This window comes from Lynx canadensis, chromosome C2, assembly GCF_007474595.2.
Source record: "Lynx canadensis isolate LIC74 chromosome C2, mLynCan4.pri.v2, whole genome shotgun sequence".
Taxonomy (NCBI): Eukaryota; Metazoa; Chordata; class Mammalia; order Carnivora; family Felidae; genus Lynx; species Lynx canadensis.
Window position 1 is genome coordinate 98,531,965 of NC_044311.2, and position 277,227 is coordinate 98,809,191.

General features: G+C 39.5%; 4 protein-coding genes, 3 long non-coding RNA genes and 3 pseudogenes across 12 annotated transcripts; 5 read left to right on the forward strand and 5 right to left on the reverse strand.

Moving 5' to 3' along the window:
* Positions 1-8,573: 8,573 nt before the first annotated feature.
* Positions 8,574-28,165, reverse strand: QTRT2 (queuine tRNA-ribosyltransferase accessory subunit 2). The gene is made up of 8 exons (XM_030328845.1): positions 27,945-28,165; positions 26,189-26,244; positions 23,656-23,732; positions 21,588-21,800; positions 15,716-15,915; positions 13,420-13,571; positions 10,716-10,833; positions 8,574-9,110 (listed from the first exon to the last, which is right to left on the reverse strand). Exons 1-8 carry the CDS (start codon positions 28,142-28,144, stop codon positions 8,879-8,881), a joined length of 1,248 nt encoding a protein of 415 aa, XP_030184705.1. The 5' UTR covers positions 28,145-28,165; the 3' UTR covers positions 8,574-8,878.
* On the forward strand, positions 18,863-19,677 carry LOC115523137 (annotated as a pseudogene).
* LOC115523140 lies at positions 20,751-21,885 on the forward strand. Its single transcript, XR_003971652.1, has 2 exons — positions 20,751-20,983; positions 21,606-21,885. It is a non-coding gene; the product is annotated as an uncharacterized LOC115523140 (long non-coding RNA).
* Positions 28,166-33,476: 5,311 nt separating the features above from the next.
* Positions 33,477-123,534, forward strand: CCDC191 (coiled-coil domain containing 191). Of its 5 annotated transcripts, none has more exons than XM_030328831.1 (17): positions 33,480-33,637; positions 35,743-35,781; positions 42,559-42,700; positions 46,246-46,386; positions 50,387-50,565; positions 52,237-52,460; positions 55,454-55,604; positions 67,903-68,093; positions 79,885-80,149; positions 86,953-87,410; positions 88,186-88,298; positions 90,411-90,493; positions 91,238-91,339; positions 101,948-102,091; positions 107,267-107,419; positions 107,939-108,084; positions 122,039-123,534. In XM_030328831.1, the coding sequence occupies exons 1-17, from the start codon at positions 33,548-33,550 to the stop codon at positions 122,181-122,183; spliced, it is 2,766 nt and encodes a 921-aa protein (XP_030184691.1). In that variant the 5' UTR covers positions 33,480-33,547; the 3' UTR covers positions 122,184-123,534. The 5 variants fall into 5 exon arrangements, with proteins under 5 accessions (XP_030184696.1, XP_030184691.1, XP_030184693.1 ...); XM_030328833.1 differs by having other exon boundaries at positions 87,064-87,410; XM_030328832.1 differs by having other exon boundaries at positions 33,481-33,637; positions 79,900-80,149; positions 122,039-123,533.
* On the reverse strand, positions 93,815-94,796 carry LOC115523138 (annotated as a pseudogene).
* On the reverse strand, positions 99,679-119,305 carry LOC115523141. The gene is made up of 4 exons (XR_003971653.1): positions 118,684-119,305; positions 103,486-103,656; positions 101,786-101,953; positions 99,679-100,914 (listed from the first exon to the last, which is right to left on the reverse strand). It is a non-coding gene; the product is annotated as an uncharacterized LOC115523141 (long non-coding RNA).
* On the forward strand, positions 113,632-119,984 carry LOC116738312. The gene is made up of 3 exons (XR_004344094.1): positions 113,632-113,643; positions 118,698-118,704; positions 119,798-119,984. It is a non-coding gene; the product is annotated as an uncharacterized LOC116738312 (long non-coding RNA).
* Positions 123,535-123,577: 43 nt separating the features above from the next.
* ZDHHC23 (zinc finger DHHC-type palmitoyltransferase 23) lies at positions 123,578-136,212 on the reverse strand. 2 transcript variants are annotated; one of them, XM_030328842.2, is made up of 5 exons: positions 136,007-136,212; positions 135,255-135,526; positions 132,326-133,036; positions 130,672-130,830; positions 123,578-128,564 (listed from the first exon to the last, which is right to left on the reverse strand). In XM_030328842.2, the coding sequence occupies exons 2-5, from the start codon at positions 135,404-135,406 to the stop codon at positions 128,297-128,299; spliced, it is 1,290 nt and encodes a 429-aa protein (XP_030184702.1). In that variant the 5' UTR covers positions 135,407-135,526; positions 136,007-136,212; the 3' UTR covers positions 123,578-128,296. The 2 variants fall into 2 exon arrangements, with proteins under 2 accessions (XP_030184702.1, XP_030184700.1); XM_030328840.2 differs by having other exon boundaries at positions 130,672-130,839.
* An 811-nt stretch (positions 136,213-137,023) lies between these two features.
* Positions 137,024-175,794, reverse strand: GRAMD1C (GRAM domain containing 1C). Its single transcript, XM_030328839.2, has 13 exons — positions 175,468-175,794; positions 171,995-172,113; positions 168,300-168,432; positions 165,075-165,237; positions 158,428-158,565; positions 152,559-152,677; positions 150,839-150,981; positions 149,915-150,018; positions 148,187-148,363; positions 147,040-147,097; positions 144,964-145,074; positions 144,632-144,737; positions 137,024-138,539 (listed from the first exon to the last, which is right to left on the reverse strand). The coding sequence occupies exons 2-13, from the start codon at positions 172,036-172,038 to the stop codon at positions 138,459-138,461; spliced, it is 1,377 nt and encodes a 458-aa protein (XP_030184699.1). The 5' UTR covers positions 172,039-172,113; positions 175,468-175,794; the 3' UTR covers positions 137,024-138,458.
* LOC115524407 lies at positions 161,028-161,178 on the forward strand (annotated as a pseudogene).
* Positions 175,795-277,227: the final 101,433 nt, after the last annotated feature.

A 277,227-nucleotide genomic window follows, 5' to 3' on the forward strand; every position in this document is an offset into this window, starting at 1 on the left:
CCTGAGTCTTGGCCCCCATGAGCCCACGGTCAAAATGAAAGTAGGGGGCCAAACTATGACTTTTATGTGAACTCAGGGGCCACACGGTATGGCATGAATTCCTCTACCTACCTGAGTGCCCTATCCCTCTCCTTGGCACCCAGGTTAAGGGCCTTTGTGCCCTCTGTACAATTCTCTTAGGTATTGCTGGCAAGGAGGAGGTCATCCACATACTGGAGAAGGGTGTAGCGTGTGGCCTCCCTTGGAAAGCCAGCAAAGTCTCTGGCCAGTATCTCCCCAAAGAGGGTAGGGGAGTTTTTATAAACCCCTATGGGAGGTGCGTCCAAGTCAGTTGCATCTGACGCCCCGTGTGTGGTTCGGTCCATTCAAAGGCAAACAAGGGTTGGCTCTGGGGGGCCAAGCGGAGGCAGAAGAAGGCATCCTTTAAGTAAACCAGCTGTCAGAGTCTGGATCTGGCTGAGAAGGGTGTACGGGTTTGGGAGAACTGGGTGCAAGGAGACAGTTACTTTGTTGATAGCTTGTATGTCTTGAACTGGTTGCTACCCTCCTCCTGGCTTCTTGACTGGCAAGAGCAGGGTGTTCTTGGATGCCTGCCCTTGCCTCTGGTGGGAGGGGGTATTGCCACTGTCTCTGTGATTGAGCCCCTGGGATTAACTTTACAATGACAGGGGCCTGGTTATGGGCAAGTCCAGGGGGATTGTCCTCAGCCCAGACAGTGGGGAAGGCAGCCCTGAATTCGGGCAGGCCACTCAGTTGGACCTGTGTGCAGAATAGCCTCCATTTTTTCTTTCTTGCTGTAATGATTGCCATTATGAGGGGGACTTATTCTTCTTGTCCAATTGGACATGACGCTGGTGCGTCCTGTTGGCTCAAAGGTTATTTGGGCCCCCAGCTTTGAGAGTACATCCCCGCCAAGGAGAGGGATAGGGCACTCAGGTAGGTAGAGGAATTCATGCCATACCATGTGGCCCCTGAGTTCACATAAAAGTCACAGTTTGGCCCCCTACTTTTATTTTGACCGTGGGCTCATGGGGGCCAAGAAGAAGTGAGCCTGGCCCCCCTCAATCTGAATCTATTCCTGCTAGGCCTATGAGGTCTTTTCTGCAGGGTTATTCTGCATATCGGCTGGGTTTCTGGGACTTTCCCAGTTGGGACATTCATTGTTTAAACGTTCTTTCTCCTTGCAGTAGGCGCACTGATCCCTTTCTAAGGAGGTTCTGGGCCATCCCCCTTTTGGTGGCTGGACCTTCCCCATCCTTTTGTCGTGGTTCTTTTGTGCCTCGGAATCAAACAGGGTGTAGCCTCTCATAATAATCCCTGGGGGATTCCCCTTGCTGCTGAGCATATTCATGGGCTTCTTAGGCCCTGCTCAGATACCCTGGAGGAGAGCTTCTTGGTACTGGCTGATGTGGACCAGCATCTGGAGAGCACTTGTGCCTGGCAGAGGGCACAATCTGGCTGTTGGTCTAGGGGAGAGAGGATCTGCCAAGTCTGGAGGTGGTGGGGAGACCGAAGGTGGCAGAGTTTTGGGAACTGGGGGGTTAGGTGCTGACAGTCTCAGGGGAACATATGGCAGGGGCAAGATTGGTCACCGGTGAGAATTTGTGGAGGTCAGGACTTCTGTTGACCTTCCTTGGGCTGCTTTGTCAAGGCGAGTAAGACCCTAGCCTGTCCCTGTTTGTTGCAGGTAAATCACACCCAAGGGAGAAGGGTTTGGGCAATCTCTAACCAGGAGTCATTATATGGGAACTTATCAGGGTGACTTGGTTCCCCGGTGACAACATGCTGGATGTGGTGAACCGTTGGGACATCTAAGGTTCTCTCAAAGGGCCATCCTACCCCAAAAGTGGGCCATTTCAACTCACATAGGGTACTTAACTTGCCGGGGGTCATCTTAATTCCATAATCTCCTGAAAACCCCTTTTTTGCTCTTTTCCCAACCCCATAATGTTCCCGTGAGACGGAGTTGCAAAGACAGAGGAGTAGGGGTGCCCCCTCTAATGAGGAGACCAGTTAGGTGCCCATCTGGCCATGTTCCCAAGTAACTTAGGTGACGCTTTGCAGTAGCGGTCTCAGCTTTATGACTTAGGATCAGAAACGATTCCAATTTTGCCATAAACTGTATGCCGTTCACCACAGAATCACAGACAGGCCCACTCAGACTCCCTGGGCTTTTGGGGACCTTAAGGGTACCTGCCCATGGAGCCACAGATTCAGTCCCAACTGGAGGACCAGGTTGCACTGCACATTCACTCACACATTCAGACCTGAGGTTAATACATTCCCTCCCTGGGAATCCCAACCTGTGAGACCTCTGAAAGGTCTACAGGAGGTGATCAGGCTCTCCTTCCACCCTGACGGGTGGGTCTGACCGGGTCAGGGGCCCTAGGCGTTACCGGTATCCGATGACAGGTCCAGGTCCTCACCTGCCAAGTCTCCTCGAGCCCAGCGGGAACGGCAGAGCGGGGCCAGCCTGAGGCGACGAAGTGGGAGAATGACGCATATCAGGCAGGGAGCACCTTCTCGGCTGCGATTCCTCGTTCCATCATCGCCTCACCATTTTCCCAAACCGGTGGCAACAACGGGCCAGCGCGGTTGGGTTTCCTGGTCAGGGAACCGAATCTTACGGAACCTGCTCTGGATCACCCGGCGGAAGAACCAAGCGGCACTTGGGCATCTTGGAAGGCAGGAGGTTTATTTCACATCGGTGGGTTCAGAGGAGATTGTTCTCCAGAGGTCTGAGCCCGGAGCCCCGGAGCGCAAGCATGGGGGACAATTTATAGTCTGTTACTTCCGCATTAGTAGTAATTTGGCGCGCATGTGCAACAAGCAAGGTAGGAAGAAGAACCCGGAAGGGGAGTCTTTGGGTGGGGACTGGAATTTCCCTACCAGTCCTGTCCGCCACTTTATCATTTTTCCCTACCAGACTGACTAGAAGACAGAGGCCACTGACAGAGGTAAGGAAATTGCAGTGGAGAACTAGTGTGGTTGATGAGAGAGAATAAATCTGTTTTTTGACACGTGGGATTTGTGGTAATAGCTGAATGTTTGAGTGGAAAAGTAAAGTTGAACTGACTTTTTCAACATGACTAGAAGCAACTTTTCTACTCAGACAACATGAAATTGGAGAGTCTAACCAAAATCAGACATAGGATAAAAAAAGAAAAAATCGAACATATTCTGTCACTCTCTTTTTTTCTCTTTTGATGTGTAAATTACTATGTGGGGAGAACTGAGGATATTTGCATAGCTTGTATTTTCTTCAGCATGGGGAATGATAAATGGAATTATGATGGAAATGTTATTGTTAAACCAAATGTTAAACCAAAATAAAAATAAGTAAGTAGGGAATGGGAAATGCTGGATTATGTGGGTAAATATTTTAACTTTTGGGGGCGTGATTTGAGAAACTCTTACATCTATTATGTCACTGGATCTTATGAATGGATTTATGGCTAACACAAATGATACTGGGATGTTGCTAGACAAAATTTTAACTATTTGGAAGGAAAACAGATCCTCAGAGGGGAAACCATTTTTCCATTCCATCCGTAAAAACTACAGGAAAACTTCACCAGACTACTCGGTTTATAACGTTCAGTCTGGAGGGCTAATCTGACCTAATTTCTTCATACAAGAAGCCTCCTAAAGACACTTGCCCTGTTTCTCAGTTATTGGAGGATCCCTCACCCCCTCACCTTCTGGGTTCTCTCCACTTACTTTTATCTCCTCCCTCTTGTGCCTTATTGCTAGCAGCTATAAAGCAGTAGTTATGAAAGGGTTAGGAAATTTTTATTTGAAACAGAGATGAGTGTGTGGTTTGGGAGGGAAGGGAAAAAGGACCAAACAAAAGGAAGTGACTCTAAGCTGTTAGGAAAGAGAAGACCATTAATAGCAACATCTTGATTTCATTAGGAGGCGAGCTGAAGCCATTCGAAACAGGCAGGGAACTAGGTGATAATAAGAGAAAATATGCTTCTCAGACAAAGGAGCAGACAGCAGGGGACAGCAGTTCAGGGAAGGAGGCGAACATCAGGGACAGTGTGCAGAGAGGACGTGCTAATCCCTCTGAATCATACCGGCAGAAGCACGGGTCGTTTGAACTCCTTGGCAACTTCAGCCTGGTCTCAAAGTGCATGGTGAGGAATGAGAACAAAAGAAAAGTTCACTGTGAGTTCCTCTTGTCAAAGCAGAGGAAATTGCTTTGAGGCCAGCACTAGGAGATGCTAATGGTACAAAGCGAACCCAGTAAAAGAAGGAAAAAAATGTGCCAGGTCACTGGGAGCCTGCCTAGCATAGAGAGACATAAAACCACCACTGATGAGACATTCAGCCTAGGTCCTACCACGCACTGCTGTGCAAGTCACTTCTAACCAGTGTTCAGCTGGCTACAATCCGAAGAGGATGCCTCAACAGCTACAAGAATATTCGTTCACTTGACAAACTGTAATTGCACCCTCACTGTGTTAGGACTATTGCTATTAATGCTGGAAGGTGCAATAGGAGCCCGTATGTCCCGGTCCCAGCCGGCTTTGTGAGTCAGAATCATTAGAAAGTAAGTTCTGGGCAATCACTGCTGACCCTGGAAGGCCACCACTCAGCAGAAAATACAGGATGATGTAGGAGAGCCAAAGTGGTAACTGGAAAGAAACATGTGTCTGTTTAAACTCCTTGAAAGACCGACTGACTGCTGGTCTTCGTTCTCCAGGGCTCACAGTTCTCATCCATAAAATTGGCTGAACAGGATGATGCTTTCTTTTCCCTTTGAGCAGATTTAGAATTGTGCTAGTTGTTCTCGGGGGATCCTGCCATGGAGTTGGGACAATGTGGGGATCTCTTAATCTGGGAATCTGTAATCAGCTGCCGGAGCTAGAAACCAGAGGTGCTTTTTCTGTATGTTTTGATGAGTCACTGAGAAATTTAAAAATGCTAAAGATGTCAAAGCTTTCCCTCCAGATTCTAAACCAGGGGCTGCAAACTCAGCACACCTAGGATTTGTTTGGCTAGCAGAATATTTTTTAAAAATGGAACCAGCATTTACAAATTGTGCGATTTCTGAAAATCCAGATTTGGGTCTTCGCTGAGACACTGGAAGATTTGACAGCAGTGGACCCACAGCAGCGATTGGTTAGAGGTGGGTAGCAGCTGTTCCAGTTTAGATGAAGCAAAGCACCTGCTCTCTGGTCTGACCATCTCTATCCCTCATTATGGTAACCATATAATTTGTCATCCAAACTAAGGCACTTTTGAGGGTAAAAGAGGGTGCCGTTGGTAATTATGCCTGGACGCAGAGACACAAAACAGGGCTATTATGGGCAACAAGGATGTATGGTTACCCTAATTTACGTTGTTTACAGTGGGTTCGATTTTTTTCCCCCACTGTTATTTGGGTCATGTGGTCACAAGTCAGGGACTCTCCCAAGAAAGAAGGGAGACAAAGGGTGTAAGTAAAATGAGGATGAGACCCAAACGCTGAAAAAAAGGGAAAGAAATGAAAAAGAATATTAAAATGAATGCCAATTACACAAAACCTTCAGGTAAAGGCAGAGCCTTGCTGGTGGCTGGCTCAGCATGTAAGTTTGACCTTCCCGGCTCCCTGCCCTCCATAGCACTGTCAGTTTTAATAAGCTGTAATCCCATAGCTACGAGCGAGACTAATCAAACTGCAGAGAGCAGCCTGTTTCTAATCAGGAAGGCACAGGATAATCATTTAACTCTGTGGTTTCTCAGTGAGCTCCAAGCTGCCTGGACAGAAAAAAAAAAAACAAAACCATCCTGGATAAGATAGTTGCTTACACACTCTAATCTTGACCTTTTGATGATCTTTGTTTGAAATTTTTATTAAAATGCTTTAATTACACAAGTATTTGGCTTAAAAAATATTTTAGAAGAATCTCTTCCCTTTATTCCCAGAGAATAACATATCGCTCCCCCAAGACATCTAGGACACCTCCGACTCCTATTGATTCCCCGAGTCCACTTGAACTGATCACAGACCTCAACGCTTTCAATGCCATTCAGGACGTGATTAGAGTCCCCAAACTGGGGGCTGAAGGAATTGGGGAACATGGAATGGCAACTCACGCTGAGCACCTACAGGTGCCAGCATGGGACTGTGGACTACATAGGCCGATATCGGCCATTCCCCATTGGAGGAGTGGGAGCCAGGGCTGGGCTGCAGTGAAGCTCCAGAAGCACCCCATACCTCAGGCCACACGGCCCTTCTATTCTCTCTTCCCTTCCCTTAGCCCCCTCAACCCAGGGGCAAGTCACAAGAAGCTATTTAGTGTAATGGTTAACCGCAGAGTTTTAGTCAGATGCCGCTGAAGTTGAACTTGGGAGCTGACTAGTGGTAGGCCCTTAGGCAAACTACTCAACCTTCCAGAAATGCCTGGTAGGCCCCCAGGCAGGCTACTCAACCTTCCTGAAACTTCGTTCTTAACAGATGAATAATAATATCAGCGCTTCACAGCCTCATTCTAAGGGTCAACAAGATATATATGGAAAGCACTTACAAAGGTACCTGGTACATTAAAAATGCTCCCTAGGTTGTGGTTATTATTATTTTTATTATGTGCTAGCATGGTCTTAAGGCCCCTAATTATATAATTTAAAGAGACAGGTACATTGTTGAATCTCCTTGGATTCTGCATTCAGCGTTAAGTGCCCTTAAAACAATGACTACACATGAAATAAATGTAGAAAAAAATCTTTTTTCCAGTGGAGAAAATCTCTAGTATCATGGAAATTTAATATTTTGTTCAATAGACTCACTACTATTTACAGAAAAGAAGACAGTATATTTTTTTAATTAAAAGTGTTTATTGGCTATTGACTTTAATAGACTTACATTAAAGGAAAGAAACATTTTTTTCAAATGTGCTAATAAGAAAAAGACCCAGAAAAATGAACAATGCTGGGGAGAATATTCAGTGTTTTGAACATAAATAAAACTCATAAATTTTATATGGATTCTGGGATATTTATTAATATTCCTCCAACAAAGGATTTGACATTGAACAGGAATACAAACATATGAATAAGTCTAATCTATTTCAAAGCAATCAGCTTTTTGAGAGCAGAAACTCTTTCATAAGTACCCTTGCCATTCATGGCAGAGAGATTATAGGAATGCTATGAACCTTCCTAAACCATTAATAAAAGAAAAACATATAGATACCCAACACATAAAAATATAGTAACCACATAATAATTAAACACAATGTTCAGTAATGCCCACTGAAATGAACAAATAGCAAAATATATTCTAATAATGTAAAACAAATATATTCCATGCTCCTATAAAAACAAAGGCATCTTTTTGGTTCTGTTGTTTTTACAAAAACTGTGTGTGTACACAAGTGTATATATATTCTTACAGAAAACATGACAAATATAGAAAAGCCTAAAGAAAATGAAAATTACCTGTCGCACCATCAACATGAATGTCACTCTTTTGGTGAGAGCAGAAAACTCATAGAATCAGAGATGCCCCAAGAAGATTTCACAGCCTCAGGATCTGATGCCAATTCACCAAGCACTTCAGAATTCACAGGCTAACCTCTTTCAAGGCTCGCAAACTTCTCTACTATTGCCCGATTCTAGCATTTTGCCCACTGCATTTTTCACCAGGCCAACAGTGATCAATAAACCAGGACACAAGAAGGCTGCCTCCAATCTAAAACTTTTTGCTCCCCAATCATTAGAGCTGGATGGAATTTTAGAAGGTCATGTGGTGCTATCCACCATACCTGTCCCTGTTTGTTCAGGAGGAAATAGGCAAGGGGAGGTTAAGTGATTTGCTCAGGTGTCACAGCTGAGTAGAAGTGAAACCCAATCTTGTAATTGCCAGGCCAGGGCTCCATCCAAGTGGGCACATAGTGAATGATGTGCAGTGATGGGGCTACACTTGTTATGTGCTTAGACTATTAATGAGCCCAGGGTAGACCATACTGGATCTGTATGACCAGACAAAAACATCTGGGCAAACTTTTCGGCTCATAACAGGCCACTGCATGGACATAGACAACGTGGTCAAATGAAAAGAGTGTATCCTCGGCCAACTGATCATAGGAGAAATGTGTGAGCCCCACATTCCATGAAGATGTGAGCCTGGTTAAGTCCCAAGAACCTTTTCTGACTGACTGCAGTACTGGAGCAGGTTGGAAGGCAGAAGTGTCCAAGAAGGCCCTGAGAATATAAGAATTAAAACTAGGAAGCTCTTAAATCAGCTAGATGCCTTTTACAGTCAACAGCCATATGTCTACAGAAGTCATGCTGCTCATGACCAATCATCTCCTTTCCAGCTCTAATCTAATTCAACGAACCCACACAATCTCATCAACCCCACTTCAAGGCTGTCCCTTCTCACCTAAAGCTTTCGTCTTTGACTAAACGAATCTCCATTGACTAAAAGAGTTAGCACTGAGGGGCGCCTGGATGGCTCAGTCAGTTAAGTGTCTGACTCTTGATTTTGGCTCAGGTCATGATCTCATAGTTGTGAGATCAAGCCCCGTATCAGGCTCTGCATTGAGCATGGAGCCTGCTTAAGATTCTCCCTCTCCCTCTGCCCCTGCCCCCACATGCGCAAACATGCGCTCTCTCTCTCTCTCTCTCTCAAAAAAAAAAAAAAAAAAGTTAGCATTGAAATATTAAAGGTCATGGTTTAATTCTTTCTGATCAGTTGGGGTCACTTAAGTCTTTATAAGAAATCTCCTTTCTCATGGAGGCAGAGTTTGATACAAACATTCCTTATTTGCGTACACCTTATTCTCAAATACAAATAATTAAAGCTAAGATTGTTTCTCCTTCTCTTCTTCCTGTGTGACAACAGTGGGGCGGTCTCAGTGTGAAAAGTCTGATTTGTGTATGCCAGGTCTCAAGACGCTTGCCTGCGGATGAGCTCTTTCAACTGTGCCAGTCTGTCACTTCTTAGTGCTTCCCGGATGGAGTGGAAAAAACCAAAATAGTGTTCAAAGTTGTGCATCATAAGCAGGACTCCAGCCAACAGCTCGTTGGTCACCAGCAGATGGTGGATGTACGCACGAGTATGATTCTTACAGCAGTAACAGGAACACCCTCTCACAAGTGGATCAAAGTCCTCCTGGTACCTGAGAAAGGAAGTTACAACAATATTCCAGTAAGTGAGGAATATAAGAAATCTGCTATCTATTCTGCTGGTATATAACCAATAGTTAATAACATCACTGGCAAATGTAGTGCCGGTCACCTGCTTAAGATGACAACGAAGTGAAAAGTTAACACAGAGCATGAGTCAGGAGACTCGGGAGTCTTCTTCTGACAGATATAACCTCCTGGACTGAGGCTTACACAGGAGCATCAGGAGAGTCACGTGATCACTCCCTCATGCCGAGCTTTGTCGGTCACACTGCAAAGGCACACAATGATAGCAAACACTGTTCTGATGAATGACACTTTTTTCCCACTTGCCACCAGAACTAGGACCCGAAGACACAATATGACCTTTCACTTGCATAGATTCCTGTGGTTTACAAAGCACTTTGACAAAGACTGTCTCACTTAATCTCTGCCCGTGGCGGGGGGGGGGGGGGGGGGGGGGGTCAAGAGGACGGGTTTGATGCTACCACACCTAGGTTTGATGCCTTGCTCGACTCACTCAGGCAAGTCATTTAACCTCCCTCTGTGTCTTTACTTTTTCATCTGTAATGGGAATAAGTGTAATAACAGTACCTACCTTAGAGACTTATTGCAAGAATTAAATGAGTTGATATAGCAAAGGATTTGGACACTGCTGGACACATACTAAGCACTACATGTGTCACTTTTTATCAGCTTTTAAGTTAAACAACTTGACCAAGGTCACAGAGTCAAGAGCAGTGCTAGGATCTGAACTTTAGGTCTAGTGCTGACAATAAGAAAACTGCAATTTCCAGTTAAATCTATAATGTAAGGGAATTTTAGTAGTAACCCATTTATATTACCCTAGCATTTTAAAAACAGCAATGAATCTCCTTGGCCATTTTCCAAGAAGTTAAATGTGGTAAACATCACCATTTCAGACCTACAATCAAGAAGCCCCTGTAGAATATAGATTAGACCTAGGATTTTCATATTCTTTCATAAATTTTCAAGTCTGTACTATTACTAGAAAGACATAAGTAAGTCTAAATCCCTAGAGTGTTCCTTTACATAAGACCAAAAACACGCCAGCACAGAAGTGAGAGTACCAAACTCACAGAAAACCCCCTCACTGGTTCACTAATAATTACCACTTTAGGCCAAATACAAAGTTACAAGATCTCTTAGTTCATTCTTTATAGAGGGAAATCTTTTATTAAGATTTATAATCTGTATATAACCAAGATGACCTAAGTTCCTTAGAATTTAAACACTTTGTTGTTTTTTATCTTGAAATCTTTATCTTGCTCTGTCATTATTTAAAGTAATTGGAAAGAGTAGAAGACACCAGACAATGTATTTGGCCTAATGTTTCTGACAGCTCTTCTAAAACAACAGTTATCTAGCCTCGGTTTTCTGACAAGACAAAGTACACAAATTCATCTGCAGAAAAAAAAGAGTTTTTCTGGAACTGAATTTGAGAAGGCCCAAATAATATCCAACTATAAATATTTTATGAAGTCATAAACTGAAAAGGGAACAGTTACATAAACTTTTAAAACAGACTGAAATTAAAAAGTCAGACATCAAAATCCAAACTTAAAAAAATTCCTTACTTTTTTTCCTTCAGATTAATTTCAAATGATGTAATTTCTTGGTTGCAACTGGTTGTTTTAATTTTCTTTGTTTGATCTGTGTATTTTATTTCTTCCTGTATCCCATTTTGTTGTGATACTAAAGGACAAATCAACAAAAAGTCTTGAATGAAAATCAGATAAAGAGTGGCCATTGGGAGATTTTTATTCTAGTTACTATTTTATGCCCTTTGACTCTGTAATTCCACTCATGAGAATTTATCCTAAGGAGATGACACAAGGAAAGTAGTAATATGGACCAAGATGATCACTGACATTCTCTAGATTATCAAAACTTGGAGATTCAACAATGTCTAAGCAAACTATGGTTACAAGTATGTAATATATAATCTTACTGTCAAGGAATGATTTTAAGAAAACAGGGAGTGTGTGTGTGTGTGTGTGTGTGTGTGTGTGTGTGTGTGTTTGGAGGGGGGTGGAAATCTTTTTTTTTTTTTTAATGTTTATTTATTTTTGAGAGACAGAGACAGAATGCAAGTGGGAGAGGGGCAGAGAGACAGGGAGACACAGAATCTGAAGCAGGCTCCAGGCTCCCAGCTGTCAGCACAGAGCCCGACACGGGGCTTGAACTCACCAGCTGTGAGATCATGACTTGAGCCGAAGTCGGAAACTCAACCGACTGAGCCACCCAGGAGCCCCTGGAAGCGGGTGGATGTGTGTGTGTTGGGAGTTATGTCTCATCAAAATGTACATGCAAATTGTGCTTTGTAACTGCCTATGTTCCAAATAGATTAAAAGTAGAATATAGTTTTAATTTATGTATTCTGTATGGAGTCCCTGGAAGGAACTCAGATTATCCAGAACTAAATTGGGACTTGAGTTGTTCCCCTGAACTCTTTAGAAAAGAATGTTCCTGGGGCGCCTGGGTGGCTCAGTCGGTTAAGCATCCGACTTCGGCTCAGGTCATGATCTCACAGTCCGTGAGTTTGAGCCCCGCATCGGGCTCTGTGCTGACAGCTCAGAGCCTGGAGCCTGTTTCAGATTCTGTGTCTCCCTCTCTCTCTGCCCCTCCCCTGTTCATGCTCTGTCTCTCTCTGTCTCAAAAATAAATAAACGTTAAAAAAAATTAAAAAAAGAAAAAAAAGAAAAAAAAAGAAAAGAATGTTCCTGGATTTATAAGAGAAACACCAGTTACTATGCAAAGAGCCAGCTGTCTTGAACAGGGGCAAGCAGAGAAGTATTACTGGGAAGGAGTAGTAACAAGTTCAGGGTTGGCCCAAGGAGAATAAACAGATAGCACTAAGAAGATAATTTTGTCCAGATCAAAGGAAAGAAAGAAGTGACCTCAGCATTGAGGCTGTTATAATTTTGCTGCCATGAATTTGTATGCTGATGTGGAAAACTGCAATAACACCCTGGCTTTTTGCAAAATTCTTGTCACTAGGGGGAACTATATTAGTTCCTATACAGGCAACTTACTCCTTTGCAATTGTCACTTTGTAATTGGCAAAAGACTTTAACTTACTATACACACACATACACAAATATGATTATTAATAATACTTTAATGGAAAATGTTCAAACTGTTTCAGTTTTCCTAATCATGAAGAAACACCTTTCTCTAGCCAAAAAGGAACTTGTGTGTTCCTGAGAATTCAGTATCGGGTTCTTTGTAGAGTTTTATATATTCATGGTACAGAATAACAGTTACCCATGTCTTTATGGAAATAATTAAGCTTGTAAATGAACATTTATAGAGTTTGTGGTATGCTTTTTCATCAGCATACATTATATTATGGTCAGTTTAAAGGACAGTAAAACTGACCTTCTATATATAAGAATTTGAGCAAACCAATTTGTTTCCAGAATAATCCAATTTCGGTTAATGGTTAGTTTGCTTTATAAAACTATAACATCTTCTGGATGAAATTTTAATAACTTCTGGGGAATAAAGTGAACCTTTAAGAAGTCTCTGGCCTGAGTTCAATGTAAGGCTGGTGGTGACGGAGGGGCTCAAAGGACAGCAGGAAGCGGGAAGGGAGAGCCCCTTGCGAAGGCCAGCGGGCAGACTGGGCATGCAACAGCCACCTGAGAAACTGGGACCCCAGCCCGACGCCCATAGCCCATATCCCAGTTCTTTTCCTACTGTCAGTTAAATGTCAGACTCTGGAACTGATTTTCTTGACTTCTAACTAAACAATAAAAAAAGATGGTGGTACTTCAAAGCAATATTAGCAGAGGAAAACAGCTTTCACATCTCTGTGAAAAACCCAAAAAAGCAAAAGTGACACTAGGATCAGATGGGGTAAGACTCTTCTGTATTTTGATAGCATGGCCTTGGCAAAAAGCAGACAAGAACTCTTTTGTGAAAAACTGAGTTAACTTTTAGTAAGCAGTTAAAAGGTTTTCTGTTCTTAGATTTTCATCACTATTCACTCTGAATGTTCTTTTTTCAAATTGTTAATAGAAAGTGTTTTGTTTTTCTTGGTTCTGCTCACTATAAAATCACTTCCAAATAATTGATGAGCTACAGGGATAGCACTAAGAACCGACCGGGTTTTGTGTGCCAACATGCCAGAGCGTATAGATAAGAAAGAAAAATGTAGTTTTATAAAAGGCTGATGTTACAGTATGCACATATCTCTGGCTTGTGACTCAAGCCAAAAATGAAGAGGAAATAGAAGATACTTGAGGCTATCACAGAGACTAACTTCAGAAAACCTACACGTCTCTTCAGGGTTCGGCTGGTAATCAAAGCTGAAAGTCAGGGCACATCCCCGCTCTGTCACTTGATAAGGGAAGAAACTCTCAAATAAGTCCACTCCTCTTTCAATACACTCGAGCACCTCATCTGGTCGGCTGACTCCACAGATGAGCCTGTGAAAACAACAGTAGGAACACTGACGTGAGGACAATGCCAGACTGTGTAGCAGGCAACAGATAATAAGGTGTGGTGGAAAGAATGCAGGACTTGGGCAGCAGAGGGACCTGGGCTCGAATCCCAGTTCTGCCCTTTATTTACTTACTGTGTGACTTTAGGGAGGTTTCTTAACCATTCTGGGTTTTTGTTTTCTAACTTTAAAAACAAAAGCATAATACATAGCTCACAGATGTGTTGCGAAGATTAAGGAGTTAACTGTAAAAACACACAGAGGAGTTTCGAGTCCCAAAGAGAAGTTCAATAAAGTTAGTTTCCTTCCCCCGCCAATTCCTTCTGAACAGCCTCCCTAGTCTTCAACTGAACTTTACAGTCTATCTATCCACTACACAGATTTTTTTTTAAGGGGGCAAAGCTATAGGTCAACTATACTTCACAATTTTTAAAAGATTAAAAAACAAAAAAAGTACAAAGCTGTGTGCTTTATTTCCCCCTCAAATACTTTCCATGTCTTAACTGTATTTTACCTATAGTTTCTTTTTTATAATTGGTTCAACAAAGACATTTTTATCTGTTGTATTCTTCATAGGTTCATTTACAAAGCAACTCTTGCTCTCAGAATTTGAACTCTGCCCACAGGATCTAAAACTCTATTTGGCTTTATTCTTCTTTGTATTTTCTCCATTAATAAAAAGTCTACATGGAATGAGGTGGTATTTTCAGAGGTAATGGGTAAGGCATTCTGGGAGGGTTAATCACACTCAACCAGGTTTTGCCACTAAAACAAGAAGGGGAGACACCCTGGATCAGGGTTGGCTGCTGGCTGCTTTTCTTAGTTTGTTTTTCTACCCACAGTCCCTTTTATGAACTGGCAGAGAAAAGCTAACAGACTCCCTGATTTCTAAGAGAAGTCCAAAAAAATCTTATGTAATATTAAACAACCAGAACATTTATATATATGACTACAGTTTCCTTCAACTAATGTTTTAGAACTCCTCTCCAACTAAAGACAGCATTTCTACACACATATAGGATGAAAAACAATCCCAGCACTCAAATCCAGTAACAGACATCTGTGAGCATTTAGCTCAAAGAAGTCTAGAAAATGACTGGAAATACTAGTGCTGGACTGCTATCTGCACCAGAACAAGATAATCACAGGAGGGGGAACAATGAACACAAGAGAACCAGGTTAAAACGATGGGGGAAGTTCTGGCTGCACTGGCAAAGGGTTGGTGGTTCTGGCTGTTCAACTCTGTGTTACAGGGCTGTATACATGTGTAAAAATTCATCACGCTGTCCATAAGATTCATACACTTTATTGCAAGTTATCCTGGGATTTTTTTAAAGTGGTAAAATTTACATATACTATATAGCATCCAACAGCCTGAGAGGTATAAAGCAGCATCCCATAATCAAACCTCTAAACATATGTGTAGGGAAAAAAGCATAAATATTCACACCACGTTGGACAAAAACTAGAGATTAAAAAGCAAAACAAAACAAAACAAAAAGAAAAATGGCAGTAGTATAATAAGAAAGACATCAGCTGTACTTAGAACCTTAGGATTTTTAGCTTTAAATCTTGTAGATCACCTCTCTACACCAGTACATACTGAATCCTGTTTATGGAAAGAACTAGTCCCATTAATGATGCCAGTACCCTTGATTTCAAAAAAAAATGACAGTTACTACATGCCTCAAATCTAAGAACTTCTTCCAGGTTCTTATTATTACAGCCCACCTTCGTTCTGCTAGGCACCCCCGATCTGTCCTCAACTTCCCTTGATTAAGGCCACAGTCCTATACGACTTTATTCCTGTCCCCAGGGGCCATGTTATAATGAAGAATATTTGCACTTGGCACAAAAATGAAGGGAAACAGTATAACACCTGCCCTCCCTTATGAGGATCAAATAAACTAGTTCACATGACAATTGTCCTTGTCTATATTCTGAAATCAAAGGCAGGACAGCTGTGATGGAAACTCTTCCCACAGTCAGCCTGAGCAGATTCAGCCCAGAAAAGGCATAATCAGTTCATCAAAAGACATGCCCATGTAGAGACTCGGCATAATACACAATCACCAGCACCCCTGCATTGAAGCCCACGAAACTTGGCCTGCGTCCTAACTGAACACTAGCCTGGGTTTGTCCTCCGGCAGCTCTGCAGTGACTGATGACAGCAAGTACAGTCTAGTTTCCAGGGTTGTGGGATTCCCTTGAAAGCCATCCAGAAGGAAGCCACCTACGGGCCGCTTGGCTGTCTCTCGTGCTGACCTCAGTCTCTCCTCCATCACATCTCCACCTTCAATCACACCAATGATGGTACTTTTCCGAAGGACCTACAGGAAGAAAAGACTGGATGCTTTAACTGTTTCCAGTAGTGGAAACCTTCGTTTAAAAGGACTATACATGGAAGACCAAGAGATAGAGGAGATCTCAGTGCAGTTGCTACAGCTGAAGCATGAAATGAGGATGATACTCCCTCCTCCCTGAGAATCTTCAGGGCTCCAAAAACCACAACTTGAAAGCCACCCAAATAAGTAAGAAAAGACTGAGTAGAAACTGAGGCAATAAGCACATATAGTCATGTTTGAGCTTAGATTAAATTAACACTGAGCAAGTACAATTTAGGTTACCTCCAAGTCTCTTAGAGATGACTTTAAGAACTTTATGGTTGGGGGGCACATGGTGAGTCAGTGGGTTAAGCGTCCGACTTCGGCTCAGGTCATGATCTCACAGTTCCTGGGTTCAACCCCGTGTTGGACTCTGTGCTGAAAGCTCAGAGCCTGGAGCCTGCTTCGGATTCTGTGTCTCCCTCTCTCTCTCTGCCCCTCCCCTACTCACACTCTGTCTGTCTCTCTCTCTCTCTCTCTCTCTCAAAAACAAACATTAAAAAAAGAAAAGAACTGTACGGTTGGGAACTAACTGTCCATTTGCGAAAAACTAAAAACTACTTTGCACACCATCTTCAAAAACACATCCCACAGAGCCCTATAATCTAAACATAAAAACAGAGTTATAGAAGTATCAGAAAGATATATCCAAGTTTTTATAATCTTAGGGTAAGAAAGGCCTACCTAAGCAAGCTAAAGCTTACCCAAAAAGGCTAACATATTTGAGTACAAAATCATCAAAACTTCTCTAGGGGCGCCTGGGTGGCGCAGTCGGTTAAGCGTCCGACTTCAGCCAGGTCACGATCTCGCGGTCCGGGAGTTCGAGCCCCGCGTCAGGCTCTGGGCTGATGGCTCGGAGCCTGGAGCCTGTTTCCGATTCTGTGTCTCCCTCTCTCTCTGCCCCTCCCCCGTTCATGCTCTGTCTCTCTCTGCCCCAAAAATAAAATAAAACGTTGAAAAAAAAAAAAAAATTAAAAAAAAAAAAAAAAAAAACTTCTCTAGTGAAGCACACTCTCAACAAAGGAGTTGAGAGGCAAAGGAGAACTCACTGCTTGTCGGAATAGATACCATACTATACTTATACCATAGAAAAGCCTCCAACAAACCTTCTAAGGAAATGACAACCCACAGACATCTGGGCAAATATGTGAATGTGAATAGGAACTTCTGAAAAATAAATGTGAATGCCCTGTACACATATGGAGAGCTAACTAAACCTCACCAGTAGGGAAATACAAATTGGCAACAATTAGGTACCGTTTTTGCCCATCACACTGACAAAATTGTTAAATGACAGATAGTGACACAGTGGAGGAAAAAGTGTTAGAGAAAGGACACATACTCTGATAACTAAAGAAGAGTAGAAATTAGTTCTGCTTTTTGGGAGGGCCAACTAAACAAAACTTGTCAAAATGTCGATGCTTTAATCCTATGTCCTAAAATTCCACTTATAAGAATCTCTCCTACGAGTATATTCATTCATAAGCACCAAGGTATATTCACAAAATGTTTAGAATAATGAAAAACTGGAAACAAGTATACATTAATAGAGTAAAGGCCTAAATAAATTATGATAAATTCATAGTGTCTTCCTACTCAGGTGTTTTAAAAAGAATGCAGTGGATATAGCAACATAGGCATTGACAAGAAATGAAATTCTGAGATACTGCTAAACAAAACAAGCACACTTCTGAGCATATGATCATATTCGTGCAATAAGAACCCCATATAGTCATGTATATATGTAAACACTATGTATATGCAACTAAAAAGTAAGGTTTGCATGGAAAAATGCAAATTGACAGTGGCTCTCTGGTAGAAGAGAGGAATGGGGAAGGAGCCTGGATTGCTGTGAAAAGGGAATTTCACTTCTCAGTTTAAGCAAGAGGGACACAAACAGAAGGAACACTTGGGCTGCTGTGTACAGAAATGAATTAAGAGTAAATATGGCTAAAGGATGGGTAGGAGGCAACTTTAATAATCCAGATGAAAGACCAAGAGGACCCAGACTAAAACAGTGGCAGTGGGTGAAGGGGAGGGGCAGGATCTGAAAACTCATCAGAAGGTACGATCCACAAACTTGACCAATTAGTTGCCCAAGGAGAGGGGGAAAAGTCTGGGATGACTCCTAGCTCCTGTTTTGGAAGTCCAGAGAGAGGATGAGAAGAGATAGAAAATTCTAGGAAAACAGTGGAGGGTGAGGCAAGATGATCATTCTGTTTTGTGCATTGTGAGTTTGAGGTATCAGCCGCTAAGTATACAGACCTAAAGTTTCAGACATGTGTGATACAAATGTGACTGCCTGGCTAGAACGACAGATGCCTGGCATGCTGCTGCCACTCCCCATGGCAGACATGGCTGACAGATAACTCTCTTCCTGCTGCACCCAGGCACAGCTCCAAGCACCTTGGGATGAAACCCATTTGCCATCCCTGGCCTAGGAAATATATGAAGAAAAGAATGCCAGCAACAGTATTTAAGTATTTAAGGGCATTCAGAATAACAGGATCCAGGGGCGCGTGGGTGGCTCAGTTGGTTAAGCATCCCACTTTAGCTCAGGTCATGATCTCACGGTTTGTGAGTTTGAGCCCCAGATTGGGCTCTGTGCCGACAGCTCAGAGCCTGAAGCCTGTTTTGGATTGTGTCTCCCTCTCTCTCTGTCCCTCCCCTGCTCATGCTCTCTCTCTCTCAAAAATAAATAAACATTAAAAAAAAAAAAGAGAGAGAGTAAGAGGATCCAGTGAGGAAAAGAGGTATGCAGACATACAAAGTAGGTAGTTACACAGGCCTGCCCCTTTCCATGACTGACACAGCCCTATCTGGAAAACCTCCTTTCATGGATGTAAGAAGCATAATCATATAACTTACTATCTAAAATGGAACATAGGTGCTCTCTCCTCCAGCCATCCAAGATGCTGGAAGGAGAGAAGCCTAAGGGGAAGAAGGTGGCTCTGGCCTCTGCTGTCATGAAGAAGCAGGAGGCCAAGAAGGTGGTCAATTCCCAGTCTCAGAAAAGGCCCAAGAACTTTGGCATCAAATAGGACATCCAGCCCAAAAGGGACCTCACCCACTTTGTCCAGTTGCAACTATATCCAGTTGCAGCGGCAAAGGGCTCTTCTCCATAAACGTCTAAAAGTACCTCCCACAATTAACCAGTCCACTCAGGACGTTGGTCTTGGATGGCCACACAGCTACTCAACGCCTAAGCTGGCCCACAAATACAGACCAGACAAAGCAAGAGAAGAAAGAGATTGTAGGCCTGGGCTAAGAAAGCTGCCAACATAGGGGATGTCCCCATTAAGAGGCCGCCCGTTCCTCAAGCTGGGGCTAATACTGTTACCACCTTGGTGGAAAACAAAATGGCTCAGCTGGTAGTGACTGCACATGATATGGGTCCCATTGAGCTGGTTGTCTTCCTGCCTGCAGTGGGTCCTAAGATGGGAGTTCCATACTGTATCATCAAGGGGAAGGCCAGGTGGGGCATCTGGTCCACAGGAAGACCTGCACCACTGTCCCTTCACACAGGTTAACTCAGAAGACAAAGGAGCTCTGGCTAAACTGCTGGAAGCCATCAGGACCAATTACAATGACAGATATGATGAGGTCCACCATCACTGGGGAGGCAACATCCTGGGTCCAAAGTCAGTGGTTTGCATTGCCAAGTTGGAAAAGGCAACGGCTAAAGAACTGGTCACCAAATTGGGCTAAGTGTGTGCTGTTGCTTTTCCTGTACATAATAGTACTAAAAAGTTCCCTTTCAAGAAAAAAATGGGACACATGTAAGAGTAATAACCATGTAATAATCATGTCAAGACAATAGCATGATTATAGGGATAGAAAGAGGGACCAACACACAGCAATAATGTGAAATGGTAAGGCTGACTAGCATGGAAGAGGGGCTTGAGGCTCATCCAGCTGTTCTAATAATCATGCTGTCACACTCCCTGTCCTCCTTTCTACTCATGGAAACATTACTCATCCTACAAGGATAATTACCGGCTCAAAACAATTGCTAGTGAGCAACGCTAACAATTAGGACCCACGGCAATGTCCCCACGCTGAATTCTTACTGCGGATACTGAGCGTTCTATTCAGAATGACAACTAAGGTCTCTTCTAATCATTTCATGTACACTAACGTTGGTAGCCAATTACATTTTTTATTGGTACACTTAAGATAACAATGTTCTTCAGACTCAATGCGCTTTGCCACAGTGGGACCTAACCACTGCTCAGGATTCCTCCACATCAATGGTGTCAATGCTTGAATTCTCCCTTGTGGTCACACCTTCTCTTCTCCCACTAGCTCTGCTCTCTCCTAGTGAGCTTCATTCACTCTGCACCCAGGATCTCTTATTTCCTGCCACAGCTACATCCTCCCTATCCTGTCATACCCAGCTACCATCAGCAAGCATTTATTGAGGGCTTCCTTATGTCAGGCATTCTGCTACATGATGGAGATACAAAAATGATGCTCAGAAAATGAGTTTAAGGAGGTCACAATGTAATAAAGACAAACACATGAAGAAATCATTGCACTACAATATAAAATGAGCTATATAGTATGGCCACATACAAATTAAAGGGGTGGCAAAGGATGAACAGAACTCCCTGGAAGGGTCAGGGACAGCTTCCTAGAACAATGAATGTAATGGAATGAGCTGGATCTGGAAGCAAGAGAAGGAATACGACTGGAGATAAGAAAAAAAGAAACAGCCCAGAAGGAAGTCCATGTAGAGCGTCAGCAGAATGACACAGGGTAACACTGCTGGGAACTGCAAGTGACTGAGAAGGGCCAGAGTGCCAGCTGCAGCCAGTCCTGAGCTGGAGAAGTGGGCAGAGGCCAGGTAACAGCAGGCTGTCCCTGCCACATAAGCGCTGAATGGAAAGTCATTAAATTCTTTTCAGGAAGTTCTTATGGGCTCATATTCGTGTTTTATGAAGACTTCTCAGACAGCAGGGCTGAAGATGGATTGGATGGAAATGACACCAGAGACAGAGAGAATAATTAAAAGGTAACTGTCCACATAAGAGATGATGAGGTTATTCTGCCTCAAGGTGGTGATAAGAAGGATGGGGAGGAGGAGGCAGATCCTAGAAATCAAGAAGGATTCCTAGGAATCAAGAAGGAGTGGACAGTTGGATATTAAATTGGGTATTAAACCAAGCCTTGAAAGACTCAAATTTCTGGGCTGAGGACTTGGTGGCTGCTATAAACTGAGAAACAGAAGAAAAGAAGAGGTTTGAGGAGATCAGATACTGAGTTTGGTTACTTTGAGTTTGAGGTGCATGTGAGGGATATTCTAATACAACTCGGCTAAAGTCCACTTTATACAATTCTGAAGCTAAGCAGAGTGATCTTGATTATACATGCAATTTCAGAATTATTCAGCAATTAAAACTAAGGGAAAGCTGCCCAGGGAAAAAATCCAGAGTGGGGTGAAAAGGAGCCTAAGACAGAATCCTAGAGAGCAAGAATAGTTATGGTTCAGGAAAAGAAAACAGGAGAGTAAAAGAGACCAGGAAGTGAGAAGCAGAGAAGTGGGAGGAGGAGCAGAAAAGGAACCTAAGTAAGGGACAGTTTCAAACAGAAAGGAGTGGTGAGCGGTACAGCCTTACCTCTGACTCTTCCTGCAGCCGGAGACAATTATCCAGGAATAGAAGTGATCGATCAACAGACTTTCTGGCTCTTTTTATGGAAGTTCCTTCCTCACAAGATGCCTCTCCATCTGAGAGGCACTGGAACCAGTCTGGCTGAAGGGCCTGCTGAATTGTCATGAACTTGGAAGCAGTCATTTCGACTCGTCCCCCAACACCCCACACCGACACAGACTGTCAGGGAACAAAATAATGAGGAATGAGCAAGAGCAAAATGCAAATAAAAAGAATAATAATAAAATGGTAAAGCAATAGTAAATTTAATTCCTCTTTACAAATGGAGATATGGTGGCAATTCAATATCCTAGCTATGGTGAGTAGAAGAAGCTTCCTGCACCATTTTCCAATTCTCCAAGGACCTTATAGCTCTTAGAGAACCCTTCGGTGGCCACACAGCCAGCTTCTGAGCTAGCCCCAAGAATTCTTTGTTATATTTCTCTAGTCCAGTCTTCTATTCTCTGAGACCCCACCCCATGCATGCTGTTCCTAAATACACCACAGACTTCAATCTTTCTCTGTCTTTGATCACATTGTTCCTTTTGGCTGAAATGCCCTTCCCTTCTTCTCTGCCTGGTAAAATACTATGCATCCTTCCGGACAGAATTCAAATATCATCTACTGTATTGTGCTTCCCAAACCTATCTGGGCATAATCCATCACTCACTCTTCTAAGCTCTTACAGTAATTTGTACTTATTTCTTTCATAAGAAATACTTTTATAAGTACCTTATAAGTACTTTTATAAGTACTCTGGCTAGAATATCTCAATTCATGTTTGTACCCCAAAAGCCTAGTCTAGACCCTTACATATTATTGAAGGTTAGTAAGTATTTACTAGCTTGAGTTAGATACAGATAAAAAAAGTAAGTCAGATAATACATAAGCATCTCCATATAATGTTCTTTTTTTGGTTACTCCTTCCTCTACAGTATCTTTCTTCTTAGAAGAGATTGACAAGGACATAAATGGGGAAGCCACATACATCTTTTTATTCTGGCCTAAGGCTTAATTAAGAACACTATTTAGGGGCACCTGGGTGGCTCAGTTGGTTGAGCGTCCAACTTCAGCTCAGATCATGATCTCATGTTTCGTGAGTTTGAGCCTCGCATCGGGTTCTGTACTGACAGCTTGCTCAGAACCTGGAGTCTGCTTCAGGATCTGTGTCTCCCTCTCTCTCTGCCCCTCCCCTGCTCACACTCCATGTCTCTCCCTCTCTCTCAAAAATAAACATTTAAAAAACAAAACACTGTTTAAATCCTCTTTCCTTTACAAATGGGGTAGATAACAGAAGTAAAAATATCATCTTTTGGATTAAAATTACAAAATAAAGTTTAAAGCAGAAGAATAATTTAAAATACTTAGCCAAGATTAACAGATATTGTTGACATCAATAAAGTAGGTACAGGAAAAGTAATTGCATTTGTAAAGCAGCAGTATATACCGAGGCCTTGCCAGAATGTAGTCCTCAGAGACAAGACCAATGTGCCATGTCTCAGGTGAAAACTTGTAATGAAGTCCTTTTGATACTGTTCTTCACTAGCTAAAATCTCTGGCTGTGCACCCAGCTTTTTCAAATTCTGTTCTAAAAGCAAGCAGTATTACACTGAGACTCTACTATATATAGTTATACATGTGATAACACTCATCAGCAACTTCCCTAGCACTTCCTGAGGTTGTTAAAACTGCAAATAAAGCATGGCATAAAAAAATTATTGCTTTCTACCATCATAGCAATTTCTTTCTTTCTTTTTTTTTTTTTTGCCATGTACTTGACCTTCCTTCATCCCCCAATTTTTTGCAACAATGAAAATGCTGAGGATATATTCCTTACCTTAACCCCATCCACAGGCAGCCCTACTCTAATTCCTATAAACCACACCTCCCATTATATTCACAGACATAAGGAAAAGGTATAAAGGGGTCAGGAATGGGCTAGGAACCCAGACAGTGGGATCCAGCATTGGAGGGATACAATAGGCTGACTATCTGGGACAAAGCTGCAGCCTTGGAGGCCCTTCTGAGAACACACCTTGTTCGTTACATAACCGGCTGGGCAGGGGCTGACTGGATCATGCAGGGAACAGTACAAGAGTGATTCTGGCATGCCTGTATAGACATAGAAAAGAACTCTTGAAAGCACTTACATCAACAATTACACTGTGTTGTAACAGAGTGCAGCTTTATAAGTGTACTGCTGGATAAAGCAACTCTAAACATAGTAAACTGTTCATATCCGATCTTAGAATTATAAGAGGCCTGTCAACATGAATGAAAAAGTTACCTTTAAAACCTACTCATCTGAAAAAAGAATTAAAGGTTCATGTCGAATGACCAACGAGTTGCTACAAAAAAAGTACATCTTGAAGTATGAGATACAATAAGTGTTTAGGGCCACATTGACCCTACTTGATTTGTTTTGAAGAAAAATTTGATATCAAGTATGTTCATTCTAGGTACCATCCAAAGGAACTAGCTACTGGAAAGATAAAACAATATGGTCAAAAGGTAATCTCATTAATAAGCAAGCCATCCCACAACATGGGACCTTGAGGCAGAATTACAGGTAAGCTACAGGATATTGAAAATGGATCAAATTCTCAGTAAGTTTCATTGACTCAAGATGACAATTTCTTAGGTTGTTTACTCAAAAATATTGCCATTAAAAAAAATCCAAAAAAGTGCTTACTAAACCATATGTGCTTAAATTTCATATGCAACCCTGCATTTTACTAAAAAAAGGATTTTACTGAAAAAAGACCCAGAAAATAAAGCAAACTAAAAAATAAAAACAAAAACAAAAAACAACTCTGCAGCTCTCCACCTATTTCCATAATTTCAGTTAGTATGGTTATCCCTAGAAAGCTTATTTAGCTATTTTCACTCAATTATATATTTAATTACATATATAATACATATATATGTATGTACTTATACTATGTATTTATAATTGTATACTTTAAATCTGGTTTTAAAATTGGTTTCGGTCTAGAGGGGCCTCAGTGGCTCAGTCAGTTAAGTGTCTGACTTTGACTCAGATCATGATTCTCATGGTTCTTGAGTTTGAGCCCACGTTAGGCTCTGTGCTGACAGCTCAGAGCCTAGAACCTGCTTTGGATTCTGTGTCTCCCTCTCTCTCTGCCCCTCCCTGCTCATGCTTTGTCTGTCTCTGTCTCTCAAAAATAAATGTTAGTGGAGCCTGGGTGGCTCAGTTGGTTAAGTTTTGGACTTCAGCTCAGGTCATGATCTCACGGTCCATGGGTTTGAGTCCTACGTTGGGCTCTGTGCTGACAGCTCAGAGCCTGGAGCCTGCTTTGGATTCTATGTCTCCCTCTCTGCCGTTCCCCCACTCATGCTTTGTCTCCCTCCAACTCTCAAAAATTAATAAATGTTAAAAGAAATTTTCTTAATAAACGTTAAAGAAAAATTAAAATTGGTTTCAGTCCAAGGAAAACATTACATAAATTCCTCTAATGAAATACAAGGCCTTGTGACTACCACCAAGTTATCATGAAGTTTCCCTCAGAAGCAGAGGACTGAATAACCAATGGAAACAAAATTTTCATTCACTTATGTGAGTCTTAGATATTGGGAGAAAGCTTCAGGAGAAAGTTGTCTACAGAAGAATGGATTCTCAAGCTGGCACTGCTAAGCTTTCCTACAAACAAATGGACACATACATTTGCATATAAAATCCTATTTCTGGAACAAAAGATAATAAATATTAACATGAAAATATAGCTATAGGTAAACACTTGATCTTCTGCATTATGTTTTAGGCTCAAACATGCTAGACTGCTTTGAATCTTAGGTATGTCTCATGCAGCTTTTTACCTCCGGGTCTTTGCTCTGTGCCTGGTGTGTCTGCCCACACGTGTGTACTTCCACCACTGTGCCCACCTCCTGACCTGGGTAACTTCTACTTTTCCTGGACTCAGCTGAGATACCCCTTCATCCTCTTTCTCAAGAATCCTTTCTTGGGGCGCCTGGGTGGCGCAGTCGGTTAAGCGTCCGACTTCAGCCAGGTCACGATCTCGCGGTCCGTGAGTTTGAGCCCCGCGTCAGGCTCTGGGCTGATGGCTCAGAGCCTGGAGCCTGTTTCCGATTCTGTGTCTCCCTCTCTCTCTGCCCCTCCCCCGTTCATGCTCTGTCTCTCTCTGTCCCAAAAATAAATAGAAAGCGTTGAAAAAAAAAAAAAAATTAAAAAAAAAAAAAAAAAAAAGAATCCTTTCTTTAGTCCGACCTCCTTCCACACGTACCCCCTACAGCAAATTATGTGCTCCTCTCTCTGGGGTCTCACGGTACATGTACATATTCCTAATCCTGCAAATGCGGTCACTGTATCCTACTACAATTACCTATTAATCTTTATCCCAGACAGGCTCTGAGTTCCACTGGGGAAGCAACTGTTGCTATTCATCTTTGAATCCCCAATGTGTGGTTCTCAGATGCCCAGTAAGTGCTCATTAAATTAATGAATAAGTATCTGAATGAAAGATCAGTCAGCAGCACCTCCAAACTTCAAATTAATACATCACAAGACAAACACAAATAACAATTTTTACCTATGAACTTTCCAATTCCTTCCTTATATTCTGCCAAGACCTCATGGTGTTCTGCCCTATGAGCAAAACAGAAAAATACATAATGAATTGTTCTACAGATACTCTATGCAACAGCTGACAGTAAATGTACTCTTGAACAACAAAGCATGCCATTATTCAAGAGTCCCAACTCATTGGGCTGTGTTCATTAGCCAGAGCATAGATCTTCACTTTACAAGTGTTTCTGTGGGAACAGAAACTGCCAAAGATTAAGTGCTTCTAATACCCGGATTTCCTTCCTCCCCTATTATTAACACAATATTGCAGAGTTATTTCACCATATAGCATGTTCTTCAATGAAGGATAAAGTCAGTATGTACATTACATAAAATGATTTAACTCCATTAGTTTTGTTTTCATAAAATAGTACTAGCAAGTACATATGCAGATAAAGGGAAAAGTTTGAGGCTGGTACATGAAGACAGACTCTAGAGTCTAAGTTTAGTTCTTACCTAGCATTCCCTGCCTGTCACCTCTGGGAGTAATGGCAATGAAAGCCACCATACTGGCACGGTTGGATCAGAAGAATAGTGAAGCAGCTCTGGTATGTAGGTCTGGCCTGTGGCTTCCAGATTAGGGTCAGATAATGTATAATATTTGGTATCTCTGATTTCACTCTAAAAATCTACAAGTTTTTGTACATATAATCAAAAAAGTCTTCTCCCAAAAAACAAACAATCCAGGGAAGAATGGGCAGAAACATGAATAGACATTTTTCTAAAGAAGACATCCAAATGGCTAACAGACATATGAAAAGGTGCTCAACATTGCTCATCATCAAGGAAATACAAATCAAAACTACATTGAGATACGACCTCACACCAGTCAGAGTGGCTGAAATTAATAACTCAGGAAACTACAGATGTTGGCGAGGATGTGGAGAAAAGGGAACGCTCTTGCATTGTTGATGGGAATACAAACTGGTGCAGCTGCTCTGGAAAACAGTTTGGAGATTACTCAAAAAATTAAAGATTGAATTACCCTATGACCCAGCAATAGCACTATTAGGAATTTATCCAAAGGATACAGGAGTGCTGTAGGGGCACATGTACCCCAATGTTTATAGCAGCATTTTTAACAATAGCCAAATTATGTAGATCCCAAATGTTCATCAACTGATGAACAGATAAAGACAATGTGGTGTGTACACACACACACACACACACACACACACACACACACACAGGAATACTACGCGGCAATGAAAAAGAATGAAATCTTACCATTTATAACAACGTGGATGGAATTGGAGGGTATTATGCTAAATGAAATAAGTCAGTCAGGGAAAGACAAATATCATGTTTTACTCATATGTGGAAGTTGAGAAACTTAACAGAAGACCATGGGGGAAGGGAAGGAAAAAAAAAAATATATATATAGTTACAAACAGAGAGGGAGGCAAACCATAATAGACTTTTAAATATGGAGAACAAACTGAGGGTGGAACGGAGTGGGGGGTCAGGTATCAGGGGGCAGGGAAAATGGATGCTGGTGATTGAGAAGGGTACTTGTTGGGATGAGTACGGGGTGTTTTATGTAAGTGAAGAATCATGGGAATCTACTCCCAAAGCCAAGAGCACACCATATACACTGCATATTAGCTAACTTGACAATAAATTATATATTTATATAAAAGTCTTTTCTCTTTGCTGTACCTTATTAAGGTATCTAAGCTGCTGCCAGAGTTGATACTTAAATGATCAGATCTAACACTTACAGTGAGGACAGTGTAAGCTGAGCCATGGCAGGAACCCCGTGGATAGCATGCAGTGTCTGATGGGTCAGGTGTGGGGCAGAGCCGGTCTTGGTGTACAGAAGGCAGGCTGGAATGTCCATGGTGCGGTCTCCTGTTTTGCCCAGGTTTTTTATTTTTCCTAGGCGACAGCCATTAACTACCTTGGTAAGACTCAGCTTCATTCTGGGGGATTCCTCTAGGTCCTGATAAGAAAAGAACAGTACATTCAGGAGTTCCATGACATCTAAAGGCTAAGCATTTTACAAAGAAAGTAACCTACAAGATGATGAATGACAGCATATTTATTACTACTTCCAGCCTACAACTGTTTTAGATAGCAGGAAGAAAGAAATAGGAAAAGACCTGGACAGAATAAGATACCTTCTCCAAGTCTTAAAGCAAAATGATGACATCAACCATATTTAAATTCAGTCACGGAATTTTTGTCTGTGCTGAAGAAAAGCAAACAAACAGAAGGACAGGAGTAAAGACTAATCATGGAAATAGTGTGCACTCTTTCACCAAAGGCTAACTTTCAGCTTTTAAAATGTATATAGAGGAAGGCCACACTATGTAAGCCATACTGATTACTGATTTGATTCATTTTTTTCTTTTTCTAATTTGAGAGAGTGCTAAGCAACATAGCAATTTTTCCTAACATGTTGTTACATAAAGAAAGCAGGTTCCAGGGGCACTGAAGTGGCTCAGTCAGTTAAGTGTCAGACTCTTGATTTCAGCTCAGGTCATGATCTCACCGTTCATGGGATCAAGCTCTCTGTATTAGGCTCTAGGCTGACAGGGCAGAGTCTGCTCAGGATTTCCTCTCTCCCTCTCTCTCTGATCCTCCTCTACTTGTGCATGCATGCTCTCTCTCTCAAAATAAATAAACAAACACTAAAAAAAAAAAAAAAAAATGAAGAAGGCACATTCCAAATCAGCATCCTGGGGTTTATTAAACTACATGGAACAATATACATCAAAAGATAAACAGAGATAATCTCTGAGAGGTGAGATTATCTCCCAATTTGTTCTTATATTGTGTCCAAACAGAGGTGAGAAACCACGTGGAGCATACATGCAATTCATAAGCAATTTAGCACTACTTTCATCAGGGATTTGGTGACTAGTCCCTGGTCCTTTTGTGTGGCAAACCCTGGAGCCTGATCTTGTCCACACACTCAGCACAGATCCACCCTCAGGGTCAGGCTCAAACAAACTAATCTCAAAGACTAAACAACCAAATCAGAATGCACATAATTTAATCTGAGAACCAAAAACGAAAGAGGACCAGTTACTGCATTCATGACCTAAAGGGTACCACATGGAAAGCCAAATGCCACATGCATATATTACCTAGAATAGGAAGGGCAAGTAATGATTACATATATAAAGATAACTGAAAGGAAACCCACTGATTCTCTAAAATAACCAAACTCAGATTCTCCAAGGTTAGACACAGGGACTCTCCAAGAGGGAAGAAAACAGCTACATCTGGAAGCCCAGACTCCTGGCTTCCCAGACTTACCTTTCTCTCAGGGACCCCCTTGTCCTATCCTTGTGGAAAGAGACAATAAACATGTTCTAGGAGTCCCATCTTTTAATAGAAGAGCTTCAAATGTGACTAATCATCCACTCAATCCTGAAAACATTTTCTCTCATCTCCCCTTCCCACTCTCTCCTCAACTGAAGAAATAGCTTTCTTCATTCTTAGCCCAAAGTCTGCCATTAGGTCCTTGGGAGCTCTAGATGACATTGACCACCATGTTCTTAGATGCAGAGATGTGTTCTCCTGTGATACAATGCACAAAAGTTTATTCCCAATACTGTTGAATGTAAAATTCAAAATCCTCAGCTTATTATACTGAACACACTAGGTCAACTGGAGAGGAGTATCTACTTGGTTCTCTCCACCATGCAGGACTCTGATGCTATGTACTCACATTCTGCTATCTGGGGCTTCTTCAGAGTCCTATCCTCATGATCAAAAATCGACATGTCACCAAAGAAAAAAGTAAACAAGGAAAAGTAGACAGCTACATTTAAGAAAAAGTATTGTAACAGATAAACTGTTATTGTCAGTGATTCTCTGTATTGTGAGAATGGATACAAATATTAAGAATTCTAAAGAAAGCAGTAGAGAATGACCTTCAGCTGGAAATCAACATTTAAAAAAATAGCACACAACTTTGTCCAGAGCTAGAAGAAAAAGAACCACACCTTCCTTTTCACTGTTCAGTTTATGGTAATTTTTATAAGTGCATCCTTTTTCTAGGGGCTCAAATACAAAAAGTTTTTATTATGGAGTAATGTAAATACAAATACACACATATACATATTCATATATGTTTTTATTGTTTTTATTTTTTTTTAACGTTTATTTATTTTTGAGACAGAGAGAGACAGAGCATGAACAGGGGAGGGGCAGAGAGAGAGGGAGACACAGAATCTGAAATGGGCTCCAGGCTCTGAGCTGTCAGCACAGAGCCCGATGTGGGGTTTGAACTCATGGACCGTGAGATCATGACCTGAGCCAAAGTCGGACGCTTAATCGACTGAGCCACCCAGGCACGCCCATATATATGTTTTTAAAAAATGCTTTGGGAGGGATATAATCCACCAAACCAAGCAAATTTCTCAAGAAACAAACCAACAGACTCCAAAATATCAACTGCTTTTTATTTGCCTTCATCACCCTTTCCGTGTGGGTCACTCACTGTAGGAATCTTCTAAGATTTGTGGTGTGATGCTTTTCTAAATATACATTCACACTTCACTTCTACAGAGTTCCTGGGAAAGTCTTAAGGAAAAACCATTATCAAAACCATTTGGAAATGATTCACGGAAAAACCTTTATGGCTTTAAGGACAACTGACAAGCTGTCAATGGATCTGTGCCTTCACAAGGGCTAACAAAAATTCCCCACACCTCTGGCAGTACTATACCCGTCCTAATGCTTCCAGGGCCACGCATTCCCCACGCCACCCTCCACCGCTAGCATTCCTTCAGGAGAGAAGGGATTTCTAAATGTGTATTAGATGAATTTTCTACAGACTGTCATGGACAGATGACTGCAATACGCTTAGACAAGCTTAGGTGAGTACATATTTTTGTTAAAGAAAAATTGCATACATATTTATAAACACATATGTACACATACACTCTAAAATGTTTGTATATGCCTAGAAAAAATTCTGAAGGACTTCCAAACAATATGGTGCGCTGACTTGACTCAGAAAGACACACAGAAATGATAGGCTTTAAAATTCTAGAAAACAGTAACAGAAGATGAGACAGAGACTATTCAGAGGAAAAGTACCCTAAAATCCTTACACAATTTGGGAGGAGGGAAGAGATAATGAATAATGTAAAACTGTTAAGTATGTGTGTTAAAAAATTTTTAAGTAACCATTAAAAGATTAATGACAGAATGCATAATTTCTGAACTCACTGGGGAAGGATGGGAGATGATAAAGAAAAATTGGTTACTATAAATAAAAGGCAAAAAAGAGATGAGACCAAAAAGCTCATCAAAAATAGAAAACACAAAATAAGATGGTAGAAGTAAACCGAAGTATGTCAGGAATCACAATATAAGTTAACAATTTCACATAGTAACTTCAGTAAATAACATTTACTGGGCATACACTGTCCTTTACATATTAACCCTGATAAAATGTACCATCATATCAACCTCATAAGACAGATGTGATTATTAAATGCATTTTACACATGAGAAAACTGAAGGCTAACGGAGTCACCATTTGCAAAGTGGCGGAGCCAGTACTTAAATCACTGAAGTCTGGCTTTAGATGTTGTACTCTAACAGGCTGGTAACCTATTAGGAGTCCCATCTTGTCCATACTCATGTGCAATGTTCACACATTAACTGTAATGTTACGATACAATTTTATAGTCCTATTTTCCATTTTGCTATAGTGTTCTTATTATTGTCCTTGTTTTCCCTTCTCTTCCTTTATCCATTCTCCCAGCCTCTGCAACCTTTCTCCATACTCCTAAGAACATTTAAACGTACTCATAGATGGGAGTGGATGTTTTTTATAAAAAATGGAAATACACTACACTGTATGCATTTCTCTGCAATTTGCTTTTCTCTCAGGAGAAAATGGGTATCTTTCCTGAAGAAGAGACACAGAATTAACTTACTCTTTTAAATTTTTTTTCAACGTTTATTTATTTTTGGGACAGAGAGAGACAGAGCATGAACGGGGGAGGGGCAGAGAGAGAGGGAGACACAGAATCGGAAACAGGCTCCAGGCTCTGAGCCATCAGCCCAGAGCCTGACGCGGGGCTCGAACTCCCGGACCGCGAGATCGTGACCTGGCTGAAGTCGGACGCTTAACCGACTGCGCCACCCAGGCGCCCCAACTTACTCTTTTAAAATAACTACTTCATGATATTACATTTTGGATGTGACACAATTTATTCAACCATCACCCTTGTGATAGGCACTCAAGTTACAGAGCAGGCCCTATGATCTCTGCAAAAGTCTGAGGACACAGCTCCCCTAATCTCATTTCCACCATCTCTAATCTACTTTACATTATGTTTCCTGGCAAAGCGCTATGTTTATGTTGATTTTTCATCATTACAACGCTCCAGTGAGTTAGGTACTATCACTCCCAGTTTGCCGATGAGTTAATGAAGGGTCCGCGCTGTTTTAAACAGGTTGCCTGAGGTCAGCCACAAAGCAGGGTTCAAGCTCCCATTGTAAGCCCACCACCCTGCCTGTATGAGCCCATGTATCCTAGAGGGCAATGTCTCCGGGTACGTCTAAGTTCAATCAATAAGGATGGATTTTTCTTCACTCCATGCCTCCAGTGGCCTCAGACCTCGCGAAAGCCCTGAGCTCAAGGATTCGAGATCTTCCCAACCCTCCCAAGTACCCTGTGCCGTCCAGGAAACATTTCCGGCTGAGAACTTCATTCTTGAGCAGAGGGCAGTCGAAAGGAGGCCCTTTTCTCTCAGAGATGAAGTGAAGCTTACAGGATTTGGGAGAATCTGGATTTAGAGAAGCCAAGATCCATCAGAAGAGCCAGAAAAGGGAAGGAGAGACATGACAGAAGGACAACTACAGTTACTGCAACACAATCAGTGAGCCTCTGGGGGCGACGCGACTCAACCACCCGCAGTAGCCCCCATTCTTTCAGGGAAAGGGAGGACTTACGTGCACAACTCCCAACTTTTTTGGCCTTGAGACCCCTCAAACTCCTCGCAGTTCGTTACCACGTGTCCGGCTTGCAGGATTCTCGGACCCCTGAACCACCGCCTCCGATGTAGAGCCAATCAGGGAGCACTGCGTCATCACCGGGCGCCAGTAAAAGGCAAAGGTAATATTAAAGCGAGCTCCGGTGACTGTAAGGCCGCGGGACGGCTGCCGTTGCCATAGGTTACCGACCTAACTTGTTCCGTCTGCGCACAGCCTCCTGGGAGTGTTAGTTCGACGGCGCCCCACGCCTGCCTTCTTTGCGGGCGGAGGAACTACAACTCCCAGGGCGACCCGGAAGCAGCCTTGGCAACGGAGCGGTCTTTCCAGCTTTGCCTTGGTCCGGGCCTGAACCTGGAAAATGCTGCTGGCGCCCCAGGATATGTCCTCTTCAAGGAAGAGGACGGGGCCGAATCGCTGGAAACAATTTACCAGGAAGCCGAGTCCCAAGGTGATCCATCCCAATCGGGAGCTCTGGGGGGTGCGGGGACCGACCCCGTGGGCAGCCGAGCCGGGCTGCGCTTCCTCCTTCTTCCCCCAGGGGCATCCTTACTTGGCTCCCCCTTGCCTTGACTGCCCTGGAGCCAGCATTGCCCTGGGGAAGGGGGCCTATGAACTTTGGGGTCTAGGTACCTTTTGGCTTTGATGGGCAGTACCGTGAAAGAACTGTTTCCATCAAATGCTTTTCATAAACCGGAGAGGTCTGGTAGCTCCCATCCGGGTGAAGAGAATTCGCCAATTCCCTCGCCTCCCATTCCCACGCCCACAATTTTAGGGAAGTTCCCACACATTTCATTGTTTTAAAAAAAGGGGTTCCAATTTTAGATCTGTATTGGAAGGGGAAAGTCTTCACGTTAAGTCCTACGCCTAAGAGTCCTCCCCTTCTAATTTTACATAAATTATCAAAAATGAACTCAGGAATGCAAGTGAATATTGGACAGACCAATACTTGATTCACTTAAAAATTTCTGAATTCACCAACATTCAGAAAAATAATTCCTTTTTATATCTGTTACCTCCTTGGATGCATTAGCATCCAAAGACATGGATAACTGATAACCCCATTTTAAACTTGAAGCATACGCAAATGCCATGTGCAAAGTCACAGTCACACGGTGTGTGCCGTCCACAGACTACCTTTTTAACAGTCACAAAAATAAATGCTTTAAATGTGAGAGTACTAAAATGGAGTGGCTTCTCAGCTTTCAGCTCCTGAGCAGTTTCACCAGCTGTTTTCACCCTCAAGTTACACTTTCTTAAAAAAATATATTCTATAGACAACGTGACCTTTCTTAGGGCTCTAGGCAATTGAGCTTGCAGTTTATTTTAAATATACTAGCTAAATAATGCACCGGACATAGTCCACTTGGTGAATATCTTGACCAGAATACGGGAGGGTGGAGGTAGGAGCATTAGACTTGGAAAGAGTCTGCTCATATTGTAATGTAGTAGTTTCACAATAGATTGGATCTCAAATAGGTTATTGGTATAGACTTGATGATGAAAGGTAAAAATTTGGGTCAATTTCTTAAGACTCCAAAAAGGAAGGATTTTTGCTGCCAGTGCTCATTGTAAATGCCTGGAGGATAAAAACGTAAAAGCACGAGAGCTTCTTGAGGTTCAGTTGTTTGAATAGCATCAGCTCTTTGTTGTAGTGAAAAAGCCACTCAGTTGTCCATCTGCATTGATTAGTTATCTTGAGGTGCTGTGAAGGTGACGTATTATGTGAGAGAGTATTATACCTTTCCTTCTTCTGTGTGACAGTATGTTAGTTGAAATATTCCCTTCTTTATTTAAAGACCCACCTGAATTATTAGCAAAGCAAATACTTACCTCTATTTGTTAAGTGACTATTAGAGGGAATTCTACAAGCTTCTAAGAGTTACAGAGAGTGAAGAAAGGAAGTGTCTTACTGGTCTGGTTTCTAATTTCATATTGATATCTGACTGACATGGGTAAAAATATTTGTGATCTTTACTTCATTTTCAGCTTTGTAAAACAGTAGAAGATTGCTTATCCCTCATGATATGCACCGCCTCCCCTCCCTAGTTCTTTTTGGACCAAATAATATTCCTGCTGTAGGTAAGATAGGAAAGCCCCTGGCTACAGGTCATTCTTGAAAAGAGGGGCCCAGGGAAAGGGGCATACCCTTCTCCAAGCAGATTTGCTTTCATGATATTTGAATGATTTGGCTCATGAATTGGCGCTTGTTTGGGTTTTTATAAGGAATATCATATCTATCATTCCTCTATTTTGGTTCTGGAGAGCTTTAAAAAAAAAAAAAATACTGACACCTGGGGCCTATTCCAGACCAATTAAATCAGAATCTCCAGGTGGGCCTAGGCAGGAGACAAAAACAGAAGATGTCCCAGAGAAGGCTCCGTGTTTTTTCCTCTGACCATCTCTGTGTTCTTTTCTTGCTTAACTTGCTAATGAAATGCCTTGAGGAAAGAAAAAGGACACTTTTCCATATGCTTTAGTCAGAAGGATAGATTAAAAAGGCAAAGTTGATAAAGGTATTGCTGTGTATTAATATTCTGTATATATTATCTACAGCCTGCCTTTGACCCTGACAATGTGGAGCACTGGATTAAGGTAAGGATATTGCACAGTTAAGATAGGAAGAGAGTTAAGAGTCGGACATAATCAGATGGAAAGGAATACTAATCTCCATTTTGCAGTTTTTATTCTCATGTTAACTACGTTGCCTTAGTTGTGTTTTTTTAAAAATTTTTTTAATGTTTTTATTTATTTTTGAAGGAGAGAGAGATAGAGCATGAGTGGGGGAGGAGCAGAGAGAGAGGGAGACACAGAATTCAAAGCGGGCTCCAGGCTTTAAGCTGTCAGCACAGAGCCTGATGTAGGGCCCAAACTCACAAGCCGTGAGATCACAACCTGAGCCAAAGTCGGATGCTTAACTGACTGAGCCACCCAGGCACCCCTGTTGCTTTAGTTTTATATTCTTTAGTATTTTTTTTCATTCTGTTGCTTCTCATGAAAGTGTGAATGACGAGAAAATGAATATAGACATACTCTTTCAAATGCTGTGAGGATCACGTGAAGAAGATTAAAGGAGCAGGAGAGGAGAAGCTGTAAGAGAGGATGTGGCAGCCTTCCTAAGATATTGGAAAGACTGTCCTGTAGTTACACTGACCTATGGGACCAATGCATTAGGTGAAAGCTATGCATGCATCATAAGAATTTTCTAATGACTGGAGGGATCCAAACATGGAGAGGGCATTCTCCTAAAGAGATGTTTTCTTTTTTGTTTTTTAATGTTTATTTATTTTTGAGAGAGGGACAGAGACAGAGCATGAGCAGGGGAGGGGCAGAGAGGGAGACACAGAATCCAAAGCAGGCTCCAGGCTCCCAGCTGTCAGCACAGAGTCCAACATGGGGCTCGAACCCACGAACCGGGAGATCATGACCTGAGCAAAAGTCGGAGGCTCAACCGACTGAGACACCCAGGCACCCCAAAGAGATGTATTTTCTATCAATGGAGGTATTCAAGTGGATTCTGAAAGGCCACTTGATGTTAGACTAATGAAGAATATGTTTGAGCATTCTATGATGAGGGGATTGAATTAGGTAACTTTCTGAGCGTTCTTCCAGGCCTGAAATGTATATTTTTGAATGCAAGTACCATTTAAGTTGAAAGTACCATTAAACTACTTCAGGTGCCTGCCTCTGAGTGTCAGCTTGGCAACTTGCCATACTCAATTCATTTGTGCAGCATATGTTTCAAAGTCATGCAGCATTTTCCTGGGAAAATATCATTCTGCCTGTTAGTATTTTGAAGAGCTATTACTTACCTAAATTGACAGGCATTATGAGCACCAGGCCAGATGGAACCTAGGCTAGATGTAATCAATGTTATTCATCCAGACAGTATTTATGAAGTGCCTTCTAGATACCAGTGCACTCTGTTGGACACTGAAGATAAAATAGTGCTTGGGGCAGGTACTCTCTGCCTTCCTAGAGTTAATAGTCCAGCAGGGGTTAAACAACTTACTTAAAACTGTTGGGAGAATTAAAGATGTAATAGAACCATGTGGTGGGGGACACTAATATATATGGGCCAGAGAAGGCCTGCTGGCTCCTGCGGAAGGTCTGACTTAGAAGACAGCTAAAATGGACCTGCCATTGTGGAGGCTAGCCTCTGGGAAGCCCACTCCTCAGCCTCATACTAGGCTTACTTAGTTTACATGTCAGTGCTGAGAGTTCAGTGCCAGACCCCTGCAGGGCTTAGTTGCACATTTAGTTACCGTCTCCTCCAGAGGGGAAGATTTAAGTGACACAGAAGGATAAAATTGTGCTCTGACTTTCTACACCATTTTCCTCTTTTATGCGGTTGACAGCTTCATCAGTTAGATCTTTTATCATTCTTCTAAAACTTGTGCAGTAGCTCTGTCTCAGTTATGCCCTCAAATCTTCCATCTCAGGAAAACCCCCCAGTAAGTCCTTACTTGACCCCGCATTCCATTCTGATTGTGGTACATCTTGTTGTTACCTAGTGTCTTTGGGTGTATAGCCTAGACTCCCTGCCCTTTCATTTTTATTATCCTCTGGTGTCTACAGTAATTTCCCTCCCTGTTTCTGTTTCTTACCACAGAAATGGTTCTTATAAATGACTTCCTGATCAATCCTCTGTTATCTTCTTCATTCTCAAACTTTGTAAGATTTGTTTGATACAGTTATCACTTTTTTTATTCTAGAAATCCTCTCCTTATCTTTTTGTAACAGTCTTCTCTTGCTTCTCCTATTATTTTTCTGTTCATTCCTGTCTTCTTCTCTAATTTTGTTCCCTACTGTATCCCAACTCTGGATGTACCCTAAAGAGTTACAACCTCCGGACCTAAGACTTCAAATCCCCTTAAGTGGACCACCATCTCAAAATCAGCTTAGACCTTGTTACGTAGAAGAAGGGGGAAGAGGTATCTGGAAAGGGTGTGGAGCATAGTGAAGTTTGAGAAAGGGCTTTCTTCAGAACAGAAAAGATCACCAGGCAGCACTGGGGACTTGGCTAAAGCAGGTAACTAAAATCTTATGTGATACCAAAAATTGACAGATCAGATTGATCCAGACTTAAAAATTCTCATTGGAGAGACAAAGATACAAGAGATTTGAGGCTTATGTAAGACAGTAGCTGAATACCCATGCAGAGTAGGAAGGAGAGGACCTTTTAAAGGACTCCTAAGTTGGGAGGAGAAGACATATAGTGACTAAGGACTTGTTTAGGTGCAACACCAATCTAGTGGAGGAGGGGGAGCAAAAGAGGCCAATGGACAGGAGGCTGATGAGGGGAAAGGGGTTATCAGCTTTGGGGCTGAACAGTGGAAAATTCTGCGTGATGTAGTGCAGGATGACCATGTCGGTAGGTTGCTGAAGTACAGTTGAGGGGAAGGCCATTGGAATAGAGATCAAGCAAACCCTGAGGCTGAAATGTTGGTGAGTCTTCCTCAGAGATGTTGAAGTCACTTAGAATCAGGCAGATGCTTGAGTAGAACTGTGAGTTCTAGGGGAGCTCACCCAAAATGCCAACAGTTCACTATGATTTATAATTTATCCTCATCCTGATTTGATACACTGACTCATCTTTTTACTACTGTGCATTCTGTTACTTTGATACTTAAGCTTTCTAAACATTTTCATTGATTCTCTATTCTTGAACCTTCAGTGATTCTGCACGCCATTCAATGAAACTCTGTAAATTCTAGATGGGTGTTTAAGTCTCTCTGTCAATGTACCTGTAATATCAGTCAACCTGTAACAGCCCCTTTGCTGATACTCTGTGTGACTCCTGTCAGGCTGGTCTCCTTCCCATCTATCTTACCTTCACTTTGACTTACACCGATCTCCCCCCCCCCCCCAGCCTGGAATATCATTCCTCTCTGGTGTGTGTGGGGGGGGGGGGGGGTCAATCCAGATCCTTCCCTTAAAGCTCAGCTTGAGATGCACCTCTCAGTGAATAGCTTCCCCTCACTCACTTCAACCACCTAATCCCATTTTATCTAATACTTTTTCTTTGGAATTATTTTGGCATTCATACACAACAGAAACAGCATCAAGCATTTGCTTATATACAGAGTGATGAAAAAAGAATTGGGCAGTTTAAAAAATATCTTACTCCTGAAACTATTATATATAAACATGCAGTTTGTACTTGAGGGTATATTAAGAACCTTGTGCTTGTACCTCCCAACGTTGAGGAAATTGGAGTCCATTGTAGCTGTTGTTTCTGCCATTGGGTGGACAATGGGATTGATGTGTGCTGTGGGACATGAGGAGCTCATATTGAGCATTTATAAGATCATGGGAATAATTGAGATAGTTCCTTTACAAATTATATACTTTCATGTAACATAATTACTGAGTAACTTTACTATTCAAGTAACTCTGTTCAGGTTTTCAGGTTTTCTATGTAATCACCCTGTGTTACTTTAGAACTATGAGTTTTTTCTTGCACACATGGCATATGAAACAATAAATAGATAGGTAGGTAGATGAAAGTGAACTCTCTGAAAAGTCACTTTTAGTTTTGTTTTCCCCTTAATGTCCACTAAGGTAGTAGGAACAAAGCTCGCCTTCAATCCTTCAACCAACTTACTTAAAGAATAAGTTGTTAAGTTGACACTGTTTGTTTTAATGAAATATAACTTAAGATAAACCTCTTCCATTTCTCACATATTTATTTTGAAAGAAATGGTAAAGATGTAATATTTTAAACAAGGAATACAGACAACTTCTAATCCTTAGTATCATCTATTTTTTCCCCAAATTTTCATTTTAAGTGATATCCCAAACACTTGCTTTGTCAGAGCTGAGCAGACATTTCTCTTTACTCCCTTCCTTGTAAGTTATCGGTCTGTGCCCTTCTTTAGTACCCAAATCAGTCTTCCCTATCTCTAAGTTCTCTACCTCCTTTGATAAGAATCTGTACAAATTCTAAATCAGTCTTCCCCATCTCCAAGTTCTCTACCTCCTTTGATAAGAATCTGTACAAATTCTAACTCACATGAGATGACATACCATACAGAGTTCTTTCTTTCATTCATAGCCTGAGGAACTGAGTCTATGATCTGGGTTTGTTTACTTTTTGTTTGTGAATGTTGGTTTAAAAACTGAAAGTTGATCTATTTTATTTGCACATTATTTACATATATATATATATATATATATATATATATATATATAACATATACACACCTACAGAATATGTGAAATTCATCATGCTGTCTTAGAATGTTAAAACCTTAAAGGGAAGGACTATATGCCCAGCGAATTGTGACCATCTACTGAATGGCATATTGACCATCATAAATTTGGGCACATCAGAGACCAAGAAATAATGTGGGAAACAGATCTCTCCCGAGCGACCTCATAATGAGTGAATGATATTTTCTTTATTTTAACCCTGATTAGATCGTGTTTTCTTCTGATTCCTATCTTTTCCTGTGTGTTCTATTTTCCACATCTTTTTCAAATTACCTTTGGCTTTTCAGTTTTATTCCTCTGTTTCTAATTCAAACTTAATATATGAAATCCTCGAGAATTTAAAAGGTAAAGTCCCTGGCAAATTTTGGCAGAGGTACTACCAGTTTTTCCATGAAGAGCAAGAGGAAAAATCATTTCCAAAATAGATCAGGCAACAATATAAACTTTGGGAAAGTTTAGCTTTTTAAAATAAATCCTGCATGTATTCCTTTTTTCAGCAAACATTTATGGGGCATCTGTTATGTGTACTGGGGGATTCATGCATGAAAAGGACAAAAATGTCTGCTCACATTCTACTTAGGGGAGACAATAAATGGTAAAATATAAGGTCATAAGTGCTACAGAGAAAGAGCAGAGAAGGAGAATAGGGAGAGCCACAGGAGGGTGGTTACCTTCCTTTCATGTAGTGTAGTTCGAGAAGGACTTAGGATGAAGGTGATATTTGAGTAAAGAGGAGGCAAGGGAAAGAGTTGTTTGGCTATCGAGGGAGAGCAGTTCAGCAGAGGGGAAACAAGTGCAAAGGCCCTGAAGTGGGACCATGCTTGGCATATGTGAAGAGGAATGAACCAGTAGATGAGTGTGGCTGAAGTTGAGTGAGCAATGGGATGTAGCAAACAAGAAGGTTGGAGAGTTCACCAAGGGCCTCATGGTACAGGACCATGAAGCACATTGGAAGGACTTTGACTTTTATTCTGAGTAAAATACAGAACAACTGAAGAGGTTTTTTTTTTTTTTTAATGTTTATTTATTTCAGAGAGAGCACGAGTGGGGGAGGGGCAGAAAGTGAGGGAGACACAGAATCCACAGCAGGCTCCAGGCTCCGAGCTGTCAGCACAGAGCCTGATGTGGAGCTCGAACCCACAAACCGCGAGATCACGACCCAAGCTGAAGTCAGATGCTCAACCAACTGAGCCGCCCAGGCGCCCCAAGAACAATTTAAGAGTTTTGAGTGGAGTTATGTTATGGCTTTCATTTTAAAGGGACTATCTGCTGTGATGGGAGACTATCACAGAAAACCTGTCAGGAAATTGCAGTGCCTTGGACCAGGTGATAGCAGTAGAGGTGACCAGAAGGGGTCAGATCCTGGGTATAGTTTGAAAATAGAGTCAACAGATTTCCTGACCAATTGGATGTGGGGTAAGAGGGAGAGACTATGTTCAAGAAGGACTGCAAGGTTTTCATCCTGAAAACTAAAAAAAGTGGAATTGTTACTACCAGGTGTGGAGGAAAGCAAGTCTGTGGGGAGGGGGAAAATCAGGGATTTAGTTGTAAAATAAATTATTTTTTGTTGTGCAGATAAATGAAAATATGAACACAGTTTGCCCACCTCCACCAATCCCATGAATTGGGCCACGTTTTACTATTGAATTAAAACATTCTGGATGACTACCATTCAGTGACTCTATCCCAATTTTATTGAGCCTATAGTTTGTTTAACATATGATGGGAGGTTCATTTCAGGGGTAGTAATTTAAGGAAGTATATAGCTACTCTGCCTCTGGTTCATATTCATATGCAAATCCTAGTGGCGTTGGAGCTAATAAAATGTTCTATTTTTTATTTGAAATAAAATATCCAGGTGTCAGGATCCCATCACTAATGCTCTAAACAAAAATTATCTACAGTCTAAATAATCTTTTGTTCAAATATAAGCATTGTGAATACCTGTTAAAATTTGGCAAAATATTGTAGTAAATTTCATGTTTAAAAAATGAAATTATTTGGGGTGTTTACACCTCAGAGTTCCTTCAAAAATGGAAAAATGGAAGTATTTTAGTAGTTGATAGAAAATCAGTTCCATGAGCAGGAGAAAAATTCTTTAGCCCTGGACAAAGTTGTTGTCATCTTAATGGATTTCTTTTTTCTCTTATATTGAAGAGGGTGGAGAAAGCCTCAGAATTTGCAGTTTCAAAAGCATTCTCTGCTAGAAATTCTGATTTATCCAGAAGGCTTTGGAGCCATATCATAGATTTAGAAACACCTGAGCAAATAGAGGATCATGATGAAGTCTATGCAGAAGGTAAGAGAATACATTTTTTGCTGCAATGTTAACAGTTCTTTAGAATACAGTTTATTAAAGCATTACCTGTAATGCATTTCAAAGTACAGAATGGAAACTTTTCTTTCTCTTGCTGTTAATTTTTGTGTCTTTCTATCTTCCTGAAACTAATCTACTCTGGAGTAAACTCCAGTATTACAAGTAGTGCTCTATTTAAGGCCCATTTTGTCTCCTGAAATAGAACCACATTCAGAGGCAGTTTGATATGGCACAGCTAACTGGTGAGTGCTGTAAGGTATTAGTCCTGTTACACAGAAGGCAGCATGATAACTTCATCTAGTATTATGAGATAATTTGACCGCTAGTTTGTAAATCCACTTTATTCCTTATGAAGAGAGTCTAAACCTGATCTAACCTCCCTACCTTCCCAAAGCATTTACTCCTCTGGAATTTAGTATTTTAGTTTCTCATGCTCTGAGAAACTCCAGCACTTAGGGATGAAGAGATCAGGAGGAACCAGCAAAGAAGACTGGAAAGGAGAAGCCACAGAGGTAGGAGGAAAGTCAGAGTGGCCATCTCCTGAAGCCAGCTTCCATTTGGATCATCTATGTCTCCATTTATTCAGATTATGTCTTCGTTCAAAAAACATATATATAATTATTCTTTTATATGTATGATTATTTGTATATCTATATAATTTATTTATAATGAAAATTTGTACATTTGTAACAAAATATATATTTATTTTATATATTATATACATGTCAATATATATATACAATTAGTACTCTGAGCCAGGTACTATTTTAGATACTGGAGGAACAGGTTATGAACAAGAGAGGCAAAGCCCTTGCTTTCATGGGGTATATGTTTTAGTGTGAGAATAAAGAAAACTGAAAGAATTATTAGGTAATGATAAATCATTCCAGTTTTCACCTGAATAATAAGAAGGAGCCAGCCAACTGGTGATGGAGGAAGGGCATCCCAGACAGAGGGAAAGACAGCATCAAGAGTTGAAGTACAGACAAGCTTGGTGTGCTTAAGGAACTGAAGGAAGAGCAGTGTGGCCGGAGCTTCCCAATGAAGATGAGCTTGCAGGAGTGAGCAGAAGACATATTACATAGGGCCCTTATAGGCCTGGGAAAAGAATTTAGACTTTATTCTGAGTATGAGAAGACATTGAAGGGTTTTAAGCAGAGGTTTAGCAGCACAGTATTTGAATTATATGAAGAATGGATCATAAGGAAGAAAAGGAGGGACAAGGGAGACAAGTGGGAGGCTGTTGCAGTGGTCTGGGTGAGCAGTAATGGCACTTGATCTTGGTGGTTTGTAGTATTGGAGATGGAGAAAGGAGATTGATTCAGAAATTGGCAAGGCTACATCTTGCCCACCCTATCTCCTAATCCACTAGTGGGAATGCACAAAATAGTGTTTACTTACCCCATTTCCCAAGCTCCCTTTACCATGAAACTCTTTTTATCCTGAAATCCATATTCATATCTTGAAGAATTAGTGATACACATTAGAAAGTACTAGTATATGGACAGAACATGGTTTTCAAAGGTTTATATCCTTTTTTCTTTTCTCATCAACCATCTGTTAATATTCAATAAGAACCAATGTTCTGAGGAACATTCTTTGAGAAATTCTGCTTAATGTAGCCTTAGAGCCTCTGATCCAACATGAGGTATTCCTACAGTTGAACCCTCTAAGAGAAGTTCCCTTTCTTTTTTCTTTTGGGGCACTTCATACTAAACCCCTGTTTACTAATGAATGACATTTAGCAGATCTGAGTTAGTCTACACATAAATTATTATACACATAACTGCATGTATTACTGTACACAGGGTTACTCAGTAAATATCTGTCCCCTTTCTCTTCCTGCCTCTGAAAGCCAGTGATATTTGTTACGAGTATACTTTTCACACTTAGTTTCTACTACCTTGATTCATTTTTTTCTGTTTTATATGCATTGCTAGCTGTATTAAATGCCTTTTGGCATCATTTCATGTAATAAACATTTCATTCTCTCAGAGCTGTGTGATAACGGTAATAACGATGAAGATAGTGGTGAAATATATACTTTTCCTTTTTGAAAGCCCTCTGACCTACCCATAGAGCTGTCTGATAATGATGATAGTAATGAAGGTCATGCTAAAGTAGACATTTTCTTCCATACCTATCTATTTAAGAAGATTTTCTGAATATCACTAGGAACTTGGCTGCCAGGATGTCACACTGTTTGATTTTCCTCTTACCTCAATGGGCCTCTCCTTCCTAGTCTGCTTTCCTGGTTCTGCTTCAGCTCTTTAGCCCCTAAACACTGGAGGTGTTCAGAGCTTATTCCTGGAACCAGTTCTCTATCCATCTTCCTCCTTCGGCGAGTTTGTCCACTTCTATGGCTTTAAATACTGTCCGTATGCTGGCAACACCCACACTTATTTCTTCATCTTGGACCTCTTCCCTGAAATCGAGAGTGATATAGCCAATGCCTCTTTGACATTCTTATTTGACATTTCTTGTTTGTATGTCTCATAAGCATTTCAAACCGAACTAGTCTAAAACTGAGTCCCTGATCTTCTCTCCAAACCTGCTTTGCCCTTGGCCTTCCTTGTCTCAGTAAATGGCATCTCCATTTTTACAGTTGCTTAGGCCAAAAACCTTATACATTTCTTTCTCTCAATTCCCATATCATGTATCGGCAAACCAATTCCACCTCAAAGCATTACTTTCTAAAATTGGACCATTTTTAATACTTACACTCTAGGTCCGGGCTCCTATCACTTTTTTCCTAGATTATTGCAATTGTCTTTGACTTGGTGTCGCCTACTTCTATGCAAGGGATTTTCAACCTCAGCACTATGGATGTTTTGGGCCAGACAATTTTTTTTGTGGGGGCTGTCCTGTGCATTGTTGGATGTTTAGCAGCATACCTGGCCTCTGTTACCCCAGTTGTGATAACAAAAATGGCTGTAGACATTGCCAAATGTCTACTCGGGGGCAGGATCACCCCTGGTCTAGAACTACTGCTCTAAACCTGATCCCCATGTTACCTCTTTACTTCGTCTCCTACATTCCCCCTTCACTCACTCCTTTCTACACTGCCTCCTTGCTATTTCTCCAACACTCTAGACATTCTCTTCCGTGGGGCCTTTGTACTTGCTTTCCCTCTACATGGAATAATATTGCCTTACATGTCCATATGGCTCACTCCTTCACTTTCTTCTCTTCTTTGCCCAAATGTCTTCTCAGGGAGGCCTTCTTTGACCCCTTCCCCCCAGTTTAAAACTATCAATACCTACCTTCCATTTCTTGTATATCATTTCTCCTCTTCCTGCTCTGTTTTTCTGATTTACTTATTGTCTCTCTTCTCCAATTAGAATGTAAACTTCATTGGTGATAGGTTTTATTTGTCCTGTTTTGTTTGCTGCTCTATTCACAGCATCTAGTGCAGTACTTGACACGTTAGATGCTCAATTAATATTTACTGAATGAATGAAAACAGTGAATGAAGAAAGTCTCTGAAGTAATTGAAATATTAAAAAGATTTTTTGTTTCACTGATAGCTCAGGAGCTAGTCAACGACTGGTTAGACACCAAACTTAAGCAAGAACTAGCAAGTGATGGTGAAGATGCTAAAGACACGGTATCAAATATCCCTTCTGTGCTGGAAGCCACTGGGCATTCGAAATATGACAGGTTTGATGGTAAGAACTTGTCTGATTGTTTTAAGCTTTAACATCTAATAAATGTATCTAAGAAATCTTTTTAATTGTTTGGAATAATACATGATATATTATTTGACTTTTCTGTGTTTTTGCTTAGTTTTATAATTAGCTTTAATTTTTCTTGGTTCAATTTAAATTACTTACCTATATCCTCAGTAAATTCATAGTGTTTTTCAAATTAAAAGCATTGTTTGTAATTCTTTTGATTATAATAGCAATGCATGCTATTTGAGTGTCTTCCCATGTATTGTTGAATGACTCCTTACTTTGACAGGGGCTACATTTAAACATTCTTGTATCATTTTTAAAATTTTTTCTATTTTTGAGAGAGAGAGACAGAGAGAGAGAGAGAGAGAGAGAGAGAGTGCACACAAGCTGGGGTGGGAGGCAAAGAAAGAGGGCCAGGGAGAATCCCAACTGTCATCGCAGAGCCTGACACAGGGCTCAATCTAATGAACTGCGAGATCATGATCTGAGCCAAGATCAAGACACTTAACTGACTGAGCCACCCAGAAACCCCTAAACATTCCTTTATCATTTTATATTTATGAAATGCTTCATATATCTTTATAAGAGAGCTTATTGCTTGTGCACAGAGCCAGTTTGTGAGGGTTCCTCAAATGTACTCAGAATTTGATATTATTTTCTTCAGCATAAAGGTAGGCCTGGTGATGGTGGTGGCAGATCCTCATGTGTGACTCAGACACCCTGGGTAAACTCACCTGGCGGCATTTTTCTTGTTTAGGGCTCTACAAAATCAACAAAATCCCCAGCCCAGGAATCACAAAGTCATGAGCTCTTAACGTTAGAGGAATCCTTTAAGATCAGCTAATCTGATCTCTCCTCTTCACCCCCTCAGACAGAGATCCTTCTATAGTATCCCTAACATGGAGTGATACAATCTCTGCCAGTAGAGGAATGCCTGGGTGGCTCAGTCGGTTGAGTGTCCAACTTCGGTTCAGGTCATGATCTCACGGTTCGTGAGTTCAAGCCCTGTGTCAGGCTCTGTGCTGAAAGTTCAGAGCCTGGAGCCTGTTTCCAATTCTGTGTCTCCTTCTCTCTCTGCCCCTCCCTCACTTGCACTCTGTCTCTCTCTCTCTCTCAAAAAGAGATAAACATTTTAAAAAAATATTAAAAAAAAAAAAAAAAAAAAAAAAAAACTCTGCCAGTACAGCTCCCAGGATAGGAGGAGCCCATTTCAGCTGTTGTGAGGCTCTACTCCTCACACATTCTCTCTTGGGAATTTGTCCTGTATAACTTTTACCCTTTAGTACAACAGAAAATAATATCATGTTCCCTTTCCCAAGAAAACTGTTGTTTGTTTGTTTGCTTGTTTGTTTTGTGGGTGATATAATCATATCTGATCTCATATACTTCAATGTTCCTAGCTTAAATACACCAGTTCTCTCAACAGTTCTTTATGTCACATCATTTCTAAATCTCATTGTCCTGGTTGCCACCTTCTGGATGTTTTCTAATTCATTAATGTCATTACTAAAGTGAGGCATTTCCATACTTCATATTTATTCTGAAGCATATATGGAATATAGTGAAACTATTACTTCCTTTCATATGGTGCTAATAGATATAGTTATATTTCTTAGACTGGCAATTTTCATCTAGTATCATACCATCCCTCACACATCTTTTGCTTGTAGAGTGTTTTGTTTTCCTCATTTTTTAGATCAAAACTGAACAAAGGTATTATGGAGCCATTAAAGAGGATATTACCAAAAATATTGATTAATGTGATTATCTCAATAGACACAGAAGTACTTAACAAAATCTAACATCCAATCCTAATAAAAACTCTCAGCAAATTAGTAATAGAAGGTAAATTTCAACCTAACAAAGGTCATTTACATAAGATGTACAAAAAACAAATACCAAAATGACAAATATAAATCATATCTTGTCAGGAATTACACCTAATGTAAATGGATTAAATACTCCAAATAAAAGACGAAGATTTTAAAATATGAACTATATGCTGTCTGCAAGTTACACAATTTAGATTCAAAGACACAAATAGATTGAAAGTAAAATTCTGGAAAAAGATATACTGTGCAATTAGTAACCAAAAGAAAGTGAGAACAACTTAGTAATATCAGAAAAAATAGACTTTAAGATAAAAAAAATTGTTGGGGCACCTGGGTGGCTCAGTTGGTTAAGCCTCTGGCTCTTGATTTTGGTTCAGGGCATGATCTCACAGTTTGTGAATTCGAGCCCCACATCAGGCTATGTACTGGCAGTGCAGAGCCTACTTGGGATTTTCTCTCTCCCTCTCTCTCTCTCTCTGCCTCTCCCATGCTTTCTCTCTTTCTCTCTCTCTCTCTCTCTCTCTCTCTCTCTCTCTCTCTCAAAAATAAATTAAAAAAAGTTGTTATTACAGGGATGACTGGGTGACTCAGTTGGTTAAGTGTCTGACTCGATTTCAGGCTCAGGTCATGATCTCATGGTAGTGAGATGGAGCCCTGCATCAGGCTCTGCACGGGGCATGGAGCCTGCTTAAGAGTCTCTCTCTCCCTCGCCTTCTGCCCCTCCCCCACTCGTGCTTGCTCTCTCTCAAAAAAAAAATTGTTACTAGGGACAAAGAAGGGAGTTTTATAACGATAAAGGGACAAGTATAAACATACAACATACATACACCTAACAAAAAAGCCCCAAAATATATGAAGCAAAAACTGACAAAGTTGAAGGGAGAAATAGATAATTCAACAATTCTCCAAATTATTTGGAAACCTCATACCCCATTTTCAATAATGTATGGAACTAAACAGAACATCAACAAGAACGATGTTCACTATCCCTAGCCATCAAGAAGATGCAAATTAGAACTACTTTGAGTAACCAGTACATACCTAATAAAATGGCTTGTATCCGAAGACTGATGACACCAAGTATTGGTGAGGATGTGGAGTAACTGGAACATTCCTGTACTGCTGATGATTATGTGAAATTGTATAACCACTCTGGAAAACAGTTTGACAGTTTTTTAAAAAGTTAAACAGATACTTATACGATCAAGCCATTCCACTCCTAGGCATTTTCCCAAGAGAAAAGAAAGCATATGTTCATACAAAAACTTGTACACACATGTTTATAACAACTTTATTTGTAATAGCCAAGATCTGGAAACAACCCAAATGTCTATCCCTGAATAAATGAACAAATCATGGTATACCCATACAGTGGAATACTAATCAGCAATAAAAAGTGATAAACTATTGATATAACATGAATCTCAAAAATAATTATGCTGAGTAAAAGAAGGCTGACGAAAAAAGTACAGAGTGTATGATTTAATTAATACAAAATTCCAGAAAATGTAAATTTATAGTGTGAGAAAGCAGGTCTGTGGCTGCCTGGGATAAGACAGAGAACGTGGGGAGGAGTGGGAGGAAGAGCTTGCAAATCAGCATGAGGATCCTTTTGGAGTTGACAGACATGTTCCTTATCTTGGTTTTAGTGATGGTTTTACTGGTAGATGTATATGTCAAAACTTATGGTAGGCTTTAAATATTTACAGTTTATTGTATGTCAATTATACCTCAATACAACCATTTAAAAAAAAAAAAGCAACGGACGGGGCAGTTGGCTGGCACAGTCGGTGGAGCACATCACTCTTAACCTCAAGGTCGGGAGTTCGAGCCCCATGTTGGACGTGGAGCTTACTTAAAATAAAAAAATGTAAAAAAGAAGCAATAGAGTCTTCAAGGATGTTTAGACTGAAATAGTATCTTTTACGTTTTGCAATGAAGGAATCTTTAGTGACTTGGGGAGGGAAGATTCGTCATTTTTCCTCTCAGCTGAAGGTAGTTAATTGCTGAGGGCTGTACTCACCCAATTGGCATTATCAGTTACTGTTTATTAAACACCCACAGCTTTATATTTTTATTATACCAAGGTTATTTATTTAAATATGGAAATTGTACTAAATTTTTTTTCCCTTTTTTTGTTCTTGCTCTGTCTCCCCCAGAGTTATGTGGCTATTTGGAGGAAGAAGAGGAAAGTACCACTGTTCAAAAATTTATAGACCATCTGCTCCATAAAGAAGTGGTGGATTCTGGAATGTTGGAAGATCTTGGAATGAATGGAAACCAAGACAAGCAGCAGCAGAAGGATCCTCGCCTTACCATGGAGATGAGACATAAGCAGGTGGGAGGGAAAAACAAAATTAAAATGGGTAACAGGAAGCAATCTTTGTGTAGCACATTTAATAAGCTTAAATAAAGACTTAGGCTTTATTATGAAAAAGGGTGCCATCTGTGGTTTGGTTAGAAAGAATAAAAATAAAATATAAGAACTTCAGAAGAAAAATAATGCTCATAAACTGAGAACAGGAAACAATTTAAGAAAACCAAAAAAGAGAACAATTGATTTTGAACAATGGAGTGGTGAACTAAACTTTATATTAGTTTGTATGTGATATTTTCTATTATAAATATGTAGATTGGTTTTGCTTGAATTTGGTTTTTGAACTGTGACATCAATATATTAATATCATGAATATTCTAGTGAGTGTTATAATGATAATTCTTTTCCAGACAACTGAAAAATTCACTCATTTTGTGATTATAATTTGAAAGGGAGGACAGATCTGAATTAAATCTAGTTCAGCTGTTTTGAATTAGAAAGGCATATGGGAACTTTCTTTTCTTCAAAGGGAATAAATAGTGGGTTATAGGAAAAAGATGCATCTCCACTCTTTGTAGGGGAACTTTAGGAAATCAGAATGACCAAGTCTTTTCCACATGTCCAGAACTAAGACTGAACTAAAATAATTGCATATACATTTTATGCTACCTTTTTATAACTCTGAATTTCTGATTGTTTTAAATTAAGATGTGCCTAATCAGCACTGGAGATATTAGAAAAATGGGTAGAAGTATGATCCTTTTGGGTTTGTGAAAAAAGGGAGGAGAGAAGGTTTAATAAGAGATTGCCAATATCTGGAAGTCTTCTCATAAGTGGAGAGTAAGGTGAGGGTAAAGGTAAGTGACCTAGGAGGGAAGGAGCACTCCCATACTTACAGTTAGCCAAGCCTCTACAGAATCAGTATGCTTGAAAAATTGACTGTGCTTATTTAGAAATACCTGAGAAATTCATGGTTTTGATTTCCAAATAAGAGCCAGAGTCATTGATATATTTAAATAATGATAAAAATGAATAAAGGGTAGGGGGCGCCTGGGTGGTTCAGTTGGTTGAGCATCCAGCTCTTGATTTGGGCTCAGGTCATGGATTGAGCCCTGCGTATGACTCCATGCTGAGACTGGAGCTGCTTACGATTCTCTCTCTCCCTCCTTCTACCCTTCTCCCCCACTCGCTCTCGTTCACTCTCTCAAATAAAAAAAAAATTTTTTTTTAATAAATAAAGTGTGTGGTGTTCTTAAAGCAGTTTATCACTGTTCTATCCTTCACAATGTAGCCTCCCCCAAATATCCATATTCTTTCTTAAATTATAATCAGCCTGCAGACCGGGCCCAAATGAACAGCAGTAGTGTATATCTTGGAAAACTTTAGGGGTCAGAAATTATTACTAAGTAAGCATCCAGAATGTGGCATCTGACCCATTAGATTTTCAACTTTTCCGTGATGCAAATCATTCCCAGACTCTTTGGGAGTCCTCCTACCTGACTTCATCTAGACTTTTGAATTGGTTTGTACCCAGTAAACATGAATTCTTCCTATTTTTCTGATAAACAGTGGGCTTCTGGGCCAGAATGTTTCAAACTGGGCATATTGTGAACTTGAAAATGTATTCTAAGCTTTTGCATATCCTTTTCTACTTGAAAGGCTGCATTTCACCCTTGTTGTATTCTCTTTAAGGTAAAAGAAAATCGCCTAAGACGTGAGAAAGAACTAGAGCGCCAGAGAATTGAAAAGACCCTGAAAAAATCAGCGTTGTTAGAGGCTCAGTATTTGGTGCAAGAAGAGAAGAGAAAGAAGGCTCTGGAGGCCAAGAAAGAGGAGGAGGAGATTCAAAGGGAGATGGTAAAGCTGCGGAGGGAGATAATTGAGAGGAGACGCACTGTGGAAGAAGCATGGAAAATGTAAGCCGGTCGTGGTGAGCAGTGTGGAGTTTTTTTGTTTAAGCAGTCATTTTGGAAGTACTCTAAAAAAAATGGACATTGTAATAGCAAAACACAAAAGAGAAATCACCCACCATTCCAGTATCTTAACAAATTATTTAACATTTTTCTGTTTCCTCTGGGTCTTGATCCCTTTACATACTTAAAGTACATTTAATTTGTTATTTTGCTTGTCATAATTAACATATTGCCCAGAGTCCTGAGGTCTGTGTGTTACCCCACTGAGTTCCTAGACCATAGTTTATGTAATGACCTCCCCGCCCAACCTGATAAGCATTTCAACTCTTTCAGGTTTGTCACCATGTAATAATGCAGTGAGCTTCCTTAAGCATAGAGCTTTTTATATTCTTAGGCATGTAATTACTGAGTTGAACGGTACAGGCCTTTTAATGACTCTTGAAACATTGCCAAATTTCTTTCGAAATGCGTTGTACTTATTTACACTATTGCTGGCAGTGGGCCAGATTAGCACACTCTTCTCAGCATTGGGGAGTACTATCACTTTCAGTATTTTTGCACTTTTAATAGGTAGTTTGTATTAGTTAGTTTGTATTTCTTTCGTTACCTGTATATTTGCTCACTGTGCCTCAGCCTGTGTGAATTGTGTGTCTTACCTTCTGATAATCCTACAGAATCCTCATTGCCTTCCAGCCACTGATCAAGAACGGAAATATCTGACATAAGAGGAAAATCAAAATAGTCTTCACCGGATGTAGTACTATTATGTATCCTTATGCAGAAAATGAGCTTCCTAAATGAAATAAATAACTAATGTATTTATTCTGAGAAACAGCACTGATGCATAAATTGGAAAAACCTTGGAGCAACATGCCTCAAGTGACTGAATACTCAAAACTCAAAGGCTAGAAAGACCTATTAGATAATCCTTCCACCCCACCAGCCTACACAGCTTTTCCCCCTGTGTTCTTGATTGCTCTCATTCTACCCAATTTAAAACAGCTCGGCAGTGGATGTAGGCTTCACTCTTCCAAGTGCCAGCCTCAGGCTTCCTCCAGACGCCATTCCTTTCAGAAAGCAATCAACAGTGTTTTAGGGAGTTTCTCGCTAAGGGCAACCTTACTTTTCAGATTGCTCTTAAACTCTGAAAAATCTAGGCAGACCTAAAATAAATTATGAAAACAGGTAACATTTGATTGTAACAGGATGCTCTGTTCAGAGTGGGCACTCATCAAATGTTCACTGACCACTCATTTCTTTTAAAAGTTAAAATCTTGTCCGTGAGTCCAGCGATTCAGATAATATGCTCTACTGCTAGCAGATGAACTGATTTTAAACGTTCTAGAAAGTAATTTGGCAATAAACAACAAGAGCCGTAAAAATGGTGTTATCACTTGACCTGGGAGTTCCAATCTTAGGAAAACTCTCCTAAGAAAATGATCAGAAATCCAGGCAAAGATTTGTGCACAAAGATTATTAATATAATATTATGTATGATCAACATTAATAAATATTAGAAAAATTGATAAAACTGGTGGTACAATCAGATATCACTGACATATTGTCAGTGTATGTTTTCTGGGTAGAAATATGGATGGCTTTTATAGCTCTGGTGTTTCACAATGAGCAGCTATTATGTTCATAACATATTGTAATGTTATTTTAGAAAATCAGATCCATCGTATTAGAACTGTATTTCTTTAAATGGCCACTATGATCTGCCTACAAGTGTCTAATATAACATTATTATGGCACCTGGAGTCAGTAAAATTTTATTATTGATAGACCTTTTTAATTTTTTTGTAAGCTATCCTAAATCTGCTTCCCTACATAGTTTCAAAGTATCTCCTCTAAGAAATCTTTAATTACAAAGGGAAAAATGGCAACTTTACACTGGAGAGGCCCCTTTAACCAAGTGATGGTCAACAGCACAAGTCATAAGATACAACATTGTGCATCCCCTGTATGTATAGGAGAATTAATGAGAGCATGTTTATAGAGTATTCTGGCATCCCTCTCTCAGTTTGAGTTTCCACAACTGTGAAGTGAAATTCAGAAAGACCTGAGTTTTCACAGCTGGTTTGTGGGCCAAAGCACATAAATCCTGAGTCCTGACTAGGTGCTGTGTATACGACATCATCTTACACACATACATGTACACGTGCTTTAGTACATGCCAGTAAGAAAGCAGTGGCTGTGAGCTTGCTTGAATTGGCAGGTGTGAGAGAGATGACCTGGGTGAGAAAGAATAGATGGGTGAGACAGGGGATGACCAGAGACATCAGCAACACATTTACTGAGAGATTCCTGTCACTTGTTGAAGGCCTTTTATTAATTGTTATTCTATTTTTTCTCTTTTCAGCTGTTTTAGAATTAATATAAAGTCCCTTCCCTCTTTACTCAAGAATACCTGATTCTTTTATTATTTTTTCCCCTAGAAGCCTTGTAAAAGCCTTGGAGTAAAATTCTCATCCCTTTCTTACCTAAGGTCCTTTTTTGTCTCTCCCTCAGAAGAAAGAGAACTTATGTCTACAGTAGAAAACACCTAGGAGTTGTTAACTCTCAAATTTTGATCAAAGTATCGCTCAGTGGTAAACTCAGTAAAAATACTTTGCCAAAGGGGCACTTGGCTGGCTCAGCCCAGAGAATATGTGACTCTTGATCTCAGGGTGAGTTTGAATCCCACATTGGGTGTAAGAGATTATTTAAATAAATAAATAAATTTTTTGAAAACTTTACCAAAATATCTATAGGGCCTTCTGTTTTTCAGAGTATAACAGTTTTATTTCATTTAGTGTATATTTTATAAAGGAGTAAACTAAGGCTCACAAAAAAAAAAAAAAAAAGAAAAATCATCCTACTATGGACTTTTAGAACCAGATCTAAAAATCTGTCTTCTGATGGAAAATTCAGTGTTCGTTCCACTATGGTAGGGTGTAATTGCCCATTTTTAAGTCTCTTGTTCCTACATGTATTTTTAAAATTGTTATTAACAGAGAGAAGAAAAAGCAGGAAGAAAATTCTCAAAACAATACAGAAGAAAGCATCTTTCAAAGTGATCATATTCTGGATAAAGAAAAAATGGCGAAAGAAAGAAAGAAGAAACTGAAAGAGTTACTAATCCAGACTTTCAAGGAAAATCATCAGGTAGGAATTGTAACATACCTTTATTCAGCATAAATGACAGAGGGCTCTCTATCAGAGATACAACAGTGTCACACTAAGCCCAACTGAGGCCTCACTGCAAATACCAGAATTGCCCACACCACTATGCTGCCCAGCAGGCTTAGGGCCTGGGGCAGTGCTCCATTCCCTGGTCCCAGGGCTATTCTTATATGTACTCTGTGTGATCCTGGGAAGTCAGGTGTGAATTTGGGATGGCTTCCTAAATTATTACCCGTTTCAGAGTAGCATGGAACCACCAGTGAGGTCTCTGATAGGTTTCGAAAGCTCGGCTTCTACGGTCTTCTGGATTATTCAGAAGAATTACTCAGAAAGTCACTTGCTTTCTGGTAGCTATGATCTTAAAGCAAGATACACTTTTCCTTTTCATGGTCTGCATTTTCTTTTACTCTTTTCTCCCTCTCTTTTACTTTCACTTTTTGTAAAATTAACTGGTCAATTTTTTATTGACAAATGAGCATCTTTTCCAGGCCATTTGAGCATAAATTTGTTTCAGTGAAGTGGGATTCACAATAGTATGCATTTGAGGCTTAAAACATGTCAGGTGTGGAGCACCTGCGTGGCTCAGTCGGTTAAGCATTCGACTTTGGCTCAGGTCGTTATCTCACAGTTGGTGAGTTTGAGCCCCGCATCGGGCTGTGTGCTGACAGCTCAGAGCCTGGAGCCTGCTTTGGATTCTGTGTCTCTCTCTCTGCCCCTTCCCCACTCACACTCTGTCTCTCAAAAATAAATAAATGTTAAAAAAAAAGTTTTTAAAAACATTTCAGGCGAAAGGGATTACTTGGAAGGTTTGTAAAATGAGAAGGTTGGATGAGAAAGATAAACATGGATATATTTTATATCTTTTATAACACCCACCTATGGCTTTAGACTTTGCTGAAATTCAGCAAACAGTAGTGGAATGAATGCAGGAATGCATGGATTTAACAAGAGAAAAGAGAATGTCAGGATGATATTGAGGAGTTTAATAAATGTAGGACAGATTTACAAAAGCCCTGAAAATCAGAAACAGGAATTTGAATATAATATTGATAACTAGGATATGAGCAACAAAGTAAAGGAGTATAAGCAATTTAAAAAAAGAGAGAGGGGAGCACCTGAGTGGCTCAGTCAGTTGAGCTCCAACTCTTGGTTTCAGCCCAGGTCATGATCTCATGGTTCGAGGGTTCAAGCGCCACATCAGGCTCCACACTGACAGTGCACAGCCTGCTTGGGATTCTCTCTCCCCCTGTCTCTCTTCCCCTCTCACTTCCCCAACTCACATGCTCGTTCTCTCTCAAAAAACAAAAAAAACCACATTTGATGGAGGCATTTTGGACTGATGGGCAAAAAGTCATAATTGTTGAGATATAAACCAACAAGATTTCTGGTTAGGGTTTTGGCTTTAGGAATAGAGAGGGAACATAGTAGGAGGAAATATTAAGAATTGGGGTTAACATTTTGAGAAAGATTGGCAAGGACTCTTAGATGCTGCATCTTTCACAGGACAGATGGCATTGGTGTGTCCTCCTAAAATAACAGTTCAGATTTCTGAAGGAAAATAGGAAAGGAGATGAGTACTCAGGGGGCCATCTAGAGAATGCGTGAGGAAAACGTGCCATGGTATATTGTCCAACCAATGAGAGATTAATAAGACATGTGTTCTCTGTAAGCTTAAGTTTTAAATTTTATTGAAGTTCACTGTACAGGAAGAAGTAATGTATGTTTTAGATAGAAGTGGCTAGGTATAAATTTTAGACATATGTAAAGAGTTTTACGAAATTAATGGTCTACCTAAAATAGATTACTCAGGTTTTTTTTTTTTTTTAAGTTTATTTATTTTGAGAGAGAGAGAGAGAGAGAGAGAGAGAACGAGCTGGGGAGGGGCTGAGAGAGAAGAGGACAGAGGATCTGAGGTGAGCTCTGAACTGTCAGCGCAGAGCCCCATGGGGAGCTCTAGTTCACAAGCCATGAGATCATGACCTGAGCTGAAGATGGATGCTTAACCGACTGAGCCACCCAGGTGCCCCCAGATTACTCAGTTTTCAACGTTTATTTATTTTTGGGACAGAGAGAGACAGAGCATGAACGGGGGAGGGGCAGAGAGAGAGGGAGACACAGAATCGGAAACAGGCTCCAGGCTCTGAGCCATCAGCCCAGAGCCCGACGCGGGGCTCGAACTCACAGACTGCGAGATCGTGACCTGGCTGAAGTCGGACGCTTAACCGACTGCGCCACCCAGGCGCCCCCAGATTACTCAGTTTTAAAAGGACCAGCCATGGGGTGTCTGGGTGGCTCAGTCGGTTAAGTGTCCAACTTCGGCTCAGGTCATGATCTGTGAGTTCAAGTCCCGCATCAGGCTCTGTGCTGACAGCTCAGAGCCTGGAGCCTGCTTTGGATTCTGTGTTTCCCTTGCTCTCTGCCCCTCCCCCACTCACGCTCTGTCCCTCTCCCTCTCTCAAAAATAAATAAACATTCAAAAAAAATTTTTTTAAAGGACCAGTCAGGAATTCCTGGGTGACTTAGTCAGTTGAGCATTGGACTGTTGATCTTGGCTCAGGTCATGATCCCAGGGTCATGGAATCAAGCCCTGAGTTTAGCTTGGAGCCAGCTTAAGATCCCTCTCCCTCTCCCTCTCCCTCTCCCTCTCCCTCTCCCTCTCCCTCTCCCTCTCCCTCTCCCTCTCCCTCCGTTTCTCTCCCTCTACCTCTCCCTCTCCCCCTTTACCCATCCCCCACATGCACACATATTCTCTCTTTAAAATTAAAAAATTAAAAAACGATCAGCCAGTATAATATAAAAACGTAAGAGTATGAATAAATGATCTCTACTTCACACAGATTCTGCTTAGTGATCCTATACTTTATTGTTTTTAAGTTATTTTGAAATAATTGTAGACATACAGAAAAGGTTGCAAAAACAGTACACAGAGTACCTGAATACCCTTCACCCAGCTTTCCCCAATGTTACCATCTTATGTAAGCATAGCATAAATATCAAAACTAGGAAATTAACCTTGGTACAACACCATTAAATACATTAACTAAACCACAGACCTTATTAGGATGTCACCAGTTTTTTCACTGATGTCCTTTTTTCTATTCCAGGACTCAGTCCATAATTCTACATTAGGGAATACCTAGGAGTATATATACCGAGGACTCAATCCATAATTCTGTTTCATTTAGTTGTCACATCTTCTTTGTCTCTTCCAGCTTTGTGACAGCTCCTCAGTCTTTCCTTCTCTTTTATGACCTTGACATTTTTTTAAGGGTACTGATCAGGTATTTTGTAGAATGTCTCTCAGTTGAGGTTTTCTGATATTTTCTCCTGCTTAGATTGAGATTATACATTTTTGGTGAGATTACTTAAAGAAGTGATGCTGTGCCCTCCTCAGTATCGTATCAGGGTGTACAAGTGTTAATATGCTAGGTTTCTATACTATAAAGTTACTATTTTTCCTTTGGAATGTCTTAGAAGAAATATTGTAAAACTATGCAAATATCCTGTTTCTTCTTAAACTTTCACTTACTAATTTTGGCATCTATAGGTAGATAGATCTTGCCTGCAACATTAATGTATTTGTCTAATGATGATTTTGTATTTCCCTCATTTCTTTTCCATTTATTAACTGAAATTCTTCTAGAAAGAAAACCTGTCCTTTCTCCCCAATTTATTTATTTATTCAATTACCTACTTTTATCAGTATGGGCTCCTAGATAGGTATTTTATTCTATGGGTTATAATCTATTATTATCGTTGTTTACTTTGTTACTCAAATTGTTCTAACTTTGGCCATTGGGAAATCTTTCAGGTTGACTTCTTTGTTCTTTCAAAATATTTCCATTGTCTCGGGGGCACTTCCTTTCTTTCTGGCACCATAGGACATTCCAGGCCCATCTTGTATTTTCCCTGTTCCAGCCCTGGAATGAACCACTTCTACACGAAACTCTGGTTTCTTTATTGGAGAATAGTATTTAGAAACCAAGATCTGAATAGTAGGTGCTCTCCGTGCTCCTGGGGTGTCATTGCTTGGCAGACAGAGCTGGGAAATACATGTGTGTGTAGTAACCCACGCGTGCACCCACATTATTTGTATTTCTGTGTCTGCCTATCTGTATACATACTAAAATCCGTGAGTTCATACTGGTATCTCTAATTCCAGTGCAGTAACACAGGGGTCATGCTATTCTTCCCTCTTCCTTATTTATCACTTATTTCTATAACTGTCTGTATGTTTATTAAAATAATCATAAGTTCATAATGATACCTTCAACTCTAATCCAGCACCACGGGTTTCAGTATAGCCCCTCCCCCTTGCTGATTTAGAATTCCTTTTTCAGACAGTGAGAAACCTGACACATTATCAAAAATCTATTTACTTATTCTAATATACTATAGAAGTAGTTTCAGAATTGCCAACCATACTGCTATGTAAACAAATATACTAACCAGAGTATAGTATTTGTACATTATCTTCATTTTCAATCTTATGCAGCCAGAATATTGTTACTTAGGTTGGTTCTGTTCTTCCCCTTCCCCTCTCCCTTCCCTTCAGTGTGATTATGTTGTTCATTTGTAATATTGTCAGTGAACCTGTAATTCTGATTTCTCCAGTGTATATGAGTATAACTGAGACATGGAGAGAATCCACCTACCAGACTCCTCCGGCTTTTACATAGACTTGGCTGGAGACAGGATAGGCCTCTGGTAAATGCCATGGAGTAGCTCATTACCTTGGCCCTAGTCCACATTCCTACCCTGGTTCTAAAGGAGCCTAAAGCTGCCCTTGGGAAATGAAACTTAAAACACTCAGCAGCCTAAATATGATCACAGGATAAAAAGGGGGAAAATGCCTAGCTGGCTTGCAGAGAGTGACTAGATAGCAGGAAACTTGTCAGCACCCTCAAAATGGTTCACTGGCACAAACCCAACAGCCAGCTATACAGAGTATTTACAGGAAGACTGGAAAGAATCTGTTTCTAGGAGTTGTTCTAGTTCAATCTCCTTTAATTCTTGTAATTCTTTGTGCTTTGACTCTGGATTCTATTTGTTCCCCCCTAAACAATCTCTTAACATCACATTTGGGCCAAGTTATTTAATAGGAGACTTTCTGAGAGAAACTGAGCGGGCCCTCTTATCCAAACAAAAGCTCAGGTGCAGCACTATGCATGCATCTTTCCCACATACTTCATTGCCAGCTCTCTTTGTTTTATTAAAAACCTGTTTTTGCATAGAAACTCTCTACTTCCATTTTCTCTCCTAGTTTCTCTTTGATGTTGCAGTGAAATCTCTTAGGGAGATTCAGCAATCCACATGTCATTGCTAATTAGCAGAAACAACAAGGGATTAACTATGAAACTCATACTATTTGGAAAATGGCCTTCTGAATTCTTGCCCTATCTTGAAATACATTTTATGTCTTGTTAATAAGATAAAGTCTATGAAACAAGACTTGGGAAAGTTGAAGAGAACAATGAAACATGGGTTAATACTAACTGAAATCTTAACTCTGTGGGGGAGGGTTTTGGTTTGCTTATTTGGTTGGGTTTTTCTGTTAGAGAGTAAGATAATAGTGACCCCCAGGAAATCATTGTTAATGTTATGCTTATGGCATAGCGCCTTCCAAAAGGCCACCCCAAACGAAACCAAGGGAACATGGGGATATATGGAAAAGAAGCCTAGATTTTTCTAACAAGATGATGAAAACAGTAGTTAAGTACCTCATTTATATAGCACGATTCATCCCTAGAGATCTTAGTTACCTCGGGACTGCCTACACGCCACTGAGGTAAAGCCATTTCTGAGCTGAAACATAGCAACCATCCTCTCAGCAATGTTGTCTGTGTTTGGGGAAGGAAATGAAGGAAAAGCCTTTTTGCAAATAAAACTGTAGGGAAAGAAATGTCAGGCACACACATGAAGGACATTGGCTCTAAGCTATTGGTAAAGACCATGTGTGGTATCATTTTAGGAGGGGTTTGAAACATTATTATGTTTTACTTCATGTAGCGAACTCTGGAAAATATCCAAGTAAAATTTGATCGGTATTAGTAAGGAGGTTGTTTATTTTGTTGTTCTGCTCTTCCTTACCCTCATCCTCTGAGTAACTAGGGTTTCCCATTCTCACAGAAGGGACAGTGAGAGCCAGGTTACCAAAGTATCGTGCTGGGGTTTTGCTTTTCAAAATGCCATGAAGCTGTTTGATCCAGAGGTTCCAATTCATGTATATGTAATTGTTTGTCTTTTGAAAAAAGTTCTGATTAAATTCTGCTTTAAGAAAAAATAAGAGCTTTTGGCATAAATGGGGCCCATTCTATAAAATTTTATGAGTTGACTATCATTTCCCCTAAATGCTAGACATTTTGGGTGAATATATATAAGGATCTTGAGAACCATATTGGTAGAAACAAATGACATTATATCATTGTCTTACTGTCAGACTACCCTGGAGGTGAACCTAACATTTGTCTAATATATTCTGAGATGAGCTGTACTCTCGACATAGTTTGAGGGTGTGTGGCTGAGGTGGGAGAATGCACAGGGAGTGGGGATTGGTAGGAGGGAAGAAATTTGGAAGAGGAAGAGAGAGGAAAAGAGAGAAGTGATGGGAAGCAGTGGGTCTGCCCTCCCTAAGACAGGAGGCCCTGAAAACCGGTCTAAGCTACATTGAGGAAGGAGCCTTATCCTAATGAATAGTCAGGTTATAGGCTATATCATGATCATTCTTTAAAAGATCCGGGGATATTTGTTGGTTAACAATTTACTGTATGAGGATGCCTAGGTGGTTCAGTCGGTTAGGCATCCAACTCTTGATTTCAGCTCAGGTCATGATCGTGGTTCATGAGTATGAGCCCCACATCTGGCTCTGTGCTGACAGGTGTGGAACCTGCTTGGGATTCTCTCTCTCCCTCTCTCTCTCTCTGCCCCTCCCCTGCTCGCACTCTCTCTCTCTCTCTCTCTCTCAAAATAAATAAATAAACTTAAAAAAAAAAAAGAATTTACTATATGGTAAGACTAAGCAACTTCTTTCTGAAATTGTACTATTTCTGAAGAGAAGCAGAATTAGATAATTAAAGCAACATTATTGCTTAGCAGAATTAAGAATTTACAAAATGCCCTAATGTTGGCAAATACACAGTGACACATATATGTGTGATGTGATTTAATGTCTGATGTATAGAATTTATTTTTAAATACTCCAGGGGAAAAAAAAATGGAGGAGACATACAACAAGATTAGCAAAATGTTGATAATTTTTGAAGCTGAATGAGGGGTTTATTCTTCTATTTTTGGGTATGTTTGTTAAATTTCTGTAATAAGGGGTATTTTTGTGTGTGGGATTTTTTTTTTAAGTTTAAAAAAGGAAGGAGAAAAAAGCTAAGTACAGAAGTTAAAAGAGCATCACACCTTCCAGGATATAACAAAAGTAGCTTTTTGTCTGTAACCAGTGTTAACATTTTGCACAGCGGTTTTGCACAGTGGTAGTTGTCCAAGTTTAAGCCTTTGGGCTTCTCCGTGGAACCAGGCGTTGTCCAGGTCTCAGTGCTGTGGGCAGGGAACTGAATGTATTTTCCCTAATGTAATTAATTATAGGAGTATTTAATGTTGGGGTAGGGGACACAATGACTTCCTCTCTTTTCTTTGGGGCGTAATGATGAAAATCAGGAATAGGGTGCGTCACAGGGTACTCCTTCCCAGGGGCATGCATTTTTGCCTGAATAAGGATCTTCCTTTCCCCACCCCCCAGGATTGCATAGGTTCTATGGGGCCTTTAGCCTAGCTCTATTGGTCCCCAAAAGGAAAATAGTTGAGGATTGCCTCCTGTTGTAGCTATAGAGTGCCTGTTCCTCTTGGCCAGGGAGCAGCAAGGGGTCACCTGGGGCCCCACAGAGCCTGTGGCTTTATTGCTAACATCGGAGCCTTGGTCAGCTCCCCCCCAGCACTAGTTGCGCCACAGTTAGTTCTGTTCAGTTCTGTTCAGAAATAAACTGTAAACTTGTTGACATTTTTGTCCTCTTTACAATGCATTGTTTATTTTTCCATGACTGAGAATTTTGATGCAATTATCACAGAGATTTCTGACAAGAGGGAAATAGCTGAGGAATTTTGATGAGTTCCCCACTTCATTAATCAGAACAAGCGTCTCTAGTGACAGGGTCAGAATTACAACGAAGATTAGATAGCAAATTGCTGTTCCACCTGATGCCAATCATTCCCCACGACAGCAGTGTGATTACACGTCAGGGAAGAGCTTTTCTTGCCAACAAAATGAGGGCAACTCCAGTGTAGGTAATAAATTTAGCAGGGCGAGCTGTCATTTCTCCTTTTGAGTGGAGTCCTTAACGATCAGAGGATGTCTTATGGAAGATTTTGAGAGGATGAGAAGCATTTCCCTTAAAAACTTACTCAATTTCACTTTGTGTAGTATTTTATTTTATAAATTATTATAGATATGTATTTAGGAACAGTCTTTCCCACAGTGATTTTCTGTATTTTACTTACCTGTACGAAGCCTTAACTCTCACCACAACTATGTTAAAAAGAGGTGCAAGTTAGTAAAAAGAATATATGACCGTAGTTGAAAATCTATCAGAAACAAAACATGGTACAGAAATAAAGGAACTAGGTAAGAAATGGAGGGAGGTCAGAATAGTTGTCTGATGAGTTAAAACATTAAATTCTGAGGGGCGCCTGGGTAGCTCAGTCGGTTAAGCGTCGGACTTCGGCTCAGGTCATGATCTCACGGTTCATGGGTTCGAGCCCCGCATTGGGCTCTGTGCTGACAGCTCAGAGCCTGGAGCCTGCTTTGGATTCTACGTCTCCTTCTGTCTCTCTGCCCCTCCCCTGCTCATGCTCTGTCTCTCTCTCTCTGTCTCAAAAATAAATAAATATCAAAAAAAAAAAAAAAAACCCCATTAAATTCTGAAACCAAATTTATTGAATAATATGTATTAAACAGAATGTATTCCTCTTCCAACACAGTTGTGACTTTCAATAATAGTTCTTGTTTCAAAGAGCAAAAGGATAGAGCACTATTGTAGTGGCACTGAAGAGGAGAAGCAGGCCCGGGAACAGCAGGGACTCAGCTGGGGGGAGAGGTACTAGAGAGAATAAATAGATCATGACTATGGAAGTATGCCACTTCTCATCACTTCTAAATAAAAGCAGAGTGCTAGCATCTTCCAGAGAAGACAGGACTGAGAGTATTTTCCTTTCCCAAATACTTTCCTCCAAGTACATTTATGGGAATCCTATTTGCCGAAATAATGTTTGCCATGAATCAAGAATAACTAAGTGGCTATTTTTGATTCACACTTTTATTTATTTTTTTTTACTTTAATGAGATTGCTCTTTTGAGTAGTCAGGAAAGACCAATCACAAGTGAATTTTGAGAAAGCAGTTGCTATGAGGGCTCCTGGGTGGCTCAGCTGGGTGAGTTTCCAATTCTTGATTTCTACTCAGGTCATGATCCCAGAGTTGTGGGATCAAGCCCTGCATTGGGTTCTGCTCTGAGTGTGGAGACTGCTTAAGATTCTGTCTCTCCCTCTGCCACTCTCCCCTTCTCATGCTCTCTCTCTCTCTAAAATAAAATGTATTAAAAAAAAGAAAAGAAAGCAGTTGCTGTGAGTCTGTCACTTTGCTGTTACTAACTTTTATGTAGTGAAACTGAATCATAGATCATTAAAACTGATCATTTTGCCCTTAAAGTCTAATCTTAACTATTTCCACTTGATCTTAGCCAAACGGCCGAGAAGCGATAATCTTAACTATTTTAAAGACATATAATGACAATAGCATTTATTAACACAAATTTTGCCCTTTTAAATTCACATATGTTCCAGCAGTGCTCTTCTACCATAGTAAGGTATATATTGAGTTTTTTCTCTTTCAGTATAAAAGCAGCAAAAAATTTGCCCTTCATTTTTAAAAAGAAGACTTTTTGCCTAATATAGATTGGGTCATCAGGATGCCAGAATATTTCAGTGTTAACCTTAGGTTTGCCACTAGCTTTTCACTCTGTGAATTTAGTGATTAACCCTTCTCTACTTGAAGTTTAGCTTTGTAAAGTAAATCATAATATCTGCAGTCTCTCCATTTGGTAATGATGGTCTACAAATTAATAAAACAGTGCATGTAATAATTGTGCTTACAGCAATGCTTTGAACTTTGTAGACAAGGAATATAGAAATCCAAGAAGGACACTATTAATAGTGTTATTATTGTCCAGGTGGATTATGTTTATACTATTTCATCATTAGAAACATTCCAGGAGTTAAAATTAGAGATAGCTACACACAGAATATTTCATCAGATCGTTCAGGAGGAATATCTTAAATGAATCTGGTATTTTCTTTTGACAATGACACACAAGTTAACAATATATTTTTTTTCCATGGTCTATTTTGTGGGTTAGATGGGCAAATAATGCAAAAAGTATATCCCCTCAACTGGGTAGCTATGTGTCTTTTCTTTTTTATGACTGCAGGCATATCCTGTATTCAGCAAATGTCCCTTCCTCTCTCCCTCTCTTTTCCCTTCTTCCCTCTTTTCCTCCCTCCTTCCCTTCCTTCCATGGCATCTAAGGTAAACGTCTGCACAGTATTCCCTCATGTGACATAATGGAAAGGGAACAAGGGCTTTTTAAAGTTTGCCATGGTTTCTCCTGATAAATAACAATAGGGAAGATTTTGTAGTTTGTCTAAATGGAAATATAACTGAATTCTTGTTATTCCTGGACAAATGGTCTATTTGTAAGAATTCCAACATATGCTTCCTTCCTAATGTTATCAATCTTTCAATTTATATATCCTCTCTCCCTATAATCTCTCAAAAGGAGAAATTATATCTTAACTTTGTTCAGAGTTCCCAAATTTAAACGCAGTGGTGGTTGCTTACTAAATGTTGAAATAGTGAAAGATAAGTATTGGTACACAGACAGAAGCAGTAAGTACAGATGATCCTGGTAGAGCTAACAAGTGCTTGAAGCTGGTCATTAGGCATTCCCTATACTTCCCACAAAGTCACTTTCTATGAAGTTACTTTGTGTTTTATTGCTACCAACACGGATTTTCCATTTCCATTCATGGGACCCACTCCCTTCCTTCTGGAGGCTCACAGTCTAGTAGAAACCAGTGAACAGGTGATTATAATACAGTGTAATGAGAGTTTTGATAGAAGAAGCAGAGGTTGCTGAGAACACAGTGGAAGGGCACTGAGATTTGCAGAAAGTAGTTGGTGATAGGAGAACTTCCAGGGAGAAGTGAGTCCTAAGTAGTCAGGTAAAGAGGGGGCAGAAATGGAGGACCAAGAAATTAGTATGAACGTAGGAAGGTGTTAAGCAGTGTGGTTGATATAAGGCCAAGAGCTGAAAGTTACGTGATGTGGTGGGAACATTAAGTTTACTGTGAAGGTGGAAGATGAAGGCAATGACTAGATCTCAGAGATTTTCTCAAACCAGAGAGTAAAGTACTTCTCTGGGGATATCTTTAGGGTCAGTGGAACTTGTCTTACTTGTTGTCAGATGCATGGAGTGGAAGATCACAAGCGTCCTGAGCATCTAGTCTCTCTAGACCTGCTCACCAAAGCTCTCCCATGGTCATGGTAGCCCAGCTGAAGCTGTTTTAGCTATCCTGTTTCCAGACACCAGAGACCCCCATTCCATCCTCACGGGATCTTCTGTATTCCTTTGTGTAGGATATCAGCAGGTGTTAGTAACAGAAATTAACTAATTGGTTGGTACTTTATTTTATTAAGTTTATTTTATTTATTTATTGGGGAGGAGGGCACAGAGAGAGAGGGAGAGAGAAAATCCCAAACAGGCTCTGCACTGCCGGCACAGAGCCCGATGTAGGGCTCGAATCCATGAACTGTGAGATCATGACCTGAGCTGAAATCAAGAGTCAAATGTTTAACCCACTGAGCCACCCAGGCGTCTGAATCAGTTGGTATTTTAGGCTCCAAGACAAGTTGGCCATCCTCCTAGAAGCAGGTGTTTCAAGCTTTTCAAACAAGTCCCTTAACTGGGATCTTAGATATGACTGCTACTCCAGCTTCCCAAAGGACTGGTGCCTGAGAATGAGAATTAAGTACTATAGTTTAAGCCACGAGCCTCAGCTGCATGACTTGAATAGTTATACTTGGTTCTCCTTCCATCAAGACGACAGTTGCTAGATTTGTTAGAAAAAGTATGAGGGGGATACCTGAGGTGACAGCTCTCAGTATTAGATATTACAAACACTAGAGCCAATCAGTGATGATTTTCCACATGTTTCCATTGCAGTGTCAAAAACGGTATTTCTCTGCCTGGCACAAGCTGATCCTTGATCATAGGATCAAGCTGGGAAAAGCTGGGACCCTGTCTGACTGGAAGTTTCAACTGAAAGTCCTGCGGGCCTGGAGAGACTACACAAGATCCCAGAAGTTGGCACGGGAGACTCAAGCCATGGAAAATTACCTTAGGGAAGAAAACAGGTACTATTATCTGTACCATGAAAATCCTTCTGGTGTATTATAGGACATTTTTCCTCCTGAAGAATCCCAAAATAATCTAAAAATTATGTTCACTAGAATCATCTCATCCATTATAAAATGTGGTAATCACTGTTTTTCTATATTACATCCCAAACTAGAAAATTTTAACTGAGGGGCACCTGGGTGGCTCAGTCAGTTAAGCATCTGACTCTTGATCTCAGCCCAGGTCTTAATCTCAGGGTCATAAGTTCGCGCTGGGCATGAAGCCTGCTTAAGAAAAAGAAAAAGAAAAAAAAAACATTTTAACTGAAAAGTATAAGCAAAGATTTCATTAAAATATACTGATGCACATGCTCTCCTTTTGAAGAAAACAAGTACTATGTTTTTTCCTTGCCCTCTGGATGTCGTAGCATTGCACCTTGGACCATTTTGCCAATTCAGAAGACAGAATTTGGTTTATATGCCAGTAATTCTCACTGATGGAAATACCTGTCTGCACGCTGAATGTTAATTAGGAACACAGGGAACATCCATCTGCCAAGGTGATTCCCCCCACTCCTCTGTCTTCTGTACCACACCTTATTTAGAGGTTTTTGACACCTTTATATCAGCTCCCTCTTATGCTTGTGAATGACACAGAATTTGTCTTCAAATAAAACGTCCTTTGTTCCGTCATCTTAAAATTATATACATTTCTTCTATTCATTTCCAAGTTTAGCTCTGCATCCTTGAACCAAAATCATGGGTATAGAAGGAACCATTTGTTTGTTTGGGGACAGGGGCAGTTTATGTGCTTATGTGTAATCACTTCTCTTACCAGCAACTCTTATTCAGGGTGAAAACTTGAATGAATTGTGTGTGAAACCATTGTTATGTAGAAGGAAATGCTGCCCCCTGGAGTTGTGCAGCTGTGTGACAGCATCAGGCCCTGGGGTGGATACACAGGAGTCTGAAGCCCTTTTATGGGGAAGACAAGATCTAGAAGCAGGACAGGGGCTGAGCAGCATCATAAACCATCAAGTGCATAAATCAGCCCCTCTGCCACTGAGAACTTAGCAGAAGTGTCACACTGACTGAGCAGGCTCCTACAGAGTGCCAGGAAGGGCTTGATCAGGAAGGTGGGTCTTGAGCCGGACTTTGTACCATAAATAGGATATTCCTAGGTGGGGATGGGGAGATGAGGTGATGGCACTTGGTGTAGCCATTCAGGTTGGCCAGAGATCATCAAGCATGTGGCTTCTCAAGTTCATCAATTTGTGAAAGGCCTTGAATGCCAAGACAAGGAGTTTAGGAATTCTTTGGTAAATAAAGGTGAAGTCTTGATAGTTTTTAAGCAGAGGGATGACTTAGTCAATTTCCCTTTCTTTACAGTATGCTAGGGGGAAAAAAAAAGGTCAGCTTAGAAAACTCTTTCCCATAATTCATTTCTAAGTTCTTAGGACCTAGCGATTCATATAAGGAATTGGGATGATAGCTTACTGAAAAAGGAATAGCTAGCAAGATATGCTGGGTAAAGGAGAGAAACTGGAGGTGCTGTAAAAGGGAAGTGACATGAATGATGGTATGAAGGGAGTGGAAACTGAGTGTTGAAGTTAAACATGGCTGTGAAATTTACATACCAGAAGAAACTTGTAGAAGAAAAATATGAAGAACTTGAGATTTCATTGCAATTAAACTGCTTAAATATGAAATCACTAAATGGGGATTTCATAATAGCATTATGTGCCAATTTTTTTTTTAAGATCTTAGAACGTCTCGTATCTGTGAATTATTTTCAGGTGTCTATTTTTAAACATTCAGAATGGGTACTACATTTTTTTTAAGTGCCAGAGTTAGAAAATACTTAACTTGTAATAATTTTTTTACTACAGAACTTTAGAGCAAAAAAATGTAGAGCAGAAAGCCACCTCAAGGATCATCTGATCCTGCCTGTCATTTTACATATGTTAAAAGTAAGGCCTAGAGAGAGTAAACGACTCTCTCAAGGTCCAAAGGGTGAGAGTAGCTAGTCTAGGACTAGACTCTGGTCTCTTTGCTTCTGATCCAAATGCTCTTTCCTGTACCACACTGCTTCTGTACTAAATGTTATATAACATCTAGGTGGTGGTTCCCCAAGACAGCTGTATTTTTCATTTGTGTGGCAATTTACTTTAGATGGCTGCAGATGAAAAATAAAGCAGTAATTAACAAATGACAAGACATGCTGGAAACATATTGGTAGTAAGAAGCTACTAGATACAAACCATCCTTTGTGCTGCTTTCCCAAATCCCTGGCTGTCTGCATGTTTTTCTTTGTTCTAGAAAGAAGGATGGGATATTAAAAGTGGGGAAAAGCTCTAAGTTAGCTACTATAAGCAGAAACCAAGAAACATTAGTGGGATTGAGGGTGTCTGGAGAGCTGGGTTCTTTTCTGTGTTCATCAGAGTTTCTCCTAGTATCTCAGTAGACACCAAATACACATTTGCTGAATAATAAGTGAGTCAATGAGGAGTTTATTTGCTTCCTCTTTTGCAATTTAACTTGACAGTGTTTTCAAGTATTTTTTTCCCCTAAATAATGAGCTCAAGGGATATAATGGGTTACTAACCATAGAAACTAAACACCTACCAGATTGGCAAAGCACAGGTGGTTCTGTGGCCCATCCACCTGGACATGGAAATTATTTGCTATGCCCGTTACTCAGATGTCAGCTGTGTCTTCATCCTCCAGCTCTTGCATCCGCACTTGTTTCTGACACCTGAGATTTCCCTCACCGGCCAGTTCCCCCATGCAAGGCCTAGCTTTCCTGGCTTCCTTCCTTCCTTCCATCCTTCCGTCCTTCCGTCCTCCCCATTTTCCTTTCTTTAATTTTCTTTTGTTCTTTCTCCTATTTTTGTCTGTCTCTTTTCTTTTAAAAGTAGTTATGGTAGGGGCGCCTGGGTGGCGCAGTCGGTTAAGCGTCCGACTTCAGCCAGGTCACGATCTCGCGGTCCGTGAGTTCGAGCCCCACGTTGGGCTCTGGGCTGATGGCTCAGAGCCTGGAGCCTGTTTCCGATTCTGTGTCTCCCTCTCTCTCTGCCCCTCCCCCGTTCATGCTCTGTCTCTCTCTGTCCCAAAAATAAATAAACGTTGAAAAAAAAAATTAAAAAAAAAAGTAGTTATGGTAACGGTGTTATAAAATTTCAATACAATATTATAATATAATCTCGACCTTAACAAATATTCCCAAACCTGAGAATTTACTTGCTTAGGTAATACAATAAAACCCTGGTGCACATGCTTAGTTAGACCCTTTGATGTGGTGGTGTTGGAATTTGAACTGTATTTTTACTTTGCTCAGCATGTTCACTTTTAAAAGCTGACTTCATTTCTTCCATTGCTCCTCTCTCCCTTCCTCTCTTAAATTTGTGGCGAGCCCTAGACAAAATTAGGAAGGAGCGGGGTTTTCGACGTCTTCCACCAGCCCTTTTTGAGCCCCTGATTTCTCAGTTCTTTCCTGAGAAGCACCTCTGTTTTCCTCTCATTAACCTCTACATTACTTGCAGTCCTGCCCTCTCTTGTACCAGAGTTCTGGGCCTTTCCTGAAATATGCTTTTATCTCTTCCCTTTGTCCCTCAAGCCCCTCATGCTCTTTTACTGTAATCCTCAGTTGATGTTATCCCTCTCAGGAAACTGTGTATACTTTAACAGGCATGGTCTGGAAACAGTGCCCAATATGTAAGTGTTGGGGATTTGAGGGTACTGTGTGGCAGGCCAGTGGGAAAACTGGCTCTTTGACATCCCTCAAACTATGGTGTTCATTTGTTCACTTGTTCTTTCATTCTGTTTGATAGAATTTATTCTTTCAGCCAACCAGCTTTATTGACATTTACTGGGTACTAGGCTCTCTCCTAAGTACAGGGAGGAGGGACTTGAAAAAAGTGTTAAACACTTGCCTTCTAGGAGTTTTCCATTTAAGTGAAGTTAAACATGGCACCCAACTACTAAAAATAATTGCAACAGAAGGCAGCATAAGATAAATACTCGAGAGTGACATGGACTTGGCTATCGTGCGTTATAATCCCCTGAGGAGCTTTTTAAAAATAGGAATTCATGGGCCCCACCTTCTGAGAGACAGAATGTGGCGAAGTAGAAGAGGGCGTTTTTCAGTTTGGGGAAAAACTGGTAAATCAGCACATAGCTGGGGTGAGCCCACATGCTAGCCTAGAAGAGGGGAGGCTGGGTTGAAAATAGACTGTCAGGTCCCCATTTTCCCACACCTCATTTGAGCATTCTTTTGGGCAGTCACTTACAGCGCCCCTCTGTGAATCATGTTTGATGCCCTTCCCTCCATGCTCACCTGGTCTGAAGGCAAGAGGCCAGAAATTGCGTGGCTTCTGAAGCTGGTCAGGCTCCTCATATGTCTGTCATAGAGGCAGGGGGCCCAGATTTGCACTGCCTGGCTCACTTTAAAACCCTTTCAGACAGAATTGTGTTATCTTCTTTTTCCCTGTGGGCTACCTGGTGCATTACTGAATGCATTAGCTCGTTCATTCCTGCTCCTATTCATCCCAAATGCGACTGCTTGCACCGCTGCTGTTTTCATGCGTCAGATTTCAGGACTCAGATCACTAGTGTGTGCTTATTTATTTATCATTTTTCATATCCTTTTAAAAAATCCAAGACACTTTTTAGATATCTAGTAGTTTTGCCCTGAGACAGTGTTATCTTCCATGAGAATTTGTTCTCTATGTTTAGGGGTGTGTGTGTGTGTGTGTGTGTGTGTGTGTGTGTGAATTAGATCTTTTTAAAAAACTCCTGTAGAACAAGCAATGTAAAGCCTTTTTTTTTTTTTTTTGGGGTGATACCATTTTTTAGGAGGAATCTGAGGCTTAGAAGCTTCCAGGTACTTATCTAGTCACCCCTATCTATTCAGTTAGTGTTCTCCTGACTTACAGGTTCTAGTTCATGCACTGATCACTAAGTATCAATTCAGGTGTTGTTATAAACAGCATGGTTCAGGGGCACCTAGGTGGCTCAGTTGGTTAAACATCGACTTCAGCTCAGGTCATGATCTTAAGTTTGTGAGTCTGAGCTTTGTGACGGGCTCTGTGCTGACAGCTCAGAGCCTGGAGCCTGCTTCAGGTTCTCCCTCGCTCTCTGCCCCTCCCCCACTCATGCTCTGTCTCTCTCTCTCTCTCTCTCTCAAAAATAAATGAAAATGTTAAAAAATTAAAAAAAAATAAGAAACAGCATGGTTCATATTTAAACTCTTATTTAAACCCTAATAGTTTATTTTCTTTTTTAAACTTAAATTTTATTTTATTTTATTTTTACAATTTATTTATTTAAATTCAAGTTAGTTAACATACAGTGTAGTATTGGTTTCAGGAGTAGAACCCAGTGATTCATTACGTATATATAATACCCAGCGCTCATCCCAACAAGTGCCCTCCTTAATGCCCATCACCCATTTGGCCCAACCCCTCACCCACGTCCCCTCCAGCAACCCTCAGTTTGTTCTCTGTATTTCAGCATCTCTTATGGTTTTCCTCCCTCTCTGTTTTGTGTCTTATTTTTCTCTTATTTTTTTATTATTAATTTATTTTTTTATATTTTTCATTTACATCCAAGTTAGTTAGCATATAGTGCAATAATGATTTCAGGAGTAGAATCCAGTGATTCATCCCCTACATATAACACCTAGTGCTCACCCCAACATGTGTCCTCCTTAATGCTCCTCACCTGTTTAGCCCATCCTCCCACCCCAAACCCCTCCAACAACCCTCAGTTTGTTCTCTGTATTTAAGAGACTCTTATCTTTTGTTCTCATCCCTGTTTTTATATTATTTTTGCTTCCCTTCTCTTATGTTCATCTGTTTTGTATCTTAAATTCCACATATGAATGAAGTCATGTGATATTTGTCTTTCTCTGACTAGTTTCACTTACCATAATACCTTGTAGTTCCATCCACATAGTTGCGAATGGCAAGATTTCATTCTTTTCGATTGCTGAGTAATATTCCATTTTGTGTGTGTATGTGTGTGTGTGTATGCACACATACACACACACACACCATATCTTCTTTATCCATTCATCTGTTGATGGACATTTGGGCTCTTTCCATACTTTGGCTGTTGTCGATAGCACTGCTGTAAACATTGGGGTGCATGTCCCCTTCAAAACAGCATACCTGTATCCTTTGGATAAATACCTAGTAGTGCAATTGCTGGGTCATAGCATAGTTCTATTTTTAACTTTTTGAGGGACCTCCATACTGTTCTCCAGAGTGGCTGCACCAGTTCGCATTCCCACCTGCAGTGTAAAAGGTTTCCTCTTTCTCCTCATCCTTGCCAACATTTGTTGTTGCCTGAGTTGTTAATGTTAGCCATTCTGACAGGTGTGGAGTGGTATCTCATTGTGGTTTTGATTTGTATTTCCCTGATGATGAGTGATATTGAACATCTTTTCATGTGTTTATTAGGCATCTGGATGTGTTCTTTGCAAGTGTCTATTCATGTCTTTTACCCATTTCTTCACTTTTTTTTTTTTTGTTTTTTGGGTGCTGAGTTTGGTAAGTTCTTTATAGATTTTAAATACTAACCCCTTATCTGATATTAGAAGATACTGCAAATATCTTCTCCCTTTCTGTTGGTTGCCTTTTAGTTTTGCTAATTGTTTCCTTCGCTGTGCAGAAGCTTTTTATCTTGATGTGGTCCCAATAGTTCATTTTTGCATTTGTTTCTCTTGCCTCTGGAGATATATTGAGTAAGAAGTTGTTCTGGCTGAGGTCAAAGAGGTTTTTGTCTGCTTTCTCCTCTAGGATTTTGATGGCTTTCTGTCTTACATTTAGGTCTTACATCCATTTTGAGTTTATTTCTTTGTCTGGTGTAAGAAAGTGGTCTAGGTTCATTCTTCTACATTCTTCTACATGGCACTGTCCAGTTTTCCCAACACCTTCAGTTTGCTGAAGAGACTGTCTTGGTTAACCCATTCATTCTTTAGTAGGATGGTCTTTAGTCTCCAATAATTTGTTGTCTTTCCAAATTTTTTTCTTGTGGTTGATTACAAGTTTCATAGCGTTGTGGTCTGAAAATATGCATGGTATGATCTCGATCTTTTTGTACTTGTTGAGGGCTGATTTGTGTCCCAGTATGTGATCTATTCTGGAGAATGTTCCATGTGCACTGGAGAAGAATGTATATTCCACTGCTTTAGGATGAAATGTTCTGAATATATCTGTTAAATCCATCTGGTCCAGTGTGTCATTCAAAGCTGTTGTTTCTTTGTTGATTTTCTGCTTAGATGATATGTCCATTGCTGTAAGTGGGGTGTTGAAGTCCCCTACTATTATGGTATTATTATCAATGAGTTTCTTTATGTTCATGATTAATTGATTTATATATTTGCGTGTTTCCACGTTGAGGGCATAAATGTTTATAATTGTTAGGTCTTGGTGGACGTACCCCTTAATTATGATATAATGCCCTTCTTCATCTCTTGTTACGGTCTTTATTTTAAAATCTAGATTGTCTGATATAGGTATGGCTACTCGAGCTTTCTTTTGGTGACCATTAGCATGATAGATGGTCCTCCATCCCCTTACTTTCAACCTGAAGGTGTCTTTATGTCTAAAATGAGTACTGAAAGATAGGTTTTATTGCTACTGTGTTGTCTGTAAGAGTTGGAGTTTCTGGTGGTATTCTCTGGTCCTTTCTAGTCTTTGATGCTTTGGGTCTTTTTTTGTTTTGTGTCATTTTTTTCTCCCCTCAGAGAGTCCCCCTTAAAATTTCTTGCAGGGCTGGTTTAGCGGTCATGAACTCCTTTAGTTTTTGTTGTCTGGGAAACTCTTTATCTCTCCTTCTATTTTGAATGACAGCCTTGCCAGATAAAAAATTCTTGGCCACATATTTTTCTGATTCAGCACATTGAATATATCCTGCCACTCCTTTCTGGCCTGCCAATTCTATGGATAGGTCTGCTGCGAACCTGATCTGTCTTCCTTTATAGGTTAAGACTTTTTTCCCTTGCTGCTTTCATGATTCTTTCCTTGCCTGAGTATTTTGTGAATTTGACTATGATATGCCTTGATTGTCAGTTTTGTTGAATCTAATGGGAGTTCTCTGTGTTTCTTGGATTTTGATGTCTGTGTCTTTCCACAAATGAGGAAAGGTTTCCGCTATAATTTGCTCACATAAAAACCTTCTACCCCTTTTTCTGTCTCTTCATCTCCTTGGACTCCTATGATTCAGATGTTATTCCTTTGTAATAAGTCACTGAGTTCTCTAATTCTTATAATGTGCTCCTTTGCATTAGTTTCCCTCTTTTTTACTGCTTCATTATTCTCTACAAGTTTATCTTCTGTATCCCCCCCATTCTCTTGAAAAAGAAGAAAGGCTAAAATGGATTTAATATCAATCATAGTGACATGAAGCTTCCATAAAATCTCAAAAATACAGGGTTCAGGGAACTTCTGGGCAGGTGAACACATCCACATTGACACCCCAAATACACGGGGACAGAAGCTCTTGTGCTTAGGACCCTCCCAGACCTCACCCTATATATCTCTTCATCTGGCTGTTCATTGGTATCCTTCATCATATATCCTTTAATTAACTGGTAAACATAAATGTTTCTCCAAGTTCTGTGAGCTACTCTAGCAAATTAATCAAACCCAAGGAAGGGGTGGTTGGAACTTACAGTCTATAGTCAATTGATCAGAAACACAGGTGATAGATAACCTGGTCTTGTGACTGGCATCTGAAGGTGGTAGGAGGAATGGGGGAAGATACTTATGGGACCGAGCCCTTAAACTGTGGGATCTGACACTGTCTTCAGGTAGAGGTGTCAGAACTGAGTTGAGTTCTTGGATACCCTGCTGGGTGTACAAGAATTGCTTGTTGGTGTGGGTAAAAACCTCCACACATTTGGTGACTAGAGTGCCAGAAGTGAGGTATTCTCTGAAAAGGTAAAAAAGACACACAGGTGACAAACAGTGGGGAAAAACTGGATTTTTCCCTACATGGGAAGGAAAATGGAGTTTTTCCATTATATATGGTCTTTAGCCTTTCTGTGCATGCAGTTATGTAAGTATGATGCTCAATTTATATACTCGTACCAGAAATTCCCATATTTCACCTGGGAAGCATATTGGGACAGGATGTTTTCCAAAGGGAACTCTGTCCTTCATTTTATGATTAATTGGCAACTGTGTCTGAAACCATTTCTTTTGGTTAACATACCTAAGTATTGCATTGGATTGAGGTTTTAAGACATAAGTGATTTTTCACTTCCAGAAATATTTATGTTTTTAGTGTTAATCTTTTAAAAAGTATAGAAATTAGCTTATTTGGACTATTGTCACTCTGCTGAGGTGAACTGCAGAGGAACGGGAGTAAAACTAGCATTGTCTCTGGATCCCTGCCTTCTTCATGTCTACTCTTCCATCACAACCCTCAAATGTAGATATTTTAAACACACTTTGAAATCCCCTACATAGTCATTATAGAGTGGCTTGTAAGCACTATGGTGAACACGAAATTTTTACCCATTTTCTTACTGTTAGTCTTTTTGTTATACTTGCAGAAATATTTTTCTCTTTCCCTCTTTATAGTGTCCAAATAACTTCTTCCATGACAGAATCCTAGATCACTTTTTGCTGTTTATGCTGTAAAGACATGAAATTAACACATCAGATAAATTTCACACTCCCCCCCTTCCTGAGCAGATTGATGTAAATTGAATTTCACATTAATCAGACAGAGCAATATACATCTTCTATCCAGTGGAAATTTATGATTTTCACTTACTTAAGAAAAGTGCTATAGGCTTTCTATTTCTTTCACTATTTAAACATTGGTATTTTGGGAGCTTTTTCTTACCTGCATTGCTACCTGATTTATTATCCCTATTTCCTCTAAAATTTTTATTTCAAGGTTATTCTGTCTCATACTAGATAATTTATTTCCATCAAATTAAACTCCATGTATAAATGTTTATATTACCACCTATATTGTACTTTTATCACAAAAACATCAGTCTGTTAATCAAATATTGAGTACCTACATTAATACAGTAGAAGGAAGCAATTAAATACAATGAAGTCCACTATTGGCAGAGTTGTTGTTAGTGTTTATCCTGAATTTCATTATTTCAGTGGACTCTACTCTCACTAATTGGTTGTTTCATCCAATGCCTCTGACATAGGTTAAATTCTATAATACTAGAATAGTCTTTTTCAAACTAAGGGTTTTAACCCATTAATGGGACCTGAAATCAGACTCAAGATGAGCTGTTTTTTAAAGAAATGGAATGCATCAGAAATGTCAGAATGCACCTCTGGTAGTAAGGGTAAATATTGTTTGGTGAAACTTTTGTTTCATTTAGATATGTTTTTGTTTCAAACATACACATATACCTATAAACTTGTATGTTGAGCCACGGTGTAACATTTTTCTTACTGTAGGTGCCAGTCAAAAAAGATTTAAAAGTCACTTAAACATTTAACAACTCTAGAAATGTTCTCCTGACTCAGTGACTTAAGAACTTTATGATTTTTTTTTTATGTAACCCCAAAGAGTCTTTGAGGAGTGTTAAGCATTATGGATGTTCAACAGAAATGGGTATACAAATTGTATTCTAGAGAACATATTCGAGTCACTTTTACAAGATAAAATCAAGTAGGTGTATAGATAATAGATTTTAAACCTCAAAACTGACCCCTGATGCAATATAATAAGTTCCAAACTCTATAGCTTACTTATTCAGGGACAGTAATTATCCACTTATAGTGCTCAGAGACCTCCATGCTTGAATTCTCAAATGGCTGTTAGAAAAATGTCTCTTAATGGAGATCCCCTTTGGGAAGGGAGTGTAGCAAGCATTACCCAACTCCACTCAGTGATGTCTCCTAATGTCATGAAGTATCTGGGAATCAAAAAAAGGTCTTCCTTACAAAGAGAATTAACCAGACTCATTACTAGACTCTGAATGAGTTCCATGAGGGCAAGTGCCTTATCTCTGACACGTCTTTCACACTTGTCTAGTGTTTAGCAAGGCAGTGTTTCATTCATTCAGTTTAAGCATTTGGTAAATGAATCCTTCTCTTTAGAGATCCTGTGTCTGATCAAGTTCTTTCCTAAGATCCACCCTCCTGGTTTCATACTGACTTTTGTAAGTCTTATACTTAATTTGTTATTGACAGTTCACTTGTTAAATCTTATTCCATTCCCTTTCTCCCAAACCTGTCTTCATTTGCAAGCATGGCTGAAATCTCCCTCATGCATTCATCTTTTTAAAAGTAGTTATTTAGGGGCTCCTGGGCAGCCCAGTCAGTTAAGCGTTCAACTCTTGATTTCGGTTGAGGTCATGATCTAACGGTTCATGAGTTCAAGCACCGAGTCAGGCTCACGCTCACAGCACAGAGCCTGCTTGGGATCCTCTCTCTCTCCCTCTCTCTCTCTGCCCCTCTCCCACTCACTTGCACGTGTGGTCTCTCTGTCTCTCTCAAAGTAAGTAAACTTAAAAAAAATAAATGTAGTTCTTTATATGCCTGTTCTCTTTGCTCCCTTTTACTATTTTATGGTAATTTAGAAAATGTAGTATGTCTTTGTGACATGATAGAATTCCTTCTTCTGAGGTAATGTCTTAAGGTACTAATGCCCTCTACTAGCAGACCTTTTGCACCAGGGAATTTGATAAAGTGATTCCATTTTAGCTTAAATAAAAGGATAAGCTGGAGGTAAGATGGAGTATTTCTGGGACTCCTTTAGACTTGTCTCATTTATATTATCAACTAACAAGCGATAAATGGCTTCTTTTTTTTAACGGAAGAACTTTGTTGCTTAGAAAACAACAACTGGCCACTGAATATAACCGGAAACAAGTTCTCCGACACCACTTTACAGAATGGCAGCATTGGCATCGTGCAGAGATCCTAAAGAGAGAGCTGGCGCAAACTAAGAAGGAAACCAGGAAGAGAATGAATGAGCTGCTGATGGCAGCATCACTAGGGAAACTCAGTGCAAATGGGTCACCTGGCATCAGTCTACTTGAGGAAGCAGCAGCCATGGTGGATGCACCTGTAAGAAATGGAGAGGTACAATGTTTTTCCTTTGCTTGGCCTTCTACTTATTAAACACTGGCATCTGAGCTCTGCACTTGTATAGCCTAGGATATATTAGCCACTGTCAGATTGCCTTGACTGGGCTATCTAAAAGATGAGAGCTGTTTATAGTACACAAAGGTTACCTTTCAGTCAGTGTTTATTTTCTTGAGCTGAATCTTGTTTTTATATATCACATATAAACTTTGGTATAGTTGAGACTCGGTAGGGACATAATATAGAGAGGGAATTTACAATAAATGAAAGACTCTTTTCACAAATAGATAAAGATTGTTTATACCTTTTGAATTCCTCTTACTTGATCATCAGACATTTCCTTTCTAACTGAGCTTACGACATATGTATATATATATATGGAATTTTAAAGTTTTTGTCTAATAAGAAAGTCATATGTTAATTATTGTCATTTGATAGGAGAAAATGAGAGAGGAAAAAGAAAAGTAGCCTATAATTCCATCATCTGGAGATAACCACCAGTAACATATTGAAATACAGCCATATAGTCTTTTCTCTATTCATGCATATGTAAATTTTTCTCTTTAATATTTATATAACTTAATGTTTCTTCAAGTGACTGAAGATATCTAGTTTTTCATAATACAGAGAAAGTAAGGCCATTTTTTTCCTTCTTAATAACTATATCACTATGCTGTTTTTCTAAAAAAATAATTCATAATTTTATACTATAACATGTGAATTTTCTATGCCACTAAATCTACTTCTGCAATAGTAGTTCTCAACTGAGAGTAAACCACAGATGAGACCTGTTAAATCAGAATTTCTGGTTGTTGGGTGCCTGTATTTTTTTTAAGTTTCACAAATGACCCTGATGAATACCCCTTGGTGAAGCACTACCATTCTGAACCATCATTTTGTAACGGCTGTGGATACTCTATCGTGAACCCTAAGCTAGGATAGGTTTACCTTTTTCTCTATTGCCGGACATTTAAGTTGTTTCCAGTTTGACACTATTGCAAACAGTTCTTCAGTGCTTCAGTGAACATCATGGTAACGAAATCTTTGCACGCATCCATTTTTACTTAAATGCTTTGTACTTAGGATAAATACCTAAAAATAGAATGCCCATTTGAAGACTTACCAAATTGCCCTTCCACAAAGGTTGTGCCAAAGAAATGCCTATTTTCCTGTCTAATAACACATTTTTCATTTTTGCTAAGTTGATAGGTAAAATATTTTTATCTTATTATTGCTTCAACATTTGCATTTTTTTATTAGTGAGGTTAAATATTTTCTTAATGAGCTTTCTTTTTTTATTTTATTTACATCCATATTAGTTAGCATATAGTGCAACAATGATTTCAGGAGTAGATTCCTTAATGCCCCTACCCATTTAGCCCGTCCGCCCTCCCACAACCCCTCCAGTAACCCTCTGTTTGTTTTCCATATCTAAGAGTCTATTGTGTTTTGTCCTCCTACCTGTTTTTATATTATTTTTGCTTCCCTTCCCTTGTGTTCATCTGTCCTGTGTCTTACAGTTATCATATAAGTGAAGTCATATTATATTTGTCTTTCTCTGACTAATTTTGCTTAGCATAATACCCTCTAGTTCCATCATGTAGTTGTGAATGGCAAGATTTCATTCTTTTTGACTGCTGAGTAATACTCCATTGTATATATATACCACATCTTCTTCATCCATTCATCCATCGATGGATATTTGGGCTCTTTCCATACTTTGGCTAATGTTGATAGTGCTGCTATAAACGTGGGGGTGCATGTGCCCCTTCAAAACAGCATACCTGTATCCCTTAGATAAATACCTAATAGTGCAATTGCCGGGTCACAGGGTAGTTCTATTTTTCGTTTTTTGAGGAACCTCCCTACTGTTCTCCAGAGTGGCTGCACCAGTTTGCATTCCCACGAGCAGTGCAAAAGAGCTCTTTTTCTGCATCCTCACCAACATCTGTTGTTGCCTGAGTTGTTTGGACAGGTGTGAAGTGGTATCTCATTGTGGTTTTGATTTGTATTTCCCTGATGATGAGTGATGTTGAGCATTTTTTCCTGTGTCGGTTGACCATCTGCATGTCTTCTTTGGAGAAGTGTCTATTCATGTCTTTTGCCCATTTCTTCACTGGATTATTTGTTTTTTGGGTGTTGAGTTTGGTAAGTTCTTTATAGATTTTGGATACTAACCCTTTATCTGATAGGTCATTTGCAAATATCTTCTCCCTTTCCATCAGTTGCCTTTTAGTTTTGCTGATTGTTTCCTTTGCTGTGCAGAAGCTTTTTATTTTGACGAGGTCCCAATAGTTCATTTTTGCTTTTGTTTCCCTTGCCTCTGGAGACGTGTTGAGTAAGAAGTTGCTGCAGCCAAAGTCAAAGAGGTTTTTGCCTGCTTTCTCCTCGAGGATTTTGATGACTTCCTGTCTTACATTGAGGTCTTTCATCCATTTTGAGTTTATTTTTGTGTATGGTGTTAGAAAGTGGTCCAGGTTCATTCTTCTGCCTGTCGCTGTCCGGTTTTCCCAGCACCACTTGCTGAAGAGACTGTCTTTATTCCATTGGATATTCTTTCCTGCTTTGTCAAAGATTAGTTGGCCATACATTTGTGGGCCCATTTCTGGGTTCTCTCTATTCAGTTCCATTGATCTGAGTGTCTGTTTTTGTGTCAGTATCATACTGTCTTGATGATTACAGCTTTGTAATACAGCTTGAAGTCTGGGATTGTGATGCTTCCTGCTTTGGTTTTCTTTTTCAAGATTGCTTTGGCTATTCGGGGTCTTTTCTGGTTCCATACAAATTTTGGGATTGTTTGTTCTAGCTCTGTGAAGAATGCTGGTGTTATTTTGATAGGGATTGCATTGAATATGTAGATTGCTTTGGTTAGTAGACATTTTAACAATATTTGTTCTTCCTATGTAGGAACATAGAATGTTTTTCCATTTTTTGTGTCTTCTTCAGTTTCTTTCATAACCTTTCTATATTTTTAAGTGTATCAATTTTTCACCTCTTTGGTTAGGTTTATTCCTAGGTATTTTATGGTTTTTGGTGCAATTGGAAATGGGATCAATTCCTTGATTTCTCTTTCTGTTGCTTCATTATTGGTGAATAGGAATGCAACCATTTTCTGGGCACTGATTTTATATCCTGCAACTTTGCTGAATTCATGGATCAGTTCTAGCAGTTTTTTGATGGAATCTTTTGGGTTTTCCATATAGAGTATCATGTCATCTGCGAAGAGTGAAAGTTTGACCTCCTCCTGGCTGATTTGGATGCCTTTTATTTCTTTATGTTGTCTGATTGCTGAGGCTAAGACTTCCAATACTATGTTGAATAACAGTGGTGAGAGTGGACATCCCTGTCTTGTTCCTGACCTTAGAGCTGAAACCTAAAAACTGAGAGCTTTCCCCCACTGAGGATGATATTAGCATTGGGTCTTTCGTATATGGCTTTTATGATCTCGAGGTATGCTCCTTCTATCCCTACTTTCTTGAGGTTTTTTATTAAGAAAGGATGCTGCATTTTGTCAAATGTTTTCTCTGCATCTATTGAGAGGATCATATGGTTCTTGTCCTTTTTTTATTGATGTGATGAATCACGTTAATTGTTTTTGCGGATATTGAACCAGCCCTGCATCCCAGGTATAAATCCCGCTTGGTCATGGTGAATAATTTTCTTAATGTATTGTTGGATCTGGTTGGCTAATATCTTGTTGAGGATTTTTGCATCCATGTTCATCAGGGAAACTGGTCCATAGTTCTCCTTTTTAGTGTGGTCTCTGTCTGGTTTGGAATCAAGGTAATGCTGGCTTCATAGAAAGGGTTTGGAAGTTTTCCTTCCATTTCTATTTTTTGGAACAGCTTCAAGAGAATAGGTATTAACTCTTCCTTAAATGTTTGGTAGAATTCCCCTGGAAAGCCATCTGGCCCTGGACTCTTGTTTTTTGGGGTTAAATATTTTTTGTAATGACTATATATATATATATATATATATATATATATATGTGTGTGTGTGTGTGTGTGTGTGTGTGTGTGTGAAAATGGATATAGATATTTAGTGACTTGTCTCTTCATGTCATTATACTTTTTTTTGCTTGATTATATTTTTCTTATTTGTAGAGCTCTTTCTATTAGACTATTGATACTTTTATTATGACGTATTTTGCAAAATTGTTTCATTTTTTTTGTCCTTTTGGGTAAGTTTTGGTGTTTGGTACTATACAGAGTTAAGTTTTTATAGATTTTTTTCTTTCATAATTATACTTGTCATATTTGAAAAGCCCTTTGGGGAAGGTCCCCTGCCACCTCACCTTCACCCCAAACCCCTCCAATCTTTCACATAACACTGTTGAGCACTTAACTCAGACATGTAAAATAAACTGGGCACTAAAGGGGCCCCAGTCTTGCTTTTTACCCTGATTTCTGCCAGTAAGTAGGCTGGTTTTAATTTAAACCTAGTCTCTTAGCAAAGGGCTATCATGAGGATGCTTATTGGGACTTATGTAACATTTTGGTCCCTTCCCCTAGGCAATTTATCAACCTTTATGTCAGCTAGATAATTTTACTTCCATTGAGACCCAAGAGAGTCCTCTATCTTAAGAAATAGCTGTGTGGAACCTTTTACTTTACAAAGTTACACTGTTGTTATCTTTAAATTTAGAAAAGACAACAAAGTATTTTTTATTTTCATAAAACAGAAAAGTTACTATGTCTAATTTTCTTACTATATGTAAGATATAAAAAGAAATAAAAGCCTTTAAATCTCTGAAATCAACTCTGAAAAAGATATTCTTAAAAGAATATTATAAAAAATAAAGCAAGTGGAAATAAAAGGATATAATACTCTGTAGGTTATTAGATAAACCCTAACTTTTTCCACAGTGTAGAATATAACACAAATAAAATATAAAATCTTTAGTAAGATGCTCACTAATAACACAATTAAAGGGACTAATGTACCACAGATGCATACATTATACCTTGAAATTTTTCAAAATTATCAGCTTATAGATGAATTTCGCTAATTACACCAGCCTGTTCAGTCCTGTTTCACCAAATACAGCAAGTACCGTTAAGCTTTCTTTCATTCTTTTATTTTTACCTTGAAAAGTTACTGTGATCCAAATGAAATTTTGCTGTACCCAAGGCTTTTACAGTCTTGCTGGGTTAATAATGCACCATTATCACAAAGTTTAAAGGGGCCTAAAATGTATACCCTGCTTGATGCTAAATTACGTAAGCAGATGTTCTCGCAAATAAATATCCATTGACATTTCTGAAATAGAAGGTTATTTTTTAGTCTTTAACATGTCAGAGTTTCCATATACCATATTTTTCACTTTAGCTGAGTCTATAGGAAATATTTCCATCATCGTGAAAAATATTTAGTATGGTACCCTCTAGCTAAAAGCTTCTAAGATATAAGATAGTTCATAGTATTTTTCTCCCTGTATCATTGCAGATGGCAGAATCAAAAACTGGTCAGACCTTAGGACACAGAACCTAGAAGAGACATTTTAACTATGTGTTATTTTGGTCAGGATTAGTTTTTCTGATTAAGAATTCTGTTTCCTCCCCCTCTATATAGAACTTATACGAACGAATAATAAGTATGATATCTCAGTCTGTTGAATGAGGTCTGTTATATGATAAAGCTTTAACTCATATGCTAAAATATTGTATTATCGGGGCGCCTGGGTGGCGCAGTTGGTTAAGCGTCCGACTTCAGCCAGGTCACGATCTCGCGGTCCGTGAGTTCGAGCCCCGCGTCGGGCTCTGGGCTGACGGCTCAGAGCCTGGAGCCTGTTTCCGATTCTGTGTCTCCCTCTCTCTCTGCCCCTCCCCCGTTCATGCTTTGTCTCTCTCTGTCCCAAAAATAAATAAACGTTGAAAAAAATTTTTTTAAAAAAAGTAAAAAATAAAATATTGTATTATCGATAATAGTATTATATAATGCAGATATTTGCCCAGTGGTCATGGGCTTGCAAATATTTCCCACAGATAGTCTGCGAATAGCTGGAGACTATAAACTTTAATCCAGGCTTTGATTCTGAAAATGAATGAATGAATAGGTGAATAAATAACATACATATATACCCTGTAATTAATTTATTTGTGGCAAGAGGGGCATTGAGAGAACAGAGCTATTATTCATTTGTAAAGGTATTTGCTAGTTTTCAAACATTCTTTTTTATTTAATTTTTTTCCGAAAGTTTATTTCTTTATTTTTTAGAGAGAGAGAGAGCACAAGTGGGGGAGAGACAGAGACAGGGAGACACAGAATCCGAAGCAGGCTCCAGGCTCCGAGCTGTCAGCACAGAGCCCCACGCGGGCTCAGACTCATGAACCACGAGATCATGACCTGAGCCAAAGTCGGATGCTCAACCGACTGAGCTACCCAGGTGCCCCAGTTTTCAAACATTCTTGACAGAGAGTATATCCTTTGCCACAAAATTCAGAGTTAATTCATGCAGATTAAAATTCCTGTAATATATATCTGGAATAATCCTGCCTAATTGACAAATGAACTATCCAAATTAGAAATTTCTAAGAGCACAGTTTTCTTATTGTAAATGTCCTGGCCCACGGCAATGGTTTGTACAACTGTAGCCACTCGCCCACCTAGTTTCCATGGTGAGCAGCAGTGCACATTCTGAGAACAGCTCACAGATCTACGGCTGGTAGCCTCTGAGATAGCCAGGCCAAGAGCACAGGGCAGTTGTGCCATTGAACCAAACAAGGCTGACTAGATGAGGTTGGATCTCTTCAACATAGTCCTTTAAATAGCTGAACTGTAACATGCTCCTTCTTTCTCAGGTGACTGGTGGGCCACCTTTGTGGGAAAAGCCTCCCTCAGGGAGCAGTGATTGCATGCCCAGCCCCCACCTAGGAAGACCAACAAAGAGCAGCTTGCATTTTCCCTTCCAGCATGTCCCTTTGAACACATATGACAATAAGCAGCACGAGACCCAGGATGTTGAGCCGTCCCAACAGCCTGGCAGCAACAAGATCATCAGAACCACCAGCCAGAAAGCAGAATCCATGTGCATGGGTCATTTCCATAACCGCCATGTCTTCCAGCAACAATTGATTGAAAAGCAAAAGAAGAAACTTCAGGAACAGCAGAAAACAATTCTAGAGCTGAAGGAAAGCCAGCGGTTAGCAGAGGCTCGGTGGGCAGCAGAGAGGGCTGCAGCAGTCACAGATGCACAGAGCTGCCAGCTGTCAAACCCCAGAGGAAAAGAACCTAAAAGAACCTGCCAGGTGCTTCCAAAGTATGTCCATTATATCAGAACACTCTTTGGACTCATGATTTGGGTTTTTTCACCTAGTGTTTGAGAGGCCCCTGAACTTCTTTGACCAGCTTCCAGACTCCATGATCTCTCCCTTTCTTTTATTGTGTACTCTCAAAAGAAAGAAGCCCCTTTCTCATAGATATTTGAGGCCACTAGCGACCTATGAGTTATATAGTTAGCATTTGTGTTGTGGCTATCTTTGTCTGAGGAGCCCTGTTGCTATACCAGTAAAAGAGAATAATGCTTCCTTGCTTACTCTAACTTGATTTCTGGGTTTCTGATTATGTTTAGTCCTGAGAAGCCAGGTTGGACAATATCAGGTGCAAATGGAGCATTCCCTGGACTGGCTAAATACCTAGGTTAAATGTGTAGTTGGTTTGGATAAAAGTAAACATCTTTGAGCCTGAAATAAGAATCCAGATTTCTCAAAAGTGGTTTCAGACATGCTTGTGACATACTCAATACATGTGATAAATGGTAGGATAAGAAGTGGGTGATAGATACCTATTGATTTGAAGCCCTGGGATGGGAGTCTGAGCACCTGACTCACCTTGCAGACTGAGGACAGTCATTCAACCTTCCCATGCCTCCTCACACCAATTTATCGAGTGGGTATAATATGCAGTTATCTTAGAGAGTAAAGATTAATGAATATTTGTGAAATGCTTTGAGTTCCTCAGGCTCAAGAGTTTTGAACAATGCTGGTTATTGGTCTGAATTCTTTCCTTTTTTTTTTTTTTTTTTTAACCCCCAGCTCGCCTGTTGCTTCCCCTGGAACTGATGGTAGTAGAAGTGACTCCCAAAATTCTCTCTCTGGAGCCAGAAGGAACCCAAGGCAGCTGATGGCACCCCACCCCATACTGAAAGGCAGGGCGGTCTTGGTGGTGGTCTGGTGGGAGTTATCTTCCTTCCTGAAATAGGATATGCTGGGACTGAATCCCAGCAACTCCTGGGTTTTGAGACTTGGCAGAACCTGGTCAAAGATGTGAGGAGACCAGTGCACCAGAGAGTTCCACGGCTTTTTTCCTGCCCCTTCTGCCAAACTTTTTGGCCTTCCCAACCAATACAAAAAGAACAAAAACAAACTGAAAGATGTATCATCTTTCTGTAATATGAGATTTGGACTGTGGGAAAAAAATGGGACAGTTACACTAATGAGAAAACTCTGAGTAACTGCTAACAACAAACACTGATAAAGGTCACCTGACATTATACTTTGTTAACCTTAAAATATTGATCCATTTACAGCAATCCACATCAAGTTACTACATCATCTTATAATGAGTTGTACCTTGATGGTGATAATAACATTGTGATGCATGTGGTAATCATTATTTAAACCAAATAATGCTATGAGAAGAAAAGCATTCTCCACCTAGTGAATCTGCTAATTGTTTTTACTGAATACTCAGTCATGCACTGTATATGTTTGTATATAGAGGTAGGCACATTAGCAGTTCAGTTATATTGTGGTTTGTAAATCTGATTTTTCACCTATGGCAAGATAGTTACCCTAATAAGAAGTGACGTCACCTGAAGGCACGCTGTGCCTGAAGTCCTTCCTTTTCATGAAGAAAGTAGCAGGCTTTGCATTGACTCTTTGCCAGGACAGCAATCTATGCCATCTTTGTCTACCCCTGAGGATGGTCAGGAAATGCCTAGTTCAGTGTGCTTGTTTTTAAAAAATTATTGTTTGGATCAAGGGGTTATCATATTTTAGAACTGCAGGCTCCTTTTCAAGTAGTCTTTAATGATTCGCTCTAGAAAACATGGGGAAAGCGCTTATTACCAGAGACTCTGCTCCTCAGGGCTCTTGCTTTAATCCTCTAGTCTATTTCTGCCTCCTTGAAGACAGCCTCACTGCCGCCATCTGCAGCTTTCCCACTATTCTTTTTCTAGGAAAGCAGACACTTAATATCTGTAAGAAATAGCCTGGTGAGTTTTTTGTTTATTAATTCTTGAAAGTTGGACTTTTCCTATCACGGCACAAGGAACCAAAAGTAACTTGGCTGACTTAGGTGGACAGAACTTGATACTCCTCCCACCCGTGCCCATCTTCCTGTAAAAGCCCAACTGATGACAGAGTCATATTATCAGACCATCTTGCACATTTGCTTCTTTTGGATCGATATTTAATAGACTGTCAAGCACAGGAGTCTGACACTTGAATTCACTCAGATGCCAGTTCTCTAAATGCCTAGTACAATTCCATTTTCTGCCCATCTGGATATCTATTCATGCCTTAAAACTAGATTTTAATATATTCATCGTGACCCCAAACTTCAGTTTGTTTGTTGTTGTTGTTTCACCTACAGACATACTTACATGTATGTATGTAGTATAATGACTTAGGGAAAAATAGCAGACCCAATGGGATTTGAAGACTGATTGTACTGTCAAAGTCTGTGTCAGATGTATTTAAAGTTTTCTACATTCGTTAAAGAAATGATCAAATTAAAATTCTGGTTTCTGGGGGCACCTGGGTGGCTCAGTCGGTTAAGCGCCCGACTCTTGATCTCAGGGTCATGAGTTCAAGCCCTGCGTTGGGCTCCATGCTGGGCGTGAAGCCTACTTAAAAAAGAATTCTGGTTTCTGGATTTCATTAAGAAAAGTATCATCAAGGCACATTATCTTATTTAAATCAGTAAACATTTATTCTAATAGAAAAGTAAACAAAAAAACAATTTGCAAATTGTTCATCACTGCTGAGGATAGGATTTTAGGTCTTTAACTTGTACGGGGTATATAAGTAACACATATATACTCATATATTTATAAATAGCAACTACAACTTCTATTTTATATGAATTTTTTATTTATATATTTACCAACAAATAAATAAATGTTTCTGAGATTGTAAACACTCAACTGGCAAGAAAACCCTAACAGTAACACTAAATTTTGCTATAAAATGTGGAGACATTTCTTTTGCAATGTTCCTTATATTTTTTATATCGGAGCTCTGTTACTATTTTCTAGCCATGGAAGAGAGAGCAGTTCAGCGAGCTGAACGTAGGCGGATCTTGGCAGAGAGGAAGAAAAAACAAGAAGAGGAGAAATTGGTAAATCAAGAATGAAACCCCAGGCAAGAAAAAAGATTCGTATAGGTCTTTATTTAAAAAAAAAAAAAAAAAAATGAGGCCTAGCTTGTTTAAGTGTTTTGAGACAAGAGAGCTAGGCCAACTTTAGAAATGGCTTTTTACCCACTGGCCTGAACTCTGTGAAAATTTTAGGAAAACAAAGGTAAAAAACAGAAACACCATTAGTGTAGCAGGAAGGAAATGTTATAAAAGTTGATGAGAGCCAGCAATTGGGAAGATCTGCACATTTAGATTTAGATGTCTGATCTGGTAAGCTGCAAAGGTGAGTAGTTCCTGTCATACAGAGTTGTGACCTAGACTGTCAAAAGTAAATTTTGTACCTAGTAAGAAAAAATAAATAGTTCCAACAGTTTGGGGGGGTTTTGAGTGTGAAATGAAAGAAATTTTTCCAACACTTTATAGAGTTTGGATTTAGTGTTTCAGAGGTGAAAATAACTAAAAAGTAATTATTTTTTACTGAAAAAGTAATGTCCTTTTCTTGCTTAGTATCACCTTCCCAAGTAGAAGATAATTATTTTGGAGATACTTTTAAGTTACACAAGTGATCACCTATTTGTTGGATTTTCTACTTTTATCATGAAGTATAGGCTTCTTGCAGGGACAGAGCGGGCACTTTGGTAGATACTTGACTTTCTTCAATATGAAAAATCTTATGTCCATACAAATACAGCATTCTCATTGTTTACTGACTCTAATGTTGATTAGGCCCAGTTAAAGGCCCAAGAGGAGGACCGTCAGAAGAGGGAAGCAGAAGAAAAGGAAGCTCAGCTTAAGAAAAAACAAGAAGAGAAGAGACTGCAGAAAATGGTTTGTAGCAAATGTTTGGTCAGCCATACATAGCACCTGTCTGTTAAAGCCTATTGTGTGCATTACTGTGGCCCTGTGCACCTTCTCCATCCCAGAACTTCCAACCAGAACACTCTTTTCACACCTCTACCCTTTTTTTCTACCTTAGTTAGTGAAAACCTGCTCATTCTTCAGCTTAAACAGAACTTCTTCCAGATTAGCCTTTCTTGCCTTGTACACTGTCTTCTCCACCCAAGGTTAAGTTCCCCTTAATGGACTCTGAAATGTATTTCCTTCAAAGCATTATCAGGGCTTGTAATTAAGCATATGTTTTGTGGTTGTCTTATTGATTTCAGCATCCCCAACTAAACTGAAATCTCCTTGAGAATAAAGGGAGCAGTCTGGTGCTGCTCACTGTTGTTTTGGTTAGCAGTATAGTAGGCATATAGTAGGAACTCAGCAAGTGTGTTGAATGAGTGAATAGATGAATGAACAAATAAGTGAACAAATGGAGGAAAATACACACAGAAGAAATAAGAGCTGAAACTCTTACTTTCAAGATTATTAAATTCTGGTTGGAAAGATAAGGCCTAAAATTGCACACCTGTCAGACAATGTAGTCCAGCATATCCTGTCTTGTGCCTCAAAGTCCAAAGGAGATCAAGAGAGTCATACAAGGCAAGACCTATTAAGATTTGGGGGATATTATAGACCTTTTTGTAGAAAAGAGATTCAAATTGGAAATTGTATTAGTCATGATTCTACAGAGAAATGGAAGCAATAAGATATATGTATAAGGAAGAGATTTATTATGAGGAATTGGCTCACATGATTATAGAGATTGAGAAGTCCCACAGTCTGCCATCTGCAAACTGTAGACCCAGAAAATCCAGCAATGTAATTCCAGTCTGAGTCTGAAGGCCTGAAACCAGGATAATTGATGGTATAGATTCCACATTGGGAGCAGGACAAGACCAATGTCCCATCTCAAGCAGGCAGCCAGAAAGAAAAAAGAGGCAAATTGTTCCTTGGACAATGCCATTTGGACATTTGGGAGGACAGTCTACAAAGTCCATGGATTCAAATGCTAATCTCATCCCAAAACACATTCACAGACACACCCCTAAATGTTTCATGTAGGCATCCTGTGGCACATTCAAGTTAACACATAAAATTAACAAGTCTACCGCTTATCAACTTGGCATCCATACATATCTTCTTAACTCACACTTGATCTCCAAATAAAGACAACAACAAGATCATAATTCTGCTTAACTTGATACAACTATCCTGCGTACAAGTGAAAGCATACTAACTCCTTCCCCAGAAGAGGAAGTAGTGTTGTTGAGTGATGTTTACTCTTCTCGTTGCTCTCCCATAACTTAAATACCGTGATGTAAAATTAAAAATACTTAAACACAATGATACAAAGTCAATACATCTTATATTACTGTTCATTGCAGAACATTTGAGAATACCTAAAAAAAACTTTTTTTACATCTATGAGTTCAGCACTAAGAGGTAACTATTTAATACCTTAGTATATTTACTTCTTTTTCTCTAAGCATCTCTCTCTTAATTGATAACCTGGGGGTGGGGGAAGGGGCGGTGCATGTAGCTTTTAAGCTCCTTTTTTGCATTTCAGAGTCTATCATGAGTATTTTCACTTGTCATTCACAATTCTTCAAAACCTATATTATATGCTGAAGGTCATTTTTTTAAGTTTTTAAATTAAGTTAACATAGAGCATTACTACTAAAATGTTAACATATTTGTTTCAAGTGTAGAATTTAGTGACTCATCACTTACCATACAACATCGAGTGCTCATCACAAGTACCCTCCTTAATACCCATCATTTTTAAAAAATAAACTTTTTCTTTTGGATAATTTAGGCTTACAAAAAAGTTGCAAAGGTAGTACAGGGAGATTTCCTACAACCTTCACTCAGTTTCAGTTTCTTCTTTAATGTTACCATCTTATATTACCATGGTACGTTTGTCAAAGCTAAGAAACCAACATTATTACATTACTATTAACACCAGACATTATTCAGATTTCACCGATTTTTCCAGGTTTTCTAACTTTTTGCTGTGTCTCCACGTAGTGGAAAGAGCTAGGGAGCTCTGTGGAGTCTCTTTTATGACAGCACATCCCATTCTGAGGGCTCCACCCTCATGACCTAAGCACCCAAAGGCCCCACTTCCTAACACCATCACTTTGGGCACTTTGGTAGATACTTGACTTCCTTCAATATGAAAAATCTTATGTCCATACAAATACAGCATTCTCATTGTTTACTCTTCCCTTTTGGTATCCGCTAGCTCAGTCTGTAACCTTAAAGCCTTTGCCTGTGTGAGGTTCCCCCTCCACTTAGGTGAGATATGGGGGGCAAGTCTGGGCAGAGCTCTCTTCCCCCCAGCTGCAGTAGCAGTCCACTAGTACACTGAAGTAGGGCCACTTGCAGATGAAGGCTTTGTTTCCCAAGGGAGAATGGTTTGGGCAGATTTTACAGTGACTGCTGTTACTCTCCCCGAGCCAGAACCATGGTAGGAACTTTATCTGGATTCCCTCGATTCTCTCTGTGACAGCCTGGTGGAGTTCCTAGAGCAAAAGCCTGCAAAAAGGTGGGAACCTCCCTATCACTATGACCTGCAGATAAAATATAACATTAGTCCAAAACGGCAGACCAAGAGATTTGTCATATAGACTAGTTTCCATTTAGTAAATCTACTATAGCTGTTTCAATAAAGATAGATGCATGTTCAAACTGTGTTTGAGCTTTCTTTGCAAGCAGCTTCAGATCTAAAATACATTTGGCAGTTGTCTCCTTTGCTTCTGGGCAGTCATGCTCTCCACAGTGTATTTCTCTACCCAGTTTATCGTGAGGTCTTTTTCCTTCTGATGCATCATATTCTGCACAGGCAATTCTTTACCTCCTTGTGTACTTGATACAGCCATTCCCAGTAAGCAACTACCAAGGCCATGGCAGCATTATTCCTCTGGACAAAAAGATAATGACATTTCTGAACTAGTGCCTGCCATGACTTCTCTGAATCAGTCACATCCTGGATGTATTTGATGGGAGCCTGCTTCTCTTCTTCTAGTTGGGATTTTTTTTTTCTTATTATCTGTTTACAGTATGAGGTACCATATTTTCTAATTACATAGATGAGCAACCCTACTGTTGATATGGTAGAGAAGGTTTCTGGGGCAGTCTCATGTATTTCTTTGGATAAGAAATACAAGATAAGTCCTTTGACATGTTTCAGGATAAAGGAACTAAAACAATTCCTTAGGGATAAGCCTATGACAAATTTGTCCTGTATATTCAGAAAGAAGTGGTTCAGGGTTAAGACATGACTGCCCTTTCTGAAAGGGCCTACCTTGTTACCTACATTTTAGCTGGTGCTAGAAATTCTGCATTCTTCAGAGGAGGCCACTGTAGCTATGGCAGGAAGTATGACCTGGGACAGCATGGTCATTCATTGATGACCCAAGTGATGGTGGCTTAGTGTTTCTGTGTCCCTGACAGGGTAGCTTGTCAGATGTAGCAGTATGATGGCCACTTGTGGGTCTCATTCAGTGACCTTTTGAAAATAAAAATCTAGGGGTGCCTGAGTGGCTCAGTCAGTTAAGCATCCAACTTCAGCTCAGGACATGATCTCACAGCTCATGAGTTCTAGCCCCACATTGGGCTCTGTGCTGACAGCTCAGAGCCTGGAGACTGCTTTGGATTCTGTGTCTCCCTGTCTCCCTCTCTGCCCCTTCCCCGCTCATGCATGCGCGTGCTCTCTCTCTCTCTCTCTCTCTCTCTCTGTCTCTCAAAAATACACATTTTTAAAAAATTATAAAAAAGAAAAAAATCTAAACTTTAACATCCCATTGTCCATTTTTCTGAAAAGCTTACTTTCTAGTAATATTTATCAGGCAGTAACTTTTATGGATATATAAATATGTTTTTGATTAATAGACAATTGATGAAGTTTTTGGTTGAAAAGATAAATTTATCAGAGAAGACCAGACAAGATTTGAAGTCTTCCATAATTGTGTAACAAGCATATTTGTTCACTAAACAAGTATCTATAGAGCCTCTACTATGTGCTAGGCATCATTCTAGGTATTAGAATAGAGCAATGGAGAAGACAGACAACACTTCTGCCCTCGCAAAGATTATATGCTACCTGGGGAGAATAGGAAGTAAACAAGGTAACAAAGAAGTAGGGAGGGAGAGGTAAAATGGGGGAATGAGGGAAGCAAGATGGAAAGGCTTCTCTGAGGAGGTGATATTTGAGCTGTAAGATGCTAAGGAGGCTTCTGCAAGGTCCAATAGGGGCATGTTAAATGTGAGATACCTATTACACATCCAACTGAATGTATCAAATAGCTGAATATATCAAATAGCTGAATATATAAGCCTGGATATGAAGATTGTAGTAAGGAATGTGAAAGTCAAAAACATGTCAATGTTATTAATGCTCTGGGAATGGATGAAATCAGCTTGGGAGATTGGATGGAGAAGAAATATAAGGGTTCAAGACCAAGTCCTAGAGTGTATAAATAATTACTGAGGATGAGAAGCTAATGAGGTAGAAAGAGAACCAGAAGAAATTTTTGTCAAAAAAGCTGAGAGAAAAACCATTTCTGGAAAGGGGTTGATGGTAGTTAACTGGACTAAATAGTGCTGAGTTCAATTAAAAGGAGGACAGACTCTTTGATTTGGCAAGATGGAACTCATTCATGACTATGAGTATAATAGGGGTCACATGGGATCAAAGAAGATTCTGTCATGGCTGGTGATTGTTTTTTCTGCCTTATTTTATTTTCTAAAGATGGGAGTTACATGTACATAGTTGCATAGCGATGGGAATGATCCAGTAGTGAGGGAGAAATTCATGATACCAGAAAGCAAAGGGTATAAATTACAGGAGTATATAAATGTTCCAGAATATGTGCCAGAACACAATGAAAGGGTGGCTTATAGTGGACAGAAGGCAGAGAGTTTGGGAATGGTGTTGACTGCCCTGTAGTCTTCTTAATTCTTGCTGTAATTCCTGGTCTTTCAAAGTAGTAGTGGTGGAGAAATATACACATGCACATATATACGTTCAGATTAGTCTTATTTTTTGCACATGACTTGTTGAATAATTTAAATCAGAAAGATGCCCTAATTTTTTATCCCTTCTTAGCCTGAGTGAACTATGCTATATGAAACCCCAATATAAGTGCCATCTCAAAGCAGACACCATCATTTCATGTAATCCTTTGTTTTATATACAGGAAATGGAAAATATGGTAATATTAATGAAATACAGTGAACTCTTGAGGAATCCTTAATCAAGAGGTAAAATATATATTTAAATAATTTGCTGTGGAAACCGAATTTTGGCTCAAGCAGCTTTCTATTAAATGTTTTTCTTTCTATTTTTTTCATGGAAAAGTAAACTTCAAAGAAGGCTATTTTAATTTGCAACGATGTGGAAGGAACTAGGGTGTATTATGCTAAGCGAAATAAGTCAAAGAAAGACAAATACTGTATGATTTCACTCTTGTGGAATTTAAGAAACAAAATAGATGAACATATGGGAGGAGGAAAAAAGGGAGAAACAAACCATAAGAGACTCTTAAGACTAGAGAACAAACTGAGGGTTGGTGGAGGGAGGTGAGTAGGGGATGGGCTACATGGGTGATGGGTATTAGGAGGGCACTTGTTATTGATGACCACTGGGAGTCGTATGTAAGTGATGAATCACTGAATTCTACTCCTGAAGCCAATATTGCACTGTATGTTAACTAATTAGAATTTAAACAAAAATTTGAAAAGAAAAAGTAATACAGACTCATTTTCTCTGCTCCATCCAAAAATGGGTTTTCTTTTGAACCTACAACATCAGCCATAGAGTTGTAATTCTAGGAAAATATTTACACCATAACTTAGGTGTGTGTGTGAACAGGGTTGGTGAGACTGAGGATTTCTCCAAAGGCTTATTGTCTGTGTTGAATTACTGTCTGTAAGTTGCAACTGCCATCTCAATGCTACAGGGACATTTCAGTGGATGTGAAAATGGCTACTTTTCTGTTTTCCTCCCCACATAACCCTCAGCTGCTCCTTGTTACTCATTAAGAAAATTCTTATAAATGATTTTTATTTCTGACCATTCAGTTCAATATCTCAAGTGTCTGGAATAAAGATTATAAAGATAATTTTATGTTAGTGATTTAGAGAATGTGGACATTTCATCTTGAGGAATTTGTACTGAAACCGGTAGTTTGGAATGGAAGATCAGGACAAATCTCCCTTCCATATCAGAAATGTTCCACTTGCTTCTCTCATTTTTTTTTTCTTGCATAAGACTCAGCAATGAAGCAGCTTGTCAGAATCAGCTAATTCAGCACACTTTTCCTCAAGTGAAATTGGGGGGGGGGAGGGTAGAAAAAGAAGCTTAAATTCAATATTTTTATATTTACACTACATAGATGACAACTACTGTAAAGTCTTTGCTTTTGTTCTTGTGACTCTCGTAACGGGTATCAGTTGCTACCACTCACCTTTTTAAGGTAGTTTTTTCTCTCACTTTTATTATAGCTCATTTTTATTAAAAAGAGAAATACAAGAAATCCTAATAACCTTTACAGTAAACCATTAAGCTTCCATCATCTTCCTCAGTCAGCCTCTCGGGGTGCAGTTCTTCTTTGAAGAGAACAGAGGTGTCTTTTCTCAGTGCATCACCACGGATGGTTAAGCTTTCTCCTCCTCAGAGAAGGGAGGGCTGCCTAATGATCATCAAATATTTTTAACTCTTTTTTGGACTTATTTGTTCATCACGTTTTTAAAAATCCCAGTGTAAGAATATTATTGTAGGCATTAAATGGAGTATAGAGTATCTTTAAATTTAAATAGGGTATTATTTACATATAAATCTCTACCCCATAATCCAAACGAAGGGACTGTATTGCTACATTTCCCATAATAATGAGGGGAAAATATTGATTGCTCTTCTAACTAGATGTTTTACTTTGGGGGAAGTTAGTGACATACAAATCATCTGTGAACAATACTGAATATATCTAAGAATATGTACGGCATTCATTTGTGTAGTATTTACAACCAACTTTTCCCCACCCTCTTGGCAGAATTGTTTCCCATGATGCTCCAGTGTTCTGTTACCATGATTAGCACACTGTTTAGTAGTTATATGTTGAAATTACATTAATTAGTTATTTGTTGAAATTCATTAGTGTTTGGATCATGGCATTTTTACTTATTTTTTGCAGTTTTGCTGAGGTATAATTCTTCCTAATGAAGTGACCCTTTTGTCATGATATAATGACCTTTTTTATCTTTTATTATAGATTTTGGCTTAATGTCTGATGTAGATATAACTACCCCTGCTCTTTGGTTTGCATTTGCATGGAATATCTTTTTTCCATCCCTTTACTGTTAGTCTCTATGTGTCCTTACAGCTGAATTGAGCCTCTCCCAGGCAGCAGATGGTTGGGTCCTGGGTTTTTTTAATCCATTCAGCCACTGTATGGCTTTTAATTGGACAATTTAGTCTGTGTGCATTTAGGTTTTTGTTTGTTTGTTTTAGAGAGAGTGCAAGTGGGGGAGGGGCAGCGAGAAAGAGAGAGAGAATCTTAAGCAGGCTCTACGCTCAGCATAGAGCCTGACACAGGGCTCAATCTCATAACCCTGAGATCATGACCTGAACTGAAATTAAGAGTCAGATGCTTAACTGAGCCACCCAGGCACTGCAGTCTGTGTTCATTTTAAGGTAATTGATAAGGGGCACCCGGGTGGGTGGCTCAGTCACTTAAGCATCCAACTTCAGCTCAGGTCATGATATCACGGTTTGTGAGTTCAAGCCCCACATTGGGCTCTGCACTGACAGTGTGGAGCCTACTTGGGATTCTCTCTCTGCCCCTCCCCTGCTCATGCGCTCTCAAAATAAATAAACTTAAAAAAATAAATAAAGTAAATGATAGGTGTGGACTTACTCTTGCCATATTGTTTATTGTAGTTTTGTAGTTCCTTTATTCCTTTCTTCCTCTCTTGCTTTCTTCTTTTGTAATTTAATGATCCTCTGTAGTGGAATGCTTTGATTCCTTTCTCTATCTTTTTTTGTGTACTTACTATAGGTTTATACTTTTTGGTTATAAGGCTGACATAAAACATCTTATAGTTATAATCGTCTGTTTTAAGCTGATAAGTTTGTATACAAACTTCTACATTTTTATACTCTCGCTCCCAGTTTGTGTTGATGTCACAATTTACAATTCTTAATATTCTATAATTCTTAATATTCTATAATTCTTAATATTCTATAATTCTATAATTCTTAATATTCTGTAATTCTTAATTAACAAATTATCGCTATAGTTATTTTTAATACTTTTGTCTTCTGACCTTTATACTGGAGTTATAAGTGATTCACCCACCACCATTACAATATTAGAGTATTCTGGATTAAACCACACACACACACACACACACACACACACACACCTTTACCAGTAAATTTTATTGTTTTATAATTTAATATGTTTTCATGTTACTAATTAGTGTCCTTCACTTCAACTTGAAGAAGTCCCTTTAACACTTCTTGTAAGGCTGGGCTATCGTAATGAACTCTTTTCAGCTTTTGTTTGTAAAACTCTTTTATCTCTCCTTCAATTCTGAAGGACACCTTTGCCAGGTAGAGGATTCTTGTTTGGCAGTTTTTTTCTTTCACACTTTGAATACATCATCCCACTATCTCTGGCCTGCTAGATTTCTGGCTGAAAAACTGGCTGACTGTCTTATGGGAGTGCTCTTATATGTAACAAGTTGTTCTTCTCTTGATGCTTTTAAGATCCTCTCCTTGTCTTTTAACTTCTGACAGTTTAATTATGTGTTTTGGTGTGTGTGTCTCTTTAGATTCATTTTGTTTGGTATTCTTTGGGCTTCCTGGATGTGTATGTCTGTTTATCTCCCCAGCTGAGGGAAGTTTTCAGCCAGTATTTCTTTCAAAAAGCTTTCTGCTCCTTTCTTCTCGAACCTGTATAATGGACATATTTGTACCTGTGATGGTGTACCATTAGTGCCTTAAGCGATTCTTTGCTCTGTCTTTATGTTGGCTGATCCTTTCTTCTGCCTGATATAGTCTACTATTGAACCCCTCTATTGAATTTTTTCAGTTCAGTTATTGTATTCTTCAGCCGTATGATTTATGTTTGGGGTTGTTCTTTAAATATATTTTGTATCTCTTGGAGAAATTCTGTCTTTCCTCATACATTGCTCTCCTGACCTCAGTAAGAATCTGTACAACCACTGTTTTGAACTATTAGGCAAGTCACTTATTTCATTAAGATTGCTTTCTGGAGATTCATCTTGTTCCTTTGTTTGAAAGATATTCCCGTTTTTCTATTTTTCTTGAAGCTCTTGGTCTCTGCACATTAGATAAAGCAGCCACCTCTCCTAGTCTTAACAGAGTGGTCTTATGTAGGAGATGAACCTTGTCAGCTTGGCCCAGGTTCTTGGTTGTCTCTCAGACCTCTGTGATCATTCAGTCTGCTGCCTTTGTTCTTAGTTCCCAGTAGTTGAGCCTGTACCAAGACCTGTCAGTGTTCCAAAGGGGAGAATCTCAGTCAGCACCTGGATGCAAGCTGATTAAAAACTGTACCCTCAGGCAGCAGCTGGAAATGTAGGTAACTAAGCCCCTTTGAGAGAAACTATAAGATGTGTCTTTGCCTGCTCCCTCTGCACTGAGCCCAGGTGTGTAGCCACAGGGGGAGAGGGATGCTTCTAAACCCATTTAAAAACTGCTTCTTTGTTACAGTCCTATAGGACCTGTGAATATAAGCTCCATTGGCTTTCAGAGCCGGGCAAACCAGGGTCCCATCCCTCAGGTGGTTGTCATAAATGTTGGGTAACCAGATTGTATCCACACTCCTTCCAGAGACATGCTGGTGGTCTTGTTTTATCACTGGAGTGAGTTAGAGGGAGAGGACAGGGGAAGGCCCCATCAGACAACTTCAGTCTCTGGGGAAGACTATAGCCAACCCCTGAATGTGTGCTAAATTAGAAACTGGACCCTCAGGAATTAGCTTATAAAGTATGCCATCAAACTCTTTCAGGGAAATACTGGGAGATGGGCGTTTTTGCCTGCTCTCTCAGAGCTGAGCCCCACGGGGATGGCTGTAGGGAGTGCTCACACATCCATTAAGAACCATTTCTTGGTTTTGTGTATCTCATGGACACAGGCTCCACTGGCTTTCAGAGCCAGTTGTTTTAGGGGCCCTTCCTTTGGGTTGGTTGTTTTTAAAGTTGAAATACTAGATGTGCAGTCCAAACCCTTCATTCCTCAGAGAGAAGTTCGGAGTTGGGAGTTCCCTTCCTGTTGTATGGTGCAGTGCCAGGGATGGGGTTCAGTCAAGAATGTGTTTCAGCCTTTCCTACCCACTTTGATGTGGGTATTCTCTCATTTACCTGATATGGAAGTCGCTCAGCTAGTTTCTGGACTTCTTTTAGAGGGAAATGCTCCATCTGTGGCTATACACTGAGTGCATCCAAGGGAAGAGGGAAGTCCAGGACCTCCTAGGTCACCATCTTGGTCCTTCCTCAGCAGTTTTACTTTTTAATTTTTCCCAGAAAGAACTAGAGAAGCAGAAGAGAATTAAGAGGAACCAACAGCTGGAAGCAGCAGCTAAAGAACATTATGAAAGAGTGTTGCAAAGAAAAAAAGGCATGGAGCCTTGGAAAAGATTGAGAATGCAAAGCAAGCAAAACATTCAGGTATAGTGTCACGAGCTTCCTCCCAAAATTACAAAATGAATAAACAGAATTTTCAAATAGAATACACCCCCAATTAGGATTGTTTATTTGGTGTTTAAAAGCCAGAAATATTATTCCAGACCTACTATTTGAGTATATGTATTTCTTTATTTGGGATAAGAGCTCAGATTTGGTCATCAAAGATGGAGGAAGATTTCTGTAATTGGGTAAGTTGGAAACAAAGTGAGGTTTGTTTGTTTTGTTTTGTTTTTAGTTTTAGAGAGGGAGTGGGGGAGGGGGGGAGGGAGAGAGAGAGAGAGAGAGAGAGAGAGAGAGAGAGAATGAATGAATGAATGAATGCATGCATCCCAAGCAGGCTTCATGCTCAGCATAGAACCCAAAGCAGAGCTCGATCCCACAACCCTGGGATCGGACCTGAGCCAAAATCAAGAGTCAGGCACTCAACTGAGCCACCCAGCTGCCCCAAAATTAGTAAATGTTTTTTATTAAAGACTTTCCAAGTAAGATAAAGAGAGGCCTTTCTCAATTTTAGCCATGTTTTTAATAAAGAGAAAATGACTACCATAAGGAATATTAGTCAGGTTTCTACTTCAATAAAACTGCATAACAAACAGCCCTCAATAATCAGTGGCTTATTTCTTACTCACATGTCTGTGGCCCAGTTGTGGATTACATTCAGATCTCTCCAAAGCCTCTTTCTGGCTTCAGCAGTAATTTAGGCCATGCTTTTACCTGGTAGATGTCTGAGGTACCAAGACTAAACCCAAATATGTACACCAATACAAAGCCTCTGCTTGTATCACATCCACTAACATTTCATTGGCCAAAGTAAGTACCAGAGCCAAACTCAAGGTCATTATGGGAGAAAAAGGTTCCTACTTCATTGGGAGGCACTATGATATGACACACAAAAAGTATGGGTGTATAATCCTATTATAGGGACAATAATCTACTCTGCCACACAGAAATACATAAAATCAAATAACATTAAACTTCAAATTTACCCACTACATAGGGCAGGACATTCTAAACTAAATGATCAGAAACTCAAAATGGATAAAATGTTATTTTCAAAATGCTGTCTAATAATAAGCACAGTAATCTATACTAGTTATGACCACTCTTACTTACACATTTGGCCAGGTTAATACTGAAAAGTAAAACTAGCATTTTTGATTATGAAAACCAAATATAATAAGAGTCCCACAAAACTGAGTAATGCTGTGAGTTATACCTCTGTGCACATGACTTAGGCTGTTTTTTTCCTCCCTACCTAATCTATTCATTCTTCATTCTCTTTGTTCTCTTCCTTTCACACTTTCTTTCTACCTTCCCAAAATGTCCTTCCCACTGTCTTTTCTCTGTCCCTGATTTTTTGCACTCAGCCTCCTTACCAGTGGTTCTGGAACTGTTGAGTATTCCAGACCTGCTGATGAAGTCAGTTTGTGGTGATCAGGCCTGAGGGCAAGAGGATCCATCTGTGCCCTAAGCCATTGCTTTTTGCTTTGGCTTTTTCTTGTAATGAGATAAGAGGGCTGACTCCCTGGTCTTCTGAATGAATGAATCTGGAAATGAAATTTGAAATTCGAATTGAAATTTGCTTCTTACAATATACTACCAAATTATAAGTTGGTTATATCTGATAGTTTGCTATCCAATTGAATTTCTAGTTTTGTTTTACCTGGATTTTGTATATTTTGGGGAGATTTTCAATTATTAATACGCAAAGAAAAAGTAGACAGGGAGTGGAAAGACTCACTCTTATATTTTTATAAGCTCTTCTTTTGTCCTAATTTTTTACTAAACTAAACATCTTGGAGGCTCCTGGGTGGCTCAGTCAGTTAAGCGTCTGACTTCAGCTCAGGTCATGATCTCACAGTCTGTGGGTTTGAGCCCTGCATCGGGCTCTGTGCTGACAGCTCAGAGCCTGGAGCCCTGCTTCAGATTTTGTGTCTCCCTCTCTCTCTCTCTGTTCCTGTCCCGCTCATGCTCTGTCTCTCTCTCTCTCTCAAAAATAGACATTAAAATTTTTAAAAAATTTTAAAAATAAGGTATAAGATTTTGAAATGAAATTGAAATTGAATCTATGGGTGAATAACCAAATGAAAAAAAATTTTTTTAAGTTTATTTATTGGGGCGCCTGGGTGGCTCAGTTGGTTAAGCATCTGACTCTTAGTTTCAGCTCAGGTCATGATCTCAGTTTCATGAGTTCAAGCCCCATGTCAGGCTCTGTGCTGCCAGTGTAGAGCCTGCTTGGGATTCTCTCTCGCTCCCTCTCTGCCCCTCCTCCACTTGCACTGTCTCTCTCTCTCAAAATTAATAAATAAACTTTAAAAAAAGTTTATTATTTTTGAGAGAGAGAGCACAAATAGGGGAAGGGCAGAGAGAGAGATAGGGAGACACAGAATCTGAAGCAGGCTCCAAGCTCTGAGCTGTCAGCACAAAGCCCCAAACTCATAAACTGTGAGATCATAACCTGAGTGGAAGTTGGATGCTTAACCAACTGAGCCACCTAGGTGCCCCCAAATTAATTTTTTTTTAATTTATTAGAATATAAAAATAGGAGTTTGAGTTCAAAAGGATAATTATAGGCTTTAAAAATAGAAAATCCCTAAATAGATTATTAAAAATAATAGTGATAATAAATGAATAATATAAAAACAAGAGGACAAAACATAAGAGACTCTTAAATATGGAGAACAAACAGAGGGTTTCTGGAGGGGTTGTGGGAGGGGGGATGGGCTAAATGGATAAGGGGCATTAAAGAATCTACTCCTGAAATCATTGTTGCACTATATGCTAACTAACTTGGATATAAATTTAAAAATAAATAATTAAAAAATAAATAAAAATAGAAAAGCCCAATTAAAATAAAAATAGGAAAACAGTTCTGAAACCAGTATTTCCAAACTTTTCTGTTCATAAAACCTGTTTTCTTTTCCTCTGGAGAACTTCTAAAAATGAACATTCCCTGGTGCCCCCTCCAGGTATTCTCAGTAGGACTGAGTTGTGGGCTGGTATATGTGTCAGGGAATCTGCATTTTTTAAAAGTAGCCCAGGAAATTGAGTGGTCTGAGCACCACATTTTAGGAATCATCTCTGCAGCTTATGACAAGAGTATTAGCTTCCTATTGTTGGTACAACAAATTACCACAACTTTAGTGGCTTAAAACAACCCATATTTATTATCTTAAAATCAGACTTGCAGGGCAAAGGCACGTTCCTTCTGGTGGTTCCAAGGGGTATCTGTTTCCTTGCCTTTTTCACCTTCTAGCAGCCACCTGCATTCTGCTGCCCCCTCCTCAAATCACTCTTCTCTCTTGCTTTCATGTCACATGTCCTGATACTGACCCCTCTCCCCCCCAACCTCTCTCTGACAAGGATACTTAGAATTACATTTAGGGCTCTCCCACATAATCCAGGATAATCTCGTTTAAGATCCTTCACTTAATCACATTTTAAGATTCTTCACTTAATCACATTTGCAAAATCCCTTTTACAATGTAAGGTAACATATTTCCAGGAATCAGGCCACGACTGTTCCTGAGGGGCCATTATTCAGTCTATCACAACAAGACAGTAGAATTTTAGAGCATTAGCAGTCCTCTCCATCTCTTTCAATATGTAATAAGAGAACTGAGCCTTAGGAGAGCGGACATGCTCTAAGTTACACAGCACATTGGTTACAAAGCTAAAGTGTGGCACCCGTTTCTGCCAGAAACCCTGCCCAGGTCTGGCATTCCTTTGAACTGTGTAAGAATCAGAGTATTTGTGTAGACAACAACCACCAGTTGAAACTTAAAAAGTAAAATGAGGGGCGCCTGGGTGGCGCAGCCGGTTAAGCGTCCGACTTCAGCCAGGTCACGATCTCGCGGTCTGTGAGTTCGAGCCCCGCGTCGGGCTCTGGGCTGATGGCTCGGAGCCTGGAGCCTGTTTCCGATTCTGTGTCTCCCTCTCTCTCTGCCCCTCCCCCGTTCATGCTCTGTCTCTCTCTGTCCCAAAAATAAATAAACGTTAAAAAAAAAAAATTAAAAAAAAAAAAAAAAAGTAAAATGAAGTAAAAGAAAAAGTTCTGGAGGACAGTAAAAGGAAGGGTTGCTTCTTTACCCATCAGAGTTGGCTTCCAGAAGAGATAGAAAAAAGAAAGGTCCAGTTCAACAGTTCCTGGCTTGTTTGTAACATGTTTTCATAAGGGTTATTTAGCTTTTCCCTTAAACTCATATATGCTATATGCTATTTATTCCAACATCCATTTTCAGAATTTCCATGGGATTTTCTGATAATCTTTTTCTTCTTGGTTCTCTGTTTTCCCAGAGAATAAAAATCAGGGAGAATAGGAGGCTCCCCTTGCCTTTCGGCTCCCAGGCCAGGATGAGTGAGGACAGGCAGTGGTCTCAAGGGCCACAATGGCCTCCTGGATGGTTATTTTGACCAAGAAATATGACTGTTAGGAGATTCGCTTGGATCATTCACAGTGCTGGATAGCTAGACAAGGCTTGGGAAAATTTCTAATTGTCTGGACAGGATTGAGAGAGAAGGATTTTTCCCTCCTGCCTCTTAAAAGAATGTAACAGTTACCTTTTAAAACCCATAAACTCTGAGTTACATGTTTGTTTTGATAGAATGATGCTCTGAACCTTTTAAGTTGGTAAGACATTAAATTATTCATCATGTTATTTTCCTATCAAATGTTTTTGTGGTTTATTGATAATGTCTAAATTTCAATTCTGGTGACAGCTCATACTATAAAACTAATTGAAAGTATTGGCATTTCTTCAGTTAGATGGTGGTTAAGTACATACTAGAGAAGTTTATTATGGAGTTGCTGTCTAAGCTCCAGGAGAACAAACTGAGAATGTCAGCTACTCACTTCAAAACTCGGTGCAAGTGAAATATGGCTTTGGAGGTTCATTCCATTTCCCTAATAACCAGCCAGTCACTGTGGTCTTTAGGGAGTCATCGCTGAAAGGCTATACATGATGTGAATCTAAAACCCCCATAAAAAAGGGTCAGTAGTCAAAGCTCTTAGGACATAGTCTGAATGTCCTTAGTATTCTTACCTCTACAACTACCTACAGGTGTTTTATAGCATCGTTTGCTAAGGTGATTTGTGCTTTCTTAAATGATTAACCATATAAGGAATAATTTCCTTTTCTCATTTAAAAACTTCTCCAGGTGGCAGAAGAACATCACTCTTTGGCTCTACAGAGGAAATGCCTGTTGTCTTGGCTCCAGTATAGTCAGGAAAGCCTGGCTAGGAAGACAGCCTGGGCTGATCAATTTTATTGCCAGATATTGCTTAGGAGAGTTATCCGGAGCTGGCTACAGGTAAGGCCACAGGGAAGGAAGCTTTAAATACATGTCCCTGCTCAGTCCCATGTAAGAAAATCAGATGCAATCCAGATGTCCATAATCATTGTTTTTTCAAGAATATAGAATAGTCAATTCAGTTCCTTGCTTTGAAATGAATATGAAAATGTCAAATCAATTCTTAGTATAAAACATTTCACAGTTTCATAAGCTGTTTATAAAGTGTAATGTATCATTACATCAGCTTTTGTTTTTATACTCATTTCTTGTTTCTTGTCCCATAATTGCTCAAGTGATTTTACTAGAACCCTACCCCCGTCCCAGGCTTATAATTGTTTCTACACCTCTGGTTCCATTATTGTTTAATACATTGCAGAGGATATTATCTTGGCTGCCATGTTGTCTTTTTCTCCTTCTGCCTCCAGTGTCCTTTCTTCCTTTGTTTTGTGTTTGCTTCAATTCTCTTTTGTACTGCTTATTTGTTCCAATTCTTTATGATATTATTTGTCTCACTGTTATTCCTGTCCTCATCCCTAGTACATGACCGAACTGGAGGAAGACATACGAAAACTGTGTGTACATTTTCTTCAGAAGAAGATGTTCAGGGCCTGGTTTAATGTGGTCAGGGAGGCCAAGACTGATTCCCAGAGCAAGCACAAGATTGCGGTGGAACATAGTGACAGGTGAGGTTCTGATTTCTGAGAAAATTCACTCAGACTTCACAGCTGCTCTGCAATATATTGTTTTATGTTTATTTATTTATTTTGAGAGAGAGAACATGAGTGGGGAAGGGGCAGAGAGAGACAGAATCCCAAGCAGGCTCCACATTGACAGCATGGAGCCCGACTGATGTGGGACTCGATCTCAGGAATGGTGAGATCGTGCCCTGAGCCTAAATCAAGAGTCGGACACTCAGGAGCCACCCAGGAGCCCCCCCACCCTTTTTTTTGTGTGTGTTTTATAGAGAGAAAAACAGCAATCAAGACACGAGTTGGAGGGAGGCAGAGAGAGAGGGAGAGAGAATCTTAAGCACATTCCACACTCAGCATGGAGCCTGACATAGGGATCCATCTCACCACCCTAAGATCATGACCTGAGCTAAAATTAAGAGTCAGATACTTAACCGGCTAAGCCACCCAGGCACCCCTGCTCTGGAGTATATTCTATGCCCAGAATATGTCTGAAAGATGAGGTGGGGGCTAGGAGAGCTGGACACTCGAAGATACCAGAGAAGGGTGAGAGTCCTAGCTTGCCCACTGACTACAGGGATGAAGGCAAGGCAGTGAACTCCTAGAGCTCCAGGGTCCCAATCTTAAAATGAGGAGGAGGATGCCTGCCCTCTCCACCTCTCTACCTCACAGGGGCTTCCCAGAGGATAAAATGATAGGAAATCCATGAAACACACCTGAGCAAAATGTATCGTATACTTTATTAGTCATATAGGTTTATCTTTTAAGTTCAATTATTTTAACATTTATTGTGAAATATAACACAAATATAGAAAAGTGTGCTTAAATCAATCATACAAATACAGCCTACTGAATTACTGTGAATTGGACACTCGTGTCACCATCACTCAGGTCAAGAAACAGGACATTGCTGGCCCCTACAAATCCCCACGGGCAACTTCCTAATTGCAAGCCCTGCCCTTCCCTCCTAAAGGTAAACTACTCTCCTGACTTTTAAATAATGAGCACATCCTGGGGCACCTGAGTGGCTCAATCGGTTGAGCATCCGACTTCAGCTTAGGTCATGATCTTACCATCCATGAGTTTGAGCCCCACGTCGGGCTCTGTGCTGACAGCTGGGAGGCTGGAGCCTGCTTCGGATTCTGTGTCTCCCTCTCTCTCTGCCCCTCCCCTGCTCTCGCTCCATCTTTCTTTCTCTCAAAAATAAACATTGAAAAAAAATTAAAAAAAAAAAAAAAAAAAAAACAAGCACATCCTTGTGTTTCTTTTCCCTTTGACCTAAGGATGAAGCCTTCAAGGCTATAATTTCATGTTGCCTGGTTTGGAACTTTATATAAGTGAAATCACATTGCCATATTTTTATAATACAGTGATGTTTCATTTAATCCAGTGTCCTTGCAGAATAAGCTATTCTATGTAAGTTTTTTCTTGGTTTTCTACTTTTAGGCATTTTGGACAGAAATGTTCTAAATTTCATTACATACTTCCCTTTGAGAGTAAATAAATGACCTATGTTTTGGTGATCGGTTGTCATTGCTTATGAGCATAATGTGGTGGGCATATATCTCCAAGCTCTGAGGTGGCAAGATTGTTGTGTAGGTAGGAAAGTGACCCTTTCCTCATTACACCCAGATTCATTTTTGGTTGCTTTGTTTTCATTTGTGTGTATGTGCCTATGTGAGTGTCTGGTTTTTATAAAAGTGTTCCTATCTTGTTGCTGCTAGGGTGCCCACCACCAACAAAGCCTGCTCACCCTTGTTTAATTTACAGGTTACTGAAATCTGTGGGCTGGGAAAACCTCAGTAAGTTGATTCTAATTTTGTCTAAAATAAAATAAGCAAAGAGGGGCGCCTGGGTGGCTCGGTCGGTTAAACGTCCGGCTTCAGCTCATGTCATGATCTCGTGGTTCATGAGTTTGAGCCCCAAGTCAGGCTCTGTGCTGACAGCACGGAGCCTGCTTTGAACATTTAATTTTTTTTTGACCTTTATTTTTGAGAGAAAGGGAGAGACAGAGCGTGAACAGGGGAGGAGCAGAGAGTTAGGGAGACAGAATCCAAAGCAGGCTCCAGGCTCTGAGCCATCAGCACAGAGCCCAACGTGGGGCTCGAACTCACAAGCTGCAAGATCATGACCTGACTTGAAGTCGGATGCTTAACCGACTGAGCCACCCAAGTGCCCCAGCACAGAGCCTGCTTTGGATTCTTCCTCTCTCTTTGGAGACTCTTTGGAGTCTTCCTCTCTCTCTGTTCCTCCCCTGCTCGCATTCTCTCTCTCTCTCTCTCAAAAATAAATAAAAGACTAATAGATAAATAAACTAAACTAAACTAAACTAAAATAAAAGTAAGCAATGAGAAAGGGTACTCAGAGGATTTGCCTTTGAATAAACACTTCAGTTTGAAGGTTGAAGTTTCCTCATGTGACCCTGGATAAATAACCTTTTGAAGCCTCCTCATTCCCTGTTTGTAAAATGAGAATAACAACAGAACCAATCTTAGGGAGTTGTTGAGAAGACTAAACAGGCTAACACAGTACCTCACTTAGTGCATGCTTAGCCCCAAATAATAGCTATGTTTTGTTTACTGTCATTATTAATGTGTTGTTATTAAACATCTTGTTTGTCCACTTTTCTTTCTGTTTCTCGGCTGCCATGTACAGACTGAGAGACTTATTGGGGCGGCCGCACAGGACAGCTAAGAGAGGGCTTTCGCACACACCAGAGGGTGGGGTACAGTGTCAGTGTTTCCCTTTTCAGGCAAGGAGACTGAAGCTACAAGCAGGTAGGTAAACTGCCCAAGGCACACAAATAACAAATGGTGGAGCCTGGCCTCTGATTCAGGCTTTCTGACTCCAAACCATTCTCTTCTTGCTATATCCATCTCCTTCCCCAGTTTTCTAATTCAATCTAATTCAATGTAAACTATAAAATATAGTAGTGAAATAGTGGTCCTATTCACTGAATATTCAGTTATGAAATCTATGTGGGAATCCACACATTCAACAAGAAATAAATTCTCGACCAGTGTCTATTTGATATAAAAGCATCGTGGAAAATTCATGGCTTCGCTCTTTGCTCCATTCCCCGGGCACCAGCCCCAGTGGCCTCCTGGTGTTCCTCAGACAAACCTCACGTCTGCTTCACAGTTTGCACAGCTTTCACATGACCTGGATCAATGCACCTCCCTGACCACCCCATCTCCTGTCTATCCACTGACATGCCCTGTTTTCTTCACAGCACTTGAGACTCTCTGAAATTACATAATTTATTGTTTACACATTTATTGTCTGTCCCTTCCAGCAGTGGAAGGGCCACATCTGGCTCACTACTGTGTTTTCAGTGTGTGACAATGCCCAGTACACGGGTGCACAGTAGATACTTGGTACATAAATGAACGGATTTTCTTACAGGAATGACACTGTAATTTAGTCACGGGTCTTTTAAAAGGACCTTTAACAAGCTGATATTCAAAGTTCTTATTCAATGTTATATGAATGAAAGAATATTGTCTAGAAAAGCTGTGGGTGAAAGAGAAGGAAAGAGAGACATTTGTAAGTGTGAGGCCTCACCTTAAAGTTGCAGTAATTCTGTCAGATGATCCTAATAAGAGCATGAGGTGTAATCTTATATATCTGTATCACTTCTCAATATATTACTTTATAATTACATATAGATTTCTAATTTTATAAATCTGGAATTTTATACTTGGTGGGGATGTCAGCCTGACCTAAGTGTCTCATTATCACTACTTCCTGTGTAGTTCTGCAGTTAGAGCTCAGCTGTATGCCTGTCCAGTGCCTCTCAGATGAACTGGTATATATTTATATTTTTATACTATAGATACTATTCTATTTGTTTTACATATGTGATGGCATTGGATAAATGACATCTCCATGATTAAGCAATTATTGTTATCCTCATTGTTTCATTTTCTTTTAATTCCAGTATAATTAACATATAGTGTTAGTTTCAGATGTACAATATAGTGATTCAACAATTCTATACATTACTCAGGGCTCAAAACAATAAGTGCACCCTTAATCCCCTTCACCTGACCCCTATCCATTCCCATACCCCTCTCCCCTCTGGTAACCACCAGTGCTTTATATTTAAGAGCCTGCAGGAGGGAGCTGTTTGTCTCCTTTTTTCTTTGTTTTGTTTTCCACATGTAAGTGAAATCGTGGTATTTGTCTTTCTCTGACTTATTTCACTTAGCATTATACCCTCTAGATCCATCCATGTTGTTGCAAATGGCAAGATTTCATTCTTTTTTATGGCCTTCATAAATATTTCATCATATATATACCACATCTTCTCTATTCATCTATTGATGGACACTTGTGTTGCTTCCATAATGTGGCTATTGTTTTTTTTTTAATTTTTTTATGTTTCTTTATTTTTGAGACAGAAACAGAGCATGAATGGGGGAGGGGCAGAGAGAGAGGGAGACACAGAATCTGAAGCAGTTCCAGGCTCTGAGCTGTCGGCACAGAGCCCAACACGGGGCTTGAACCCACGAACCGTGAGATGATGACCAGAGCCAAAGTCGGACGCTTAACCAACTGAGCCACCCAGGTGCCCCCATACTGTGGCTATTGTAAATAATGCTGCAATAAACATAGGGGTGCATATAATTTCAAATTAGTGTTTTCACACTTTTGGTAAATACCCAGTAGTGGAATTACTAGATCATAAGGTAGTTCCGTTTTCAATTGTGGTAAGAACCTCCATACTGTTTCCAGTGGTTACACTAGTTTGCATTCCCAACAGTGCACAAGGGTTCCTTTTTTCTCTACATCCTCGCCCATATTTGTTGTTTCTTGGGTTTTCAATTTTAGCCATTCTGACAGGTGTGAGGTGATATTTCATTGTGGTTTGAATTGCATTTTCCTGATAATGAGTGATGCTGAGCATCTTTTAATGTGCCAGTTTGCCATCTGTATGTCTTCTTTGGAGAAATATGTCTTTCATGTCTTCTGCCCATTTTTAAATTGGATTGTTTGTGTGTGTGTGTGTGTGTGTGTGTGTAATTGTATAAGTTCTTTATATATTTTGGGTACTAACCCCTTATTTGATATATCATTTACAAATATCTTCTCCATTCAATAAGTTTTCTTTTTGTTTTGTTGATTGTTTTCTTTGCAGAAGCTTTTTATTTTGATGTAGTCCCAGTAGTTTCTTTTTGCTTTTGTTTCCCTTGCCTTAGGAGACATATCTAGAAAAATATTGCTATGGCTGATATCCAAGAAATTACTGCCTGTGCTCTCTTCTAGGATTTTCATGGTTTCAGGACTCAACATTTAGGTCTTTAATCCCTGTTGAATTTTTGTGTATGGTGTAAGAAAGTGGTCCAGTTTCTTTCTTTTGCATAAACTGTCCAGTTTACCCAATATGTTTATTGAAGAGACTTTTTGCCATTGTATATTCTTGCCTCCTTTGTTGAAGATTAACTGCCCATATAATCATGGGTTTATTTCTGAGTTCTCTATTTTGTTCCATTGATCTGTGTGTCTATTTTTGTGCCAGTTCCATTCTGTTTTGATTACCACAGCTTTGTAGTATATTTTGAAATCTGGGATTGTGATACCTTCAGTTTTGTTCTTCTTTTTCAAGACTGCTTTGGCTACTCAGTCTTTTGTGGTTCTATACAAATTTTTGGATTATCTGTTCCAGTTTTGTGAAAAATGCTGTTGGTATTTTGATAGGGATTGCATTAAATCTGTTTTGTTCTCCCAATTCATAAACATGGAATATCTTTCCATTTGTGTAATCTTCAATTTCTTTCATGCATGTTTAGTTTTCAGAGTACAGGTCTTTCACTTCCTTAGTTTATTCCTAGGTATTTTATTATTTTTGGTGCACTTGTAAATGGGATTGTTTTCTTAATTTCTTTCTGCTACTTCATTGTCAGTGTATAGAGATGCAATGGATTTCTGTATATTGAATTTGTATCCTGTGACCTTAATAAATTCATTTATCAGTTCTAGTTTTTTGGTCGGGTCTTGAGGGTTTTCTATAGATAGTATCAATCATCTTCAAATAGTGAAAGTTTTACTTCTTCCTTACCAATTTTGATGTTTTTTATTTCTTTTTCTTATCTGATTGCTGTGACTGATTGCTTTTTCTTGACTGATTGCTGTGTTCAACAATATTATGTTGAACAAAAATGGTGAGAATGGACATCCTTCTCTTATTTCCTGATCTTAAGGGAAAAGCTCTCAGTGTTTCACCACTGAGTATGTTATTTGTGGGTTTTCCATATACGGCCTTTATTACGTTGAAGTATGTTCCCTCTAAACCTACTTTGTTGAGGGTTTTTATCATGAATGAATGTCATACTTTGTCAAGTGCTTTCTCTGCATCTACCAAAATGATCATATGGTTTTTATCCTTTCTCTTAGTGATATGATGTATCACACTGATTTGCACATATTGAACCACCCTTGCATCACTGGAATAAATACCACTTGATTGTGGTGAATGTTTGTTTTAATGTATTGTTGGATTCAGTTTGCTAGTATTTTGAGGATTTTTGTATTCATGTTCATCAGAGATTGGCCTTTAGTTCTCTTTTTTTGTATTGTATTTATCTTGTTTTGGTATGTGTTTAATACTGGCCTCATAAAATGAATTTGGAAGCTTTCTTTCCTCTACTATTTTTTGGAATAGTTTGAGAAGAATAGGTTATCAACTCCTCTTTAAATGTTTGGTCAAACTCACCTGTGAGTTTGTCTGGTCCTGGACATTTGTTTGTTGGGAGTTTTTTACTGATACAATTTCATTGCTGGTAACTGGTCTGTTCAAATTTTCTATGTTTCTAGGAATTTACACATTTCTTCTAGGTTGTCCAATTTGGTGGCATATGGTTTTTCATAGTATTATAATCCTTTGTATTTCTGTGCTATTGGTTGTTATTTCTCCTCTTTCATTTCTGATTTTGAGTCCTCTTTTTTTTTTTTTTTTTTTTAATGAGCCTGGGTAATGGTTTATCAATTTTGTTGATCTTTTCAAAGAATGATCTCCTGGTTTCACTGATGTGTTCTGTTGTGTTGTTTCTTGTGTTTTTGTTTTGTGTTTTAGTTTCTATGTCATTTATTTCTGCTCTAGCCTTTCTTATTTCCTTCTGGTTTGGGCTTTGTTTGTTCTTCTTGTTGTAGCTCCCTTATGTGTAAGGTTACGTTGTTTATTTGAGATTTTTCTTGCTTTTTGAAGTACGTCTGTGCTGTATAAACTTCCCTCTCAGAACAGCTCTGGCTACATCCCAAACATTTTGAACCATTCTATTTTCATTTTCATTTGCCTCCATGTATTTTTTGACTTCCTGTTTTATTTCTTCATTGACTCTTTCATTGTTTAGTAGCATGTTATTTAACCTCCATGTATTTGTGGTCTTTCCAGATTTTCTCATGTGGTGGATTTCTAATTTCATGGCGTTGTGGTCAGAAAAGATGCATGGTATGACTTTGATCTTTTTGAATTTGTTGAGACTTGGTTTGTGGCCTAACATCTGATCTGCTCTGGAGAATGTTCCATGTACACTTGAAAAGAATATGTATTCTGCTGTTTTAGGATGGAATGTTCTGAATATATCTGTTAGATCCATCTGGTCCAATATGTCATTCCAAGCTATTGTTTCTTTGATTTTCTGTTTGGATGATCTATCCATTGATAAAAGTGGGGGGTGTTAAGGTCCCCTACTATTATTGTATTACTATTGATTACTTCCTTTATGTTTGTTATTAGCTGCTTTATGTATTTAGGTGTTCTCTTGTTGAGTGCATAATTAATTGTTTTATCTTCTTGTTGGATTGTTCCCTTTATGATTAGGTAGTACGCTTCTTTGTCTCTGCCATAACACATGGTAATTAAAATGGCAAAGAGTAGTGATAAAGAGAGTTTTAAAATCAGCAAAAGAAAAGTTACATTCAAGGAAAACCCCATAAGGCTATCAGCTGATCTTTTAGCAGAAGTATTGCAGACCAGAAGGGAGTGGTATGATACATTCAAAGTGGTAAAAGGAAAAAAATCTACAACTACCAATATTCTATCCAACAAGGCCATCATTCAGAATGGGAGAGATAGAGTTTCCCAGACCAAAACAAAAATTAAAGAAGTTCATCACCACTAAACCAGCCCTACAAGAACTGTTAAAGGGAACTCTTTGAGTGGAAAGGAAAGACCATAAGCAGGAGTAAGAAAAGCAGGAAGCACGAAAGCAGTAAAATTAAGCATATCTCTAAAAATCAGTCAAGACAGGCACCTGGATGGCTCAGTCAGTTAAGCATCCAATTTCAGCTGAGGTCATGATCTCATGGTTCGTGAGTTCAAGCCTCGCAGCAGGCGTTCTGCTGTCAGCACAGAGCCTGCTTCAGATCCTGTCTCCCTCTCTCTCTGCCCCTCTCCCACTCATGTTCTTTCTCAAAAATAATCATTTTTAAAAAATTGGTCAAGAGATTCACAAAATTAAAAAATGTAAAGTATGACACAATATACCTAAACCAAGGTGGAGTAGATAAAAATTTAGTACTTTTATTTTTTTTTTTACTTTTATTCTTTTTAATGTTTATTTTTGAGAGAGACAGAGTATGAATGGGGGAGGGGTACAGAGAGAGTGAGACACAGAATCAGAAGCAGGCTCCAGGCTCTGAGCCCTCAGCACAGAGCTCGATGTGGGGCTTGAACTCAGGACCCATGAGATGATCTGAGCTGAAGCTGGATGCTTAACCGACCGAGCCACCCAGGTTCCCCTTATTTTTATTTTTTAAATTTAATGCTTTTAGAATGGATTCTAAACTTCAGTGACCATCAATTTAATACAGACTGCTATATGCAGAAGATGTTATATATAAACCTAACAGTAACCACAAATCGATACCTGGTAATAGATATGCAAAAAAGAAAGAGAAATGAATCCAAGTATGTCACTAAAGAAAGCCAGTACACCATGAGAGGAGAGCAAGAGAAGAAAGGAGCAGAGAAGAACTGCAAAAATAACCATGAAACAAGTAACAAAATGGCAATAAGTACATACTTATCCATAATTACTTTTAATGTAATGGGCTAAGTGCTCTAATCAAAAGACCTAGGATGGAATGGATAAAAAAGCAAGACCTATCTATATGCTGCCTTTAAGAGACTCATTTCAGACCTAAAGACACTTGCAGATTGAAAATGAGGGGGTGGAGAAACATTTATCATGCAAATGGAAGTGAAAAGAAAGCCAGGGTAGCGATACTTACAGCAGACAAAATATAGTTTATTTTTTGTTGTTTATTTATTTTGAGAGAGAAAGAGAGAGAGCACAAACTGGGGAGGGGTAGAGAGAGGAGGAGAGAGAGAGTCCTAAGCAGGCTATGTGCTGTCAGCACAGAGCCCAGCATGGGGCTCAAACTCATGAACCGTGAGATCATGACCTGAGCTGAAATCAAGAGTCAGATGCTTAGCTGACTGAGCCACCCAAGCGCCCAAAATAAACTTTAAAACAAAGACTGTAACAAGTGACAGAGAAGTACTTATATTTCTGATATTGCCTCAGTACTATAGCTCTGAAGCATTTTGGAATGATAGGCCCCTTCATAGGAATAACAGTCACAGACCTACTACACCCCCAGAAATGGGCATATGCACATCTCATACAATGTTACACAAAATGTCAAAGAATCGTGGACCTCACGTTAAGAATTCTTATGTTGGTGACTCACAACACATTTGTTAACACAATACATGCACATGTCATCTATCAAGACATACTTGCCAAGCATAAAAAATGCCTAATAACATGGTGTCTGGCTCCCATAATTCAGCAGAAAATGAAGAGTAGATAGATACATGCTTACATACAGACCATAAATAAGTGCCAAACCAATGATTGTGACCATGTGCTGTAAGAGGAGTTCAGAGGAAAGAAAAATAAATGCAGGCAAAGATAGTCTAGGAAGATTTTTCTCGAGGGGGCAGACCATTTCCATTAGGGCAGAACAGTAGGAGATAAAATGTACAAGTCAGAAAGGGGGAGGGGAGCCAGGAGAAAGATGTGAACAGAGGTAAGAGTCGGAAGACAGGGTCGAGGCCTGGGTGGCCAGACAGCTGAGGACAGTAGATGGAGGACTGGATAGGAGAAGGAAGAAAGCAAATGTAGCTGCACTCCTTGAAGCCTTTTTGTGCTTAACTTCCACCAACAAAAATCACCAATATCAGAAAGAGCAAATAACTATCAGCCACGGAACTAATGGGGACTGTGATGCCTTCTAGGGTTTTGTGACAGAGTCAAGAAGCCAGAATAAATCCCATCTATGCCTCTAGTTGTGAAAATATAAACTCAGCTACTCTGCATTTTTGTTTCCACAACATAACTCTATTTGTAATTCCTTCTACACACCATGCTGTTCTTGCCTCTTTGTCTTTACTCAAGACATGCCGTCTTCTAGAAAAGCCTTTTGTCTGACAAAAACTCCGTTCATTCTCTTTCAAAAATTTCAGATGCTCCTCACCACAAGACTGGTGAGTACCCTGTGCTTATCTGCACCATGGTAGCTCCTCACTGCACTGATCTGTTCACCAGGTTAACTCCCTGTGTGGGCGGAGACCATCTGGCTTACCTTCTCATTCCCAGTGTGCAGGTAGTTGCGTTATCCTAAAAGGCCACTGCAGGTCTCCCTAGCTGCAACATGTGACCCTCCAAAACTGTGATTCCAGAAATTGACATCAGGGTAATCTTTTCTCAACTGAAATTCAAGGCTGTTTTTGTTACTGGAGGTGATGTTACCAGTGGCCTTTTTAAACTATATACAGACACACCTCAGAGATCCTGTGGGTTCCATTCTAGGCCACTGCAATAAAGCAAATATCACAATGAGTCAAATGAATTTTTTAGTTTCCCAGTACTTCTAAAAGTTATGTTTACACTGTAACTATTAAATATGCAATAGAATTCTATGTCTTCAAAAAAATGTACATACCTTATTTAAAAATACTTTATTGCTAAAAAAGGCTGACCATCATCTGAGCTTTTAGGGAGTCATAATCTTTTCCCTGGTAGAGGAACTGCCTCAATGTTAATGATTGCTGACTGATCAGGGTGGTGGTTGGTGAAGGCCGGGGTGGCTGTAGCAATTTCTTAAGACAACAGTGAAGTTTGCTGCATCAACTGACTCTTCCCCTCCCAATTTCCTCTGTGGCACATGATGCTGTTTGATAACATTTTACCCACAGAACTTCTTTTAAAATTGGGGTCGATGGCTCAGTCAGTTGAGCATCTGACTTCAGCTCAGGTCCTGATCTCACGGTTTGGGAGTTTGAGCCCTGCGCTGGGCTCTGTGCTGACAGCTCAGAGCCTGGAGCCTGCTTCAGATTCTGTGTCTCCCTCTCTCTGCAACTCCGCAGCTCACGCGCACTCTCTCTCAAAAATAAGTAAGCATTAAAAAAAATTTTTTTTTAATTGGGGTCGATCTTCTGATCCCCTGCCACTGCTTTATCAACGAAGTTTATGTCTTATTCCAAATCCTTTGTTATTTCAACAGTCTTCTTGGAATCTTTACAGGGATAGATCCCATCTCAAGAAACCACTTTCTCTGCTTATCCATAAGAAGCAACTCCTCATCCATTAAAGCGTTATATGAGATGGCAGCAATTCAGTCCCATCTTCAGGCTCCACTTGTGATTCTAGTTCTCTTGCTGTTTCTACCCGATCTGCAGTTACTTCCTCCACTCAAGTCTTGAACCCCACAAAGTCACCCAAGAGGGTTGGAATCAGCTTCTACCAAACTCCTGCAAATGCTGATATTTTGATCTCTTCCCGTGAATCACAAATGTTCTTAATGACCTCTAGAATAGTGACTCCTTTCCAGAAGGTTAATTTACTTTGTCCAGATCCATCAGAGGAATCACTATCTATGGCAGGTACAGCCCTAAGAAATGTTTATTTTTTGGTTTTTATTTTAGAGAGAGAAAGTGGAAGGGGCAGGGGGAGAGGGAGAATCTTAAGAAGGTTTCACACTCAGCACAGAGCCCGATGCGGGGCTTGATCCCACAACCCTAGGATCATGACCTGAGCCAAAATCAAGAGTTGGATCCTCAACCCGACTGAGCCACCCAGGCGCCCCTAAGAAATATATTTCTTAGGTAATAAGATGTGAAAGTCAAAATTATTCCTTGATCTATGGGCTGCAGAATGGATGTTGTGTTAAGAGGTATGAAAACATTAGTCTCATTGTCCGTCTCCTTCAGAGCTCTTGGGCGACCAAGTGCATTGTCAGCAGTCATATCTTGCCAGGAATCTTTTTTTCTGAGCAATAGATCTCAACAGTGAGTTTAAAATATTCAGTAAACCATGCTGTTAACAGATGTGCTGCCGTCCAGGCTTCGTTGTCCCATTTACAGAGCACAGGCAGAGTGGATTTAGCAGAATTCTTACAGGCCCTAGGGTTCTTGGAATGGTCAGTGAGCACTGGCTTCAACTTCAAGTCACCACTTGCCTTATCTCCTAACGAGAGAGTCAGCCTGTGCTTTGAAGCTCTGAAGCCAGGCACTGACTTCCTCTAAGAAAATCCTGGATGGTGTCTTCTTCCAAAATGAGACTGTTTTATCTACGTTGAAAATCTGTTGTTTAGCATGGCTACCACCTTCATGACTGATCTGAGCTAGACCTTCCAGATAACCTCCTACAGCTTCTACATCAGCACCTGCTGCTTCACTGTGCACTTTTATGTCATGGAGAGGATTTTCCCCTTAAACCTCAGGAACCACCTTCTGCTAGCTTCCAACTTTTCTTCTGCAGCTTCCTCATCCTTGTCAGCCTAACTAGAATTGAGTTAGGGCCTTATTGTGGCTTAAGCTTTGGCTGAAGAGAATGTCATGGTTGGTGTGATCTTCTATCCAGACTAGTCAGACTTTCTTGTATCAGCAATAAGGCTGTTTTGGTTTCCTAGTATTCCCGTGTTCACTGGAAAAGCATCTTAATTTCAAGAACTTTTCCTTTGCATTCACAACTTGGCTATTTGGCAAAAGGCGCCTAGCTTTTGGCTTCTCTTGGCTTTAGACGTGCCTTCCTCACTAAGCTTAATCATTTCTAGCTTCTGATTTGCAGTGAGAGGCATGCGACTCTTCCTTTCACTTGAACACATGGAGGCCAGTTATTAACTGACCTCATTTCAATATTGTTGTGTCTCATGGAATAGGGAGGCCTGAGGTGAAGGAGAGGGATGGGGAAACGGCTAGTCGAGCAGTCAGAACACGCACATTTATCACTTAAGTGTGCCGCCTTGTCTGTGCATGGGTTGTGGTGCCCCAGTTACAATGTTAGTATCAAAGGTCACTGATCCCAGATCACCATAACAAATACTGTGATAATGAAAATGCCTGAAATGTTGTGAGAATAACCAACATGCACCATAGAAACACGAAGTATAAGTAAATGCTATTGGAAAAGCAGAGCCGACTGACTTGGCTCAGTGCAGGGTTGCTGCCATAAACCTTCAGTTTATAAAAAATGCACTATCTGTGAAATGCAATAAAATGAAGTATGCCCATACGTCTAAGTGCCTGGGACTCAGTCTGTGACTGTGGTACTGCACTTGCGTTTCCAGCATCTTTGCCTTGAGGTGTTTGGCTGCTGGAGCCCTCGGTCCACTGGTTCTGTCTTGAGTACAAGGTGCAGGCTGTGACCACATCACCCGGAATGTCTCATGGCCTGCATTTTCAGAGGCCACTGGGTGCTCCACTCAAATGTCACCTCAGAGAGGGTTTCCCTGATCCCTGGATGAAAAATAAAAACCCATCAGTCACTCCATCCTGTTTCACTGCTTAATTTTCTTCATAGCACTTCTCACTGTCTGAATTCCGATTCTGATCTCCGTATTTCTTATATAACATTTTATTCAAAGAATTCTTCTTCTACTGATGGAAAGTAAACTTTTCCCTTGGTGTTTTACCTTTTTTTACTTTTCATTTTTAAAGGAGGATTCTCTGGATCACATTTCAGACGTGGAAGAAGTTTGCAAACTCTATGAAAGAGGAAAGAATAAAAGAAGAAAGGCGAAAGCAACTCCGCAGGAAGGTAGCTGAAATTCTCCCAGACTTCCAGATGCCCGCACCACCGTGACTCCTGTGGCAGCAGCAGACGCAGGCCCTCGTGTCCCAGGAGTCCTTGGGAGACGGTGTGCACGCGCAGTGCAGCGTGTGGGATGGCCATCCGCACATATGTGCATATGCCTGCTTTGTGTTCTGTCAAATACTTCTTGGACTGGAGGAATTATCTGGGGAATTTTAACTTCCTTCTTTGACTCTTCTTGGATTGCTAATTCATTAAAGCATTTATCACAGCAGGAGCATTCAGAAGAACAGTCTAAAGTTCAACTGTTCAAGTGTATCCTATATATTTTTAGCATCATAAACTTTAAAAGGGGACAAGTGTTTGCTTGCCTGAGTCTTTGAAGGAAAACGTGTCCTTATGGTTTAACATTGGTCGTTGACAAATGTACCTTCGATAGAAATTAAAGGTAGTGAGTATTTGGAAAAGGAGTCACAGGTGCTCAGTTATCTAGAAGGTCAGCATCAGCAACAGACATGCTGCGAGGCCCCATCCTTCTGCCCACCCCTGATGGAAAAGCACGTATCAGACGGACTTCCATGCAGCTGTGGCAAAGGGCCGGCAGTGGACCCTCATTTCAGAGAAACTGCGGCATCGGAGATCCCTCCCTTTGGAGCATCCTGACCAGCGTGAAGGGGATTCCAAAAGCCAACGGCTCCATCAGAAGCAGTCCGGAAGTTTGTTAACGTGTGTGTTCATGCTCACAGCTGCGGCTTCTAGGTAATACACCAGGTCTGTCTTCTAGTCTTCAGTTCAGTTTGATCCACGTACGGAGATACTTCTCTCTGATTCAAAGGCGGATTTACCTTTAAGGTGCAGAAGACTATGAACACTGAAAAATGCTCTCCTGTGGACTGTCTGAATTACGTGCTAGAAAAAAACACTTCCTCACAAACAACAGGTTTACTGTAACAAATCTAAGTATACTAGAGAAGGGCACCCAGTAAAACCAGAAGGCCCCTTGCAGCTCCAAGGTCACTACTGTTGTTTGGTAACTGGAAATTTTAAGCTGGTAAAATAAAACCGCGTTTGCTGTTCAAGAAACCGCTGTTGTCTCTCGCTCCCTAGAAGGGACGTGCTGTTGTGCCACCGGCACAGCCACCCCCATCCTTTGTCTCCGGAACACATGTGAGGATTTACTCAGAACTGACAAAACGCCCTCGACCGAACTTTATTTCTCCTACAGAGTCCCTGTCCCCACACATCCTTTCATGTGAGTATGCAGGTGTCAGCTAAAAACTCTTTTTAAGACCAAGAGGCACCAAAGAAAGTGGGACTGAAACGAACTCGTGCTTAATCTCTTTCCATCCAAATCACCCTCCACCACCCTTGTGTGTGGTGCAGCACAGAACCCTGGTGACCATTAGCACCCAGATGCCAAATATCAACTTTAGGGCAGTGCCAGGCCTGCAGATAAGGAAGGATGAGCCCCTTAAGTCAACATGCCAAGGGCCCAAGTAAATCTCATAAAGCTTAGGTTTTCTCTCTTAAGCGTTCCTTTATTTCTCCTTCACCTCAAGCATCAAATTAGACAGTGAGTCTTTAGCAACCCATATTGTGACTGGGCCAGTGAGGACTTTTTACCTATTTCGGGAACCTTCTAAAGACACACGGGAAGATCACTTTGTCAGTGACCTCTGCTTCTTGCTGGACTATCCTAAGACATGATTAGAAATATTACTGCTGACAGAATGTCCAAATAAGCAGGATGCCTGGCCTATAAAACTAGAAAATGTAACCAGCAGGAAAAGGACAGTTCAGGGCTAGGGGTAACTTAGGTCACAGGACGGGGACCCCTCAGTGGCCAAAGCAGCCGCCCAGCTCTGACACAGGCTTCCCTTGCAGCAAAACAGTTCAGGAGACACACTAAGAAACACCATTTCCCTTAAAGAAAGCACTTTATTTTCTATTTAAGCAACTTGGTCACAGTACATTATTTTACATAAATGGCAGTAATTTTTTAAATCTCCACTTAAAAGGCCTTGTGTCTGAGGTGATAAGAGGATATGAACACAAGTATAAAAACAGTGCAAAACGTTTAGCCCGTAGCCTCCAGAGTTGGCGTCGGGAATCCCCTCGCACGTTGCTGGGCCAGTTACATTAAACACTGAATAGTAAACATTCCTGGGTGTCCTTTAGTCTAACATCAGACCCAGAAATGTAATCAAGTGAAACGGCTCCACCACCCCAACAACTCAAACCATCCAACCCCCCAGACCATAGGCCCGCAGCAGGTTGAGCTCCCAAGTTCTGTGACGTGACGTCTTGGCAGTGGTGCCGTGGGAAGAAATACAGGATGTCTGTCGCATTGGGAACCAGAACAGACTAGCTCTGCTTTTAAAGCTTTGCCTTTAAAGTATGAATTCTCTAGGAGTAAAGGTGCCACCAGGAAGGCTGGAGTAGCAGGAAGTCAAAAGCCCAACTCGGAAATGTAGCCAGAAATGGCCACAACCTCTAAGAAAATTGTCTCCATTAACCACTGGGTCTTTGCTGCTAAAACTACAGTGAAGCACTTGGTGCCGACTGAAGTGAGGTTAACAGCCCATGAGCAACAAGATTACATTTAGCTGATTTTGCAAGAAGTGTCTATTCACCACAGCAAACGCCGGGGAGAACATAGGGGATTTTATTCAGCACGAAGCACAGCTCTCATTCTCCCCCTGCATCACCTTGGCAGTGTTTGATATAACGTGGCAGAAAACCAGATTCCACACAAGTGCCTCAAGCAAAAGTCTCTACCATCCCATGCTTGTTTGAGGAAATTCTCTTTTTTTCAAATTCAGGGTACCAAAATATGGCTCAAATGAAGTCCTATAAACCTACTTACCTCATCTAAAGAGACCCTTAAAGCTCACAAAACATTGTTAAACATCCTGGTTAAGACTGTGCTTCTAGATGTCGTATTTTTGCTTATATTAGTTTTGTAATAAAAAGCTAATTTCCTACCCAAAGGAAATAAGTCTATTAAGCAGATGGTCAGTATTCCAAGCGAACCTTACTGGCATTGTTTTCTGGCAGTGGAAGATTCTAGTATAGAAAATTTTCTCTTACTAAAAATATTAGAAGTACCAAGGACTATTGCATAAGAGAAAGTTTGTAGCAGCCTTTCTGCTAGGCAGGTGGCACAGTGGAAGATAACAATTACTTCATTCACCAAAGGACAACACTACTTGAATGGCAAAGATTTCCAGCATCATAAGCAGACACAGAGGTGGCTGAGGTGAGGTGAGCAGCAGTGTCCCTAAAACTCACTTAAGGCTTATTAAAGGTCAGTTCATTTCAGGGGGCTCTGCCGTAACCACAAAGTACTCTTTGGGTATCATAAAAAACATTTTAAATACTGAAGGACTTTCTCCTTTCATGCAATGCCGATCCTTAACTACTTTTTCCCTTAAATCCTCCAAATGGACTCATTTCTCTTCCCTAGGAATGATACACAATGGCATGACCACGATTATAGAAGCTCATTTATAAAGCTCCATATCCAATATGTTCATTAACAGGCTGAGGATGGGAAGGGGGGCCTTGCCTCTATGGCCAACAAACTACTGGTTTATAGGTTTGCAGACCAATTCCCCCACAGCCACTATCACCAAACGTTTCTCTGGAACCATTTGTTCACAGAGGCTTTGTCGTTTAAAAGGGGAAAAAAAAAATCCCTCAAATAGTTCCAGGTCATAACAAGATGTAAGAATCTAGGAGTGTAGACTAAAGGTGTACGAGGACCTACAGAAACCCTGCTCACAAAGAGCCCCTTGTTTGCTGCTCCTTTTAGTGCAAATATTTCAGTAGGCTTTTACCCCCACTCAACCACTGAAGTTTTCAAAAGTTTGAGCTTACTTCTGAAAAACACCAATCATGAAGATCTCGAGGAACTTAAAACAAGCCTCTTAGTTCCCACCAGCCAGAATAATATATAAGGAGCCCTGCAGGTGAGGGAGCCTGAGAGGCCCCATGCGGATAAACTCGAAGGCTGCGCAGTTATGCAGATGGCAGTTGCTCTCAATCCTCCCACATGACCCTGGTCTTTTGGGGACTACTCCTCTTTGTGTCTGGTTTTGATGGTTGTTAAAGATTTAGCAAGAGGCTCAAATTACCGACTATGCTAACATTTCTATGAATTCTACCATCAACTGTTTAGACAATCAGTTGCCTACACATCTGGTGTCCAAGAGATGACAAATAGAGGTTTCTAGCCACATGTGCTGTCCCTGACATCATTACTCTCTCAAACTCACACAGAAAAGAATCAGTCCTATCAGATCCAACGTTAACTCCAAACTAATGCTTGACTCTGGGCCAGGGCAAGGGCATCACTGTAGAAACCACAGACTGCTAACATCCCCAGACTTGCTCTTTGGCTCGTCCCAGGGGAATACGGAGCCTCTCATTGGTTAAACAATCCATCTCTGGGGAGAGCAGCGACCAGCCTGATATAAAAATGTGGTGAGTGTCTTAAGGACAGCTTTGTTTCATGGCAGAACTAGGGACGGTGCCAGCTCCAGAGGGAAAGTTGCAGGAAGGAGCAGTATTTCCTCTCGACATTTATAAACCTCTTACTACGGCAGCATGCACAGAAAGACGGGAAAAGCTGGCAATATTTCCCCTATATGAAGCTATAAGCCAAAGCAAATTTAAGGACTCATGAATTTTCTTTGGGATTGCAAAATAAGTACATGTATAAAACCAAATAATTCAAGATGGTATTTTCCCCATCCAAAATCGCCTTATCCTAATTCCATGGCAGAATAGACCCGTTCTCTATAAGTATTTAATCCTCTGTACATTTTCAGTTTAAAGATACAATTAAAGAGACAACTTATTATTTTAGGAAGAGCTAGGGAGGAATCGTAGTCCATTAATTAGTGGAAACCACATATACCCTGTTTCTTCTCTCCAAGTGAGATACTTTTGTCTAGGGAACGGTGAATGAGAAGTAATGTGCAAGTAGGAAGATGTCAGTCAATTCCTCAGAGAGGTCATGCCAGAAGAACTGTGAATGCCAGAAGACTGGTTTTTGCAACTGAGTGCTGTAACGACAGTGTCTGAATTACTTCCATGAGAAAAAAAAAAAAAAAATCAAGCCCTTGATAGTAACCAGCCACTCTACCCAGGAAAGAGGGTAAAATGCTCCCCATGGGGTGTCTGTTCTCCTCTTCCAGCCTCATCCTAAGTGCTCTAGCACCTTCCCAGGTGAAGCACAGAAAGAGGGGAAAAATTAGTAATGGCTATTGGAGTTTGGAGTTATGCAGAGTAAATCCAAAGAGAATAAATGTATAAGAAATAAGATGAAAAACAAGGACTCATCACCTGAATTCAAGACCAGCGTATACTACACGACCAGTAATCGTAACTGTTATCAAGTGTCCCTTCAAGATCAGAAGATCGTGTAAATCCATCCGGTCATCCTCTACCCCGTTTGAGTAGTTAATGTCTAATACTTCAAAGAGAGAAGTTGCCATAACTGTACAATATGGTATTTCAGGATCTTTCTTCCATTCTGAAAAGCTGAAAGTGGATTACTCTGATACTTTTGGCTTCAGTATTCTGATCTATAAACAGTTTTCTCAGTCTTCGAACCTTCCTAATAATACTTCAAACCTGTTGAGTGCTTTCGTCATTTTCCAGTGCTTTCCACATACCCCATCCCTCGCACGACCCTCACAACTGTGAGGTAAGCCAGGGCAGGTGCTACTAGTACCCCCACTTTACAGATGAACCTGAGACTCGGGGAGGTGACTCAACTAAGGGTCACATGGCTATCAGGAATTGAAAGAGGGACTGGAAACTACCCTAATCCAAACTCTTTCTCCCCTAGTAATCGATCGGAACTGCTTCTATCAATCTGTGTATTAACAATCCACATCCTTTTCCACATGGTGACTGAGTTAGTTAACAAGGTGACTGGAAAAGAATGGCTCTTTTACTGCTTCAATAAAAAAATCTCTTAGGTTGAAGTCAGGAAACTTCATTTCTTCCCAGTCCAATGTCTAAACCTGAGCATGGCCCTATACAGCCTTTAGGAAACTGGGGATAAAAACAAACATCCTGCGTGGACACTGACGTGTACAATGGGAGGGAGCAGAGGGAGGGGCCGCCCCTCGCAGAGTCACACGGAAGGCACTTCAGACAATGTCCTCGGCAGGGTGGTGGAAGGGGTGGGCACCCAGGGTGGAGAACTGGTACCAGTTCCGCAGGAAGCCCCGGTTGTACTGGCCTGTGTCCACGATGAGCCCACAGAGGAGCCGGCGCCCCGTCTTCTGTCGAAGGGCCTGCTGGACTTCCCTCTCGGTGACGTTGTAACTGATGTTTATCAGCTGGATGAGGAAGATGTAGGCCATGCCCGCCGTGATGATCACAGAGTACCACACGCAGGTGAAGGACAACGCTGAGCTGGGAGGAGAAAGGGCAGGTCAGGACTCTACCAATCTCTTCGGTGGGTAAGTGGCACCATTCTAACATTTGACACGCGCAGTACTCGTTACGAAGGACTCTGGTACCTTCCCCAGTTATGCCGATTGGAAGATACTTTTCCACCCTCAGGACACCAGAATGCTTAACACAGAACTATTCCCATGTCCTATTTCATGCTATAATTATCAGTGCCTCTTTTTCTAGAATGTTGTATTACAGTAGCAAGGACATTTTTGTATTTGGTGTCCCCCATGCGACCAACACAGTGCCTCACAGAACAGCATCCCGAATCTATCGAATGAATGAACAATTCCAAAATCGTTCTTAACTGAGCAGATACTGCTACAAACATCCTCAAGGAAGCTGTGGGTGGGAACGCAGGAACAGTGCTAAGGCCCTGCATCCCCATTTTGTCAGTACGATCAGTACAACATTGATGGACACAAACCGCTGCAGGTCCTGATGTCTATAAATCCAGCCTCCTCAAGCCAACAAAATCACACCAGACAAGAAAGCTCCTTTCAACTCATCAGTCAGACTGCAAAGAGAGGCTACTGATTAATGTCTGCCAGTTGACTCTTTTCAAATATTTGCAAATGAAGGGTCAGCTGGAAATGAACCCATCCCAAGGAATCTTCATTTGTTAAGCTGAAAGGGACTCAGAGATGATTAACTCACCAGAGATGAGGAAAACCAGGCTCAATGAGGTGACGTGAAGCACCTGTATGGAGGGTGAGTACCAGCGGCGGACCATGTTCCTCATTCCATGTCAGTGGCCCCCAGAAAGCTCACAAAACTCATGCTTAGCAACACAAAGACGTGCCCTGCTTTGGGACTTTATCACCCACATTTCACAACCTACTAACACTCTCAGTACAGAAAGAAAAGGAATTGGCCCTGAGGAGGAGGACCAATCTACTCTACTAATGCTCACAAACCTCTAGATGGAGAATAGCAATGGGAGATCTGGCCACAAACTAATGTAAACAAATACCTCCACAGAGGCACTATGTAGGGAAAGCGGGGATTGTTCTGAAAACGAAAAGTAAGAAGAAAGAAAAGGAGGGTGCCTGGGTGGCTCAGTCTGTTAAGCGTCCGACTTTGGCTCAGGTCATGATCTCACAGTTCGTGGGTTTGAGCCCCACGTCAGGCTCTGTGCTGACAGCTCAGAGCCTGGAGCCTGCTTCGGATTCTGTGTCTCCCTCTCTCTCTGCCCCTTACCTGCACACACTCTGTCTCTCGAAAATGAAGAAAGAAAGAAAAGAAAAAAGAGAGAAAGAAAGACAGACACAGACAGACAGACAAGGACCATGGGGCAGAGCTGTCCTAGCTCAGACTGGGAACCACAGACCCCACACAGCATCCTCCTCAGAGGAAAAGGTGGAAGAGAGGACGCAAAGAACACAGGCAGGGGGCCCACAGCGCTCTGGGGAGGGGCTGGCTGCGGCTAAAGCTGCAAAACCCTGGCTTCCCACAAAGCATGGAGATCTCCACAATATATAAATGTGCCCCAACCTAACAAAGGAAATTGTGACCTAGATACCACAGTAATCATGAGTGGTGATATTTTAAAAAGTAGAACAGGAAAAACCAATGGAGGTTACAAAGTAAAGAAATGTTACAGAAATTGTGAGCACATCACAAAAGGGTCAGAAGCAATAAATCCAGATAGGGCTAAAGAGCATGAGAAAGCCACAACAAAGGGAGGCAAGATTGTCCTGCCTTGACAATCTATGACAAAATAGACCACACACATACCCTGGGACCGCTCCTTTATGGCTTTAGTTTCACTACTGCTACCTTGGCCATGCACGTGGTCATCTGACTCCGGACTTCCCTGCCTGAGCCCAGCCCTCCCTGCAGCATACTAGTTCCTCAGTCTGTAAGGGTCAACGGTCAGCACCCTAGAGAAACACACCTGTCCACTGCACAATTCGGTTGGCAATTTCAAGGATACCCGGCATCCGATAACCTGTCCCATGTTTTGGTTAAAAACTGACGTGGCAGCAAATCACAGCCCCTTACATTAACGGCAACATCTGTTCCCTCTTCTACGGGGCTTTGTGCTACGGCAGCCACATCTCACCTGTAATCTGCGTAAACTCCAGGACAGTAGAAGAGAGCTGTGAAGACACTTCTATCTCTACAAATGGTGTCCAAGGTCAGTGTTATCCCATACGCCGAGGTTAGCAAGAAGATCGAAAGGGCAAGTATAAATGCTTGATGATTTGATTCTCCAACACAGCTATTTATCCTCAAAACAGCATAGGGGGAAGAAAAAGCAAACATTTTAAAAAGTTCTCGATACAGATGGTAGCTAGATTCATCATGGTGATCATTTCATAATGGACATAAATGCTGAATCACTACACTGTGCACCTGAAAGTAATATAACGTTGTAGATCAAGTACAGTTCAATGAAAAAGAAGGGGGGCCTTGCCTCTATGGCCAACAAACTGCTGGTTTATAGGTTTGCAGACCAATTCCCCCACAGCCACTATCACCAAATGTTTCTCTGGAACCATTTGTTCACAGAGGCCTTGTTGTTTAAAAGGGGAAAAAAAAAATCCCTCAAACAGTTCCAGGTCATAACAAGATGTAAGAATCTAGGAGTGTAGACTAAAGGTGTACGAGGGCCTGCAGAAACCCTGCTCACAAAGAGCCCCTTGTTTGCTGCTCCTTGTGGTGCAAATATTTCAGACTTGAGGTCCACTCCCAGCCCTCCTGGCCTTGCTGCACCCTCCTCCTCCCCTACGTCCCCTTCTATGGGCGAGGGGGCAGGCCACATGACCAGAATCCTCAGCATCCTAGCCATAAAAAGCAGAATTCCCTGACCACAAGTGCCTCGAGAGCTACAGAGCAGCAAACGCACTACTTACAGCATTCAGAATCAACTACACCATTTTAGATTCACTCAGTGAAACAGCAACACTGTCTTCAAAAGTTGCACTTCATATAGTATGGGTGTCCTAGTTTGGCACTGGCCAGCTGGAAGGTACCAAAAAAGCCCAACTTTCACGGCACCTAGGTGGCTCAGTCACTTGGGTGTCCGACTCTCGATCTCCGCTCAGGTCACAATCTCATGGTTTGTGGGATCAAGCCCCACGTCAGGCTCTGCGCTGATGGCACTGAGTCTGCTTGGATTCTCTCTCTCCCTGTCTCTCTGCCCTCTCCCTGCTCTTTGTCTCAAAGTAAATAAATAAAACTTAAAAAAAAAAAAAGCGCCCACCACTCTACAAATAACAAAACAGGAAGGTACCTGGTACCTGGTAGGGCCTTCCCTCAACAATGCAGACCAGGAGTCATCAGAATGGTAAAGGATGGATGGTGAGGGGACAGGGTCACCTACAAATATGGGAACACTTTCTTGAGCTCTGTGTTCAAAAGGCACAGCACAGGGAAACGTGCCTATATGGATTCTGATCCCTTCTTTTTTAAAAAAACACCAATCGACTGCAGATACTTCTCTTGCAGGAAGGAGAAGATAACAGAGGGGCAGCTCAGAAGGGAAAAGCAAAGTAGCAACACCACCACCACCCTTCAGGAAATGACTGAGGGGACTACATCTGTGAGACTGGGAAGCTGGTGACTCAGTGGGAATGTCATGCCAACACACAAATATCTGCAAGGTGTAAAGCTGGGAACGAGTGAGATTTTAGGGTGGCGCAAAGGAGGAGCAAACACAGCTAGAGTCTCACGTGAATTTACACTCTGCAAGCCACCAGATTTTCCCAACATACCAGACACAGTGATGATCCATTCTCCTCACACAGATGCCACAGATCCGGCAATGCCACGCCCGGGCTGGTCGCACCAGCTGGCACTTGGCACACCAGTCCTCCTTGACCTTGGTAGGGCTTCCAACCAACACCCTGGAAGAGCCCTTAGGCTCATCCTTCGGTGTGCGGTTGTTGAGACTACCCGACGATTCTGCGCCCGGGAACCCTTTGGTCTTCTCCTGCCCTTTTCTGGTCAGGCATTCAGTCTGGCCGCTGCTTAGAGGTCTGTCATTGCTTGCTGGATTTCTGAGGTAGCCTGGATTCTTCTTGGCTCTGTACAAGGCTAAGAGTATCAGAAATAACCCACAGGTAAGAAGACCCAGCTGAGTGGGTCCCACACGCCCTTTGGGGACCACTTCCTGCAGGAACACATAGTACATGTAGCCCAGAGAGAACAGTCCGAGGCTCAGGAAAAACAGAGTCTGTTCTTTCCTTCTGTGAGTGAGGTAGTAGTACCACAGAGCCAGCACAGGAAGGGAGGTCAAAACCACCCCCCCCAGGAGGAAATGCCAGGAAGCCACGCGGAGGAAGACGGGCAGTAGGACGAGCGGGGGAATGATGCTAATGTTAACTTTTTTGGCTCCCCTAAGCCAAGGAATTCGGAGGCGATCGGAAATAGTATCCATGATTCTTTCACAAGTCTCCGGCTGCACAGATTTACATGTAATCCATCTATTCAGAAGAGCACAAAAAGAAGGCACTTCACATGGGGTTTGCTAAACAAAAAAAACACTCAACACCACAGGCCAAACAGCAGGATAAATGATAAAAGAGGCCAAAGGCCAAGTATTCTACTTCTATACTACTAAACATGAGCTTTTCGGATCACGTATCATTTTTTAATACGAAAGAGACTAGCTACCGTTTAGAAATGTAACAGTTAAAAACCACTTCTCCACGAAGCAAATATGTAGGAATACACACATATTCTGTACAAGTACTGTTTACGTTTGGGGGCGTATAGAGACTTAAGATCCTCAAAACAATTCACAATCTAGTTGCAAAGACAACATGGGAATTCAGGAAATCTCAGGACAAAGTAGCAAAATCGCCTAATGAACTCTTGTGGGCAAACACTGAGGAGTGCTCAGAGGAGAGTAAACACTTCCGGGTGGAGTCACTAGATGGGTCTCTGTGAACAAACGTGGGCTCGGCGCCTGATCTCCACGGCTGGCTGGCACTGGTGTGGGGAGCTGGGGAGGACAGGAGGCAGGGAGTCGGCCCAATGCAGAGGCACATGTACAGCACAAACCTGTCCTGTGCCCAAGGAGTAAACCTGTCCAGCAAGGCCAGGGGGCTGCCTAAGAGTGGAGATCAAACCGGTAAGAGAAAAATGACTAAGCCTCGTGGACACGCAGTATTTGTACATATTTTTTGCACACTTGGGCTCCTAAGACAACGATCAGCTCAAGGAATAACTCTGACCGTAGACAGACAATTTGGAAACATAAGGCAACACCTTGAACGTTGAGGGGAGATAACTACATGGGAGTGGTACTGAGCAGCAGGACAGTGGAAAGACCGGGAGCCTATCTCCAGAGACAGAGAACGCAGCAACAGCCCAGGTCTCAAGGGCTAGGAGAGAGGAAGAGCTGGAAGGTTAATGGAAGAGCTGTGGTCTCGACTGATGGAAGTTGTGGAAACAGCATCATTTTTCCATTCATTAAAGCAGAGTGCTCCATTTTCTCAGTATGGACTTTAGACTGAGTCCATTTAAAAACACCTGTAAAAAAGACTACAGACACTATCAAGGAAAAATTACAAAAGGACTATGGGGTCTTCAGGGCTCTAAACTACAATGTCCCAAGAACACTTTTCATGTCGAGATGGATGCACCAAGCTCTAAGTCAACAATGTTCCTCTGTGGTGACTTTTTTAACCAGATATAATTATTAAAGGGAAAAGCAACTTCCCAAATGTCCTTATTCTTCTCCCACATTATGCTTTCCATATGGCAACAGTTTTTAGATATATAATTATTTAGAAAATGGGGCGCCTGGGTGGCGCAGTCGGTTAAGCGTCCGACTTCAGCCAGGTCACGATCTCGCAGTCCGTGAGTTCGAGCCCCGCGTCAGGCTCTGGGCTGATGGCTCAGAGCCTGGAGCCTGTTTCCGATTCTGTGTCTCCCTCTCTCTCTGCCCCTCCCCCGTTCATGCTCTGTCTCTCTCTGTCCCAAAAATAAATAAACGTTGAATCTGTTTAAAAAAAAAAAAAAAGAAAAAGAAAATGGATAAAACCTGTTATTACTGTTGGGCACAAAATTTTTCTCAGATGTTAAAAATCATCTTTTTGGATAGTAATTTCCAACACTGGGGATTAATGGTGAAAATAAAAGCCAAATACAATAATATCGGTCAAGACTGTGTTGCTGCCCATGCTGAAAACAGCCAGTCGGGGGAGGGAGGGCCTTCTGGCAAGACCAGTTCCAACAGCAGGAAAGTGATCGTTCCGCCCTCAAGACCCTTTGTGGCCAGGTGCAGTCCATCCTCAAGTAGTTGGTCGCTAGATGCTAAGACCACTGAGAATGTAAGCACTTTCTGGTACTAATGTGTTCATTTTAAATGTACGGATTCTGCGGGTCTGTACTTTATTTTTTTATACATTTAACTTGCCACTATCCCTTTATTTGCCTGTTCTCTCCATCATCTTCTCCCTTTAAAAATGAAAAAAATAATTATGTGCTACTAAACTGAGCCGAATAGACAGTTGTGCACTACCCAATAATTCATCTTTACAAAACCCTCACACTTGACATAAAAGACGACTATTTCAGACCCTTGGAAACAGCATCGGGAGCAAATTCTAGTGTTGTGGATGGCTAAGCTTAAAGTATGCATGGTAGTTCTCAAAACGGCCAGGGGGTCAGCATCAAGAAACACTCCGCCCTTACCTATCGCACCCTTCATCGAGATCTTGGCAATCGCACAAACAGGCAGCCACGTGGTTCTTTTCCCCATTTCGATCTATGTACTCGCAGCAGCACAGGGGCTCCAATTCAGGTTCTTCCGCTTTGTTTGTCTTCACTGGCTTCATACTGCCCATCTGTGTCACGATTTCCACCTGTCACCATGAGTGGTAAGAAGCCCTCAGAAGGTAAAGGTGGAAAGAACACAACTCATCTTGTAAACACATCCACGCCTCTCTCTGATTATCCGCCAACGCCTGAGAAATCAAAAATGAGAAGAAAGAGGGGGAGGGGGTGTCTCGTTCTCATCATGCTTTTCTCTCTCGGCTTGGCCAGACAGGGAGCTCTAAGGGCTCCCAACCCCGTTCACCGTCCCTTCCCACCAGGGCTGGAGCCGTCTGGGCACCAGCCGTTCCCATGGTGACAGCCGACCACACAGCCCAGGACAGCCAGGGCGCGGGCGGCTGCGCTCACCTGCCGGTGCAGGCTGGGGAGGGCCGAGCGGTCCCCGCCCAAAGACTGGGCGCAGGTGGAAACTCACCCTCGGGGCTGCGGCCGGCGTCTGCAGCCGGCTCCGGGGAGGCCACCAGGCGCCCGCGCAGCGCTCAGAGTCGCCGTCCAGCCCCACCGCTCCGGCTCCGCGCAGGGCGCCCCTCTCCCGCCTCCGCCGACCGTGAGGACGTGGGCGGGCCGCGAGCGCCGCCCCGCCCGAAGAATGACCTTGGAAAGGAAGTTACCTGCGCTCCAGGGCCGAGGTGCGGCTGCAGCCAAAGAGGCCGAGGTGGCGGGGAGAACGGCCGGTTCCTTCCGAGGCGCGGACGCGTCTTCCCACCTCGGAGCCGCTGGGCTCTCGGTGTGACGGCTGGAGTCTCGAGGACCCCGGCTCCGCTCCGCCGCGCCTTCGCCGCCGCCGCCCACCTGTGAGCACAGCCGGCCGCGGCCCGGGCAGTGCGCCCGCCTCCCCGCCGCCCCCCTGCCCGCCGGGCTCGGCGTGGCAAGTCCGCGCGCGCTTCCGGGTGCCCCGCCTCCGGCGCCGGGGATCCCCGCCCGTCCGCACGTGCGCCGCCCGCCGCCCCGCGGAGCCCGCCGGTGAGGCCCCACCCCCAGCCCGAGGCCCTGGCGCCCGGAGGACGCGGGGATCCGAGGACCCGAGGACGCGCTCCCGGGCGCGGGCGCCAGCGGCGAGGCGCAGGGCTGGCCCGGCACCTCCGCCCCTCCCGGCCCCCGTGCGGCCCCGCCGGTGCCCGCGGGCGGGCGGTACGTGGGCGGGGCAAGCCCAAACCCACGGCCGGGGGAAGTGCCGACGGAAAGACGGGAACCCCGGGAACCCGGAGGGTTCCCAAAGTACTGGGGACTCGTGGGTGGGCCAGCCTTCATTCAGACGCTGGCAACAGGCTTAGGGGGAGATCTCCACCGCGAACTGTTCCCGAGGTACCGCCCCCAAATTCTCCAGCCTTCCCTTAAAGGCCCATCGCCGTCCCTGAGCTGTTAATTTATAAAGCTTGTTCATTTTCATGATTTCTGGCAAGCAGATTCTACATTAGACCGGCAGGCCTACTAGTACTTTTGTTCCAACAGTCTGCATATTTGAGATGAAATTGCCCGAAGATGACCGTAGAGTCCTCTTTGGGTTTTATTTTTGCAAAAAATTTTAAGAGTGTAGGCCCATATACACTTTTTCGCTGTAGCAGCGTTTCTAGTTATTTTTGTTTGGGTTTTTTTTTTTTTTTAAACAGAAAAAGAAAAACTACAACTCAGACATTTTGGGTTTTATTGGTATCAATTTACATTAACAGGCTGAAATGCAATTAATTGAATTCTGCATGCATACATGTTCAGTCAATCTATAAAGCAACTTTGTTAATTTCCTTTGAGGTATGTTTATGAAGTACAAGTTTTAAATAACATCACAAAAACATTCAGCTTGCCACTGATCATTTTTGTGAATTTAACAGAGAACAAGTCTTCAAGTTTAATATCCGGTGACTCTTACTCACAGCCAGACACTTCATAAATCCTTTTTTCAAAAACCCCAGGTAAGTACACTGGTACCCCAATGTAGGTTTGTTGGGAACCACCCAGAGAAATCCATTTTCCCTGTAATGAAGTTAATACTTTCATTCTCTACAGGCATCTCAAAAATGACTTTAGCTATCTCATGTGGCTTTGGTGACTCTGGGGGAAAAAAGAAACATATAACTAAAGGGAAGCAATTGTCCAAACAGTAAGAATATATACAAATTACTCGGCACTATCTTTCTCTTGTTCCAAAGACATCATATTGAGACATACATGCCTAAAAAATTGTTGTGAAAGAGCCAAAGCTTCTGTCTGGCCTAGAAGTTCAGTCAGTGCACTAGTACTGGAACACTAAGTGCCCAGATTTCAACATAATCCTCTCGTTTTTAAAATCAGCACGTGGTTCTTCATTTTGAGTGTTGGTACCCTACATGTCTCCTTTTCCAGAATTTACTCTTCCACCATTTGATACATGAAGAGGCAAGATAATCTCACCTCTCATATCTCCTGAAACATCTATCTTCAAAAAGATACAACGGCTGAAGAACCTTTCAGGTAATAATTACCAAGTTGTACATTCAGAACCTGACTACTGAATTCCCATGCTAAAGAAAAAATGAAGACACTGTAATATTTACAGTACACAAACTTAGAAATGTTATAATACATGCCTGAAACCTGGTCCTTCACAATTCATAATGATACAGAGGTTTATTCTTAAATTTTCTTTAGCATCTTCAGTGTATCTCAACTGGGAAAGCAGCCTGTCGAACACGTACTGATTCTGTGCTAACAGATAAAGCATCAAACTTCAAATCTCACTGTAAAAACAAGGCCATACTACTCAGTTTGGAGTGTCTCATTTTCTTTTTGTATTGTAGAAATTCAAGTCCACAACATATTTCACCTGAAATATCCACTGGAGAATAATTCCACTGGAGAAATCCACTGCTTAGAATTACGTATAAGAAGTGAAAGAATGGATCATTAAGGCCATCAGAGACTAGTCATCACATTAATGTTATTAAAAAGATTGTTCATATTAAAAGTACCAATAATGAGAAAATATGGAAATGTTCCTGTGACAATTAAAATCCTTCATCCTCTGGTTTTCTTTAAGACGTTTTCTTTTAGTTCCAAGTATCTCTACAGTTTCAGGCCTTGAGATCACTAGCTTTTGACAGTCATGCCAGTCTTGTTTTTATTTAGTAGATCAAAAGTTCTCTGAAGCATAACAAGTGAGCTCTTTAACTGCAAACAAAATTAATTTTCAAAATAAGATTGTTTCACCTGCTTATTTTTATGCCAAAAGTTTACATTTATATATTCGATATAGTTTTGTTTCTACTGATGCCCAGATAAAAGACTGAATTTATACAACAGCCAGCTGCTTCGGGTGTGTGTCAGTACGCCTCCTCAGGAGCTCTTTCTGTCCACTGTGCCCCGCTCTTCTCCCCGCACTGTCCTGTTGCACATTCTGCCTCCCAGTAGGTTGTTTCCTTAAATGGTTTCTCAAGTGGCAGCGGTCTTGCCACTGTCCCCTGAACGACTCAAGTGCCACCTCCAGGCCTTTGCTTGCTATTTCCTTCATGCTTGTATTCACCCATCTAAAACTTACCCATCACCACCATCTCTGTGTCACCTTCCCTAGTCATCCTGCCTTTAAACTCCCAAAGCATTACTATGTACTTAACACTTAACTGTGTACTTTTTTTTTTTTTAATTTTGAGAGACCGCACTGAGGGAGAGAGGGTGGAGAGAGAATCTCAAGCAGGCTCTGTTCCGATGGGGGGGGGGGGAGTGCGATTCCATGACCCTGCAATCACAACTTGACCCAAAACCAAGAGTCGATTGCTTAACTGACTGAGCCACCCAGGCGCCCCAATTTTGTATTTTTTTATAGTCTTTAACAATGTATCTGATTTTTCTAATAAAGTTATAGGCAACTTGAGAGCAAGAATTATTCTTCTTTGTATTCATTCCTTGGTTCATTCAGTAAATGTTAATTGCTTACCTCTCACATGCTGGGTTTGTACTAAGCACTGCATATACAATGGTGAACCAAATAGGCGCCGTCCCTGCTGTCCTAGAGCTGACAGACTAGTGAGGGATACAGGACTAAAACGTACCATCACATCTATACATATATGCTCACACAATGCACTAAATTTCTGACTGGAGGATCGTAGTGTCATTTTCTGAAATTACATCAACTAGAGGAGAATCAGGCCTACCTAGCTCAGGATGAAAACTGAAGTCTGCTTTGGTCATGATCAATTTGTGGTGGCCTGTCAGTACCCAGGAGAAGATGCCAAGTCAGCAAGTGACCGCATGAGTCTGGAGCTCAGGGAAGAGGTTAGGGTAAGGGAAATGGATCTGGGAGTCAACGGCACACATGGCACAACCTAGGGGAGTGGATGAGGCCACTTGAAGGGAAGGAGAGGAAAAGGGAAGAGAATCTAACGCAGAAAGTCTGGAGCACTGGACCAGGAAGAGGTCAAGTCGAGGAGATAGTTTTAACCAGCAAAAAGTCATTTTACTTTATGCTAAGTAAAAAAAGCCAGTCACAAAAGACCATATAGTATATGATTCCATTTATATGAAACGTCCAGCGTGGGCAAACCTATAGAAATAAAAAGCAGATTAGTGACTAGAAGCTGAGAGAATGAAGCATGGTGAGAGGCTGCTAATGGATATAGGGTTTCTTTTGGGGGTGATAAAAATGCTCTGGAATTAGTGGTGATGGTTGTATAACTTTGTGAATATATTAAGAATTCTTTAAAAGGCGAATTTTATAGTATGTCAATTATATCACAATAAAGCTGGATTTTTTTTATAGTTTTAAAGAAGGCCAGATTAGATACATTTCATGAAAAGAGTGGTCAGCTCTGTCAAATGCTTACACTGTAAGGTGAAAACTGAAAACAGCTATATTAATTTTAACAGCCAGAGCTCACTGGGGACTTTAGCCGGAGCAATATCAGTGGAAGATATGGGGAAGAAAATAAGGCAGGAGTGACCTGAAGAGCGAATACTGGCTTCAACACAGGCATCCAATTTTACTCCCTCCTGAAACCCACTAAAAGCACAATAAAGGGACTCTTTAAAGGCATACATCCACAAGGACAGGGAGAACAGAAAAGGCAAAACTTTGGAAACAAGAAAGCAGATGGATGACTTAGGAGACCAGAAAAAGTGAACTCCTAAGCGAACTGCAGAGAAAGCTGAGAACCAACCAAATCTACCCTGAAGGATCCTCAAAAGCCTCAGGAATTGACAGGAATCTCTGAAAGTGGGAATATAGAGGAAGGGACTAATGTAATGACTGAATGGCATTTGTGCTCTTCTACTACCTGGGAGAGGTCTACAATTTTATTATCTGGAGAGGATCTCTGGTTGACCCAGGGACAATAAGACACCATTTAGGACAGTGGTACAATCCCCAAAATGGGGATTGTATAAAAGAGTGGTGAGACCATCTTCCTCTGCCCTGCCCTCCTCCACCCCTCTACTTTGGCTCTCCTCCTAAAATGCCAGCAGCCAGCCCTTAATCCTTTGGGTGGAGACTGGAAGACACTTCTTTGTAGAAACTGACCAATCTAAGAGGAAAGACCCAAAGATAGTGATATCAGGGTTTCTCAACCAACAGCCCAGCCAGATCTACAGAGAAGTTCAGGAGACACCAGCCCAACCTACATTACGAGCTTAACAACTTCTGATCCACACAAGCAGACAACCAAGGACTACAGACATGTAACGAAATCTCCTAACTTTAAGGACAGAAATCAAAACAGGAAAGGATCTTGATGGAAAATAAGTATGCAAGAAGAAGGGAAAAAGTTTTTAGCCATCAGTAATATGATCAGAGAGATGAAGATACTATAGTCATTTAAAAAGATCATAATGCCATAAAAAAAAATTCAGAGAAGTAGTAGGTCTTTGGAATCAAAAACTTGTTAGCAAAAATTGAAAAAGGGGCAATTTAGTGAAGATAAAGTTGAGGAACTCTGAGGAAGCAGAACAAAAAGGCAAAGATGGAAGCTGAAAAGAAAAAGTAAGATTAGACAGCCTGTCCAAAAGAAGGTAGACATCTCAATTACAGGAGCCTCAGAAAGTCAGAAAAGAGAGTGGAGGAGAGGAGATCATCAACCGTATAATTCAGTATTTCCTAGAACTAAAGGGCATGAGTTTCCAGATTAAAGGATGAGGAATGGTAATAGCTTCAGAATTTTCAATAGCAACACTAGAAGCAGAGAAACAATGGGGCAATGTCTTAAAAACTCTGAAGAAACATTGTTTCCAAGCTAGAGTTCTCTTCCCAGCCAAACTATTAATCAAGGGAAAGGATGGAGTAAAAAACTTGCATACAGATTAAGTCTTAAAATATTTACCTCCATGCTCTCTTTCTCAGGATGCTACTAGACAATATTCTCCATTAAAAGGAGGGAGTAAACCAGGAAAGCAGAAAACATTCTGGATATGGGAAACAGAGGGGGTGTTCAACAGGAAGCCCCAGGATGGTGGCTGTGTCCCTGCACAGAGGGCCCCTGGGCCTGACTGGAGCCAGCCAGGAGGCTCCACCCACAGAATACCCAAGGGGAATGAAGGTTATAAGAGGAGACTTACAAACAAACAGAGCTTTAGGAGATGACATACTTACAAATAATGGTTAATTAACCAACAGTAGTAAGACAATTTCAGGAATAAGAAAAAGCACAGAAAAGAAAAAGTAGTCCTGGTTTATTCCATCGCTCAGCTCAGAATAGCAAACTTTGTCAAAATAAACACTGGATGCTGATCATACCAAGATTATAACTTCTTTGGGAGCATGGGGGATCAGAAATGGAGGCAGGAAGAGGTGAAAGAAAACAAAACAAAACGTTTGTCTTCCATAATGGGTCAAATGATCATGTCTAAAACTGAAAAACCAAGAAGTATCAGTACATGCTTGTTGTTTATAAATATGGAGGTACACACCAAAAGAAACTAAAAGAGTTAAAGATTGTTGTATTTGGGAAAGTATATAGTGGGACTGCTTTTTTTCTGAGCGAGCCTGGCAGAACAAGTTAACCATGTGAAGGAGTGACTTTGGTGACAATAAAACCTTAAAAAAGTGAACAGGTTATGAAGGATAAAGTAGTGGCAGCCACCACAGGCAACTGGGAAAGAGCCCGACTGTGAAAGGGAGCAGAGAGAGAAGGATGTGGATGGCGTGGGTGCTTTGATGTAGAAGAGACTAGAGCAGGGACCATGTGCAGATGGGAAAGATCCAGTCGAATGAGGGAGACTGAAATGGGAAGCCTGAGGGTGATGGACGAACAGGGTCTCCCACTAGCACATGCTGGGACTCTCCTCACAGGCAGAGCGATGCTCTGACAGCTGTGGACAAGAGGACAGAGTGCAGCAATTGGAGGGTCTGTAGGTCTGGTTACGGAAGGAGAGGAAAACTCTCTTTTCTCTTTGAGGCAGAGTCATCAGTTGAGAGTCAGGGAAACAGGAGGCTGAGGAGGAAAGTGCAAATATGACCTATTCCCACTGAGAGTGGGAGGGGAATGGCACCAAGAGCTGTAGATACCACGCATGTGACAAATGCCTAGTTGAAGCACCTGTAAGTTGGGGCAACTTTAATGCCCCATATGGCATCCTGAGAAAAAAATGAATCTTCTAAAAACCAATGCACAGAAAAAAAGGATAGAAGGAAACAAAATATTAATAGTGACTATGTCTGAATGCTTAGAACTATAAGTTTTCTACTCTTCTACCATTCTCTTTTTTAAGCTTGAAAAGTACGCATGTACTATATTATGACGGAAACAGTAATCTTATTTTTCAAAGGGAATCCTAAATTTTGACTCATGGAACTGAGCATCACATATTGATGATACTGTCCTCAAGAAATAAATCTTCAGGAGCACCTGGGTGGCTCAGTTGGTTAAGCGTCCAACTTTGGTTCAGGTCATGATCTCACAGCCCGTGAAGTTGAGCCCCGCGTTGGGCTCTGTGCTGACAGCTCAGAGCCTGGGGCCTGCTTCAGATTTTCTCTCTCTCTCTCTCTCTCTCTCTCTCTCTCTCTCTCTCTCTCTTTCTCTCTCTCTCTCTCACTCTGCCCCTCCCCTGCTCATGCTCTGTCTCTCTGTCTCTCTGTCTCTGTCTCTCAAAAATAAATAAAACATTAAAAAAAATTTTTTTAAAGAGATAAATGTTTATAGCAACACATCAGAACAACCTAAATGTTTATTCTTTAATGGAGGGCTGGTAAAATAAGTAATTATGGTACACTTATACAGTTGAATTCTATGCACTTGTTAATAGGAGCTGCTTTTATGCTAATATGGAAGCATCTCCAAGATATATGGTGAATAGATAAAAACAAAATAATCAACAGTGTACACAGTGTACTTCTACAAAAAGTTAATATTAAGCATAAATTTTTATATAGAAGTATCAATAAAAAGAATGAGGTGGATGTATACAGTTGACCTTTGAACAACACAGGTTTGAACTGCGAGGGTCCACTCACATGTGGATTTTTTACAGGACAGTACTGTAAATGTGTTTTCTCTTCCTTATGATCTTCTTAATAACATTTTCTTTTCTCTAGCTTACTTCATTGTTAGAATACAGCACATAATACATGTAACATATAAAATATGTGTTAATCGAGGGGCGCCTGGGTGGCTCAGTCAGTTAAGCATCCGACTTCAGCTCAGGTCATGATCTCACAGTTTGTGGGTTTGAGCCCTGCGTTAGGCTCTGTGCTGATGGCTGGGAGCCTGGACTGGACCCTGCTTCAGATTCTGTGTCTCCTTCTCTCTCTGCCCCTCCTCCCTTGATCATGATGTCTCTCTCTCAAAACTAAATAAACATTAAAAAAAATTTTTTTTAATAAAATAAAAATATGTGTTAATCGACTCTGTTATCAGTAAGGCTTCTGGTCAACAGTAGGCTATTAGTAGTTAAGTTTTGGGGGAGTCAAAATTATATGTGATTTTCGACTGTGCAGTGCTCGGCACCCCTAACCTTGGCATTATTCAAGAGTCAAATGTACATGCTGATATGGAAACATCTTCAAAATATATTGTAAATTGTAAAATTTACAATTATTGTAAATAATTGTAAAATGAGGGTATGCAATGGTGTGTACAGTATGCTCCCATTTTGAAAAAAAAATGCAACTGACTATACATATAAAATGCATAATATAGAAACTGGCAAGGATAGTTGTCTCTAGGAGGGGGGTTTCTTCAAATAATGGTATGGTAAATGTTCTCACACAACCAGAAGAGTAACTGCTTCATGCTGGTATGAAAGTACTATGTAGTGTGGTACACAGAGTTGCCTACCTGTTCAAGCATCACGATAGAGTCTCGGAGCACTCCTTTTAAACGATGGGCCTGGTCTTTGTTCTTCTCAATACTTTCTGCTCTTGACAGCATACCAGAGGCTAAACTGAAAAAAAAATACCATCTTAAAAATAAGGGGAATAGCTTCTAATCTTGTCATTTCTAGAAATCATCAGTGTCCTATGAATTTGCAAACAAAGCAAAAAATTAAATTAAAAAAACCTTATGATTAAAGTATAGTTAGCAAACCAAAATCTCCAAACTGGAATTCAGTTTTCTGCAGCTAGAGAATTACTGAAATAATAACAGGTTGGGGGGAAAAAAAGACTTACTGCAGAGATTTCTCTTCTTGGAGGTGGAGACGGTAAAGGGACTGAGCAGCAGATTCTATCCTTGACAGCTTCAGAAACAGCGTCACATTCAACAGAACTAGCAACAGCAAACTAGGCAGAGCAAATTAATTGTACCTGGTTAATCCACTCTTATCCAGACCTAAAGCATTGCCATGTGAAGAACAGACACGCAAAACCTTTAAAAATGTACGTTGTCCAGTCCGTGAGTTCGAGCCCCGCGTCGGGCTCTGTGCTGACCGCTGATCGGATTCTGTGTCTCCCTCTCTCTCTGACCCTCCCCCGTTCATGCTCTGTCTCTCTCTGTCTCAAAAATAAATAAACGTTAAAAAAAATTTTTTTTAAATGTACGTTGTCCAGACCAGTTTCCAATTATTGTTATTGTTTAAATCAGTTATCTCTATTTTATGGTATGAGGTAATTAGGTAAAAAGTGGATGGTGAGGAAAAGTTAGAAGGTAACTAGAGTGACGAGTGACAAAAAGTCCTCAAAATGGCAGGTTGGGATTGTCCCTGACATCTCTTCTCTCTGCAAGGAATCCCAGCCAGTGCTGATGTGCGACCACCAACTTAGAAATCTACCAGGTAACCTTGAGAGATCTATTTTTGGGTGCTTTCAACTTAAGCAATTATAAGCAATTATACCCCCATTATGCTGCACTTCAAAAAGGAAATGAAGATCAATATGGACTTGATCTTATGTAGACAGTCATACACCTTATTCCCTGTGAAAGCCAAAACAAATTTTTGGAATTACTATTCAGCAAAAATTTCTTCTAGTTCAACTTAGACAAAGGAAGTATCAAATCCCAAATATGCGTGAATTGCATCATATATAAAATCTTACATGCTAAATGGATTTACTGTACTGGTTCTCACAGCAGCCTTTCAACTGAATGGAAGTATTTCTTATTACACATATATACAAATATATAGGTGGCATCATATCTTTCCTATTCTGTTAAAATATTGACTTCCCTTAAAAATACATAGAATTCATCTTTACCTGCCAAAAGAAGATTGTTTAAAAAAATGAAAACTAAGGAGGAACAAGAAAACCAAATCTATGAAATTATTGTGGCACTGAAATGGCATATAGATCAACATTTCAACCTCTGACTATAAATTTTCTACATAGTAATACAAAAGATCACTGCCAATATTTAATATTCAAAATTATTAGAGCAAACCAACTTAAACAGAATATAAAAGTCTTTCGTAAAGCTCAAAGGTATATCAAACATTTGTGTGTTCCGAAAGTTATAATTAGAAAAAACAGAGGATATAAGAACTTCATTCCAAAGTATATTCACCAAGAGTGTATCACCCAGTCAGAACCAATTCAATTAAATCTAATGGACTACCTCAATATTAAACTACATCCATGTAGATAATAGTAGTCGAAATATGTCTGCCTAAGTAGATTCCTATAGAATACTCTGAGGTTCTTGCTCACTGCTCGAGACCTTCTGACCCAATCTCTGGCACTGAGGCCTAGAAATCTGCATTTTCACAAGTGATCCTAGAGGGTAAGGATCATTGGTCTAATCAGATAGAGCAAAATAGCACTATTGGCATTTCACCAGCCTGCATATATAAATATTCTCTTTAAATCTATGGAACTTCCAGTAAAAACCTATGATGGTAGAAATAAATCAGATTAATTTTTGAAAAACAAAACATTTATTGAATGTGTACTTGGGGTATTCCCTCAGATTTAATAATTCTCCTGAAAATCATACATCAAAAACTGTCAGACTGAAGTATATAAGAGACAGAGCATGAACAGGGGAGGGGCAGGGAGAGAGGAAGACACAGAATCCGAAGCCGGACTCAGGCTCTAAGCTGTCAGCACAGAACCCCACGCAGGGCTTGAACTCACCAACTGCGAGATCATGACCTGAGCTGAAGTGGAATATTTAATCGACTGAGCTACCCAGGCGCCTCAAATAGTGGCAATTTCTACACAATAACATACAAATGCATTCAAATCCTTTTGGAAACCATTAAAAGATAAGTGAAGGCACAAGCAAAATAAGCATGCAAAACGAATACTTACAAAATACTCATCACCACAATAAGGGCAGTATTACAGATTTCCATTTCCTTTTTCTTTCCTGCAGATCACAAACACACAAAAAACTTACATTAGAACAGGATTGTGATTAACACTAGTTAAAATTTAACTTCATTTGAAAAAAAATGGAGAAGAAATTTTGTACATGAATTGTAAAAACAACTTGATATAGGATGAATTCCCAGCACCCTTTTTTTGATTTCTAATATCCTGACTAATGTGAAACTAATGTATGAAAAGAAAACCTATGTTTGGCCTACATTACAATTAATTTACTCTAAATAAACAAGCAATTCAATACATCATGTATGATCTCTAGTGAAGTTCCATCTCTGCAAATAATATTTGAACTGGGTTTATATACAATGCTTCCCTCCTTAATTTTTTTAATCACCCTCACCTGTTCTCTGTTGCCCAAACTTTTAAATTCCAAAACTAAAGAGCTTAAATTTAAATAGTAAATAAACATTCACACTAAGATATAAGCCTCAGAAGAGGATTTGATAATGTAGAATGAGGATGACAGTTTTATAGTTCTAAGAGAAAGGGAGTAAGAGTAGAGGCAAGATGTCTTCAAATTTGAGAATGGGGATAGTAAGAGTCAAATTCCATCTCTGCAATTTGCTGGGTTGGACCTGACAGGTACAGAAGGACTGAAAGCATATCATCAGTTTAGTACTTTCAAGGGTTAGAAGTCAAATGTCTGTAAATGCTAGGTAGGAAGTTAACAGAATGAAGCAGCCAGCAGCCAGGGACAGTGGTGGGGACTGGTGACATGGGAGCACATGCTCTAATGGCACAGCTTCTACTAAGCTCCAGCAACTGTTGCTGTGAAGAGATTTGGGTCCAGAGCTGTCAGATGTGAGTTTTTACATAAAAACTCCCACCTTTTAAAATATCATGTGGGCCAAATAAAACACCTCTATTGGCCATATGCCTGCCATTTTGCAACTGCTTCTTTACACTTACACATTAGTTATACTGAAGGAAGTCCGAGTTTGATAAACATTATCAGAAAAGGAGAGGAAAAAGGGAAACCTCCTTTCTGATGTGTCCTATAAACAAGAGATGTATTCTGCTTCATATAAGTAAATTAAAATCTTCCATCTGTTTACTACATAATAGCTACCTGAAATATCCCCTTTGGCATCCAAGCCCACATCTCCAGAAGAGCGCTGAGAAGAAAGTTTAGGAACTGTTTCTGCTGTTCGGTTGAATGTTCGCCTTCTCCTTCGTAAGCCACTAAGTTTTCCAGCATCTTCAACGGACTGATTTAACACAGATTCTTCCGCTAATAAGTTTGATTCTAAGAAGGAAAAAAAAAATCTTTAGACAGCAGAGAAACCTTCTTGACTATAAGATGTGAGGGTAGGGAGGGGATTGCTTTGTTTTCAGTTTTGTTTTTAATTTTTTTTAAATTGTTTTATTTATTTTGAGAGACACAGAGAGAGTGAGCAGGGGAAGAACAGAGAGAGAGGGAGACACAGAATCCAAAGCAGGCTCCAGGCTCTGAGCCTGATGTGGGGCTCAAACCCACAAATCATGAGATCATGAACCATGAGATCACAACCTGAGCCAAAGTCGGACACTTAACTGACTGAGCCACCCCGGCGCCCCTTCAGTTTGTTTTTTTAAAGCCTTGGTAACTTTCTTTAACTATTACTTAGGCTCTTGTGGCCTAGATTCAAACCTTACTATTAATAAAAAGTTTTGGAGGATAAAGTGATCCTATAATGAGGCTTCACTATTCTAGGAAGAATGAACTGTATTAATAAATGATGGAATCATCAGAGCAAATTCACCATGTGCTATATTAAATATTAACATAATGATTTCAGTTATGGAAACAACAGGCTACCCACTTACACTGGATCATTAGAAAGATTTCCAAGAAAGACTGTGGTACTTGATTGTCAATATCAAAGGAAGGAGGAGCATATAATAGTTCTAGTTTATAAATGAGGGTTTGCAAAAAGTGAGTACTGGTAAGAAAAATCTGCAAACAACCTAAAAACCTCATTTTTGTCTTTTTTTTTTTTTTTGACCTTTCCTTCACCAGATTTTTCATTAGAAGCTCATTATCCAGTGGCCAAACTAATTTTTGAATAACATTTTCTTTGCTCCTGATTAGGAGTTTAATAATGAATAGCCAAGAGAGAAGAGCAAGAAAAATAACCAACAAACTAGATAATCAAGCCTTACTTTACCCTGAGCTGACTGACCCCAGCTTTTCTTTAACCAGAATTGTTTATGTATATATATATTTTTTTCTCATGTTTTATTTTAAGGAATATCCAAACAGAACTATATCACTTCCCCAGTCTAGTCCCTACCTCCACCAAATCCATACACGTACGTGTTACCATTGCTAAGTGGGCCTGCATAAACCCAAGGAAGCTGCATTGATAAGGATTGCGGGGTAGAGGTGGGGCCACCAAGGAACACCAAGTGCATATTTGTGGTAAGTTATGCAGTTTCTCACTACAGTCAGCCTTCTTGGCTCCTTGCAGGGAGTGACAGCTCCTCACTGTGTGATCTTGGACAAGTCACTTAACCTCTCTCTCTGTTTCAATATTTATTCTTTAGTAAAATGGAAAAAAAAAATAATAGTACCTACTGCACAGTATTGTAATAGGTTGATATTTATAAAGCATGCAGAACATGTCAGGCATATAATAAGCATAATATGAATGTTTGTTAGACCAATGAAAATTAAAGTTTCCAAATTCCAAGTCAGGTAGTTAGGATCACTTCAGTGGGAGTCAATTCAACTTCATCTGCTGTGAATCCAAATGAGGTTATCAATCTGTTTTGTTAATATCTTTACAAAAATAGATAAACTAAGAAATTTACAAACCAAGCTGTCTGAAATAGTCCTCCAATGAACTCCAGGAATTCTTTTCAATTAGAGATTTGATAATGGCCCATGGTTGTTTTCTGTACTTCACATCTGTAGAAACTCTAATAAAATACGGAGAAAAAAGTTTATTTAAAGGATAGAATTTAGAAAAAAAAAAAAAAAAGGATAGAATTTAGTTCTATTATAGTTGTATTTATAATCTAAATGTAAGATATGTCCACTGGAAAGCCAAAGGACTCAAAGTCATTAAGACTATGAAAGAAAATTTATGCACTGATGACAACTTTTTAGAAAATTACTATATGCTGCTAATAATTTCATGAAATTTTCCTTCTAAGTACTTGGCATTTTATTTTTTCCTTTCTCTAGCCCTGAATTTTCTTTACTTAAACGGCAATAAAGGCTCAAAATAAATTCTAAGTTTTCTAAATGCCTTGTATAAAAAAATCTCTAGTGGTCATAAATTAGGTAAAAGTAACTACATTAACTAAGACCAGGCAAAGCACATGGTGGCACATCACTATCTTTAATATACCAACATTTCTTATTTCCATTGCAGCAATGTGCTCACCATGTGCACCTCAAGAACTCACAGCTGCCTTGACATAAAACAGGGTCCTGTGACTAGTTTTGGCCACTGGACGGTGAACACAGTTCTAGAACTCTCTTTTCCTGTAGCAACTGAAACAACACATATTCTGGATGGTGCAGCTACAGAATGTCAAAGTGTTCATCAGTTTGTGGCCTTGAGTAAGGAGCTCCACCCCTCTGCTGACCACTGGTGGTCATATAATTTGAGCAAGAAATAAAGCTTGGTTGTCTAAGGCTACTGCTAAGATTTTAGGATTGACATGTTCCAGAATAAAATCTCACCTATCCTGACTAATATTTCATTTACGATATTCATTTACGATAGCTCACCTCAGCCGGCATTTCTGTTTTGAGGATCGGATGATATGGTATCTGTTCAGGGTATAGAAGTAATCATGGTAGGGAACATCATGTGTCAGTACTTCTGAATCTACCAAATAAAATTGTGCTTCCCGACTTTCTTTATACAGTGTCTGTCAAAATAAGATTAAACATTTTTTTTGCATGTTCAAGTTTAATATATCAAATTCCTTGCCAATTTAGAACACATACACTAAAATTACAAAAGACATGAGAAGCCTACATACAAACCCAGAAGAGCCTTCGTGTTGGCTATGCAATCTATGAATTGAGAAGATGGGACCTGCAGAAAGAGTATTTGTTGCCTGTCATTTCATTGTACCATTATTTTTTCCTTCTTTTAGGTATGAGGAGGAGAGTCTCTTATGTATGTCATTAGTTTATAAAAATTTTTAAATGTTCCTGATAGGGGAACAATTTAAAATTCAAACTGGATGAAGCAAAGACCCACCCCAAAATTCATAAAAATTTAACAATCACCCTTCACCAAAAAAGTGAAGGAAGCTTGGGGCACCTGGGTGGCTCAGTTAGGTGTCCGACTTTGGCTCAGGTCATGATCTCGTGGTTCTTGGGTTCGAGCCCCACATCAGGCTCTTTGCCAACAGCTTAAATCCTGGAGCATTCTTTGGATTCTGTGTCTACCTCTCTCTCTGCCCCTCCCCCTCTCATGCTCTGTCTCTATCTCTCAAAAATAAATAAAAATGTTAAAAAAATTTTTTTTTCAATGAAGAAAGGGGACAACCAAAGAAAACACTGCCTACCTTAACAGGATTTGGAGTGGTTACTGGTCAAACCTTCCTCATTTTAACCATACCCTTTCAACCTATCCTGTAACATTATCAAAGATTCTCCAATGTCAAAATACCAAACTCTTCTTAAATAAGTCCTTTTAAACACTGGACAAAAACCGTAATAGCATAACTAGTTCAGATGTTAAGATATTTTCTAACTATTTGCAGAGCAGATACACTATACCTCAACATAAATTGGTCAAACACAAACTCTACTATAAAGACAGTGCCACACTGGCCAGAGTAGAGCACTGAATATCTTATCATCTCTTCCCATACATCACAGCACCCCTCTAGTTATTTGGCTATAACTCTTGGCATGATCCCGTATATTGGATTCCAGTAGTGTTCTTTATTAAACCATTTATTATGGAAAAGTTAAAACATACACACGAGTAGAAATGAGGTATAATGAACCCTCATAAACTCAACAGCCAGCTTCAACAACGTTAACTCTTGCCCAGTCCTGCTTCATCTGTACCCCATCCCCACATTCCCTCCCTCTACCACCATGCTCTCCCTGGCTAGATTACTTTTAAAGGATACCCCAGATATCAGAATAATTTTATTCATAAATATTCCAGTGTATCTCTTTATTTCTTCAGTGTGTCTCTTTAAAAGATATTCTTTTCTTTAAAATACAGCTACAATACCATTAATATATGTAAAAAATTAGTAATTCCTTAAATCTCCTAAATATATTTTTAGTTGGTTTGTTTGAATTAGGGTTGGTTGATTTGGTTGATATGCCTCTTCAGTCTTTTTTAATCTGTAATAGTTTCTCCTCCCTTTTGTTTTGCCATTTATTTCTTAAAATTGTCTTGTTAACTGGGGACAATGACAGGTTTCTCTCTTCCCACATATATGATTCTTTTGGAATACTGATGGAGGAAACATACCTGCTTTTCAGTGGCAGTGGTGCACTTTCCAGTAAGTGGATTATTAAGGATTATAGTGTAGGTCATGGTTCTCAGTTGATCACCTCCAGGTTCTATTTTCCAAGGGGTGGACACTACATCTAATCACAGCAAACGTAAAGAGTTGGTTCTAAAACTCTGAAGAGTATGACTTGAAATGGAATCAGAGGTAGGGCTTTTTTTTAAGTATAATTAACATACAGTGTTGTATTAGTTTCAGGTGTACAAAAAAATGACTTAACAGTTCTATACTTTACCCAGTGCTCATCATGGTAAATGTACTCTTAATCCCCTTCACCTATTTCACCCATCCCCCAAACACCTCCCCTCCAGTTACCACCAGCTTGTTCTCTGTATTTGAGTCTGGGGTTTTATTTGTCTTTTTGTTTTCTCTTTTGTTTTCTTAAATTCCACATATGAGTGAGATCATATGGTATTTGCCTTTCTCTGTCTTATTTCACTTTGCATTAATACTTTCCAGGTTCATCCATGTTGTTGGAAAGGGCAAAATCCCATTCCTTTTTTTATGGCTGGGCAATATTCCATTACACACACACACACACACACACACACACACACGTACGTATACATACACACACACAGACACACCAACACCATCATCACCTCTTCTTTATCCATTCATCTGTTGATGGACACCTTGGCTGCTTCCAGATCTTTGCTATTGTAAATAATGCTGCAATAAACACGGGGGTGCATATATCTTTTTGAATTGATGTTTTCATTTTCTTTGGGTAAAAATCCAGTAGTGGAATTACTGAATCAATGGTAATTCTATTTTTAATTTTTTGAGGAACCTCCATACTGTTTTACATAGTGGCTGTGCCAGTTTGCACTCCCACCAACAGTGCACGAGGGTTCCTTTTTCTCCACATCTTCAACAACACTTGTTATTCCTTGTGTTTTTGATTCCAGCCATTCTGATAGGTGTGTGGGGTATTTCACTGTGGTTTTGATTTGCATTTCCCCAATGATTAATGGAAAGAAGTAGTTTTTAATTATTTAAATTTTTATTTTTGACCAGTCCTAATATCCTTTTGACAGTGTTATCATTTTAACATTAAAGAATAGTAAAATTAAATGTAAGGCCCTCTTCTTGTATGTGACATATTCCCCATCTTTGATCCATTTACTTCTAAATTGTTGTCTATTAACACACTTTCTTTCTTTTCTTTAGAAAAGAAAATTAAAAGTTGTTTCATCTGTAGGCTTCATTTTAAAGTCCCCAGTACCTGTGAAGAGAAATATTGGCACCAACCTTATTAAACACAAACAGAACAACACTTTAACGTTCCCATCATTGAGGACAAAACCTTGAAAGACATTTGCCATTATGCAACAATAAGACCTTGATCCCAACTTGTGGAAAAATCATGTAATGAGAAATCATGTAATGTTAATGGCTTATCTGTCAAAATCTTTAATCAAGAAGGGGGCTATGAAGTGTAATGACATAACCTTTTCCAAGTTGAGAAAGCTATAGGATAATCTCTGTATTAATGGCAAGATCTTGTTAAAAATTCTCTCTTAGGGGCGTCTGGGTGGCTCAGTTCAGGGGTGGCCAACTTCGGCTCAGGTCATGATCTCATGGTTCATGAGTTCAAGCCCGGCGTCGGGCTCTGTGCTGACAGCTCAGAAGCCTGGAGCCTGATTCAGATTCTGTGTCTCCTTCTCACTCTGCCCCTCCCCGACTCACACGCTATCTCTCTCTCTCAAAAATAAATAAACATTTTAAAAAATGAAATAATATATATAAATATATAATTCTTCTTATTTTCCTAATAACTACACAGTGAGTAAAAATAACTTTGAAGAGAAATATATTTTTAGAACATAGCACAGGTCATTTAACAAGGCAAAGACTACGTAGGTATAGGTAATGGCATCGTGAACTCTTTTGCAAAGATCTGACTAAATCACCTAATGCTGTTCACACAAATGGACTTAGGCAATTAGTATACTTGACTGCTATTTGTCAACATCTTAAAATACAGAAGACTTATCTAATCTATCAACCATCACCAAAAAATGAAGCAAAGCTTTGTGATATAGACAATTTTACTCAACTTCTTTCATATAGCTAGGCCTTGAGATTTTTTGAGGGACCCTGAAGCTGCATTTTGAGTATGTGGAAAAAAATCTTACAACTAAACTAAAAAGGCAGTATCACAAACTATAGAATCTACCCTACAGAATTATATATATATATAGTTATTTAGTTATTTTTAATAATCTCTACACCCAACATGGAGCTTGAACTCATGACCCCGAGATCAAAAGTTGCATGCTCTTCCAACTGAGCCAGCCAGGCATCCCTACCATACAGAATTTGCTGTAAAAAATAATTTATTTAATTGTCCATGAAAGAAGATACAAAATTTATTCTAAAATACTTTTCAAGCAATTATTTTGGTCCTATGTCAGTCTGTTTCAAAAAAATTATACAAATAATCCATTGTTAATTAGCAACATAATTTTAAGGTATCATTGGATTCTACTATAAAATTGCACACTACTCAACAAAAAAACTATTAACAAGGGTAAAAGTATGTCTTCCACTTGTATTGTAACCAATGTTACCAACAATCCTACTGAATCATGTACCAGAACATCATATAATTAACAACATTTTGGACTAGTCAAGCCCCCCAATACCTAAGTAAAGCTCATCATGATATAAAAAATCAGGGATGAAATTATTTTTAAAATACAACAATGTACAAAGGACACATCAGCCACTTGATATACTGAATTAAAGTAATAAAAAGCAGGATCTGCAGAATCCTTTATGAATCCTTTGATGTAATAAAGTTTTAAAATTGGCAAATCTTCATTCCATTAGGATGGCTGTTATCACAAAGACTGAAAATAACAAGTGCTGGCAAGGATATGGAGAAATTGGAACCTTTATGCATTGCTGGGGAGAATGTAAAATGATGCAGCCATTCTGGGGGGAATGTAAAATGATGTAGCCATTATGGAAAACAGTATGGCCATTCCTCAAAAAGCAACCATAGAGTTACCTAAGGATCCAGTAAGTCCACTTCTACATATACACCCAAAGGAATTGAAAACAGGGACTCAAACAGATATTTGTATATCAGTGTTCACAGCAGTATTACTCACAATAACTAAAAAGTAGAAACAACTCAAAACTCCATCAATGGATATGAATGGATACACAAAATATGTATATACATAGAATGGAATGATATCCAGCCTTAAAAAGGAATGAAATTCTGACACATGCTACAAGGATAAACCCTGAAGACACGCTAAGTGAAATAAGCCAGACACAAAGGGACAAATATTGTATGATTCCACTTATTTGAGGTACCTAAAGTAGTCAAATTCGTAAAGACAGAAAGTAGAATGGTGGTCATTAGCACTTGGGAGAAGGAGGAATAGAGATTTATTTTTTAATAAGTACAGAGTTGCAGTTTGGGAAGATGAAAAAGTTCTGAAGATGGATGGTTTTGATGATTATACAATGTCAATGTGCTTAATGCTACTGAAACGAACACTTAAAAATGGTTAAAATGGTATATGTTATGTTATATACATTTTACCACAACAACAAAAAAATGGTGAATTTTGGGAATGGCTATATGGGTTTTATTATACTATTCATGCAACTTTTCTGAAAGTTTATAATTTTCAAAATTAAAAAGTGGAATAAAAAGACTTAAAACTGAGTTTTGAATTACAAAAGCAGTGTCATACAACTGCTAACAAAGATTTAAAAGAACACCTATTTAGAAGTTCCCTAATTAAAAAAAAAAAGATCAAGTAGTGCTGAAATTTTAGTTTAGTGCCGAAATTAAATTCATAAATAATTGACTATACAAAATCTTTTCATGAAAAAAGAAATACTTCTTAGTATTTTTAAAAAGAAGCCTTTGAAACATATTCTCAAGAAATAGAACTTTGATTACCAGGTAACAACTTCAGAAGATAGCAGAATGGTGTACAGTAAGCAGATTCTCTTTGGGGGCAAAACTTCTGATGAATTGTAGGTCTAAACAGCACCATTCCTATTACTGTCTATACTTGTAATTAGCCAGAAGCTTTTGCTTCCAAAAGCCATTTATAACATCAGATAGCAAACACAGTCATCCATATTGAAGCTAGATAAATATCAGACACCTGGTATAGTTGTGAGTCAAAGAACAAACTTCATTTAGTACCAGCATGGAATAACATACTAGTTCCTCAGGGGTCTTTGCAGCCATAAACATGACAGGGCAATATCAACAAGCATCATCTTAGAAAATTAAGAAAAATAACATATCCAACTATTTTGAAATATCAAGTTCTCCAGGTAGACATAAATAGCAAGAAAATACAAAACAGATTTTGAAGAGATATAGTTAAATATAAGCTACTGCATGAAGAGGAAACTTTATATTCCTCAGATATTCCACATTTTTAAAACTAGAAGAACAGAAAAAAATGATTTTTTAAACAGAGAGTTCTTAATTACAAGACTCAATTGCTATCAATTAGAAATCACTTTGCTATACTACTCTGAATAAGAATAAATTATTTTTTGTATCTAGAATCCATATCAATGATATAATCTATGAATACATAGAAGTTTCAAATAAAAGAATAATATCTAATGGTTAATAAAGTGGCTCAATTATAAACTATATTTAAAACTGACTGTAGAATAACTTTCTCTTTGACTATGTCAAGTGATTAAACTTACATGAATCTCTGCTGCTGCTGTTTTATAATGTTTTATAGCAATCTAAACCATGTGCTCCCAAGGTTTATAAAATATTTTTGAATATTTAGGATAAATTCAGTTTCAAACTATAAGCTTATTTGAGATGTTTAGCAAAATAGAACTTTTAACACATAATCAGTGCAATCCTTTTTATGAGTCTAACTAATTTCCTAACTGGAATATTTTTTTTTTTTGGTATTTTCATTGAGATATACCATAACCATTGCAATCTCAAGTGTACGTCTAGCTCCATGAATTTACACAAAGAAAACACACATGTGTACCAGATCAAGATAGACTTTACCAACATCCCAAAAGTTCCCTCCCACTCTTTACCTGCCCAATTCTCCACACAGCAAATACTATGCTGATTCTATGTCCATAAATTAGTTGTGCCTGTTTTTGAACTTTATATAAAGAAATCAAAGTATGTACTCTTCTGTGTCTGGCTTCTTTTGCTTAACATTATATCTGTGAGATTTACTGATATTGTTACAAGTAGCAACGATTTGTTTTTTTTGTTTTTTTTTTTTTCATTGCTAGTATAGTAATCTTTTGTGTGAACATACACAATTTGTCTATCCATTCTATTATCCATACCCACCATATATTACTGGTGGGTATCTGGGCTGTTTTGTTTTGGGACCATTATTAATAATGCTGCTATGAACACTGTAGAACATGTCATTCAGAATACACATACCTACTAGTAGAATTGGTGAGTCATAGAGAATTTTTATGTTCAGCTTACTGCCAAACCATTTTGCAAAGTGATTGTACCAATTTACACCCTACTAGAATCCAATTGTTCTGCAATAGAATCCTTTTAAATTAGGTTCAAATAACTGAACTGGTACATTAATAAATATATAGGGTTTTAGTTTTCAAAGGGTTTGAACCTCATTGTAGGTAGGATCTGACTAATTGAACAATTACACTGCTCACATGTAAATTTAACCAAAACGCTTAAATATTAGTTTATCTATCACCAAAATAAAATCAAAGTCTAATTTTCCCCGACAACATAAATTAATTTGTATAGACTTAACTCTTAAAGGATAATAAAATTCTCCCAAATTTATCATTAAACACAAAACCAACCTATTATATTTCTAGAATCGGCAAATCTCTGCATGAAGCGTGAACTGGTGAAGAGCAATTCAAACATTCTCTCAGCACTGATATGAAAAACACGGTTGATAAAAAGTCTTCCATGAAGATCTTTCTCAGGCATATTTTCTGGGGAAACAACAGCAAAAGGAAACAACAACAACAAAAAACACAGGACTGGAAGGGAAGAAACTAAGGAATGGTAATTTCAAGATTTCGTTTTTGCTTGTTTGTTTTGGCACAAAATGGTTTTTAAATGTGATTACAATGATCAGCACATTCCAAAACACTATTAAAACTCTAAATTGGCATTATATACATATGTACTGTATATAATTATACATAATATATATTTAATTAAACCATATATGATCAATATTTCAGTCATCAAAACCCTAAAGATATACAAATATTTAACCTGAATGATACCAAACTCTTGTACTACATCACTCAAAAGAATACTTCAAAAATGATAAGGTTAATACTGGGATATATAGGGATGTATCTACCACAGCAATTAGCAGGTCCTATTTCTGAATGGTCATACATTCAATAGATATTAAGTCATGAGTGGCTCTAATATCTGCTGCACTCACCAACTTGGTAGCCTGAATAACGTTTCAAACCTGACTTAAAGCCACCTGCCCCAAGACAAGTCTTATCGTATTCACAACCTATTCTCAATACCATACGTTAAAAGAACTAAGAAATCCTTCTGAAAAGTATTCTTCAAAGCTAAGTAGAGCCCAGTGGAATATTTAATTTTTCTGGGAACCTGATAATGATGATGATGTTGAAAACTACCAGTAGCAAATGAAGAAGCAATATCTGCTCACCTCTCCTCATACTCCCTGGAAACATTATATAAAGTAGCCCATGCTTATATGGTGCTTACCATATATCAGGCATTGTACTAAGCACCTTACAAGTACCCATTCATCTTATCCTCGCAGCAATCCTGTGAGATGAGTGGTATTATCATCACCTTCATTGTATAGATGAGGAAACTGAGGCAATGAGAGAGAATTGCCAAAGCTCCATGGCTAGTGAGTGACTGAAATGGAATTTGAATTCACTACAGCTCCAGGGCAACACAAACTTAACCTCTATTTTATTGCCAGGAGTTTAACTTAAAAGAATCAAAAAGGAAATTAAAAAAAAAAAGACAGCTAGGAATAAGAATCTGATAAAGGAAATAGAGTAAAGCAATCCAATATGAAATTTTAATGATTTCAGGACTAGGATTATTTATTATTTCAAGGATTACGCTCCATCAATACAGAATAAAAACTGTGACAAAAGCCCCCCATATTACAGATATCATGCTCTGACAACTGTCTGTGTAGGCCATCTGTCAATATTAAGCCATGGGAAGCAATCCGGTCAAGCAAAAGGCAGTAGTTTAAGAATCAGAAAAAGTCTTCTAGTTCTGCCTTCACCCCAACTATTCCTTTTTCTCCCTCATCAAATGATTTGTGTTTCTCTATTTTGCTACAGGTGCAAAGAACTTAGGGATATCAGACGGATATTGATTTACCTTCTCCCTGCAACAATACTTTGTGTAGGCAAAAGCTAGTCACAGAAATTTCAAATAATGGCTCCTTCCACAGAGAAATAAATCACTGAAACTAGGTAATATGCTAAGGTTTTCTGAGATAACTTCCCAATTAGGCTTGAGAAATAGCTTTTTCTGAAATAGAATGTATGTTCATTGAAAAAATTACTGATATATTCACAAAGAAAACAAACAAGTATAGATGATTCTATTAATCCTGTTCATTTCCTTCATGAACTTATCCTGAATTGTAATTATTATCTTTACTGGCCTGTTGACTTGTTTATTGCCTCTCTCCTGCGTAAGACTCTAAGTTCCATCTGAGTAGGGGCTATGTCAATTTTAAACACCTATATACATTATGTATTTGGCACATAAAAGTGTTAAATAACTATTTCTGAATGAATGACTACTGAAAGTGCTTTAAAAAAAGTATCTTACGGTCAATTTTTATTTACAGGACTTCCATTTTGCAACCATATTTTTTAACTTTTTATTTCGGAATAATTTTAGATTTACAATCAACGAAGCTCGGTGTTATTGTTACCCTTTTCCAGTAATGTCCTTTTTTTGTACAAAGATCCAATCCAAAATACCACACTGCATTTCATTGTTTTATCTCCCTTATCTCCTCCAGTTGTGATAGTCCCTCACTCTTTCCTTGTTTTTTAATGGCCTTACACACTTGAAGAACTCTGATCAGGTATTTTGTAGAATGTCCTTCAATTTGGGTTCATCCGTTTTTTCATGATTGTACTGGGGTTGTGGATTTGGCGAAGAACACCCACAAAGGTGAAGTCCCCTTCTCATCAAACTCAGGGGATCCAGGGTATCAGCATGAGTTATGACAATGGTAACCTTGATCATTTGGTTACGGTGGTGTCTGGCAGGCTCCTCCTCTGTAAAGTTACCATTTTTACCTTTCCATATTCTGTTTGTTAGAAATGCATTAGAACTAAGAAATTTGTTAGAACTAAGCTCAGCCCATGCTCAAGGGAAAGAGAATTAAGCTCCACTTTCAAGAAGGGGGAGTATGATCGCTTCTCGGCCTTTTGGCTAAGATCAAGTGTAGAAGGGGGAGTATGTATGTATATTATTTGAAACGCTGTAAGGAAGGCTTGTGTTTTGTCCCCCATTTACATATTTATTTGATTATTTGTATCAGTATGGACTCATGAATAGTTATTTTATACTTTAGGTTATAATCCAATACTATCATTATATATTTTGTTGCTCAATTTTTTTTTTTTTTACTTTGGCCATTAGGAGCTCTTTCAGGTTGACTCCTATGCCCTTTTGATACACCTCTTTTTTTTTGAAGCATATCTTTACTTCTGGTCCTACAAGAAACTCCAGCCTCATTTTGCATATTCCCCACCTCAGCCCTAGAAGCAGTCATTTCTCTAAGGAACTCTTAAACTGTAATTTTTCAAAAGTAAGTTTCCTATTCACATTTATGAAGGAAACAAACTATACTCACATAAATATTACATTTTCATATTTCATTTAAACTCAATTAGTTGATCAATTATTCTATATTATGACTGACAAAATGGAATTTGTGGTATTACTATTAGAAATTAATAATACCTTTTGTATGGAAATTAATTCAAGGAAGTAAGAACCTGAAATAAACTATTTCCATCTGGGATTATTTATGTATGACATTCACAGTACTTTAAAGCCTCCTATCCAAGTAAGATCACCAGTGATATTGCTGTGACATATGAAGCTAGCAAGTGGTATTTCAAGTAGGGAAGGGAACAGCGCTCAACCTGAGAGCAGGTTACTATTTCCAATAAAGAAGAAACATCTCTTGAATTGAAAATATTCAAACCTATCAGTTTGAAAGTAGCCAGTGGAAAGGATGGAAAAGATAAATAAATATGAGAGGGACATGGGCATGAATGGAACTAAAACCCTATGTGGACAGTGTTTTGAGAGTTCACGAAAAATGTACCAGATAGGTATGCAAGAAAAGCAGATTTGGAGTTTAATTAAGTAACTAAGGACGCACAATTTGTTCTATCCTGTATCTTCTTAAAAACTGGTGACCTGCTGTCTTCTTGACATAGTTTGAGGGCTTTCTTTACATGTGAAAAACCAAGTTCAATTTGAGAGTGTTGTTTAAAAACCTGCCTCAGGTAACTATGTCAGGGTTACCTGGTTTAGTCTCATGGTGCTTCCCTGATGTGCTAGACTATTTCATGGCTTTTTCTCTGCTTTCCCCAGAGGCTTACTTGTCCTCACCTTTATTAATTAGCATCACCTGATATCTGATTCCTATTTTTCTTTGCATGAGTTTCCAATTCATCTTGGTCTGTCAGCTGTAGATCATGGATTCTAATTTTGTTATTCTTATGTGCCCCTCCCCCAGCCTAATCTTTGCCTCACTTAGCTTCCATTCTCAACATAAGTGACTTTGGTTAGGGCACCCTGTCACACCAAGTTCTGATCTAAGCAATTAAGACTAAACTTAATTCTGTCATGACACAGCCCTGGTATCTCATGACATCAGCCAGTTTGTCAGCTTCCACTCAAGGCTCTACCTCCTGGGGCAGATGTTTCACAGACTATCCGTGACACGCATAGAGCAGGGCAGGTGAAAGAAGTAAACCCTGATAGCAACAGAAATGTTATTTTGGCCAAAAATACAGCCACAATTTCATTATACTTGTAGATGTGGATACATTGTGTCAACTCATCTTCATCTGCCAGGAAACTCCTAGCATCTTCTCAAATTCTCTGCACTCCTACCCAAAACTGAGCATGTAGTTAATAAGCTGCAGGAAGCCTATCAGCAACAGCACTCTAGATAAACAAGGTTCTTCTACAGCTTATTCTATGAAATATTATGTATCAAATTTTCAAGTTCATATATGGCTTAACAGATTAAAACACAATGCTCAGCATTTTGTTCAGGAGGTGGCAGCCCAGAACCCATTTCTGGAAGTACAGAAATATCCCTAAAAAGGCTCCCTTCAATCTTGGCGGGTGGCCTAAGCATAAGAACATTAAAAAAAGAACGAGTCAAAGCAGATTCTAGGCTAACTTTTCCTATATGGGCTTCAGTTAAACTCCACATCAAAGGGAGCACACTAGTTTCAGGCCCCTCTGTAAGATATCTCATGAGGATACATGAGTCTAGAAGGAGTCTCTCCTTCAAAATGGTACTCTCCCAAAGATTACAATCTGTAGGTGGCAGAAGAGAGAAAAAAAGGAAATCCTCTCATTTTCTCACTCAGACTGCTTACAATGGTAGATCAAAATACTATGATTTTAAATAAGATGATGTTTGGTTTAGAATACTCTGCCATCTACCTAACTCTCCCTAAACCCACACACAGATTTCCTGGGATGGTTTTCTTCTTTTGACCTTTCTTATTTTCCCCCCTTCACTGATTTCAAGTATCTTCATAAGGTCACAACTTCCAGAAAATAAAAAATAGATTCCTTATAATAGCCACTTATGATAAGCCTGAAATTTTGAAATCTACTTAGGGGAAGCAACAGAAGTACTTGATTTGTTATCTAATAAGGAAAAAGTCATTACGTGCACCTTAAAGAAAACCTCCACAAAAGAAGGTTAAATGTTACATGTAAAGTCTTACTGCTGTAAAACCAGTCTTTAAAGGGACATCAGCAAGAAGGAAATGTGACCAGGGCTAACATGCAATACAGCAACTACACTGCTGTTATTCTTTATTTCTAGATATGAACACAACTTCTATGAGATATATTATCCCTTATGTAACTTATCATTAATGTTAATTTTTTAGGACCAATAAGGAAGCTTCTTTTTGAGGACCATTCTTATAAAAGAGCAGGTGAGAAAGAAGAGGGGGAAAAATTGTTTTGGTGTCACTTACCTATCTGGCCACTGGGTGCCAGAGTAGGTCTTCCTAAAGTCAGAGGTTCAGTCAGGCAGATTACTAATTCATACACACTGCAGCACACCAGAGCATGAATGGTAAGGACACTAAGAGAGTCTAGTCATTCATGGAGCTCAATCCTCTTAAAAAAAAACTCTCAACTATGTTTTCAAAAGAACTCAACAACTGTCCAAATGCATTCTATGATTTTTAGGAACTACTGAATTTTTATTTACATTTTCAAGATCATGGATTTAGTTTTCATTAAAGATACTTACTACAGTATTCCCAAACCAAAGTCTAACTTGATTTGGATTTGGTTTTCAGAGATTGGGTCTTGGTTTGCTTTTGGATTTGGATTTGATTTTAGATTTGACTTGGATTTAGTTTTGGTTTTCATGGATTTGTTTTTCACTTACAGTAAAAGACTTCAGGAGATCCCATACCAGGTCTAATCTGAATATGAACTAGCAAATACAGTCATGTCCTACAGATCGAAACCACTATAATGTCCCCATTCCCGATATTCTGAGCATTGCCAGATAGAAAGCAGATACAGTAAAATCCACTGGCTTTGTACCCTTTCCTGAAAGTGGAAAGTAGCCACTACTCGGTATCTTTCCCAATGTCTCCCCACTGACTTCAGATGTCAACAATCTTACAGTGAAAAAAAAAAAAAGAAAGATTCCTTAAAATGCCCACTTAGTAAGTATGACAAGCCCCAGGTTTTCAGTATTAACTTAGAGAAAGTAGAACATGATTTTCTATAAAATTTCCTTTAAGCAGCTGGGTTTTATTTTTATTATATTCTCTACTTTTGCATCTCTCTCTTTTTCCTTCTTCTTCTTCTTCTTCTTTTTTTTTTTTTTTTTTGGTAGTCAAAAGAAAGTACAATTATGGTGTCTGTAACACCATGCAGATTTTTATTCAGGTTTGCTTTTCCATTGCTACTGCTCCATCTCCATTGACTTCCGGCTTGGAATTTTAATAGCTAAATGTGATGGAAATCCTCACAACCCAGGCTTCTGAAAAGTGGAGATGGGTTAGATCTGGCAGCTTCTTTCCCCTATTTTCTATCAACTCCCACCATTCCTTTGGTTTTTTATAGAGTGAGAATGTGAATAAATTCTCAAACTGCACTTACCCAATACAAAGATAAACACTAAGAGACATAACTGAAATGTTATTAAAATTTATAAGAAATTCTTTACCTTCATCAACAGAATCTGAAGTGCTGCTTTTGTCCAGAGAAAGATATTCATTTTTATTCAAGTCCAGTGATTTTGATGATACTCTACTTAACCTCTTCTCTGAAGTTAGTAAAGGACTCTTTTTGATCTGTTTCTCACTTGGGGGTTCCTCTTTCCCTAACCCCTAAAAGGAAAACAATCCAGTTTAAAAAACAGATTATTGGCTTAGATTTTAAAGTGAGATCTTTAATAATAAAGACTCTTGGAAATACAGCTCTTTGGAAAATGTGTTTGTTATGTTTGCATCACATTTCCAATACAGTCCATAAATATTGGTAAACAATAATATATGATAATATATTCTGAAATCATCTTCTGACACAGTACTGAACAATAAATTTAAGAAGAACATCATATAAGAAGAACTCACAGTCAACATCACGTGAATCACTTGAGCAGAAGGGAAAGGGGAGCAGAGAACAACAATAATAGAGCAGTAGATTCTTTAAAGTGGGCAAGGGAGAGAGGAGTCAAACCCGATTAGTGTCCCCAGACAATACCTGCCCCATCATCTCAAGGAAGAGAACTCCCCCATTCTCAAGACCAGTAACTACAGGGGAAAGAGAAAGCAAATAAAGAGAATAAGAGTCACATAAGAGTACAGTGGAGGAAAGAGGTTCAACAGGAAACAATTTCACAGCAAACTCCTAAGAACACAGTTGGCTTTGCTGTTAAAGAACTAAGGGATTGGGCATTAAAATATATTCCATATATGATGCTATCTATACTTTCTGAGAATGGTTTAATCAAGAGATGTCGTTTCTATAATAAATTTAATGTTAGGCATTAACGTATGAATGCTATTGCTATGTTAGTATTCAAGTAGAATAGTATTAAAATTAGGTTTAATAGACCAGCATAAAAAATATCAACTACATAGCAAATTACTTTCTTGCATTGAAAGAAGCATATCTGTAATCCTTACACTTCCTGCCCCAGATCTTTGAGTAGCAGTGAAACTCCAGGGAGGATACGGGTTTCTATTGGCCACTCAGAGAACAGAATAACAACTGGGACCCAGGACACAATTTGTGAAAGGATTAAACTACCCTCATCAGAGAACTCATTCTTCAAGCAGAGATTACTGCTAAAATTGAGACTTGATTTATTTGGGAGTTCCACACTGCAAAGCAACATGCCTACTTAGCTGATCCAGAGCCTCTTTAGTAGATGCTGAGTAAGTTTACACACATATTTCTCCTGTTCTTTCTAATTAAGGTATGGCTCCTATTATAAGGAATATAGACAAATACTTGTAGGAAAAGTAACAGTCACTATCTTTTCGTGGTTGACATTTGAACAGTTTTTATTTGTGTTCTTTTCTATATTTCCTGAATTTTTACAAAGAATATTAATTTTATAACTTAAGAAAGACCTATTTCATCTTAGAAAAAAAAATGTTATTTCTCACTTTTTGTTATTTCCAACTTTCTTACAAGTAAAAAGGAAACAAAGTTAGTGACATATGATATTTGTTGCCATATGAGAATCTATCTCATCATACTGTTCTTGAATGCAAAAAAAAAAAAAAAAAAAAAAAAAAGGACTGAACTATATTGTATCCCATAACCTGAAAATGACAATGAATGTATAACCAATCTTAAAACATTAAAATCTTCCTCTACATTCCATTCCCTTTCCTTAAATGAAATATGACCTCCCTCAGGGACAAAACTAGAAGGAAGAACCAATGGATTAACTATTCTAAGAGCGGGTACAGAAGACAATGTCAAGAACGTTGTAAGAAAGACTCAAGATTAGTAATTTTGAGAATCCAATCCTCAAAGTCAGACTTTTATAAAAGGATCAGGAGACTGCAAGAGACCTCCTGTCCTGTTACCTCCCCAAATTTGAGTGGTTTGGTTTTCTCCATGAGAACATACAAAAAGATTAGCATCCAGAATCACCTCCCTTACTACAGTAGTAAGTTCCTAAGGGTCTCTATATAAATAGTTTTACAAGAGATCCACAACACAAAATCTGACTGAAATAGATGAATGATGCCCGAAACAAGGTGATAACTTGGTGGCCTTTACACATTCTATTCAAAGTTTTCCCAAATTTATTCACAGGAGATGCTGAGAGCTCCATGGGAGAAATTAGAAAAGGCCCATTGCTGGCCACATGTAGATTCACCCTCAATTATAATAGCTTATGGTTATTGAATACTTAATGTGTAATAGGGATTGTTTAATGCAATTTCACATATATTAATTCATGTCATCCTTATTAAAAAAAACCCTGTGGAGTATTATAGTCCTCATCTTACAGTTGAGAAAACCAAAGCATAGAAATGTTAAGTAATTAAGTTAACATTTAAGGGCATTCAGGTAGCAAGTGGCAGAGGCAGAATTTGAAACCAAAGCTCTGCTTTAAACCAAGAAATTCAGCTTTGGCCCCAGACTTACATCCCCAGTCAGCAGAATGAAAGCTCTATAGTAGGAGCACTTTCAGCGCTTAGAGTGCGGTCTCTAAATACCATTCTTCACTAAGAACGATGGCCCATTAGGAAAATGGTTAATACTAAGTCTGGGACAGTAAGTGTACAAAGTGTGCCTGGGACATGTTGTTGTGCCAGAAAGAAAGGAAGCCATCAAAGATTATTGATCATTTCTAAAACACAAAGGAGCCCACCTGAAGGGGCTCCTGTTGCCAGAGGAGACAAACTGAGTATTAAAAAAAAATAAATAATGGGGGAGGGAACAATGGGCTTATAATGATATTTGAAAAAATAAAGGAAGAAACTAACTAGTAATTAACCAGATGTGCCTGCTTTCATAGTCAGCTTACGAAGCATTTACTGTTACTCAAGCATGCTACTCAGGGTTCTCATCTCCCCCTTCAAAACAAATTCTTTTCACCACACACCACTTACCCTGAGAAAAATTCTGCTAACTATGAATTTCTCTATCATATTTTATTTTTAATGATGCCTATCCCCCTTATAGACAGATGCTCAGGGAACTGTCTGGTAGTTTTGCACCATATCCAGCTCTGAACAGAACAATATATTATTCCCATATAACCTCAGTTACTTAAAGACTTAAAACCTTTTTCTTAAAATAAAGGAGCAGCCTGACATCCTAAACTTTAAAAATTTTGTACACTTTGTTTTTATTTGATCTTACATTATGATGAACACATGACAGTATCAGATATATTTTAAAAGGGATATCATACACTAACCCCTTTCGGTGAATTTCCATCAATTGACTCTGTCTCTGAAACACGATTAACTGATTCTCGTGTAAAACTGATGGACTTGGAAAATTTTTCATCTCTCGCCCCACAATCATCCAAGCTGCTTCTTCCTGGACTTCTATAAGAAACACATCATTATAGAAATATAACCAAGATCAATTTCATACAAATAAGTGATTTAGTCTCCCTACTGAGGTCTTCTCTATTATACAGCATTTTGACAACAAATGGTTTTTTGTAATGTAACAAATAAGTCCTACTTATAACAAGATCATCTTCTCAAACCACCTGCAAATGACTTTATTTCTGAAAATAAGATGTGCTCATATGAGACATTATAAATGTCAGAAACCATTAAAAAATTAACCAAATACCAGCAGCAATAACAGCAAGTAACCCAATGAATATTATAGCTTGTTTGAATTTCAGTTGGGGACCGCCACAAAGCTTTGAAAGGTACAGACTAGATGTTTGGGTTGGATGCCAGTCAGCACCAGGAGGCAGCTCTGGATTTCCTTTCTTCTGACTCAGTTCCAGCTGAGGTGGTGACTCCCTCCCAGAAGGGGGTGCTCCTGATGTCTGAGCACAGACCCCATTGATCAGTCCATGCCCCTTTTCTTGTTCTTCTTGTTCCTAAGAACCAGGTTTAAGGAACAGCTTTCAAATGGTCATAGGAACACGACTACAACAAATGTCCTGGGACTTGCTTTTCCTCTTTCTGGGAAGAGCATAAAGAAAGGAAAATCTATTAAATATAAAAGAAGTACAACTGATCTAATTTTCAGGCCTTGAACTTATTGAGCAATTATTATTCCTATGTAATCATTGCTAGATAGAGACTTAAAGCTCTTCTAAAATAAAGTAGCAGCCTAACATCTTTAGCTAGATTATCCTGAGGAAGGAACAGAAAAGCCAAAGGGCCTTTCATCCCTATTCTACCCCACCCAAATAATACTTAGGTCTGCCACCAAGTCACTCCTGGCTAGGCAGAATGGCAAGACTGAGGGGGACCCAACAAGAAAAATGGCCCTTTGAGACTAGCCCAGCAGCTGAGTGTCTGCATCTGAGGATTTTAAGGATGGGAGTGAGTTGTGGAGAAATACAGAAAGGAAAAAGGAGGAGAGAGAGTGATGGAGAGATTGAAAATGAAGACAAAGAAAGTGGAACAGCTGAGGAAATAAAGGTTTGAGACAGATACACTTCTTTTGGAAATAGGAAGAAAGGGAAAAGGAAGAGAAGAGGAAATAAGAATCTGGCCACATTCTCTCTGAGAAAGCACTCAATTGCTAGAAGAAAGTTTTCTGGTGACCTCAAAAAGCTAGAACTTACAGTGTATAAAGCACTTGGTCAAAAATATTTATTCTCGGGCGCCTGGGTGGTTCAGTCTGTTGAGCGTCTGACCTGGGCTCGGGTCATGATCTCACGGTTCGTGGGTTCAAGCCCCGCATTGGGTTCTGTGCTGACAGCCTGGAGCCTGGAGCCTGCTTTAGATTCTGTCTCCCTCTCTCTCTGCCCCTCCCCCCACTCATGCTCTCTCTCTGTCTCAAAAATAAATGAACATTTAAAAAAAACTTTTTTTATGGGAATACAAGCTGGTGCAGCCACTCTGGAAAACAGTATGGAGGTTCCTCAAAAAACTAAAAATAGAACTACCCTACAACCCAGCAATTGCATTACTAGGCATTTATCCACAGGATACAGGTGTGCTGTTTCAAAGGGACACATGCACCCCTGTGTTTATAGCAGCACTATCAACAATAGCCAAAGTATGGAAAGAGCCCAAATGTCCATCGATGGATGAATGGATAAAGAAGATGTATACAATGGTGTATTACTCAGCAATCAAAAAGAATGAAATCTTGCCATTTGCAACTACGTGGATGGAACTGGAGGGTATTATGCTAAGTGAAATTAGTCAGAGAAAGACAAAAATCATATGACTTCACTAATATGAGGACTTTAAGAACCAAGACAGATGAACATAAGGGAAGGGAAACAAAAATAATATAAAAACAGAGAAGGGGACAAAACCGAAGAGACTCATAAATATGGAGAACAAACTGAGGGCTAGGGGAGGGGTTGTGGGAGGGGGGATGGGCTAAATGGGTAAGGTGCATTAAGGAATCTACTCCTGAAATCATTGCTGCACTATATGCTAACTAACTTGGATGTAAATTAAAAAAAATTAAATTAAAAAAAATTTTTTTAATAAAAAAAATATTCTCTTCTTCACAAGAAACTCCTTGAGTTGGCAGGGACCTTGGAGATTATCTAGTTTAACTACCTCATTTCAGAGATGGGTAAAGTGAGAATCTGAAAGGCTAAGAGATTTGCTTGAGGTTGTGCAGATACTTGGTGGCCAAGTCCAGACAAGAATCCAGATCTTCTTTACCATAACCCAAGGCTCTCTACATTATGTCAACTGTTTTTCTACCCAGCCCCAGTACCTAAGAAACACTAGTAAACTTTACAAGGAGAGTAGTACAATGGAAATTTTTAACTTTACAGAAAACTAATAAAATATGCATGTGCAACCACGTAAAAAAGTCTAAAATATTGATGCTGAGCTGAAACAGTATAAAGAGGATCAGCATAACTAGAAGACTACCTAAAATAGAAGAAAAAAAAACTGTAAACATACTGAGACTTCTGAAAGATTTCCATTTTTAACTTGCTATAGAATTTTTAAGAGTTTTATTAAGATATAACTCACATTCCATAAAATTCACCCCATTTAATGTGTACAATACAGTGGTTTATAGAGTTGTACAGCCACAACCACTATCTAGGTTTAGAGCATGTTCATCAACAAAAAGAAATCCTGTGCCTGTTAGTAATCACTCCCCATTCTCCCTTCCTCCCAGCCCTTGGTAAATACTAATCTACTTTCTGTCTCTATAGATGTGCTCATTCTGGATTCCATTTCACATAAATGGATTGTACAATACGTGGTCTTGGGTAACTCACTTCTTTCACTTGCTTCCGTCATTTATAATGTCTACTATAGAATTTTAATGTATTATCCTTAATTGTTTTTATTGCTACGACCTCAATTACCATTGGACAAAATGCACTTTTACTTGTATAGGTTAATAAAAATATCCACTCTTCCAAAGAATCCCCATCAGTCAAAAATAATCTCATCTCTGAATTTATCATATTATCTATTGCTCCTTTTGGTCTTTGTCATTTTCAACCCTGTATTATAAGTATTTGCATTCTCCATAGTACTATCAGCTCCTTTCATTAATGCATTCAGTATTTATTGAGTGTCAACTACATGTCAAGCACTATGCTAGGGTTTCCTTGAGGAAACATCATACCATCTTTGTATCCCTCAAAATACCTACCAGCTAGTTTATTTTATTGTTATCTACAAGCTCAGAGATGTCACTAGGTACTTCTTCAGACCCTTAATAAAAAGTTTTACTAAAACTATGCTTTAAGCAAACCCTAGATAACAGAGTTACAAAATTAACATTTCCTTGTATGTCCTATATTTGCTTACCAATTTAGCAAACTATTCAATATCCTCACCTTTCACTTCATTCCACTACAAAGACCAAAGAGGCAAATTCCACCCAAGGACAATTTAATAGAAATTCTAAATTGGTAAAGTCTAAAATAATTCTGCTTTAATTAATGATTAATAAGTTGTGATAGTTAACATTTTGCTCTACCTTGGCTGCACAGTATCCTCGATTGACAAAGACAAGTTTTCCATCTCTTCAGCATTTAAGCCTAGCTCATTACCATAGTTCTGCTGGAGCAGCTGCCAGAATTCCTGTCTGGTCAAGCTCTAAAATGACACAAAAATTACACTGAATATTGGAAAATATAAGATACTACAACATAGTGATTCAAACATGAATTCTGAGGTCAAAATGACCTGTTGTGCAGATTCTAAATGTGAAAGTTTGGTAGTTATTTGGCCTTTTCAAATGACAGTTTTCTGCGTGTATAAAAAATGGGTTAACAGGGGTGCCTGGGTGGCTCAATAGGTTTAGCGTCCTACTCTTGATTTCGGCTCAGTTTGTGAGACTGAGTCCCACCTCAGGCTCTGCACTGGCAACATGGAACCTGCTTGGTATTCTCTCTCTCTCTGCCCCTCCCCTGCCCGTGCTCTCTCTCCTTCTCAAAATAAATAAATAAACATTTTTTAAAAACGGGTTAACAAAACTTACCTGACAGGGTTGATACTGGGAGTAGATAAAATGATGATTTTAAAGTGTATAACATAATAACTACTTAAATGAGAAGTAAGAGGTTTCAAATTGTCTCTTCATAAAATAATTTGTTCATAGTATTATTGGGCAATCACTAATCTGCAATTTAAATTCTACAATCCAGGGGCCCCTGAGTGGCTCAGTAGGTCAAGCGTCTGATTTCAGCTCAGGTCATGATCTCCCGGTTCATGAGTTCAAGCCCCACTTCCAGCTCTGTGCTGACATCTCAGAGCCTGGAGCCTGCTTTGGATTCTGTGTCTCCCTCTCTCTCTGCCCCTCCCCAACTTGTGCTTTGTCTCTCTCTGCCTCTCAAATTAAAAAAGAAATTTTCTTAAAAAAGAAATTTAAATTCTATAGCCCAATAAATAAATAAATAAATAAATCAACAAACAAATAAATAAATAAATAAATTCTACAATCCAACTGTCTACCATGACCACTGGATCAGCATTCAGTGTTCTAATCATCAACTCAAAACCATTCTCTTAATCCATAATGTATCTGAATATTTTGACCATTTTTAACACCTTATATATCAGTAAATTTTAAGTTATATTTTCCTACAATATAAAAGGCAACAGGATAGAATTCAGAGTATTTCCTTTAATTCATTTATAAAAAAATCCATCTTGTTCTTTCTTTATAGGTAACATATCAGTGTTAAAATCATCTAAAACAAAAAAGTCATGCATGCACTGTAGAGCAAAACAAAAACAATAATAATAAGATAACCAATGGTCTGATTTCTAGAAACATTTTAGGTGGTTAATTACATGATTAAGCACAGTAGAGGGAGGCAGCATAACACCTGAGGCAACTGTTGGCAAGACTATTTCTCATTCATTTAGCAAATATTTATTTAGAACCTCCAAACATGTATCACTGCACTACATGGCTAAGAATAAACATGATATATACAAGTTAAGCTCCTTGTTCTCAAACAACTTAAAATATAGTTGAAGAACCATGGGAGACTCAAGTTAAATATGACAGGCTATAATATTAAGTACTAAAGTACTGATATAATCAACTTACTATAAAAGTCTAAAGGCAAGGGTGCCCAGGTGGCTCAGTCAGTTAAGCGTCTGACTTCAGTTCAGGTCATGATCTCATGGTTTGTGAGTTTGAGCCCTGCGTAGGGCTCTGTGCTGACAGCTCAGAGCCTGGAGCCTGCTTCAGATTCTGTGTCTCCCTCTCTCTCTATCCCTCTCCAACTAATGCTCTGTCTCTCTGTCTCTCAAAAATAAATAAATGTAAAAAAAGATTTTTTTAAAGTCTAAAGGCAAGAAATATTACTGTGGATTAGCGTGATCAGATAAAGCTTCACATTGGCTAAATGTCTTCAGCAGAGCTGAAGGAAGGACATGAATGGGGAAAATGGAGAGAGGAGGAAATTTTGAGAGAGAGAAACCAACACACAAATACAAAATAAATACATAAAGAACATAGGTAATGTCTATTTTGCAGTCGGTTAATAGTTTATTGACCTAACTGGCGTAAAAAAAAAATTAAGTTGGAAAATAGAGATAAATATAGGGAGATTTAAGGGGGCCAAATATATGCCTTAAATTCCTCCCTGATATTCCCCTTGACAGATGCCACTTTCTTTTTTCTTTCTCCTTGTTTCTTCTCCATGTCTAGTGGCTATGGAATCTTTGTTACGTTACACTAGATGACCTTCACTATATTTTACAGAACCTCGAAGAAATTAAGAAAAAAACTTCTGCATTTTAGACCACTAGTTTCCAATTTGCCATACCCAGACTGGTAAGATTCCACAAGAGTAGTTGATGAAAATTCAGACATTACTATCAATATTTCAAAAAATAAAAAGTATCCAAACAATTACCTACAATAAAGTTATTCAAGCTAAGTAAAATGTCAGGCCCCTTTGAGGCTGAATTACATTAGCCTAGAGCAGTTATTCAGGCTCATAAGAAACTCTCATTGCAAATAATGTTTGTCTAATAAACAATAATGTTCTAAGATTTTATTATTTAGTTATATACCATTTGCTTGGTGGACAAAGTCTTTGGAAGACTAGTGTCCACAAAAGAAAAATAAAAAGGATCACTAGTGGTAGAGAAAGTTAAGGAACTTGATTCTTGATCTTAACACATTTCTTTTCTGATTCCCACTCCAAAAAAGCCATTTGTGTACAGCAGTTAGCTCTAATAACTCAATCTTTCAAAGACATTATCTTTGAAATAGTTCTAGTGTCATAAGTGGATGGTTAACTTTACAAAGAGAAACAAGAAATATTTCAATATACTTGTGGAAGATTATTTTATAAAAACTTATCTGAAATAATAAATATCAAACTATTCCAAAAAAAGACTAAAAGAAGTAGATAAAACAATTACAAATATTCAGGTGACTTCCTACAACTGAATGACATGAAACTTAGACATAAAATATTAACAATAAAAACACAATTTTATTTGACTACATGAATGTTTTAAATACGTTATCAAAAACTATCAAGATGTGAATAGTTAATAGGGTAATTTCAATATACTTTTTCATTTCTGAGTTTATATATATATAGGAACTTCTATACAAAGTATAAAGTATTTATATATAAAGTATATGTTTACATATATAAATATAAATTTATAAAAATATAAAGTATATATATAAAGTATCTATGTATGTAAATTAGTGGAAAACAAAATAGAACTCATTTAATTCACCATCTTTTTTTAAGTTCACCATTTTATAGATCTGCTCATTTGTTAAAAACAAGTTTTTCCATAAAGTTGATCAGAAAAGACAAAAACGTGGTCATTTATTTATAGTCGTGTTGAATATTTAAACATTAAAACATATACCCAGACTGATATTCATAATTCTCCGAATAACAATAATTTTCTAAAGAGGTTGTTTTAAAAAACATCCTAAATTTTAACCAAAGGCTGACCACCTACCTGCAAACAATGAAGAGTCCTGGTTCAGCCTGCAGGCTACTTTAACAAAATAAAGATGAACCAAGCAGCAATCAGATACGACTCAAAAGTCAGAAGATCAATTTCTGGCCCAGAAAGCTTTGTATTCTAAGTATTCTGCAAAGTCTTTATCTGCAGCAGAGTTCCCAATATTTAATGACAACTACATAAAATCACTGTTTCAATCTTCTCTTTTTGTTATGAGAGGCTTTTCCTTATGAAAGACAAGTCCTACAGAGTTCAAAGCACATTATTTGTCACTTCCTGGTTTGTAGTATCAGCACTCTTTCCAAGGTTGCAGGTCAGAATGCAGAATTGGTAGTTACACCTCACTCTACAGGTTCCTAAGCCACTCCTACTAGAAGAGGATAGGTAAACAGGGTTTTATTAAAGGGACAGTTCTCAATTTCTTCTGTTCCACAGAAGATTAGAAACAATAAAATGCAAATGAAAATATCTTGCTTATGCTCAATTACTATGTCAATCTCATTTTATTTTTTTTTTAATTTTTTTTTTCAACGTTTATTTATTTTTGGGACAGAGAGAGACAGAGCATGAACGGGGGAGGGGCAGAGAGAGAGGGAGACACAGAATCGGAAACAGGCTCCAGGCTCTGAGCCACCAGCCCAGAGCCCGACGCGGGGCTCGAACTCACGGACCGCGAGATCGTGACCTGGCTGAAGTCGGACGCTTAACCGACTGCGCCACCCAGGCGCCCCGATGTCAATCTCATTTTAAGGATTAAATATATCAAGGGCTAAATTTCTTCCTCCATGCTATCGCTTTCTATTCATTTCTAGCAATGTCATTATTACTTCTTCATATGCCACTTCTTCAGTATTGATGTAGCACCTCATCAGACTCATGCATTAACCCTTTATCACTATCAAAGATTGAGTTCTTGAGTATTATAAATGGAACGCCAGGAAATGGCAAGAAGAGTGAGCTATTCAGGTCAAGCAATTCCAATAAGCCCTCGGCACATCATTCATCACTGAAAAGTTTACATCTTCATTACTCAATAGTTCTTTCCTTTAAAAATATTTTTTACTTTCTTCAGAATAATTTCCTTGCAGGGACCTGGGATATAATAAACACACAGAGAGTCTCATCTACCAATTCCAATTTCTTTCCTGAAGAAAAATGTTCCTCTAAATAAAAAATCACAGCTTGCCCGAATTTCTACCTAGGTATTCCATTTAATTTAGTAAGGTGTTAGACAACATCAAATGCTACTCAATGAACTGCAAGGATATCCTTTTGGGGGGTTGCTAAAACCTAATCATTTAATGCAACAGCAGAATGAGGCACCAGAGCAACACCGGAGAATAGCACGCCCTCAAACAAAGAAAGCACACATGGGGGATACAGTACACTGTCTAAAAATCAATGCTTTTGGCATGTTATGGAAATTCTCATGGGTTGCAATTACAGATAGATATCCTTACTCTATTATGGTAACCAAACTGCTATGAGAAAAATATACCTTAGCTATACTGTAAATGATCATATATACTAAGATCATATATACTTATATGCTAAATATAAAAATTCCTATAGTAAACCATCAGTAAGTATTCAGTAAATTTAGTAGGCTTACAAGGGAAAACAGAACCTAAGACTGAGCCCTAAGAAAGCCTGGCACACAAAGGAGTGGCCAGCAAAAAAAAAGAATGAAGGAAATACCAGACAGGTAAGAGGGAAGTCCAGAAGGAATGATGTCATGGAATTCAAGGAAAGAAGGTGCTTCAAAATGGAGGGAGTGTGTCTTAGTGTGGAATGTTGCTGACAGATCAAGTACATGGAGAACATCCATGGCAAGTGCAAGCATGCCAAGGAAACAGCCTGGCAAGCCAGTTCACCAAGACTAGCAGGGGGAAGAAGGGAAGGGGGGGTGCGGAAGGAAGAGAAGGGAGAAGGAAAGAGTCAGTGGGGAAGAGGGAAGCAGCCAGGGCATGAGGGGCTTTGTATGCCATGCTGAGGAATATAGGGTTTACACTGTTAAAATATGAAAAGCCAGGGCACCTGGGTGGCTCAGTCGGGTTAAACATCAGACTTTGGCTCAGGTCATGATCTCGCGGTTCCTGAGTTTGAATCCCACACTGGGTTCTCTGCTGTCAGTGCACAGTCTGCTTCAGCTCCTCTGGCCCTCCCTCTCTCTCTCTCTCTCTCTCTCTCTCTCTCTCTGCTCCTCCCCAAGTCGTGGTCTCTCTCTCTCTCTCTCTCTCTGTCTCAAAAATAAACATTAAAAAAATTAAAATATAAAAAGCCACCTAATGGTTTCACATAGAAAAGTAAAAAGTTCAAACCTGTTTTTTGAAAGATACACTTTTAAAACCATTATCACTTTGGTAACAATCTAAAGGACAAATTACAGTGTTAAAAAGAGATATTTAGGAGACTATTGTAATGGCTCAAGGTAGAAATGATGAGGGCCCTGGTAAACAACACAACATGGTTGGGGAAGGAGAGGTAAGGAACAAGGATACATCCAGGTTTCTGGCTTGGGTGACCAGGTAGAAGGAGGTACACTTCACCAACTGAGGGAAAACAGGTGGAGGAGTTCTGCTAACCAACAAGGTAAAACAGAGGGAACAATATAAGAATACAAATACTTTTCCATTACCAGGCTATTAGAAAACGTGACTAAAACAGTCAGCAATTTTACACTTATTTTTCCAGGTAGGTTTGAATGTTGTACTTAGATTTATAGCACTACTGGAAAACTTCTATATTTCCAAGTACAGGAATTCCAAAACAAGTGATCACTGGGGAGAGGCACGAGAAAGAATAAGGGGATTTGACAAGACTGAGGAGTCTGCAGGAGAAGGCTGGATGACACTCTTCCAAAAGGTCTCAGAATTTGACATTAACTTCCTAAACTGACCGCCTTTTGGAGAATGGCCCCAGCACTGTCAGTGGCCTGTAGTTGCACTCAGAGTGGCTAACTTTAACAAGCCACACTCACATACTGCATATACTCTGTCAGTGGTAAATGCACTAATGCACAACAGGGGGACAGTCCTTTCTAGTCACTGGAAATCTTTCATTCCGCCACACAGGGTGCTCAACACCTTTTAAGTCAGGTATTACTAATCAGAAATTTGCATGATAAGCATGGAATCAGAGCAAAGGTAGACAGTTTAAAGGACCAACTGTGATGTTGGTGTGGACTGATGATTCATCTCTGTACATTTCTCTAGTGATCTCAGTTGGCCTCTGTAACTCTATTTTTCTGTCCTAAGTTCTTGGCCTAAGTCCAGCCAACCCCCCTTCAGACTGACATATTTGTTCTTTATACATACTAATATAATCAACCGTTTTATTTATTTTTAAAATGTTTATCTTTGAGAGAGAGAGAGAGAGATAGAGAGAGAGGAGGAGAGAGGATCCAAAGCAGGCTCTGCGCTGACAGCAGCAAGACCAATGCAGGGCTGGAACTCATGAACTGTGAGATCATGACCTAAGCGGAAGTCAGATGCTTAACCAACTGAGTCACTCAGGCACCCCCAACTATTTTAAATCCATTTTTCCCCAACACACCTGAGGAATAGGACACCCTTTTGTCATTCTCCTATTAGCAATTCCCAAAACAGAAGCTGGAATGACATGAATCAAAATTTGGAGGGGGGGGGTCTGTGTATATCAGAAGAGCTCCTCTCATCACCTTACCCCTAGTTCTGACACATGCCCCTGCTTCTGACCTTAGGAAATAAGTCAGAAAGCCAGTCTGTCTCTTTAAGCCTTAGAATTTAAAATGAGTGCAAATTTTTGCTCTCAGAGGCTCTGGTTTTAAATAATCAGTCTCAAAATGTATTCTTAAATTTGCATGAAGAGCTAGCTTCATAGCAGCCCCCACATACTGGCAAGAGAGACCACCATTATCTCTCTGAGAGAAAAATAGTACAAAAAGAGCAATTTGACTCTATACACATCCTGCCTGTATTGGCAGGAACATGGAACATGAACACAAGGAACATGAAAGGATTAATATTGAGGCTTGAGCTTTAACCAAAAAAAACTTTTAACTTTTAAGCTTTGTTAGAAGTAATAACCTGATAGGGGCGCCTGGGTCTCAGTCAGCTGAGTATCCAACTTCGGCTCATGTCATGATCTCACAGCTTGTGGGTTCGACCCCTGCATCAGGCTCTGTGCTGACAGCTCAGAGCCTGGAGCCTGCTTCGGATTCTGTCTCCTCTGCCCCTCCCCCACTTGCACAGGCGTTCTCTCTCTCTCAAAAATAAATAAACATTAAAAAAAATTTCTTTAAGTAATAACCTTATATATTCATCCTGTTTTCTTGATAATTCAAGTATACAAAAGATAACGTTCCTTTGGCAACTGAGGATTCTTCAGTGTTTCCAAATAATCATTTGTTCTCATGTCACATAGAGGTTTAAAAAACTGAGTTAAGGCATACCTTGACTGTTGTTTCTGTAACCAAATGCCTGTTTTCTCCCCATCCTTTGCCTTTTCCTTGAGCAGAGAATTGTAAAAGTCTTGTTATTTTTTTTTTTATTAAAAAAAATTTTTTTTAATGTTTATTTTTGAAAGAGAGAGACAGAGCACGAGCAGGTGAGGGGCAGTGAGAGAGGGAGACACAGAATCTGAAACAGACTCCAGGCTCTGAGGTGTCAGCACAGAGCCCAACGCAGGGCTCGAACCCACAAATCACAAGATCATGACCTGAGCCGAAGTCTGACACTTAACCAGATTGAGCCACCCAGGCCCCCCAGAAACAGTCTTGTTATTTAAATGTAATGATCATCTGGAGTCAAAATCATTGAAGTTTTTTACTAAACTGAATCATTCAAAAAGTATTTATTGAGCATCTACTATGTATAATGTAACACTATAACTTATTGTCCACTCTTGAGAGTAAAGGGCATTATTGACAGAGTGCCAGACGATACTGAGTAAAACAAGATGTATGCCAAAGTTCTATAGTGAATACTGACCTGGTCACTATGAACAATGAACACTATGAACAATGAACAAGACAGACATGGTCCTTATCTTCAGGGAGTTTATAGTCAAGCAAGGAGAACAGAAGTAGAACACAGAATTATATGTATAGTGAACTTTACAAAGGAAAATTGCAAGATGTTATAGAAAGGTAAAGGAATGGACTTGACTTGGTCTCATTAATGAGTTCCATTTCAAACTAGGGGCGGGAAAGAAGCAGGCACAAAGACCATGCTTGAACACCTACTGTAGGGGGAGCAGGGGAGAAAGGCAGAACATTTAAGAATGGGGAGGGTGTGTTGAGATGAAGCTGGAATGGTGGGCTGGGGCGTGATCATGGGGTCCCTAGATAAAATTTTAGATTTTTATGCCAAGGAAAATGGGTATTAAGCAGGAAGCTAATATTGGTAGGCATACATTTTAAAAAAGATAAATTTGGCTGTAGTATTGTTCAGAGGTCAAAAACTTCCTGTGAAAGGCCATACGGTAAATATTTTAGGCTTTGTAGACCAGTCTCTTGCAAATACTCAACTCTGCTGCTGCAGTGTGAAAGCATCCATATAATAAATAAACAAAAGAATGTGGCTATGTTTCAGTAAAATTTTATTAATGGACAAGGAAATGTGAATTTCATATAATTGTGCCATGAAATATTATTCTTCTTTTGATTTTTTTAAAACCAACTTAAAAAGGTAAGCCATTCCTACTTTGTGGACTATACAAAAACAGATGGCAAGATTGTTTGGCTCTGAAATAGAACATGGAAGGGGTAGGAGCTTTAAACAAAATAGCTGAGGATGGGGAAAGGCCTACAGTATTACTTTTTTTTTTTTTAATTTTTTTTTCAACGTTTTTTAATTTATTTTTTGGGACAGAGAGAGACAGAGCATGAACAGGGGAGGGGCAGAGAGAGAGGGAGACACAGAATCAGAAACAGGCTCCAGGCTCCGAGCCATCAGCCCAGAGCCCGACGCGGGGCTCGAACTCACGGACCGCGAGATCGTGACCTGGCCGAAGTCGGACGCTTAACCGACTGCGCCACCCAGGCGCCCCTACAGTATTATCTTAAACCATGGTTGCACACTTCTTCACAAAAGACAGAAACCACCAATTGTTTGTATCAAAGAATGGAGCTGCCACTGTCTATTGGCCCCACAAATCGCAGATACTCAACGTGCTGTCTATAAAAATGGTGCTGGGGAGCCCGGGTCATCATCTAATGGGTAATCATCTGACTTTAGCTCAGGTCATGATCCCACTGTACATGAGTTCAAGTCCTACCTCAGGCTCTGTGCTGACAGCTCAGAGCCTGAAGCCTGCTTGAAATTCTGTGTCTCCCTTTCTCTTTGCCCCTACCCCGCTCACACTCTGTTTCTCTCTCAAAAATAAATAAGCATTAAAAAAAAATTTAGGAAAAGGTGCTAAGCTCAAAGGTTGTGAACTAAGCTGAAGTGCTATAAATTACTGCATGACTAACCATAGTGACAGGTTAAACACATGTCTACACACTGAGGATTTATATTAAGCTAAGTCAAATATCTGAAATAAACTGTTCTTTCTGAAGCAATACATCAGATGAAGCTTATGAATGAAAAAAATGTACTTTTAAAAGCATTCTTTCTGAAAGGCATCGTATTTGCCTCTAGCTATTTTCCTTTTTTGTGGATTTATTTTACTGGAGAAATCAATAAAACACACAGAACACACACACACACACACACACACACACACACACACACACAATTTAAAAATCATTTTGGGGGCGCCTGGGTGGCGCAGTCGGTTAAGCGTCCGACTTCAGCCAGGTCACGATCTCACGGTCCGTGAGTTTGAGCCCCGCGTCGGGCTCTGGGCTGATGGCTCAGAGCCTGGAGCCTGTTTCCGATTCTGTGTCTCCCTCTCTCTCTCTACCCCTCCCCCGTTCATGCTCTGTCGCTCTCTGTCCCAAAAATAAATAAACGTTGAAAAAAAAAAATTAAAAAAAAAATCATTTTGTTGTATTTACCTTAATCTTTTTTCTAGATTAGTTTGCTTTGTTTTTAAGGCCTTGTCATGTAAGAAGTAAAACTAAGTAAGACATACTTACTCTTACTCTCAGATCCCCAGTCACAAGTAAACATAAATATAATATTCTGAACTTAAATTCTCTAAAAATATTTTGTAATTAATTTTTTTTTCATTTTACATATTTGAGAGAGGGTGTACAAGGGAGAGAGGGGCAGAGGGAAAGAGAAAGAAAATCTTAAGCAGGCAACACGCTCAGCACAGAGCCCAACACAGGGGTCAATACCACAACCTTGGGATCATGACCTGAACTGAAATCAAGAGTCACATGCTCAACCGACTTAGTCACCCAAGTGCCCCTAAAAATATTTTGGGGGAAAGAAAAATATATATATGTGTGTGTGTATATATGTGCATAATATATATATAAAATGTATTATTCAAATGGTTAGGTTTTTTATAGAATTTTGTAGTTATACTGTATATTTTATGGATTTTGCTTTTTTGAAGGAATAGTATTATGAAAGTTCAAGAAATCTAACCAATGCGGCTTTATCACTTTCAAAAACTAGAAGGCAACTGAAGTGTGTAAAAATTGCAGACAATACTAAAACTATACCAAGCACTTAGCATTATGCCTGACAACTAACACCTCATAACTGAGAATTGCTACAATTGTTACAGATATTAGTATGTTTTAAAAAACTGTTTTTCAAAGATCACTAGGAAAATACAGGAAGGGTGGTTTTGGTTTTGTTTTCTAGTTCCTTTTCCAGGTGAATTCCACAATGTTTAAAATTCTAGTGAGGTCAGTTTTATTTTTTATTTATTTTTAATTATTTAATGTTTATTTTTGAGAGAGACAGAGACAGAATGTGAATGGGGGAGGAACATAGAGACAGGGAGACACAGAATCTAAAGCAGGTTCCAGGCTCCAAGAGCTCAGTGCAGAGCCGGACACGGGGCTCAAACCCACAAACCCAAAAGTGAGATCATGACTGAGCCGAAGTCAGACGCTTAACTGACTGAGCCACCCAGGAGCCCCCATGGTGAGGGCAGTTTTAAAAGTGAGATCTCATCTCCAACTTCAGTTGGAGTTTAAGTTCTGTATTGTATTTAACACACAATATGCTTAAACATTGATTTTGTTTTAGTATACAGCAGAAATGGTTACCATTCTGTTTATTAAAATGAGGGTATGGTATCCAATCAAGATAGTCACAAGTTCGGGGCGCCTGGGTGGCTCAGTCGGTTAAGAGTCCGACTTCGGCTCAGGTCACAATCTCACGGTCCGTGAGTTCGAGCCCCGCGTCGGGCTCTGGGCTGATGGCTCAGAGCCTGGAGCCTGCTTCCGATTCTGTGTCTCCCTCTCTCTCTGCCACTCCCCCGTTCATGCTCTGTCTTTCTCTGTCTCAAAAAAAAAAAAAAAAAAAAAAAAAAAAAAAAAAGATAGTCACAAGTTCAACGTGAAAGAACCAAATAATCCAAAGATATAAAAAGCAAAACTACAATAAAGATGGTAACACTCCTTTTGTACACATCAAGAACACAGGTGACATCAGGATCTTTTCAAAGAGGTTTACATTTTACTCCCACCCAGTAATGCTTTAGTGGCCTTAAAAGTACCATGGAATTACCTTTCTTCCTCCCACTTCAAAGAGCTTTTTAAATTTTTTTTCATTAAAGTTCAAATCTGTTTCTTCCTTGGCTCATCTGTAAACCTAAACTTTATCACTTCTCTGGAGTTGCTTGTTTTCATAAGGATGTATCTCAACTTTCTCACCTATAAGTGCAAATGGGATGTGGGGAGGATGCTCAGATCCAGCACATAACCAAATGCAGGCTGCAATAGCAGTCTTTGGCTCCTTATTAAAATGAGGGATGCAACTGGGGGATTCCCAAAAAACTCAGAAAACTTGGCATTGGAGGGTAGCATTAGACAGGTCTCTAGAGCAACACTGTCATTTTCAGCCCATACCAGCAAGAGCAGCCCACTGTAATTATAACAATATAACCGAACATGGCGGGCCTAACATAGGGGAAACAGGCTTTCTGCAGCACAACACTGAAAGGGCAACGCAGAGCTGTAGGGCAGGAAGTCTTTGTGCAGCTGCACCATACTCCTGCAGGTGGCTGCCACACACTACCAGACAAGGCATCCATGGGCCGCCACCCCTAGCATTGCCCAGGCCAAGAACATGGGTGCAGGGCTCTGGGGAGCCTGGGTGCCCAAACGCCAGAAAACACTCATGGGGACGAGGCGAGCTTGCACATGGTGCTTCACTGCCAGTCTTGTCTATTCACTTAAGGAGGGAGGAGGGGCTGGGCTCGGCAAGCTCCCCACCCTCACCCGTGTCTCTCCTCTCTGCTCCAACTGGGGACTTCCAGGCCACTTCGTGTCCCCAAGGACTCTGAGAAAGTGAAAGCAGCCAAGTGGGGCACTGTTTGGTAGACCACAACTTCAGCAGCTGCCCCAAAGTTCGAAAACCATTCAACCATAAGAGCCACAAAGGCCACAATGTGTCCACTCCAGTGAGTGGCTTAGCTGGAGAGTGGGGAGGAGAGGAGGTAAAGTTCTGGCCTCCAATGTTTAAGCTTCAGCTGCAAAGAAGCCTTTCTTACCAGCTGGAAATCTCTACACCACCCCCCCAAGCCATTTTTTTAAAATGACGGATTTATTGAGCTATAATTTACATATCACAAAATTTACTTTAAATGTACAATTGAGAAGTTTTTAGCATATCCTGAGCTGTACAATTATCACCACTAAGTCTAGAACATTTTCATACACCCAAAAGATACCCAAATCCATTAGCAGTCACTTTTCATTTCTCCCTCCTCCTGGAAACAAACTTACTCTCTACTTCTATGACTTTGCCTATACTGGACATTTCATAAAAGCAGGATCATGCAATATATGTTATTTGGGGACTGGCTTTTTTCACATAGCATAATGTTTCAAGGATCATCTATGTTGTAACATGTATCATTACTTCCCTCATTTGTATTGATGAATAATACTCTATTTTGTGAATAGACACTCTGTTTACCCATTCATCAGTTGATGAACATTTAGGATATTTCCACTTCTTGGCTTTGTGAATAATGCTAAGAACCTTCAAGTGCAAGTTTCTGTGTGAATATATGCTTTCAATTCTCATGCATAAAAACCTAGGAGTGGAATTGCTGGGTCATGCAAAAACTATGTCTAACATAAAAACTGCCAAACTATTTTTTCAAAGTTTTCAAAATTTTAGAACCCCACCAGCAATGTATGAGGGCTCTAGTTTCTCCACATCCTTAACTGTTGTCAAGGTCTGCTTTTTATTTTAGCTGTTCCAATGAATGTGAAGTAGTACCTCGGTGTGGTTTTATGTTTCCCGAATGGCTAATGACATTGTGCATCTTTGCATGCACTTACTCGCCATTTGTAGATCTTTGCAGAAATGACTATTCAAATCCTTTGCCCATCTTCTTAATAGGTTGTCTTTTTGTTGTTGTTGAGTTGTAATAGTTCCTTCTATGTTCTAGATATGAATGCCTTATCAGAAACATAACTTGCAAATATTTTCTCCTAGTCCTTGAGTTGTCTTTTCACTTTCTTGATGGATACCTTCAAGTGTAAAAGTTCTGAATTAAAGTCCAATTTATTTTTTTGTCACTTGAGGTTTTGGTATCATATCTAAGAAACAACTATCTAACCCAAAAGTCATAAAGATTCACAGCTACAGTTTCTTCTGAGAGTTTTATACTTTAAGATCTTACATTTAAGTCTGTGATCCATTTTGACTTAATTATTGTATACCATCTAAAGTAGGAATCAAAATTCATTCTTTAGTATGTGCTATCTAGTTGTGCCAGCACCATTTGGTGAAAAGACTTCTTTCCCTGTTGAATTATTTTGGCACCCTTGTCAAAAATCAATTTAAGGCTGGTAAGTGTAAGATTTTATTTCTGGACTCTCCATTCTATTCCATTAATGTATATGTCTAGACTGACACCAGTAAACTTACTGCCTTGATTATTGCAGCTTTACAGTAAACATCAAAAAAAAAAAGTGCAAGTCTTCCAATGTTATGGACTGAATTGCATTCTCCTAAATTTTATATGTGAAGCCCTAACCCCCCGATGTGACTATATTTGAAAACAGGGACTTTAAGGAGAAAATTAAAGTTAATGAAGTTGCTATGGTTTGAATTGTGTCCTCCCCTGAAATTCATATATTGAAGCGCTAACTCCCAATGTGATATTATTTGCAGGTGAGGCCTTTGGGAGATAATCAGGTTTAGATGAGGTAAATGAGGGCAGGACTCTCATGATAAGATTAGTGCCTTTATAAGAAAAGACACCAGAAAGTTTGCTCACTCTGGCTCTGGCTCTCTCTCTCCTTCCCTGCTATGTCAGGACACAATGAGAAGGCAAGAAGTATTCTCACCAGAACCCAACCAAAGCTGGCATCCTGATTTCAGACTTCCAGCCCCTAGAACTATGAGGAAATAAATTTCTGTACCTTTAGCCACCCAGTCTACAGCATTTTGTTATAGCAGCTTGAGCTAAGACAGAAGTCATGAGAGTGGGGCCCTAACCTAATAGGACTGGTATTTATATAAGAGGAAGAGATACCTTGGGGTGCCTGGGTGGCTCAGTCAGTTAAGCATCCAACTCTTGATGTTGGTTCAGCTCATGATCTCACGGTCCTAAGTTCAAGGCCCATGTTGAGCTCCATGCCCAGCATGGAGCCTCCTTAAGAGTCTCTCTCTCTCCCTCCCTCTGCCCCTCTCCTGCCTTCATGCTCTCTCTCTCTCTCAAAAAACAAACAAACAAACAAAAAACCCCACATAAAAATAATGAAAAAAAAAAAAAGGGAAGAGATACCAGGAATGTGCATGAACAGAGGGAAAACCAGTGAGAAGGCTGCAAGCCAATGAGAGGGGTCTCACCAGAAATTCACCCTGCCCATTCCACGATCTTGGACTTTCAGCTTCTGGAAGGGTGAGAAAATACATTTATGCTGTTTAAGCCACCCAGTCTGTAGTATTTTGTAATGGCAGCCCTAACAGACTAATTCATCTAATTTTATTCTCCTTCTTCAAGACTGTTTTGACTATTCTGGGTACCTTGCATTTCCATATGAGTTTTAGGATCTGCTTGTCAATTTCTTAAAAAAAAAAAAGCCAGTTGGGATTTTGATAGGGATTGCACTGAATCTGCAAATCAATTTGGGGAGTATTGCCAACTTAACAATATCAAGTCTTCTGATCCATGAGCATGAGACTCTTTTCACTTGTATTGTTTAATTTCTTCTCACAATATTTAGTAGCTTTCAGTGTTCATCTTAAAGTTCTTTTGTTAAATTTGTTCCCAAGTATTTTATTCTTTTTGATATTATTATAAATGAACTATTTTTGGGGTGCCTGGGTGGCTCAGTCGGTTAAGCATCCAACTTCAGTTCAAGGTCATGATCTCACAGTTCACGGGTTTGAGCCCCGTGTCGGGCTCTGTGCTGACAGCTCAAAGTCTGGAGCCTGCTTCGGATTCTATATCTCCCTCTCTCTCTGCCCCTCCCTCATTCATGCTCTGTCTCTCTCTGTCTCTCAAAAATAAATAAAAGTTAAAAAAAAAATTTATAAATGAACTATATTTTTTTTAATTTTGGATTGTTCATTTTGACTGTATAGAAATATATAATTGATTTTTGTATTTTGATCATATGTTCTGCAACTTGCTGAACTTATTAGTTCTAATGGGTTTTTATGGATTTCCTTAGAATTTTACATATACAAAAACATACTATCTACCAGTGGAGATAGTTTTATTTCTTCATTTTTAATTGGATGTCTTTTACTTCTTTTTTTTTTTTTTTTCCTAATTTCCCTGGCTAGAGCCTTCAATACAATGTTGAATAGAAATGGCAAGAAAGATTGTAATTGGCCCAGGTCATGATATCAAAGTTCATGGGTTCAAGCCCTGCCTAGGGCTCTCTGCTGTCAGTGCTGTGCCGGCTTTGGATTCTGTTTCCCTCTCTCTGCCCCTCCCCAGCTCTCACATGCGTGCACACACACACTCTCTCTCTCTTTCTCAAAAATAAACATTAAAAAAAAAGAAAGGAAGAAAGAAATGGTAAGAAACTACATCCTTGTCTTGTTCTTGACCTGAGGTGGGAAGCATTGATCTCTTACCATTAAGTATGTTAGTTTTATTAGATCAAAGAAATTCCCTGCTAGTCCCACTTAATTTTTTTTTTATCATGAAAAGATGTTGGCTCTTGTCACATTTTTTCTGTATTGATTGAAATGATCATGTCGTTTTTGTCCTTTATTCTACTAATATAGTGTATTACACTGACTGATGTTCATAGGTTGAATCACCTGTATAAATTCTACCTAGTCACAGCATATAATCATTTTTATATGTGGCTGGATTTGTTTTGCTAAATTGGCTTGGATTTTGGTTTGGTTTTGTTGAGCATTTTTATGTCTATAATCATAAACAAAATGAACAGAGACACAATGAACATAAAAATTGTCCTGTAGGTTTCTTGTGATGTTCTTTGTCTGGTTTTGGTTATCAAAGGAACAGTGGCCTCAATGACTGAGTTGGGAAGTATTCTCTCCTCTTCTATTTTTTGAAATACATTGTGAAGGATTGATGTTAATTCTACTGTAAACATTTGGCACAATTCACCAAAGAAGCCATCTGGACCTGAGATTTCCTTTGTAGGTAGACTTTTTTTTTATTGCTAATTCAATCTCTTTTGTTGTTATAGGTCTATTCAGATTTTTCATTTCTACTTGAGTCAGTTGCAGTGTTTTATGACTTTCTAGTCACAAGTGTGTCCATTTCATTTAGACTAATTTGTTGGCATACAATGTTCATGGTAAGAATCCTCTTCATTTTGTTTTTTTTAAATATGACATTTATTGTCAAATTGGTTTCCATACAACACCCAGTGCTCATCCCAACAGGTGCCCTCCTCAATACCCATCACCTACCCACCTCTCCCCCCCCCCCCCCCCCCATCAACCCTCAGTTTGCTCTCAGTTTTTAAGAGTCTCTTATGTTTTGGCTCCCTCCCTCTCTAACCTTTTTTTTTCTTCCCCTCCCCCATGGGTTTCTGTTAAGTTTCTCAGGATCCACATAAGAGTGAAAACATATGGCATCTGTCTTTCTCTGTATGACTTATTTCACTTAGCATAACACTCTCCAGTTCCATCCACATTGCTACAAAAGGCCATATTTCATTCTTTCTCATTGCCACGTAGTATTCCATTGTGCATATAAACCACAATTTCTTTATCCATTCACCAGTTGATGGGCATTTAGGCTCTTTCCATAATTCGGCTATTGTTGAGAGTGCTGCTATGAACATTGGGGTACAAGTGCCCCTATGCATCAGCACTCCTGTATCCCTTGGGTAAATTCCTAGCAGTACTATTGCTGGGTCATAGGGTAGATCTATTTTTAATTTTTTGAGGAACCTCCACACTGTTTTCCTGAATGGCTGCACCAGTTTGCATTCCCACCAACAATACAAGAGGGTTCCCGTTTCTCCACATCCTCACCAGCATCTATAGTCTCCTGATTTGTTCATTTTAGCCACTCTGACTGGGGTGAGGTCATATCTGAGTGTGGATTTGATTTGTATTTCCCTGATTAGGAGCGAGGTTGAGCATCTTTTCATATGCCTGTTGGCATCTGGGTGTCTTCTTTAGAGAAGTGTCTATTCATGTATTCTACCCATTTCTTCACTGGATTATTTGTTTTTCGGGTGTGGAGTTTGGTGAGCTCTTTATAGATTTTGGATACTAGCCCTTTGTCTGATATGTCATTTGCAAATATCTTTTCCCATTCGGTTGGTTGCCTTTTAGTTTTGTTGATAGTTTCCTCTGCAGTGCAGAAGCATTTTATCTTCATGAGGTCCCAATAGTTCATTTTTGCTTTCAATTCCCTTGTCTTTGGGGATGTGTCAAGTAAGAAATTGCTGTGGCTGAGGTCAGAGAGGTTTTTTCCTGCTTTCTCTTCTAGAGTGCTGATGGTTTCTTATCTCACATTCAGGTCCTTTACAAATTTTGAGTTTATTTTTGTGAATGGTGTAAGAAAGTGGTCTAGTTTCATCCTTCTGTATGTTGCTGTCCAGTTCTCCCAGCACCATTTGTTAAAGAGTCTGTATTTTTTCCATTGGATATTCTTTCCTGCTTTGTCAAAGATTAGTTGGCCATACTTTTGTGGGACTAATTCTGGGGTTTCTATTCCATTCCATTGGTCTATGTGTCTGTTTTTGTGCCAATACCATGCTGTCTTGATGTTTATAGCTTTGTAGTAGAGACTTAAGTCTGGGATTGTGATGCCTCCTGCTTTGGTCTTCTTCAAAATTACTTTGGCTATTCAGGATCTTTTGTGGTTCCACACAAATTTTAGGATTGCTTGTTCTAGCTTCAAGAAGAATGCTGGTGCAATTTTGATTAGGATTGCACTGAATGTGTAGATTGCTTTGGGTAGTATTGACATTTTAACAATATTTATTTTTCCAATCCATGAGCACAGAATGTTTTTCCATTTCTTTACGTCTTCTTCAATTTCCTTCATAAGCTTTCTATAGTTTTCAGCATACAGATCTTTTACATCTTTTGTTAGGTTTATTCCTAGATATTTTATGCTTCTTCGTGCAATTGTGAATGGGATCAGTTTATTTATTTGCCTTTCTGTTGCTTCATTGTTAGTGTATAAGAATGAAACTGATTTCTATACATTGATTTTGTATCCTGCAACTTTGCTGAATTCATGTATCAGTTCTAGCAGACTTTGGTGGAGTCTATCGGGTTTTCAATGTATAATATCATGTCATCTGCAAAAAGTGAAAGCTTGACTTCATCTTTGCCAATTTTGATGCCTTTGATTTCCTTTTGTTGTCTGATTGCTGATGATAGCACTTCCAACACTATGTTAAACAACAGCGGTGAGAGTGGGCATCCCTGTTGTGTTCCTGATCTCAGGGGGAAAACTCTCAGTTTTTCCCCATTGAGGATGATATTAGCTGTGGGCTTTTCATAAATGGCTTTTATGATGTTTAAGTATGTTCCTTCTATCCCGACTTTCTCGAGGGTTTTTATTAAGAAATGATGCTGAATTTTGTCAAATGTTTTTTCTGCATTGATTGACAGGATCATATGGTTCTTATCTTTTCTTTTATTTTTTTATTATTTTTTTAAATGTTTATTTATTTTTGAGTCAGAGAGAGACAGAGCATGAACAGGGGAGGGGCAGAGAGAGAGGGAGACACAGAATCTGAAGCAGGCTCCAGGCTCTGAGCTGTCAGCACAGAGCTCGACGCGGGGCTCGAACTCACGGACCATGAGATCATGACCTGAGCCGAAGTCGGACGCTCAACCAACTGAGCCACCCAGGCACCCCTTATGTTTTCTTTTATTAATGTGATGTATCACATTGATTGATTTGTGAATGTTGAACCAGCCCTGCATCCCAGGAATGAATACCACTTGATCATGGTGAATAATTCTTTTTATATGCCTTTGAATTCGATTTGCTAGTATCTTATTGAGAATTTTTGCATCCATATTCATCAGGGATATTGGTCTGTAGTTCTCTTTTTTTGCTGGGTCTCTGTCTGGTTTGGAAATCAAAGTAATGCTGGCTTCATAGAATGAGTCTGAAAGTTTTCCTTCCCTTTCTATTTTTTTGGAACAGCTTGAGAAGGATAGGTATTATCTCTGCTTTAAATGTCTGGTAGAATTCCCCTGGGAAGCCATCTGGTCCTGGACTCTTATTTGTTGGGAGATTTTTGATAACTGATTCAATTTCTTTGCTGGTTATGGGTCTGTTCAAGTTTTCTATTTCTTTCTGTTTGAGTTTTGGAAGTGTGTGGGTGCTTAGGAATTTGTCCATTTCTTCCTGGGTGTCCAGTTTGTTGGCATATAATTTTTCATAGTATTCCCTGATAATTGCTTGTATTTCTGAGGGATTGGTTGTAATAATTCCATGTTCATTATGATTTTATCTATTTGGGTCATCTCCCTTTTCTTTTTGAGAAGCCTGGCTAGAGGTTTATCAATTTTATTTTTTCTTTTTTTTTTCTTTTCTTTTTTTTTTTTATATATATGAAATTTATTGACAAATTGGTTTCCATACAACACCCAGTGCTCATCCCAAAAGCTGCCCTCCTCAATACCCATCACCCACCCTCCCCTCCCTCCCACCCCCCCCATCAACCCTCAGTTTGTTCTCAGTTTTTAAGAGTCTCTTATGCTTTGGCTCTCTCCCACTCTAACCTCTTTTTTTTTTTTTTCCTTTCCCTCCCCCATGGGTTCCTGTTAAGTTTCTCAGGATCCACATAAGAGTGAAACCATATGGTATCTGTCTTTCCCTGTATGGCTTATTTCACTTAGCATTACACTCTCCAGTTCCATCCACGTTGCTACAAAAGGCCATATTTCATTTTTTCTCATTGCCACATAGTATTCCATTGTGCATATAAACCACAATTTCTTTATCCATTCATCAGTTGATGGACATTTAGGCTCTTTCCATAATTTGGCTATTGTTGAGAGTGCTGCTATGAACATTGGGGTACAAGTGCCCCTATGCATCAGTACTCCTGTATCCCTTGGGTAAATTCCTAGCAGTGCTATTGCTGGGTCATAGGGTAGGTCTATTTTTAATTTTCTGAGGAACCTCCACACTGCTTTCCAGAGCGGCTGCACCAATTTGCATTCCCACCAACAGTGCAAGAGGGTTCCCGTTTCTCCACATCCTCTCCAGCATCTATAGTCTCCTGATTTGTTCATTTTGGCCACTCTGACTGGCGTGAGGTGATACCTGAGTGTGGTTTTGATTTGTATTTCCCTGATAAGGAGCGACGCTGAACATCTTTTCATGTGCCTGTTGGCCATCTGGATGTCTTCTTTAGAGAAGTGTCTATTCATGTTTTCTGCCCATTTCTTCACTGGATTATTTGTTTTTCGGGTGTGGAGTTTGGTGAGCTCTTTATAGATATTAGATACTAGCCCTTTGTCCGATATGTCATTTGCAAATATCTTTTCCCATTCCGTTGGTTGCCTTTTAGTTTTGTTGGTTGTTTCCTTTGCTGTGCAGAAGCTTTTTATCTTCATAAGGTCCCAGTAATTCACTTTTGCTTTTAATTCCCTTGCCTTTGGGGATGTGTCGAGTAAGAGATTGCTACGGCTGAGGTCAGAGAGGTCTTTTCCTGCTTTCTCCTCTAAGGTTCTGATGGTTTCCTGTCTCACATTTAGGTCCTTTATCCATTTTGAGTTTATTTTTGTAAATGGTGTGAGAAAGTGGTCTAGTTTCAACCTTCTGCATGTTGCTGTCCAGTTCTCCCAGCACCATTTGTTAAAGAGGCTGTCTTTTTTCCATTGGATGTTCTTTCCTGCTTTGTCAAAGATGAGTTGGCCATACGTTTGTGGGTCTAGTTCTGGGGTTTCTATTCTATTCCATTGGTCTGTGTGTCTGTTTTTGTGCCAATACCATGCTGTCTTGATGATGACAGCTTTGTAGTAGAGGCTAAAGTCTGGGATTGTGATGCCTCCTGCTTTGGTCTTCTTCTTCAAAATTCCTTTGGCTATTCGGGGCCTTTTGTGGTTCCATATGAATTTTAGCATTGCTTGTTCTAATTTCGAGAAGAATGCTGGTGCAATTTTGATTGGGATTGCATTGAATGTGTAGATAGCTTTGGGTAGTATTGACATTTTGACAATATTTATTCTTCCAATCCATGAGCAGGGAATGTCTTTCCATTTCTTTAAATCTTCTTCAATTACCTTCATAAGCTTTCTATAGTTTTCAGCATACAGATCCTTTACATCTTTGGTTAGATTTATTCCTAGGTATTTTATGCTTCTTGGTGCAACTGTGAATGGGATCATTTTCTTTATTTGTCTTTCTGTGGCTTCATTGTTAGTGTATAAGAATGCAACTGATTTCTGTACATTGATTTTGTATCCTGCAACTTTGCTGAATTCATGTATCAGTTCTAGCAGACTTTTGGTGGAGTCTATCGGATTTTCCATGTATAATATCATGTCATCTGCAAAAAGCGAAAGCTTGACTTCATCTTTGCCAATTTTGATGCCTTTGATTTCCTTTTGTTGTCTGATTGCTGACGCTAGAACTTCCAGCACTATGTTAAACAACAGCGGTGAGAGTGGGCATCCCTGTCGTGTTCCTGATCTCAGGGAAAAAGCTCTCAGTTTTTCCCCGTTGAGGATGATGTTAGCTGTGGGCTTTTCATAAATGGCTTTTATGATCTTTAAGTATGTTCCTTCTATCCCGACTTTCTCAAGGGTTTTTATTAAGAAAGGGTGCTGGATTTTGTCAAAGGCCTTTTCCGCATCGATTGACAGGATCATATGGTTCTTCTCTTTTTTTTTGTTAATGTGATGTATCACGTTGATTGATTTGCGAATGTTAAACCAGCCCTGCATCCCAGGAATGAATCCCACTTGATCATGGTGAATAATTCTTTTTATATGTTGTTGAATTCGATTTGCTAGTATCTTATTGAGAATTTTTGCATCCATATTCATCAGGGATATTGGCCTGTAGTTCTCTTTTTTTACTGGGTCTCTGTCTGGTTTAGGAATCAAAGTAATACTGGCTTCATAGAATGAGTCTGGAAGTTTTCCTTCCCTTTCTATTTCTTGGAATAGCTTGAGAAGGATAGGTATTATCTCTGCTTTAAACGTCTGGTAGAACTCCCCTGGGAAGCCATCTGGTCCTGGACTCTTATTTGTTGGGAGATTTTTGATAACCGATTCAATTTCTTCGCTGGTGATGGGTCTGTTCAAGCTTTCTATTTCCTCCTGATTGAGTTTTGGAAGAGTGTGGGTGTTCAGGAATTTGTCCATTTCTTCCAGGTTGTCCAATTTGTTGGCATATAATTTTTCATAGTATTCCCTGATAATTGTTTGTATCTCTGAGGGATTGGTTGTAATAATTCCATTTTCATTCATGATTTTATCTATTTGGGTCATCTCCCTTTTCTTTTTGAGAAGCCTGGCTAGAGGTTTGTCAATTTTGTTTATTTTTTCAAAAAACCAACTCTTGGTTTCGTTGATCTGCTCTACAGTTTTTTTAGATTCTATATTGTTTATTTCTGCTCTGATCTTTATTATTTCTCTTCTTCTGCTGGGTTTAGGCTGCCTTTGCTGTTCTGCTTCTATTTCCTTTAGGTGTGCTGTTAGATTTTGTATTTAGGATTTTTCTTGTTTCTTGAGATAGGCCTGGATTGCAATGTATTTTCCTCTCAGGACTGCCTTCGCTGCGTCCCAAAGCATTTGGATTGTTGTATTTTCATTTTCGTTTGTTTCCATATATTTTTTTATTTCTTCTCTAATTGCCTGGTTGACCCACTCATTCGTTAGTAGGGTGTTCTTTAACCTCCATGCTTTTGGAGGTTTTCCAGACTTTTTCCTGTGGTTGATTTCAAGCTTCATAGCATTGTGGTCTGAAAGTATGCATGGTATAATTTCAATTCTTGTAAACTTATGAAGGGCTGTTTTGTGACCCAGTATATGATCTATCTTGGAGAATGTTCCATGTGCACTCGAGAAGAAAGTATATTCTGTTGCTTTGGGATGCAGAGTTCTAAATATATCTGTCAAGTCCATCTGATCCAATGTCTCATTCAGGGCCCTTGTTTCTTTATTGACCGTGTGTCTAGAGGATCTATCCATTTCCGTAAGTGGGGTGTTAAAGTCCCCAGCAATTACCACATTCTTATCAATAAGGTTGCTTCTGTTTATGAGTAATTGTTTTATATATTTGGGGGCTCCGGTATTCGGCGCATAGACATTTATAATTGTTAGCTCTTCCTGATGGATAGACCCTGTAACTATTATATAATGTCCTTCTTCATCTCTTGTTACAGCCTTTAATTTAAAGTCTAGTTTGTCTGATATAAGTATGGCTACTCCAGCTTTCTTTTGGCTTCCAGTAGCATGATAAATAGTTCTCCATCCCCTCACTCTCAATCTAAAGGTGTCCTCAGGTCTAAAATGAGTCTCTTGTAGACAGCAAATAGATGGGTCTTGTTTTTTTATCCATTCTGATACCCTATGTCTTTTGGTTGGTGCATTTAATCCATTTACATTCAGTGTTATTATAGAAAGATACGGGTTTAGAGTCATTGTGATGTCTGTATGTTTTATGCTTGTAGTGATGTCTCTGGTACTTTGTCTCACAGGGTCCCCCTTAGGATCTCTTGTAGGGCTGGTTTAGTGGTGACAAATTCCTTCAGTTTTTGTTTGTTTGGGAAGACCTTTATCTCTCCTTCTATTCTAAATGACAGACTTGCTGGATAAAGGATTCTCGGCTGCATATTTTTTCTGTCTAGCACACTGAAAATCTCGTGCCAATTCTTTCTGGCCTGCCAAGTTTCAAAAGAGAGATCAGTCACGAGTCTTATAGGTCTCCCTTTATATGTGAGGGCACGTTTGCCCCTTGCTGCTTTCAGAATTTTCTCTTTATCCTTGTATTTTGCCAGTTTCACTATGATATGTCGTGCAGAAGATCGATTCAAGTTACGTCTGAAGGGAGTTCTCTGTGCCTCTTGGATTTCAATGCCTTTTTCCTTCCCCAGTTCAGGGAAGTTCTCAGCTATAATTTCTTCAAGTACCCCTTCAGCACCTTTCCCTCTCTCTTCCTCCTCTGGGATACCAATTATGCGTATATTATTTCTTTTTAGTGTATCACTTAGTTCTCTAATTTTCCCCTCATACTCCTGGATTTTTTTATCTCTCTTTTTCTCAGCTTCCTCTTTTTCCATAACTTTATCTTCTAGTTCACCTATTCTCTCCTCTGCCTCTTCCATCCGAGCCGTGGTGGTTTGCATTTTGTTTTGCATTTCCTTTAAAGCGTTTTTCAGCTCCTCATGACTGTTCCTTAGTCCCTTGATCTCTGTAGCAAGAGATTCTCTGCTGTCCTGTATACTGTTTTCCAGCCCAGCGATTAATTTTATGACTATTATTCTAAATTCACTTTCTGTTATATTATTTAAATCCTTTTTGATCAGCTCATTAGCTGTTGTTATTTCCTGGAGATTCTTCTGAGGGGAATTCTTCCGCTTGGTCATTTTGGATAGTCCCTGGTGTGGTGAGGACCTGCAGGGCACTTCCCCTGTGCTGTGGTGTATAACTGGAGTTGGTGGGCGGGGCCGCAGTCAGTCCTGATGTCTGCCCCCAGCCCACCGCTGGGGCCACAGTCAGACTGGTGTGTGCCTTCTCTTCCCCTCTCCTGGGGGCGGGATTCACTGTGGGGTGGCGTGGCCCGTCTGGGCTACTTGCACACTGCCAGGCTTGTGATGCTGGGGATCTGGCGTATTAGCTGGGGTGGGAAGGCAAGGTGCACGGCGGCGGGGGGGCAGGCTTAGCTCGCTTCTCCTTAGGTGATCCACTTCAGGAGGGGCCCTGTGGCAGCCGGAGGGAGTCAGATCCGCTGCCGGAGGTTTGGCTCCGCAGAAGCACAGAGTTGGGTGTTTGCGCGGAGCGAGCAATTTCCCTGGCCGGAACCGGTTCCCTTTGGGATTTTGGCTGGGGGATGAGCGGGGGAGATGGCGCTGGCGAGCGCCTTTGTTCCCCGCCAAACTGAGCTCTGTCGTCCGGGGGCTCCGCAGCTCACCCTCCCTTTGTCCTCCAGCCTTCCCGCTTTCCGAGCAGAGCTGTTAACTTATGACCTCCCAGACGCTAAGTCGCGCTTGCTGTCGGAACACAGTCCGTCAGGCCCCTCCGCTTTTGCAAGCCGGGCTCGGGGGGCTCTGCTTGGCCGGCGAGCCGCCCCTCCGCCCCGGCTCCCTCCCGCCAGTCCGTGGAGCGCGCACCGCCTCGCCGCCCTTCCTACCCTCTTCCGTGGGCCTCTCGTCTGCACTTGGGTCCGGTGACTCCGTTCTGCTAATCCTCTGGCGGTTTTCTGGGTTATTTAGGCAGGTGTAGGTGGAATCTAAGTGATCAGCAGGACGCGCGGTGAGCCCAGCGTCCTCCTACGCCGCCATCTTCCTGTCAAGCTTCCTCAATTTTATTTTTTCAAAAAAACCAACTCTTGGTTTCATTGATCTGCTCTACAGTTTTTTTTTAGATTCTATATTGTTTATTTCTGCTCTGATCTTTATTATTTCCCTTCTTCTTCTGGGTTTGGGGTGTCTTTGCTGTTCTGCTTCTATTTCCTTTAGGTGTGCTGTTAGATTTTGTATTTGGGATTTTTCTTGTTTCTTGACATAGGCCTGGATCGCAATGTATTTTCCTTTCAGCACTGCCTTCGCTGCATCCCAAATTGTTTGGATTGTTTTATTTTCATTTTTGTTTGTTTACATATATTTTTTAATTTCTTCTCTAATTGCCTGGTTGACCCACTCATTCTTTAGTAGTTGTTTAACCTCCATGCTTTTGGAGGTTTTCCAGACTTTTTCCTGTGGTTGATTTCAAGCTTCATAGCATTGTGGTCTGAAAGTATGCATGGTATGATCTCAATTCTTGTATATTTATGAAGGGCTGTTTTGTGACCCAGTAAGTGATCTATCTTAGAGAATGTTCTATGTGCACTCGAGAAGAAAATATCCTCTATTGCTTTGGGATTCAGAGTTCTAAATATATCTGTCAAGTCCATCTGAGCCAATGTATCATTCAGGGCCCTTGTTTCTTTATTGATCCTGTGTCTAGATGATCTATCCATTATTGTAAGTGGAGTATTAAAGTCCCCTGCAATTACCACATTCTTATCAATAAGGTTGCTTATGTTTGTGATTAATTCTTTTATATATTTGGGGCTTCCGTATTCGGTGCATAGACATTTATAATTGTTAGCTCTTCCTGATGGATAGACCCTGTAATGGTTATATAATGCCCTTCTTCATCTCTTGTTACAGCCTTTAAAGTCTAGTTTGTCTGATACAAGTATGGCTACTCCAGCTTTCTTTTATGGCTACTCCAGTAGCATGATAGATAGTTCTCCATTCCCTCACTTTCAATCTGAAGGTGTCCTCAGGTCTAAAATGAGTCTCTTGTAGACAGCAAATAGATGGGTCTTGGTTTTTTATACATTCTGATACCCTATGTCTTTTGGTTGGAGAATTTAGTCCATTTACATTCAGTGTTATTATAGAAAGATATGGGTTTAGAGTCATTCTGATGTCTGTAGGTTTCATGCTTGTAGTGAAGTCTCTGGTACTTTGTGGTCCTTGCAACATTTCACTCACAGAATCCCCCTTAGGATCTCTTATTAGTGGTTGGTTTAGTGGTGATGGTTTAGTGGTTTAGTGGTGATGAATTCCTTCAGTTTTTGTTTGTTTGGGAAGACCTTTATCTCTCCTTCTATTCTGAATGACAGACTTGCTGGATAAAGGATTCTCGGCTGCATATTTTTTCTGTTCATCACATTGAAGATTTCCTGCCATTCCTTTCTGGCCTGCCAAGTTTCAGTAGATAGGTCTGCCACTAGTCTTATCGGTCTCCCTTTATATGTTAGAGCATGTTTATCCCTAGATGCTTTCAGAATTTTCTCTTTATCCTTGTATTTTGCCAGTTTCACTATGATATGTCATGCAGAAGATCGATTCAAGTTACGTCTAAGGGAGTTCTCTGCGCCTCTTGGATTTCAATGCCTTTTTCCTTCCCCAGATCAGGGAAGTTCTATGATTTGTTCAAGTACACCTTCAGCCCCTTTCTCTCTCTCTTCCTCTTCTGGAATTCCTATTATATGGATATTGTTATGTTTGATTGCATCACTTAGTTCTCTAATTCTCCCCTCATACTCCTGGATTTTTTTATCTCGTTTTCTCAACTTCCTCTTTTTCCATAATTTTATCTTCTAATTCACCTATTCTCTCCTCTGCCCCTTCAATCCAAACTGTGGTCACCTCCATTTTATTATGCACCTCATTTATAGCATTTTTTAGCTCCTCCTATTTCTTAGTCCCTTGATCTCTGTAGCAATAGATTCTCTGCTGTTCTCTATAATTTTTTCAAGCCCAGCGATTAATTTTATGACTATTATTATAATTCTTGTTCCATTATATTGCTTAAATCGTTTCTGATCAATTCGATAGCTGTCGCTACTTCCTGGAGTTTCTTTTGAGGAGAATTCTTTCGTTTCGTCATTTTGGATAGTCCCTGGGGTGGCATGGAACTGCAGGGCACTTCCCCTGTGCTGTCTGGAGTAACTTGTGTTGGTGGACGGGGCCACAGTCAGACCTGATGTCTGTCCCCAGCCCACCACTAGGGCTACAGTCAGACTGGTGTGTACCTTATCTTCCTCTCTCCCAGGGGCAGAACTCACTGTGGAGTAGTGTGGCCCCTGTCTGGGCTACTTGCACACTGCCAGGCTTGTGGTGCTGCTTTGATGGGATCTGGTGTATTAACCGGGGTGGATCCACAAGGTGCACAGGGGTGGGAGGGGCAGGCTCAGCTAGCTTTGCTGTGGGTGGTCCCCTGTAGGAGGGGCCCTGCAGCACCGGGAGGGAGGCCAAGCTGTCGGAGTTATGAATCCACAGAAGCACAGTTGGGTGTTTGCGCAGTGCACAAGCAAGTTCGGTGAACTGGTTCCCTTTGGGGTTTTGGCTGGGGGATGGGAGAGGGAGATGGCGCTGGCCAGCGCCTTTGTTCCTGGTCGAGCAGAGCTCTGTCTTCCAGGGCTCTACACCTCTCCCTCTTGTTGTCCTCTCACCCTCCCACTCTCTGAGCAGAGCTGTTGACTTATAACATTCCAGATGTTAAGTCCCGCTGGCCATCAGAACTCATGCAGTCCGGCCCCTCCACTTTTGCAAGCCAGAGTCAGGCTCTGTCTTGCCAGGCGGGCTGCCCCTCCACCGCCCTGGCTCCCTCCTGCCAGTCCGTGTAGCGCGCACCGCCTCTCCACCCTTCCTACCCTCTTCCGTGGGCCTCTTGTCTATGCTTGGCTCCAGAGAGTCCGTTCTGCTAGTCTTCTGGTGGTTTTCTGGGTTATTTAGGCAGGTATGGATGGAATCTAAGTGATCAGCAGGACGAGGTGAGCCCAGCGTCCTCCTACGCCGCCATCTTCCTGAATCCTCTTCATTTTGTAGGGTCAGTAGTAATGTTTCCAGTTTCACTTCTGAATTTAATAATTTTAATATTCTTTTCTTGTTCAGTCTAGCTAAAAATTGTCAACTTTATTGATCTTTTCAAAGAAAAATCTTTTGGTTCTGTTGATCATCTTTTTGATATCTCTTTTTCATTCACTTCTGTTCTAATGTTTAGTACTTCCTTGCTTCTATTTCCTTTAAGTTTAGTGTGTTTTCTTTACTCTAATTTCTTAAGGTGAAAAGTTAGTTTATTCATTTGAAATCATTCTTCTTTTATAATATAGATATTTATAGTTATAATATCCCCCTTTTAGCACTGCTTTAACTGTACCTCATGAGTTCTAGTATGTTGAATTTTTGTTTTCATTTAACTCAAACTATGTTCTAATTTATCTTGTGAATTCTCCTTGGACTCTATTTAGGAATGTCCTATTTAATACCCACTTTTTATGAATTTCCCAAACATCTGTTATTGAGTTCTAATTTCATTCCATTGTGGTCCACTGTATTATTTCAATACTCTTGAATTACTAAGGTTTCTTTTATGGTCTAGCATATGGTCTGTCCTGGAGAATGTTCCATGTATACTTGAGAAGGATGTGTATTCTGTTTTGAGTGGACTGTCCCTTAGATGTCTTTTAGTTCTAGTTAGTTTATAGTTTTGTTCAAGTCTTCTGTTTTCTTGTTGATCTCCTTGGTTGTTCTACACATAATTGAAAGTGGGGTGTTGAAATCTCCAACTATTATTGTTGAATTGTCTGTTTCCCCCTTCAATTCTGCCAGGTTTGTTTCATGTATTTTAGGGCTCTGTTATTAGGTGTATATAAGTTTATAAATTGTTATGGATTGACTATTTTAGTATTATAAAATATTATTCCTTGTCTCTATTAATTTTTGTTTTACAGTCTATTTTGTTTGATACTACTGCAGTCACTTCAACTTTCTTTTGGTTACTATTTGTATGGTATATTTTGTTTCCATTCTTTTATTGTCCATCTGTTTGTATCTTTAAATCTAACATATTTCATATAGACAGCATATAGTTGGACCAAGTTTTTTTTTTTTCACTCTTTCTGCCTACCTTTGCCTTCTGATTAAAGTGCTTAATCTTTTATGTTTAATGATTTAATGGCTATGTTTAATAGCCATTTTGCTATTTTTTTCTATGTGTCTTATATCTTGTTAGTCCCTCTATTCTTCCATTACTGCCTTATGTGTGAAATAAATCTAGTACACCATTTTAATTCCCTTGATATTTCTTTTACTGTATTTTTAAAGCTATTTTCTTGGTGGTTACCCTGAGGATTTGCAGTAGTCCCTCCCCCCTTATCTACAAGTTCAGTTTCCCCAGTTTTAGTTACCCGAAGTCAATCACAGTCAAGAAGTAGACTGTCCTCCTTCTGACATACCATCAGAATTAGTAGCACAACAATACATCACAAGGCTATGTCATTCACCTCACTTCATCATGCAGTCATTTGATAATCTCATATCATCAAGAAGAAAGATGAGTATAGCATAATAAGGTATTTTAAGAGAAAGAAAGATACCACATTCACATAACTTCTATTATAGTATATTGTTACAATTATTCTATGTAATTAGTTATTTTTATTAATCTCTTACCATGCCTAATTTACAAATTAAATTTTATCATAGGTATGCACATATAGGAAAAAACATAACATATATATTAGTTTCAGTACTGTCTGCAGTTTCAGGCATCCACTGTGGGTCTTGGACCATATCCCCTACAAATAAAGGGGAGACTACTATACAATCAACATCTTAACATAACTATGGATTCTATTTTGCTTCGAGTTTCTTCTTGGAATTTCAATAGTCTAGTCAAAATTAACTCCAAAAACATAAAAAGGAACTTTCAACTCACAAACACTGTTGAGGTACACATTGGGATGTTGCCATTATAATAAGTACCTGCCTCTGGTATGAACACTTACCTTGTCTAATAGTACATTCTGCCACAACCTAAAGATACTGAGGTAACTTCTGTCTCTGGCACCAAAAGATGTAAAGAAAAACTGAAAAGAAAAACAGAACAATGATTTTAGTGTCATAAAAAAAAGTGGGAAGGAGTGTCATGAGGATCTGTTGGCACTTGCTATGGTGAAAGCAAACTAATATGACACCATTACCTACTTTATATTTAAAAAAATGTTTTTAATGATTATTTTTGAGAGAGAGAGAGAGAGAGAGAGAGAGCGTGGGAGCGGGGAAGGGGCAGAGAGAGGGGGAGACACAGAATTCAAAGCAGGCTCCAGGCTCTGAGCTGTCAGCACAGAGCCCAATGTGGGGCTTGAACACATGATCCATGAGATAATGACCTGAGCCGAGTTGGATGCTTAATCGACTGAGCCACCAACGTGCCCCTATATATTACTTTTGTTTCACTCTTTGCTAAAAGAGAAGAAAAACAGGTAACTGGTACATGAACGAGGTATCTTTAAAAATTGTATCTTACAGGAAGTACAATTTTATCAATATTTACTCAGGAAAGGAGCTTGAAATAGGTAGATATTTATGTACATGTAATTTAACTATTAAAATAATCTTCTTAAAAATTTTTTTTACATTTATTTATTTATTTTGAGAGAGACGACACATCGTGCAAGCAGGGGAGGGACGGGGCGGGGTTGAGGGAGAGAGAGAGAGAAAGAGAGAGAGAGAGAGAGAGAGAGAGAGAGAGAGAGAGAGAGAATCCCAAGCAGCCTCCGCACCACCACCACAGAGGCTGATGTGGGGCTCAAACCCATAACCAGTGAGATCATGACCAGAGCTGAGATCAAGAGGCAGATACCTAATCAACTGAGCCACCCAGGTGCCCTATTTTAAAGATCTTAATTTCAAATAATATCATCTTTCATAGTCTTCTGAAAAATCCAGAAATAGTTAACTTCTACTAATTATATATATAACACTCCCATGTTAAAACTTAACTTTGCTTTGAATGCTATAGAAAAAAAAAAGCATGTTTGAATCTATAATTCTATGTTTGGTTTTAGCTCTATCTCTTCCTCTGCATTTAATTGATTTTGCAAAGTCACGTTTTGAAATAGGCTTTTATGAGAAAATCTGACAAGTGACAGCACTAACGACAGTCTCTCAGTGTATCATCTCTTCCGACCCCATAGTTAGTGACTTTTCATGACTGAGTGGTTATTTTTAGGGATGAGAAAGCTGTTTGTTTGATTTGTTAAATAACATGTCAAACAAATAATGTTTTGGGTGTTTATACTTTTCATAGAAAGATTTTAAAGTGCTATTTTCTAGTTAGTAAATTGAAATGTTGATATATATATATACTCCATAAAGGAAAACTTTTCATAACAAGCATATATCTAGATTTTCCAAATACAATTACATACATAATATGTAACTTAACGATGACTACTTACTATCCTCTATCTCATTTTCTTAGACCCAAATCATTTTTTTTTTGTATTTTTTGTATTGTAATAATCTTGCAACCTTTTTGTTCAGGTATATAGATAAGAAAAACCTCCTCATCTCTCTTTCACCACTGTCTTATGCTTACTAATTCCCACGTCTTAAACTAAATAACTTGTAATCTACTTTATCCACTCATGCATACAATCTATCACTTAATTCTACAGGTCTTAGTTCCTTGGGTCACTTTTCTTTTCCTTAGTTTCCTCATCTGCAAAATGGGAATAACTATAGTAGCAAACTTTTGTAAAAATTAAATGAGAAAATATATGTAAAGAACTTAACACAGTGTCTTAGAACAAATATATTCAGCAAATGCCAGTTGTTATTAAAATTAAAATGCTTCGGGGCGCCTGGGTGGCGCAGTCGGTTAAGCGTCCGACTTCAGCCAGGTCACGATCTCGCGGTCCGTGAGTTCGAGCCCCGCGTCAGGCTCTGGGCTGATGGCTCAGAGCCTGGAGCCTGTTTCCGATTCTGTGTCTCCCTCTCTCTCTGCCCCTCTCCCGTTCATGCTCTGTCTCTCCCTGTCCCAAAAATAAATAAACGTTGAAAAAAAAAAATTAAAAAAAAAAAATTAAAATGCTTGACCCTGAAATTTCACCAAATATGTGAGGAAAAGTCATACATGAGCTCTAGAAGGCATGGTCAGGCTGTTCACTGCAGCACTGGTGGGTAATAACAAAATATTGGAAATGAACTAACATTAGAACAAGGAAACCATGGTAAATTCATTCTATGAAATACTACACAGCACATGTATAAACAGAAATAGCTCTATGTGCTAACCTGTAACTCCAAAAACTGTTAAGCTCTTTTTAAGAAAGGAAAACTGAAAAACAACATGTATAAGATAGAATTTGCTTTTAAAAACAAAGTAGAGGAGGAGCCAAGATGGCAGAACAGCATGGAAATTTTTTCTGCATCTCGCGTCCATGATATACAGCAAGATCAACACTAAACTATCCTGCAAACCTAAAAAACTGATATGAGGATTAACACAACAATCTGCACAACCTGAACCACAGAACTCAGCAGGTACACAGCATGGAGAGGTAAACTGGGGAAGAGAGAAGCTGCAGAGGGCAGGGATGAGTTTTTGCTTGCAGAGAGAGGACAGAGATGGGAGGAGAGTATGGAAAAAGCACCCCCCGCCAAAAGCAGCTGGAGAGAAAGTGGAAACATGGAAACAGCCTCAGGGATTGAACTATAAAGGGTGAAAGAGGAGGGTTTAAATTGCATTAAGACTCTATAAACAGGGGGAGCACAGAGTCTGAAACTCCACAGCTCAATACCTGGTGGTGCTCTGGTGGGAAAGGTGAATCCCCAGGAGCAGAGTGGACTGCAGGAGATCCTCAGGTCACACAGGGAGAAGTGGTTCCACTACTCGAAGGACATTTGGTAGAGGCTGTGCAGCCACCCAGTCCCAGCAGACCCCAGGGAATGACCACATTCACTGGTGCTAGAACAAGGTCGTTAAGGGTGAAGCCTGGTGCCAGACATGTGTTGTGATTTTCCACAATCCCTAAAATGCTGCTGCTACACGATTGCGTGAACTTTTTCTGGGGCAGATTGGCACCCAGCAGCAGTCGATGGGCATCAGCAGCAGCATGGACCTGCGAACATTCCTGGATGTGGCTGACACCCGGCCATTGCTCGGTGAGACCCTCTCCCAGAGGATCTGAGAGGGTCAAAGCTGCAGTCTCTCAGAAGTGAGGGGTCGGGGAACAGAGTCACATCTGAGATAAAACTCAGGAGGGAGGTGCCTCCTGGCAACCTGATGGCTTGGACACAGACAGTGTAAAAGCAGGAAGTGGACAGAAGCCGGGAACAAAAGACAGGTGCACAATTACTGGTCGGGGAGAGCACATAGTTCCGATACTAGAGACTGGGTAGCTGGGTGACACCATTTTCACCCCTCCTGCGCATGCGCATACACACCTACAAGCGCCACAACAATCCACCACCAGTAAGCTAAGTGGTGCCATCTAGTGGAGAACGGAGCCATTACACTAAGCCCAGACCAACTGGGCCAACCTCGCTTTTTAGGATCACCACAAATCTCTCCGCCTGCTTAGTTTATGGACTATAAAGTACTTCATACTTTGACTTCTAGGAGAAAACATGTAATTTCAATTGTATTTCTGTCTGTTTGCTGCTCCATCTATTCAATTGTCTTTTTTTTCTTTCTTTTTCATTTCTTTTCTTTTTCTTGAATACAGAAAGAGAAAAAATTTTTATTTTCAATTTTTATTAAAATATTATTTTTTCTACTATATTTTTTACTTTTTTGTAAATTTTTCAAATTCTATTTTACTCCCATCATTTCATTTTATTCTATTTCACTGTATTCATTTTCTCAAATTTTCAAACGTTTTCCTTTTTTTGTTTTTCTTTTTATTTTTTTTACTTTTTATCTTTTTTCCCCTTTTTCTCTAATCTATCAAACTCCTTTCAATTACCAGACAAAACACACCAGTATCTAGCATCATTTATTTGATTTGTGTGTTTATGTTGCTTTTAATGTTTCCATTTTATTTTTTTTTTACCTTATTAATTCATTTTGTTCCTTCAAAATGACGAAACAAAGGCATTTGCCCCAAAAGAGCAGGAAGAAACAACAGCCAAGGACTTAATCAACAGAGATACAAGCAAGATGTCTGAAGCAGAATTCAGAATCACGATACTAAGAATACTAGCTGGGGTCAAAAATAGATTATAATCCCTTTCTGTGGAGATAAGAGAAGTAAAAGCTAGTCAGAATAAAATAAAAATGTTATAATTGAGCTGCAATCTCAAATGGATGCCACGGCAGCAATGATGGATGAGGCAGAGCAGTGAATCAGTGATATAGAGGACAAATGTATGGAGAATAATGAAGCAGAAAAAAAGAGGGAGACTAAGGTAAAAGAGCATAATTTAAGAATTAGATAAATCAGTGACTCACTAAAAAGGAACAACGTCAGAATCACAGGGGGTCCCAGAAGATGAAGAGAGAGAAAAAGGAGTAGAGGGTTAGGTGAGCAAATCATAGCAGAAGATTTTTCTAACCTGGGGAAAGACACAGACATCAAAATCCAGGAAGCACAGAGGACCCCCGTAAGATTCAACAAAACCAACCATCAACAAGGCATATCATAGTCAAATTCACAAAATACTCAGGCAAGGAAAGAATCATGAAAGCAGCAAGGGAAAAAAAAAGTCCTTAATCTACAAGGGAAGACAGATCAGGTTTGCAGCAGACCTATCCACAGACACTTGGCAGGCCAGAAAGGAGTGGCAGGATATCTTCAATGTGCTGAATTGGAAAAATATGCAGTCAAGAATTCTTTATCCAGCAAGGTTGTCATTCAAAATAGAAGGAGAGATTAAAAATTTCCCAGACAAACAAAAATTAAAGGAGTTCGTGACCACTAAATCAGCCCTGCAAGAAATTTTAAGGGGGACTCTCTGAGGAGAGAAAAGACAGAAAAAAAAAAAATACCAAAAGCAACGAAGACTAGAAAGGACCAGAGAACACCATCAGAAACTCCCAACTCTACAAGAAACATAACGGCAATAAATTCATATTTTTCAATATTCACTCGAAACATCAATGGACTAAATGCTCCAATCAAAAGACATAGGGTAATGGAATGGATAAGAAAACAAGATCTATCTATATGCTGTTTACTAGAGACCCACTTTAGACCTAAAGACACCTTCAGATTGAAAATAAGGGGATGGAGAACCATCTATCATGCTAATGTTGCCAAAAGAAAGCCAGAGTAGCCATACTTATATCAGACAATCTACACTTTAAAATAAAGACTGTAACATGAGATGAAGAAGGGCATTATATCATAATTAAGGGCTCTATCCACCAAGAAGACTTAACAATTGTAAACATTTATGCTCCAAATATTAAGCACCCAAATATATACGTCAATTAATCACAAACACAAAGAAACTCACTGATAATAATACCATAATAGTAGGAGACTTCAACACCCCACTTACAACAATGGACAGATCATCTAAACAGAAAATCAACAAGGAAACAATGGCTTTGAATGACACACTGGACCAGATGGACTTAACAGATATATTCAGAAAATTTCATCCTAAAGCAGCAGAATACACATCCTTCTCCAGTCCACATGGAACATTCTCCAGAATAGATCACACACTGGGACACAAATCAGCCTCAACAAATACAAAAAGATCGAGATCATACCATGCATATTTTAAGACCACAATGCAATGAAATTTGAAATAAACCACAAGAAAAAATGTGGAAAGATAAGAAATACTTGGAGACTACAGAACATCCTACTAAAGAATGAAAGGGCTAGGGGCGCCTGGGTGGCTCAGTCGGTTAAGCGTCCGACTTCGGCTCAGGTCATGATCTCGCGGTCCATGAGTTCGAGCCCCGTGTCGGGCTCTGTGCTGACAGCTCAGAGCCTGGAGCCTATTTCCAATTCTGTGTCTCCCTCTCTCTCTGACCCTCCCCTGTTCATACTCTGTCTCTCTCTGTCTCACAAATAAATAAACGTTAAAAAAAAAAAAAAAAGAATGAAAGGGCTAGCCAAGAAGTTAAAGACAAAATTAAAAAGTACATGGAAGCCGATGAAAATGAGGACACCACGGCCCAAAACCAAAGGTGATCATAAGAGGGAAGTATACAGCAATTCAGGCCTTCCTAAAGAAGGAAGATAGGTCTCAGATACACAATCCAACCTTACACCTTAAAGAGCTAGAAAAAGAACAGCAAATAAAACCCAAAACCAGCAGAAGATAGAAAATAATAAAGATTAGAGCAGAAATCAATGCTATTAAAACCAAAAACAAGCAGACAAATGAAAAAACAAACAAAACAAAACAGTAGAACAGATCAATGAAACCAAAAGCTGGTTCTTTGAAAGAGTTAACAAACTTGACAAACCCCCAGCCAGTTTGATCAAACAGAAAACGGAAAGGACCCAAATAAATAAAATCAAGAATGAAAGAGTAGAGATCACAACCAACACAGCAGAAATAAAACAAGAGAATATTATGAGCAATTACATGCCAATAAAATGGGCAATCTGGAAGAAATGGACAAATTCCTAGAAACATATAAACTACCAAAACTGAAACAGGAAGAAATAGAAAATTTGAACAGACCCATAACCAGTAAAGAAATTGAATTAGTAATCAAACTCTGCCAAAAAACAAAAGTCCAGAGCCAGATGGCTTTCCAGGGGAATTCTACCAAACATTTAAGGAAGAGTTAATGCCTATTCTCTTGAAGCTGTTCAAAAAAATAGAAATGGAAGGAAAACCTCCAAACTCTTTCTATGAAGCCAGAATTACCTTGATTCCAAAACCAGACAGAGACCCCACTAAGAAGAACTACAGACCAATTTCCCTGATGAACAGATGCAAAAATCCTCAACAAAATATTGGCCAACTGGATCCAACAATACATTAAGAAAATTATTCACCATGACCAAGTGGGATTTACATCTGGGATGCAGGGCTGGTTCAATATCCACAAAACAAACAATGTGATTCATCATATCAATAAAAGGAAGGACAAGAACCATATAATCCTCTCAATAGATGCAGAGAAAGCATTTGACAAAATACAACATCCTTTCTTGATAAAAACCCTTATGAAAGTAGGGATAGAAGGATCATACCTTGAGATCATAAATGCCATATATGTAAGACCCAACACTAATATCATCCTCAATGGGGAAAAACTGAGAGCTTTCCCCCTAAGGTCAGGAATAAGACAGGGATGTCCACTCTCACCACTGTTATTCAACATAGTATTGGAAGTCTTAGCCTCAGCAATCAGACAACACAAAAAAATAAAAGGCATCCAAATCAGCCAAGAGGAGGTCAAACTTTCACTCTTCACAGATAACATGATACTCTATATGGAAAACCCTAAAGATTCCACCAAAAAACTGCTAGAACTGATCCATGAATTCAGCAAAGTTGCAGGATATAAAATCAATGCACAGAAAGTGGTTGCATTCTTATACACCAATAATGAAGCAACAGAAAGAGGAATCAAGGAATCGATCCCATTTATAATTGCACCAAAAAACATAAAATACCTGGGAGTAAATCAAACCAAAGAGGTGAAAAATCGATACACTGAAAACTATAGAAAGCTTATGAAAGAAATTGAAGAAGACACAAAAAAAATGGAAAAACATTCCATGCTCCTGGATAGAAAAAACATATATTGTTAAAATGTTGATACCATCCAAAGCAATCTATATATCCAACGCAATCCCTATCAAAATAACACCAGCATTCTTCACAGAGCTAGAACAAACAATCCTAAAATTTGTATGGAACCAGAAAAGACCCCGAATAGCCAAAGCAATCTTGAAAAAGAAAACCAAAGCAGGAAGCATCACAATCCCAAACTTCAAGCTGTATTACAAAGCTGTAATCATCAAGACAGTATGATTCTGGCACAAAAACAGACACTCAGATCAATGGAACAGAATAGAGAGAACCCAGAAATGGACCCACAAACGTATGGCCAACTAATCTTTGACAAAGCAGGAAAGAATATCCAATGGAATAAGGACAGTCTCTTCAGCAAGCGGTGCTGGGAAAACTGGACAGTGACAGGCAGAAAAATGAACCTGGACCACTTTCTTACACCATACACAAAAATAAACTCAAAATGGATGAAAGACCTAAATGTAAGACAGGAAGCCTTCAAAACCCTCCAGAAGAAAGCAGGCAAAAACCTCTTTGACCTTGGCCACAGCAACTTCTTACTCAACACGTCTCCAGAGGCAAGGGAAACAAAAGCAAAAATGAACTACTGGGACCTCATCAAAATAAAAAGTTTCTGCACAGCAAAGGAAACAATCAGCAAAACTAAAAGGCAACTGATGGAAAGGGAAAAGATATTTGCAAATGACCTATCAGATAAAGGATTAGTATCCAGAATCTATAAATAACTTATCAAACTCAACACCCAAAAAACAAATAATCCAGTGAAGAAATGGGCAAAAGACATGAATACACACTTCTCCAAAGAAGACAACCAGATGGCCAACTGACACATGAAAAAATGCTTAACATCACTCATCATCAGGGAAATACAAATCAAAACCACAATGAGATACCACCTGACACCTGTCAGAATGGCTAACATTAACAACTCAGGCAACAACAGATGTTGGCAAGGATGCGGAGAAAGAGGATCTCTTTTGCACTGCTGGTGGGAATGCAAACTGGTGCAGTCACTCTGGAAAACAGCATGGCGGTTCCTCAAAAAATTAAAAGTAGAACTACCCTATGACCCAGCAATTGCACTACTAGGTATTTATCCAAGGGATACAGGTATGCTGTTTAGAAGGGGCACATGCACCCCAATGTTTATAGCAGCGCTATCGACAATAGCCAAAGTATGGAAAGAGCCCAAATATCCATTGATGGATGAATGGATAAAGAAGATGTGGTATGTATATATACATATATATATATATATACACACACACACACACATATATATATACACAATGAAGTATTATTCGACAATCAAAAATAATGAAATCTTGCCATTTACAACTACGTGGATGGAACTATTATGGGTATTATGCTAAGTGAATAAATATATAGGGTATTATGCTATGTGAAATTAATCAGTCAGAGAAAGACAAATATTATATGACTTCACTCATATGAGGACTTTAAGAATCAAAACAGACGAACATAAGGGAAGAGAAGCAAAAAAATATAAAGACAGGGAAGGGGACAACAACATAAGAGACTCTTAAATATGGAGAACAAACAGAGGGTTACTGGAGGGGTTGTGGGAAATCGTTGCACCACATACTAACTAACTTGGATGTAAATTTAAAAAATAAATTTAAAAAATTAAAAAAAAAGCAAAACTATATGTGTGTATGTATATACATACATACAACTATATGTTTATATATACATACACAAAGGAAGAAAGTCTAAAAAGATACATACCAAACTGGTAACAGTGTCTGCCTCTAAAAAAACATAAATAAATGGAATTGGGGTTATGGCATAGACCAAGATGCTAGTTTAAAAACTGTTTGATGATGATTTTGTTAGGGAATGCAATGTATTCATGTATTAATTATAAAATTAAGACTATGCTTATTTTAGCTCTTCTCTTCCTCAACAGCTCAGTCCTAAAGCTATTGGTAGAACAGAGAAAAGGAGGCATCCACACTGGAGGGGAGCGGAGGGAGAAAAGAGCTGCAGTAGCCCAAAACAATGTCAAAACCCGAAAAGAATGAGGAAGTTGTCCACATAGAAGGGTTGCCTTACATGGAGTATCAGAGACCAAGCAGGTAAGAAGGGCCTCCATATATGAGGGTGATCTGGAGCATGGTTTCAGAACAAGAACACGGTGAGGGGCCCAAGTCAGAGCCCATCAAGGGTGACCATGTAAAGAGGTAGACTGGTGTGAGTGGCAGAGCCCAAGCATGGCAGAGTGTGACCATGAACAGGAGCAGCCTACAAAAGCATGTCAGAGCTGGAGCAGGTGAGGGTGACACAGCGTGATAGAGTCCATGAGGGTGGTTTTGTGCTGGGGAGTCAGAGCCTGAAGAGGTGAGGGTGGCAACCACACACAGTGACAGACTGGCACAGAATATCAGAGCACGAGCAGGGAATGGAGAGCATCCCTTTAGAGGGTTGACCTGGCACAGGGTAAAGTGAGTGCAGGGAAGGTGCTTGGCATAGGATGTCAGACCAAGCAGAGTGAGGAGTGCTTTCACATGGTGAGAGCACCTGTGTCATGATGGGATGGGCAGCAACTGGACTGGAAAGTGTCAGAAACCAAGTCAGGTAAAAGGGCATCCATGTGGGGAAGGAGTGGCAAAGAAATGAAGTTTGATTACATAGAGGTCAACTGATCAAGTAAGTAAATATATTGAGGATAATGGGAGCCTGGCTTCTCAGTCAGCGAAGAGAGTTACAAATATCAAAGGGAGGAAACAAAACTGAACTGTGTAGTGTTGGACAGGAATTAGAGATTTCAGAGTGAATTCTTGGTTTATGACAGATAAGTAGAAAGACACTGATGTACAAATGGCTATATATGTGTGTATATTATGTGTATGGGTGTGTAATTATATATACATTACATATACCCTTATTCTTACTATTTAAAGGGCTCAGGAATATGACACCCCAATAGCAATGAATACACTGGCTTCTAAATATCAGTCTTCCCTTAGAAGAAATCACAACTGGGGCCTGGGGGGGCTCAGTCAGTTAAGTGTCCTACTCTTGATTTCAGCTTGAGTCATGATCTCGTGGTTTGTGGGTTTGGGCCCCACACTGGGCTCTGAACTGACAGCACGGAGCCTGCTTGGGATTCTCTCTCTCTCTCTCTCTCTCTCTCTCTCTCTCTCTGCCCCTCCCCCACTCATGTGCATGTGCACACTCTCACTCTCTCTCTCTCTCTCTCCCAAAAATAAATAAACATTAAAAAAAAATAAGAATGAGAACTTTTTGGAGAAGTGACTGATTCCAGGGCTGAGGCAGAGAAAGCCTGGAACACCTTATGTCAAAAAGCAAGGAAATGCTCAAACAATACTAAGAATAGTCAGAAGGTCACAAGAGCCACCTTAAGAGCCTGCAACTGTCCAAATCTGGGACAATTTGAGCATCAAAATAAATAATGCTAGTAATGGATTAGAACTCACTGAATAAAACAAGAAACTATGAGGACATGCTGATATAAGTAAATGAATGAATAAATTTAAAGTTTGATGAAGAATTGTGTATTTATATAGTTTCAGAGTAGCTTGCCACAAAATATTATTACAAAGGAAAATAGACTACACAGTAAAGTCTGGCAGATTAACCATCTTAATCAAGTGATCCAAGTGAATATCGCCAATAATGGTAGAAGCTGAAGTCATGGGCCATCTGATAGGATGCAGTGTAAAGAACAGAGTATCACTTTCATGTCATTTCTGTCAACATTGCATAACCTACGTTTAGTTACAAGGAAATATTAAACAAACACAATTGAGGGATAACTTAAAAAATAACACCTGTAATCTTTAAAAGTATCAAGGGCACAAAAGTCAAAAAAGACTAAGAGACTATTTCAGAATACAGAAATTAAAGAGCATGACAACTAAAAGTAATTATGTATTTCTAAACTGCATCTAATTGCTATAAAGGATGTTATTAGAATATCTGGGGGAACTGAAGAAGGTCTGAGGATTGAACAATGGTAATGGTCAATGGTAATTTCTTGATTTTGATGGTCAGCTTGCGCTTATGCAGGAGAATCTCTTTGTTGGAAATACATGCTAGGATATTTGGTTTGCTATCTGGAGTAATGAGGTTTCAGAGTAACAACTTACTCTCAAATAGTTCCAAGGGGATAAGTTCTTTGTACTGTACTGGGGAGTATTCTAGAAGGATAAGATTATTTAAAAATAGGGGCACCTGGGTGGCTCAGTCAGTTAAGCATCTGGCTCTTGATTTTGGCTCAGGTCCATGATCTCATTCATGAGTTCAAGACTCAATTTGGGCTCTGCACTGATGCCAAGGAGCCTACTTGGCATTCTCACTCTCTCCAACTCTCTCCGCCCCTCCCTTGCTCACACTCTCTTTCAAAATAAATAAATAAACTTTAAAAAATAAAAAATAATAAGTAAATAAAAATAAAATTTAAAGTGCATTGGAAAGAAACTGTAAGATTTAAAAGTATCATTACAATGATTCAATGTCATGATAGTGTTTCTCTCCCCTGCTTCTCTTTCCTCTCTCTTTTTCCTTTCATTGCCTCCCTTCGTTCCTTCTGTGGTTCCTTCCTTTTCCTTCCCTTTCATTCCCTTCTTTTCCCTTTTCCCTACTTTCCTTCTTTTCCTTCCTTATCTCTTTTGCTTTCTCAGCATTATGCTTTTTTTTTTAATATATGAAATTTATTGTCAAATTGGTTTCCATACAACACCCAGTGCTCATCCCAAAAGGTGTCCTCCTCAATACCCATCACCCACCCACCCTCCCACCCCCCATCAGCCCTCAGTTTGTTCTCAGTTTTTAAGAGTCTCTTATGCTTTGGCTCTCTCCCACTCTAACCTCTTTTTTTTTCTTCCCCCCCCCCCCCCGCCATGGGTTCCTGTTAAGTTTCTCAGGATCCACATAAGAGTGAACACATATGTTATCTGTCTTTCTCTGTATGGCTTATTTCACTTAGCATAACACTCTCCAGTTCCATCCACATTGCTACAAAGGGCCATATTTCATTCTTTCTCATTGCCACGTAGTACTCCATTGTGTATATAAACCACAATTTCTTTTTAAAAATTTTTTTTTCAACGTTTATTTATTTTTGGGACAGAGAGAGACAGAGCATGAACGGGGGAGGGGCAGAGAGAGAGGGAGACACAGAATCGGAAACAGGCTCCAGGCTCTGAGCCATCAGCCCAGAGCCTGACGCGGGGCTCGAACTCCCGGACCGCGAGATCGTGACCTGGCTGAAGTCGGACGCCTAACCGACTGCGCCACCCAGGCGCCCCTAAACCACAATTTCTTTATCCATTTATCAGTTGATGGACATTTAGGCTCTTTCCATAATTTGGCTATTGTTGAGAGTAGCATTATGCTTCTAATGTCACACACAGAGCCCTAATCAATTTTCCAGGTGGGTACAGAAAGATTCTTCATATATCCCCACTACAAAATGGCAGATATTGTAGGCAGGATCATAAAAACAATGGTAGTTAAAGATAACTGCTACCCTAACTGCCATCCTAAAAAAAATAGTATAATGATTACGTGTTTACTTGTATGCTACCCAAATCTCTCTGTTCACCAGAACCATTTGTTTTTATTAGTTGCTACTGTGCAGGTATTATTGACTACACAATACCATGGAATTATTAGGGCATTTAGAAATAATGATGTTTTGGTAATGTTTACCCTACCTACCTCTTATAAAGAAGAAATGAAAAATATGGGAGAAAGTTCTCTGTGAACTATAAAGCACAAAAATTGTTAGAAGTCATTTAATTATCAGTGAGTACTTAACTACACAGAAATTTAGTATTAAATACAATATATGTCTATTACAAATTCCTAACTCCAAGAATTGCCTACATCACCAACACTGATGAATCAGTATGATGCAAATTTTCTCCATGTTATGTAATAAGGCAAAAGTAGAAAAGTTTTTCACCTTTTCACTTTCTGTAACAATCTGGATAGCATTTGGGATGAGTCGAGCAGTTTTCTCCTTGGTCATGAAGGTTATGTTCTTTAATGCAATACAAATCTAAACACATGAAAGAATGAAAAATTATTAAATGAATTTTTCTGAAACATATGCAGCACAAAATACGAAGTATGGCATCAATCTAATCCAGAATATTCCGTTGAAAAACCTGAAGGAGTTAATAACCACATGCTTGCATTCTCTGAGAAAAATAGGGTAAGCAGTCAGACGTTCTCCCCCAGCAGTAATTTCCTCCTCAGCTCTTATCTCTAACTTTAGGACAGAGTGTGAAAAGACATGTGGGTGTTCGTGTTCCACATTAACACATACACACACAAACAAAATTCAGACAGTCTGTCACATCAGACATGATTTTGGCAGTCAAATGGATGTATGTTCAAGCTTTTTTCAACCTGAAATCTTTCTCCAACTGTATTAAATATGTACAAATGGAGCTTGATGTATTAAGAAAATAGATTACACACTTCTACGATATATAAATATATCACGCGCATATACAAGTACAGATATACAAATATATATAAATTTACTTTGGAATCTAAAGTACGTTGTTTTTAGGAGGACTATATATATATTTCTATCTATGCAATTATTTGTATCAACAAGTCAAATCAAAATACATCTTACTGTAGTTTCCCATCTGAAGATGTTGCTATAGAAACACAGCCAGTTTTCTGAAAGATAGAGACGTCCCTGAAGCAAAATGTCCCTCTGAAGAGCACAAGCATAATCTAGATACACAAGGATAAGGAACACCTTATTCACAAAAATCTGGCAACTTTATAACCTTATATTACTTTAACACATGAAAAGTCATCACTCTTTGTTCAATTGTTTGTTCGTTTATTCACTCACTCATTCAGATACTTCGGGCATCATACACCAGCTATTTTGCTGGAAACCAGGATTACCAAAAATGTACTTGCCCGCATGGAACACAGTCTATAAGGGAAGGTATACAATGAAAGAATTACAAAAGGAAGTATAATGATCAAAGTGTAGAGAAAGCTATGAGAGAATATAACAAGGAGTACACAGATATGGGGGGATTGGGCAGGGAGAGAGTACATCAGGAAAGTTCTCCAGAAAAAAAGTAGTCTTTAAACTGAGATCTAAAGATCAATAAATGGTCAGCTGGACCATATGGAAACAGCATGTGTGAAGACCCCGTGCAGAAAGAAACACAGCACATTTCAGTAACTATATAAAGATGTCTGAGCTAGAGAAGCTGGAAAAGCTAGATCATATAAGGTTCACAGACAACAGTAGACTGTGGACTTTACGAGAAGCCATTGATGAGTTTTAAGTAGAAGGGGCATGATCAGATGTACATTATTAAAGACTACTTTTTTCACACTGTGAATATGGATTCAGATAAATGAGTTGAAAGTCCAGGGGAAAACTGATGGTGGCCCAGACCAAGAAATGACAGTAGTAAGAGAAAGAAGTGGTTAGATTCAGAGATATTTAGGAGGTACTACCGATGGAAAATTGGTGATTAATTAGACGTTGGAAAAGGGTGAGAGAGGGGACAAGGGCTCCTACAAAAATTATATACATTTTAAGTTAGTTTCAAAGTTGATCCTCACTGCCTCAGCGCTAAAATCCAGCAAAATCAAAAGTGTTCTGGTAAATGCTGCTATTTACCAGTAAGTTAATATCAATTTAGATTTGGCTCTTTGGCTAATGTAAATAGTATTGCTAAATTATCAATAATTCAAGATATAAAGATCTGCTATGATATTTGGTTTACCTGATAAATTTTAAAACTATATGAAGTGATTAGCAATTTTAGGAAAAAGCTGTTAAGGTTATGAATCTCAAAATATTTAAATTTCATCATATTAAATTTCTAATTTAACTAAAATACTAAAAATTGAGCCAAGTAATTCAGTCTTTCAAAATGTTTCCTTCAGCAAAAGAAAACTGAGATGCCCCCAAAATCTTAGTAAATAATTAAGTAGATTAAGTTACTCATTACTAGTACACATCTCTAAAACAGGAATTGGGCTAAAGGTCACCTTGAGGTGTCCTGAAATTTTTATATGAGCCACTGAAACATTTTATTAATTTAATGCTTCTCACATTTCAGATCAGAAATACCTGGCAGACTTATTAAAACAGATTGGTAAGGGGGCGCCTGGGTGGCGCAGTCGGTTAAGCGTCCGACTTCAGCCAGGTCACGATCTCGCGGTCCGTGAGTTCGAGCCCCGCATCAGGCTCTGGGCTGATGGCTCGGAGCCTGGAGCCTGTTTCCGATTCTGTGTCTCCCTCTCTCTCTGCCCCTCCCCCGTTCATGCTCTGTCTCTCTCTGTCCCAAAAATAAAAACGTTGAAAAAAAAAAATAAAAAAAAAAAAAAAAACAGATTGGTAGGCCCCTCCCCAGAGTTTCTGATTAAATATGTTTGGAGTAGGGTGAAGAGTTTCATGTCTAACATGAGCCCAAGTAACACTAACATTACTAGTCTGTGCACCACACTATGAGAACCAATGCACTATTTTACATTAACTATGTTCAAAGCTCTAGCAACCAACTGGATTATTTTAACCAAAGACTATTTGACACAGATTGACAGACTTTTTTCAGTGGTTTAAAAAAGGGTTTCCCTCGAGGCACCTGGGTGGCTCAGTCGGTTAAGCATCCAACTCTTGATTTTGGCTCAGGTCATCACGGTTCATGGGATCGAGCCCTGTGTCAGGCTCTGCACTGACAGCACTGGGCCTGCTTGGGATTCTCTCTCCCTGTCTCTGCCCCTCCACCCCCCCCCCCACACACACACACACTCTCTCTCTCTCTCTCTCTCAAAATAAGTAAATTTTTAAAAACTTTAAAAAAAGGGGGGGGGCTTCCCTAAAACAGATGTATTTTATTGTAATAAACTTATACCTCAATAAAATTTATTTTTTATAAAATGGCTTCTTAGCAATATGGCCTATGCAGGAAATGAAAAAAAATTTAAGGCAGGAAATTTTACTTTTTTCTACTCCCAATTTCCCTACTGATAAACATGTAATTGTCATTTCAGAAGGCAATATTCTACCTGATTTGAGTCAAATGACAATCTGATTCATCTAGAATGGGATAAGAAAATGTTTATCAAAAATTGTTTTATGGATTTATAACTTTATAATTTGTGACTAGAAAGTTAGAATAAAATTAAGTAAATTAACCAAGCAACATAGGTCACTTTGATGTGTGTGTTAACATCAACTTACTAGCTATTGCATAATCAATTTCAGAAAAATTAAATGGCTCCTATTCTTAAAGATTTATTTTAATAACTATAGTATAATGAAGGATACAGTGGAAATATGTACCAAGTGTTATGGAAATATAGATAGAGTGAATCAGCACCATATACTTCTACAGTAAGGTTGTACAATAAATAAACAAGATGTCCTATTATAGTTTTATCAAAGAATTTAGGCATATCTATCCATAAGGGAGGTGAATTTAAAAAATGTGTTTTTAAACAATCATGTCAGGAAACACACATTCCAAAGTATTCTTTGGGAGCCCCATAATGGGAACACTGTTTTGAAAAAGACTCTTTGGAGGCATCTGGATGGCTCAGCAGGTTAAGCGTCTGACTCTTGGTTTTGACTCAGGTCAAGATGTCACAGCTCACAGTTAGAGCCCTGCATCGGGCCCTGTGCTGACAGCACTGAGCCTGCTTGGGATTCTCTCTCTCTCCATCTCTCTCTCTCTTTCTCTACCTCTCCATTACTTACGTGCACATACACATGAGCACACTCTCGCTCTCTCTCTCTCAAAATAAATAACTTTAAATAAATAAATAATAAAAGAGTCTTTGGAATATTTTTAGGATTGCTTTCAGATTTAATACTTAAATTATAAAAGATAAGCATTCTCCTTTTCACACTTAACATTTTTTATGTTGTTCTGTTTGCTTTTTACCTGAGACAACTGTAAAGGTAAATACAAATAGAAAAAAAATTAATTTTCCCTAGTGCAAAAAGGGAAAAAGACTCCCTCCTCACTTCTCTTTAAGCATTTTCTTCAGAAAATTTGTAAATTCTTTCTTGCTTCTTTGAGATACACGTGAATCTTTTTTTTTTTTTTTAATTTTTTTTTTCAACGTTTATTTATTTTTGGGACAGAGAGAGACAAAGCATGAACGGGGGAGGGGCAGAGAGAGAGGGAGACACAGAATTGGAAACAGGCTCCAGGCTCTGAGCCATCAGCCCAGAGCCCGACGCGGGGCTCGAACTCACGGACCGCGAGATCGTGACCTGGCTGAAGTCGGACGCTTAACCGACTGCGCCACCCAGGCGCCCCCACGTGAATCTTTTTAAAAACAAAATAAGCCCCTTGCCAGGTTTACAATCCAGGAATGTTTTCTCAAGGACTTAGGAGCCATCTCTTGGAAATGTAAACATCAAGAGAGATAGCCTCCTATCTCCCAGTTTCTGTAATAGGGTAGGAGCTTAACTTCGGTGGGCAACTTGCTCCAAGCTGCAAAACAAACTCTTGTCATAAAGATACGAGTTCATTTTTCCTTTGCATAAAGCCAGTTAACTAACACAGATAGTTGCCCCAATTATCAGGTGAATTTATGATGAAATTGTGTGTGACAAACAGTACTATCATGTCCTCTTACTTGAGGACTAGTTATCACTCATCTTTAGAACATGTGTAAAGGGTTGTATCTGCTTGGCTATATAAAAGGGTGAGATTTTCTTTCTGTCTCTCTTCACAATCTCTTTTACAGATTACCTGTGAGCATATCTCATTCCAGTTGAATGCTTATTCAATAATAAAACTATTTTCTTTCTTTTCTACTTTTGTGAGAGGTTTTCTGGATTGGTAGGGTATTTTGTTTTTAATTGTATTTCTCCAACATAACATTTTCTTTGGCCAGGAATAAGAAGAGTAAGAATAAAGAAGGCACAAATGAATATTAGGAGTGAAAATGTGGACTCCAGCTAAAGTAGATGTTTAGAAATATTCTAGGGATAGTTAGCTGTTTAATCAGGGATTCATACTTGGGATAAGTCACCTAACAATTAGGACTACACTCCTTCAGGAGCTACTAGAAGCCCTTAGGCTACCTTTATTACTGTTTAACAACATATGTTTGGCTAACTAGCAGAGACACAGAAAAGGGTTTTCATTAGCAAAATTAGTGGTTTATCAGCATACAGGATGTTAGACATGGGATCACACTGGTGAAATCAGTTGTATAACTATACATGGATTGGTTATCTTTTAAAGACCCTCTTCATCATCAGTATTTTATGTACAGAGAAAAAGAACCTAGTAAGCTCTTACCCTTAGGTATGGCACCTTGTGTTACCTTGATCAGTGCTTCTCAAACTTTAATGTGCATATAAATTACCTGGAGATACCACTGAAGGGAGATTTGTGTCTTCTTCCCCATACGCTTAACTATTCAGGCATTTATTTTTATCAATATATACTCATGGATATTTTATTCTTCAGGTTATAATCCAATATTATCATTATTTATTTTATTGCTCAAATTATTCTCTCTTTGACCACTGGGAGTTCTTTCGAATTGGGTTTTTTTTTTTTTTTTTTTTTTTTTTTTTTTTTTTTTTTTTTTTTTTTTTTTTTTTTTTTTTTTTTTTTTTAGCACTTCCTTACTTTCTGGCACTATAAGCTACTCCACAGCCACTCATATTCTTTTTTCACTGCCCCAGCCCCAGAATGGACCATTTCTTCACGGAGCTCTCATTCCTTTTATTGGGGATGGTATTTAGAGACCAATATCTGGGTCCTGGACATGCTGACTGCTTACTGAGGTATCACTGTTTCTAGGCTCAAGCAACAGACAGAGCTAGGGAATAGATGTATATATGCTAACCCATCCTTGAGTGCAATATGTCACTTGTATGTAATATAGTTAGATCCTTTTCTTACTGATGGAATTTCAACCTGGGATCTCCTGATATTCTGGTTGACTTTTTCAACTTTTATACAATAAAGTTACCTCTATAAAGGCTTCACAAATGCAATTATGTTACCACCACCCCAGTACCATATAGAACCATTCCATCACCATAAAAATTCCCTTGTGAAACCACTCTCCTTTCCCAGTGTCCACAAATCTGCTTTCCATCCCTATATATTTGCATTTTTCATAATGTCAAATAAGTGGAATCATAAAACATGTAACCTTTTAAGTTTTGTTTTTCTCACTTAGAAAATGTATTGAAGATTCATCCATGTTGCAATGCATATTAATAGCTTGTTCCTTTTTATTGCTGAATAGTATTCCATTATATGGATGTGCCAGTTTGTTTACTCATTCACCAGTTGAATGACATCTTGGTTATTACCCATTGTTAACAAAGATGCTATAAACATTCATGTACAGGACTTTTGTGAACATCAGCTTACAGTTCACTTGAGAAAATAACTAGGATTGCCAGGTCATACGGTTAAGTGCATGTTTAACTTTACAAGAAACTGCCAACTTGCCTTTGAAAGCAGCTGCGCCAACCGGCATTCCCACCACCAGGAGATGAGAGCCTTGCAGCCTCATCTTCATTTGCTGCTGTCCATTGTGTTGTTGTTGCTGTGAATTTTAGCAATTCTCACTGCCAGGTAGTTTACTTGTGCTTTTAATGTGCATTCCCCTATAATAATTGATGTGGAGGATTTTTTTACATGCTTATCTGTCCTCCATATATATCCTGGGTAAAGTGTATTTACCTATTTTTTTAATTGGGTTGTTTGTGTTCTTATTGTTGACTTTTATTTCCATTCTAAATACAAGGATTTTTTTTTAATCAGATATGTGATTATCAACTATTTTCTCTCAGTCTGTGGCTTGGTACAATTAAACCTGGTTTTAGTTTTCTGCTTTGTAAAAGTCTGTATTTTGCAAGTTTTATACAATAAACAGGTTCATTGTATCAGTGAGAGAAAACTAAAAAATGTAAATTTTTTAAAACAAATTCACATACTGAAAAATACCTAGAAAGCTATACAAACAATATGAACTAAATTTATATGTAGGTGTTATGATTACCAACACTTTTCAATTTTTTTCCTTACATTTTTTCTGCAGAGCTTTAATGTTTTATAATGAATATGTATCATTACATTATCAGATTAAATTCTTTCAAGAAGGCAGTGATAAGTATGATAAATTTTACACAGGTTTCCTTGAAAAGTCACTTGATTTCAAGTGACAAACTGGAAAGAAACACTTGCATCACACATGAAAAAGATCTAATTTTTTAAACATCTAACAAGCTACTACAAATTAAGAAAAAGACAAAAAAACAGAAAAATTGGCAGAGTTTATGAAATGTTCACAGAAAAAGAAATATAAATGGTTTATACATATATAAATAGATGTTCAACCTCCTTTATAATTAAAGACATGGCATATTTCAACAATGATTAAGTACCATTTCTAACTACCAAATTTTACTAAAGCAAACTTCCTGAGGTGGGGCAAAACAGGTACTCACATACACTTTTGATGAAAATGCAAATTGGTGCAGACTTTTTGGAGGGTAACTTGGCAACAGGAAACTTATTAAATACTTATTACCTTTTTACCACAATTCCACTTCATAGAATTTATCTTACAATGTGTGTGCACACATGTGCTAAAACAAATGTAAAAGTTTCAATGCAACATTAGTGGAAATAATAACAGACAGGAAGTGATCAAAATGTCCATCAATAAAGGATTTGTTAAATAAATTGCAGCACAGAGTTCATTTAGTTGAAAATGGGCAGGCATTAAAAGAATGAAGTAATTCCTTAAGTAAGGCTAATAAAAAGAGCTCTAAACAAGGTTCAAAGAGTAAACACAGTATGTTCCCACTGAAATTCTCTTAGGCGGGGGGGATGCCTGGGTGGCTCAGCTGGTTAAGCTTCTGACTCTTGATTTTGGCTCAGGTCATGATCTCATGATTCCTGAGATCGAGCCCTGCATCAGGCTCCATGATGACAGCATAGAGCCTGCTTGGGATTCTCTCTCTCCCTCTCTCTCTCTGTCCCTACCCCACTTGCATGTGCGCTTTCCCTCTCTTTCTCAAAATGAATAAACTTAAAAAATAGAAAATAATAAAAAGAAATTCTGTTAGGAATATACATATATACCCCTTGAAATGCCTACAGAAAACTTCTCAAAATATACATAAGAAATTACTCTAAGTGGCTATACAGCCCAGAAAGTATGTTGGAATAGTCTTGGTTGGAAGGACCACTCACTTCTCATTATATGCCCTTATATAGCATTTAAATATTTTGTCATGAGAATACATTGCTTTCAAATGTTCTTAGAAGTTGTTTTTAACTCATTATGATATTTAAAGTACTGAGCTGAACTACAGAAATTCAGTTACATTGTGTTGAATACTGCCCAACAGTACCAGAAATCAGAAATTTCTATGAATAAATGGTTTAAATGAAATATATACTAAAATTAAAACCTAGTTTTATATTTTGATTATAAAAAAACATATTAAGCTTATATCAAAAATTAAGCACTTTTGTAAGAAAAATAGCTACAGTTTTCCTCTTCAAGTCTATTTAAACAAAAACTACCTGAAAGATTACATGAGGGGCACCTGGCTGGCTCAGTTGGGAGAGCCTGCAACTCGATCTCCAGGTCATGAGTTCAAGCACCATATTGGGTGTAGAGATTACTAAAAACTAAATAAATAAACTTGGGGCACCTGTATGGCTCAGTTGGTTGAGCAGCCAACTTCAGTGAGGTATGTGCTCACAGATCATGAGTTCGAGCCCCGCATCAGGCTCACTGCTGTCCTCAGCACAGAGCCCACTTTGTATCCTCTGTCCCCCTCTCTGCCCCCTGCCCTCCCCTTAAACTCTTAAAAATAAACATTTAATAAATAAATAAATAAACAAACAAACTTTAAAAAGAAGGATTACACGAATAAGAATACAGCCCCAGAAAATTTTACAAAATTGGCTCTAAAATCTGTTAAGGAGTACCTTTTTCCGGGGAAAGTTAATATATATTGAACAGCAAATTTAAATTTTTCTTACAAAACCATATGAAACAAGCACCAGAAGAAATTGTGACAATGATTTCCTTTTAGTTCTATTTTTCTTAGCTAGTACTGAATATTTTTATAAGTCAGAAATCACTCCTCCCCAAATTATAACTTAGTTTTACATTGTCTAATTAGAATGATAACATGCTGCTTATCTTAAAAAATATTTTCTGTCTAGCACGAAGGCTCAAATTTTCTACAAATATTGTCACTTGTCAGTTCTGTTTTGATAATGAGGTAGTAAAATGGTTTTTTGCAACTTCCTGTCTGTTTTACCTGCTATCAGCTTCTCTGTATCAGGTAAGTGTGTGAACTGTCTTTTGTATTCCTCATTCCTGTCTTTATAGGTGGCACTTGAAATCTGCAACAATAAAAAGATTAAATTTCCATTTAATTATAATCTTTATTAGATGAACTAAAAGGTAGTGTCTTGAACAAATTTAAATGGACTGTAAAATAACATGCTTCTTATGCAATATTTTGTACATTTTTATACGAAAAACTAGATACATAAACATTTCAAAAAACACCAAAAGCAAGCAAAGGAAGCTCCCAGCATGCTGGAGTAAGGAGTTTAGCAAATTCTCTCTACAAAAGCAAATAAAAAACTATCAAAAAACATCATCTCAAATTATTGGAAATTGACCAAAGGCATGCAATAAACTGAGAAGCATTTTTTTCATGAAAATCTACCAAACTTAGAAGCAGCGGAAGTCTGTGGCACTGTTTCCTTGCCCAGTGGCCTTTACTCATCCTCCCCCATCGGTTAAATCACTGTGACAGTGTGACAGTTCCACGAGGGCAGTTGTGTAGGCTATGAAAACTAGCAGCTATGCTGAGTGAGATGGCTGAGATGGTTCAGAGTGGAGAGCAGAAAAGCTATGCCCAGAAGTGAAAGGGAAAATTCTGAAGCTATCCACAAGAGTGTGAGGTTGTAGTCTCATTTGTGGCAAGAAATAAGCCCACTGGCAGATTAGCTGCAGACTTAACAAAGAGATCTTGGAGGAGAGACAACCATAAATGGGGTTCATAAACTTCCCATGTATTCCTGGCTAAACAGAAGCTGCATGCATGGGTAGCAGAGACTACAGAGTTCCCATACTATCCACACATTCCTGGCTAGAAACAAGTCTTGGGGAAACATAAAAATTGAGACAAACTTGAAAACGGCCTGAACATTGAATACATTCCCCAACCTACACACAGATCTCTCAGCAGAAGAAAAAAGTCTTACTGGCTCTATGTATTTAAGCACAATTTCCAGAGCACCTGGGTGGCTCAGTTGGCTAAGCATCCAACTTTGGCTCAGGTCATGAACTCGCGGTTCGTGAGTTCGAGCCCCGCATTGGGCTCTCTGCTGACAGCTCATAGCCTGGAGCCTGCTTCAGATTCTGTGTCTCCCTTTCTCTGCCCCTCCCTGCTCATGTTCTCTCTCTCTCTCTCTCTCTCTCTCTCTCTCTCTCTCTCTCTCTCTCAAAGAATAAATAAACATTAAAAAAAACTTTTCAAAAAAGCAAAATTTCTGACCAATCACTGGCTGACATAAGGGGTGACCACTAGGAAGCCAGCCTTGAAAATAAAAACAAGGGGCGCCTGGGTGGCTCAGTCGGTTAAGCGTCCAACTTCAACTTAGGTCATGATCTCACGGTTCATGGGTTCGGGCCCCACATCGGGCTCTGTGCTGACACTCAGAGCCTGCAGCCTGCTTCGGATTCTGTGTCTCCCTCTCTCTCTGCCCCTCCTTTGCTCGTGCTCTGTCTCTCTCTGTCTCAAGATGAATAACCATTAAAAATTTTTTTGATAATAATAAAAAATAAATAAAACCAACAACAACACTTAGCTGAGCAGAGATAAGACAAATAGATTTCACAGATTTACTCTAGGCAAGTTACTAAACAAACAAAAATCATCAAAAACAAGCTTTAGGGGTAGGGAGGATGCAATTAGAATCCACAGTTGCTACAATACATTATCTTAATAGCACAATGTTCAACAAAAACTATGAAACATGCCAAGAAACAGAAAAATCTGACTCATACTAAGGAAAGAGAAAAGCAGGCAGTAGGGTCTTTCAGGGTCCCCAAATACTACATTTAGCAGACAAAGACATCAAAGCAATTATTACAAATATGTTCAAACAACTAAAGAGAATCATGCTTAAAGAATTAAAGAAAAACATGTCAATAGTGATTCAACAAATAGAGAATCTCAACAAACACATTTTTAAAATTTTTTTAAGGAAAAAAAAGGACATTCTGGAGTTGAAAACTACATTCACTGAAATAAAAAATGCACTGAAGGGGCTCAACAAAAATTCAATATAGCAGGGAAAGAATCAGTGAACTTAAAGATTATTAGCAAAAATTATCCAATTTGAAGAACAGAGATGAAAAAGATTGTAGAAAATGAACAGACTCAGAGACCCATGAGACAAAATTAAGCGATTCAATATACGCTCAGTAGGTTGAGCCACCTAGGTCATGATCTCACTGTTCGCAGGTTCTGTGCTGACAGCTCAGAGCCTGGAGCCTACTACAGATTCTGTGTGTCTCTCTTTCTGCCCCTCATCTGCTCGTGCTCAGTCTCTCTCTCTCTCTCTCTCAAAGATTAATTTAAAAAAAATATATACACAACAGAAGTAATGAAAGGTAAAGGGCAGGCAGAAAAACACTTGATGAAATAATGGTTAAAACTTTCAAAATCTGCAGAGAAATATTAATCTATAGATCAAAGAAGCTCAATTAACCAAGAAGGACAGGGAAATTGTTGGGCAATTGTTGACAACTGAAGGACAGTTAAACTGTGAACGACAAAGAAGAACATGAACGCAAGAGAAAAATGACATGTACATACAGGTAAAAACTAGTATAATTAATGGCTGATTTCTCAACATAAACAATGGAGACAGCAGACCTGCTTCAAAGAAATGTGAAAGGAAGTCCTCAGACTGCAAAGAAAGGCTATAGTATGGTAAACTCAAATTCACAAGAAGAAATGAAGCACACCAAAAGTGGAAATATCAAAAGTAATTAATTAAAATATATCCTAAGAGATATCTGACACAAGATTATTTTAAAACTTACATGGAAGAGCTCCTTCCATGATGAAAACACTCAGCAAGAAGGCAAGAATGTGTAAAAACTGGATCACCCACACACTGTGGCAGGAATATAAAATGGTACCGCCACTCTGGAAAACAGACTGGCAATTTCTTAAAAACTAAATATGTAACTATCAATGACCCAACAATTGCATTCCTGGGCATTTACCCCTAGAGAGGAAAGCTATGTTCACACAAAAACCTGTACATGAATATCTACAGCAGTTTTATTCATCATAGTCCTAAACTGGAAATAGCCCAGATATTCTTCAGTGGATATATGGTTAAAACTATGGTACATCCATACCACGGAATTCTACTCAGCATTAAAAAGGAATGAACTGGGGCGCCTGGCTGGCTCAGTCAGGATCAAGAGCATCTGACTCTCGACCACTGGGTTGGGAGTTCCAGCCCCACATTGGGTATAGAGATTATTTTTAAAAATAATAATATATATATACATATAATAATAGATATGTACATATTATATATGTATATTCATACATACATAAACTTTAATGAAATGTTAGTATACAAAATAGATGGATCTCCAGGGAATTATGATGAGTGCATAGCCAATATAAAAGGTTACATACTGGCGGCACCTGGGTGGCTCAGTCAGTTAAGCATCTGACTTTGGCTCAGATCATGATCTCATGGTTTGTGAGTTCAAGCCCTGTATCGAGCTCTATGCTGACAGCTCAGAGCCTGGATCCTGCTTCAGATTCTGTGTCTCCCCCTCTCTCTGCCCCTCCCATGCTCATGCTCTGTCTCTCTTTGTTTCTCAATAATAAATAAACGTTAAGAAAATTAAAAGGTTACATACTATATGATTCCATTTATATAATATTCTTGAAGTGACATAATTATAGAAATGGAGAATAATTATAGGAATGGAGTGGTTGCTAAGGGTTGAGTAGGGGGAAGGGACACTATAAAAAGGCTGTGTCTATAAAAATAATTCTTGCTGTGATGCAAATGTTCTGTATCAATGTCAATATGCTGGTTGTGATATTGTCCTATAGTCTTGTAAGATGTTGTCATTGGGGGAAAACTGTTGAAAGAGTACAGGGTATCTGTATCATTTCTTACAATTCCATGTGAGTCTAAAATTATCTCAAACTAAAAGTAAAAAAAAAAAGTAAAAGAAGAAAGTTCATAAGGTTAGAATAAATGTGTTAATTCTATGTAAAAGGGGGAAATGCTTTAAAGTAGTTTTAAAGCTGATTCAGAGGTCATTCCCCATACTCATGTTTGTCTTCCTCCGTAACATTTTCACCAGAGAAATAACACAAGTAAAATCATTTAATTATTGAGCAAAACGTGACTAGTGTAATAGAAACTCACTCTTGTATGTGGCTCATGGGATCAATGTCATTGCTTTTAAGTTCACATCTCATGTCTAAGAAAAGGTTTTTTGGAAAGGTAGATAGAGAATGCTGAGCTAGAATTTTTGTATTATTTTAATTTGGTTTGCATGTGCTATTTAAACTTTCTCATCATCCTACTCTCTCTCTCTCAAAAATAAAAATAAATAAACTTAAAAAAAAAAGGAGAGGGGCGCCTGGGTGGCACAGTCGGTTAAGCCTCCGACTCTTGGTTTCTTTCAGCTCAGTTCATGACCTCATGGTTCATGCGGCTCTGAACTGACAGCAGGAGCCTGCTTGATATTCTGTCTCTGTCTCTGTCTCTCTCTCTTTCTAAGTAAAAATAAACCAACTTTAAAAAAATAAAATAAAATTTCTCATTGTCCTAGATAATCAAAAGGATATACTTAGGTTGAAGCCCTAATTAATAACCCAGTAACACATTACTATTTCAGTTACTTTCCACATTCTCCATGTCATTTATTTAAATATGCTAATTTACTGCTAATTTCTTAGTAGTCATGCTACTTTACCAAAATATTTTTCCATGTTGATATGGTCATCTTTAAAGAAGTATACATTGTTTTTAATGAAATATGAATTTTCTTCCTTCAGCCCTCTATTGCTTTGGATAATCAAATTCAAACCTTACAAAGGAAGATTAGGACAGCAGTCTAAAACCTAGTGCTTCAATCAGGTTTTTGCCCCCAAACTGTACTTTGTAATGTCACTAGAATCCTCTACTTTGCAAATCCAGTAGTCAATTTTCAGCTCTCATCTTATTCTACCTATCACAGTAGGTCACTCTGTCCTTAAAAGACTTCCATCATTTGCCTTTGAGGATGCCACACTTCCTAAGATTTTATCTCAGTAGTCAAATCGCAGTTTCTTTTGCTAGTTCCTGCTCCACCACCTGAGGTTCTAAACACTGGAGAGTCTACTTCTTTTCTCTATCCACTCTATCCATATTTTTTCCCTAGGTGATCTCATCCAATCTTTATAAATCTATTTTATTTTTTTAATGTTTTTTAAGGTTTATTTATTTTGAGAGAGAGAGAGAAAAAAAGCATTGGTTGGAGAAGGGCAGAGAGAGCAGGAGAGAGAGAATCCCAAGCAGGCTCTGCACTGACAGTGCAGATGCGGGCTCGAACTCAGGAACCATGAGATCATGACCTGAGCAGTCAGATGCTTAACCAACTGAGCCACCCAGGCACTCCAAAAATCTGTCTTTAAATACCATCCATACTCAAAGTCTTCAAAATTTATTTCCTGCTTCAATCTCTCTCCTACGATTCATGTCATAAATTCAATTGTCTACTAGACTTTTCTACTTATATATCAAATATGCATCTCCAACTTCATTTTCCCAACTCCCAAAACTACTTCTTCCCCCTGCTATCTGCATCTTTCTCTTCTCCTAAGCGATGCTTCCATGCACCCCGTTGCACTGATCAAAAACCTAGAAATTATTATCCTTGATCTTTTTCTTCTTCACTCACCATATCTGACTCCATAAGGAAACTGTCAAACAAGGCAATCTTATTCCCGACTCTTGCCTTCCCACAGAACCCCACTGCCATTTTCCTTTCTTCGCATGGTTCATCGGTATTCTTTCTTTGTCCCTCATAGGGCTCTCTCAAATGGCACCTCCTCAGAGAAGCTTTTCCAGATCATCTTGACTGAAAATGCTACTCCCTTCCATGTGATTCTCTACACCTTACATACTTCTATTATCTTTAGAGCTTCTAGCACTACCTGACATAATATTACACATTTGCAAAGAGAGAGAGAGAGAGAGAGAGAGAGAGAGAGAGAGGCAAACCATTAAAGACCTTTAACTATAGAGAACAAACTGATGGTTGCTGGAGGGAAGGTAGGTAGGAACATTGGCTAAATGGGTAATGGGTATTAAGGAGGGCACTTGTGATGAGCACTGGGTGTTCTATGTAAATGACGAATTACTAAATTCTACTCCTGAAACCAATATTACACAATATGTTAACTAGAATTTAAATAAAAACTTGAAACAAAAAAATATTATACATTTGCTCAGGTGTATACTATCCATCTCCCAGTCAGCTCTAGAATGGCAGAGACACCACCGAGTTCACTTAGAATAGGCTGGTGCATAGATGACACTCAAATGAATTATTAAGACTATTCCTGGGGGCCTGGCTGCCTCAGTCAGAAGAACATGCGACTCTTGATTTTGGGGTTATTAGTTCAAGCCCCATGTTGGGTGTAGAGTTTAATAAAAAATAATAATAAATACACTTTAAAAAAGACTTCTCCTATCTTAATTGATGTACATCTACCTTTGTCACTTGTATGATAATAATTTCTCTGCTCATATATTCTTTTCATTTACCATGTGAGAGACTCACCGTACCTCCTGATTCTGACATCTTTCATCAAGAGTAGAACATTTTCAGCTATATTCCTTTTGAATGTTGCCTTTATGTTGATCTTCTGAAACTTCTAATGGAATCATAATGGACTCCTCTACTTTTCTCCTTATATCTCGAGTCATTCTCTTTAAAATTTTCTATCTTTATCTCTCAGTGGTACAGTGTGAATAACTTCCTCATATATATCCTTCAATTTGCTGACTTTCTCTTTATCTGGTATTTCCCACATCCACTGAATTTTTAAATTATTATTTCAATAACCATATTTTTCATTTCTAGAAGTTGAATTTGGTTGTTTTCCAAATCTGCCCAGTGTTTTTAAGAATGTCTTATCCAGAAGCAGTGTGGAGGTTCCTCAGAAAATTAAAAATAGACCTACCCTATGACCCAGCAATAGCACTGCTAGGAATTTATCCAAGGGATACAGGAGTACTGATGCATAGGGGCACTTGTACCCCAATGTTCATAGCAGCACTCTCAACAATAGCCAAATTATGGAAAGAGCCTAAATGTCCATCAACTGATGAATGGATAAAGAAATTGTGGTATATATACACAATGGAGTACTATGTGGCAATGAGAAAAAATGAAATATGGCCCTTTGTAGCAACGTGGATGGAACTGGAGAGTGTGATGCTAAGTGAAATAAGCCATACAGAGAAAGACAGATACCATATGGTTTCACTCTTATGTGGATCCTGAGAAACTTAACAGGAACCCATGGGGGAGGGGAAGGGAAAAAAAAAAAAAGAGGTTAGAGTGGGAGAGAGCCAAAGCATAAGAGACTGTTAAAAACTGAGAACAAACTGAGGGTTGATGGGGGGTGGGAGGGAGGGGAGGGTGGGTGATGGGTATTGAGGAGGGCACCTTTTGGGATGAGCACTGGGTGTTGTATGGAAACCAATTTGTCAATAAATTTCATATAAAAAAAAAAAGAAACCAATTTGTCAATAAATTTCATAAAAAAACAAAACAAAACAAAACAAAAAAAACATTGTTGTATAAAAGTTGAAAAAAAAAAAAAAAAAAAAGAATGTCTTATCCAGGGGCACCTGGGTAGCTCAGTTGGTTAAGTGACCGACTCTTGATTTCAGCTCAGGTCATGATCTCATGGTTCGTGGGACTGAGCCCACGAACAGCGCCCTCTGTCAGTGCAGACCCTGCTTGAGATTCTCTCTTTCCTCTCTCTCTGTCCCTCCCCCAACTCATGTGCATGTGCACACACACACACACACTCTCTCAAAATAAACAAACAAACAAACAAACAAACATAGTAAAAAAGAATGTCTTGGGGCGCCTGGGTGGCTCAGTCGGTTAAGCGTCCGACTTCGGCTCAGGTCACGATCTCGCGGTATGTGAGTTCGAGCCCCGCGTCAGGCTCTGTGCTGACTGCTCAGAGCCTGGAGCCTGTTTTGGATTCTGTGTCTCCCTCTCTCTCTGACCCTCCCCCGTTCATGCTCTGTCTCTGTCTCAAAAATAAATAAACGTTAAAAAAAATTTAAAAAAAATGTCTTACCCACTTATTGCATGCTTAATTTCTTCTATTAAGTCTTAAATAATATCAAATAATGATTTTATAGTCTTTACCTAGTAGTTCTATCCAAAATTTTGAAGCAACTAATATGCTATTCATTGAATATCCTTCTGCTCACTCATAAAGTATTAAATTCAGGTCCCAAAACTTCATGAGAGATCAACTATAGTTGTGTACTCTCAGGAATATTTCCCTCCCCTACCACCCCAAGCCCAAGTTTAGACAAATAAGCTTCCTTGTCTTCAATGGGCAGATGTAGGTGGATTTTTCTTAGCCTACCTTTCACAGAATGTATAACTCTTCAAGAGTCATGGCTTTACAAGGAGTTCTCCATTCTAATTCATACAAGTCCAAGACATGTATTCTATCCCAGTGTAGCCATTAAAGTTTTCGTTACAGAGACTAATAAACTCCCCAGGGCTGCCTCAACATTAGCTCATGTGCTTACAACTCTGATAATCAGTTCCCTCTTCTTTTTTAGCCCTCGAGTAGTTCCCTTGCTATTCCGTGAGCCCAGACATCCAATTTATAAACATGTTTGTAACATTTCATACAGCATTTCTAGGTACTTTGTAACAGAGGAGTTTTTAAGTTAAATGGTCCTCTTTCCCAGCCTAAATGTCCATCAACTGATGAATGGATAAAGAAATTGTGGTTTATATACACAATGGAGTACTATGTGGCAATGAGAAAGAATGAAATATGGCCCTTTGTAGCAATGTGGATGGAACTGGAGAGTGTTATGCTAAGTGAAATAAGCCATACAGAGAAAGACAGATACCATATGTGTTCACTCTTATGTGGATCCTGAGAAACTTACCAGGAACCCATGGGGGAGGGGAAGGGAAAAAAAAAAAAAGAGGTTAGAGTGGGAGAGAGCCAAAGCATAAGAGACTCTTAAAAACTGAGAACAAACTGAGGGCTGATGGGGGTGGGAGGGAGGGGAGGGTGGGTGATGGGTATTGAGGAGGGCACCTTTTGGGACGAGCACTGGGTGTTGTATGGAAACTAATTTGACAATAAATTTCACATATTAAAAAAAAAAAGGTCCTCTTTCCATATTGCCAGAAATGTTAGTTCCTATTCCTTTATAATTAAATCTAAAATTAATAACATATCTAGATTTTCAAACAAAATCTATAATTGAATATTAATGAATAAAATATTATTTTCAAATCCAACAGAAACTAGAAAATAAGTTCATTCTTTTTTATCAGCTACGAAAGTCAATGTCTAAAATATCCTTTTTACCTTGAATAAATTCAAGATATTCTGTGTGGAGGACAACGTCTGATTACAGAAAACACCTTTTCTAAAGTTGCCAAAGTACGTTTCAAACATACTAATTAATCCTCTTGGGTTTTGTTTTTATTGTTATTTAACAGTATAACATTAATTAATCCTCATGGTGTACCTAATTCTAAATCATGTTTGTGGTAAGTTGTATCCAATAAAAAAGCTTACTTGTGAATAACATGACTATGATCATGCTATAAGTCAATGATAAAGTACAGAGTCAAGACTTACGATTTCTTGTATAATTAGAAAAAAGTTTATTATGATCTAAAAAATTTCAACTCTAAATATTTTCTACCAAAACATAAGTAGAGTAGTTATTATTTGTACATATATAATGTTTCAAAATCTACACTTGTTTTATCCTTGAAATGTTTTAGAACAAAAATATTTTTAAAATGACAAATTTAAACTCTAACCTCTTTTAAACATCTCCTATTCTTTCTTTTTTTCCCTGTCTCCCTTCCAGATTCAAAGATCTGAGGAATATGAGATTTCATATCTTCTTTATTCTATGTATATTTGCCAAGATTTTCAAATATACACTCAAAGGAAAACACCCCTAAGCAAATTTTAGTTACACAATTCAGAAAACTTTATAAATGCCTCCACTTTTAAAATACAATTATCAAGTAAATCAGCTATTAAAGAAATAAGTATATACAAATGACAAATATTTTTAAAGAGAAATTTAATATTAATGAAATATCAACATAAAAAGGAATGCCTAAAATTAAGTACCTTATCCAAAGCACTATTATTTCTATTAGAAAGCCCAGGTAAGGAGTGCCTGGGTGGCTCAGTTGGTTAGGCATCTGACTTCGGCCTAGGTCATGATCTCACCGTTCCAGAGTTCGAGCCCCATGTTCGGTTCTGTGCTGACAGCTCAGAGCCTGGAGCCTGTTTCAGATTATGTGTCTTTCTCTCTCTCTCTGCCCCTCCCCCACTCACACTCTGTCTCCCTCTCTCTCTCTCTCTCTCTCAAAAATAAACATTAAAAAAAAAAAAGTCCAGATAAGTATGTCATTTCCTAAACATAAGCAACAGAAAATCTCAAATGTTTTTTTCTACTTTCAAAAGTTACTAGCTCAACATCATGAAGAGAAGTTACATTAAGTAAATGCATCTTCTGCAGACCTCTGAATGCTTTTCCTCTGGAACATTAATCTACCTGATATCATCATTTTAGTCAGGAAAAAAAAAGTGTTTTTTTTGTTTGGTTGGTTGGATGTGGGGTTTTTTGCGGTATATTTTTACTAACAGTTAAAGGACAAAAGGATAAATATTTGTTTGCCATTAAGTTTATTTCAAGTTTATTCTCTTCCTTTTCACATAATTATTGTTATACTGGGACTTAAAAGTTATTAATAAAACTAATTTCTCACACAGTAGGATTAAACATTTTCATTTTTAAATATAAAAGAAAATAAATATAACCATTAAGATTCCTATCTTTAAATTATGGGATTGAAATAGAATATCCACAGCTATTGATCTCACTGTCCAGTGCTATGGTAATTTGATCAAACTTCTTTAAAGTCCTACTGTCAGCTGCTAACTACCCTAGAAGTAAAATAAGTCAATAAAACTGAAAAAATAAAGCGGTACTGTCAGAAAGACAATCACTAGCCAATTTGTCAAGCAGCACAAGATTAAATGCATAGAGTCTAGAAGAAACCAGCCTCAGCAACGACAAAAAAACTTAAACTTTGTTTCACTGTCTTGTATCCTTTTGCCAAGTTTTCACAATTTTTTATTTGGGGGGAATCATCAAAATATCTTTTCCAATATTACAAATAGCAGGTCCTCTCTCTTCTCTAGCACTTTTCACCCCTTTCTACCACTCTTAAGGAAAGGTGTTCCACATGTAACATACTCCCACTATATATGCCCAGAGTTTTTTATGACTGATACACAGCTGCCAGAAATGTAAATTATGAGCACTTGCTAGCCAAACACCTCCTCCACCTTTTTCCCTATTGATTCAAGACACACTAATGTTGCAATACCAAGGCCCAATCTCTCATTTTAGAAATGAGGCGCCTGACAGGTTGAACAACATAGTCAAGAGTACCACACAGTGAAATCACCAGGCACAGAGCGTACGTACTCTATCCCAAATTTTTTGTTCCCAATCTCCAATTCATTAAATGATACCATGCTTCCCTGTAGATTCACTATTGTGGAACAACTGAGTTAGCCAGGCCAAAATATATGAGTTAATCGACACTAGTGAATTTTTCAGGTCCTGGGAGCTTAACTCTTCAAATAACAAAACTTTAAAAAGTTATCAATTCTTGGGGCACCTGGGTGACTCAGTTGGCTAAGTGTCCAACTTCGGCTCAAGTCATGATCTCATGGCTCGTGGGTTCAAGCCCCACATCTGTGCTGACGGCTCAGAGCCTGGAGCCTGCTTCAGATTCTGTGTCTCCCTCTCTCTCTGCTCCTTCCCCATTCACGCTCTGTCTGTCCCTCAAAAATAAATAAACATTACAAAAAAATGTTTTTCATTCCTCAAAACAAAGTGCTTGTAATCAGCATATAGACCTAAACTGAGACAAAATAGACTTTCAACACTCTAAACAAGTGCTTCTCAAACTTGAATGTTCATACAAATCTCCAAGAATTCTTGTGAAATAAAGACTCTAATTCAATAGGTCTGAGATTGGGCCCAAGACTCTGCATTTCTTTTTTTTTTTTTTTTTTTTTCAATGTTTATTTATTTTTGGGACAGAGAGAGACAGAGCATGAACGGGGGAGGGGCAGAGAGAGAGGGAGACACAGAATCGGAAACAGGCTCCAGGCTCCGAGCCATCAGCCCGGAGCCTGACGCGGGGCTCGAACTCACGGACCGCGAGATCGTGACCTGGCTGAAGTCGGACGCTTAACCGACTGCGCCACCCAGGCGCCCCCAAGACTCTGCATTTCTTATCAGCAGACAGGTGAAGCCAAGTCTGTTGGCCCCACATACTACAGTTTGAGTAGCAAAGGTCTAGAACACATACCTCTTTTCTTCCTCTCTCCTATTTCTAAATCCTCATTCCCCTGCTTGTTCCTTTTTTAGCTTTACCCTTCTTCTTAGGTTAAGTCTGCAAAGAATAACCACAGTGACTATTTAGTCCTGTAGATAGCCCTTGGAATTATAAACGTTTTCCAATCCATAACAAAGCTACACGATCATAGTGCAGAAGGGCCAAAACACTACAGTAGTCATAAACTGTCTCTGAATGAAACCAAGAATAATATAATCAATATAGATGATACGATTTTCAGGAAGTATAATTATTTGGTATATTTGTTAGCAATTAAACATTTTCCTTCAGATATGGTTTTAAAAAACTTAAGTTTCTTAATAGGAAGTCAGAAACTTATTCATGTTAAGATTCAATAACATTCACCGGACTTCAAGCTGTATTACAAAGCTGTAATCATCAAGACAGTATGGTACTGGCACAAGAACAGACACTCAGATCAATGGAACAGAATAGAGAGAACCCAGAAATGGACCCACAAATGTATGGCCAACTAATCTCTGACAAAGCAGGAAAGAATATCCAATGGAATAAGGACAGTCTCTTCAGCAAGTGGTGCTGGGAAAACTGGACAGCGACAGGCAGAAAAATGAACCTGGACCACTTCCTTACACCATACACAAAAATAAACTCAAAATGGATGAAAGACCTAAATGTAAGACAGGAAGCCTTCAAAACCCTCCAGAAGAAAGCAGGCAAAAACCTCTTTGACCTTGGCCATAGTAACTTCTTACTCAACACGTCTCTGGAGGCAAGGGAAACAAAAGTAAAAATGAACTATTGGGACCTCCTCAAAATAAAAAGCTTCTGCAGAGCGAAGGAAACAATCAGCAAAACTAAAAGGCAACTGACAGAATGGGAGAAGAATATGTTATTTGCAAACAACATATCAGGTAAAGGGTTAGTATCCAAAATCTGTAAAGAACTTACCAAACCCAACACCCAAAAAAGCAAATAATCCAGTGAAGAAGTGGGCAAAAGACATGAATACACACTTCTCCAAAGAAGACATCCAGATGGCCAACCGACACATGAAAAAATGCTCAACATCACTCATCATCAGGGAAATACAAATCAAAACCACAATGAGATACCACCTGACACCTGTCAGAATGGCTAACATTAACAACTCAGGCAACAACAGATGTTGGCAAGGATGCGGAGAAAAAGGATCTCTTTTGCACTGCTGGTGGGAATGCAAGCTGGTGCAGCCACTCTGGAAAACAGTATGGAGGTTCCTCAAAAAACTAAAAACAGAACTACCCTACGACCCAGTAACTGCACTACTAGGTATTTATCCAAGGGATACAGGTGTGCTGTTTCGAAGGGGCACACCCCCCCCCAATGTTTATAGCAGCGCTATCAACAATAGCCAAAGTATGGAAACAGCCCAAATGTCCATCGATGGATGAATGGATAAATATGTGGTATATATATATATATATACACAATGGAATATTACTCAGCAATCAAAAAGAATGAAATCTTGCCATTTGCAACTATGTGGATGGAACTAGAGGGTATTATGCTAAGCAAAATTAGTCAAAGAAAGACAAATATCATACGACTTCACTCATATGAGGACTGTAAGACACAGAACAGATGAACACAAGGGAAGGGAAGCAAAAATAATATAAAAACAGGGAGGGGGAAAAACATAAGAGACTCTTAAATATGGAGAACAGAGGGTTACTGGAGGGGTTGTAGGAAGGGGGATGGGATAAATGGGTTAGGGGCATTAGGGAATCTACCCTTGAAATCACTGTTGTACTATATGCTAACTAACTTGGATGTAAATTATAAAAAAAGATTCAATAACTGAGCTGCTAATTATGAAGAGAATAATGGTACTTGTACTAATCCTTATAACCTATTAATATTATTTCTTTTTTAGGCTACTGTAAAACTACAAGAAATTCTGCTACCAAGTATACCTAAGAGTCAAGAGAGCAGCTTTCTAATGACTTAATATTTGAAGTACATATGTCTCATAATCTTCTATAAATTTCAGTTATAGTTGCAGTATACAAGATTCTGTCAAATATCTTATAACTCTGACAGGAATTGGTAGATTTGGAATGAGTCCTTTAAGATAATAAATGCTAGCATTCATATGGCAATAGAAATGTTGTTCCTACCAAAAGATACTATACACCTAATCATGAGTCTCAAAGCAGAAGTCTCATTTTACAATGGGGAAACTTGACCCACATCCCAGTTCTGCAACTAAGTACAGTGCAAAGAGAATATGAAACTCCTAACTTTAAAACTTACCTTGTAATTACTATATTCTACAGGTCAAACATTGTTAAACTTCCTTTTAGGTATCAAAACTAATTCTTTAAATCAAAGTTATGTAAAATAGCTGGTTTCTCAGTAACATTTAGAAATATGGTTTCTGCATAATGTTAGTCTCTTGCAATATAGTGAACAACAACGTAGGTAGAATCCAATTCTGTGCTGTAGTTTTCTCCCAGGAAAACTGAAGCAGATAATTCCACTCCATCAAACCAGACAACAGTGCATTCTAGTGGCCAAAGAAGAGCATAATCAGAAATGTCTCGGACTCTGGTAAAACTGTCTAAAATCAAGAAGCTAATAAAATATTATAAACATTATATGAACTGGTATAAATTTAAAGAAAATTTGCATTTAAGATTAAAGTGAAAATATAAGAAAGAAAAAATATTACCCAAAAGCTCCAGTCACCACTCCAGTTATGTAAATTTGGCCCCTGTTTTTTTGCTGACACTGTATTATTCTCATCCGCAACTGGGCTAGGATTCTCCTCTAACTCTTCCTGTGGCTCAGGGGCAAAGCTTGAATCCCCTGCATTTATTGCCTGGAAACAAGTATCAACAATTTAAATTACTTATTGAGAAATGCTCATTTTAAAAATGAAAAGAGTTAATGTTCAAAATACACAAATTAACTTGAAAACAATATTTAAGCATTTAGGAAACAGTAATTAACATGTTTTTTCTTCTACAGTTCATATATTTACACATGTGACAAATATTCTCCAACTACTACTACTCATTAGGTAGTTTAATTGGCACTGGGAATTCAAAAATGAATAAAAGGAAGTCCTTGGCTTCCAGAAGTTCACAGTCAGCTAGAGGAATAATTAAACAGTAAAAAATACCATGTAAGGGGGATGACAATTAGTTCAACCTCTTTGGAGAATAATTTGCAATGCTTGCTCTGGTCTAGAATGGGTATAAACTAAAACTCTGTGCACATGGAGTCAACAATGGTTATAGTACTAAGAAAGTGGAAACAAACTTACCATAATTTGTGGGAAATTGGTAAATTAACTCTGATTTATACAAACAATGTAGTTAAAATCAATGAATCAGGCATTGACCCCCAATCTATGGAGCATTCTGGGGAAAGAGTACACTCTGTGCAAGAGATGGACCCATTTGGGCAGTCACTCATGAAAGAGAGTCACTTTGGAGTAAAAAAGAGAGAGAAAAAAGAGCCGGGAGGAGGGAAGGGAGCAACCATTGTGAGAACACATGGCTCACCTGGACCCTTAAATACCTCTGTTGTTCCTGCTGTTGCCCTGCTGCCACTGGTACCTATGCCTCTATTGTAACAAAAATCCTGATCCTCCAGGTTACAGAGAAAAGCAGCCATGGAACCCATGTGGCACAGCAAAGGGGTAATTCAAACTCAGCTTCAGCTCAGGGTTGGTTTTTTTGTTTTTGTTTTTTAGCGTTTATTTATTTTTGAGAGAGAGAGAGAGACAGAGCATGAGCAGGGGAGGGGCTGAGAGAGAGGGAGACACAGAATCTGAAGCAGGCTCCAGGCTCTGAGCCATCAGCACAGATGTGGGGCTTGAACCCATGAGCTGTGAGATCATGACCTGAGCTGAAGTCAGACACTTAACTGACTGAGCCACCCAGGCGCCCCAAGCTCAGGGTTTTTAAACTCCACAAAGTAACCACATACCCCTAACCCTGGTAACACTGATTTGAGGCTCTCTGGAGGATGAAATTTATAAATATGAAATGATAGACAGGACTCCCTCCACTTGAAATATATTCACTCACCACCAAAAGAGATAGAGAAAAACAATAAAGAAACAAAGAAACAACAACAAAATAGAGAAGTCCACAATTTGGCCCAGTTGGAAATCCAAAATTTACTAAAATAATTTATACAACAAAAGGTAAAGATTGGCTTTTATATCTCTATAGCACAGGTTTTTGAATTAACTTCAACATCTGCTGAAATGCCTTAAGTGGCAAATTTTCATGACTTTAATCAATACTGGGCTCAAACTACAGTTATACCTGGAGATCCCACTAAATTTAGGGAAATACTCAACATAAAATAAATAATAAATAGGTATGTCTCACTTTAACCACCAGAACTTCTGTCTTGCTGAAATTCTTCCAGGTAATGGTATAGTACACATCACCCTAAAATATTCCATATTGGCAGTGGATGCTCTGACCCAACAATAAATTTAAACAGAGTCTTTGGAGCATACAAATGGCTTTTTAAAAAGCCATGGACCACTCCCTCAACCCCTAGCTAAAATAGTAAATACAACTCAACTCAATATAACATTAAACAGGGCCTTTGAGGATTGGGATTTACTATAAAAGACCTAATTAGTGAAAGAGTGATTATCTCTATGGTTTCTCCATTTAACAGCCCAACATGGCCTATTAAAGTTGGAAAAATGAATGGTGCCTCACAGTTGATGACTGTGCCCTTGATGCTGTGTTCCTTCCCATGAAGGCCCCTTTACCACATACTATTGAAATTACTGACTCTATCCAATCAGAAACTGGTAAATATATGTTATAATAGGGGCGCCTGGGTGGCTCAGTCGGTTAAACGTCCGACTTCGGCTCAGGTCATGATCTCAAGGTTTGTGGCTTCAAGCCGCCCATCGGCCTCTGTGCTGTCAGCTCAGAGCCCGGAGCCTGTTTCAGATTCTGTGTCTCCCTCTCTCTCTGACCCTTCCCTGTTCATGCTCTGTCTCTCTCTGTCTCAAAAATAAATAAATAAATAAATATATATATATATATTATATACATATATATATGTTATACACATAACATATATATATGCTATAATAAATTTGGCTAATATTCTGTTCAGTGTCTCTTTCAATAAGCTCTCAGTCACATTTTGCCTTCATCTCTAGTGGGACACAATATACCTTTACATAGCTAGGCACAGCATACCTCAAAGGCTTGCTCTTACATGGAACTTTTACAGGCAATATTGTAATTGTAATTATTTTGCTCCAGGAGCACAGGTATGACATTACATTGCTTACATCCTCCTCTGAAGACACTCTTTTGACATACCCATTCAAATATGCACAAAAGAGCTCACGAAAAGGGGATGGGCCATTGCCTCAAACACAGCATTAAGGTCTGCCACCTTAAATTCCTGAAAACCATTTGGTACACCAAGGGTCACTCCATCCCTGACAATGTCAAGAAATTACTATTGACCCTCTTAGCACCCATAACACTAAAATAAGCCCAACATTTATTAGGCATTTTGGGCATCTAGAGCAATATATTCCTCATTTACAAATTTTACTTAAGTCTGTTTACACTACTACTTGCAAATCAGTCATGCTGAATGAGGATCCTTCCCAAAAAGACTCTAATATTTGTCAAAATCATAACAGACACTTCCATTAGTACTATTCCCCTCTCCCCCAAACACACACACACACACACACACACACACACACACACACACAGAACTCTTCATTACAGAGACTTTAGCAGCTTCTTTCCATGACTCTTGGAGTCTCTCAACCACCCATGGTGTCTATAAGTTGTCTATAGGCTTCTAATGCAAGAAACTATCCCCCAGGCCCCATGTTACACACCATTAGAGCAGCAGTCACTGACAGCATACTGGACTCTTCTGGAAATAGAGGCTCTACAAACCCTGAGCCTGTGACCCTCCATTCTCAGACCTTCTTAGGTCTTAGAAGCAACACCTTGCAAGCTCAGCACAACTACCAAGGCCTCCTTGCTATGGGATAAAACCAAATCTGAGCCCCCTGGCATATCTTACCCGCAAGAGGGCATGCCCTCCCCTGTCCTCATTCTTTTGTCAGATGTCATGGTGCTAGAAAAGGCCATCACTCTTCTGAACCCCTTGTTAACCTGAAGAGTGACTTGGGTTCAAATGAGTGAACAGCAGTTGGAGTCTGTACACTCTAAATTCCCATTTGAAGTTTGACAGACAAACCTACTATCAGTGAACAGCATCACCACCATTACACATGATGGAGCTCTCTGGATATCTACTGCTTTTCATCCCTTAACCAAGATGTCCCTGATAAAGGTAAGGACCCAAGGGTCAGCACAACTGGCTGAACTTCCCATAGTCATCTTAACACTGGATGCTCTGGCCAACAGTTGGCTCCATCTGCACATGCACATTTTTACAGACTCTTGGGGCACTGCCTCAGAGCTGTACCCTTTGGGATAAAGCACTCTAGAAATCTCTTGTTTCACAGATACTCATAATACAAATCAAGATCACCATGTCTTGGGGCACCTGGGTGGCTCAGTCAGTTAAGGGTCCAACTCTTGATTTCTATTCAGGTCATGATCTCACAGTTTGTGAGATGGAGCCCGAAACTGGGTTCTGCACTGACAGCGTAGAAGCTGCTTGGGATTCTCTCCCTCTCTCTCTCTGCCCCTCCCCTGCTCACGTGTACGTTCTTTCTCTAAATAAATAAATAAATAAATAATAAATTTTTTTTTAAAAAAAGATCACTCGTGTCTCTACATATACTAAACCCATAATAAAAGACCTCACCAAGATACTCCTTATGCCTGTTAGAGTTCCAGAAGATTACTAATAGAGACCAAGGCACTCATTTTATTTCTCAAAACACACTGTTGTGCTCTTGAACAAGACATTCCAGGGAACTTTCATTTTCCTTACTGGGCACAGACTGGAGACCTAGTAGACAGCCATGATGGCTTACCTACACTAATTCAAATTCAACTAAATGAAAAATGGTACCTTTCAGTCATTAACCCAACATCTGGGTGAACTGTGATAAGGAGTCTCATTCAATTTTTTAATGTTTGCCTGCTGACAGATTTTAAGCCTCACCCGTCCTTTTTCCTCTTCTTTCCCCCATATGGGCAAGTGGGTGAGAAAGTCTGGGTGCTCTCACCTTTGGTGTGGGTGAGAAAGTCAAACCAAGCAAGCCCCAGTCCACACACAGGAACCCTTACCCTGACCCCACCAGGGTAAAAACCTGGATTAAACTTCCTTTCCTTGTCTTTTAAATCATTTAGGATCTGCTTGAGAACCCTGACCTACTTCTACTTTTTCATTACGTATTTAATAAGCCATTGTATATATAAGTAATAAGCCTTCTCATATATTCATGGTGCATGTGTGGCATAATTCTACATCCAAATCAAATTGAAAGGGTAGGGGTTCATTCTGACTTTGTAGAGTGGCTACAACAGAATCCTATCTCTCTAACTTATTAGTTGTGTGGTCTTTGCCAGTCAATTTCTCTAAATCTGTTTTCTCCACTCTACAGTAGGGGTAATAACTCTCCGTAGTCTAAACTATAAACTCATTGAGAACAGGAATCATGTGTCTGTTGCTCACCATCTTATCCCAACACCAGTGCCAGGGACAGAGAATAAAATAACTGATTGGGTTCATTAATATGTATCATGACTATTTCATAAGTAATGTTTCTGAGGCTCAGTTGAAATAGTACATTCACTTGTTCATTCAACAATTATTCGAATGTCTACCATTTTGTAACCTGTAAAACGCTACTCAAATAAAAGGTATCGCACTGATTGCAATTCTCTAAAATATATACACCCAACCAACGTAAAAGAAATGAGCGTAGTGTTCATAAATGCAGGTAGCCCTGGAACAAAAGTAGGCTTTCACCCTGAAGGTTAATCAGCAAGATCTTCCGTTTATCAAATAAGACAATGAGCAAAGAACAAAACTAGTTGGAACCAAAAGCTTGGTTGACAGCACAGTTATTTACGCTAGAGTCCTGAGCCCTTTATTCAAGAGCTGATAGTTTAGGGAGGCGGGTGAGACTGGATCAACGTGATGTCGGGTCAGAATCACGACAACGGAACGTGAGTCGGTGGGGCCTGAGGCTGAGACATCTGGACTAGGACATTTCGGGACCAAATTCCTGCTCTCCACGCCCACAGAGAAGCAGACTTTCCACCATCGCCCCGAGGGGAAGGCTCGCAGGAAGCACTCGAAACCGTTTCCTTGGTAACAACTTTCCAAATTACTCCAAAGAGCACGGAGAAAACGGAAGGGAGGAATTAATTATCATAATCTGAGAAGGTTCAAACAACTATCGTGAAGAAAACTGCCGGGTGCAGCCACCGCTTGGGAAGCCGCCCCAGCGAAGAGCCGCTTACCTGGCGAACAGTCAGAGCGCCCTCCATCGCGGCTCCTTGGGCCGCAGCGGAACCGCGCACGCGCGCCCCGCGTGGGGAGGGGGCGGCCCGGCGCGTGCCCCGCGACCACCCCCGGCGCGCGCTCAGGACGCTGGGCCACGCACGCCCCCACCGCGACCTCGGAGGGCTACCTGGGATCCTGCCGGCGCGCCTTGCGCCCTCTGGCGGCAGTCGCCTTTGGCTAACTAGTGAGAATGTAAGGTTAATTTGTTAGCGCGCAGGCCAGTCTTTTACTAGCATCAAGATAAGCCCCCTGTAGTTACCTACCTCCCAGTACCTACCTCCCAACCTCAAACTCCTTTTGCTGGTCGTGAAACGGCTTCCGGGCATTAGTCACTCCTCACAAAGTCCCTCCTCAACCTTTTTCACACAATACATACTCTGCCCCAGGGTGCGAAAAGGTGAATTGCATGGCAAAGTCTTCTTCCTTCAAATAAGGGCCTGAAGTTATAATTAATAGTTAAAAGCTATTGAGTGTTTTCACTCTTATGTGGATCCTGAGAAACTTAACAGAAACCCATGGAGGAGGGGAAGGAAAAAAAAAAAAAAAAAGAGGTTAGAGTGGGAGAGAGCCAAAGCATAAGAGACTCTTAAAAACTGAGAACAAACTGAGGGCTGATGGGGGTGGGAGGGAGGGGAGGGTGGGTGATGGGTATTGAGGAGGGCACCTTTTGGGATGAGCACTGGGTGTTGTATGGAAACCAATTTGACAATAAATTTCATATATTGAAAAAAAATAAATAAAATAAAATAAAATATTTAAAAAAAAATAATGTGACATGAGATGATTAAAAAAAAAAAAAAAAAGCTATTGAGTGTTGGGATGCCTGAGCGGCTCTGGTTGGTTGAGCGTCTGACTTCAGCTCTGGTCATGATCTCACAGTTCATGAGTTCGAGCCCCACATCGGGATCTGTGCTGACAGGTCAGAACCTGGAGCCTGCTTTGGTTTCTGTGTCTCCCTCTCTCTCTCTGCCCCTCCCCCACTCATACGCATGCTCTCTCTCTCAAAAATAAATAAAACATTAAAAAAAAAAAGCTATTGGGGCGCCTGGGTGGCGCAGTCGGTTAAGCGTCCGACTTCAGCCAGGTCACGATCTCGCGGTCCGTGAGTTCGAGCCCCGCGTCAAGCTCTGGGCTGATGGCTCAGAGCCTGGAGCCTGTTTCCGATTCTGTGTCTCCCTTTCTCTCTGCCCCTCCCCCGTTCATGCTCTGTCTCTCTCTGTCCCAAAAATAAATAAACGTTGAAAAAAAAAATTAAAAAAAAAAAAAAAAGCTATTGAGTGTTGCCGATCCTCGTTCCTTCCCCCCTCAAAATACAGCTATAAAAGACATTCTAGAACAATTAAGGAAGACTGAATGTGAAATATATTTTATATGTATAAATATATTGATTAATATATTAAATATATTTACGAAATAAATATATTTCTTCCTTGTTACAGAATAAAATAACGGTTTGTGGATAAAATTATTGATATTCATTTATGGATAATTACTACTTGGTGGTTATGTTGGAGAATGTCTTTATTATTAGAAAATTCATGCTCAGGTATTTAGGAATGAGGTGTCGTGATGCCTACAACTTGATTTCAAATGCTTCAACAAATATAGATGCCACGGGCTGAGTGTGGAGTCCTCCCCAAATTCATACGCTGACATATAATCCCCTTCTACCATTTGAGGACACTGTTAAGAAGACTGCAACTATGAATAGGGTGTGGGTTCTCACCAGACACAGAATCTGCAGGTGTCTTCATCCTGGACTTCCCAGACTTCAGAACTGTGAGAAATAAATCTTTGTTGTTTACAAGCCACCTAACCTCCGGCATTTTTTGTTCTAACCGCCTAAATAAACTAAGACAACAGATAAGGGGAAAGGGAACGCAAAATAGCAAAATGTTAACAATTATTCCATCTATGTGGAGGGTACACCACTATTCAGTTATTCTTTTCCTGTTCCTGTATGTTTGAAAATAATCATAATGGAAAGTGGAAGAGGGAGAAAAAGTCAACTCCGCTTCCACAAAAAGTCAGATATTGAGTATCTTTTTTAAAAAAGTGTTATATGTTAAGGAACAATTACCTAATAAGATAATCAAGAAAGGATATATTCTTGTTTTTGTTCTGCAAAACTTAGCATAAACTGTGTTTTCCTTCAATGTTGTGTACTAGAATAGGCTAATAGAATAGTCAAAAAAATGCCTATTATTTGAACCAGAAGCCATGCTAAGAATTCTACTTTGGATTGAAAGAATTTAATATTGCCAATATTTTTTTAATGGTACAAGATGAATGTGGTCATTATGTAAAGTATTTTAAAACATATTTAATTTTTTTTAACTTTGAAACAATTTCAAACTTACAGAAAAATTGCAAATATATTACAATAACCTTTTCCCTGAGCCATTTGAAAGTAAACTGTCAACAGTGTGCCCTATCAACTCTGAATATTTAGGTGAATATTTCTTGCATACAAGGACATTCTCCCAAACCATCATAATATGACCAACAAAATTGGGAAATTAACATCATATTACTACATTCTAATTCTCACATCACACTAAAGTTCAACCAATTGTCCCAGTAAGATCCTTCATAGTAAGAGAATATAGCCCCAAATCACATGTTATCATCTGTTGCCATATCTCCTTCAATGTGCAATATTAAATGCCCCTTGCACAGGCTCCCTCCTCATCCATGCCACCCTAACCCCCTTGCCCAGCCATCATGGTCCCTGCATTCTGCATACACCCCTTTCCTACTCTGCTCAGGTTGTATAACCCCTCACAGTGCCACCCCCACTAAATTATTTAAATTTTTTGAAAAGGTGGAAAAAATGAAAATAATCTGATAAAGAAAGATCCTAAGGTTGGGCTAGGTGAATCACTATTCAGGTTTTAGACCAATTTTAAAAGGGTGAGATTGTTTTTAAATAGAGATTTCGAGGTTGAGGAGATAAAGAGGAAACAGCAAAGACTGAGAAGGAATGGCCAATGAGGTAGATAGAGAACCTCACCGTGAAGTCAAATAAAGTATCTCAAGGAGGATGAAAAAAATCAGAGATGTCAACCATTGCTAACAGGTCAAGTAGGATGAGAACTGAGAATAGTTCTATATCGCTCTATATTTATCAATCTGGAGATCATTCGTTGACCTTGACAAGAACAATTTTGGTGGAGAGCAGATTCAAGAGAAAAGGAAAGGTTGTAGAAGGCAATATGTATAAACAACTACTTGGAAGAACTTTGCTCTAAATGAGGCAGTGAAATAGGACAGAGCTGGAGGGGAGATTTAGGGTCAAAGGAGAGTTTATTCTTCTGCTTTGTCTTTAAATTTTTGTGTTTTTTTTTAATAAGATGGGAACAATAACAGCATATTTGAATACACATGGGAATGACCCAACAGACAGGTAAAATTTGTGGTTCAAGAGAGGCAGGGAGAGCTTCGGGAGTGAAGACCTTGAATAGATGGTGGGGTAGGCTCTACTATGTAAGTGGATGGGCTGGACTACAACGGGAACATGGACTGTTCATCCTTAGTATTGCGAAAGAATATATGGCACAGGTGCAGGTAAGTGAATAGATGTGACAAGATGAGTCTGTGCAAATTCTCTTGTGACTGCTTCCCAGCAGCCCCTGACAGCCAGAAGATGGCCTGGTGCTCAGAGCAGAGGCCATGGTGGTCTGTTGAACATGAAAAACTACACATGTCACTGGTGTTTTTTAAAAGCCGCTTTGCAAGCATGATAGAGCAAGGGCAAAGGAAGTCCACTCCATAATCAGGTGTAAGCAGACAAAAATGGGGACATGGTTCAAACCACAAAAATGGCCAAATATCCCCTTATGCTGGCTAATGTGAGTAACTGCTGCTTCTTTCTCATTCACGGCTTTCACTGCACTTTGTTCCTCCCACCTTCTGCATAAGATTTATTAAGATACTCAACCATACAATTACTACAGCTTTTGTCAACATATAATCCTGGGGAAAGCCCCACTTCTTAACTCATCCTCCCAGAATCACCAAAAACAGAAACCCAAATCCTATAGTAAATCCTCTCTAACACCGTTTGACTGAGATGTCCTCATGATTCTCTATGGTGTACTTTCGCCTTTGTTGCAATGAGTCAATAAACCCAACATTGCGGTCTTTGGCTGAAGGGCATTGCTATTTCGCAGTGAACTAGAACACAAGGCTGAAAGTGATTTATGGAGGACGAGTTGTTGGAAGTTTGAGGAAAGGAAAAATTATGAGATACTTGGGACCATAGGAAAATAAATGGAATAACATATTAAGAAAACAGTAGGATTGCCGTAATACCAATGCCAAGCTGAGATTTGTGGCCATGTATTTAAAGTGAGATCACCCTGGGGTGCCTGGCTAGTTCAGTCAGTAGAGCGTGCAACTCTTTTTCTGGATCAATTTTTTTTAATTTACATTCTACTTAGTCAATATAGTATAATATTGGTTTTAGGAGTAGAATTTAATGATTCATTACTTATATAACACCCAGTGCTCATCACAACAAGTGCCCTCCTTAATGCCCATCACCCATTTTAGCTCATTCCCCCACTCACCTCCCCTCAGCAACCTTCAGTTTGTTCTCTATAGTTAAGAGTTTCTTGGGGCGCCTGGGTTAAGTGTCCAACTCTTGATTTTGGCTCAGGTTATGATCTCACAGTTTATGGGTTCAAACCCTGCTGGCAGCACAAAGCCTGCTTCTGATTCTCTCTCCCTCTCTCTCTGCCCCTCCCCCACTCTCTCTTTCTCAAAAATAAATAAAATAAACTTTAAAAGAGTCTCTTATGGTTTGCTTCCTCTTTTTTTCCTTCCCCTATGTTCATCTGTTTTGTTTCTTAAATTCCACATATGAGTGAAATCATGGTATTTGTCTTTCACTGGCTTATTTTGCTTAGCATAATACACTCTAGCTCCATCCACATTGTTGCAGATGGCAAGATTTCATTCTTTTTGTTGGCTAAGTAATATTCTATTGTGTGTGTGTGTGTGTGTGTGTGTATATATATATATATATATATATATATATACACCACATCTTCTTTATCCATACATTAGTCGATGGACCCTTGGGCTCTTTCCATAATTTGGCTATTCTTTATAATGCTGCTATAAACATTGGGGTGCATGTGCTGGTTCTAAGTAGTATGTTTGTATCCTTTGGGTAAATATCTAGTAGTGCAATTGCTGGGTTGTAGGGTCGTTCTATTTTTCACTTTTTGAGAACCCTCCATACTGTTTTCCAGAGTGGCTGCACCAGTTTGCATACCCACCAACAGTGTAAGAGAGTTCCCCTTTCTTGAGTGTGCAACTCTTGATCTTGCAGTTGTGAGTTTGAGCCCCATGTTGGGTATAGAGATTACTTAAAAATAAAATCTTTTTAAAAAATAAAGTAAGTAAATAAAGTAAGATCATACTAACATATAAAGAGCTCCTGGAAATTAATACGGAAAGACTGATATGGAAATTGATCAACTAAAAAATTGATAAGGTATATGTCAGAAGTTCACAGAAAATGAAATACAAGTGCCCCTTTTTAAAGTCCTCATTTTTACTCAGAATTTTAAAAAATAGAAATAAAAACCACATGGAAATACTATTTTCACCTACAAGACCGACAAAAGTATAGTAGTTTAATAACACAATCTGTTTGTTGACAAGACTGTTGTTGACAAGTCTCATGGTGGGAGTGTAAGGTGATACAGCACTTGGCAATAGCTATAAATGTTACAAAATGCATACACTGTTGCAGCAATTTCATTTCTGGGTTTTTTTCCTATAGATTTATTTGCAGACATGCAAAATAATGTGCAAAGTTATTCACTGGAGAATTGTTTGCATTAGCAAAAAGTGGAAACAAATGTTCATCAATGAAAGCTTGGCTAAATAAACTATGTACATCCATCTATTGAAATTCTATGCTAGATTAAAAAAAAAAGAAGAAGAAGAATGAGGGGCACCTAGGTGGTGCAGCCGGTTAAGCATCCAACTTCAGCTCAAGTCATGACCTCATGGTTCCTGAGTTCAAGCCCTGTGTCAGGCTCTGTGCTGACAACTCAGAGACTAGAGCCTGTTTCAGATTCTGTGTCTCCATCTCTCTCTGCCCCTCCCCTGCTCACGCTCCTTCTCTCTCTCTCTCAAAAATAAATAAACATTTAAAAAAATAAATTAAATTTAAAAAAGAATGAGAGAGAATGACATCGACAAATAAGACAGAGTAGGAAACTCTGAAAGTTTGTACCTCCACAAAAGCAACAAATAAATTAGCAAAAAAGGTCAGGACCTACTTATTTGGAACTCTGGAATCCAATCAAAAGCTTACAACAATCAGGGAATGCTTAATTAAGAAACAACAGCTGAGTCTCAGTAAGAGAGCTTTGTGGCATTTTAATTTACCCTGGTACCATCCCCCACTCCACAATAGCCCACATTCCTGGTACTAGCTCCTGGCATTGGAAGGAGTAGCACAGAACTTATTAAAGAATTGGAGTTGCTTGCTTTGACCTGTCTGGTGGCTCCCTGATCTGCCTTTATTTCACCTAACTCACAACTCTCCCAGGGATAGGGCAGATACTTTAAAGAGGAGGGGTGGAAGCAAACATTTGTGGGCAAATGATTTAGCCACTGCAACTTGGAGCAAAGGAAAACAGTTGAGGCAAACTGTGGGCAACCTGAAAAGTTTGGGAGGAAAGGCTGGGGAATAAGGGCTTTGAAAAGCTCCCACAAATTCCAGGGAATCTGGAAAGTCACGCTTATGCCCAGAGCTGGGAGCATGCACAGAAAAGACCTAAGAAGGCCCTAAGTTCTTGCTTAGGAGGAAGGAAGCACAGCAGGAAGGCAAAGCAAAGGCAGAGTTGTAAACTGAATGCATCCCAGACCCCAACCTCCCAAAGACTGGGAGGTTCTTTTTTCTTTCTTTCTTTCTTTCTTTCTTTCTTTCTTTCTTCTTTCTTTCTTTCTTTCTCTTTCTTTCTTTCTTTCTTTCTTTCTTTTTCTTTTTTTTCTTTCTTTCTTTCTCTCTTTTCTCTTTCTTCTTTCTTTTCTTTCTTTCTTTCTTTCTTTCTTCTTTCTTTCTTTCTTTTCCTGGAGTTTAAAAATCTCTGCCAAATCACTAGCTGATCACTGAGCTAACAGAACAGAGATTTCTATGCCCATGCATGATAATGATCGTAAATTCATAAATTTAGTTCGGCTCATGAGTAGTCACATTTATAGAGACAGTAGAATGGCGGTTTCAAGTGGCTGGGGGTAGGGCACAATGGGGAGCTATTGTTTAGGTGTATGGCCTTTCAGTTTGGGAAGATGAAGAAGTTCTGAAGGGGGCAGTGGTGATGGTAGCACAGCAACATGAATGTACTTAATACACTGAACTGTACACTTAAAGTGGGTAAAATGGTAAATGTTATCTTATGTGTGTGTATATATATATATATATATTATTATTATTATTATAAATTTTAGTTAACATACAGGGGCACCTGGGTGGCTCAGTCAGTTAAGCATCCAACTTCAGCTCAGGTCATGATCTCACAGATTGTGAGTTTGAGCCCCACGTTGGGCTCTGTGTTGACAGCTCTGAGCCTGGAACCTGCTTCAGATTCTGGGTCTCCCTCTCTCTCTGCCATCCCCTGCTCATGCTCTGACTCTCTCTGAAAAATAAATAAACATTAAAAAAAATTTTAAAGAAATATCAAGCTTCTAAAAGCCAAGGAAAGACTGAACTATTGCTCCATATTAAAGGAGAAGACATACGGCAATAAAATGCAATGTGTGATCTTGAATTGGATCCTGAACCAGAATTATTTTTTTAATTGCCATAAAAGGACATTATTGGGACAACTGGAAAACTTTGAATAAAGTCTGCAGATTAGATGATAGTGTTTATTAAAATTAATTTCCATTTTTGATAATTATACTATGGTGAGAATGTCCTTGATTGGGGGAATATATTGCTGTCTATTCATTTAGGTTTAACTGATGTATTTAGGCTTAACTCACTCTCAAATGGTACAGAAAAAAATGCGCAGAGAGAAAGAATAAGCAAACAAATAAAGCAGACATGGAAATGTTAATAATTGGGGGATCTGAGTAAGGGTTTATGGGAAGCCTTCGTACCATTCCTCAACTTTCCTTATTTCATAGAATTAAAAACTATTATAAGCTGTCAAAATAAATAGAGTGAAACACACCTGCACAGGTGTGTGTTTTTCTGCAGGGGCACAAGTTCGAGCGCAGAAAGGGCTGAGTTGGATTTAATTAGAGTTGATTTTTACCACGTGAACATGCTAAAGCAAGAGAGGCGCAAGGGGGATGAATGTGCATGCAGGTGTGTGGGAGTAATGGTTGTCCTTAGAATCCAAACTGGGAAAGAGGCAAAGCAAAGGTTAGAAGTATGAAGGACAAATGAAAATTATTAGGATTAAAGGTTGGTAAATCTAATTGGGGTTGAAAGATTGCTAGTAATTGCTACAATTAAGAGTTCTCAGTTCTATGTAGGGACACCTGGGTGGGTCAGTCCCAGTTGACTTCGAAGTCAGTCAGACTTCGGCTCAGGTCATGATCTCACGGTTTGTAAGTTGGAGCCTCGTGTCTGTGGTGATAGCTCAAAGCCTGGAGCCTGCTTCAGATTCTGTCTGTCTGTCTGTCTGTCTCTCTCTGCCCCTCCCCGCTTGTACTCTGTCTCTGTCTCTGTCTCTCTCAAAAATAAATAAAACATTAAAAAAAATTTTTTTAAGTTCTCAGTTCTATGTAAATGACAACATGACAGAAAGAGTCTCAGAATGTTTCTTATCTGGCAAAATTCATAGAAATTTGGATAAGTACATTAATTTTTTTTAAGTTTTTATCTAAATTCCAAAAAGTTAGCATATAGTGTAATACTAGTTTCAGGGGTGCAATGTAGTATTTCAACACTCCCATATAACACCTGTGTGTTCATCACAACAACGGATAAGTACATTAACATTTTTAAAGAAAAAAATTAGAGGTGATGAGTTGGAAAAATAGGAAGTGATGCTTGTAATTGAGATTATGGATAAATTGCAATTATAATGATGAGTTCTCTTCTATGAGCCTTAGAGTGGGTGGCTGCCTAGAGTAGACAAGATGATGGGGGCAAGGTCACTGAACTAAGAAACCGGAGATTGGAGATATAATCTTAGTGGATATTGAAATCACCAAGTACTACGGTCTGAATGTGTCCCCCTCACCAAATTTGTATGTTGAATCAATCCTAACCCCAAAAGTGATGGTAGCAGGGAGTGAGGCCTTTGGGAGGCTCTCTGCTCTCATGAATGGAATTAGTGCTCTTATAAAAGAGATTCCAGGAAGCTCCTTGCTCCCCACCCCACCATGTAAGGACACAGAGAGAAGGTGCCAGCTATGAACCAGGAAGAGGATGTCACCAAAACACAACCATACTGGCACCTTCATCCTGGACTTCTCAGCCTCCAGAACTATGAGAAGTAAACTTCTTTTTTTATAAGCCACCCAGTCTATGGTATTTTGTTAGAACAGCCCAAATGAACTACGCTACCAAGTATAAAAATAATTGCATAGAGGAAAGTGACCATGAGCAAAGAACAAAACTCTTCAATAAAAAAAGACACATGAATGAGTCTGTAGACAATTACAATAAAGACAGGTAGTCTGTGGCATTCTTTTCTGACATAAAATTCAAAGCTAGGGTTTTAGGGAGGAGTAAAGGAGAAGAGTCCGGAAGTAATAGAAGGAAAGAAGGCAATCACTTTTTCTCTGCAGTCATGTTCCAGTTACTATGCTGCATGACACATGACCTAAGACCATAGTGGCTGAAAACAGCAATAATTATTCATTATCTTTCATGGTTTCTATGGGTCAAGGATTTGGGGACAGCTCAGTTGAACAGTTCTGGCTCACAGTCTCTCGTGAGGTTGCCCTCATTAGCCATGTGGTGCTCCAGTCATCCATCAAAAGGCCTGGTTGAATCTGGAGGATCCATTTTCAATGTGTCTCATTTACATGACCCGCAACCTGGAGCTGCCTGCTGGTTTGGGACCTCAGTTCCTCTCCACACATGCCTCTCCAAAAGGCTGCTTGAGCCCTCATGGTATGGCAGAACCTTTCCTCAGAGCATGTTGTTGCAAAAGACCAAGCCGAAAGTTGCAATGCCTTTTATGACCTAGCCTTGGGAGTTGCACACTGTCAGTTACACCACCTTCTATTGGGCTAAAGGGTCAGACCTGATCCACTGTGGGAGGTGACTATACAGAGCATGACTCCTGGGAGGCAGGATCGTTGGGGGCCTTCTAGGAGTGAAGCTCCCACAAGTGGTATGACAGTGTGGGACAGAAAACAGCCACCACTTGAGAAGGCTGTAGGGAAAGCAGTGTCCTCAGGGGGAAGTGAGATTTCAGTCACAGCAAAGTGAAGAGAAGTTCTAGAGAATATTCAGGAAAAAAAAAAAAAAACCCAAAACTCTGAGAAATTAGAAGATAGGGAGTTTTGTTAATGTTTGATCTTGAATTCCACAGCATACCAAAAAGGAATTTGAAAGTTGGGGATGGGGGAGAGGGCAAGGGGTTCGATAGAGCTGCACGGTGACAAGAGTCTGGGGGTGGGGGGAGCTGGAAACCTTGGGTGTCTTGTACTGAGTGACGTAAATAAAATTGTAGGGCATAACAAGATTAGTCTTGATGGCTATATTAGTCTCCAGGGAAACAGAACCAATTTTATGCATATGTAACTAACTACACAATCTGCCTTCTGCGGGCTGAAGATCCAGGAAAGCCTGTGGTACAGTTCTGAGAATCTGAGAGCCAACCGTTCTAAAGTTCCGGCCCAAGAGGAGGAGAAGACTGATGATGTCTCAGCTCAAGCAGTCAGGCACAGAAAGCAAATTCTCCCTTCCTCTAACTTTTGTTCTATTCAGGAGCTCAACAGATTGGATGGATGATGCCCACCCACTTTAAGGAGGGCAAACTGCTTTACTCAGTCTGCAGATGCAAATGCTAAACTCATTTGCAAACACCCTCACACAGACACAGCCAGAAAGAACATTTAGTCAGATATCTGGGCACCTCAGGATCCAGTCAAGTTGACACATAGAATTAACCATCACAATGTATTTGAGGCAGATAGTTGTGGAGAAGATATGGGTGTTAAGGAGATAGATACGGGTATGACCAGGAGCATACAGGATCCTTGGACCACCTCTTTATTCCTTCTCACTGAGCCCCATAGGCCAGGCAAAAAAGGGAAAAGTGAAAAAAGAAAGTATGCCACTTTTTGCCCCTTTACTAAGTGAAACTTTCCTGAATGATAACTCTCTCACTTACATTTTATTTTATTTATAGAGCTTACAAACATCACTCTTTCCACTTTTTTAATGTTCAGTATGACTGACTTTAGCACAGATCCCTCAAAAATACCATTCTTAATTTTTATAAGTCTTTTTCTAATGCTGCTAATCCATAAATGGTGAGTTAATGTATCTGTACATACGTATCTAATTTTGTTCCTTCCCAAAACTCATCAAAACCACAATAAGAGGAATTGTGGACAGATAGGGAGAACAGTAGAGGATACCAGAGCAAGAAAATTTCATAAGCTAGAAAACAATGGAACAAGGGGTAACTGATTTATAAAACTGAGCAAGCCAGGTTCTCAACTGATATTGGGGAAAACTGAGGACTCACCAAACTTATACCTCAGAATCCTGACAAAACACAGGAATTGACACCACCAAAATAACCCTGGAACTGGTGATAAAGAAGGGGAGAGGGATTAGAATAGCAGCTAAAACAAGGAGAACGAGGGTCAAAGTTATTAGAAAACAGTTATGTGTCTAAATTATCTCTGTACCTCCAGGCTGCTGGGCAATTGTATGATTTTTTTTAAGGTGGTATTTTTCCATTGTTAATCTTTTCTTTTTTCTTTTTTTGTTTTAAGTTTCTTTATTTATTTTCATAAACAAAGAGAGAGAATGAGAGCCAGTGAAAAAGGAGCAAAGAGAAAGGGAGAGAGAGAATTCCAAGTAAGCCCCATGCTGTCAGCACAGAGCCTAAAGTGGGGCTCAAACTCACAAACTGTGAGATCATGACCTAAGCCAAAACCAAGAGTCAGATGTTTAACCGACTGAGCCACTCAGGTGCCTCCAACTGTATGATTTTAAGATGTACAATGTCCCCCAGAATTTTCCAGCCTAAGAAAGAAGCTCCTGGAAAAGCTGCCCATTGAGAAACCAGTAAAGACAAAATGTAGGATACAAAAAACTGGAAATGGAACCACAAAACAGATGAAGGGAGCCCCTAAGTTGAGGCTGAAGGCAGATCCCAGAATAACAGCTGGGGATGGGATGTTGGAGGCACCATGTTTTATACTGGGGCTGTGCAGCTCAAGAGACAAACCAGCTGAGCACTGTCATCCCCAGGATCCTCCTTCTCCTCTTCCTCCTCCTCCCCTTCCTCCTTCTCCCCTTCCTCCTCCTCTTCCTCCTCCTCCTCTTCCTACTTCTCTCCTCCTCGTCCTCCTCCTCCTCCTCCTCCTCCTCCTCACTCTTCTTCTTTTTGTCATTTACCTTCTTTTTAGCTGAGGATGGACCCCCCCCCCCCCCCGACCACAGATCTTGCTCAGGTTCTTTTCTGTACTTAGCTTGCGAAGTCTCTATTCTTCCCCATGCTCTGCTGCTTTCTTCCATAGGTTTCTGCTTTAACTTTCTCTTGAGAGCTGGAAGTAGTCAGGGGAAGTCTAGAAGCAGAAAACACGGAGCAGTCCACTCTCTCTGACCATACTTTTGCTAAATGTCAGTATCTGGTCCAGGGGCCCAAACTATAGTGAGTCCTATGCTTTCCAGGATACCAGAAGTCCCTGCCACTGACTTCCCTAGAAACCATTTTGGTAAATGCTCGGGGAACCTGATGCCAAATCATGACCCATCGGCTCTGTTGAGTCGATTTTCTCCTAGAAGTCATTATCTGATGGTGGCAACGTCACTCTTCCTCATACAGAAAGATAGGTGCTTGCTACTTGGCTGTGCTTTTCTTCTCTCTTTTTATTTTTTAACTAAGAAATGTATTATTTAGGAATACATATAAGGTAAATCTATGAATTAAAACAGCAACTGATTAACACAAAAGTCAGAGTAATGTTTATCTTTAAAGGAAGGAAGATGGATGCAGTCAAAGGAGGGATGGTGGTGGGGGGGGGTGGGTTCTATGTTACTCAAATATTCTATTTCTTTTTTTTTTTTTAACATTAATTCACTTTTTAGAGAGAGTTTGAGCAGGGGGAGGGAAGAGTGAGAGGGAGACACAGAATCCGAAGCAGGCTCCAGGCTCTGAGCTGTCAGCACAGAGCCCGATGCAGGGCTTGAACTCATAAGCAGTGAGACCATGACCTGAGCTGAAGTCGGACACTTAACCGACTGAGCCACCCATGTGCCCCTAAATGTTCTGTTTCTTATTCTAAGTAATGGATACATACATATTTATATTACTTGTCAAACTGTCCATGTAAATATTATATATTTTTCTGTAGGCATGATACATTTCCCAGTATTTTTAAGTAAATAGAAAAACAATTAACAAAAATAATTTTACTATTATTTTAGTGTTACTCATTGAATATTAGATCAACAGAAAAGTCTTAGTGTTGATTTGAATACTTTTTGTAAGGTGCAAGTGGCTGCAATATATTTCTTTATTTCACCTAATAAAGAAAAGCCAACAGAGAAGTTTAACAGAGAGCCAAAAGAGGTTTAAGACAGAGAAAAGGTAACATTTCCTGAGAGAGTAGGATGAGATCCCCTGGACAGAACTTTAGAGATTGGTCAAAGTGAAGGTTACATATGAACTAGAAGCTAGTTGGGGCAAAAAGAGAAAAGTGCTGAGAGACTTCCTACGTCATTTGCTAAAAGTATCAGGTTTCTAGATTGCATTTCATTACACTGTGAATTATTTAAATCCACCTGGAAGCCAGTTTCTGAAACGGAATGCCTCATATTAATTATCTAATGTAGCCCTGTAACTTATGATGTTAAATAAATAAACACACCTGAGGTTGACCTGCCATCCCTCACACCTGTCTCCTATCCCTGTGCCTTAACACACAGGGATATGTATAACTTCACAATGTTAGCATTGTTATTTTACGTAGGAATATTTGCTTTTACAAAGATATAGGCATATGCTTTCTAATAGACTATTGATAGTGTAATTAAATGTAGAGATCATCAAACATGTTGAGACAATGTTTTCTTTTATATAATATTCTTCCTGAAAGTTAGACATATTTAGAAACTACATTATCCATTTTATTGAATCTAACAGGCCACAGGAGTATCATTTTTTAAAAATCTCTAGCGAGATCATTAGCAATTTAGCAGTTATAATTCATGGATAAGTGTTCATCCTGCCTACTACAGATAAGAATAGAAACTGTGCTCATTGTGGTTAGAACTCATGCTAAATACATATAAATTGTAAAATATGTAGTATTTTTTAAGTTTATTTATTTATTTTGAGAGAGGGAGGGGAGAGAGAGAAACCTGAGCAGGGGAGGGACAAAGAGAGAGAATCCCAAGCAGACTTGGTGCTATCAACACAGAGCCCACTGTGGGGCTCAATCTCACAAACCATGAGATCATGACCTGAGCCAAAATCAAGCACTGGATGCTTAAATGACAAAAGCCATGAAGGCACCCCAAATATGTAGTATTTTTTGTATAGCTATGTTTGTTGGAAACAGAGACTACTAATATCAGTGAGTAGCTTACCTTGGACCACACAATGGTGCATTTAAAAGTAAGTACAGGGGCGCCTGGGTGGCTCAGTCGGCTAAGCAACTGACTTCGGCTCAGGTCATGATCTCATGGTTCTTGGGTTCAAGCCCTGCATCGGGCTCTGTGCTGACAGCTCAGAGCCTGGAGCCTGCTTCGGATTCTCTGTCTCCCTCTCTCTCTGTTCCTCCCTTGCTCATTCTCTGTCTCTCAAAAATAAATAAATGTTAAAAAAATTTTTTAAAGTAAGTACAGCCCCTTGGAAAACAGCATATATGTGTGATCCAGATCCTAGAACAGAAGAAAGACATAGAAGAAAAAGATGTGGAATTGAATTCTCAATTCCCTCGACATGAAGGCTACAGTGTGAAGGCCTTCTTTTAGTGAAAAGTTCTCAGAAGATGCTTGCCTGACCATATTCAACATGGTTGGAAAATTCAGAATATACAGTTATTTCTATTCTGTGAGAATCTCTGTGGAGGAGAAAATGGAGCAGAGGGAGGAAATGAAGGTAATGTGTTTAGTTCAGCTACCTGGGAGTTGAGCTTGAGAAGAATCCTGGGAGTGACCTACTGAAGGGAGTGCTACTTTGGAGAAATGTTAAGGGAACCAGAGAAGCAGGAATGATGAGAGACGTTTAGCCGGATCCCACAGGCAGCTCTGGAGAATGAATGTCATCACAGACTTGGGTCTCCTTGAGGCAAGAGGATTGGTCTTTTTAAAATTATTATTGCTATCATTAAAATGTTTTATTTATTTATTTTAATGTTTTTAATGTTTATTCTTGAGACAGTGAGAGAGAGACAGAGCGTGAGCAGGGGAGGGGCAGAGAAAGAGGGAGACACAGAATCAGAAGCAGCCTCCAGGCTCTGAGCTGTCACTCCAACGTTGGGCTCAAACTCACGAAACATCATGATCTGAGCCAAAGTCGGATACTCAACCGACTGAGCCACCCAGGCTCCCTGAAATGTTTTGTTTATTTTTTTTTTAATTTTTTTTAACGTTTATTTATTTTTGAGACAGAGAGAGACAGAGCATGAACAGGGGAGGGGCAGAGAAAGAGGGAGACACAGAATCGGAAGCAGGCTCCAGGCTCTGAGCTGTCAGCACAGAGCCCGACGCGGGGCTCGAACTCACGGACCGTGAGATCATGACCTGAGCCGAAGTCGGACGCTTAACCGACCGAGCCACCCAGGTGCCCCTGTTTTGTTTTTTTTTTTTTTTGAGAGAGGGAGAGAGAGAGGGAGAGGGAGAGAGAGAGAGAGAGCGAGTGAGCAGCACGGGAGGAGCAGAAAGAGAGGGAGACAGAAGATCTGAAGTAGGCTCTGCACTGACAGCAGGGAGCCCAATGGTGGCTCAAACTCATGAACCACCGTGAGATCGTGACCTGAACCGAAGTCAGAGCCTCCCAGGTGCCCTTGAGGATTAGTCTTTGATACCCTCATATTGGCTTGTGACCACTGGGTGTGGGGGTTGGGGAGAAGCGCAGACATAGAGTGCTTAACCTTCTAGGCATTGCCAGATGTGACACCTGCTGTGGGTTGAGGGCGAGTTTCAGTACAAATGTACTGTGAGTTCTTAGCAGCCAACATCCAGTTGGTCTGGTAAAGGAGCTATGGCCAGTTCACCAACAGGACAACTACAGGTACTATTTTTATTTGTGTCCTTTTTCCTTTTATCCTAACACCTCATCATTTTCTTCAGTTGCATATTTTAACTCCAGAACTTTTTTGGTAGCAGCCATTAATGCATTAAAAATAGAACTGGAAAAAAAAAAGTAGAACTGGATTTTAATATTTAAACACCTTTTTATTTAGCCTCTGGGTTCATTGCTAACTAATAATGTAAATAAGCAAAATAAAAAAAGTTAAATTACTTTTCATAAAGGCCACCAAAAGCCTTCAGTATAAATAAGCCTTCAGTATAAATAAGACATATAGTTGGGTGGTTAAGGGAAAAGCCTTGAGTAAAATAGAAGTGGATTTAAATCCTGGCTCCGATGTCCACTAGCTGTGTGATTATATGCAAGTTTCTTCAATGTGCTTCATCTGCTTCTTTATCTTGGAAAAAAAGATAAACCCTCCTTAGAGTTGTGTGAGGTTTAAGGAATACAGGATAGAGTTCGATTTCTAATTTTGGAAATAGAGTGGGCCACATCATTGGGCCAACCTTCCCACTAAGCATAACTAAAAATACTTCATAAAATATTTCCAGAAATCTTGTGTAAATAGAGAGCTGACAAGATAGTAAGAGTTATCAAGCCAATGTCTAAGGAACACAGAAAAATGAGTCAAGTATGAAGCTGCTTTTGCCCTGAACCTGGCCAGACCCTAAAGTTCAGTTTTCAAGGCCCAGGGAGGAGAATGACAGAAGACAAAATCCCAGTGTGGAGATTCTAACAGGAACCACATTCCCATAAAGCAGGGAACGAACTTGAAGAAAACCCATCCCGTGTTCTCACCTATAAGAAATTAGAAGGTAGTTGGGGAGCACAGACCTGAAAGTTTGCAGTTATAAACCAACCATTATTCTGCTTTGCAGACCATATCCGCAAGACCTAGGTGGTCCAAAGAAACTTCAAGCTGTGAATTTAATTTAAAGCCATCCTGGATGTCCTTTTTTCTAGGAGAATCTCAGCTAATAATTATAGAAGGGATGGTAAAATTGGATATCACAAGTGTGAAATAATGGACCTAGATTTGTGGTCTCCAATAACCCTAACCACTAACCACAATTTGCTATTTAAATTTAAATTAGTGAATACTACAATTCAGTTCCTCAGTCACACTAGTACATTCCAAGAGCTCAACTGACTTAGGTACCATACTGACAGCATCGCTTTAGAACATTCACTCAACTGAAAGTTCTGTTGGGCAGTCTCAATCAAGGCAATAATCATCAATGGCTGCTAAGATCATTAAGTGAAATACAAGGATGTTAAAGTCAATGGATTGGCTGACAAAAGGTAAACCCATGATCAGTTTTTTTAAAATATATATACTTAAATTTATTTACTTATTTTGAGAAGGAGAGAGAGAGAATGAGCGGGGAGGGGCAGAGAGAGAAGGAGAGAGAGAGTCCCAAGCAGGCTCCCCACTGTTAGTGTGGAGTCAGACGTGGCGCTTGAACTCACTAACCGTGGGATCATGACCTGGGTGGAAACCAAGCGTTGGACTCTTAACCAACTGAGCCATCCAGGAGCCCCAAGGTCTACTCTTGATTAAAAAAAGCTTAAGAAGCATAAGAACCAAATGTGCTGTGTGGATCTCATTTACATTCTGATTTGAAGAAAACATATATAAGAATTTATTTAAAAACAGTTGGGGAAGGGGTGCTTGGGTGGCTCAGTCGGTTAAGTGTCCGACTCAGGTCATGATCTCATGGTTCGTGGGTTCCAGCTCTGTGCCGAACTCTTGCTCAGAGCCTGGAGCCTGCTTTGGATTCTGTGTCTCCTTCTCTCTCTGCCCCTCCTCCACTCACGCTCTGTGTCACTCTGTCTCTCAAAAATAAATAAACGTATTTAAAAACAATTGGGGGGATGTAAATACCATCTGTGTATTAGCTAATATTAAGAAATTATTTTTGCTAAGCATAATTGTGGTTATGTGGTTATGTAACTGTCAGTTACTGTGATTAGGTAAGAAAAAAAAAAGCCCTTAATTTTTGGAGCTGGATTTTGAAATATTTAGTGGAGAAATGTCATAATGGGTATAGTTTGCTTCAAAATAGTTCAGCAAAAATAATAAATAAAATGTGACAAAATATCAATAATTGTTCAACCTCATTAACCAGTGCATTGGGGTTTATTATACCATTATCTCCACTTTTCTGTATATTTGAAATTTTTCATGATAAAAATTTTATAAAAATTAAGTGCCGTGATTAGGGATGGGTTGGAAAGCAAAGGGCTGGTGGGAGGGAGGGAGGTGTGGTTACAAAGAGTCAACAGCAGGGATCCTTGTGGTATTCGAACTGTTTACATGAACCTACATATGTAATCAAATTGCATGGAACTAAATACACACGCACACACACACACACACACACACACGTACATACACACACACCAAAAAGAAGGAAACCTGGGGAAATGGGAATGAGACTGCTGAATTGTATCAATGATATTATCCTGGTTGTGATAATTATACTACAGTTTTGCAAGATGTTAACCATTTAGGGGAACTGAATAAGGATACATGTTTTTCTGTATTATTTCTTATGAGTGCATGTAAATCTACAACTTTCTAAAAGAAAGTTTAATTTAAAATTAAAATTAAAAATAAGTAAAAGTGAAATAATGACACAGCCATGCAACATAACATCATTTGGCCTTTATAAACAATGATATAGAAGTTTGTGCAAACAAATGGTTAGCTCTCCAACATGTATTAATAGGTAAAAAAGAAATCTGATGTGTAGTAACATGTATGTTACGCTTCTGAGTGTTTTTAAGTATGTATGTGTGTATATGGGAAATTTCCAGAAGTATAAACAAAAAAAGTACTTTTATGAAGTATACCTTATGCTAGGGTTTTGAGGTGTTTTTTAAAGATTTTGTTGTGGTAAAATATATATAACATAAAACTTAACATTTTAACTTTTTTTTTTACTTTTTTAAAAAAATGTAAGGTCTACACCCAACATGGGTCTTGAACTCACAACCCTGAGTTCGAGTCACATGTTCTACCAACTGAACCAGCCTTAACATTTAAACTATTTTTAAGTACAGTATACAATTTAGTGGCATTGAGTACATTCACATTGTTGTGCGACCATCCATAAGAACCATTTTCACCTTCCCAAACTGAAATTCCATAGCCATTAAACAATGACACCCATACCTCTTTCCTCAAACCCTGGCAACCACCACTAATCTTTCTGTCTATGAATTTGGCTGCTGTAAGAACCTCGCATCAGTGGAATACTACAGTATTTATCATTTTGTGACTGGCACATTTCATTTAGTATAATGTCTTCAAGATTCATCCATGTTGTAGCATACATATGTCAGAATTTCCTTCCTTTCTAAGGCTGAAGAATATTCTGTTGTTGTCCATACCACATTTTATTTATTCATTTATTCATCAATGCACACTTGAGCTACCTCCAGGTTTTGGTAGTTGTGAACATAGGTTTATAAATAAATATCTGTTCAAGTCCCTGCTCCTTATGCCCCTTTGAAAAATATTTTTACAAGTTTATTTTGAGAGAGAGGGCGCAGGGGTGGGGCAGAGAGAGGATCCCAAGCTGACTCCACTCTGTCAGAGCCTGAGGCAGCGCTTGATCTCACCAACCCTGAGATCATGACCTGAGCTAACATCAAGAGTAGAATGATTAACCAACTGAGCCACTTAGGAGACCCGAAAAAAATTTTTTTAAGAGGTAAATACATGCTGGGCACCTGGGTGGCTCAGTCGGTTAGGCATCCGACTTTGGCTCAGGTCATGATCTCACAGCTCATGAGTTCAAGCCCCATATTGGGCTCTGTGCTGACAGCTCAGAGCCTGGAGCCTCCTTCAGATTCTGTATCTCCCTCGCTCTCTGCCCCTCCCCCTCTCACAATCTGTATGTGTGTGTGTGTCTCTCTCTCAAAAATAAATAAACATTAAAAAAAAATTTTTTAAAGGAGCTAAATACATGCATTGCTAAAAAGTATTAAATGCTTAAAAATAAATGTCATAAGAATTGTACTTGGCTTCTTTAAAATTTTTGTAATCGATATTAAGAAACTTTAAAGAAGATAAAAATAGGGACGCCTGGGTGGCTCCGTTGTTAAGCCTAAGACTTGGACTCAGGTCATGATCTCACCTGAGATCGTCTGTGAGTTTGAGCCTCATGTCTGTGGTGACAGCTCAGAGCCTGGAGCCTGCTTCTGATTCTGTGTCTCCCTCTCTCTCTCTGCCCCTCCCTGGCTCACATTCTGTCTGTCTGTCTGTCTGTCTGTCTCTCAAATATAAATAAACATTAAAAATTAAAAAAAAAACAAAAGAAGATAAAAATAAATGGAATGATGTAGTATGTTCACAGATTGGAATACTCAATATTTTAAAATGTCCAACATCTCTCAAATTTAGATTAAATATAAGTCTAATTAAAATTACAATCTTGTTCTAGAACTGCAACGAACAGGCAAAATAAGAACAGCAAAGTGGTAAGATTTATCCTATTACACATCAAAATTTATTAATAAAACTATAGTAATAAAAACAGAGTAGTAATAGCACAGAGATAGACAAACATAAACAATGAAAAATGGCAGGGACCCCTGAAATTCCTCACTTATGTGAACTCTTGATTTATGACAGAAGTGATACTGCATAGTCATGGGGGAAGGATGGACTTCATAGTCACTGGTTCTGTGAATATAGGGCATTCATGTGGACAAATGAAATCAGGTTCTTATACCTTCCACCACACCAAAATGTGACAAATGATTTTTTTAACTTTTTTTAAATGTTTATTTTTGAGAGAGAGACACACACACATGCACACACACACACACACACACACACACACACACACACAGAGCGTGAGTCGGGGAGGGGCAGAGAAAGAGGGAGACACAGAATCCGAAGCAGGCTCTAGGCTCTGAGCTGTCAGCACAGAGCCCTATGCGGGGCTCAAACTCACGAACTGTGAGATCATGACCTGAGCTGAAGTCGGTCACTTGACTGAGCCACCAAAGCACCCCAACAGACAAATAACTTAACTTTCAGAAGGTAATATTAGAGAATCTCTTCATGAATTCCAGGATTTTCAAAAAAATATACAAAAATGTACCAATCATGAAGGATGAATACATTTGATGATATTAAAATTCAGAACTTTTCATGAATGTAGGAACAGATAATTATAAACAAATTCTTAACCTATGTGAATTTCCAGTGGAATATGTGAAATTCAGGCAGAATACAGGGTGATTTTTCATTCCTTTACATTTCAAAATATTTACATCTTTGGTCTTGCCCATTAAATATCCCTGACCAAAAATTCCCCACTCAAAAAACACTCTTGTGCACAAACACACGTTCAGGGTGACAAATTTTATTTTCATTTTCATTTTCATTTTATTTTTTATTTTATTTTTAAAAGAAGAGTAGTACCATTTTTTTTTAATGTTTATTTCTTTTTGAAGTAGAGAGAGCAGGGTGGGGGGGGGTGGTGATGAGGCAGAGAGAGAGAGGGAGACGGAAGATCTGAAGCAGGTTCTGTGTTGTCAGAACAGAGCCTGATGCTGCGCTTGAACGCACAAACCATGAGATCATAACCTGAGCTGAAGTCGGATGCTTAACTGAATGAGCCACCCAGGCACCCCAGGGTAACAAATTTTAAAGACCTTCATAAATTTCCCAAACACCCCTAGGGATGATGCCACCGCCATTGAGAAACTCTCAACTTTGTCTTGGTTCATGGCTGCCTGGAATAAAGGTTACATCTCCCAACTTGTTTTACAGATAGGGCTTTGTAACTCAGTACCGGTCAGTTATGTGTTAGAAATGTCCTTAAAGGAAAAGGATATGTTATTCTTATTTCTGTTGGATAGAATATGCTTTGTAGGCTTGATGGCAGGAGCTGGAGCAGCCATCTTGGACTTGAGGATGAAAGACACATATTAAGGATGGAGAAGAGCAAACATACTTGGGTAGCTGAAGATCATTATCTTACTCACATGTGCTTACACTTGTGTAAAAGAAATAAGCTTTGACCTATTTTAACCACATTATTTTAGATTTCTGTCACTCAAGCTAAACCTAATCCTAACTAAAACAGGTAGATATTTTCATCATCCCTATTTTATGGATGAGAAAGCTGAGAGGTTAATTGTTCAAGGTCACACAGCTATCAAGTTGCAGAGCTGGTATTTGGAACTGGACAGTCTATCTTGAGATCTTATGCTCTTAGTGACCATGATATTTTGTGCCTGCTATCGGACAAAGAGGAAAGAGCCTACTGGAACAGGAGCAACTGGTGATAATTTAAGTATGAGATAATTGTTGGAGTGAAGTTCTCAGGAGATGATGAGGATGGTAAGGAGAACAGCTGTTTCAAAGCTCTAGTATGAAATACACATATACATACATTTAGTTAAACATATTATGTAACTGTAATCCAGGAATTCTTTTTTCAAAAAGCAAGCCCATTGTTCTTGTCATGTTTGTGATATCACCTATACTTTGATTCATTTTGCTGTAAATTCAAGGTGTATCTCTCCATTTCGCTCAATATATAGACTCTATAGCCTGTGTTTCTGTTTACAAAGTTTCTAGGGATTAGTTTAATTTCATGAAAATGTGTTTTGAGAGGCACCTGGGTGGCTCAGTCGGTTAAGCATCTCACGGTTCAGGTCTGATCTTGCTGTTCATGGGTTTGAGCCCCATGTCAGGCTTTGTGCTGACAGCTCAGAGCCTAGAGCCTGTTTCAGATTCTCTCTCTCTCTCTCTGTCTTTCTCTCTGCCTCTCCCCTGCTCACGCTCTGTCTCTCTCTCAAAAATAAGTAAAAGCATTTAGAAAATTTTTTTAAATAAAGGAAAATATGTTTTGAGGATATGGTAAAGTGACTCTTACTATAGGCCATTGAAAAAAATTGTATTCAAGTATAATTAATTACCATACAACATTATATTAGTTTCAGGTATACAATAGAATGATTCTACATAGGCCATTTTTTTAAATGGGCAAAGAATTGTGAATAAAATTATTATCTAATAAATGGAGGGCTCAAATAAATTGATCACTGAATTTGGGATAAAATACAGGCAGTGTGGCACATCCAAAATTCCTATTGGAAAGTCCAAAAGACACCTCCAAGAAACAAAACAGCTTCAGAAGTACATTGTGTTACTTCTTACTTGAGCAAGTCTTAAATAACAGGAATTTGGGGTGCCTGGGTGGTTCAGTCGGTTGAGTGTCCAACCTTGACTCAGGTCATGATCTCGCGAATGTGAGCCTTGCATTGGGCTCTGTGCTGACAGCTCAGAGCCTGAAGCCTGCTTTGGATTCTGTGTCTCCTTCTCCGTGCCCCTCTCCCGCTCACACTCTCTCTCTTTCTCAAAAATAAATAAACATTTACAATAATGTAAAAAAAAAAAAGGTATTTGGCAAGAACTTACATTTTAACAGGCACTAAACCAATCAGTCTGGTTTTTAACTTACAGGCAGGGTTGCTGAAGTTTCTGGCTTAAAGTCTACCTTCATGATTTTTGTTGTATCTTTTTACTGTCTATAACTTTCTATATTTAAGATTTGTCTTTAAAAATAACTCACTTGGGGTGCCTGTGTGGCTCAGTCGATTAAGCGTCCGACTCTCGATTTCGGCTCAGGTCATGGTCTCATGGTTTGTGAGATCAAGCCCCGTGTTGGGCTCTGTGTTGACAGTGTGGAGCTTGCTTGGGATTCTCCCTCAAAAAAAAAAAAATAAATAAAGGAAGGAACTTAAAAAAAAACCTCACTTAATGTTTACTGGTTTGGCTTCCTCCCTACGTAAATCCTTGAAACCTTGGATATGAAGTATTAAATGTTTGCCTCTTATACGTTAAAATGTATACTACGCATGTCTGTCTCTGAAAACCATCTCACGGACACAGAGCCATGCTGTGCAGATATCCCTTCAAGGAGAGACGTGTGATGTGTCGCTCCGCTGCCAGGAGAGTTCAGCAGTCTCCTGCTGTTAGCTCCTTCTGGGTCAGGTCTGCAGATGCCACCTCACCTGAGGTCATGTCCTCACAGGGCAGCCTCAACCTGGAGTGCAAGGGAGGCAGGACTACTAAGGCCCAGCCATGTCAGCCAGATGCATGTCAACTCTGACAGGCAATATTTGCTCCAGACCTTCCCCGCAGGAGTGGTCAAGGTTTCGTCAGGCCTGCTTTGTCTTTTGATTTCCACTATGCACACCCCGTTTTGCCCCTTCTTTTCTCAATGTTAATTCCAAAGGTACCACTCATACCCCCATCTCCATCTCAGTAGGTTTCCAATGAATCCAACCTGCAACACCATGCTACTGTCCTACACTGTATTTTTAGGACAAGTGTCAAAGGTCTTTCTAATGACTTTAAAATAAAGCATGAAATTTAAAAATAAGGCCATGAATATGATTTTATGTAATTGAAGGCGATCTGGCTTTTATACAGGGTATCCAAAACTTTTAGTGCAATTTTAAGTCATCTAATAAATGCTTGATGTCATTGGCTCTTTGGGAGTTGTAACAGGATAGGAGCTATTCAGATGATGGTTGAAAAATCAAACTAAAAAAATTGTCTTAGTGGATTTTTTTTATTTATTTATTTTTTCTAATGTTTACTATTTGGGAGAGAGAGAGACAGAGCATGAGCAGGGGAGGGGCAGAGAGAGAGGGAGACACAGAATCCGAAGCAGGCTCCAGGCTCTGAGCTGTCAGCACAGAGCCCGATGCAGGGCTCGAACTCACAAACAGTGAGATCATGACCTGAGCCGAGGTCAGACAAATGCTATTTTTAAAAAATGGACTAGGGGCGCCTGGGTGGCGCAGTCGGTTAAGCGTCCGACTTCAGCCAGGTCACGATCTCGCGGTCCGTGAGTTCGAGCCCCGCGTCGGGCTCTGTGCTGACTGCTCAGAGCCTGGAGCCTGTTTCCGATTCTGTGTCTCCCTCTCTCTCTGCCCCTCCCCCGTTCATGCTCTGTCTCTCTCTGTCCCAAAAATAAATAAACGTTGAAAAAAAAAATGGACTAAATTATATTCTTTTAGAATTATATTCACAAACTAAGCCTCTGTGCGGCAAAATTCGAATATGTCACAGAACTTTGATTCCCTTTTGAATTTTCCTGCATATAAACAAATGCACAGGAGAGAAACAGCTGATGCATTCAGTAAATACCCACAACTACTTTAACAATCCTGCTTGAAATCTGTACGTGTAACAATTGCGGCTGTTGAAATGTCATGATTTAGGAACATTCTGTCCTACTGTCAGACTATTCTGAATCTAAATCAGTCAGAATACATGGAAATCAGCAGAGCAGTGCTTAAATTAAGGTCAGTAACAAGGGATGGCTCATAGGATAAAGAGTTCAACAAAATTTTGTAACACTGAGACTGTGGTAAACCTAGTTATCATTGGGAGAATACTTATTTAAGCCTCCTTTGTTACTTTTCATATCTAAGCATGAATAAAAATACTTGTTCCATAGAAATTGCCCATGGTAAGAATTACCTGGGACGTTTGTTAAATTGATTCCTATATCCTTTCCCTAGAATAGATTTCAACTCTGTTCATTTGGGGTGGGCCTGGAAATCTCTGTCATAAATACAGCCCCATAGATTTCTTCAGAGTTTTAGAAATAGCTAATTAAGACACATGTGCTTACTTAAAACATCAAAACCTTTTAAAATAGTCATCCATTGCTGCTTTGAGGACCATGATATGTATTCAGGAATGTCTGAACACATACTTGTTTCATTTTTTTTAATTCAAAAAATTTTTAATTTATTTTGAGAGAGAGAGAGAGAGAGAGAGAGAGAGAAAACGCGTGGGGGAGGGGCAGGGAGAGAGAGGGAGACATAGAATCTGAAGCAGGCTCCAGGCTCAGCTATCAGCACAGGGCCTGATGCGGGGCTTGAACTTGTGAACTGTGAGATCGTGACCTGAGCCAAAGTTGGACGCTCAACTGACTGAGTCACCCAGGCACCCGGGCACATGCTTGTTTGTGAGTGGCTATTGTATTTTATGATGGTGTGCTTCATTAGCTTCACTGTTTTGATTACAGACTATTCCCCAATTCCTGGTCACCTGTGTGACAAATTAAGTTACTAGTTGCAAAGAGAATGGAAAGTTCCTGAGTTGAAAGATTGAAATCTATCACCACTTCTACAAAAGTGCAAGTTTGAAAATTAAACAAACAAAAACATGATTTTATTATTAGGTAGAATTTAAAAGAATTTTATTTATTATTATTATTATTTTAAGTTTATTTATTTAAGAGAGACAGAGAGTGCTTGTGGGGGAGGGGCAGAGAGAGGGAGAATCTGAAGCAGGCTCTGTGCTGAAAGCAGAGAGCCTGAAGCAGGAACCGGGAGATCATGACCTGAGCCGAAGCCAGACACTTAACCGACAGTCACCCCAAAGCATTTAAACCCACCATATTATCTTAGTGCAAAACTACTTTAAATAAATAGAAATCCTTCAGTGTAAGCTTTTTTCTTTTGGTCACCTATTACGTATGACATATATACAGAAAAGTGCGTAAATCCTGTGTGTGAATTTTTACAAAATGAACACCCCATGTAATCCAGACCCACAAAAATCAGAGCATATTCAACACCCCAGAATTCCCCCACATCCTAGCCTCCTGTTGTAACATCCCCTTCCTTACCATGTGTGACTGCTATCCTGACTTCAAACACCATGTACTAGTTTTATGTTTTTGAATTCAATATAAATGGGATCATATAGTATATATTGTTTGGTTTCTTTAACTAAACATTGTATTTTTGAGATTCATGCACCTTGTTGCATTAACTCTGGTTTCTATAAAGTATTTCATTGTGTGAACATGCAATTTGCTCATCCATTCTTCCAAGCTTTGGGGCTTTTACAAATAGTGCTGCTATGAACATTTTGGTACATGTCTTTTGGTGAACATACACGTAATCATTTCCGTTGTGTACAGACCTATGAATGGGATGCCTACATTAGGCATTCCTAATTCAACTTTGTAGATACTATCAAAACGAACACACAGATTTATGTTCCCACATGTGTGACAGTTCTGGTTGTTCCTCAAACTCACTAACACTTGTATTCTCTGTTCTTTCCATTTTAGTCCTTTGGGTGGGTATGAAATGGTATCACATTGTAATTTTAATTGACATTTCTCTGGTGACGAGAAGCTAAGCATCTTTTTCATGTATCAATGCACCATTAAGTGAGGTGCTTGTTCAAGTCTTTTACCCATTTATCTATTAAGATCTGTCACTTTTTTTTTTTTTTTTTTTGTAGCTCTTTATGTATTCTGGATACAAGCCCTTTGGAAAATATGTCATTGTTTATTCTTGTTCCTCCACACTTCGATGACTTCTTACAATTTTGATTAAAATGGTTATCTATTTCTAGGGGCGCCTGGGTGGCTCAGTCGGTTAAGCATCCGACTTCAGCTCAGGTCACGATCTCGTGGTCCGTCAGTTCGAGCCCCGCATCAGGCTCTGGGCTGATGGCTCAGAGCCTGGAGCCTGCTTCTGATTCTGTGTCTGTCTTCCTTTCCTCTCTCTCTGCCCCTCCCCCGTTCATGCTCTGTCTCTCTCTGTCCCAAAAATAAATAAACGTTAAAAAAAAAATTAAAAAAAATAAAATGGTTATCTATTTCTAGACTCACCTCTCTAAACTCTGGCTCAAACTCTAATAGTTTCTCAGTCACATTTTCCTTTTTAAATAAGTGAGTCACCACACTGTCTATGACCACCTTGTTTGGCCAGTCATTTCTCCCTACTTTTCTTCTGGTTTATCTGTCTTTATGGCTCACATTTATTCATACCAACTTCCTGGTTCTTTTTTTTTTTTTTTTTTTAACGTTTATTTATTTTTGAGACAGAGAGAGACAGAGCATGAACGGGGGAGGGTCAGAGAGAGGGAGACACAGAATCTGAAACAGGCTCCAGGCTCCGAGCTGTCAGCACAGAGCCCGACGCAGGGCTCGAACTCATGGACCGTGAGATCATGACCTGAGCCGAAGTCGGCCGCCTAACCGAATGAGCCACCCAGGCGCCCCGCAACTTCCTGGTTCTGAATGAAACATACATACATAAGGAAAGATATATACAGTATGATTTAGTGTAGACACTAAAAATCAGGAGGCCTGAATTTTATTAAGTAGCAGTGTGACATTGGGCAAACCAGTTAACCTCTCTGGACTTCAATTTGCTCTTTTGTGTTAATGAGAGGGTTGGAATAAATGACCAACATCCTCATTAATGCAAGAAGCTGCTTTAAACCCCACATCTATTTATAACCATACTTGGTGTGTATACTATTTTCTCTTTAATAAAAAAACTCTTCAGGGCGCCTGGGTGGTGCAGTCGGTTAAGCGTCCGACTTCAGCCAGGTCACGATCTCGCGGTCCGTGAGTTCGAGCCCCGCGTCAGGCTCTGGGCTGATGGCTCGGAGCCTGGAGCCTGTTTCCGATTCTGTGTCTCCCTCTCTCTCTGCCCCTCCCCCGTTCATGCTCTGTCTCTCTCTGTCCCAAAAATAAATAAACGTTGAAAAAAATTAAAAAAAAAAAAAAACAAAAAACAAAAAACTCTTCAAATACAGAGGCAGAATGTAGTGTGGTGATTAAGAGTATGCTCTCTGGAATCAGGCTGCCTGGATTCAAAGTGTATCTAGATCCTTTTATTGGGTGCTTCCTTATTTTGCAGAACAATGGCTTTTCAGTGACTTATTGAATGATCTTTTTCACCCTGGGTTCTTAAGAAGCCTGAAGCAGTTGCTAGCAGTGTCCATCTAAATCTCCTTGGCCATGACTACCATTTTGGTGCACACCAGCCCAACCTCCCCTAACTACCTGCACCCAATCTCTTTGCAGGGGTTTCTGTGGCCACCAGTGCCTGATCTACCTACATGCAAGTGCTGGGCATTGACTCTCCCAGTCTTTGTGGGAATAGCCTTCACTGGAAGACTGACAGGAGCTGGCTATCAATCAATGACTGATGAAAGTCCCCCAGTTCTTTTGTACCACAGGTGGGATACCTGAGGTGCATATACTTCGGTTGTTCCCAGAATTCCCCAGCAGCATTATGCTTAATATTCTGAAGTGTTGACTTGCTTGATAATGAATTTTTATTGGCTTCTTTCAATTTTGTCTGAATTCTCTCCTCGCCTACTGGTGTGTCCTGAGATCACATCCCAAATAAAACTCCCTGCACTCAAGCACTTGTCTCAGAGTCAACTTCTGGGGTAACACAAACGAAAGGGAGGCCCTTAAAACAACTTCAGTGGCATTTTATCACAGCTCATTTGGGAAAGTTACTTTCCTTCTT

Coding starts and splice junctions, on each gene's coding strand:
- ZDHHC23 (XM_030328840.2), bottom strand. CDS start 135,406: ATGGGCAGTATGAAGCCAGTGAAGACAAACAAAGCGGAAGAACCTGAA. Junction 133,037..135,254: donor CTCGATGAAGGGTGCGATAG/GTAAGGGCGGAG, acceptor TCTTCTGAATAG/ATGGATTACATGTAAATCTG. Junction 128,565..130,671: donor GGAGTTTACGCAGATTACAG/GTGAGATGTGGC, acceptor TTCTCCTCCCAG/CTCAGCGTTGTCCTTCACCT.
- GRAMD1C (XM_030328839.2), bottom strand. CDS start 172,038: ATGGAAAACTTGTCTTTGTCAATCGAGGATACTGTGCAGCCAAG. Junction 168,433..171,994: donor GAGGATACTGTGCAGCCAAG/GTAGAGCAAAAT, acceptor TGTTTCTTATAG/AAGTCCAGGAAGAAGCAGCT. Junction 165,238..168,299: donor ATGGAAATTCACCGAAAGGG/GTTAGTGTATGA, acceptor TTTTCCTTTTAG/GGGTTAGGGAAAGAGGAACC.
- QTRT2 (XM_030328845.1), bottom strand. CDS start 28,144: ATGAAGCTGAGTCTTACCAAGGTAGTTAATGGCTGTCGCCTAGGAAAA. Junction 10,834..13,419: donor GCCGAACCCTGAAGAGACGT/GTAGGTTTTCTG, acceptor TTTGTCCTTTAG/TATCACAACAAAATGGGATA. Junction 9,111..10,715: donor ATTAATCTGAAGGAAAAAAA/GTAAGGAATTTT, acceptor TTCCTTTCTCAG/GTACCAGGAGGACTTTGATC.
- CCDC191 (XM_030328831.1), top strand. CDS start 33,548: ATGCTGCTGGCGCCCCAGGATATGTCCTCTTCAAGGAAGAGGACGGGG. Junction 33,638..35,742: donor CCAGGAAGCCGAGTCCCAAG/GTGATCCATCCC, acceptor TATTATCTACAG/CCTGCCTTTGACCCTGACAA. Junction 52,461..55,453: donor GTGGAAGAAGCATGGAAAAT/GTAAGCCGGTCG, acceptor TGTTATTAACAG/AGAGAAGAAAAAGCAGGAAG.